This window comes from Saimiri boliviensis, chromosome 2 (assembly GCF_048565385.1).
Source record: "Saimiri boliviensis isolate mSaiBol1 chromosome 2, mSaiBol1.pri, whole genome shotgun sequence".
Lineage (NCBI taxonomy): Eukaryota > Metazoa > Chordata > Mammalia > Primates > Cebidae > Saimiri > Saimiri boliviensis.
The window spans coordinates 138522310-138753065 of NC_133450.1; the positions used below are offsets into that span (position 1 = coordinate 138522310).

General features: G+C 59.2%; 9 protein-coding genes and 1 long non-coding RNA gene across 41 annotated transcripts; 7 read left to right on the forward strand and 3 right to left on the reverse strand.

Annotated features, from left to right (window-relative positions):
* Nucleotides 1-6891: 6891 nt before the first annotated feature.
* CUNH9orf163 (chromosome unknown C9orf163 homolog) lies at nucleotides 6892-10461 on the reverse strand. Its single transcript, XR_012515127.1, has one exon. It is a non-coding gene; the product is annotated as a chromosome unknown C9orf163 homolog (long non-coding RNA).
* On the forward strand, nucleotides 8691-51601 carry SEC16A (SEC16 homolog A, endoplasmic reticulum export factor). Of its 14 annotated transcripts, XM_074394496.1 has the most exons (32): nucleotides 10049-10199; nucleotides 10776-10870; nucleotides 15613-19174; nucleotides 20964-21100; nucleotides 24465-24562; nucleotides 25889-26015; nucleotides 26509-26707; nucleotides 26833-27007; nucleotides 28439-28581; nucleotides 29541-29602; nucleotides 29681-29819; nucleotides 30141-30386; nucleotides 31961-32058; nucleotides 32892-32973; nucleotides 33102-33219; nucleotides 33416-33527; nucleotides 33739-33844; nucleotides 35849-35989; nucleotides 37259-37372; nucleotides 37651-37843; nucleotides 39032-39235; nucleotides 40093-40175; nucleotides 41255-41410; nucleotides 43780-43857; nucleotides 44034-44090; nucleotides 44262-44373; nucleotides 44786-44923; nucleotides 45172-45266; nucleotides 46356-46433; nucleotides 46945-47004; nucleotides 48085-48162; nucleotides 49935-51601. In XM_074394496.1, the coding sequence occupies exons 3-32, from the start codon at nucleotides 15686-15688 to the stop codon at nucleotides 50001-50003; spliced, it is 6987 nt and encodes a 2328-aa protein (XP_074250597.1). In that variant the 5' UTR covers nucleotides 10049-10199; nucleotides 10776-10870; nucleotides 15613-15685; the 3' UTR covers nucleotides 50004-51601. The 14 variants fall into 14 exon arrangements, with proteins under 14 accessions (XP_010350462.1, XP_039317191.1, XP_039317199.1 ...); XM_010352160.3 differs by lacking the exons at nucleotides 10049-10199; nucleotides 10776-10870 and adding an exon at nucleotides 8691-8776; XM_039461257.2 differs by lacking the exons at nucleotides 10049-10199; nucleotides 10776-10870 and adding an exon at nucleotides 9432-9534.
* Nucleotides 51602-51837: 236 nt separating this feature from the next.
* On the forward strand, nucleotides 51838-62606 carry INPP5E (inositol polyphosphate-5-phosphatase E). Of its 6 annotated transcripts, none has more exons than XM_003941419.4 (10): nucleotides 51838-53061; nucleotides 56748-56871; nucleotides 57485-57582; nucleotides 58130-58254; nucleotides 58451-58570; nucleotides 58932-59039; nucleotides 59523-59684; nucleotides 59875-59990; nucleotides 60508-60644; nucleotides 61438-62606. In XM_003941419.4, exons 1-10 carry the CDS (start codon nucleotides 52244-52246, stop codon nucleotides 61568-61570), a joined length of 1941 nt encoding a protein of 646 aa, XP_003941468.2. In that variant the 5' UTR covers nucleotides 51838-52243; the 3' UTR covers nucleotides 61571-62606. The 6 variants fall into 6 exon arrangements, 3 of the variants coding, with proteins under 3 accessions (XP_003941468.2, XP_074250600.1, XP_074250599.1); XM_074394499.1 differs by having other exon boundaries at nucleotides 60508-60624; nucleotides 61438-61547; XR_012516458.1 differs by having other exon boundaries at nucleotides 58451-59039; nucleotides 59889-59990; nucleotides 60508-60624; nucleotides 61438-61518.
* A 4602-nt stretch (nucleotides 62607-67208) lies between these two features.
* PMPCA (peptidase, mitochondrial processing subunit alpha) lies at nucleotides 67209-82196 on the reverse strand. The gene is made up of 13 exons (XM_039461269.2): nucleotides 82109-82196; nucleotides 80349-80551; nucleotides 79984-80063; nucleotides 79667-79749; nucleotides 77457-77551; nucleotides 76144-76244; nucleotides 75051-75314; nucleotides 73525-73617; nucleotides 73214-73332; nucleotides 72666-72756; nucleotides 72495-72557; nucleotides 69902-70046; nucleotides 67209-67877 (listed from the first exon to the last, which is right to left on the reverse strand). Exons 1-13 carry the CDS (start codon nucleotides 82177-82179, stop codon nucleotides 67708-67710), a joined length of 1578 nt encoding a protein of 525 aa, XP_039317203.2. The 5' UTR covers nucleotides 82180-82196; the 3' UTR covers nucleotides 67209-67707.
* Nucleotides 82197-82261: 65 nt separating this feature from the next.
* Nucleotides 82262-90266, forward strand: ENTR1 (endosome associated trafficking regulator 1). 5 transcript variants are annotated; one of them, XM_010352171.3, is made up of 10 exons: nucleotides 82262-82511; nucleotides 82600-82749; nucleotides 83430-83498; nucleotides 84242-84354; nucleotides 84628-85044; nucleotides 86113-86186; nucleotides 87019-87130; nucleotides 87556-87618; nucleotides 88065-88204; nucleotides 88967-90266. In XM_010352171.3, exons 1-10 carry the CDS (start codon nucleotides 82442-82444, stop codon nucleotides 89061-89063), a joined length of 1305 nt encoding a protein of 434 aa, XP_010350473.1. In that variant the 5' UTR covers nucleotides 82262-82441; the 3' UTR covers nucleotides 89064-90266. The 5 variants fall into 5 exon arrangements, with proteins under 5 accessions (XP_010350473.1, XP_010350474.1, XP_010350475.1 ...); XM_010352172.3 differs by lacking the exon at nucleotides 87556-87618; XM_010352173.3 differs by lacking the exon at nucleotides 83430-83498.
* Nucleotides 90267-93184: 2918 nt separating this feature from the next.
* SNAPC4 (small nuclear RNA activating complex polypeptide 4) lies at nucleotides 93185-115865 on the forward strand. 7 transcript variants are annotated; one of them, XR_012516461.1, is made up of 24 exons: nucleotides 93185-93258; nucleotides 94075-94215; nucleotides 95389-95435; nucleotides 96503-96670; nucleotides 96850-96975; nucleotides 97352-97430; nucleotides 97869-97950; nucleotides 99306-99410; nucleotides 99489-99561; nucleotides 100921-101085; nucleotides 104004-104151; nucleotides 104989-105095; nucleotides 105258-105352; nucleotides 107351-107445; nucleotides 108094-108173; nucleotides 108447-108890; nucleotides 109716-109799; nucleotides 109977-110226; nucleotides 110620-110690; nucleotides 111133-111243; nucleotides 111948-111975; nucleotides 112481-114152; nucleotides 115031-115169; nucleotides 115685-115865. XR_012516461.1 is itself a non-coding variant. In XM_074394501.1 (24 exons), exons 2-23 carry the CDS (start codon nucleotides 94086-94088, stop codon nucleotides 115160-115162), a joined length of 4287 nt encoding a protein of 1428 aa, XP_074250602.1. In that variant the 5' UTR covers nucleotides 93185-93258; nucleotides 94075-94085; the 3' UTR covers nucleotides 115163-115169; nucleotides 115685-115865. The 7 variants fall into 7 exon arrangements, 6 of the variants coding, with proteins under 6 accessions (XP_074250602.1, XP_074250606.1, XP_074250605.1 ...); XM_074394501.1 differs by having other exon boundaries at nucleotides 112481-114147; XM_074394505.1 differs by having other exon boundaries at nucleotides 112481-114147; nucleotides 115073-115169.
* Nucleotides 115866-118426: 2561 nt separating this feature from the next.
* Nucleotides 118427-127242, forward strand: CARD9 (caspase recruitment domain family member 9). The gene is made up of 13 exons (XM_010352180.2): nucleotides 118427-118531; nucleotides 120006-120205; nucleotides 120643-120780; nucleotides 120935-121239; nucleotides 121354-121533; nucleotides 121632-121775; nucleotides 122178-122303; nucleotides 124406-124597; nucleotides 124979-125020; nucleotides 125358-125406; nucleotides 125907-125983; nucleotides 126582-126658; nucleotides 126743-127242. The coding sequence occupies exons 2-13, from the start codon at nucleotides 120022-120024 to the stop codon at nucleotides 126840-126842; spliced, it is 1614 nt and encodes a 537-aa protein (XP_010350482.1). The 5' UTR covers nucleotides 118427-118531; nucleotides 120006-120021; the 3' UTR covers nucleotides 126843-127242.
* A 101-nt stretch (nucleotides 127243-127343) lies between these two features.
* Nucleotides 127344-129730, forward strand: DNLZ (DNL-type zinc finger). The gene is made up of 3 exons (XM_039461418.2): nucleotides 127344-127610; nucleotides 128491-128630; nucleotides 129455-129730. Exons 1-3 carry the CDS (start codon nucleotides 127383-127385, stop codon nucleotides 129621-129623), a joined length of 537 nt encoding a protein of 178 aa, XP_039317352.1. The 5' UTR covers nucleotides 127344-127382; the 3' UTR covers nucleotides 129624-129730.
* A 2374-nt stretch (nucleotides 129731-132104) lies between these two features.
* Nucleotides 132105-160828, reverse strand: GPSM1 (G protein signaling modulator 1). Of its 3 annotated transcripts, XM_039461471.2 has the most exons (14): nucleotides 160560-160828; nucleotides 153703-153924; nucleotides 152592-152727; nucleotides 151797-151939; nucleotides 151324-151447; nucleotides 150922-151037; nucleotides 150199-150354; nucleotides 149166-149274; nucleotides 147855-147978; nucleotides 142003-142073; nucleotides 141016-141192; nucleotides 135775-135931; nucleotides 135087-135295; nucleotides 132105-133670 (listed from the first exon to the last, which is right to left on the reverse strand). In XM_039461471.2, exons 1-14 carry the CDS (start codon nucleotides 160625-160627, stop codon nucleotides 133464-133466), a joined length of 2019 nt encoding a protein of 672 aa, XP_039317405.2. In that variant the 5' UTR covers nucleotides 160628-160828; the 3' UTR covers nucleotides 132105-133463. The 3 variants fall into 3 exon arrangements, with proteins under 3 accessions (XP_039317405.2, XP_074250608.1, XP_010350483.1); XM_074394507.1 differs by lacking the exons at nucleotides 147855-147978; nucleotides 149166-149274; nucleotides 150199-150354; ... (4 more) ...; nucleotides 153703-153924; nucleotides 160560-160828 and adding an exon at nucleotides 146193-147641; XM_010352181.3 differs by lacking the exons at nucleotides 147855-147978; nucleotides 149166-149274; nucleotides 150199-150354; ... (4 more) ...; nucleotides 153703-153924; nucleotides 160560-160828 and adding an exon at nucleotides 143381-146040.
* Nucleotides 160829-172331: 11503 nt separating this feature from the next.
* Nucleotides 172332-227053, forward strand: CCDC187 (coiled-coil domain containing 187). 2 transcript variants are annotated; one of them, XM_074394508.1, is made up of 26 exons: nucleotides 179789-179931; nucleotides 180325-180797; nucleotides 184201-184302; nucleotides 190048-190182; nucleotides 190722-191899; nucleotides 192328-192422; nucleotides 193424-194019; nucleotides 194685-194778; nucleotides 199456-199553; nucleotides 204190-204374; nucleotides 204720-204827; nucleotides 205973-206097; nucleotides 206373-206524; nucleotides 211380-211456; nucleotides 211895-212091; nucleotides 212998-213085; nucleotides 215165-215929; nucleotides 216857-217008; nucleotides 219252-219400; nucleotides 220087-220172; nucleotides 220435-220543; nucleotides 222298-222434; nucleotides 222822-222934; nucleotides 223421-223494; nucleotides 224033-224196; nucleotides 224290-227053. In XM_074394508.1, the coding sequence occupies exons 1-26, from the start codon at nucleotides 179789-179791 to the stop codon at nucleotides 226117-226119; spliced, it is 7425 nt and encodes a 2474-aa protein (XP_074250609.1). In that variant the 3' UTR covers nucleotides 226120-227053. The 2 variants fall into 2 exon arrangements, with proteins under 2 accessions (XP_039317449.2, XP_074250609.1); XM_039461515.2 differs by lacking the exon at nucleotides 179789-179931 and adding an exon at nucleotides 172332-172380 and having other exon boundaries at nucleotides 224033-227053.
* The last annotated feature ends 3703 nt before the right edge of the window (nucleotides 227054-230756 follow it).

The following is a 230756-nucleotide window of genomic DNA, read 5'->3' on the forward strand; positions in this document are numbered from 1 at the left end:
CTTGTAGGGAGATGGAGACACAGCGGTGAGGGGGTTGCAGCCCTGTGGGAGGGGGGCTCCTATCTGGGGCGACCGGGCTCCCAGGACATCCACATGTGGTTCTGGCCCTCCTGGCAGCTTGGGGCTCTTCTGCTCTTCTTGGCCTCAGAGGGGTGAAGGCCCCACCCAGCCATCCTGGGGACAGCCCCTCAGGGAGCCCTGCAGCAGTAGGGTGTGCAGGGAGGGCCTTGAGACAGTGGAAGTCCCCCTGCAGACCACGGGGTGACTCAGCCCTCTGAGCAGGGCAGCATGGGCATGGCGCAGTCGGGAGGGTTCTGCAATCCCAGGGCCTGGCTGAGTGCTGCAGAGGCAGCAAGGTCCTGGAGCCCCACCGTGAGTTGAGCTGTTCACCCCGCACAATGTGGGCCCTTCTCTCCCTGCTGCCTGGGCCTCCGCCCGGCCCCACACCTTCAGGGCAAGCCAGCGTCTTCAGACCAGAACCATGGGGAGTCTGAGATCCTCTCTCTTCAAGGAGGCACGTGAGCCCAAGGCCTCCGCTATGGCTGGGGCTGCGTCTGTGAGGCAGTGCTGGGCACCAGGATTGGGGGGAGCACTGGATCTGCAGTGAGCAGCCTGACCCTCGTCTTCCAAGGGGGTGGATCCAGCCTGAGTCCCCCCAGAAAACTCCCCGCACTCTGAAATTCCACTCCTGGAGGGCTGCCCAAAAGAAGTGAAAACAGGGACTCGAACAAACATGCATGGCCACCCGCTCTCCCAGCACCACTCACGACAACCGTGGATGGCCCGAGCGTCCACTGCCAACGACGGGTCCACAAAATATGGCATCCACTATGATGGTGACCTCAGGTCAGCTTTGCCAGGTCATCTTGCCAAACAGAGTGTGGCTCCTAGGTGCTCTGGATGCGGTTCGCATTTGCATCCATGGCCTGGGAAAGGCAGATCGCCCTCCCCAGTGTAGGTGGGCACCGTATGATCCGCTGAGGCCTGGGCAACAGCAGGCCAACTGCAAGGGGTTCCCCTACCCGGCCACTCGCGCTGGATGTGGGTCTCCTCCTGGCTTTGGACTTGGACTGAAACGTGAGCTCTCCTTGGGCCTGGAGCCCGGCAGCCTTCGGGCCCCAATGCCATCAGACCTCCTGCCAGCCGCCACAGATGCCGGGACCCATGGGCCTCACCGTCCCGTGGCGAGTCCTGCAGTAACGCCTTCATGTCAGCGGCACATCCTGCAGGCTCCGATTCCCCGGCGAGCCCTGTGAGCGCACGGTGGATGTTACTCCGCCATGGAGAAGAAGGAGGCGCCGACGCCCACCACGCAGAAAAGCCGTGGAAGCCCGTGCTCGGGGAAAGACGCCAGCCACAGATGGCATGCCTCCATTTCTGTGAAGTGCCCTTGGTAATGGAGCCCATGGAGACAGAAAGCAGACTGGTGGCTCCCAGAGCCAGGAGGGGGAGGAAGGAGGAGTGGCTGCCAAAGGCCTGGAGTTTTACTGTGGGGTTCACCTTGGGGTGACGAAGATGCTTTGGACCCGGGGAGAGGCAGTGAGTGCACACTGCTTCGAACGCACTAAATGCCAGGAACGTGGACACTTTTTTTGTTTGAGACAGTCTCGCTCTGTCATTCAGGCTGGAGTGCAGTGGTGTGATCTCAGCTCACTGCAACCTCGGCCTCCATGTTCAAGTAATTCTCCTGCCTCAGCCTCCCGAGTAACTGGGATTACAGGCGCCCGCCACCACGCCTGGCTAATTTTTCTGTAATTTTAGTAGAGACGGGATTTCACCATGTTGGCCAGGCTGGTTTCAAATTCCTGACCTCAAGTGATCTACCCGCCTCGGCCTCCCAGAGTGCTGAGATGGAACAGGAGTGAGCCACCGCGCCCAGGCCTAATGTGCGCTTTAAAGTGGTTAATTTTAGGTTCTGTGATCCTCACCTCAATATGTTATTTTTTTTTTAATTAAAAAATTTTATTTTGAGACAGGGTCTTGCTCTGTCGCCCAGGCTAGAGTGCAGTGGTACAATCGGCTCACCGCAGCCTCAGCTTCCCAGGTTCAGGTGATCCTCCTTCCTTAGACTCCCCAGCAGCTGGGACTACAGGTGCACACCACCTCACCCGGCTAATTTTTTTGTTATTGTTTGGACAGACACGGTCCCACTTTGCTGCCCATGTTGGTCTCAAACTCCTGGGCTCATCCAGTCCTCTCACCTTGGCCTCCCAAAGTGCTGGGATTACAGGTGTGAGCCACTACGCCCGGCCACATAGGCAACTTTAACTATTTCGGTAGCCACATGAAAAAGTTGAAAAGAAACAGGCAAAGCTTATGTTAATACTATAGCTTAGTTAATCCAACATATCCAAATATTACTATTTCAACACAAAAGCGAGTAAGGTGTTTTACTTCCTTTTTCGGTTTTGGTACTACATCTTACCCACGGTGCACGGTACACTCACAGCCCCTGCGTTGGGCCTGGCCACATTTTCAGTGTTCAATAGCTCCACGTGGCTCATGGCTGCCTTGTGGCCACGTGCAGATTCAGACTTCAGTCAGATGCCACGGGGCTCCAGGCAGCTCCATCCAGTGCAGGAGATCAGGTAGTGTATCTTCAGCCTGGAGACTCGCTCCATGCCACTGCCACATGAACCTTCAGTGTGGCCCTGTGTCCCTCTGGCCAGAGCAAAGGAGGGTCCCAAGAGCCAGGAGACACGGCGTCAGGGCTCACAGATCAGGCCCCCTGCAGGCAGGGGTCCCCCCAGTTCAAGAGGGAAGAACAGTGCCGTAGCCCCAGGCTGCTCTGGGACTGACAAGCCCTGTGTCACTTTCGTCCCCAAAGTCTTACTTGCTGAGGGTGTCAGGGGGGCTGGACTGCCTGCTCAGTGGCAGAGCTGATTTCCCTCTGTGTGGCTCCTTCTCTCATCATGGGCCCAATCCACGAACCACACCTGAGGAGCTCTGCTGGAGGGACAGCGCAGGGCACAGGCAGACGAGGGGAGCGCCACGCGGCTGCTTCTCACAGTGAGCACCTGCCAGCAGAGGTTATTGGTGGCGGAGGGTGGGGGGGGCGCACCAGCGTACTCTTCTGTAAAAGTGTTTCAAAACGAAACCTAAACGTCATGGTTCAGCTCGGTCCCAGCCCATTGAAAGTGCTGGCGTGAGTGGAGGTCTCTCGGAGGGGCATCGCGGGGCCTCCCACATCACCCAGACTCTGAGGATTAAGACACAGGGTCCATGAGTGAGCGCGCTTTGGGAAAGGCTGTTCTCCATCTGCGTTTTGAAGGTGCCGTGTGGCACCTCACACGCCTGCCCCGAGGAGACTCCCGATCTGGTCACTTTGTGTCTTTGTCACTTTCCATGTGGCAGCTGTTGTCCTGGCTGCTGCTGCACCTCAGTGTCCTCATGGGTTAAGCGGGGATCTGGGTGCTGGCCTCGGGCCTGCAGTGGTGGGCGGCTGGTGCGCACCGGGTGTGGGGTGAGGGCACAGAAAGGGAATGGCCTTTGTCATTATTACAAGGTTTTCCATCTCACATTCTCCACCTGCATGCCACGTTGGCACAGTTAAGCCTGGCGGCCTCTTCAGCAGGCGTCCTAACCATCCACATTGTAAGGTGGACAAGTCCAGGCTCATGGAGGTTACAGGACTGAGCTGTAAAGTTTTATTTATGCCCAACACGACAGGTTCCCGGTGCCCAGGGCCTCGGATGTGGGTGGGTTTCCAGCGTTCCTCAAACAGCCTTGAACTTGCGGCCCATTCCTGGACTTCACAGCCCAGGCCACACTCTCAGTGTCTGTTGGGAATCCATCATTTCCTACAGAGTCACGCGCGATGTTTGCTGTGACTTTTGGCACGTCTTCCACTCTGTTGCGTGGCATTTTCTGGCGAAAGTGCCCTCTGGTGCACACAAACGCACACGCTCTACCATAGCTTCGGTTGTTCTGTTTGGCATTTCTTCATTTAACAAAATGAACCTTAAAAAGTGTGTAACTTCTGGCTGGGCACAGTGGCTCATGCCTGTAATCCCAGCACTTTGGGAGGCTGTGGTGGGAGGATCACTTGAGGTCAGGAGTTCGAGACCAGCCTGGCCAACATGGTGAAACCCCCTCTCCACTAAAAATACAAAAATTAGCTGGCTACCATGGTGGGCACCTATCATCTCAGCTACCCAGGAGGCTGAGGCAGGAGAACTGCTTGAACCCGGAAGGAGGAGGTTGCTGTGAGCTGAGATTACGCCACTGCACTCCAGCCTGGGCGACAGGGTGAGACTTGGTCTCAAAAAAATAAGAAGTCTAGGACTTTACCTTTTTTTCTCTTTTTATGGAGATGGAACCTTGCTATGTTGCCCAGGCTGGTCTCGAACTCCTAGGTTCAAGCGATCCTTCCACCTCGGCCTCCCAAAGTGCTGAGGTGGCAGGTGTGAGCCGCGGTGCCCAGCGAGCTCGGGACTGACTCGGGCCGACTCCGAGGCAGCTCTCTGCCTCTCCCTAGTGGCAGTACTCTGCTGGTGCACCTCAGGTCCTCCCGAGTGACCACGGGGCAGGTGAGCTCCACGCTTTCCAAATATCCTCACCCAACACCCAGGGCCATCCCCTGGGGCTGTGCTATTATCCTGCTTTACAGATGAGGAAGCTGAGGCTCAAAGAGGTCAGGTGGCTTAGCCAGGCTCACCCATTCATTGCGCCAGGGCTGCATGATTCCTGGTCTGTGTCAAACCCCGAGGCGCCACCTCCCCTCGGGACCGGGAGGGCCTGCAGAGCTGATGCTATCCAGCCTGGTCACTTTTCAGACAGGGAGACGGCTTCCCAGAGGGGAGAAGGGGCTTTCTGGGTCACTTTGCCAGTACTCAATACCATGGCCAGCCTGGCTTCAGATACTTTGCCAGGAGTTAATGCCGCGGCCAGCGTGGCATTGGATATTGGAACTGTTCCCAGCTCCACCCAGGCCCTTTTCTCTTCCCTGCCCACAGTCCCCAGGCCACCAAGTCCGTGCCTGTCACCGAAATCACCACTCAATGCTCAGGAGTCTTGCCTGAGTGACGTGTGAACCCCACGCACCGGGGCTTTGCCCCCGGGCACTCTCCTGGGTCCAGCTCCTCTTTCTCCCAGGGCACCTGAGGTTGCCTCCCCGGCCTGGCTCTCCCTAGGCCCTAGCCCTAACCCTCACCTGCGGAGCCTTTGGGGCCCAAACTGGTGCATCTCTCCTGGCTGAACAGCCTCTGTTCCCATACTTCCAGACATCACCCACAAGTCCCTTAGCAGGCCCACAGGGCCCACACCAGCCCACAACCACTGGCCTCTCACCCCTCGGAAGCCTCATGCAGACTGCACTTCAGCCAGAAATGCTCCTTCTCCTCCTGCCTGTCCCCAGCAGGCACTGCACGGTGCCCTCTGCATGGGCACATCTGTGGCCGGCCAGCATCCACATTCCCCTGGGTAGAGGCTGGGCCTGCTTGTCTCACGGCCACAGCCCAACTCCCAGCAGTGCCTGGGGCACAGCAGGGGCTCAGCAGACATCTGTCCATGGTTTGGGGACGGAGGACTCATGGGTTTACCAGGGCCCCCTCTGCAGCTCAAGGAAACTCATCAGTTCCTCCTGCATCTTCGGGGACCTGCAGTCCCAGGATTCTGTGACATTGGCATCAGCTTCGAGCTTTCTGCTTTCCCTAGGGCTTTTACCATCTTGTATGTTAAGTAGTTGGCTCCATGATTCCAGAAAAATGTTCTCTGAGACCTGCTGTGTATCCAACATGCTTGAAGACTCTGGAGATGAGGCGCACGACACTCCTGTAGGAACGAGGCTGCTGGCAGTGCCGCCAATGTGTCCCATGCCAGGGGGAGGCCTGGTGTGGAGGGCATGCTTGCCACCCTGAGGTCAGGTTCAGGAAGCCCTTGCAGGAGGCTGGGGACAGGTAAGGCTATCACCCCTTTTACAGGGGAGGAAGCAGAGGCTTGGAGAGGCCAGGTAGCTTGCCCAAGGCTGTACACCTGGGGGTAGCCAAGGGTTCTGGCTTCTGAAAGCTTGCAGCACAGCTGGACACACAGCATTGGTTCCGTTGCTGGAACCATCTTACTTGTGCTCTGCTAGCCAGGTGGACGCCCACAGGGAGATGCCTTTGCCTGTGCTGGGAGGAGGCACTGTGGGACCCATCTACCAGCAGCCCAGAGCAGGGGCACATCTGCCAGGGCAGGGATGCACCTTCGGCCCCATGTCAGCCCTGGGAAGGCCCGGACGGCAGATTCTGGAAAGGCAGGCCCGGACGGCAGGCCCCAGGGAAGGAGGGCCCGGATGGCGGACCCGGGGAAAGCCTGGACAGTGGACACTGCTGTCTTGCTCCACACCCGCGGTGAGCACACGAGGCTCAGATGTGAGAACATGGGAAGGGGTGGCATCATGGCGGGCATGTTTGCAGATCCTATGCTGTGTGCTTGGCAGACCTTGCCCATGGAAGCCAGTGGGTCTGAGGCTCCCTCCATGCTGCCCACCATGACCCTGGGGTCTGGCCTTACCCTCACGGGAGTGACTTCCTCTCCTCCATAAGGGTAAGGAGAGGAAGCCTGGCCCACCCTCTGGCCAGCCTGGTGGCATGTTAACCGAGACGCCTTATTGCAGGGGCCTGATGAACAAATGCCACAGAACGAATGCTATGGCCCCTGTCTCCAGGTGTGCTTCCGATCCCATGATTCCATTCTCTCGACCCCGTTTCCTCCTCCTCCAGGAAGCACTCTGTTAGTTCTTTCCACCTCAGAGGCCTTCGTATGTTTTTTTGCCTGGACCACCCGGCCAACCCTGTCTCACAGAGACTGCCCCCCTTCCTCTCTCCAGGCCAAGCCTCCAGCTTCAGTGTTCAGGACTAAGGGTCTGTGTCAGAGGCTGAGCACAGTGTCCGGCGGCGGGGACGCTATGCCTGCCCCTTATACTTCCATGAGCCCCCAGACAATAGCCACTGCTATTATATGCCAGGTAGGAAAGAGGGTCAGAGGCTCACGGGGAGGGGCTGTCCTTCGTTTGCTGAGACACTGCTCCCCAGGGGCTCCCCAGAGGACCGCCACTTGTCAGCAAAGCGCCAGGTCCACTGGGCAGCCTCCGGCACATCAGGGCCCTGTAGTAGAAGGCTGTACGCACGGGCTAGGGAGGCTGAGTGCCTGCCTGGAGACCAGCATGGTCCAGCGGAAATACAACAGCCTCACATTTTCTAGCAGCTATGTGGAAAACAAGAGACAGGTGAAATAGATGTTAATAGTATTTTGTTTAATACCTCCAAGATAGCCATTTTAATGTGCAATAAAAAATGATGGATTAGATAGCTGTACCCCTGACAAGCCAGCACGTAGTTGACACTTAGAGCACAGCTCAGGCACAGCATGCACCAGCAGCCGCCGCACTGGACGGCACGGCAAATGGGAGGAGCTGAGTGGACAGAGGCACCAAGGACACGCTGTGTGTGACCAAGGCTGTGAAGACGCAAGGGCAGAGGGTTTCCTGGCAGGGCCTGGACGCACACGAGCCTGTCCGGTGTGCTCTGCATAATGCGGTACAGCAGTGGCCACGGAGTTTTGCACCAGGTGCTGATTCTGGCCTACCTAGGGGGGCTTCAGGGAAGTGGTGACTTTTGTGTCCAGCCTCCAGGTGTGAGCAGGGCAGAGAATGGGAGAATGGAGAAACCAGTGGATGCTGCAGCCAAAGGCAATAAAGCTCCACCAGGAGCGGCGATGGCCACCATGGACAGGACCCCTCTCAGCACTGGCAGGAGGCCCCTGCGGCTCGCAGCCATTCACCTGTCGCCATGCGCCCCCACCAGGCCTGATGTCCTGGCACACACATCAGCTGCACCATCTCAGCCCTGAAGTGTTTAGGTGCTTATGATGCTCTATCTTAGCGGCCAGGACCTGATGCTCAGGGACTAGGCACACAGCGTCTCAGGGGCAGGCCAGGCCTTCAGCGGAACAGTCTATAGCCCAGAGGCTGGACAGGCTCAGGAACCCTCTACTCCACACCCGGCCACAGACTGCCGAGAGCTATGTCCGTACACTCCTAGGATTAGGGAGAGGAGGGGAAGAAAGACAGCCAACCCCTTGCAGGCGATATGGTGCCCCACGCCCCTAGGAGCCACCAGAAGCTGCTTTTTAACATCCCTGCCCTGGGGCTCCTGCCCTGGGGTCCAGAGACCTTCCATTTTATGCTTAGGGCAGGTTGGTTTCTGCAGCTATGGCCTCTGCAGTTTAGAGCCCACCTGAGTGGGACCACAGGGTTCCAGAGGAACCTAGAGGGTCGAGTTCTGGGCTCCTGGCTCTTGGGTTCTTTGAACTCAACTTATACCCACCTCTGCGTTCCCCTCTTTGGGAAGGGCTAATAATGATACCTCCCTAAGCGGAGGCTGCAGAGCGCCTGGACCACGGAAAGATCGGGGCAGTGGGGCTGGTGTCACTGCCGCCTCGCCCAGCGGGGCTGGGGCTGCGCCCTACCACGTGTTCCCTAAGTCTGTTCAAACAGGTCAGGAATCTGACTCCTGCAAGGCAAATGTTAGCTGAGCAGAGTGGCCCTAGTGCCACGTCAGCCGGGCAGAACCTCTCCCGGCACCGCCTGGGGCTCTGCTGGCGTGGCACAGGTATCGGTCTCCCGCCCCGCTGGGGACCAGGGTGGCTCCCAAAGGGAGGACCTCAGCCGCTGCTGGGAGCTCAGCCTCGGCGATGCCCTCGGGCGGGCACTCCCACCACGGCGCCTGCCCTCTGGAAGGAGCTGCAGAGGAATGCCGCGGCTCTTCCCGGCCCTCGCAAGGTCGGCGTGCAGGTGAGTGGGCCGTACACGGATGGCCGCTTCCTCACCCGCCCAGCCTCCCTGGGCTCCTCCGGAAAACGAGGGCACAGGTGACAACGCCCACCGCGCCCTGCGATCTTCCGCGGGGGGCGGCGGCGTGGATGCTGCCAGGCCGTCGCAGGGGCGGGAGCACCCACCCGCCTCGCCCCGCTGCAGGGTCGCTCCGGGGGCCCGAGCGCCCACTCACCGCCAACGTGCACTAGGCCAGGGCTGGGACCCCAGGGCCCCGTGGGGCTGGCGGCCGAGGAGACGGAGCCAGAAAACCGCGCCTCCCCGGCAGGACTGCGGGGCCGGGGCCGGGGTGGGCGTGGGAGGACCCGGCGCGGTACTGGCGCGGGGCCGAGCTCGGGGACGCGGAGCCCGCGTGTCCTTCTGGGGGCGTCGGCGAAGACCGGGCTCCGCGCGGCGGCCAGGCATCTCTTCCCTGCCGGGGCCTCTGTGGAGCGAACGGCCTGCGGAGGATGCGCCGGGGAAACCCCGGGACGCCGGACAGGCACTGACGGTCGCCCGCGACCAACTTCCGGCGCCGCTGGGGGCCCGCGACCGCGCCGTCGCCAGGCAACCAGCACGCAGGCGCAGTCGGCCCTTGGCGGCCCGCAGCGCCTACCGCCCTCGGCGCATGCGCCGCCGCCGCCGCCTGCCTTCCAGCCTCCCGGCCCAACGGAAGAATGAGAGGAGCGCGCCCGCGTGAGGGCCCCGCGCTTCTCAGTGAGGCAGAGCAGCCGTTCTCGGTGCGTGAGCCTGCTGGCATCGGTCCTGCAGACTGATTTCCCCCTTGTGGCCTTGACTGAAGAATCCCATCTCTTCTCACATCTTAAAACGAAAAAAGACTGGGAGAAAGAGCCAGCGTAACCAAGGCGACGTCCCGGGGCGGCCCCGGCGCGTCCGGCGGGGCAGGTGGCGAGGGGCGGGGCCACGCGGTGCGGCGGCGGACGGACGCCGGCGGGGGGCGGGGCCACGGGCCGGGAAGGCCGACCGGGGGCGGGGCCAAAGGGGAGGGAACCGCAGGACACGGCGGGGAAAGACGGGCGGGGGGCGGGGCCAAGGGGGCGGGACGGAAGAATGAGGCGGGGAAGAACGGACGCCGGCGAGGGCGGGGATAAAGGGGGCGGGACAGCGATGAGGCTGAGGGGGACGGACGCCGGCGAGGGCCGGGGAGGCGGCCTGGGCCGTGGCCGGCTGGATGAGAACGCGTCCGGGCCGCCGAGTCGAGGGGCGGGGCCGGGGGCGGGGCGCGCGCTGCTGTCGCAAGACGGACACGTCGGCGGCGCGGCGGCCGCGGAGACCGGAGCCGGATGTGCCAAGATGGCTGCGGTGGTTGCCGCGTCTGCGCTCGTCGTTGGCGCCGGGTGGGCTTTCGCCCGCGGCTCCTGAGGGGCCGGTCTCTGCCGCGCGGGTGAGGGGCCGAGCGCGGGAGGACGAAGGCGGAGGCCGGCCGGCGGAGCCAGGCGGTGGAGGCCGGGGCGCGGCGGAGGGGAGGCGGCGGGGCCCGGCCCGGAGCGGGCGGCGCAGCTCGGGTCCCGCCGGGGCCGGGCGAGGGGACAGACCCCCGGGTCCGCGGGCCGGAGCGGACCGGAGCGGGCGGCCGTGGGTCTCGAGGGACCGACGTGGACCTGGCTGGGCTGCGGCGGCGCCGGTCCCCGCGGCGGGAGGCTCATCCTAGGCACCCCCGCCAAACCCCAGCTTTTCGGATGAGCGTGTCTTGTCCTTAGCGCTGCTGGTGAAGAGGGACTTAGGTTGGAACCAAGGAGCAGAGTCGCATGTTTGTCGTTTCTTGATGGGGCGGTCGGGGTGTTGCGACAGAGGCCGAGGGTCAGAGGGGCGTGTGTGATCCGGCTCGCCCCTTTGTGATGGAGCCTTCAGAAACGTCACGGCCGTTGAAAGTCGATTTTTGCTGCTTCACTTAAGGACACTTGTCAGTGGCTTGTAGGTTGGGTGTGGATTGTGCATGAAGATTGCGTTTTCCGTGTAGGATGCCGATGTTGACCGAAGAGGTGTTTCCCATCCCCCCTGTGGCGGTACGAAGCCAGCAGAAGCGCAGACAGTTCTTCCCAGAGTGATACTTCGGCAAGTTTCGGCACAAAGCAGCCTAGCTGCATTTTCCCCCGTCTCCTTTCTTAGGGTTCCGGTGCTGGGATCTGGCAGAAAAGAGTAAAAGTAGCGTCGCTTTCTTGTTCCCTGTTCCTCGCTTACTCTTAAATAGTGGGTACATTTTTTTCTTTCTTTTCTTTTTTTTTTTTTCTGTCAAACCTGGCGAGAGGCCTTGGTAGTGGGTAAATGTCAATATGATTTCTTCTTCTGTAAATATCTTTCATGAATACTAGGGTGTCCTTTTGGGTCTTGGTCGTTTTCAGCAGTACTAGGCTGCTGGCTGCCTCTGCCGCTGGCTTCGTCTTCAACACCTAACTGTATGTGGTTGCGATTCTAACTTAGAAGAGTTGGAGTTTACCGTGTCTTTGTGTTAAGCGTCCCATAGTCTGACAGGGAGTCACTAGCTGCCACCGTAAGGGAGACTGTGGGCAGCAGGTGAGCTCAGAGGCTTCCTGGAACACTCTTGTTTTCCTCACCTAAAATGTGAGGCCAGTGGCAGCGAGAGCAGGGTGTGCGCGTGTTTACCTCAGTTCTGTAGCCAGAACTCTACTAAAAAGAGTTTTGCTTAGGTGTGCATATGTACAAGGCAGTTTAACTGACTAGCTAGGTTTATGAATACTGCATCTTCAAGATCAGGTGGCCTCTTTGAAACAGTGGAAGAGTTAGATGACTTGACTAAGATCCCTTGCAGCGGTGACATAGGTGATAGGCAGTGGCATTGCTCTCTCCTGGTGAGTAGAGAAAAAGATAAAAATCAGTTTAGGTCACAAGATTGTTCCAAATGAAATTGGCGAGTTGCTAAAAAGCTCTCATTTAGGGAGCATGAGGGTTAGAATGCTCCTTTGTAGGTAAGTGATAGTGTTTGCTATTTAAAAAGATCTTAGCTGGGCTGAGTGCACTGTCTCACACCTGTAATCCCAGCATGTCGGGAGGCCGAGGCGGTTGGGGATCACAAGGTCAGGAGATGGAGACCATCCTGGGTGAAACCCTGTCTCTACTAAAATACAAAAAACTAGCTGAGCATGGTGGCACACGCCTGTAGTCCTAGCTACCCAGGAAGCTGAGGCAGGAGAATTGCTTGAACCCAGGAGGCAGAGGTTGCAGTGAGCCAAGATCATGCCGCTGCACTCCAGCCTGGCAACAGAGCAAGACTCTATCTTAAAAAAAAAAAAAAAAAAAAAAAAGTTCTTAGTCTGGGAGGAGAGCTGCAGAATAATTTTAAGAAAGTGTCAAGAAGGAAAGCATTTAAGTAGAAACCAGTGAAATTTAGATTCTGATAAGATTCCCCTGTTGCCGGGCGCGGTGACTCAAGCCTGTAATCCCAGCACTTTGGGAGGCCGAGGTGGGTGGATCACGAAGTCAAGAGATCCAGACCATCCTGGTCAACATGGTGAAACCCCGTCTCTACTAAAATACAAAAAAAAATTAGCTGGGCATGGTGGCACGTGCCTGTAATCCCAGCTACTAGGAGGCTGAGGCGGGAGAATTGCCTGAACCCAGGAGGCGGAGGTTGCGGTGAGCCGAGATCGCGCCATTGCACTCCAGCCTGGGTAACAAGAGCGAAACTCCGTCTCAAAAAAAAAAAAAAAAGATTCCCCTGTTAAACAGCAGTTGGGATTAGGACATCCCAGAATCTACCATGAGTAGAATCTCATAAGATTAAACCCACGGTTTTAGGGGAAAAAAAATCACATTGATTCTCTCATTTGGTAATAAAAACACATTGCAGAAAGAGACGTGGCTGCTTCAAGCCACTCACGTGAATGCCCAGTTTTGCTGTCACAGCAGCAGCTGAGGAATAAACCTCGAGGCCAGTGCTCTGTGTTTAGAGCAAACAAAAGCTGTTGAGGACGGAAGGGATCTTTCTGGGGTAAGGCCATGTCTTGAGAGATGACACAGGACCGCTGTTCTGGCAGCGGAGCTTCAAGACGGCTTGGAAGTTCGGATTCTGGCTGCGGTTGCAGGTTGCTGTGTCCACTGTGGCTCTGCAGCTGGTTGGACCAAGTGGAAGAGAATGCTGGTCCACAGATAGGAGGGAGATGTTCTCCCTGTTCTCCTTTCACTCCGTATAAAATAGAGCTGTGAACATTCATTGTTTCAAATGAGAGCCTAGAACTGAGTGAAACCTTTGCAGCTGCTCCTGACAGTAGAGTTCCGTTAGTGTCAAGTGGGTTTCCAGGTGCCTGTCAGTTGGAAACAGTCCCCTGTTGGCATCAGAGGGAGCACGTGCGAGCGTTAACAGTAGCAGTGTTGGTGCGGTAGGTTGATGGGACTAGTTCTTAGGTCGCTCAGCACAGGAACTTTAATTTGTAAATACTTAACTTAAAATACATTGATCAATGTTTTCATCATCTCCTTTTTTTTTATTTTTTGGAGACTGTCTTGCTCTGTCGCCGAGGCTAGAGTGTCGTGGCTTGAACAAGGCTCACTGCTGCAGCCTCAACCTCCCTGGCTCAAGCAATCCTCCCACCTCAGCCTCCCAAGTAGTTGGCACTACAGGCATGCATCACCATGCTTGGCTTTTTATTTATTTATTTATTTTTCCAGTGATGGTGTATCACTGTGTTGCCCAGGCTGGTCTCAAAACCCTGAACTCAAGTGACCCTTCTGGATCCCGAAGTGCTGGAATTACGGGTGTGAGCCACTGTACCTGGCCAATGTTTTCTTCTTTTATCTGAATATCAGAAAGATTTCCAAGGACAAAAACAATATAGGTCTGCAGAAATGTGTGGGTGAAACCCCCGAGTTCTCCCAAGAGTTCTCTCCTTGGGTTTAATTTTTCCTTTGATTGGCTAAACTTACCTGTTTGTTCATGAGGGTGGTGCTGAGAAGAAGAAAGACTGATAGAAAGAAAATAACTTTCCTAAGGATACAGCACTTGAATTTTTGCCTTAAGAGTCCATGTTAACTATTCAAGTTTGTATTTACTATACATTTTTTATTTTTATTTTTATTTATTTATTTTTTTTGAGGCGGAGTTTCGCTCTTGTTACCCAGGCTGGAGTGCAATGGCGCGACCTCGGCTCACCGCAGCCTCCGCCTCCTGGATTCAAGCAATTCTCCTGCCTCAGCCTCCTGAGTAGCTGGGATTACAGGCACGCGCCGCCATGCCCAGCTAATTTTTAGTATTTTTAGTAGAGACGGGGTTTCACCACATTGACCAGGATGGTCTCGATATCTTGACCTCGTGATTCACCTGCCTCAGCCTCCCAAAGTGCTGGGATTACAGGCTTGAGCCACCGCGCCCGGCTTATACATTTTTTAAAAACAGCAACCAAAAAAACGCTGATGAAGGTTTTTGCCCCTTTGATTTCTGCGAGAGGTTTGTTGGCAATTCTGTCTGTTGTTGACAGTTTTGGAATCCAGTCTTGTCACTTGTGAAGCTGCGTTCAGTTTCCTTGGAGCTTTCATTCCAGGCGTAGTGACAGCTCCAGTTCCAAAGGGGGCGCTGTCTTGCTGGTGGCACTTGATCAGACCTTAAGCCAGTCACAAGACATAAGACCTATGAAGTGGTGAGAGAAAAGGCATTTAGGTGAACATAGTTATTTTCCAGTGCTTTTCAGAAAAGTATTGTGTCACTTACTTATAAGTAGAGACAGTCTTGCTTCGTTGCCCAGACTAGACTACAGGATTACAATCATAGCTCACTGCAGCCTCGAACTCATGGACACAAGTGATCTTCCCACCTTAACCCCCTGAGTTCCTGGGACTACGGGTGTGTGCTACCATGTCTGCCTAATTTTCTTATTTCGTAGAGACAGGGTCTTGCTGTGTTTCCCAGGCTGGTCTTGACCTCAGGCAGCCCTTCCACCTCGGCCTTCCAAAGTGCTGGGATTACAGGCGTGAGCCACTACACCCAGCCTATTTTGCAGCTTTTATAACTATTCTTAACACTCTTTCGTCAGAGAAAAATGGAAGAATGGGTTTTAAACTTTTGTATTCCTTTTGAAATTTAAAATGAACATGTACGGGATGTATGGCATGCAGTTTTGCTTTCTTTTTTTTTTTTTTTTGAGATAGGGTCTTACTGTGTTGCCCAGGCTGAAGTGCGGTGGTGCTGTCATAGCTCACTACAGTCTTGACCTCCCAGGATCAAGCAATCCTCCTGCCTCAGCCTCCTGAGTTGCTGGGACTGCAGATGTGCACCACCACACCTGGCTGATTTTTGTATTTTTTGTAGAAATGAGATCTCACTGTTACTCAGGCTGGTCTCAGATTCCTGGGCTCAAGTGATCCCCCCACCCTGGCCTCTCAAAGTCTTGGGAGTACAAGCATGGGCCACCGCATCTGGCCAGTTTTTGTTTCTTATTTGAAGAGTTGGCTCTTCCCGGATCTAGGAAATGTTGAAAATCTGTGGGTCTGGTAGCGTGTGACACCAGTGGTCAGGTTCCACACTGTCCCTGCCTATGTGGCGTGGGTCTGTGGCAGCGATGGGCCTTCTGAGTAGAGGGTCCCAGAGGAGGGAGTGGCCGTTTAGGCATATTCTGCGAGCTGACGGCTCAGCCAGGGCTCTCGCTCTGGCTGACCCCCAGAGCTCTCGGAGCAGCTCCTCAAGGACAGGTGTTCTCTGCTGGGGTGGGGGTGTCAGGGAGAGACAGTCCTTGGGATTTAAATGATGTGAAATCACATTCAGTGTTTCTTTTTCCTTAGTTTTCCTGATTGCAGCTAGGACTTTGAAAGTATGGATTTTATGCTGACTTTCTCTTTTTCTTTTTCAGCTCCAGTTAAGAAAAAGCTGTACCCTGCTTCCTTCTGGAAGTGGCATCTATTTACTTGTGCAAGAGAGTAGTCATGCAGCCGCCACCCCAGGCAGTCCCATCTGGCGCCGCCGGGCCACCCCCAGCCGGGAACCCTCGGAGCATGTTCTGGGCTGGCAGCCCTTACAGGAGGCGAGCGAACAACAGTGCACCAGTGGCTCCGCCCGCTTGCCCATTGCAGCCGGTGACGGATCCGTTTGCTTTTAGTAGACAGGCACTCCAAAGCACACCGCCGTTCAGAAACAGCCCACCTGTCCTGCAGGGCCCAGCCGCCCCTGGGCTTTCTCAGCAACCCGGTTTGCTTATGCCTCACACGCAAGCCAGGGACGGCTCTCAGGGGCCCTGCGAGCCCCTGCCAGGACCTCTATCACAGCCCAGAGCAGATGCCACTCTGCTTTCTGGTGCAGCAACATCTTCAGCACCTCATGGGCCTGAGCTGAACAGGAGTGCAGAGGGCGGTCCCAGGTCAGAGCCTGAAGTTCAGACGCCGCCACATCCGCCTCACTGCATTCCAGGAGTGGATCCTGAAACGTCTCATGGGGGCCATCCTCAGGTGAACACACCTGGGCTCGACCGACCCCTAAGCAGGCAAAACCCACATGACGGTGTGGTTACCCCAGCGGCGTCACCTTCCCTGCCCCAGCCTCATCTGCAGATGCCAGGACAGTGGGGGTCAGCACTGCCCTCAGGGCAACATCGTTCACCCTGCTCTGAAGGACCCACTCAGAGCGGGATGCCTGGTACCGCCGGCATTCCTCATTTCCCGACTCCGTCCATCCTACATCAGGGCCCTGGTCACGAGCAACACAACCCTCTAGTGGCTCCCCCGGCAGCCTTGGCCATTGACGGAAGAGACGAGGTGGGCCATTTGCAAAGTGGAAGCCACCTGGCCAGTAACTTTGACCCTGAAAATACATTTAGGCAAAATCCTAGAATTGTGAATAACTGGGCAAGCCCGGAGCTCAGGCAGAATCCAGGAGTGAAGAAGGAGCACCGGGCCGCCTCTGCTCTTGTGAACCCCCTTGCCCAGGGAGATAGCCCAGAAAACCCCTTGCACCATCCACTGGGGGCCAGGGCCGGCCGTGCCCCGCTAGAAGTGGACTCAGGAGCTCTGGCGATGTTTTTCCAAGGGGGAGAGACAGAAAATGAGGAGAATCTCTCATCTGAAAAGGCAGCCTCATCTGGTCAAGCAGACTTTGACGATTTCTGCTCCAGCTCTGGACTGGGCCGTCCACTCCCACCTGCACACACGGGGGCAGGCGGCCTCTGCCAGGCCCTTCTCCCAGGCCCCAGCAGTGAGGCCACTGGTGATGTGTGGGGTGATGCGGCGGGCACAGGGGTGCTGGATACCAGCGGCTCGCAATACGAGAATGTTGAGAACTTAGAATTCATTCAGAATCAGGAAGTTCTGCCTAGTGAGCCCCTCAGTTTGGACCCTTCCTCCCCGAGTGACCAGTTCAGATGTGGGGCCCTTCCTGGGCCAGTGGTGCCCAGGCATGGTGCTGTGTGCCATGCCGGAGCCCCTGATGCCACACTACACATAGTGAACCCTGACGGCATGGCATCTGGCTATAGCAGCAGAAGCCACAGGAGGCTTTCAGGCTCAGCCAGGCCCCAGGAACTGGTCGGCACGTTCATTCAGCAAGAAGTTGGAAAACCCGAGGATGAAGCTTCAGGTAGTTTTTTTAAGCAAATTGATTCTTCTCCCATAGGAGGCGAAACAGATGAGACCACTGTGAGCCAGAATTACCGTGGCAGTGTGCCCCAGCCTTCAACCCCGAGCCCCCCCAAACCTACAGGAATATTTCAGACAAGTGCAAATAGCTCTTTTGAACCAGTAAAATCCCACTTAGTTGGGGTAAAACCATTTGAGGCAGATCGCGCCAATGTGGTGGGTGAAGTAAGGGAGACCTGTGCCCAGCAGAAGCAGCGCAGACCAGCTGCCGCCCTGCCTGATGCTTCCCCTGGCAACCTGGAGCAGCCACCAGACAACATGGAGACCCTCTGTGCACCCCAGGTCTGCCCCCTGCCTCTCAGCTCTGCCACGGAAGCCGGGCACATGGCTTCGCACGCAGGGGCGCCGCCATTGGATACTGTGTATCCAGCCCCTGAGAAGAGGCCTTTGGCCAGGGCCCAGGGGCCCGGGAAGTGCGAGAGCCCAGTGACGACTCTGTGGGCGCAGAGCGAGCTGCCAGACTTCGGAGGCAACGTCCTCCTGGCCCCTGCAGCCCCGGCGCTTTATGTGTCTGCAAAACCTCAGCCACCTGAAGTTGTTCAGCCTCCAGAAGAGGCGGCGTCCGGGCAGCAGTCACAGAAGCCGAGCTTGGCGGCCCCTTTGCAGAGCCAAGGTGGCATTGGTGCTTCTGAGAACCTTGAGAACCCTCCCAAAATGGGAGAAGAGGAGGCCCTTCAGTCCCAGGCGAGTTCTGGTTATGCCAGTTTGTTATCCTCACCACCCACTGAGTCTCTGCAGAATCCGCCCGTCTTGATTGCCCAGCCTGATCACAGCTACCATCTGGCTCAGCCCATTCCCTTTCCTGTGTCCTTACCGAACCCTAATGAGAAGAATCAGTCCTGGAGAGAGACTGTGGTGGGGAATAGACCCGCAGTCAGCAGCTGGGCTCTCAGTGGTGATTCTGGGGAGAACACTTCTCTGTCTGGGATTCCAACCAGCTCTGTGCTCAGCTCGTCTCTGCCTAGCAGTGTTGCTCAGAGTAATTTTCTGCAAGGTTCTGGTGCTTCTGAAATGGTTTCTAATCAGCCTGCCAATTTGCTGGTTCAACCACCATCCCAGCCAGTTCCAGAGAACTTGGTTCCAGAAAGTCAGAAGGATGCTAAGGCAGGAAGTGCTCTTCCCGGGTTTGCTAATAGCCCTGCGGGAAGCGCAGGTGTAGTGTTAGTTCCGCCTGCGAACGGCACCCTGGTGCCTGATGGTGATAAGGCAAACCATTCCAGTCACCAGGAAGACGCTTACGGAGCCCTGGACTTTAGCTTAGGCAGGACTTTGGAAAACCCGTCCCTTCCTGAAGGCCTCGCTTCTCAGCAAGCTGCTGCTGGTCATCCCAGACAGTCCGGGCCTGGGGTGTCTAACCCCGACTGTTTTTATCAGCAGGTCATGAAAGATGCCCAGGGCCAGCCTGGCCTTGAAAAAGCCCCCCAGCAACAGGCTTCTTCCCCACAAGTGCCCAAAGCCATGTTTTCAGAGCTGTCAAATCCAGAAAGTCTGCCAGCACAGGGACAGCCCCAGAACTCAGCCCAGCCGCCAGCAAGTCTGGCTCCAGCCGACGCGGGTCAGCAGCTGCCGCCTCAGTCCTCCAGTGTGTCGCTGGTGTCCGCCGGCTCCAGCCAGGCGGCCGTGCCGTCAGAGCAGCCGTGGCCACAGCCGGTGCCTGTGCTTGCTCCCAGCCTGCCGCCTCCGGACCTGGGCGCCTACTACTACTACCGGCCTCTGTACGACGCCTACCAGCCTCAGTACCCCTCGCCGTACCCGCCAGAGCCTGGCGCGGCCTCCCTCTATTACCAGGTAGAGTCTCATGTGGAACCCATTTCTCTCCTTGTTGTGACCAGTTGGGTTTCTTTCTCTCACAGCCTGTTCCTTAGCAGTGTTTGTTCGTCTGGTTCCAAGGTCACCCACAGTCGCGCAAGCACGAGAGCAGTGTCCCGGCAACGCTTCCTGGGAACAGGGCTCCTGGGCCCCGGAGCTTGCTCTCAGCGCAGGCCACCCTTAGCACTTCACACGCAGTAGCATATTGAATTGCTTTTAATACGTGCTAGGTTTCAAAGCTTATGTGATGAAAAGAGCCCTCCATTTCCTGTCACCCCTGCTGGCTGTCTGCAGAGGTGCTCTGTTGCACACCCTGGGAAGCTGGGACAGCCTCTGGAAGCTTGTGTGTGGTTTTGACATAAAAAACCAACGCAGAAGCATTGGGCATAGCCAGAGTCCTTTAAATGCCTCCCAAAGTAAAAGCATTGAGGGAAAACAGTTAGTTTTGGAGTAGGATCCACACGTGCCAGAGGAGCAAGGCTGCGCTCAGCACGGGGTGGCGCGGGCATCGGCTGGGGGACCTGCCGTGCTCCTGCAGAAGATTCTTCTGTGCATCTTTTCCCAGGGACACGAGCTCATGAGTGGCATTTAAGTTCGGTTCAGTGTAGTCCTGCAGTTGTTTGGAAAGTGTCTGTGTGCACACCTTTGATCGCTGTCTGCTTTTCTACCCTCTAACCCAGTTCAGCACCCAGCGCTTGGGTTTGCTGATTGTACCAGGTAGAAGGTTGCGTGGTTGCAGAACCGAGGTCTTGCAGTATGTCAGGCCAGTCTGAACCAGACACAGGCCGCACAGGAAGGCCGCGCAGTCAGAAGGCGGCCGTGGCCAGCTGGGTACCACCCCCGGGAACTGGGCTGGGCCTTCTCATGGCCTTGAGCATCGTGGTGCGTGTGCATGTGACCAGGTGCACACCTGACCCCTCAGACCTGTGTAGGTTCTGGGAGAAGCCCAGGCAGGTTTTATTTCCATACAAGGATGTTCAGCTCTGCTGGGGGGCAGGTGCAGAATGAGGGAAACTGTGGCCTGGCTTCACGTCCTTTGTATGGAGCTCCTGCTGCAGGCTGACCTCCCTTCCCGAGTGCACTCCTGCTGTGCCTCTGGCTGTGGTGTCCAGCGGTGGCCAAGGATGAGTCCGCTTTGCTGTGATTTCACTTTACCTGCCAGATAGCGGCAGCATCGAAGCTTTCAGGCCCAGAATAATGAATTCTGGCATGTACCTGAGGGGGACCCTCACATCTTCATGTGTTCACATGGGCCTCCTTGGGGACAGATCTGTGGCCACGAATTGGTTGACGATGGGGCAGAAGCCTCCCGAGAATGAAGCATGGTCCTCTTTTGGAGGCTGCTCCTGGCTGTTGCTCCGTTCACTGGGAGCCCGGTTCTCTGACTTAACTGAGGTAGCGTCTGAAGCAGGATGCAGGGATTGTTCAAATCATGGCATCTCCTCACTGGAGCCGTCAGGAAGCAGAAACCTAACAGCCCTTCCAGAAGTCGCTGCAGCCTGCTGCGGTTGCCTGCTGACACGCTGGTACCCTGGGCCCATCCTGGGATGGGTCTCCTGAACAGTGTCAGGGCTGTGGGTGTGAGGCCGGCCCCGCCGCCTGTCGGGTGGCTGCCCTTGGAGGTCTGTGCAGTCGTGCGTAAGGGAAGGGCCGCACTCAGTCCCACTGCTGGAGGGCAGCCATCTGCGGTGTCTCTAGCTCAGGCTGGTGGTTGGACGAGTTCACTCTTGATTGGTATCTAATGTGGCCCAAATGCTTCCTCCTACAGGATGTCTACGGCCTCTACGAGCCTCGATACAGGCCCTACGACAGCGCAGCATCTGCCTACGCCGAGAACTACCGCTACCCCGAGCCCGAGCGGCCCAGCTCCCGAGCCAGCCACTCCTCAGAGCGGCCACCTCCCAGGTGCGGCCGTGCCCGCCCCGGCTGCCTCTCTGTCAAACTCAGACCCATGTCTGTGTTTCTGGCTATGGGGATAACTTAGTGACTTGAAAAATTCTGTATTTGTGAAGAATCATACAAACTTACCTAACATATGTATACATTTTTTTCAGTATGGACAAATTGTAGGATGTATTTTTAAATAGAAATGAACTCTGCCTGGGCGGTCATTAGCTGTGCTGGTTAGTTAGCGTTTGGCCCCACCTCTGCGGGGCCAGACCCTGTACAGGGCTGCAAAGAAGCCGCCTCTGACTTGTCCGTGAGCCCCTCTGGCCGAGCACGTCTGTTGCTCCAGCCGTTTGCTAATGAGGTATTCAGCCTCTCTAGAGACACGGCAGCTTTTCACCCGGCTCCAGAGGCATGGGAGGACTGGTCTCACAGGTCTAATCCTTAGACCTGTCAGGCTGGCTCCAGAAAGCAGGGCCTGAAAGCCTGTGTTTCCTTTTTTTTCCTTTTGAGACAGGTCTCCCTCTGTTGTCCAGGCTGGAGCGCAATGGTGCCATCTTGGCTCACTGCAGCCTTGATCTCCTGAGCTCAAGTGGTCTTCCCACTTCAGCCTCCTGAGGAGCTGGGACTACAGACATGCCCAGTCAAACCCAGCTAATTTTCTTTGTTTTTTTTGGTAGAGATGAGGGTCTCACCGTGTTGCCCAGGTTGGCCTCGAACTCCGGGCCTCAAGGGACCCTCTTGCCCTGGCCTCCCAAAGTGCTGGGATTACAGGCATGAGCCCCCACACCCAGCGAGCCTGTTTCTCCTTGACGTTGCCTCCTCTGCTTGAAGGCTGCAAGTGTCCCTGGCCTGCTTGTCCCCTATACTGGCCAGCCACACCTCCGTTTGCCATTACAGAAAAAAGATTTGGAAAGACCTGTGGCACCGTGCCTTCGGCCATGAGTAAGCCTTCATGCCAGGTCAGAGTCCTCCGGGCCCTAGAGCAGAGGAGGCCGTTGTGGATTTTCATTTCTGCAAGGGAGGTGCGCAAAGCCCTGAGTGGGGCGGGGTCTGGGTCCTGGCTGCCGCGCTTGGCTGTGCCCTCCAGGGCCTGAGCTGCATTCGCGCCTTGTCGGATCTGAGAGTGTCTCACATAGAGGATCCCTGCAGGGGGATACTGCTTCAGCTGGGTGATAGAGAAGAAGCTAGTCATCAGTGAGGACTTTGTACCTGCACTCGTTTTTGAAAGGTTCCTCATGCTTATTCTTAGAGGCTTTTAGGAGCTGATCTGAAGACTAAGGCTCTGTCTGTGACCCTCTCCCAACGCCACTGGCCCTGGTGTGCTCGGCTCTGAGGGCGTGCACTGGGCCGTGTACAGCGGGATGTTCTAGGCACCTTGTGAAGCTGGTGACGCTGTGAGCCTTTGCCTTTCGGGAGGCTGTAGCTGTGAGAAAATTCCCTGTCACCCAGGAAGCGGGGTTGGAAGTTGAGATCATATTCTGATTCAAAGCCTGCCAGGTCCAGGTGAGGGTGAGCAGGCAGGTGTTCACTAGAGCCCCAAGAGGCAAGAGCACAGAGGAGAGACCGCAGGGAGGGCTCCCCCGCTTCTGCTCTCCTCCTGCTGGCCGCCCTGCCCGGCTCACATAGAAACCGATTCTGAGAGGCCTGTCACCAGAGGCGGGGTCGGGTCACCACAGGAGTGGCTTTGTCACTGGAGCCGCAGGCTTCCTCTTCCTTCCCCGGTTTGGATCCTGTGGCTGCCTTCAGCCCCGGTTTGCGCAGGCTTGAGGATCCTCTCTGCTCCTTCCCGCGCTGTGGTTGGGAAGTGCGCGTCTGACACGTGTGTCCCATCTCGGCGCTTGCTTGTGGCGTGGACTCACCTTTCTGGGTCCCGTGTGCTCAGATCCCCACAGGCACTGCCTGCCTCAGCCTTGTTCGCTTTTGAGACTGTGTCACCCCAGGTGAAGGACGGGTTGGAAAGGTCAGCTGAGGAGGCGGTGGCTCCTTGGTTTCGCCCCATGTCAGTTAATTTCTCCAGAAGCTGCCGTGGCCCACGTGAATGTTGTGGATCCTAGAGGGCCGCTCAGGCTGTCGGTTGGCAGGGCTCATTACTGTGGCTGAGCTGAGCAGTTGGATGTGGTGGGGGGGGTGATCGGGCTGGGCCCGGTGCCGCCCAAGGACAGCCCCGTCTATGCACAGCTGCTGCACCGGCCAAGTGACCAAGCTCAGTGGGGTGTGTGCAGCTCCCATGATGCCTCCTGAAGGGGCGTGGGAAGAGTCACTCTTAAAAACTAAATATTGTATGAAAATTATAAAATGCTCTTAAGTCTTTTCAAGGGTCTTTTTTAGGTCTCACTCTGTTAGCCAGGCTGGAGCGTAGTGATGCCCTCATAGCTCACTGCAGCCTCAAAACCTGCTGGCTCAAGCCATCCTCCTGCCTCAGCCTCCGAGTAGCTGGGACCACAGGTGTGTGCCACCATGCCTGGCTAATGTTTTATTGTGTTATGGAGATGGGTCTCACTATGTTTACCAGGTTGGCCTTTCAGGAATCTTGAAAGCACCGAAAGATCTGATAATTGATCATTGTACTAGATTGTTCTTTCCCTGTAGCCAGAGTCAGGTTCATGGCTTGGTCTACAAAACCAGCCTTTCTGACACCATGTCAGCTCCAGGAGACCTGGTCCTGCTCCAGGAGCACAGATGCAGGCTCCAGCAGGGGTACCCAGCGTGCGTGCAGGAAGCACCAGCAGCCAGTGGTCTGCGGTGGAGGCTGTGAAGCTGGCGTTTTTGTTTGAATGGCTCAGTGAGGCTGGGCACAGTGGGTCACACCTGCAATCCCAGCACTTTAGGAGGCTGTGATGGGTGGATCACTTGAGCCCAGGAGTTCGAGACCAGCCTGGCAACATGGTGAAACGCCATCTCTGTGAAAAATATTAAAAAATTAGCTGGGTGTGGTAGCACATGCCTGTAGTCCCTCGGAAGCTGAGGTGGAGGTTATGTTGAGCTGAGATCATGCCACTGTGCTCCAGCCTGTGCAACAGAGTGAGACCTGGCTCAAGAAAAATCTCAGTCCATTTTGTGTTCTGCTGAGCATACTATCAAAAATTCTGGGACCTGTTTTAGCATTGACTTCTGTAGGCAACAGCAATGAGAACACAAAAAGGGTCAGTTCTTTTTAGCTGAATGGCTCTTAGTTATTTTACCAGGATAAATTTTAAATAGCTGTATGGTTGGAAATGCCACAGTCTTATCCTTGCTACTGTTTTGGGTTTTCTCATGGAACTTTCGCACAACCAAAGTGCCCTGATGAATGCCTGTCGCTTTGGGGATTATTTGTGTTGGCTGATGTCACACTTTAAGAAATAGGAAATTTGTTTTTTAACAGGACTGTGTTTTTCAGGCAGGGATATCCTGAGGGGTACTATGGTTCCAAAAGCGGATGGAGCAGTCAGAGCGATTACTATGCAAGTTACTACTCCAGCCAGTACAGTTACGGAGGTACGTTGAGGAACCCCGGGCAGCTGGCCCCAGCAGGTGCCTTGTGCGAAAGACACCACCGACGTGCAGCCCTGGCCAGGCAGCACCTGCTGGTGACTTCCAGGAAATGTCCCCTTTTATTAGTCTCTTCTTTACGAGCCAAAATACTGAAAATACTTTGTATTTGAAAATAATTATGTTGATATTTTTCGTTATGGAATTATATCTGAATTATAACTTGAATGCATTTTTGTCATACTGGCAGATTTCTCTGATTTTGTAGCAAAGCATAACCATCAGCAGTTCGAGAGCTGCTGTGTCCACAAATGCCTCCGTCAACATAAACGGATGAAAAGGAAGTTAAATGAAAAACCATCTCCTCCGAACCACCGGCCATGTTTCCCGTGCTCCTGGACCGCGGGAGGCTGGCAGCTGCTGCCTGGGACAGTGTAGACATGGGCTGGGCCCAGCGGGCAGTGTCCTGGGTGCTCCCTGGCAGTGTCCAGCTGCAGCCACGCTGCCCTCCTTGCAGCATGTGCGGCACAGTGGCCATGTCCACTGGAAGCGCCTCCCCCCGTTACTCTTGCCCTGGCTGTGGCCTCTTGCACTCTGGGCTCATGAAGCCCCTCGGCAGATACCAAATAACCTCTTTGATATTTGCACCTGTTTTAAATACAGATTTTAAAAAGAAAGACGTCTTTAGAAATGATGATAAAAGACCTTTTAAGAACTTTTTCTTAATACTTGTTAAAAATACTTGCTGAAAATCATATATCCAGTTTGTTTATAGCCTTTTTAAAGTAACCTTATGATACTGAGATTATTTTTGAAAACCTTATGAGTCACATTGAGGAGAAGAAATAGTAGTAAAATTAACAGTCGGAGATTCACTAGTAAAAAGCAGTAACCATGAAAGAAAACTGGCCGGGCACAGTGGCTCGTGCCTGTGATCCCAGCACTTTGGGAGGCTGAGGTTTGGGAGAAGTACTTGAGCCCAGGAGTTCAAGACCAGCCTGGGCAACATAGTAAGACCCCATTTCTATTTAAAAAAAAAAAAAAGAAAGAAAGAAAAAGGACTTAATACGTCATTTAGCATATTTTCTAAAGATATATTTTCCTTTTAATCTAAAACACAGATTGAAAGAAAAATCAGCCAGTTGCCGTTAGGTAGCTGGGCCCTGCAGGTCCCTTGGCTTCCTGGTATGAGGCTGCTTTCCAGGAGAGAAGTTAGGTTTCTCAAGGAATCCTTGAGCATTAAGTCCTGGGGTGGTGTCGCTGCTTTAGTGAAATCCGAGGCGCTGCTGCTTTTGCGTGTTATTGTATTGATCGTTAATTCTTGGCTCACAGATCCAGGTCACTGGGATCGTTACCACTACAATGCTAGAGTCAGGGACCCCCGCACCTATGACCGGAGGTACTGGTGCGACGCGGAGTACGACGCCTACCGGAGAGAGCACTCTGCCTACGGAGACAGGTTGGTGGGGCGCCCCCAGCGGGAGGAGGCCGGGGAAGCCGGGGCGTGCTGGTGCCGCTCTGCCGTCAGGCCTGGGTTCTAACAGAGAGCTGTGGTACTTTGGGGGAGCAGCTGCTTGCTGTTTTGGTCCCTGTCTGAAAGGAAGGAGGAGCCAGAGCCTCCCAGGGTTCCCAGCATGGCCTGGTAGAGGAGGCGCTGGCCTCAGCATGAGGAAAGTTCAGCCCCTCGGGAGCACCTGGGGTCCGGGCTCACTCTCTCATCCTTTCTCATCATCCCTTCGTACCCATCGTGTCCTGCAGCCCAGATAAGTGGCCGCACTGGGGCCACATGCGTAGTACTTCTCTACAGCTGCGCATCAGAGGGGTCCGAGCGTGGGTGTGGTGTGCTATGGCTCAGCCCCAGGGGTCTGCCCAGGCTCCTGGGCAGCTGTGCAGCACCTGAGGACAGGGCCTCCTGGACTTCATCCCCTGCCTCTGTCCCCGGCTTCCTCTAGGCCTGAGAAACGTGACAGCAACTGGAGATACGACCCTCGCTTCACGGGGAGTTTTGACGACGACCCTGATCCCCACAGAGACCCTTATGGGGAAGAGGTGGACCGGCACAGCGTCCACAGCGAGCAGTCGGCGCGGAGCCTGCACAGCACACACAGCCTGGCCAGCCACCGCAGCAGCCTCAGCTCCCACTCGCGCCAGGTGCGTGGCGGCACCCACAGACACGCGGACAGCTGTGTTTAGAACCACCGTCCTGTTTGCAGTACACCTAAAGTTTTACTGCTTGCTTGGGGAGCTGATTCTGCCCGTTTGCTTTGTTTTCTAAGAGTCAGATTTACAGAAGCCACAACATGACCGCCAGTTCCTACGAGGCCCCGCTTCTTCCAGGCTCCTTTCACGGTGATTTCGCCTACGGTCCCTACCGCAGCAATTTCAGCAGTGGCCCGGGCTTCCCAGAGTACAGCTATCCTGCAGACACTGCCTGGCCGGCTTTGGAGCAAGGTGTGTGCTCAGCAGGACGGAGGGATGCCGGGTCACCCACTGGGGCGCCACCCAGCCCGGGATTCGAACATGGGAGTCAGGGCTGGGATTGGAATTGCGATGACCTGGCCTGGCTCCTCCCTGCGGAAGAAGGATGGCTCTGTCCCAGTCCGTCCTTCCCAGAGGCAGAGCACGTCGGGACGGGCCAACGCCGTCTCTTCGACTGCACTTTGGCTTCAGGCCTGAGAGCTGGCCTGGCTGCCCCAGCGTGTGTTTGCAGTGTGACTGCGGACACTCACGGTCAGGCTCTGGGTGGCCCAGTCACATCCCCATCACCGACCCCTGCGCTCAGCAGTGTTGCAGGAGGGAGCTCCTCATTCGTTCCCCTTGGAGACTCCGTTCCTGCAGCTGTCCTGTGTGTTGCAGGCAGACTTCCCTTCTAGGATGCTCATATGCCTTTTCTTGGAAAACTGCAGAAATATACGTAAAGTTACAGAATTTAACAGTGGATTGAATTCCTTTTTTTTTTTTTTTTTTTTTTTTTTTTTTGAGACAGTCTGGCTCTGTCGCCCAGGCTGGAGTGAAGTGTCACAATCTCGGCTCACTGCAACCTCCACCTCCCAGGTTCAAATGATTCTCCTGCCTCAGCCTCCCAAGTAGCTGGGATTACAGGTGTGTGCCACCACGCCTGGCTAATTTTTGTATTTTTAGTAGAGACGGGTTTTGCCATGTTGGCCAGGCTGGTCTCGAACTCCTCACCTCAAGTGATCCATCCGCCTCAGCCTCCCAAAATGCTTGGATTTCAGGTGTGAGTCACTGCACCCAGCCTTATTTTCTTAAAGTATTGTTTCAGTTCACAGTATTTTTTCTTTTTCTTTTCTTTTTTGTTTTTTTCAAGAGACAGAGTCTCACTCTGTCACCCAGGCTGGAGTGCCGTGGCATGGTGATGGCCTTGATCTCCTGGGTTCAGGTGATCCTCCTGCCTTGGATCCTCTTAGAGTTCTGGGATTCCAGGCATGCACCACTGTGCCTGGCTCCTTATTTTCTTTCTCGCTTGAGGAGTTTTGCGGTCCTTTTTGCTGCGTGCTGCGTGCTGCGTGGTCATGGCAGTCTGAATTCGCTTTTGTGAAAGTGAAAGAGCTCGGGGGTAGGGGCCAGGCCCGGGAGGAGCAGGTGCTGCCGAGCCCCAGGACAGTGTCATGAGGGTGTCGCAGGAGCTGTCTCGCTGTACAAGAGAATAGCTCGTGTTTAATGAGTCAGATGTTTTTCTTTTGCTGACATATGCTTGAGTTCTACCCTTAAGTACAATATTAAACAATGGCTGACTTTGAGCTGGAAGTTGATCATGGTGAATCTGACCCATGATTTCATTTGTGTGAGCACATTGAAAGTCAAGCCTCAGAAGCATCAGTGACAAGCCGATTGTTTCTTTTTCATTTATTTCAAATGTAGTTTCATCAAGACCAACTTCTCCTGAGAAATTTTCAGTGCCTCATGTCTGTGCCAGGTTTGGCCCTGGCGGTCAGCTTATCAAAGTGATTCCCAATCTGCCTTCGGAAGGACAGCCGGCCCTGGTCGAGGTCCACAGCATGGAGGTAATGGCGCATGCGGAAATGCGGCGTCCCTGTACTGCCGCCCTGGGGAGCTCAGTGTTTGTCATCTTCAGCTGCCAGTTCTTGCCTCTGGATGTGTGTTCTTGGAAATGTTTTCTCCTGGGAATATTCAGTTTGTAGGGTTTTGGTTCTGTTTGGTGATGTCTTTTTTTTCCTAGAAGTCAGTATTGTAAGCATGTGCCTTAGGTGTTAGACTACATGTTTTCTGTCCTCGTTTTGGGGAAGTTTGCTTTATTGGTGCTTTTCAGTGATGGATGCAGCGGGTGGGCCTGGCACTGCCCATGTGAAAGAGGCGGGTGGGGTGGATGGGCCTGGTGCTGCTGAGGTGAGGGGGGTGGGTGCGGTGGGTAGGCCCGGGGCTTCGTGGGTGAGGGGGGCGGGTGAGAAGGTGGGTGGGATAGATGGGCCCGCTGCTGTCAAGGTGAGGAGGGCGGGTGGGGTGGGTAGGCCTGGGGCTGCTGAGGTGAGGGGGATGGGTGAGAAGGTGGGTGGGATGGATGGGCCCGGGGCTGCAGAGGTGAGGGGTGCTGGTGGGGGGGGCGGGGGGGGCAGGTGCAGTGAATGGGCTGGGTGTTGCCGAGGTGACGGGAGCTGGTGAGGGTGGGCCCAGCGCTGCCAAGGTGGGGGGGTGCTGGCATGCGCCTCCTCGCAGGCCTCTTCTGTCACATGTGTTGGGATTCTGCCTGAGGTTCTGGAGAGAAGAAATGGATCTCACTGCTTAAAATAAAATTTGAAATCATGGCTATGGCCGAGACAGACCGTGCTCCACGTAACAGCCTTGACAGACCCTTCACCCGCTGTGGGGAGGGGCGGGGCAGAGTGGGGCAGGTGGGCCAGGCCGTCCTCTCCTCTCACAGGCAGCATTTGTGCCTGGCTTGGCCAGCCGTGCAGCAGGGTGGCTGGGTGCTCGCTGCGGCTGACCTGTGGCCCTCTCCTCATAGGCCCTGCTGCAGCACACATCCGAGCAGGAGGAGATGCGGGCGTTTCCGGGACCCCTGGGCAAGTACGTTCCTTGTGGAGGTGTTTCTTTGCCAAGCCCGGCCTGGCAGACATCACTGCTCACTGTCTGTTCTTTCTGCAGAGACGACACCCATAAAGTGGATGTTATTAATTTTGCACAGAACAAAGCCATGAAATGTTTGCAGAACGAAAATTTAATTGACAAAGAGTCTGCAAGTCTTCTTTGGAATTTTATTGTTCTCCTCTGCAGACAGAACGGGGTATGTTTCTTTTTACTTCTAGAGTGTTTCTTCTTGTTGCTACGTTTCGTCTTGGGAATGCTCAGCCTCCCTGAGGAACTGGGCGGGACCTGCGTGCCCAGCTGTGGAGCCTTGAGGGCTCCCTAGGCAGCGCAGCCGGCTGGGTGCGGAAGGGGAGGGAGCGTGCGGTTGGGTTGAGAGGGGGTTCGGCCCTGCCCTGCCAGCCTTCGGGGAGTTGCGGGTCCGGCGAGGTCCAGGGTGGGATTTCGTGCCTATTGTGGCCTCACCCGTCCTCACTGGAGAGCCTTTTGTTCTCCTTCCTGTTCCTCTCGACTCAAACAGACCGTGGTAGGGACTGACATTGCGGAGCTTCTGTTACGAGACCACAGAACAGTGTGGCTTCCTGGGAAGTCGCCCAATGAGGCCAACCTGATTGATTTCACGAATGAGGCGGTGGAGCAGGTGGAAGAGGAGGAGTCCGGTGAGGCCCAGCTCTCCTTCCTCACTGGTGGTCCCACAGCTGCCGCCAGCTCGCTGGAGAGAGAGACCGAGAGGTTCCGGGAGCTGTTGCTGTATGGCCGTAAGAAGGTATGTCTCCGTCATGGCGCGTGTCCACTGGGTCGGGCCTGGCAGGGGGATGCGCTGTCCGGAGAGACGCAGCCCCTCAGGAGCATCCACGCTGCATGTGGTGCTTCGGGTCTTGCAGTTCCTGAACAATGTGGGACCCTCCCTCGTGCGCCGTCCTTCTGGAGGTGTTCATGTTGGTTTCCTTCTAACTATTTCTAGTGTTGGAGACCTGCAGATTCTGTTTTCAGTTATTTGACAAATGGACATGTTGAGCACAGGCTATGCCCCCCCGCCCGCTGTGTGTGCCGAGTCTCGGATACAACGTGCGTGAGAGATGTCGTCGCATTCTCACAGAGCCAAGCTCGAGTACACAGCCCAGCAGTCATTGGGTGTTGGGAGGATGCCCTGAGCCCATTAGAGGCACAGCGTGTGGGAAGGCCGCCGCCAGGCGGGCAGCTAGTGCATGTAGCGTCCAGTGACTGCAGTCACAGCGGGGCAGGGGGCGGGGTGCAGGGCAGGCGGGGGTTCTGAGACAGGAGCCTGCTCTGGGAGAGTAGAGTTTAGGGGTCCATAGTGACCACAGCAGGGACAGTATGTGCACAGGAGGGCCCGTCTAGGGTGTGTGATGTCCACTTTGGACATGCGGAGCAGGAGAGAGGCCAGCTTATGGGCATGTGTGGCTCTGAACAGCAGAGATATTGGATAGGCCCAGAGCTCTCTCTCCTCTCATGTCGTGATAAATTCAGACAGGGCATATTTCGCCAGTAAATTTTTTTTTTTTTTTTTGAGACAGGGTCACTCTTGCCCAGGCTGGAGTGCAGCGGCGTGATCACAGCCTCCTGGGTTCAAGTGATGCTCTTCCATCTCAGCCACATGCTGCCGTGCCTGGCTAATTATTTATTTATTTATTTATTTTTATTGAGACAAGAGTTTTGCCGTGTTGCCAGGCTGGTCCCGAACTCCTGGCCTCAAGCAGTCCACCCGCCTCAGCCTCCCAAAGTGTTGGGATCACAGGCATGAGCTACTGTGCCCGGCCTGATCAGTATGATTCTCTTATGGGTGTTTTATAACTGGTTGAAGTCATGTAACTTGTTAGCTTTTATTAACCTCTTCTTTGACTGTAGCATTTTTGCCTCCTAGCCAGAAGTTCTAAATTATACCCCAAGTTACTTTGGCGAAAGGTGAGGCTGCCTTACTGAAGCCACTGTCCATGTTGAGAGGATATTCACGGAAGCCTTCTTTTGGAATTGGGGAGTTGACTTGAGCGTGTTTCTCCATGGACAGGGCAGTGTGGCAGGCAGCACTGCATGGTTATCCCTGTTTGTGATTAGCGTGTTTGGGTTTTATGCTGAAAACAGGTAATAAAAGCCGCGAATATCTACAAATACCCACTACCACAGGGACTTTGAAACTCAGGAAAATGATGAAATGCTGGCATGTCTTTAATCTCCAAATGGTGAATAAGTGTGTTTTTGAGGCCGTTGGGTTGTCTGTGTGTCTGCTGCTGTGTGAAGACACACGGCCTGTTGATTGTCGTGACTCATGTCATGTGAGCCCCTCCGATAACCCACCAGGGCCCCTAAAATGCCTTGCAGGATGCTTTGGAGTCTGCCATGAAGAATGGCTTGTGGGGTCATGCCCTGCTGCTTGCAAGTAAGATGGACAATCGGACGCACGCCCGAGTCATGACCAGGTATAGTCCCACGGTGGCCCGACCCAGTCGAGAGCCCTGTTGGCTCCCTGCAGCACGCAGCATCCGCGCGCTCGGCGCAGGCGACAGGCGGATCTCACTGGGCTCTGTTGTTCTCCCACACGAGCTTGGGCTTCCTTGACCTCCAGGCTTCCTTGGGTCATACTGCAGAGAGCTCAAAAAGTTCCTTATTAACTGCCTGGTTCTTAATACTTCATTTAAAATCTCAGTGAATTCCTTTGTCTTCATCTTCTGTAAGTTTTTTTAGATTCTGGGTTTTGCTCTGTTGCCCAGGCTGGAGTGCAGTGGCAGGATCTCGACTCACTGCAGCTCCTGCCTCCCAGGTTCAAATGATCCTCACACCTCGGGCTCCCAAGTAGTTGGAATATGTGTACTTTGCCTAAGTGAATAAGTCTGATGATTACATCAGAGGGCTGAGGTTGGGTTTTAAAAAAATTTATTTTTATTTTATTTTATTTTATTTTATTTTATTTTATTTTGAGATGGAGTCTTGGCTCTGTCGCCCAGGCAAGAGTGCAATGGTGCTGTTTCAGCTCACAGAAGCCTCTGCCTCTTGGGTTCAAGTGATTCTCCTGCCTCAGCCTCCTGAGTGGCTGGGATTACAGGAGCGGGCCGCCACACCTGGCTGATTTTCATGTTTTTAGTAGAGACAGCGAGGCAGTTTCACCTTGTTCGTCTCTTAACTCCTCATCTCAGGGGACCTGCCTGCCTCGGCCTCCCAGAGTGCTGGGATTACAGGTGTGAGCCACCGCGCCTGGCCGGATTTGTTTTTAACTGAGCCAGCATAGGGTCTTTCTGTGTTTACGTCTGCCTAGGTTTGCCAACAGCCTCCCAATCAACGATCCCCTGCAGACTGTCTACCAGCTCATGTCTGGGCGGATGCCCGCCGCGTCCACGGTGAGTGGCATGGCCTGGTGGCTGCTGTGGAGTCGCTTCCCTCCCCATGCTGGCGACCCCGGCTCTGCGGAGTTGGAGCGGCGCTGGCTTCCCGGAATGAGGCTTTGTTTCGTTCTTCCTCACGTTAGTGCTGTGGAGATGAGAAATGGGGAGATTGGAGGCCGCACCTCGCCATGGTCTTGTCCAACTTGAACAACAATGTGGACGTCGAGTCCAGGACGATGGCCACCATGGGCGACACTCTGGGTAGGTCGGGGCGGAGACAGGTGTCGGGCATCGTACATGGCGCACTGAAGGCTCGGTCGTCGGTAGCTTTGGCAGGAATCACGAGAACCCGGCCTCCTTGGTCCAGCCGGCATCCCGAGCGCCTTCTGTGTGCATCCTTGACTCCAGTGAGCATTCCCGGCCACTGAGGCTCCACCTGTGTTTCTTTTCTCCCCAGCTTCCAAGGGCCTCTTAGATGCTGCACACTTTTGCTACCTTATGGCCCAGGTTGGATTTGGGGTTTATACAAAGAAAACTACAAAACTTGTCTTAATCGGATCAAATCACAGGTAAAGAATCAAGTCAGTGTAGCCCTATAAGTTTTCCTTTAAAAGTAAAAAAAAAAAAAAAAAAATCCTTCTCTAGTTAATTTAGAAATGGCCAGAACCTTGGTTTTGTTTGCCAATTGATGGGACAGATTTGCAAGTGATTCTCTCCAAGGCTGGTTATGACAATAATGGTCCATTTTTCTCAAGTCAACGTAATTCACTTTCTCTGTAGTTTACCATTCTTAAAGTTTGCGACCAATGAAGCGATCCAGAGGACGGAGGCCTATGAGTACGCCCAGTCCCTGGGGGCCCAGACCTGCTCCCTGCCCACTTTCCAGGTAAGAGGTGCTGCCAGCCTGCCGCGGGGCAGGCGCACAGTCTAACAAGCTTTTGGTTACTTAGAGTGTTGGATTTTTTTTTTTTTTTTTTTTTTTTTGAGTCGGAGTCTCGCTCTGTCACCCAGGATGGAATGCAGTGGCGCAATCTCGGCTCACTGCAACCTCTGCCTCCCTGGTTCAAGCGATTCTCCAGCCTCAGCCTCCCTGCAGGTCCACGCCATCACGCCCGGCTAATTTTTTGTGTGTGTTTTTGGTAGAGACGAGGTTTCACCGTGTTGGCCAGGATGATCTCGATGTGATCCACCCCCACTCGGCCTCCCAAAGTGCTGGGATTACAGGCGTGAGCCACAATACCCAGCAGATTTTTTGAATTCTTATGGAAAAAATGGTGTGATTTTTTTTTTTTTTTTTTTTGAGACGGAGTTTTGCTCTTGTTAGCCAGGCTGGAGTGCAATGGTGTGATCTCGGCTCACCGCAACCTCCGCCTCCTGGGTTCAGGCAATTCTCCTGCCTCAGCCTCCTGAGTAGCTGGGATTACAGGCAAGCACCACCATGCCCAGCTAATATTTTTTGTATTTTTAGTAGAGACGGTGTTTCACCATGTTGACCAGGGTGGTCTCGATCTCTTGACCTCGTGATCCACCCGCCTCGGCCTCCCAAAGTGCTGGGATTACAGGCTTGAGCCACCGCACCCGGCAATGGTGTGATTTTTTCAGGGGGGAGGATGTTGAGAAGACATTTGATCTGTAATGCTAAGAAACTACGTCGCGTTGAATTGAGTATTTCCATTTGCATTTGATTTCAGGTAATTTCATGAGCTTTTTTTGTTTGGTTGGTTTTTTTTTTTTTTTTTTTGAGACAGAGTTTCGCTCTTGTTACCCAGGCTGGAGTGCAATGGCACGATCTTGGCTCACCTAAACCTCCGCCTCCTGGGCTCAGGCAATTCTCCTGCCTCAGCCTCCTGAGTAGCTGGGATTACAGGCAGGCGCCACCATGCCCAGCTAATTTTTTGTATTTTTAGTAGAGACGGGGTTTCACTATGTTGACCAGGGTTTGTTTTTAAGGAGACAGGGTCACACTCCTTTGCCCAGCCTGGAGTGCGCTGGTGTGATCACTCCCAGGCTCAAGTGACTCACCTCAGCTCCAGAGTGGCTGAGACTACAGGCATGCAACACCGTGACCCACTACGTTTTTTATTTTTTTGTAGAAAAAACAGTGTTTCCCAAACTGATCTTAAACTCCTGAGTTACAAGCAGTCCTCCTCTCTCAGCCTCCCAAAGTGTTGGGATTTCAGGTGTGAGCCAGCATGCCCAGCCCGTATGAGCTATTTTTAATATTTGAGGGAGGTATTCTCTGATGCAGTATTGGGGTGGTGTGTTATAAAATAGGTGGAGAGAGAGAGGCGGGACTCAGTGGCTCACGCCTGTAATCCCAGCACTTTGGGAGGCCAAGGTGGGTGAATCGCCTGAGTTCAGGAGTCAGACCAGCTTGGGCAACCCAGCCAGGTGTGGCAGCATGCGAGGGTATTCCCAGCTACTCGGAGGCCAAGGTGGGAGGATGGCTTGAGCCCCGGAGATTGAGGCTGCAGTGAGCTATGATAATGATCACTCCAGCCGGGTGACAAAGTGAGACCCTGTCAAAAAAGAAAAAAAAAATAGACTCAAGTATCTAGAGAACGTCTGTAGAGCAGCTGGAGAACGTCTGTGGAGCAGCTGGCACTGCCCGAAAGGCGGTGGCATCAGTGCGCGCAGTTGGGACATTGTGGCTGTGAGAGCCAGGTGACCATGTGAAAGGGACTGGGGGGAGGCAGAGTGATGTTCTTAGCAGCTTAGTCCTTGACTTTGCTCTTGAAATCCCTCAGGAACAGGGACTAGGACTGCAGTTAGCGGGCATGGGGGGTAGGAGACCCTGATGAGTGACGCGTTCTGAAGCGTCCGCAGCTCACAGGGCGGTGGCTGAACGTGGGAGAGCCATGGGACAGCAGGGTTGCATCTGTCCTTTCAGGTGTTCAAGTTTATCTACTCCTGCCGCCTGGTGGAAATGGGGCTGGCCACACAAGCCTTCCACTACTGCGAGGCCATCGCAAAGAGCATCCTGCTGCAGCCGCACCAGCACTCCCCGGTGCTCATCAGCCAGCTCGTGCAGGTGCGGCACCCCCCCCCCCAACCGCCCTCTGCAAGCCGGGAAGGAGGGCTTCCAGGGCCCCTGGGCATCGGGGTGGCGCCCTGAGGGTTCAGACGCGCATTGTGGTAGGCGCTTGGAACCTGCCTCTTGGGCAGGTAAAGATCTTTGAATGGCCTTTTGTTTTGCCTCTTAGCCTGGGGACTGTCAGGCACCATGTGCCAGCACAGAACCTTGGCAGCAAGTTTCACCATCAGAAGGAACTGTCTGTAGGATACTCTTTTTTTTTTGAGATGCAGTGTCACTCTGACTCCCAGGCTGGAGTGCACTGGTATAATCTCAGCTCGCTGCAAACTCTGCCTCCCAGATTCAACTAATTCTCCTGCCTCAGCCTCCCGAGTAGCCCAGATTACAGGCGCCCACCACCACGCTTGGCTAATATTTTGTATTTTTAGTACAGACGGGGTTTCACTATGTTGGCCAGGCTGGTCTTGAACTCCTGACCTCGAGTGATGCATGCATCTGCCTCGGCTTCCCAAAGTGCTGGGATTATAGGCATGACCCACCACGCCCAGCCAGGATATTCTTATTTTGAGGCAACTTAGTCTGGTGGTTGATAGCTTAAGTGTCCAGAATTCAGCAGCCTTTGTTTGAGTCCTGGCTGTACCGCTCAGGCCTTACTTTCTCCCCTGTGAAACGGAGGCAGCATGACTGGCAGAGAGAGTGGGAGGCGCCATGTTCCCTTCACCTCTCGGCAGTAGTTGCATTTGTAAGAACGTGCTCATGGGATACCCAAAAAAACTTACTAAGGACATTTTTAGACCCATTTCAAAGCTGAGAGACTCATTCATGGATCCTTAGGTCCTCATCCCCGTGTCAGTGGTTACAAACACAAGGCCAAACTCGTGTTCTGCTCCCTTCCCCAACCCCACTCTGCATCCCCCAGATTCCCGATGAAAGCACACAGACGCTCTCAGGTGAGTCCAGCTTTTCGGAGGCAGGTCCACATGGTCATGTGGCAGCCTCGGGCCTGGCCTGTCCCACATGGGGCCAGCACTGCCTACCCAGTGCATGTGGGCGGAGAGGTCATCTACAGCAACTTCCCACGGTTGCCCAGTGTCCAGTGTGCTGGGTGTGTCACTAAGCACATGCTGGAGACCTGTGCAGCGAACTGAACTTCATCTGCAGTGTGACGCTGCAGCTGCGTTGCCCCCAGAGTCGGGGCTTTTTGAAGACGGCTCACTTGCCATCACCTGGCGGTGACAAGGGCCTCTGATTTCCGCCCATGTCCAGATGGCTTCCCAGTTACGACTCTTTGATCCCCAGCTGAGAGAGAAGCCGGAAGAGGAGTCCTTGACCGCACCTGCCTGGCTGGTTCAACTGCAGCAGGTGGAGCGGCAGATCAAGGTACAGCCTTGGCTCCCAGTGGCACGGAGGCTTTTGGCAAGGTGGTTTCTGTCCCTGTCATTTCCATACTGTACTGTACCTAAAGGTACTGTACCTAAAGACAGTGACACTATAGATGTGCCTACCAGAGTTCCCAAATTCCCCAGAAAAGGCGTGGCTTGCCTCGTGCTGTCCTGAGGTGGGGACACAGCAGTGCGGTGGTGGCGGACAGTCGGGCGGGTGGGTGCCCACTGCAGTGCCATAGGCTACTTCCACAGGTGGGTCTTGTTCTCCCTCAGGAGGGGGCCATGGTGTGGCCTCAGGACGGAGCCTTCCCTCAGCAGTGTCCCGGCACGCCAAGCTCCGAGGTGGAGCGATTGGAGGGGCCAGGAGTCAGTCAGCCGGTGGCCCTGGGGATCGCCAACCCACTGCTGGCGGTGCCCGCACCAAGCCCTGAGCACTCGAGCCCAAGCGTGCGGCTGCTGCCCTCAGGTGAGCCTGGGCTTTCTGCTGGCTGACTCGTGGCCTGTGCTCTTGCTTCCTGGAGAACTGCTTTCAGATGTGGACTGTCGAGGCAGCGTCTCGCAGCACCACGGCGCTCCTTGGTCTCCTCCCGCCTTTCCTTCGTGCTTTCTTCCCCGCTGAGCCCATGGAGACGCATGGCTTTCCATGTCCATAAGTGCTCATGGGCTGGCAATACTGCCCTGAGCACCCACTGCCTGCTCAGTCTTCCCGCTTGCTTCTCGGGAGCCTCAGCCACACCATGGCTGCGCAGTGCCCTCAGCTGTGCCCTCTGCAGCCTGCTTCTCCCAGTTGGTCCTGTCGGAGGAAGGGCCAGCCCAGCGCTCCTAGGAGTCAAGTCCAGATGGCCTCATGTGCTCCTCGGCTTCCTTCCTCAGTGAACCTCGCCAAATGCCTGGATGGGCGCGGCTCCTTCCTGCTCACCGCCTACTTCTGCCCCAGACCCACCAGGGTCTCCCTCTCTCCTGTACACAAGCCAGGGTCCTCACAGTGGCCACAGGCCCTCCAGGATCGGCCTTAAGCCCTCCTGCCGTGGTGCCACGTCCACTCCCATGCTGGGCACCAGCCATGCTCCTGATGTGGGCCCATGGCCTCGCTGCCCACCCTCCTTCCTGATGTCCACCCCACTTTGTCCTCAGACGCCATTCCCACTCCCTGGTTGATTGCTCTCTTTAGCACATTCTCTTCTCAGTTTATCTGTCCCCATCTCCATGGGGACCCAGCATTTTTTTTGACACATCCGGGGCCCAGCATAGTACTACCGACAGGCAGCAGCCCTCCCTGGCTTTATGTCGAGTTAGAGGAATGAATGAATGAATGAGTGGCCCGTTTGACCCCTGGCCATAAAGGAGAGGACTCAAATGGAGCATAGCTGTGTGCCTGGCGGCCACTGTAGACTTACATCTAGGCCGGGCCGGGCCCTGGAGTCGTGTGGTACTCGGTGACCACACGTGTTCATCTGCCCCGCTCCGGGAAAACAAAGTGAATGTTCCGCTTTCTTCCAAACCACTGATGGTTCAGATGGGATAGTGGCTTCAGGGCCTTTGGCTTTATTGGATCTCCCTCATAAAAGCAGTGTGGCTGTGCAAACTAACCTGCCCTAAATGTGTCTCGTCAGCTCCTTCCAGTAACCTCCTCTTCTCCACTGTTCCCATGCAGCTCCGCAGGCGCTCCCTGACGGCCCATTGGCCAGTCCTGCCAGGGTGCCAATGTTTCCAGTGCCACTGCCTCCAGGGCTCCTCGAGCCGGGTCCTGGCTGTATGACCGCGGGGCCTGAGCCTGCCACTCTGGGCCTGGGGCCTGGTGTGCCACCTCTCCAGGAAGGGAGACACCTGCCTCAGGAAGCCAGGAGCCCAGACCCAGGTGCGGCTGCGGAAATGCTGTCTTGAGAGCAGAAGCGATGCTGGGTGTGGGGTTTGTGGGGATTGGTGGAAGAGATGGAATTTATTTGACTTTGAAAGAAGTTAATTACTTGTCTTAACGTAGACCAAAAATCCTGGCAGTTAGTAGACTGGATGGCTTAAGAGTCTCGCTATGATAGCAGGGTTAGTAGTAGTTTCTTTTGTAAGTTGGCTTTTTATGATGTGAGGCTTAAATGGCTGTTCAGGGCAGGGCACGGTGGCTGTAGCTGTCCCAGGATCTGTCTTCAGACGGTCCTTCTGAACGCCTGGCGACACGCATGGGGCAAGTTACGAACTTCTGTCTGGAAGTCAGTTTGGTGGATCTTGTCCCTGGTCTGTGTCTATATGGACGAAGCAAAACATAAGCCTAACTTTAAAGAATAAAACAGTTGGCTGGGCACAGTGACTCACGCCTTTAATCTCAGCACTTGGGAGGCCAAGGCAGGGGGATCACCTGAGGTCGGGACTTTGAGACCATCCTGGCCAACATGGTGAAACCATGTCTACTGAAGATACAAAAATTAGCTGGGAGTGGTGGTGCATGCCTATAGTCCTAGTTACTCGGTGGGTGAGGCCAGAGAATGGCTTGAACCTGGGAGGTGGAGGTTGTAGTCAGCTGAGATTGAGCCACTGCACTCTAGCCTGGTGACAGAGCAAGGCTCCATCTCAAAAAAAAAAAAAAAAAAAAGTCACGCTGGCATGGTGGCAGCTGGGTGAGAAGGCAGTGCACCTCCCTGTCTGCGCCACACGCACGTCCTGCCTCCTCGTGTTCCGCTCCGGCAGCGCTAAGGTCTCAGTTGCTCTCTTTCCCGTTGACAGGGACGGTGCCGCAGGAGGCACCTGTTGGAAACTCACTTTCGGAGCTAAGCGAAGAAAATTTTGCTGGAAAATTTGCTAATCTGGTACTTTGTCACATTTTCTTCAACTATTTGTTCTCCATAAAGTTCATCTAGTGGGCACCCAGACTCCTTGTTTAGGGGTAGGTAGGATGATGGTGGTGAGGACTGTGAAATTGTTTCTTAAAGTGAAAGTGCTTCTAAGTAGCTTTCATCCTTCAAATATGAAGATTTGGTGGAAACACTGGTAGGGAAAGACGAGGAAGAGGTAATTCAGTAGCATAGAAACGGTTAATTTAAGCAGGAGCAATTCCGAAACACAATCAAATCCCCTTATGAATTTTAATTCTTCTAAAATGGGCACCTTCCCTGATTTATACATCTTTTTCTTTCTTTTCTTTTTTTTTTTTTGAGAGACAGTCTCGCTGTGTCACCCAGCTGCCTGGAGTGCAGTGGTGTAATCTCGGCTCACTCCAACCTCTGCCTCCTGGGTTCAAACAGTTCTTTTGCCTTCAGCTCCTGAGTAGCTGGGACTACAGGCATGTGCTAGCAAGCCCGGCTAATTTTTGTGTTTTTAGTAGAGATGGGGGTTTCACCATGTTGGTCAGGCTGGTCTTGAACTCCTGATCTCATGATCCACCCACCCCAGCCTCCCAAAGTGCTGGGATTACAGGCGTGAGCCACTGTGCCTGGCCATCTGTTTTTCTACAGAATCTCTAATTTTTTTCTCTCACAAGAGGATGTCCTGGAATACAAAAGAATTTTTAACATTTTCACTGGTTTTCCTGAAAGTGAGATTTGTCTGATCAGACGTATTTGGTATAAATATCTCCTCTCTTTGCTCTACTCCTAACCTGGAGGGATGGTTGCTTTTATATAGACCACATTCTGGAACCTTGTTTACAGATACTCAGCTCTTCATGGGCCTCTCATCAGTAGGCGATTACTGTAGTTTGAACTTGAATTAGGTGTTTTACCGTTTACAACATTATGTTCCCAGAAAAGTAAAAGAGGGTTGAACTATTAAAAACTGGGACTGGAGCCAGGAATAAATATTTGTAAAAATCACTGTATCTTTGAGAACGCCTGCTGCCCGCGCTGGCCAGTCTTACCCTCAGTGAGTGTCCACGCTCCACTTCTTCCAGCCCCTAATCTCCAGTGAACGCCCGCGTTCGGAGGTCCCCCCTGGGTGGGATCACGCTGACTCGGGTCCAACGCAGCCACCTCTGTCTCTCTCACCCGCTCCCAAAACGAAGAGACCCGAACCAGCAGCCAAGAAGGAGACTAAGGACGCTAAGAAGGTAGATCAGCGCCACGTGCGCCTGTGGCCGGGAGGGTCTGGGCAGGGGGCTCGCTTCCCAGCGCGCCGTCCTCCTCATTCAACCACAAGCTTCACCCTTCTGAGTCAAACAGCTGAGTTCGTGACGTGCACATGGCGTGATGGGTGTCTGTGTATTGATGCCCTCAGATAGCTGCGCACCCAGGTCAGCGTGGGGACACGGCCTGGCCCCCAGAGGTCCCCTCTAGCCATTGCCTGTCAGACACACCTGTAAGGGGCTAGACGGCAGCCACTTCTTTCTCACTGTGGCGTGTGCCTGTCACGGGCTCCCGGATCCTTTCTCCTAGCTGTGGGCATTGGGACTGCTTTCCGTGTGGGGCTGGAACCCGTCAGGCCCCGGGAGCCTTCCTGCCTGTCTCCTGGGGAATGTGCTTATTTTTCTGAGGCACATGCTGGGGAGTGGAGGGCTTAGGTCGCAGGATGAGCCTATGTTCAGCTTTAGGAGACGCTGCTAAGCAGTTGTCCTATATGGCTGGACCAAGTCACAAGTCCTGCAGCAGAGGACAAGGGCCCCAGATGTCCCTAGTCTTCACCAGCACTGGGCAGTGCCAGGCCGTTCACAGCTGTTGATGACATCTCATCGTATCTTACTCTGCCTCTTCCCAGTGGGGTACAATGCCAGCACCTTCTCTGCCTGTTCCATTTCACCGCTCTTTTGATACAGTCTTTGTGCATTTTGGTTTCCATAAAGATGGGGTCTCACTGTGTTGCCCAGGCTGATCTTTAACTCCTGGGCCCACGCGATGCTCCTCTGCCTTGTAGCTGGGACTGCAGGTGCAGCCCCGCACCTGACTTTCCTCTCTTTTTTTTTTTTTTTTTGAGACAAGAGTCTTGCTCTGTTGCCCAGGCTGGAATACAGTGGCACAATCTCACCTCACTGCAACGTCCGCCTCCCAGCTTCAAACCATTGTCCTGCCTCAGCCTCCTGAGTAGCTGGGACTACAGGTGGGCATGTGCCACCATGCCTAGCTAATTTTTTTTTTTTTTTTTGTATTTTTAATAGAGACGGGGTTTCACTATGTTAGTCAGGATGGTCTCAGTCTTCTGACCTCATGATCCATCCACCTCAGCTTCCCAAAGTGCTGGGATGACAGGCGTGAGCCGCAGTGCCCAACCTCTTCATTTTTAATGGAGTTCTCTGAGTGACCTGCAGAGGCCCTTCCTGTATTGTGGATGTAGACACAGTCATCGTGTGGCATCTGCTGATCTCTAGATTGTCTTCTTACTTGTAACGGTATCTTTGTGTTTTTTGTTTTTTTCTTTTTTTTTTTTTTTTTTTGAGGCTGTTTCTTGCTCTGTCCTCAGGCTGGAGTGCAGTGGCACGATCCTGGCTCACTGCAACCTCCACCTCCTGGGTTCAAGCAGTTCTTCCGCCTCAGCCCCCTGAGTAGCTGGGATTACAGGCACCTACCAACACTCCCGGCTAATTTTTCTGTTTTTAGTAGAGATGGGGTTTCACCATGTTGGCCAGGTTGGTCTCGAACTCCTGACCTCAAGTGATCTGCCTGCCTCAGTTTCCCAAAGTGCTGGGATTATAGGTGTGAGCCACCGTCCCCAGCCTAGTAATGGTATCTTATGAAGAATGTCGTTCTTTGTTTTAATAGAGTTTAGTGATCAGGTTTTTCTTTTATGGCTGCTGTCTTGAAAATACACATTTAATTCCAAGTGTGTGTGCGCTCTGAGGTAAAACAGGATACTTGAGCAGGTTTCCAGCGCACAGGCTGTCAGGCCTCCCTGGGATGGCTTGTCTGGCCAGTAGAACTCGCAGAGAACAGAACTGAGAGAGTCGGGTAGCTGCTGAGGCTTCTCCTCTTTCTCTAGTAGAAATGAAATGATCATGTGAAGAATAAAGGAAATTTTCCTAATAATCTAATTCCCCGCACCTGGGAAGCACCGGGGCTGGGTGTGCCTCGGACACACACTGACTTGCACAGCCTGACTTCCACTTCTCAAAGGGGCGGGTGTCGGAAGCATTGTCAGTGTTTCGAGAAGCTCCTGAAGGCACGTTGTTGTGCTGATCTATTTAAATCATGGCAAAATACACATAGCATAAATGCAGTATTTGAAGCACAGCTCTGTGCACTGAGCACATTCACATTGAGTGGAACCATCACCATTAACCATCTCCAGAGCTTTCTCATCTTCCCAAACAGAAACTGTCCCCACAAAACAATTCTCTGTTCCCCCCACCTCCATCTACCCGGTATCTCTGTGGCTCTGGCAATGCTGGGGCCTTGCAGAAGTGGGTCCTGTAGGGTTGCTCTTTCTGCATCTGGCTTGTTTCATGGAACATCACGTTTTCAAGGTTGTTGTGGTGGTTTTTATATTTAGAGTGAATCCTGGTTCTCTCGTTGGCTACCTGGGAAGAGAAAGACAGAAGCTTATTTGCCAGATGACAAGAACAAATCGGTGAGTGCTGCCAAGTACGGCCCAGGGGACGTCCAAGAATTGTTACGATTTTTCTGTCACTTTCAGAGCAGACCTGAGTAGGTGTTTCCTGAAGTTTTGAAGTGTCGTTGTTACTCAGATTCTAATTCTGTTTAGCTTCAGTCTACTGACCTTTTTTCTTTTTAAAATCTTGGCAGATTGTTTGGGATGAAAAGAAAAACCAATGGGTGAATTTAAATGAGCCAGAAGAGGAGGTAAATGGTCACTGTGGTCACTGCTGGGTGTGAGTTGTGAGTGAGGGGACAGCCTCTCATGCCCCTGTGGTGTTTGGGCAGCTGGTGCTCCTGGAGGAGCATCCTGGCTGTGCCGTCCAGTGGGTTTCTGGCACACACAGTGGGTGTCTGAGGCTGTCTTTCCCTCTGCAGAAGAAGGCTCTTCCCCCACCTCCAACCTCGTTTCCCAAGGCTGTGCCAGCTGCCCTGCCTGGCCTCGCAGGGCCTCCTGGAGGGCCTGTGAACATGTTCTCTAGAAGAGCAGGTAAGGGTGGCCTTGGATTGGGTGCTTGCTTGAACGATGAACTGTCCCAGAGAGAGGCCAACGTGTAGCTGTTGTGCGTGGGATGAGGTGATAGGTGTCACACTGTGGAAGCTGACGCTGGTGTCACGAGGAGGCATCCCTGGGGACCAGTGCAGCTCTCCAGAGCGTTGACAAGCAGTGGGTACAGCCAAGTCCCATCCACCGGAAGCACAGGACCTGTGGCACAGTGGGATGAGAGAGGGAACCACCCCAGGGCCAAAAGCTGAAACAGATCTGCTGTGTAGAAAGGTGTCCTCGGGGTTGGGCCACAGGTCTCTGCCTGCTTTTTCTCCGACAGTGCGTGCGGAGCGTTTGAACACTTGGGCCGCCTGGCTGGTGCGCTCACCCGAATTCGCTTCCCTCCTCTTTGCAGCCGGAACCAGAGCTCGCTACGTAGACGTCCTGAACCCGAGCGGGGCCCAGCGGAGCGAACCGGCTCTTGCTCCTGTGGACTTTGTCGCTCCGCTTGCACCACTCCCGATTCCTTCTCACTTGTTCGTGCCAAGCACAGGTAGGCGGCACGGGCGCAGCCCCTTTGGGTCAGTGCTCCAGTCTCCTGACCTTTGAGTCTCCCCCAAATCTGTTAGAAGAATGACCTGGCCAGCGTGCAGACAGCCTGGGTTGCTTTGTGGGTTTTTTTATGATTTGCCTGTTTCTGCACGAGTGTACAGTGTGAAACTGTCTTCCTCGGGGTGTCTTCAGTGGGACGCCAGGGATGTTCTGGACGGAATGATGACTTCCTTCCTCTCTCATTCCCAGATGCAGAAGAACCACAGCTTCCAGACGGGGCTGGCAGGGAAGGACCAGCACCAGCTAGGGGCCTGGCCAATCCAGAGCCTGCCCCAGAGTCCAAGGTGAGTGGGTGCTGTGGGAAAGCGGGGAAGGGCACCTGGCGAGAGGCCCCTCCCTGTCCCGCCAGACAGGGCCTTGCCTTCTGCAAGTCAGTACCCAGGGTGTGTGCAGAGAGTGCACCATCTTAAATGCTTCACACTTGCGTGTGATAGAGATGGAGGTAGAAGGGTGGGTGCCGGGGGGACAGAGCTGTTGGGGAGACGGAGACCGGGGGGTGCTGGCACTGATGACTGCTCCGCTCTGTGAATGTGCTTAAAACTGAAAAATGCTTCAAGTGGCAAATTTTATGGTATGTGTATTTGACAATGTTTTTTAAATTGGAAAAAATAAAATTAATTACTTTTTAAGTTAAAAAGAAATTACCTACCTATAATAAAGCAAAGTATATCTTCATCTGAAAAAAAAATGACTCGCATGTGAAGTAGAACAGCTCAGGCCGGCGGGGCATGGCGGCTCACGCCTGTCATCCCAGTGCTGCAAGGCCGAGGCGGGCGGATCACTTGAGGTCAGGAGTTTACCGAGACCAGCCTGGCCCACCTGATGAAACCCGTCTCTACTAAACACTAACAAAATGTAGCCCAGTTTGGTGGCAGGTGCCTGTAGTCCCAGCTAGGTGGGAGGCTGAGGTTGCACTGTGCCACTGCACTCGAGCCTGGGTGACGGCGGGACTCCATCTCAAAAAAACAAAAAGGAACAGCTCCGACTGCAGTCTCTGAGGTTGGACAGGCCTGGGTCTAATGCTATTCCATTCATCAGCTGTGTAAAGCCTGGGGCGGGCAGTCACTCACCTCTCTAAGCCTCAGTTTCCCCTCTGTAAAATGGGAGTAACAGTAGCACCAGATTGCAAGGCTGTCATGGGGCCTTGCGACCCGTGTGGGCACCCACAGGCCTTGGTAGAGAGCTGCTGGGGTCTAGAGCCAACAGGTGAGTGTGGCAGGGACCGCACAGGGGACGGGCTGACTCTTTACTTCTCACCGCGGAGCACGTGGTGTCGAAGAGGTGTTTGTAACCGAGTCCAGGACAGTGGTGTCTTTTCGGCCTGGTGTGAGAATTCCCTGGGATTCGGTTGCTGCAATTCTTCTTTTTCTCAGCAGGTGTTAAGTTCTGCAGCATCACTCCCTGGCTCTGAGTTCCCCTCCTCCAGGCCCGAGGGGTCCCAGGGAGGAGAGGTAAGGAGTGCCGACGCCTGGCCCCCCGCAGCCCAGGCTTACCCAGCAGCTCACTGTCCAGGCACCTCTTTCTTTACAGAGGATGATACTGGGCAAGAAGAGGCAGTTTAGAAACATGCCACTTCAAAGGTGGTGTTCCTAGAAAGAAAATTGCACTAATTTTAACAAAACTTGAGCTCTGGGAAGGGTACAAGGGGTTTGAGCTGCCGCCATCAGTCAGCGCCCTCTCCTCCCAGCTGCACGGAATGGTCTTGAATTGTGAGGTGTCAGGAGGTGAAGCTGGCTGAGGCTGAGGCTGGGCTTCGCCTCCCGGTCCTCCCCGAAGCTAAAGGTGGTTGGAATATCAGCTTTACATGAGGACGAGAATCTTAAGCTAACCCTGGCTTTTTTCCCTTTTGAATCATGTTGATTGCAATGACATCACAAAGCTGTTGAAATGGAACTGACGGCTTGCAGCAGTGACTGCATGTTGACCCTGTCCGTGTCTGTGTGTGTTCTTGCTGTTTTGTAGCTTTCACGCTGTAGTTCAATGAGTTCATTATCACGTGAAGTGAGCCAGCACTTTAATCAGGTACCTGCGGCTGGTGGTCCTCACTAACAGAGCTCACGTGTGCCGCCTGTGTCCCTGAGCACGCGGTGCTGGTTCGCGGCATGCGCTTTGCCACTAACCTCGCCCGTTGTCCCCTGAGCGTCAAGTGACCGGGAGTGCGGTGTTCTGTTTTTCTGATTTTTTTATTTTTGAGACAGATTTTCGCTTTCTGCCCAGGCTGGAGTGCGGTGGCACAATCTCAGCTCACCGCAACCTCCGCCTCCCGGGTTCAAGCAATTCTCCTGCCCCAGCCTCCTGAGTAGCTGGGATTACAGGCACGTGCCTCCACGCCTGGCTAATTGTGTATTTTTAGTAGAGATGGTGTTTCTCCATGTTGGTCAGGCTGGTCTCGAACTCCCAACCTCAGGTGATCTGCCCACCTCAGCCTCCCAGAATGCTGGGATTATAGCAGTGTTCCTTTAAATGGCCTTAAAGAGGGGTTGCTGTTCAGTATCCACATGCACCAGGCGACTGGACTGAGCCCGAGTGTCCTAGTGAACGAGCAGGTTCTGTCATTTTTCTCCTTCCGAACTGGCTTTTCCAATGATGGGCTGGGGGTGTGACCTCGATCTGGGAGTGCTTGTTGGATCAGTGTGCTCTCCTTTGGAAGGAAGGTTTCTTCTTTCTGATCAAGCACGAGAAGGTTGGTCTGAGGCCAGGGTGAGTCCTGCAGCCAGTGTGGGAGGGAGGTGAAGGAGCATTTGCGGGTGTGCCTGTCGCAGCACCAGCCGCAACCCTTCCACCTGCGCAGGAGAGCCCTGTCACCGCTGGAGCCTGAGATCTGCGGCACCCGCGCCTCCTAACCCTCGCCTGCTCAGCGCGCCTTCCCATTGCCTGTCGCGGTGCTTCAGACATTGGCTCTGCACGTTGCTTTATGTTTGCCATTTTTCCATGAACCATTAAGTAACTAAATCCGGTGTCGCAAGAAGTGTCTCTGACTTGCTTCCGTAGCTTCTTTAAAAGTCCTGTAAATCCTGCGTAGAGGTGGTATCTGTATCTGCAGTTGAGATGCCAGCTGCTGTGCAGCGCAGCCCTACTGAGGCGACTCTCTGTGCTTCTCAGGCTCCTGGTGACCTCCCTGCTGCAGGGGGCCCTCCCGGCGGGCCCGTGCCCTTCTACAACCCTGCTCAGCTGGCACAGGTGAGTGCCCTTGCCTTTCCCCACACAACCCTGACATACCGCTGACTTCCTGGCCCTGCTGCTCAGTGAACGGCACCTTTCTTCCCTGGAGTCTCTTTTTTTTTCTTTGAGGCAGTCTCACTGTCACCCAGGCTAGAGGGCAGTGGCGCAATCACGGCTCACTGCATCCTCTACCGCCTGGATTCAAGAGATTCTCCTGCCTCAGCCTCCTGAGTAGCTGGGACTACAGGCAGTCGCCACCACACCCTACTGCTTTTTGTATTTTTAGTACAGATGGGGTTTCACCATGTTGGCGAGGATGGTCTCAATCTCCTGACCTTGTGATCTGCCCACCTCGGCCTCCCAGAGTTGCAGGCGTGAGCCACTGTGCCCAGCCTGTATGATTTTTATTTCTTTTTCCTAGTAGTTTCTTGACAAAAGGTCCTGGGGTGACTTGGGAGAAGCCTTCCATGTCTGAAGCCACCTTTCTCCCGTGGCCCCTCTGGCGGGTTGGTCGGCGGGTAGAATTCTTGGGCCCGTGTTGTTTTCTTCAGAATTGTAGGTGCTCTTAGGTTTCCTGGTGCCCACGGCTGCTGAGACCCTAGGGCCGTTCTCCCTGCAGCCCTCTCAGGGCCCTGTCCCCTGGGACTAGCAGGCTTCCACACCCTCAGCCCCCTTCAGCTGGAGAGTGTTGGGAATGTTTCCCGTGGTTTCCCTCCCTCAGCCTCGTCTCCCCGCTCCCTTGCCTGTGGAGTGTAGACTGGCAGCCAGTCTGGGGCTGGGGGTGGGGAACTGAGTGGGGACCGAGGCCGGGGCGTCTTGGGATTCAGCCCCATTGTCACCCCAGCCCACCCTCTGGGCCTCACACGCTCTTGACCACAGGCTTCCTGGGCTGGGGCCCAGAGATCTCATCCTGGTCCTTTATGACGAGGCCCCTCAAGCTGCTGCTGGCCATCGCCTGCTTCTGGGTGTCCAGAGTAGTTGATTTTGGGATTGTCCTGCTCCCTGTTGTCTAGTTTGTGCCTTTTTTTTTTTTTTTTTTTTTTTTTTTGAGACGGAGTTTTGCTCTTGTTGCCCAGGCTGGAGTGCAATGGCACGATCTCGGCTCACCGCAGCCTCTGCCTCCTGGGTTCAGGCAATTCTCCTGCCTCAGCCTCCTGAGTAGCTGGGATTACAGGCACGCGCCACCATGCCCAGCTAATTTTTTGTATTTTTAGTAGAGATGGGGTTTCACCATGTTGACCAGGATGGTCTCGATCTCTCGACCTCGTGATCCGCCTGCCTCGGCCTCCCAAAGTGCTGGGATTACAGGCTTGAGCCACCGCGCCCGGCTAGTTTGTGCCTTTACAAAAATTCCTTGGCTTTTTCCTGAGTGAGGCTTTGTGAGGGAGCAAGAGCGGATGCCTGCATCAGCTGGCCAAATGCTCCTGGGGTCCCAGCGTCCCCTGCAGCAGGCCAGGCCCGGCCACTGCCCCTCCCTGCACTCTGGACACCCGTTCTGGCTCTGCAGAGCAGCTCCAGGTCCCACGCCCCTGACGAAACTGCGGCACCTCCTGGCTGCCCTCACGGCAAACACTGATGGTTAAGGATTCAGTGCTTTCAAGGCAGCCCAGGGCTTGGCACTGACTCGTTTGGTACCAGAGTCTTTTAAAAACAAATGCTAAGCCCTCAGCTTGTCAGTGTCAGTGGCCTACGTGGTGCATTCTGTAGACCAGCACCCTGCCCCCCTACGCCCAAGTGCTGCCTGCCCTGGGAGCAGGACGCAGAGGTGGGTGCTGTGGGTCTTGTTGCAGGCCTGCGGCGCCTCTGGGAGCTCAAGGCTAGGACGGATCAGCCAGAGGAAGCACCCGGTGCTGAACTAGGCTCGCCCCTTTGTGAACTCGCACGTGGAGCCCTGACGCTGCTGTGCTCCCCAGGAACCCGACTGACCGCCGTGACCGCCACCACGTCCCTAGGGAGACAGCTGTGATGCCGAGCTGCTCGCACGTTGCGCCTCCCGCTCCCCACCCATCCTAATGAATTATTTTGAAAATTAATTCCACCGTCCTTGCAGATGCTGATGGAAAGACTGAACCTTTGACTCAGAAGTGTTTGCTGAAAAGAATGACTTGACTTTCTTAGTCATTTCGGGTGATTGAAGGGTGTGGTATTCCTGCTCATTTAAGAATGCTCCATTCCCTGACGCTGGAGCTGTCTCTGCCACAGGAGAGCCACACGCTCAGTAGTAACCGGGGCCTGCCTCTCCAAGCTCAGCTGCGAGTCCCGCACTTACTTTAAGGTGCCAGGAGCAAAGAGCGACTGGCTGAGTGGGACCCCAAACCCTGCTCTGCACCAGCGGGACCCTCGCCGTGTTTGGACCTGACTGAATGAGTGGAGGGCACTGTGTTCTCAGTCAGCGTCTCGGGGGAGCCGCGGGGTTCTTTGAGCATCAGTTCACAGCTTTTGAGAGAGGCCCTAGTTACTGAAGTGAATTTCTTTCCTGCTGCAAAGATGAAGTTTCCAGCCTCACTTTCCTTTCTGTGCCCTGATAAGGACCATGGGTGATTTTTGTGCACCCAGAGTGCTGGCCACTGCCCACCCACCAGGTGTGGCCCAGTTACTGGGAAGAAGCCCAGAGAGCCGACTGTCTGACATGATGGCTCCGGGTGGCCATCCAGGGTGAAAACGCAACTGTGACGTTTGATTTGGGCTTCGTTTTGTGCGTGGGAGTCACTCAGACTCACTGTTAAGGAGGCTGGATGCGGTTCTCTAAACGGCTGCCCTTCCCCCTCCTGTGAGCACTTCTGTGCTGCAGTCCATGTGACCCACTTTCTCACCCAGGGGACACTGGCTCAGGGGTCGGCAGCATTTTGGGGACAGCAGCTGTGGAACCTGGTATTTCTGCCCCGATGTCGCCACACTGAGACTTAAGAGTAGCTCCCTGTGGACTTGGCCCTGTGTTCGACCCTGATGCAAAGCTTTAAGGCTTCTCTGACTGTTCTGAAAACTCCTCATATTCTTGTCATGTCTAAAGAGACAAAAAAAGATTTAAATACTAATAAAAATCAGTAGATAATTTCTGCAGGTTCTGCTGGGGAACATAAACCGTTTGGTGTTTTAAATTTCAGTGTAGAAATGGTAGAATGTGGAATCAGCACGGGCCCTTCCTGGCTTTCTGTTTCACTTGATCATTTAGCAGAGACCCCCAGGATGTTTTCCAGAATGTTTCACAGGCGCGTCTGCTGGATCCATTTGTCCTTGTCACTTGGAGAAAGGCCAGTCCCTGTGACGGGGCAGCCCTCTCTGTCCCTTGGTCAGCTCGTGTGGTTCCAGGGACCTCCGGTCGGCCCTGCCTCTGTTCTCGGGTCGACTGCCACGACTTTTGATTCAAGAAGCTTCCCCCAGGCGGAAGCAGCTATTTTTCCTAAATGCGAATTGTTACATTGCAAATTGTTGAATAAAATATTTTGCGCTCCTTCAAGCACCTTCACCTGTAGTTCCTTTTGGTTTGCTAGAAGCGAGTGAGTGCAGGTGTCTGGCCCTCGCCAGGTCCCGATGGGGACCCGCCCTCGCTGGGACCTGCCGGGCCTCCCGGCTGCAGGTTGGGGGGTCGTGGGAGCCCTGTCCGGGCCCCGCGCGGCGCGGTCCTCCGGCCGCCAGGGGCCGCTGTGGGCGGGGCGGGGACCGGGCGTGGGGCGGGGCGGGACGGGGCGCGGGCCGGCGGCGGTCGTTGCTAGGGCCCGGCCGGGCTGACTCCGTCTCTGGGCGTCCGGGCCTCCGCGGGCGCGGGTAGGGGGTCGGGGCTCGGCCTCGGTGTCTGCGGGTCTGGCCGGGGGGCCTGGGTCCCGCCCCTCCTTCCGAGCCGCGTCCCGGTCGCGGTCGAGCCTCCCACGCGACAGGCGCCCGCCCGCCCGTCCCCCCACCCTGCCTGCGGCCCGCCCTGGGGTCGGCGTCGGGGAGCCCCGAAGGGCCGCGGTACCCGGGGTCCGGGCCATGCGGCAGCCGCCCCGGCCCCTCCGCGACCACTCCCGGCCCGAGCGGGAGCCGCTGCGGCGTTTCTGCCCCGCGCTGCGCCGCCGACCCCGGACCCGGCAGCCGTGACCCCTCCCGCGGGGGCCCGACCATGCCGTCCAAGGCGGCGAGCCTGCGGCCCTCGGAGCCGGCCCCGCAGCCGCCGGGAGGGAGGACGCTCCGGGGACCGCTTCCCGGCGCCGACGGAGCGCTGGCGCCGCGCGAGGAGTCCCCCCACGACGCCCCGAGCCCCGAGAGCCCCGCGCTGGGTGGCAGCGCTCCGGCCGCGCTCAGCGGCGAGGAACCCCCGGCCCAGGCGGCACCCATCGCACCGCGGCCCCCCGCCAGGCCTCGGCTGGAGCGAGCCCTGTCCCTGGACGACAGAGGCTGGAGGAGGCGGCGTTTTCGCGGCAGCCAGGAGAACCTGGAAGCCCGGAATGGGACCAGCCCCTCCAGGGGCTCCGTGCAGAGCGAGGGCCCCGGCGCCCCCGCCCACAGCGTCTCCCCGCCCTGCCTGAGCGCGTCCCTGCAGGAGATCCCCAAGTCCCGCAGGGCCCCGGGCAGTGAGAGGGGGAGCCCGTCATCGGGGAGTGACCCCCTCTCCGGGGTGGCCGGCAGCGCCCCGAACCTCCTGCACAGAGACGCCACCGTGGCGGGGAGCTCGCCCAGGCTGCCCGGCCTGCCGCCCCCGCGCCCCCTGCCTGCGCTGGGCCTGGACATCGCCTCCGACTCCCTGAGGACCGCAAACAAGGTGGACCCGGAGCTTGCGGACTACAGGCTCCGCGCGCAGCCCCGCCTGGTGCGGGCCCACAGCAGCCTGGGCCCCGGCCGGCCCCGGAGCCCCCTGGCCTGCGATGACTGCTCCCTTCGCTCGGCCAGATCCTCCTTCAGCCTCCTGGCCCCCATCCGCACCAAGGACGTCCGCAGCAGGTAGGGCCTGGGGCGCAGGCTGCCAGAACCCCGCCAGGGGCTTCCCGTCAGCAGCAGCGTTTAAGATGCCTCAACAGAAAAAACGAAGCAGGTCTCCCGCAGCCACCCCGTCTCCCAGCCCCTCCCCGCAGCAGTGAGCGCCCTTCCCGGCTCTCCCAAACTTCCCAGAACTTTTCCTGTGCGTTTCAGAACCACTCCTGGGCACGATGTCGTATTGAGGTAGACAAGATGGCACCCTGCATACAATCATGGCTGTTTTTCTTTAGTCTTGGGAATTGTTCTTTGAGACCAGTCTTGCTCTGTCACCCAGGCTGGAGTGCACTGACCCAACCTCGGCTCACTGCAGCCTCCGCCTCCCGGGTTCAAGCGATTCTCCTGCCTCAGCCTCCCGAGTAGCTGGAATTACAGGCTGCACCACCATGCCTGGCTAATTTTTGTATTTTTGGTAGAGACGGGGTTTCACCGTGATGGCCAGGCTGGTCTTGAACTCTTGACCTCATGATCCACCCGCCTCAGCCTCCCACAGTGCTGGGATGACAGGCGTGACCGCTGCACCGGCCCGGCCGAGGCTGGGAATGTTGTCAGTGCCTGTGATCTGCCCTCTTGATGGTTTTCTGTTTGTTTCCTGCTCTTTTGCCCAGGCTGGAGCACAGTGGCGTGATCCTGGCTCACTGCAGCCTCCGCCTCCTGGGTTCAAGGGAGTGATTCTCTCTTGAAGCGATTCTCCTGCCTCAGCCTTCCGAGTATCCAGGATTACAGGCGCCTGCCAGCACACCCCGCTAAATTTTGTATTTGTAGTAGAGACGAGATTTCGCCATGTTGGCCAGGCTGGTCTCGAACTCCCAGCCTTGGCCTCCCAAAGTGCTGGGATTACAAGTGTGGGCCCCAGCGCCCAGCCCGCCCCCTTTGTTTTTTCTGCTGCAAGAGGCCCAAGATGTACTGAGGCATACTTTCCATCAGCTGCTTGCTCACGGGGAACATTTTGGTGGGCTCCAGCTGGAAGGAACTGCAGCCGAACCCACGACCTCTCCCCAGCCTGGTCTCGTTTTGGGGTCTCGGCCTGGGGGCCTCTCCCAAGATGCTCCCACTCTGGCCTGGCAGAAGCACCGGCACCTTTGTTTCCTCCCCTTCCCGCTGCACACTGCCCACATCTCGTCTGTCTGCTGCGGTGGGAGACGGGGCAGGTGTGAGAAGGGAGAAGTGAGAGCTAGTTTCTGCTTTGGTGTCCGCGGGCCCATGGTAACCCCTGACCACGGACTGGGAGGCTTGAGACAGCAGAGCTGGACGGTCTCCCAGTTCTAGAGGCCAAAAGTCTAAAATCTAAGGTGCAGCCAGGCCAGCCTCTCTCCAGAGGCTCGGGGAGGGTCCTCCCTGTCTCCCCCTGCTCCTGGGGCCCGGTTGCCCTCGGCTTGTGGCCGCACGCCGCAGTCTCTGCTCCATCTTTACGTGGCCTCGTTCCCATCTCTCTGTGTTCCCGGCTCTTTTTATAGGGACACCAGTCGTTGAATTTACTGCCCCCCCTAAATCTACGGTGATCTCAAGATCCTTGATAGAGTACATTTGCAAAGACACCTTTCCAAATACGGTCCCACTCCGAGGGTCTGCAGGTCGAGGCGGACGTGGCTTTAGGCATCACTGTCTGGCTCACCGCAGACCCCGAAAGTAGCCTTACCTCCCTGCACCTGGGTCCACCGGCAGGGAGGCAGCTCAGCTCCGGCTCCCCCACCACACTCCCCTCCTGCCCATGGATGGAGCAGCTGCGATCACATACAGTGCAAAACTGTTTGTTTTGTTAAAATAATTCACTGTGGGGCTCCTAGTAAAGAGTGAGATTTCACCGGGCGCGGTGGCTCAAGCCTGTAATCCCAGCACTTTGGGAGGCCGAGGCGGGTGGATCACGAGGTCGAGAGATCGAGACCATCCTGGTCAACATGGTGAAACCCCGTCTCCACTAAAAATACAAAAAATTAGCTGGGCGTGGTGGCGCGTGCCTGTAATCCCAGCTACTCAGGAGGCTGAGACAGGAGAATTGCCTGAACCCAGGAGGCAGAGGTTGCGGTGAGCCGAGATCGCGCCATTGCACTCCAGCCTGGGTAACAAGAGCGAAACTCCGTCTCAAAAAAAAAAAAAAAAAGAGTGAGATTTCTTAGCGTATCACATTTTAAAATTGTTTGGTTCACATAGATACACCTGTTACAGGACATGAGAGGCATGTCTCAGATTTGGATCAACCAACCAGGAAACGTGGTTTAATGTAGATCCTTTAACCCAGTTCTGCTGCCTGAAAACGTCCATTTCCAGACTGTTCTAGAATAGGTCCATTCTAGAATAGGGGTTGGCACACTGTCAAGGGCAGGGGCACAGACAGTGGGGACCAAGGGGCGTCTGTGTGCTAGTGAAGCTGTTAGGGACACACATTTGAACCTCACGTTTTCATGGGTCCAGAAATGTTCTTTTTTTCTTTCTCTGCCGTTCCACACAATGGAAGCCATTCTGAGCTCGTGGCCCGCACGTGCACAGGCTGGGTCCGCCCTGTTCCAGAATGGCTGCTGGCTTTTGCTGGTGCCTGGGGGCTGCTGGGGCGGGGCAGGTGGGGGCGCTTTCCCCACAATTCCTCTTCCTCCGAGAGCCGGCTCAGAGTGCTGCCGCTGGCCTGAGTGTCCTCATGCAGAAGTCTTGGCCCTGGATGGGAGTTGGAGGCAGCTCTGCCCCTGCCTGTGTCTGGACGCTGGACACAGTGAGGGCCACCCCTGGCCTGCTGTTCACTAACCACACTCTGGATGGAGCTGGGCAGACCGACCACGCGGCTGCTGGTGTGGCCACGGTGGGCCTGTGCCGTGGGCTTCGAGTCTGGTGACTGAGGAGCCCCTGCTCGGCCCGGGGTCATTTCACAGCAGTGGCCACAGGCACACCCTCTGTCCCAAATGACCACTGTGTGAACGCAGCTGTCCCGTCCGGGAGTGAGCAGTTTCTGGGGTGAGGTAGGAAGGTTCCTCCCGGCTGAGGTGATTTGATCGTGTCCGATGAAGCTTGGTGAGCTGCGCCCCAGGGTTGGAGAAGTTCTCACGGGAGGTAACCAGAATCGGCGCTGGTGTCCCGTCAGCTGTGACTTGGGAAACACCTGCGTCGTTTCATCTCCTGCAGAGGAATACTGGTTTCTGTCTGCGGACGAAGGTGTAAGACTGATTCTCTTAGCAAGTTAGGATGAAAAGCACAAGTGAGGCCGAGGCGGGTGGATCACCTGAGGTCAGGAGTTCAAGACCAGCCTGGCCAACTTACCAAAACCCCATCTCTAATAAATAAACAAAAATTAGCTGGGTGCAGTGGCATGCACCTGTAATCCCAGCAACTCAGGAGGCCGAGGCAGAAGAATCGCTTGAATCTGGGAGGCAGACGTTGCAGTGAGCCGAGATCACGCCACCGGATTCCAGCCCGGCCACCACCCTCACGTGCCTCTTCACGGGAGGTGGTGAGGGGGTGTGAACCCGCCTTGGTGTTTGTGCAACCAGGTTGCGCCTTGTCCTGGAGAGCAGGCAGCAGTGCTGCGGGGCCGCGGAGAGTCCTTGCTCAGGGCTGGGGCAGCTCCTGACATTCCATGCGTTGTGCTGTTGTCCCTGGGGACCTGGCCGAGCCTCCCAGGGATGTGTCCTGTGCCTGGCCCCAAGCTTGGTTTCCTTCCGTCACAGGAGCTACCTGGAGGGCAGCCTCCTGGCCAGCGGGGCCCTGTTGGGGGCGGAGGAGCTGGCCCGATACTTCCCAGACCGGAATGTGGCACTCTTTGTGGCCACCTGGAACATGCAGGGCCAGAAGGTGAGCCGGGCGGGACGGGGCGGCCTGGGCGGGGTGGCGCCTGGCGGGAACGGGGGCAGGTGCGGGGCGCTGGCAGATGTGAGCGAGGGAGACCCGGTAGCTCTGTGCCTCGTCCTGGGGCCCCGAGGTGCCCCCCACTGCCGACTGGCACAGGAGGGTGAGAGCGGGTGAGGACCCCCATCCCCCAGAGCTCCCACGGGCACCTCCCTGGTCATGTGGCTACAGGGAGGAGGGGAGAGGGTGGGGCGCTAGGCCTGGCCGAGAATCGCCTGCTCACGGTGAGCAGGAGGGTGGCCAGCACAGTGCACTTGTGGTGGCTTGGGGGCAGGTGGGCAGCACAGGCCGGGGTCACAGTGATGGGGGGTCAGACGGGTGGTCATTGGACAGATTTTTGTTTGGAGAGGGAAACTGAGGCTGAGGGCCAATCTGAGCTGTGTTTGGCGTGTTGGAGGCTGCCTTGGAGACCAAGCAGGCAGATTCCTTCTTGGCCTTGGCCTCAGTTTCCCCTCATTCTGAAGAGTCGCCGGGACTCTGCAGTGGGATCGGCCCACAGGCGCCTGCAGGTTTCGGGAGGAGCCGGCCGGCCCATGGTGTTCGTGGTCCCTCCTTCCAGGAGCTCCCGCCCAGCCTGGACGAGTTCTTGCTCCCGGCCGAGGCCGACTACGCCCAGGACCTGTACGCCATCGGGGTCCAGGAGGGCTGCTCCGACAGGTAGGGAGGCCGCTGTGCCTGCAGCTGCTGGCGCTGAGACCTGGGTCACGGCCACGCACGGGCAGTCTCCAAGCCTGGCTGGAACGTGCGAGCCAGTTTTTTTCCCAGTAACGACTGGGAGAGTCTAAGATCAATGACATTTTATTGCTGGTGAACAAATTGTCGTCTGAGAGTAGCAGGACAGCGGGGAGCGGGGCCGGGCTCCGAGGCCTCCTGGGGCCCGTGCATCCACGTGGGTGCTCTGCGGGAAGGAGCCCAGGCCCTGAGTTGAGGTGGCTTCACCCCTCTGGCCCCTGAGTCACGCAGCAGGAGGAGGTCTGCTCACCGAGTCTCAGCAGGGCCCCGGGGGGCCACTTTAGTGGAACTGGGGCCTGTGGCCCCCGACTCTGGCCCACCAGGCCCCTTGGCAAATGTGTCTCGGTGTAAGACATCGAGGCCGGGCCATGGCGTTTCCCTGGTAGCTCCCGGAGGGGGCTCTGGGTGGCAGGTCTGGGGTGGCGGAGCTGGGGACCGTGTGCCCGAGCCAGCTGCGCGTCCTCATCCGTAGGCGGGAGTGGGAGACTCGCCTGCAGGAGACGCTGGGCCCGCACTATGTGCTACTGGCGTCCGCCGCCCACGGTGTGCTCTACATGGCGCTGTTTATCCGTCGGGACCTCATCTGGTTCTGCTCAGGTGGGCGCGGCTGGAGGGTGGCAGCCCCTCTCTACGGCTGACCGGGCCTTGGTGGGAGAGTCACACTTTGCATCTGGGATCTGGGGGCTGCTGCGTCACACACGGGCTCCACAGCGAGCCCCCACTGGCGCGGGGGGTCCCGCCACGACCCTGGCCTGGCAGGGTCGCAGGCAAGCTGAGGGCTGTCTTCCCACAGAGGTGGAGTCCTCCACGGTCACCACACGCATCGTGTCTCAGATCAAGACCAAGGGGGCCTTGGGCGTCAGCTTCACCTTTTTCGGCACCTCCTTCCTCTTCATCACGTCCCACTTCACCTGTAAGTTGCTAGGTGCCCACATCGCAGGTGCTGTGGGAGAAGAGCCTGACCGGGACACCATCCGGGGCAGGGGTCCCGGCCGCTGGCTTCGTCTTCCATCCAGGGCCTGGGGCGGGCACCGTGTTTGCAAAGACCCATGCCGAGGACCCCACAGCCGACCCCGACATGAGGCCTGTGCTGTGCAGAGCCCAGAGCTCTGTCCTCTAAGGCGGAAGCATCACTGGCCGGGCCTGGCAGCAGGTTCCCAGTGGGCCTACACCTGCAAACAGTGGGCAGGCAGGCATGGTCCAGAGGTGCTGTTCTTGAGGGAGATTCGAGCATCCGGAGCTGTGTGGCCCCCACCCCATTTCTGCTCCTGCAGCTGGCGACGGGAAGGTGGCGGAGCGGCTGCTGGACTACACCAGGACCGTGCAAGCCCTGGCCCTGCCCAGAAACGTGCCAGACACCAACCCCTACCGTTCCAGCGCAGGTGAGGGCGCACGCTGAGGGTGGGTGGCGCTGCCGTGGTCCACGTGGGCTCCCGTCGTTTTTAGGGCTGTGCTGCAGAGGAGCGTCCTGAGCTTTGGGAATCAAGGGCCGGAAAGTCCAGCATGGCCCCTCACAGTTCTTTAGCCCGGTTAGGTGTGGGGGAGATGACTGCCCACTCAGAGCATGGCCAGCTAGCCTGGGTCCTGGTCCTCCACTGCCCACCCCACTGCCTCCACTGGCTGTGTGGCAAGGCGCAGAGACGTGGCCACCAGCTGCCGTGGGCGCTGCCTGCTCTTGGGGCCGCCCCAGGTGCCTTCTGGAGCTTTCCCAACTCAAATCCCACCCAGACGGCCCGGCCCTGCCGGCTGACGCCTGAGGTCCCCAAGACCCCCTTCCTCCGGGAACCACTGCCAGCCACGTTCTGGGGAAGGGAAGGGCCTGCCGGCGCTCTGCCCATGCCCACACGTGGCCCACTGTGCCGCAGCGGACGTCACCACCCGCTTCGACCAGGTGTTCTGGTTCGGAGACTTCAATTTCCGCCTGAGCGGCGGGCGCGCGGCCGTGGATGCCCTCCTGGGCCAGGGCCTGGCAGTGGATGTGCCGGCGCTGCTGGAGCACGACCAGCTCATCCGGGAGATGAGGAGAGGTGAGGGCTGCGGGGCGGCTGTGGCGGGAGGTGAGCAGCGGTGAGGGCTGGTGGGGGCGGCTGTGGCGGGAGGTGAGCAGCGGTGAGGGCTGGTGGAGGCGGCTGTGGCAGGAGGTGAGCAGGGGTGAGGGCTGCAGGGCACAGCTGGAGCGAGCTGGCCTGAGCCGCTTCGAGTGCCCATCCCTGGCAGGGTCCATCTTCAAGGGCTTCCAGGAGCCGGACATTCACTTCCTCCCGTCATACAAGTTTGACATTGGGAAGGACACGTACGACAGCACCTCCAAGCAGAGGACGCCTTCCTACACGGTGAGCACGGCTCGCGGCCATCCACTCGTCCCTGCGGAGCGCCTCCACGTCAGGCACCTCCCGCAGCCGGGAGCTGAAGCCTGGTGTCGGGGTCCCCGCCCGGCCTCGTGGCCCGAGTCCCCTTTGGTGGAGAACAGCACCCTTTCCAGAGGTGTTTTCAAGGCTGGGTGAGCTGGCGGAAGCTCCAAGGCCTGGCACACGGGGCATCACCGACACCCTCACTCTCCCGCCAGGCCCAGGGCTCCAGCTCTGGGCAGGTCCCATCTGCTGGAAGCCTCGAGAAGCCACTGAGGCAGGGCTGGGCAGGAGCAGCCGGGTCCACAGGTCTCTCTTGAGTGGCGAGGGACAGGCCCTGGCCCAGCTGGCCCCACACCAGACGACAAAACAGAAATGAGGGTTGGGGGTCCCAGAAGGCTCCCTCGGCGGGGGCACTTGAGAACAGTGGGGAGGTCAGTGGGCCACACCCCACAGCTCCTGGCAAGTAACTGGACCTCCTGCCTCCGGAACCTTCCCGAAGGACCGCGTCTTGTACCGAAGCCGCCACAAGGGTGACATCTGTCCAGTGAGGTACTCTTCCTGCGCCGGGATCAGGACGTCCGACCACCGCCCCGTGTACGGCCTGTTCCGGGTGAAAGTGAGGCCCGGGCGAGACAAGTCAGTGTCCTCCTCCCGCCTTCCTCTCGGGCCGGGGGCGGGGCTGTGCCTGGAGGGGGGCGCGGGTGGACGTCGGGGCGCATGCCATCATCCCGGGAGCTAGGAGGGTCGCTGTCATTGTGGGGTTGCACGTGGGGCTTTGTCCTGGGACCTTCAGAGCTGTGCGTCCGGATTGGTGGGACTCCTGGAAGGGGAAGAAGGCGGGAAGGGGAGAGGATCCCGAGGGCGAGGGGAGGCCCGCTCAGGGCCTGGGCCTGGCTGGCTGGAGGGAGGAGGGCCGTGAGCACTCAAGCATCTGCCCCGTCCTTCCTGCAACTGTCCCAGGAACAGGCCTCCTGTGCTTAGAGGCAGCACCAGCACGGCCAGCGCCCTCCTAACAGCCCCTCCTCCAGACCTGGGCGCCCTCTTAACACCCCACCCTCGGGTCCCCAGGAGCCCCTAACGCCCCCTCCTCCAGGCTCAGCCTCCTCCTAACGCCCCCTCCTCCATGTCCCGGCCTCCTCCTAATGCCCCGTTCTGGGCTCAGCCCCCTCCTCAGGTCCCCAGCCCCTCCAAATGCCCCCTCCTCAGGTCCCCAGCCCCTCCTAACGCCCCCTCCTCAGGTCCCCAGCCCCTCCTAATGCCCCCTCCTCCATGTCCAGGCCCCCTGTTCTGGGCTCAGCCCCCTCCTAACGTCTCCTCCTCCTCCAGGCTCAGCTCCCTCCTAACGCCCCCTCCTCCGTGTCCGGGCCCCTCCCCCAAGATCCCCTGTTCTGGGCTCAGCCCCCTCCTAATATCTCCCCCTCTTCCACAGCATTCCCCTGGCAGCCGGCAAATTTGATAGAGAACTGTACTTGATAGGAATTAAAAGACGGATTTCGAAGGAAATTCAGAGGCAGCAAGCGCTGCAGAGTCAGAGCTCCAGCACCATCTGTTCCGTTTCTTGAAGTTTGCTGAACAAGGACTCAAAACTGCGATACGGGGTGGTTGTATCTTAGCAAAACCCACTGGGAAGAACAAAGAATGGGCCGCCTTTTGGGGACCCGAGAACCAATGCCGGGCCACGGGACTGTGCCTGCGTCCCCGGAGGGAAGCCACCCCTCACAGCCGAGCGAGCCCACCCTTGTCCGTGGCAGGTCCGCCGGCATGGATGCACAGGGCTTACACCCGCCTGGCGGCACCACATCCCAGCCACTCTCTGGGTGACATCAGAATCCAGTCCTCAGCAGCTCCCATGCCCTGGGGAGTCACTGGGCCCCGTGCTCTGCACCGGCCTCTCCACACCCGCGGCAGGCGCCCATCTGTGTCGTCCTGCCAGCCCGTCAAACACGCGCCAAGGGCTGGGTCCTCCCTTGTCTGAGCACCCCATGTCACACAGGTGTCCAGAGTGAGGCTGCATCTGGAGTGGGTGACCCTCAGGCCTCAGAGCTGGCTCCAGAGCCCAGCTGAGGAAGCCATAGTTTCCAGGATGTGACGTGGTTCACCCCTCACTAGGCTGCAGGTCGCCTGCTGTGGGGCGAGGAGGCCAGCACCCCAGCATGAGGGCTGCCCCCGCCCCCAGAGTGAGAAGCCACCTCCCCGTTTTTCTCAGGCCAAGCCTGCAGGCGAGAAAGCCTCTCATGGCTTTGGTGACTTAGACCATTCGCTTCTGTAACTACAGCCACAGAATGATGTTAATGGAGCCGTGTGGAGCCTAGGCGGGAAACTGCTGGAAGCCCAGGATGCCACCACCTTGAACACCGAGGCCAGGGATACCCCCCACGTCCAGGCTCGCTCTTAAAGAGTTCAGACGTGTCCGTCCCTACAGCCCCAGGCTCTGCTTGGAAAGTTTAGATCCATCCATTCTTGCTTTGTGTCCCATCCCATCTCTTGCAAAAAATGTAGTCTTTGAATGTGAAAATCTAGGCACATTCAACCTAGTCTTTTAAATTATTTATTTTTCCATATTTATATTTTTAAATAAATGCATATATTGAGTCTAAACTCTTTCTGGTCAAAGACCGAAACGTGAAAGAAACAGTACACACGCACACCCCGTTCTCACAATGTCCCTGTTTTAAAGGCTGTAAAATCCACAGGTAAAAATGTGGTCTCTGCCCTCAACAGCTCACCTCCCTCTTGTCTGGTTCATCTCCTGTGTCTTTAAAATCATGCATTTGACCAGGCACAGCAGCTGGTGCCTGTAATCCCAGCACTTTGGGAGGCTGAGGCAGGTGGATCACCTGAGGTCAGGAGTTTGAGACCTGCCCCCCCATCTCTACTAAAAATATAAAAATTAACCAGGCATGATGGTGTGCACCATCCCAGGCTGAGCCAGGAGAATCGCTTGAACCCAGGAGTCAGAGGTTACAGTGAGCCTAGACTGCGCTACTGCACTCCAGCCTGGAAAACAGATCAAGATTCCCATCTCAAAAAAATAGATGAAGTCCTGCACTCCTAGTTCACTGCCCCGGAGATCAGCATTAGTTGGAAAAGAGCGTTTTGAGGAAGACACAGACACAATACTTCAGACCTGATGAACCATGCTGGTTATCCACAATTCAGTGAGTAATACAATTTGTACCAACAGCAGCTGAGAAAGTACAGAAACAAGAAACACCCAATCTCCTGATGAGAAATAGTCTCTCGGGTTGGGCGCGGTGGCTCACACCTGTGATCCCAGCACTTTGGGAGGCCGAGGGGCGGATCACAAGGTCAGGAGTTGAAGAAAGCTTGGCCAATATGGTGAAACCCCCCCATCTACTAAAAATACAAAAATTAGCCGAGTGGCCTGTAGTCCAGCTACGCGGGAGGCTGGGGCAGAATTGCTTGAACCCAGAAGGCAGAGGTTGCAGTGAGCTGAGACTGCGCCACTGCACTCCAGCCTGGATGACACAGTAAGATTGTGTCTCAAAAAAAAAAAAAAAAAAAAAAAAAAGTCTCTTGATAGAAATTCCATTAATGAAAGGGCACAGCCAATCTTCTAATTTCAATAAACTAGTCTGATAGCCTGTATGTATAAGATACCGGGTCGGGTGTGGGGGCTCATACCTGTAATCCTAGCACTTTGGGAGGCTGAAGGCAGATTGCCTGAGCTCAGGAGTTCAAGACAAGCCTGGGCAACATGGTGAAACTCATCTCTACTGAAATGCAATTAATTTAGCTGGGCGGGGCGGCGTGTGACTGTAATTCCAGCTACTCGGGAGGCTGAGGCAGGAGAATTGCTTGAACCCAGAAGGCAGAGGTTGCAGTAAGCCAAGATCATGCCACTGCACTCCAGCCTGGGCAACAGAGCGAGACTGTTTCAAAAAAAAAAAAAAGATTTTGCTCAAACAAATGTGCCCTAAGTTTCAAACCAATTCATTGAAAATCCGTACAAAGATGTTGATGGTAATGGGGCTTGAAATGAGTCAGCTTTTACGGCTTCTTCCTAGGCCTTTTCTCCAACCCAAACAATTGTTAAAGAGATTCTGATTTGATCCTGGAGCGTGTTTGTGTGGCTTGAGATTAAGCGCTCTAAGTCTTTTGGGAGGGGGGGCCTGACATGTGTCTAATAAGATCACGGAGCGTAAGTCAAGAGATTGACTTGGCACTCACTGCTAGATTTTAGATAAATGGAATTTCACTCAGAAAGGAGTTTAAAGTAATGTAAATGTTGGCCAATCTGGAAAATAAGAGAATTGTGAAATACGGCCAGGCACAGTGGCACATCTGTAATCCCAACACTGGAAAGGGGAGGCAGGAGGGTTGCTTGAAGCTAGGAGTTAAAGTGACCAGCCTGGGCAACCCAGTGAGACCCCATCTCTAAAATACGAACCCACATGTTGGCGTGCACCTGTAGTCCCAGCTCCTCAGGAGGCGGAGGTGGGAGGACCAGCTGAGGCCCGGTGGTCACGCTGTGGTTCCATCACTGCACTCCAGCCTGGGCGTCAGAGCCAGACTGCGTCTCAAAAAAAAAAAAAAGTCCGATAGTAGTGCATGTTAATTGACTTAATATTAGTGTCAACTTCGGTACACAATCCCCTGCTGCTAAATTTGGCAAAAGGAAAAAAAAAGTGGCCGAGTGTGGTAGCTCATGCCTGTAATCTCAGCACTGTGGAAGGCTGAGGCAGGCGGATCACCTGAGGTCAAGAATTTGAGACCAGCCTGACCAAAATGGTGAAACTCCGTCTCTACTAAAAATACAAAAAATTAGCCAGGCGTGGTGGTGGGTGCCTATCATCCCAGCTGCTTGGGAGGCTGAGGCAGGAGAATCCCTTGAACCCACAGGGCGGACACTGCAGTGAGCCGATACCGTGCCATTGCACTCCAGCCTGGGCAACAAGAGCAAAACTGTCTCAAAAAAAAAAAGAGTGAAGACTGTGCGCGGGCGGTTTAAAAAATTCAGCTCTTAGGGCCAGGTGTGGTGGGTCACACCTGTAACCTCAGCCCTCTGGAGGCCAAGGCAGGCGGACCACCTGAGGTTGGGAGTTCAAGACCAATCTGGCCAACATGGTGAAACCTTGTATCTACTAAAAACACAAAATTTAGCCCGGCGTGGTGGCATGCACCTGTAATCCCAGCTACTCAGGAGGCTGAGGCAAGAGAATTGCTTGAACCTGGGGAAGCTGAGGTTGCAGTGAGCCGAGATTGTGCCACCGGACTCCAGCCTGGGCAACTGAGCAAGACTCTATCTCGCCAAAAAAAAAAAAAAAAAAAAAGGCAATTCAGCTCATTCTCTCAAGCATGCTCTGCCTGTGTCCTTCATTCAACAAGTGTTTTCCTCACCTTGCTCCATGCCAGACGGCCTGGCCACCAGCAGGAAGACTAGAATGAACCAAACGACCTGCCTCGGGGAGGTGTCTATCCTAAAAAGGCAGCCGACTAACCTAAAATAAAATAAAATAAAATAAAATAAAATAAAGGCAGCCGACTACGAACAAATTCAAGTGCACCTTAGTTCCAAAGAAAAAGCAAAGTGGGGGCCGGGTGCGGTGGCTCACGCCTGTGATCCAAGCACGTTGGAGGCCAAGGCGGGCGGATCACCTGAGGTCAGGGTTCAAAGACCAGCCTGACCAACATGGTGAAACCCCGTCTTCAATAAATGAATGAATAAATAAATAAATAAATAAAAGGGGGGGAAAAAAAGAAAGAAAAAGCAAACTGGGAGGAGTGTGGCAGGAAGGCTTGCGGACTGGGGTTACAGAGGCCGAGGCGGCAGTGAGGAAGAACCAGGCCTCGGCTTCCAGAACACCAGACCTGGAGGGCTAGCTGGTGGCAGTTTCTCGAATGTCCTTGGGCTACACAGTCTCTGTTGTAGCAGGCCTGGCTTCACTGCAGTCTTCAGCAGCTCACCCCCAGGCCTGACGCCGGCGGCACAGGAGCTGTGTTCCCTGCACCATGAATGTCGGGGGTGGGCGGTGTGCTGCCGGGAGCTCTTCTGCCCCAAGTGTGGTGACAGCAGGATGCTTCTAACAAAATCCACTGTCAGGACACCACCGTCCTCTGGCTCCAGCCCTCCAATCCCGCCAGGGGGGCGGCAAGCTGACACTTCCCACGTGGGCAAAGTCCAGCAGCCCCCACTGTTGGAGCACGTGCTGTAAAGGCACCAGGTCTTACAGAACACCAGTAGCCAGAGTACAGTAAGAGTCTGGGAAACGAGAGTAACGCTTCCAAGTTTTACTTCCTGAAAATATCCACTCCCTCTGCCATCTGTCCTGCAAAGAGGCCAGGCTTCTCAGCTACTTACTCAAAAGCATGAGCAGAGACTGTTCTCCTGACAAATGATGCCACACAGCTCTGTGCAGTCCACGACTCAGGTGTGCAGGGAGCCACCCCGGACTATGGCAGCACTGGAACCGGCCAAGGCAGCCCATGCAGGTTCCCAGGCCCCAACCCCCCACCACCCCTTGGAGCCTCCAGGGTTTCTTTTTTTTTTTTTTTTTTTTTTTTTTGAGACAGAGTTTCGCTCTTCTTACCCAGGCTGGAGTGCAATGGCGCTATCTCGACTCACTGCAACCTCCGCCTCCTGGGTTCAGGCAATTCTCCTGCCTCAGCCCCCTGAGTAGCTGGGATTACAGGCATGCACCACCATGCCCAGCTAATTTTTGTATTTTTAGTAGAGACGGGGTTTCACCTTGTTGACCAGGATGGTCTCGATCTCTCGACCTCGTGATCCACCCGCCTCGACCTCCCAAAGTGCTGGGATTACAGGCGTGAGCCACCGCGCCCGGCAGCCTCCAGGGTTTCTATGGACATCTGAGAACCACGTTACAACTTTTAACTTGTACAAGTTTTTACACCACACGAAAAGTTACCCTGTAGCAGCTCCTCCCTAAGCCCTGCGGCCTTCCAGGGCTCCAGAAACACCATCTGCGGCCACTCCTGGGCATGGGGACGCTCCAACCCGGAAAGCACCTGCAGGCTTTGCTGCGCTTACCGCTTCCCCGTCACTCCACCCTGTACACGCTGCACCATCTCTGAAATCAGCACATCCGCAGGGGAAGAACAGGCTTCACAATACTGGGTTAGAGCGGATGACTCTCAGGAAGATCCACTCTGGAAAAGCTGCCCATTCAGACGGTCTTTAAGACCACTCCTCCCCAGGCGAGAAGGAAAACACGGTGCTAAGAAAAATGCCAGCTCTTTATTACCAGGGAGGCGGGCGTGCACGCGCAGACCGGGCTCCTCGGAGCAGGCTGGGCCTGCCTCATCCCGTCTTGTCAGTGAGTCCTGGTTCCCTGCACAGGAACCCGGCGGCCTCTGGGAGGCTCGGATAGGCTGGCTTTGGCTGTTTCCCCGCTCAGGGCCGGCTCCTCTCAAGGACCCTGCAGGACTGCACGTGCCAAGAGCCCGACGAGGGGGACCCGGCCGACCCGGCCTCCTGATGGCAGCCACGCCCCGGCACTGGGCACCTCACCAGCTTCCCGGCTTGCGGTGGTCACGGAGCGCACTGACCCCACTGACTGGCACGTTCAGTCCCGAAGGAACGCAAACGGTGTGGGCACGCCAGCGACAGCGTGCAGTTTCCACAGCCAGCTTCTTACACTCAATTTGCGTTCAAACTAACACGCCTCGGAAAGGGCTCTGGCGGCAGCTCCTGGGTCCGTCCGGCCAGGCGGCGGCTCTACCGGAAGAGCCGGTACATCCTGGGCAGGCGCCCATCCTTGCTGGACAGGGCGGTCTGGATGTGCTCGTAAGTGGGCAGGTCGGTCAGGTCACCCAGGGCGGCCACTGCCGGCTTCCCTCGGAGCATCTTAGAAGCAACTCTCTTCACATCTTCCGGCTTCACGTTGCCTAGTGCAGAGGCAAACGTGCGTCAGACAAACGTGCCACAGCCTCCACGCCAAGGCGACGTCACTAAATGCATGGGGGGGCTGATCTGCGCCACCCACTCACGCTGCACTGCTTCTGGGGGCTCCTGGGCCCAAAGGCAGTCACTGGCTGTGACCAAGGGTGTGCCCAGAAGGGAGAGCTCACTAAATGAGGACGTGGCAATGATTTAAAACAATTTTTGGCCGGGTGTGGTGGCTCACACCTGTAATCCCAGCACTTTGGGAGGCTGAGGAGGACAGATCACGAGGTTAGGAGTTCAAGACCATCCTGGCCAACATGGTGAAACCCTGCCTCTACTAAAAATACAAAATATTAGCCAGGCACGATGGTGGGTGCCTGTAATCCCAGCTACTCGGGAGGTCGGGGCAGGAGAAGCTCTTGAACCTAGGAGGCAGAGGTTGCAGTAAACCAAGACTGCACCATTGCACTGCAGCCTGGGTGACAGTGCAAGACTGTCAACAACTAGGAGAAAAACGATTTTTCAATGCAGGATGCACCCACCCAAGAGGAGTTTTTTTTTTTTGTTTTTTTTTTTTTGAGACGGAGTTTCGCTCGTTACCCAGGCTGGAGTGCAATGGCGCAATCTCGGCTCACCGCAACCTCCGCCTCCCGGGTTCAGGCAATTCTCCTGCCTCAGCCTCCTGAGTAGCTGGGATTACAGGCATGTGCCACCATGCCCAGCTAATTGCTTTGTATTTTTAGTAGAGACGGGGTTTCATCATGTTGACCAGGACGGTCTCGATCTCTTTTTTTTTTTTTTTTTTTTTTCGAGACGGAGTTTCGCTCTTGTTACCCAGGCTGGAGTGCAATGGCGTGATCTCGGCTCACCGCAACCTCCGCCTCCTGGGTTCAAGCAATTCTCCTGCCCCAGCCTCCTGAGTAGCTGGGATTACAGGCACGCACCACCATGCCCAGCTAATTTTTTGTATTTTTAGTAGAGACGGGGTTTCACCATGTTGACCAGGATGGTCTCGATCTCTCGACCTTGTGATCCACCCGCCTCGGCCTCCCAAAGTGCTGGGATTACAGGCTTGAGCCACCGCGCCCGGCCCCTCGATCTCTTAACCTTGTGATCCACCTGCCTCGGCCTCCCAAAGTGCTGGAATTACAGGCGTGAGCCACCGCGCCCGGCCCAAGAAGAGTTATATTCAGAGAAGAACGAACTCCTTGTCTCGTGAGTTAACTTGACAATGGGTCTGCAGAAAAAACCCCAAGCCCCAAGGGGTGCATGGAAAGAAGGTGGAGTCAGACAGAGGGGGACGGAGGGCTGCACCCAGGAACCCCAGGACAGGAGTGATGGGGACCAGGTGGGTCTGTTTTCTGCGCACTCGCTGGAGGGTCTCAGTAGGGGCTCCTGAGTGGGAAGGTCAAGGACCCATGGTCGGGGGGCGAGGGCCTGTCCCCCACAGGACTCCACCCTGGCCAGGAAATGCCCACGGATGACACCATATGCCCGAGCCACCCCAACTTAAGCAGCTTGTGCCGGGGTTTGAGCCTGGGGCCCAGGAGAGTCCCGTGCACACACGACTTGGCACACAGCGTGAGAAGTTCAGACCTCCCAAAGTCACTCCTAAGAAACGTGGAGCCGAGACTCCTGCCACAGCCACCATGGCACAGTGCCATTCCAAGCCTCGGCTGCTCCTCACACAACATGGCAGTGCTCTACCGAGCCCATTCACCCACTAACCTGAGCCCTCTTTAGCAACTCAGGGCAGTACCGACAGACCCTCCAGGGGCACAAAGAGCGGGCTCACCTGCCAAGGCGCCCACAGGTACACAGCGGGGCCACGAAGTGAGATCAGATCTGCAACCCCACAGCCTGCCCTTGGCTGCCCTGGTCACCCCTGGTGAGGACGAAAGGCAGAGGCCCTGGCGTCCGGGTGTGGTGGACACAGCACGGGCCCACCACTGCCTGCAGAAGCGCGGGACGGCCCCTGAGCCTGGCCGAGGCCCGCGGCAGACCCACACTGCCCCTCGGTACTCACGGATGAGCGTGCACAGCTCGTGCGGCAGCTTCCTGGAGCGAGTGGCCAGCACCTGCCTCCCCACGTCCTCGAAGATCACGGGCCTGGACTCCAGGTTCATCATCAGCATGGACATGAGCTGCGTCTTGGCTCGCTCCAGCTCCACCTGGGGCCAGGGTCAGGTGAGGCGGGCGCACATCCATCGCCTGCTGCCTTCCCTCCCTACTCGCGCGATGGCAAAAGGCCATCTCCCTGCCCAAAGCTGAAAGGAAGAAAGGGAAGGGCCTTCCTCCAGGTACCGGGTCCCAGGCCCAAGTCACAAGCAACCCTGCCGGTGTCCCTTCAGGTTTTCTAGGGAAGGGCTGTGCTGCATGTTACCAGGCTTCTACCACAATCGAAGTAAGGGAGAAATGTGCCTCTTGAGTTTCTTCTCACTGCGTGACACGCAGCAGGAGAGGGTACACAGTAAACTCCTAGACCCCAAAGTGGCCACACGGCAAAGTCGAGGGAAAATAAATGAAACGGTTTCTGGGGCTTCCCCAGACGCCCTGGTGCAGGGCCCAGACAGCTGAGTTTAGCAACGCCCCTGAGAGGTTCTCGGGGAGAGGAGGGCCCAGGCAGGGGTGCTGAGAATGACATGCTGGCAGATCCAGGAGCCAGCACGCTGAAACAAACGCCAAACCTGACAGGCCTCGGAGGTTCTACATTTTTTAATAGACATGGGATCTTGCCATGTTGCCCAGGCCAGTCTTGAACTCCTAGGCTTGAGTGATCCCCCACCTTGGTCTGCCAAAGGGCTGCACCTGGCCTCTCTACCGTTTTTTTAAGTAATTTTTTTTTTCTAAGTAAAATAATTTTAATTTAGACAGGTCTTTTTCAACTTCAGGAAAATACATGAAGATATTTATTTCAAATAAATATTTCTTTTTTTTTTTTTTTTTGAGACGGAGTTTTGCTCTTGTTACCCAGGCTGGAGTGCAATGGCGCGATCTCGGCTCACTGCAACCTCCGCCTCCCGGGCTCAGGCAATTCTCCTGCCTCAGCCTCCTATGTAGCTGGGATTACAGGCACGCGCCACCACGCCCAGCTAGTTTTTTGTATTTTTAGTAGAGACGGGGTTTCACCATGTTGACCAGGATGGTCTCGATCTGTTGACCTCGTGATCCACCTGCCTCGGCCTCCCAAAGTGCTGGGATTACAGGCTTGAGCCACCGCGCCCGGCTTTCAAATAAATATTTCAATATTTATTTCACAGTAGTGGAGAGAACTGTTTCTAGCAGTGCACTAGTGCAACTGAAGAGTAATTTTAAACACAATTTTATTTCTTGAATAACACTTCTTTTCCTGAGAGGCCGAGGTAGGTGGATCACCTGAAGTCAGAAGTTCGAGACCAGCCTGGCCAACAAGGTGAAACCCCATCTCTACTAAAAATACAAAAATTAGCCACGTGTGGTGGCAGGTGCCTGTAATCCCAGCTACTTGGGAGGCTGAGGTAGGAGAATCACCTGAATCCAGGAGGCGGAGGCTGTAGTAAGCTGAGACGGCACCACTGCACTCCAGCCTAGGCAACAGAGCAAATCTCCACCTCAGGGGGAAAAAATAAATTAGCTAGAGGTGGTGACACACACCTGTAATCCCAGCTACTCAGGAGGCTGAGGTAGGAGAATTACCTGAACCTGGGAGGCGGAGGTTGCAGTGAGCGGAGATCGCGCCACTGCACTCCAGCCTGGAAGACAAAGTAAGACTGTCCCCCCCCAAAAAAAAAAAAACTTACTTATCTGTACCAAACAAGTTTTCCAAACATATAAAACATCAAAAACTAACCTGAAAACAATTAGTAAACAGGCAGGCACAGTGGCTCACGCCTGTAATCCCAGCACCTTGGGAGGTTGAGGTTGGCAGATCACCTGAGGTCAGGAGTTCCAGACCAGCCTGGCCAACAAGGTGAAACCCCATCTCTACTAAAAATACAAAAATTAGCTGGGTCTGGTGGTGGGTGCCTGTAATCCCAGCTACTCAAGGTGCTCAGGCAGGAGAATCGTTTGAACCTGGGAGGCGGAGGCTGCATGAGCCTAGATCAAGCTACTGCACTCCAGCCTCAGCGAGAGAGCAAGACGTTATCTCAAAAAAAAAAAAAAAAAAAAAACAAAGAAAAAGAAAAGAATTGGCAAACACACACAGTTTCTAACTTAAAATGGAGCCAAGGAAAGGCTGGAGACACCCAGCACTGCAGCTCACCTGTGGCAGCTGCTTCCCCGCCCCACAGTCACTTCGAAGGGGCGGCTGAGGAGGACCCCACACTCCTCTAGCTTTTCCTTAGCAAAGCCGAAAGGGTCACGTGGTCGGTCCCATGACTCACACAGTGGCTCAGAGGAAGAGGAAGGGGACCCAGCGCTGGGGGAGGGCACTGGTCTGTTTTCAGGGAAGAACAGCCCCAGTGGGCTCCCGGGTGGAGCAGCTCAGCCCTAGGCTGGGCTTCCTTGGCCGCCCTGCCCTGCCGGGACCTTGGCCCTGAAGCTCGGGGACCAGGCCCACAGGTAGCCACTCCTACGACGCGGCTGTCTCCTGTCAGACACCATGGGCATGCCTGGGGCCGGCGCCACACCTCACCTACCTCGTCCACCGTTCCGCCCATTAAAATAAACTCCTTTGTGATGATTTCTACCATCTCTCGAACCTGCGAAGAAGGGCAAAACGGAGAGTGTGGCCCGCTGACCCGTTAGGCCAGGGACGCCCAGGTCGGGAAGGGCAGCCGCTTGGAGGACGTGGCAGGCGGAGCCCTCACCTGTCTCGGGTCAGCACTGGCATGGATGCACAGGAGGCCAGTGTCCTCGTAGCTGTGGTGATAGGAGGTCGCGTTATACATCCAGTGGTGCCTGGAGGACATTAAGGGTCACGAGAGGTTAAAAAGGGCTCGCCAAGCCGGGCGCGGTGGCTCAAGCCTGTAATCCCAGCACTTTGGGAGGCCGAGGCGGGTGGATCACAAGGTCGAGAGATCCGAGATCAACCTGGTCAACATGGTGAAACCCCGTCTCTACTAAAACATACAAAAAATTAGCTGGGCATGGTGGCGCGTGCCTATAATCCCAGCTACCCAGGAGGCTGAGGCAGGAGAATTGCCTGAACCCAGGAGGCGGAGGTTGCGGTGAGCCGAGATCGCGCCATTGCACTCCAGCCTGGGTAACAAGAGCGAAACTCCGTCTCAGGAAAAAAAAAAAAAAAAAAAAAGGGCTCGCCAGTATCAGGTCACAGGAAACTGGAGAATCATCAAAGGCGGCCTCGCGGTTCAAACACACGCCTGGCCTGGCCTGAGGGTACAGAAGAGCAACCAACCTGTTGAGCACGTTAAGGTAGAGCCTGGAGAACATGCCCTTGCCGGGCCCGCCAGCTGAGAAGGAGCCGCCTCCCCCCATCATCATGTTCAGCACAGCGAAAGGGATGAAGTCCTCCTCCTGCAGGACGGAGGAAAGAGCTGAGCAGCCCACACCGCGTCAGGAGCACCGTCAGACCCCAGGGACGAGGGAGAGCCGGCTGAGCAGCCCACACCGCGTCAGGAGCACCGTCAGACCCCAGGGACGAGGGAGAGCCGGCTGAGCAGCCCACACCGCGTCAGGAGCACCGTCAGACCCAGCTCTAAGACTCACCAGGAAGGAGCAGCTCTCCAGTCCGACCATGATGTGTGTAAGCTCAGGGACTGGGGTCGGCCCCAGGCTGATGTTGGACATGTCCCTTTCCACCTGTAACCAAGAAAACAAGCAAGCATCGCCACGTGAGAAACAGCGAGGATGCGCAAACCCCAGATCAGGTCATGTTCAGAGCGATTACACAGGAATCCAATGCCAGCCGGGCACGGCGGCTCACGCCTACAATCCTAGCACTTTGGGAAGTCACAGTGGGCAGATCACTTGAATCCAGGAGTTCAAGATCAGACTAGGCAACATGGCGTAACTATTTCTACCAAAAATACAAAAGTTAGCTAAGCATGGTGGCACACACCTGCAGTCTCAGCTACTCGAAGAGGTTGAGGCAGGAGGCTCACTTGAGGCCGGGAGGCAGAGGCTGCAGTGAGCCAAGATCGCACCACTGCACTCCAGCCAAGGCAATACAGCGAGACCTGTCTCAAAAAAACTCCAGGCCGGGCGCGGTGGCTCAAGCCTGTAATCCCAGCACTTTGGGAGGCCGAGATGGGTGGATCACGAGGTCAAGAGATCGAGACCATCCTGGTCAACATGGTGAAACCCCGTCTCTACTAAAAATACAAAAAATTAGCTGGACGTGGTGGCGCGTGCCTGTAATCCCAGCTACTCAGGAGGCTGAGGCAGGAGAATTGCCGGAACCCAGGAGGCGGAGGTTGCGGTGAGCGGAGATCGCGCCATTGCACTCCAGTCTGGGTAACGAGAGCGAAACTCCATCTCAAAAAAAAAAAAAACTCCAAATTAACTGAATGTGGTAATGTGCGCCTATAGTCCTAGCTACTCGGGAGGCTGAGATGGGTGGACTGCTTGAGCCCAGGAAGCTGAGGCTGCAGTCTGCTACAACAGCACCAATGTGCTCCAGCCTGGGTAACAGAGTGGGACCCATTTCAAAAAATAATAATAATAAAAAAATACCAAGCTGGGCCCAGTGGCTCACGCCTATAATCCCAGCACTTTGGGAGGCCAAGGCAGGCGGATCATGAGCTCAGAAGCTCAAGACCAGCCTGGCCAACATAGTGAAATCACGTCTTTACTAAAAATATAAAAATTAATCGGCTGTGGTGATGGGCACCTGTAATCCCAGCTACTCGGGAGGCGAAGGCAGGAGAATTGTTTGAAGCTGGTGGAGGTTTTAGTGAGCTGAGATCACACCACTGCACTCCAGCCTGGGTGACAGAGTGAGACTCCATCTCCAAAAAAAAAAAAAAAAAATGCAATGCAGGCCCTGCAGATCCACCCCCTTGAGGGAAGAACGGCACCCACCTTCTGCGGGGGTGGGGGGCACTGCACTTGGGCCCAGCGGCGAGCAAACACCCTCGGCAGGGGACACAGGCCATGCCCTGCTATGAACCGCAGTGCGTGGTCAGGCAAAGCCACAAGGCCAGTCCACCTCAGAATCGACACAAAGCACACCAGGACACGGGCCCAGGGACGCGTCTACCACCAGAGGCCGTGAGATGTTCCCGCCATATCACCTTGACAATCCCCCCAGTGTACTGGGCCACGGATCTGTCGACATCCACGGCCTCCACGCTGCCCCAGGCCGGCTGGACCCCCAGGAGGTACTTGTGGGCACACCCCACCAGCTGCTCGTGCTCCACACCCACGCCGGCCAGCACCATGCGGTCGGGGGTGTAGTAGTTCCTCAGGTAGGAATGCAGCACTTCTCGGCTCATCTTGGCTATGTTTTCTGCAGGGCAGAACCGGTGGAGGCCAACTGTGTTCTCCCTGTAAGCCGCCTGATGGGGACGAGACAGACACAGGTGACTGAGACAGCACGCCAGGCTTCCTCCGGCAAGTGGCACCGCCGCCCGCCCTGGCTGGGCCCTGGGAAAACCCTATGCAAGCTGGTATTTTAGTTACAGTTTGGCAACAGCGGCTGTGTATTTATAAAAACAGTAAAATCTGTCGAGAATAAAAATTCACAAAAACCGTAAGATTAACTGAAGTAAAACCTAGTTACTGTAAGAATTGGGAAATACAAACACTGCATAAATAGCAGACTCAGAAATCAAGAGTGGGCCAGGTGCGGTGGCTCATGCCTGTAATCCCAGCACTTTGGGAAGCTGAGGAGGGCGGATCACCTGAGGTCGGGAGGTTGGGAGTTCAAGACCAGCCTGACGAACAAGGAGAAACCCCGTCTCTACTAACAATACAAAATTAGCCAAACGCGGTGGCGGGTGCCTGTAATCCTAGCTACTCGGGAGGCTGAGGCAGGAGAATTGCTTGAGGCCAGGAGGCAGAGTTTGCAGTGAGCTGGGATTGCGCCACTGCACTCTAGCCCGGGCAACAAGAACGAAACTGTCTGAAACAACAAGAATGTTCTAAGCTGGGCGCAGTGGCCCATGCCTATAATCCCAGATACCTGGGAGGCAGAGGCGGCAGGATCACCTGAGCTGAGCCCAGGACTGCAAGACCAGTGCAGGCAATATGGAGAGATCTCAGCTCAAAAAACAAAAACTGCACTGTTCTGTGCACACCCATAACCTGCAAGGAGGCAAGCAGCCCCTCCCACCGCCCGGTGCCACTGATCGGGATGCGGGGGCATTCGCCAGTTTGATGTTTTACTTCGTGAATCATCTCGGTGAGGAGGGGCTCTGGGTCGGGCCGCATGTTCAGGTCCTCCAGCTCAAACTGGACCGCCATCCGCGTCATCTCCACCTCTTCATCTGCAAGAGAACCCAAAGATGAGGGCTCAGTCTGCACAGGCACAGATGACGAACACAGCAGTGACCCGGAGCCTGTGCGCTGGGCTGAGTGTTTGCTTGTTGGTGGCTGCTGGCAGTCACTCTGCCTTCATCTAGGGGCAGGCTGGGTGCTTGTATGAGTGAGGGGGGCTGCCATGGGGAGGAGGAGCTGGGGGGCCGGGGCCTAGGCCTCTCATCGCACCTCAGCCACAAGGCAACCACGTGGACCTGCTAAGCTCTGGCTTCCCTGCTGGTGAAAGGCACTGAGGACACTGACCTGTTCATCCCAGGTGCTGCTATGAGGACACAAGAGCAGACACTGAGGTGCTTAGAAAGAGAGGCACACGCCGGGGATGGTGGCTCACGCCTGTAATCCCAGCACTTTGGGAGGCTAAGGCAGGTGGATTACCTGAGGTCAAGAGTTCAAGACCAGCCTAGCCAACACTGTGAAACCCCATCTCTACTAAAAATACAAAAATCAGCTGGTAACCCCAGCACCCAACACCTGTCCGTGCTGTAACCCCAGCGCCCCTGACGTCTGTCCGTGCTGTAACCCCAGCGCCCCAACGTCTGTCTGTCCGTGCTGTAACCCCAGGGCCCCTGACGTCTGTCCGTGCTGTAACCCCGGCACCCCGACGTCTGTCCGTGATGTAACCCCAGCGCCCCTGATGTCTGTCCGTGCTGTAACCCCAGCACCCCGACATCTGTGCTGTAACCCCAGCGCCCCTGACGTCTGTCTGTGCCTCTGTTTCTTTTTGTCTTTTTTGGAGACACAGACTCACTCTGTCACTCAGGGTGGAATGCGATGGCGTGATCTCCGTTCACTGCAACCTCACTCCTGGGTTCAAGTGATTCTCCTGCCTCAGCCTCCTGAGTAGCTGGGACTAGAAGCAACCACGCCCAGTAAATTCTTTTATCTTTTTTGTTGAGACAGGGTTTCGCCACGTTGCCCAGGCTGGTCTCAAACTCCTGAGCTCAAGTGATCTACCTGCCCGAGTCTCCCAAAGTCCTGGGATTCCAGGTGAGCCACCGTGCCCAGCCCCAGCCCTGCTGCTCGGGGATCTCGCCATCACTCTGTGTTGGTCTAAAGCTCCAATAACAGAGCTCTTCCTCACAGCTGCAGCGCCTCCACAAACCTTTCTGGTCTTCCCTACATCCAGGCCCACCTCAAACGCCAGCAGCTGGGATCCACACCTGTTAGCCGGGGCTGCAGAACCACATCAGCCAGTAAGCCGACCACCGTGTCCAAGCCTTTACTGTCAGCAGACACAGCATACATGGTAGTGTCTCTAGAAGAAAAAACAAACCGGCAATGCCGGGTCCTGAGCTCACACTCCACTGAACAGGCCTGCCATGCCAGGGGGCACTTCCTACCCTTTTGTTGGGGACCAACAGACATTTTTCCCTGTCCCTTTTCCTGTCTTAAGGTGTAAATGCTTGGGAGGCAGGACTCACAGCTACACACAACTTCAGTCAAAATGGAGGCACTCCTGAAAGAGGTTTTTGTAACTGCAGTCTCTCTCAAAAGGTGAAGTGTTTCATCCCAGCCTCCCGTTTCCTGAACGAACCCCACTGGTCAGTGTGGAAACATGCCCGGGCTTGGATGGCTCAAGGGACAGCAATGGCTGGCTCGTATGGAGCTTCTGTCCTGATTTATTTATTTATTTATTTATTTATTTATTTATTTATTTTTTTTGAGACAGAGTTCCGCTCCTGTTACCCAGGCTGGAGTGCAATGGCACGATCTCGGCTCACCGCAACCTCCGCCTCCTGGGTTCAGGCAATTCTCCTGCCTCAGCCTCCTGAGTAGCTGGGATTACAGGCATGCGCCACCATGCCCAGCTAATTTTTTGTATTTTTAGTAGAGACGGGGTTTCACTATGTTGACCGCGATGGTCTCGATCTCTTGACCTCGTGATCCACCCGCCTCGGCCTCCCAAAGTGCTGGGATTACAGGCTTGAGCCACCGCGCCCGGCCCTGTCCTGATTTAATATCTGTTCACAGCATGAGACACTGCAGTCAGAAGCGCAGAGTCCGTGGAGCAGGCACGGAATCGTGGGGTGATCTGAGATCAAGTGTGATCAAGTGAGACCATGCAGAACAGACACAACAGCCACGAAGAAGAGGGAGCGTGGGAGGCAGGATGCGGTCACCACTGCCTCTGAAGAGACTTGGTTGGGCCTTTCACCCTGAAGAGGAGCCAGTCGCAGTGACCCCGGCCCACCTGGGGAGAATGGCAGGAGCAAAAGCCTGAGCTGAGGGCGAGGGGCTGGGTCTGAGTCAGGACACCGGCCACCTGGCCGGAGAAGGTGTTCATCTGGGAGGAGTAAAATGCAAGGCAAGAGTGGGAGGACCTCACACGCCAGGCAGGGGCGGCCGGGAGGCAGGGGTATCAAGAAGCCTTGTTTTAGAATGTATGTTATCTCCAAGCTAACTTAATTCTTAGCATTTAATGTGTTTTTTATTTCTTTTTTTGAGACAAAGTCTTGCTCTGTCACCAGGCTGGAGTACAGTGGCACAATCTTGGCTCACTGCAACCTCTGCCTCCTGGGTCCAAGCGATTCTTCCACCCGGCCTCCCGAGTAGCTGAGACCACAGGCGCATGCCACCACGCCTGGCTAATTTTTGTATTTTTAGTAGAGACGGGGTTTCACCATGTTGGCCAGAATGGTCTCCATCCCTTGACCTCGTGATCCCCCCGCCTCGGCCTCCCAAAGTGCTGGGATTACAGGAGTGAGCCACCATGCCCGGCCACATGTCTTTTGTGTGTAATTTTTTTAGCATTCAAACTTAAATAATCAACCATTTAAAAAATCTGTGACCTGTATCCACCCATCTCACATCGCCCATCGCTTTCTGAACAAGCTCCTCACCTGGCGTGCCAAGACCACTCCACCGTGCTCCAGGCAACACTGCCCTCCCTCCACCAAGCAGCCAGCACCTCCCTAGCTTGGAGCCTTGGCCCCTGCTATCTCCTGGTTGGGAATGCCTTTTGCCCACTGTGTCTAGCAAACTCCTTTGGAACCCGCCCAATCCTGCGTTTTCTATGATTCCCTTCCAACTCCAGAGCAACTCCAGCTGCTCATCCTCCTGGCTCCTACCACCCTTGGCTACTGGGTGCAGTACGTATGCAAGGCCCTGTGCTCTACCTGGGGACAGGGCCTGCTCTACATCCCTGACATACAGCCAACAGCCCAGATCAACGACGGGTGTGAAATGGATTCCTGGGGACTGTGCTTCTCTGTGAAGCGCTGCCCACCCAACTCTCCATCCAGGATGGGGCTCACTTCTCCCCATGAATCTCCACAGCCTCTCCGATGGGAGGGGCTCAGAGGGAATCTGACCAACGATGAGGTCAGTTCATACAGACACGAAGTCAATTCGTACGTAAAAGATGGTGTACCTTGATGTCTGGCAGTCACAAATACCCCCATGCTTTTCCAATGTAAGCAGAATTTCATCTTTGCTGTCAAATCGAGCAGTAGACTAGTAAAAATAAATAAGAAAACCTAGGTAAGCAATCCAGCCTGTCCCTAAAATATAATTATTTTTAAAATTTACTTTTGCTTTCAAAACACACAGAAAAATTCTTTTAACGTAAGTCTTCTATTAGCATTAATTTAGCAACTTAATAGTTTATTAAAATAACCATTAAAAGAAGAAAAACTTCAAACATCCTTCAAAAATAGAGTCTAAAAAATTACAAAACTGGACACTGACCGAAAATGCCAATTTTTCCAAAAAGTGAGCAATTCCACTAAGATATTTTGCTTCATATCTTGATCCTGAATTAATAAGAACTAGTAGTAAAAAGAAAATTGACAGGTTAAGTCAGATATTCAAAATAAGATTTATCAAGAGAAACATTTTAAAATTTCAATATGCTATGATCAGATTTAATTACACGAGTATGATTGTGCTGCTGACGGTTTCACAGGTGTATGTGTAAGTCAACATTGATGAAATCATACACTTTGTTTCCATTCAGGGTACAGCTCACAATGGACACTAACCCACTAACCAACAGTCCACTAAAGCTTGTGCATGTTCAAACAGCAGGGCACCCACAGCACCACAGTACTTACTTCCTACTGTACAAAACTGTCCAAACTTATTTTGAGATGCCACGCGAAGCCCATTATCCAATGTGGTGACTTTGGTTTCAAACTTTTCCTGTCCATCAACTGTAGCAAAAATAGGCTTGGGTACTCCAGGCAAGGGAGAAGAGAGGGGGATGTTGGGATAGGCACCACCACTACTGAACCGTCTGTGCGCAGGAGGCCCAAACCTGAAACAGAGAAAGCAGCCCAGTCACAGCAGGCTTGGGACCACAAACCGGCGATGCCCTCTCAGGTGAAGTTAGTTTTGTTTTGCCTGCGTTGAAAGTGAACATCTGCCTTTCTAAAGGACTTATTTCTACAGATTTTGGAAGACAGCAGAGGCTGACAACAGAGACAGGCTCATCCACGGGACCTGGAACAAGCTGATTCCACCCTTTGGGTCTTAGTTGCCTTCTCTGTAAAACAGGGCTTATTAACATCAACGCGCTCCAAAAGTGCAGTCTGTACACATAAAGCCCTCAACAGGATCCTTGAGGTCTTAGATAGAAACCACACCCCTTATTACCCTAGTCCAAAGGCGGGGTGTAACTTGGCCTCTGTCTCCCTCTCCACACTCATCTCCTGAACCCCCCAGAACCCTACAGGTCGTGGTCAACTGATTCTTCTGTCAATTCCTGGAACACATGTGACTCATCACCCCCAAACCATCTTCGCTGTTCGAGGCCTTGCCCTTTGCCCACGCCTACCCCTTCTTCCATTTCTTCATCTCTTCCCTTAAATGTCACCCTCAGAGAGGGCTCCCCTCATCAGTCTACTCTTTCCTGTTCTTTTCTTTTTTTTGAGACGGAGTCTCGCTCTGTTTCCAGGCTGGAAGTTCAGTGGCACGATCACAGCTCAATGAAACCTCCACCTCCCGGGTTCAAGCGATTCTCCCGCCTCAGCCTCCCGAGTAGCTGGGACTACAGGCGCGTACCACTACACCCAGATAATTTTTGTGTTTTTAGTAGAGACGGGATTTCACCATGTTGGCCAGGATGGTCTCGAACCCTTCATCTAGAGATCCGTCCGCCGCGGTGTCCCACAAGTGCAGGGATTACAGGCGTGAGCCATCGCTCTCGGCCTTTCCTGTTTTCTATCACCAAAGGCTGCTTCTTTAAGCCAAAGCATTTGCACGATTGCCGATATTTTGTTCACGCTCCTGGCTGTATCCATCTCCTGGGGGCAACACCTCCGCACCCCTGAAAAACCGCTCGTTGTGTGGGGAGGGGCGATGCCTGTACTGCCGGAAGAAAGTTCCAGCGTGGGGAAAGGCAGGCTCGGCCACTTGGGCAGGAGGAGCGGTGGGGACGGAAAAGGTCCTCAAACGTCAGGGATCAACAGACCAGCGGACAGAGCGCCGCAAACGAGAGTCTGGACTCTGGTGTCAGAACCCTGCGGTTCTAACAGAGCTGGGCCCCCGCCGGTTCAGCCTCCAGAGAGAGCACGCCGCAGGAGAAGCGAAGGGGCAGAGACGAGACAGGGCCTTGGACAAGGCCCGTCGGCCCGGGAGGTGAGGGAGGGAGAGGACCCGGTAGCCAGGAGAAGAGAGACAGATGGGACTGCGCGCCCGGGCTGGAGGCCCAAGACAGGGCAGGGTTCCCGTCGCCTCGGGGACGCCGACAGTGTCCCCAAGTGGAAGCCCGTTCGACGGACGCCGTGTCTTCTACGGAAACCAAAGACGAAGCGTCCGGGAAGACTCGAGCCGCCCCGGCCCCAGGCCGAAGCACGGCTCGCCTCTGGCTCACCTCAACCGCGAGCGGCCCCAAGAACCCGAGTCCCGCAGCAACCGCGACGCCGCCATCACCACAGCCGCCATGTTGAGTCTCCGCCCCCTGCTTCTGTCGTCACTTCCGCTCCCGCCCGCGGCGCCCCGCCCCCTCAACGACGGCACTAGGCGTTCGGGCACGCGCTTCCGGCGCTCGGAGCGGAAGCGGCGGCCAGAGGCTCGGAGGAGCGGCGGCGGTGGCCGAGCGGCGGGAGAAGGGGGCAGGCAACGGGGGCCGCGGCCCGGGCGGAGCCAGGGCCATGGAGCTGCCGCTGCCGGGCTAGGCAGGTGCAGCCCCGCCGGGCGCGCGGCAATGTCGGGCTACCCGCGCCGCTCAGGCGCCACCCCGCTGTCCCGCGCCCGGAGCCTCGTCATTCCCGACGGTGAGCGGGGCGGGGACCGGGTCCCGCGGTCAGGGTGGGCGGCGGCCGCCCCGGCACGCAGTAAAGTCGCTGTTGTCGTTGCTTCCAGCTCCAGCGTTCTTTGAGCGCCGGTCTTGTCTCCCCCAGCTAGACTGTGAGCGCCCCCATGGCAGGGACCCGGACTCCCCCTTCTTCGGCATTCGGCCGGCCTTTATGTGCTATGTGCCCAGCCCGGTGCCGGCTTCCGTGGGAGACACAGGTGAGACACGAGGGCGCTGGCCCCGGGGACGCCTCCGGTTCCCGCGCCGCCTGTGGCACCTCCGCTGCGGCCGGAGTTCGTCCATTGACCCGACAGTGAGCACCGCGCTCAATGCACGCCAGGCACTCGGAATTCCAAGGCGGAGGAGTCCCGCTGCGAGGAGCTCACAGTCTGGTTGCGGGGAGACCGCCCCCCAGACAGACAGTTCTGATAGAGGATGGTCAGTGCCCAGGGAAGCACAGGAGCCCGCCCGCTTTCCTCGTGGAGCTAGAGTGGGGGTGTCTTCACCCACTGGGCGGTGATTGGAAACCCAGCTGGAGCAGTCCGTCTGCCTCCCCAGCTGGGCAGTGGCCAGGTCTGGTTCATCCCCGTTCTGCGCAGCAAGTGCTGCTGGGTGCCCAGGGTGTGAGGACATTCGGGAGTGACACGAGGCAGGAGGACACACTCTCCCCAGCTGGGCTTCAGAACCTACGGAGAGCCTCTTTCAGACCACAGACACCAGGGCCAGTCTGTGCGAGTCAGACCATCTCCAGGGTCACAGGTCTGGGGGCTTGTGTTTTTTAAAGTTCCCTAGGCTGTGAGAACCGCTGTAGTGGAGACTCCACGTGCAAAAAAAAAAAAAAAAGATGTGAGGTCATAAAGGCTTCCCACCATCATGGTGGGTGACTGTTTCTTTGCAGATTTTGGCTATGGAAAGGGGAAATGTTCTAAGCAAAGCCCGTCAGGAGCCCATCAGACACACTTTGGAGGTAGAGTAGTTCAGAAACCTTTTCTTCGTGTCTCCAACACAGTGCGAGGCACGTGTCTGGTGACGGGACTGTCGGTGTGACGGCATCTGTGGTCTATCTGGAGCCCCATAGAGGAGGCAGGGGTGGGATTTCAAGGGTTCAGTCTTGACCCTAGAATAGAAGCGAGGTGCACGGGCAGAAGAACCTGAGCAGGGGGGACGTCAGGGAGCAGAGAAGTCCCATCTCAGGGCTGGGAACCACAGGAGCCAGCTTTACATGGGTCTCACAGCTGGGAGGGCCACGTGTGGCTGCTTAGGTCCCTGTAGAGTGGGAAGGCAGGCATTATCCCTGTTACCTAGGTAGAAGAGTCGGGAAGGGGGTCGAGGAGCCCTGGCTTCCCCGCCTGGCAGCCCCTGAGGAGCTTTGAGCTCCCAGCACAGGTTGCACCGACACACTGAACTCCATGCATGCGTGCAGTGGAGCGTCCTGGGTCGCCTTACAGCTCCCCAGAGGGTTCTTGTGGGCAGCAGAGCGTGGGAGCAGGGGCTGAGGGGTGGAAGGAGATTTCAAATGCAGACACACGCCCATGTCACTGTCCACCTCCAGTCGCCTTCGTGATTCCCAGGGCTGCCTGAATCATGGGAGAAAGATTCACGTGGCTACCCCACCTCACATGTGGCCGGGCTCTGGAAAGAGGGAAACGGGAAGGTTCCCTTTCGACACTCTCCAGTAGCTTTATACATTTGTGACGTCTGTTGTTTCAGATGACAAATTTGAAGATCTTGAAGAGGCAAATCCATTCTCCTTTAAAGAGTTTCTAAAGACCAAGAACCTCGGCCTGTCAAAAGAGGACCCGGCCAGCAGAATTTATGCAAAGGTAAACCGACAGCGTTGTTGACGACGGCTTGAGACAGAAGCCGCCTCGTGTTTCCGGTCCGTTCTGGCCTGCAGCCGCCGTTGGAGGAGGCCGTGCGAGAGTGTGGCAGGGCAGGGCAGCGGCAGTGCTGGGAGTAGCCCTGGGCTCAGAAGCTGCTGGGCTCCTTCCAGTAGACGAGAAGGGGCCTTTCTCCACGTTCCGAGGCAGAACCCAGAGACGGGAAGGCGCGCGTGGCTTCTGAGTCAGAAGCATGGCCTCCGTTGTTTTTTTTAGGAAGCCGCGAGGCATTCACTGGGACTCGACCACAACTCCCCAACCTCCCAAACGGGGGGATATGGCTTGGAGTATCAACAGCCGTTTTTCGAAGACCCAACAGGGGCTGGTGACCTCCTGGATGAGGAGGAGGACGAGGACACCGGATGGAGTGGGGTCTACCTGCCGTCCGCCATGGAGCAGACTCACCCCAAGAGGGTCCCTGCCGGCGCATCGCCCTGCAGCACATACCTTTCCTTTCTCTCCACCCCGGCGGAGCTGGCAGGGCCTGAGTCTCTGCCCCCTTGGGCATTGAGTGACACTGATTCCCGAGTGTCTCCAACCTCTCCAGCAGGGAATCCTAGCGCAGACTTTGCAGCTCATGGAGAGTCTCTGGGGGACAGGCACCTACGGACGCTGCAGATCAGTTACGAAGCAGTAAGTGAGCTTTGCGGTGCCCTGGCACAGCGCCTGTCTGAGCGAGCTTCTCCGGAGAGAATCTGGAGCCGCCCTGCTTCCTGGGTGGCCTGGTTTGAGTCCCAGGACAAGATGAGTCGTGTAACAGCCTACTATCTACTGTTCACTTTCCCTTTGACTTTGCCTTTGGTTACACGTGGGAGTAGAACCGGCTAAAGAGGACTGGTGAGATAGAAGCCGTGGTTTGGATGCAGTTGAGCACTTAACGGGCTGTACCCTCTGGAAAGGCTGGCTCCAGCTGTCCGCTCAGGGACATCCTGCTAAGTATTCCAAGAGGAGGAACGTGTTTTAAAAATTATAATCACCTAAAAGGTGGTAAGCTCTGAGCAAAACAATTGTTTTTTTTTTTTGAGACAGTGTCTCACCCTGTTGCTCAAGCTGGAGTGCAATGGTGCAATCTCGGCTCACTGCAACCTCTGCCTCGCGGGTTCAAGTGATTCTCCTGCCTCAGCCTCCCGAGTAGCTGGGATTACAGGCATGCACTACCATGCCCAGCTAATTTTTGCATTTTTAGTGGAGACAGGGTTTCACCATGTTGGCCAGGCTGGTCTTGAAGTCCTGACCTCAGGTGATCCACTGCCTCAGCCTCCCTAAGTGCTGGGATTACAGGCGTGAGCTACCGAGCCCGGCCTCTGAGTAAAATGAACTGGCATCTGTGACTGCAGGTCTTTAAAAAGCTACGCCTCCACCCATGGTGTTCATTTGTAGTGTGCTAAAAAAAAAACAAGCAAAAAAAAAACAATTGTTTTGCTCAGAGCTTACCATCTTTTAGGTGATTATAATTTTTAAAACACGTTCCTCCTCTTAGAATACTTAGCAGGATGTCCCTGAGCGGACAACTGGAGCCAGCCTTTCCGGAGGGTACAGCCCGTTAAGTGCTCAACTGCATCCAATCCAGCGTCCAGTGTAGACGCTGCACTGACCCAGGCATCTCTGAGCATCAGGAGGCTCTAGAGTCAGACCACAGACGCGTACCCGCTTTTGAGTGAGACATGCCGACTTTCTAATAGGGATGTTCTTTCTCCACAGCTGAAAGATGAAAATTCTAAGCTGAGAAGGAAGCTGAATGAGGTTCAGAGCTTCTCTGAAGCTCAAACAGAAATGTATGTAAGCTTTCAGTTAGGAATGCAATTCACAACAGCTAACACATAGGGAAATCCGTTTTTTGTTTGTCTGTTTTTTGAGAAGGAGTTTTGTTCTCTTGCCCAGGCTGGAGTGCAGTGGCACGATCTCAGCTCACTGGAACATCCACCTCCTGGGTTCAAGCAATTCTTCTGCCTCAGCCCCCTGGGAAATCCATTTTTAGATGATGATGAAGTAATCAGAATCAAACCGGATCTGGCTTTTAGTGTATTAAAATGTTCAGCATGAAACACGTTTCCGTGTTCTGCGTAAAATTTTCTTTCTTTCTTTTGAGACCGGGTGTTGCTGTGTCACCCAGGCTCCAGTGCAGTGGTGCAGTCACGGCACACTGCAACTTTGACCTCCTCGGCTCCAGCAATCCTCCCATCTCAGCCTCCCAAGTAGCTGGGGCTACAGGCGTTCGCTACCACACCTGCCTAATTTTTAAATGTTATTTTTGTAGAGATAGAGTCTCACTGTGTTGCCCAGGCCAGTCTCAAATTCCTAGGCTCAAGCAATCCACCCGCTTCAGCCTCCTGAAAGACTGGAATTACAGATGTGAGCCACCGTGCCTGGCCAAGACAAAAAGCCACCAAACTCCTTAGTGGGGCAGCAGAGGTGTGAGAGCCCCTCCCTGCACGCCTGCCTCGTGGCTGGCTGCAGCTTCAGGCCTGAGGGTGCCGCCGCCCCCTTGTGCCTGAGGCCCATCTGTCACAGGCTCTTAGAGGGTTTTATTTGGCTATCGAGCTATCCTTTTGTAGTACTCTTTAAAGTGGCCACAGAAATTAACAACTCGTATTTTTCTTTAACAAGGGTGAGGACACTTGAGCGGAAATTAGAAGCAAAAATGATCAAGGAGGAAAGTGACTACCATGACCTGGAGTCCGTGGTTCAGCAGGTGGAGCAGAACCTGGAGCTGATGACCGTATGGGCGTCTTTCTCTGAATCGGGGCGAGCTGGGCGGGGCAGGAAAGCTCCCAAGAGAGTGCTGTTGTCCTCAGCAGCCGGGTGGGTGCTGTCCAGCCGGTGCAGACCGCCCTTGGGAGTGGGACTATGTGGCTCTCAGGGACCAGTGTCCCTTGGTGTGGCTGTCTCGCTGTTGTCTCAGCCGGCCTAGGAGGCCATCCGTAGGGAGTGGGGGTGGAGCACAGGCACTACACGGTGAGCCCCTCCCATGAGCTGTCTCAGAGTAGGGGCAGGACCGGGTGGGGCAGAGGCTGGGAAGGGCCACAGCCACAGTGGGTGGCCTCCTGGCCCCTGGCTTGGGCCCATGTCCTGTATGGATGTGAGGACGTCAGTGATGCCTTTTCCTGTTTTGTTTGTTTGTTTATTTGTTTTGTGTGGTAACAGAAACGAGCTATAAAGGCAGAAAACCATGTCATGAAACTGAAACAGGAAGTAAATTTGCTTCAGGTAATTAAAGGACCTCAGTGTTTTCCTTTGATTTGTGGAATCACATAGATAGGAATTCAGGAGGAAACATGTGAAAGACCTTCTGCTGGGATTTCCCCTGTGTCCAGGCAGATAAAGGACTTAAGACGGGGACAGTGGGGACAGCACCCACTTCCCATCGGGACCTGGAGCAGAGGGAGCGCTGGATCTCTGTTAAGAGTTTGGGATCTAGCATGGGGCGTCCACTGGCCGGAATCCCTGTTTCTGTAGTCGGGTGCTGGGTTTATACTGGAGTGAAGGGGAAGCTGTTAGGTCCCCAGTTCCAGAGGCAAGCCCCCAGTTAGGCCAGAGCACCCATCCTGAGTGTGCCCAGCCCCCATGGGGATGTCCCACCTCACCCCACGTGGTGCACTTTGAGCTGGATGGCCTCGGAGATGTGCTCCCCTCAGCCTTCACCTTCCCCCCAGGCACAGGTCTCCAACTTCCAGCGAGAGAACGAAGCTCTGCGGTGTGGCCAGGGCGCCAGCCTGACGGTGGTGAAGCAGAACGCTGACGTAGCTCTGCAGAACCTCCGCGGGGTCGTGAGCGGCGCACAGGCTTCCATCAAGTGAGTGCCTGGGGTGCCGGAAAGCCCGGCAGAGAACGAGATGGGATTGGAGTGGCCGTCAGTGGTTCTGGGTGGGGGTCCGGGCTGACAGAACCATGGCTGGCAGACCAGGGAACCGCAGGGAGGGGCGCGTGCTCAGTGGTCTCTTCGCTCTCTGGGTCACTGTGTGAGCAGACTGCGGGCTTTCTGACCTGCTGGACAGTGTCCGACCCCATCTGGGAGGTGCAGACAGTAAGACCACCCGGAACTGACTCCCAGCTCCGCCACCTGCGGACACTAAAGCTCTGAGCAAAGCGTGTAGAGGGAGTTTCCCTCCTGTTGAAAAAGCAAATTCCCAGAAGGCCCTCACTGCTGTGCCTGGCTGGGGACACGCCAGCCACCGTCACTGTGACAGTGGCGAGTGTCTCTACCCACTTGGCTGAGCTCTGCAGGGTGGTGTTGGCCCCCCCCCCCAGAGCACTTCCTGTGGACAGGGGAGCCCGTTCTCCTGTGAAGTCAGGTATGGGTCTCCTCACAGGAGGTCAAAACCTGTCGTTCTCTCCTGGAGCCCCCCCCTTTCTCCCCTCCCCCCTGAGCCCCTGCCCTCTCTCCCCGGAACCCCTCCCCTTTCTCCCCGGAACCCCTCCCCTTTCTCCCTCTTGGAACCCCTCCCCTTTTTCCCCCTTGGAACCCCTCCCTTCTCTCCCCCCCTTACCACCCCCATTGCTGTGAAGTAGCTGCTGAGTAGCCCTTGCCCGTCCTGATACCTGTGCTTGTTTTCAGGCAACTGGTTTCCGGAGCCGAGACGCTGAATCTTGTCATTGAAATCCTTAAATCTATAGACAGAATTTCTGAGATTAAAGAGGAGGAGGACTCTTGAGGACGCCTGGGTGTTTTTGGCGGGAAGCTCTGTGTATGCCCCAAGACCACCGCTTGTCTGAATGTGCAGTTGTGCCCTTAAATACGCAGTCTCCACCCAGAGTAAAGTGTTTGTCCTGAGCGAGGTTCCAGTGTCGTGCCCTTGGCCGGGTCTGGCCACCGCAGCGGGAACAGCCCCTGGCTGAGTTGCCCAGGAGTTTCTGTGCAGCCCTTCTTGGTGAAATCCCTGCAATTTTATAGATTCTAATGAGCTCTGGAAGACACTGTCATAAAAGCCAGTCATTTTAGGAAATTAGTAAACCCCAAAAGAGCAGTTCCGTCATCAGCGTTTTCCTTCTCATCCCTTAACAGCAGTCAATTGTAGGATAACTACAATTGATTGTCCTTGATTTCCTAAGCAGAAAAAACACTCAATGAGCCTCAGAGGTGGCTGCCTGGGCGGGGACCTGTGCCTTCCGCCGGCACTCAGGGCTCCCTCTGGCTCCCAGGTCACTCTTGCGGTCCCAGCGGGTGGTCTCTGCAGTCCTGGCCTGAGTGTGGAGGGGCCACTGTGTGGCTGCTGGTGTCCTCCTCCGGAACCCGGGGACCAAGGCCATGCATTCCGTGCTGTGAAGCTGTCTAAATGGGCCTCGTTGGCTGGGGGTGCTGATGAACATTTTCAAGCAGCATTTTGTACGATGAGGTTGAGAATTCGGGAATTTCAGGTGTGAGCAGAGCCTGCCCAGGTTTGTATGAGGTCCCAGCCGCCTTTCTGACTGCCTCCCACAGAGGGAAGGCCACACGCACTAAATGCCTTTTTAACTATTTTCCTGTAGTTTTTTTTGTTGTTTTTGTTTTTTGTGTTCTTTTTTAGATGGAGTTTCGCTCTTGTTACCCAGGCTGGAGTGCAATGGCGCGATCTCCGCTCACCGCAACCTCCGCCTCCTGGGTTCAGGCAATTCTCCTGCCTCAGCCTCCTGAGTAGCTGGGATTACAGGCACGTGCCATCATGCCCAGCTAATTTTTTGTATTTTTAGTGGAGACGGGGTTTCACCATGTTGACCAGGATGGTCTCGATCTCTTGACCTCGTGATCCACCCGCCTTGGCCTCCTAAAGTGTTGGGATTACAGGCTTGAGCTACCGCGCCCGGCCCAGATGTTTTTTTAACAAGTTTGTTTTCCCCTCCTGTTCCAGTTAATAGCTCTCAATAAATTCTGCAGTTGACCCCACTGTCTCTTCTCTGCTGACTTAGCCAGGCCTTGGAGAACCTCAGCCTTCCATAGCTCACCTGATCCTGCCCTGGCCGGTGCCTTCGCCGGCAGGTGCTCTCCAGATCCTCAGCCCTTGGGGTCGGGGCAGACTCAGACCGCGGCTGCCTGGGCCTGAGCACAGGGACTCACACATGATGGATGTGTCAGTCACACAGCTGCAGGTTTCAGAGTTGGACAGATTGGATTCCCGCGTTGGGTCATTCTTTCAGATCATGTGGTTGAATTTTCAAACAAGGCATCTGAACCACCAGACCCCTGGCCTCAGCCGCAGGTGAAGGTCAGAGCTTTCCAGGAGGCCCTGCAGAGCGGTCCTGCTGCCTAGCCCGTGTGTCTCCCGCTTCTGCCGGTCGGTGAAAGCAGGTTCTGGATTGTGCTGTCAGGGCTGACTTGAGATGGTGCTGTGGTTGGAAGGTGCCGGAGTCAGCTTCTGAGTGCGTGGGCAGCTCTGGGGGTGTGGGTGACCTCCACACGGGCCCGAGGAAGGAGAGCTGTGCAACCCCAGGCACAATGAGTGCCTGAAGAATATCTTAGTTTATGGTGTTATTACGCAGCTGTTTATATAATCCTGCATATGTAATTGTGTGTTATAGTCAGAGCAACTAATGCCTGAAGTGTAACTTCCTGCTTATATATGTTTAGCTTCTGTAGTCAGACTTAGTACTCCTATCTAGCACATTGAGTTCCATATAATCTTTCTCTATCGTCTATATAATCATACATACGTTCTATATAATCATGCAGTTATTGTAGTTGGAGCTGTATGGACACATTTGGTGCTGATTTATGTAATCCTTGTATATGACTATATAGTCGTCTGTAGTAGGAGGAATGCCTAGAGCAGTCACAGAACAGAAGCAGTACATGGGAAAACAGCCAGACCAGGATGAGAACCAGAGACCCAGGCAGTGGTGTCCCTGCCTGAAAGGACATACGCTGTATGGCAGGCTTGGAGCAGGAGGCTCGCTCCTGATAAAGGAGTTGTAGCACCTTGCATCCAGTTCCTGTGGAAAGTTGGCCTCGGGCCTGAGATCCCTAACCGAGGGAGAAGAACCCCTCTGGTGTGACCAGTCACAGAGGCTGTACACCCTATCAGTCTTTTCTCGCTTCTGTGACAGCTCAAATCATCCTCCCATAATTATCTTAAGAGCACAAGTCTGTCAGCTCCCACTGCATTGGCTTACGGTGTCCTTCTATTAGAAACACTTTGAAGTCTCCAGCCCCCAGATGAGAAGTGTTGCACACGACACCTGCTGCACACAGCCCACCTCCTTGCGTCGGTGACCTAATGGGGGTGGACCCCTTTTTTGTACGCAGCACAGCCCCGTACTGTGCACAGCCCACCTCTCTTCCCAGGTGACAATGGGGTGGCCCTCTCACCTGCTACTCACATGATTATGTATGTCCTACCATTAAGCCTATAGATGACCTCACCACCTTTCCCCCTGCCTTGTACCTAATAAATACAGATGCTTCTGGATGTTCGGGGCCTTGCCTGTCTGCTCATAGGTGGTGTGGTCCCCCGAGCCCAGCTGTCTTTTCCAGTCCTTCTGTGTCCTGTCGCTTTCCTTCCCGGATCCTGTGCCTCAGCACAGCTATGGGGGACACTCCACGACCCTATAAGGCTGAGGCCCTACGTGGGAGCCCTGTAGCAGCAGGATTGGGGCTTCCAGTGAAGATGCGTCATGCCACAGACCTTCCTGGGGGCCGTGTGAGAGAGAGCATTTTATGGGGTGAGGGTCACAAAGGCCAGATCACCAGCCGGGCCTCATCCACCAGATGCTCGTAAAGCAGGGTGGCCACTGGCCCTCATGCCAGCCAGCTCATGGAGCAGGTGGGGCCCAGGGGAGCAAGGGGGAGATGGGCACACCGGCTTTGCACACTCCTCTCTTTTGGTGTCTGTGTTTGAAGCGTTCTGTAGTAAGAAGTTTAAAAATACAACTCGCAGTGCTGTATTTAGTGGCTGCCTCTGCCTCCACATTTTCAGCCCTGCTTGGGCAGTTCCCAACGATGCAGGGACTGATACAGGACCTGGTGCTCGAGGAGTCTGTGGCCATCTGGTTCCGTCTTCTCCATCTGTTTCTTGCCAATCCTTAGCTCCCAGGCTGGCCTCACCTGGGCTTAGCCCTTCGACACCAAAAGCCCACCTCCTGGGTAGACGGGGCAACCCCCCTTCACAGTTCTCCAGCTGATGCCCCCAGCTCAGCTCGAAACCCAGGCTGGAGTGGGGCCCGGGCCTCAGGATGTCTCTGCAGCGCCTCTGGTGCTGCCAAGCTCTCGGGAGCCAGGAACTGTAGACCCTGGCCCAGCTCCCAGCTGAGTCAGCCCTGGCACGTTCCTGGAGGAATGAATACCCACTTAGGGGAGGGCCCCAGGGCAGGTTTCCAGGCCAGGACACCCCAGAGGGCCTGGAAGGTGTGCATAGGCGACCAGGGAAGCAAGTGAGTTCGGCGTGGTGCGGCCCCCGCCCCTTCTGGCCTCGGTCTCCTGCATGTGCCTGGAGATCGGCCTGGCCTGGGCATCCTGGGCATGCAGGGCAGGCTCGGGAAAAGCCCTTCACATAGACTTTCTCACTGGTTGCTTAACCAAACCCCAAGATGTCCGTTAGCAGAGGATGAAACAGGCAGAGAGAGGTCCAGCGATGGCCGAAGGTCACAGTCAGTGAGGACCGGGCTTCCGGATCGTGACCAGGTGGCCGGGTGCCTGTCCCCACTTGTCCCCTGCCTTGGGGTCCCGCGCCCCTCCAGAGCGTGCGGAGGCTGTCCCCGGGGCGGCCGCACGAGGGCAGCACTGAGCCGGTAACCCCTGTGGTCCCGGGTGGCCGTAGCGGCCGTCCCGGCGTGCCCCGCGCATTAGGAGGCGGGACTTCCGGCGCGCGGCGCTCAAGTTCCCCAGCCGCCGGAAGCGTCCGGCGTGCGGTCGCCCCGGAGACGGCGGGGTTCGAGCCGGTAGGTGAGGGCTGCGCCTGGCAGGTGACGCGCGGGCGGCGCCGGCAGCTCCCAGCCTCTCCCCGCGGCGGGGGGCGCTGTCCCGAGGAGCGGACAGCCGAGGCCCGGGATGTGGGCGGGGCAGCGTCCGAAGTTCGGGAAACTGAGGCCCGGCGTCGCCTCGTCTGGCCGATCCCGGGCCCGCGGGGATTCCGGCCCTGGGATCCCCTCTGCTGGGAGCGGGCCGCGGCCCCCGCGGGCTCCGAGGAGGCTCTGGCGGGGCCGCCCCGGCTGCAGGGCTCCCGCGTGCGTCTCGGGACTGCGCGGCGGCCGAGCCTCGAAGCGGGGCTTCCCTCGGTCCCGCTCTGCACCGCGGGAGAGCAGGACGGCCTGAAGCTGTGGCCGTGGGTTTAGCTTTCACGGGGATCACGGGCTGTGTCATTGCCCTGTGGTGACTTTGCCGCCGCATCACACACCTTCTGCACTGCGTGGCGAGTTTCCGAGTGGCTTGGCGTGGGGGCAGAGCCTGGACAGTGGGGCCTGCCCTTGTTCATCCACTCCCTGCCTGCTGGCTGTAGCCTCAGAGCAGGCAGGAGACGTTCTTGGGGCTTAGGCTCTTGGCAAAGCACGTATCAGGAGTTCGTGGGGTACAGAAGGGTCTGAGGTTGCAGCCCCAGGGCTCCCGGATTCTCAGCCTGGCCTCCTAAGCTTTCTCTGGGGAGCTCAGTGCCCACTGCCGAGCAGGCTCCTGCCGTCCCATGGGGGTGGGTGTGTTTGAAGGAGAATGGGACCCCGGCATGGTCTTGGTGTCTAACATCTTGGGATGTGTTTTGGAAGCAGGCGAAGTCATGGATATAGACGCTGAAAGAGAGAAGATAACACAGGAGATCAAGGAGCTGGAAAGGATTTTGGACCCTAGCTCCTCGGGCATGCACATGGAAACCTCAGAGTCAAGTTTGGAGTCAGATTCTGAAGCAGGTGAGCCCCTTGCACCTGGCCTCCTGGGGGCCTGGTTAAGAACAGCTGGTCTGCCCTCTGGGTTCCTCTCAGGTACATTAGGGTGTGATGGTAGCTGGCTGTGATCTCTCTGGCATGTAATCCTAGGGACTCCAGAGGCTGAGGCGAGAGGATTGTTCAGTCCAGGAGTTCATGTCCAGCCTGGACGTGACGCGGCAAGAGCCTGTCTCTGAAAATAATAATGATGATAAAATGATGGCTGGGGCTGCTTGGACCAGGCCCAAATTTTTACCATCACTGGTACCTGCCTGTCCTCCAGCCAGAGAGCTTCTGACAGTTCCTTCTTTGCTGGCCCCTGAACCTGCTGGCTGTGTGTGCACTGTGGGTTCTAGGCCTCCTAGGGTCTGGCCCTGGCCACCTTGGCCCTGTGCGGGGCTTCTGGAGTGGACCATCCTGGGAGGAGAGGGCAGGCCTGGAGCTGACTCAGCAGCAGCCTGGACAGTCCGTGCCTGGATGGTCACCACAGCTCACACCCCCACGATCTCTTCTCCTCTCAGCCTCCCCTCCCCACAGACCCCACCCCACAGCCTGCCCTCCCAACCTGCTCCCCTCCCCACGGGCTCCCCTCTGTGGTCCCTTTGGCTTTTGAGCCTCCCCTCAACCCCACCAGCTGCTGCCTTGCTAGGAGACCTCTCAGCCTTGCTGCCCCTCTCCCCAGACCCAGGGCCTGCCTCCGAGGCAACCTGCTGTCTTCCTCCTGTGGGCAGGGCCTCTGTGTCTGTGCCTCCCTCAGACTGGCTGAGCTCTGGAAGGATAGGCCCATTCCGCTAAAGCTTCCCCATCTGTCTCTTCAGTGCAAAACAGCCTGTGCCATCCAGGGAGCCCTGTGGAGCGTTGTCCCGTGTGCCTGGGGCTCCCCAGTGTGCAGTCAGAGTCCTCTCTGTCTGGGTGACTCTGCCTTGGTCCAGTGCCCACCCCACTGTTGGGGAGGGAAGCTCCGCTCACTGCAAGCCTCAGCCTGAGGCTCTCTCACCACCTCACGGCCCCAGGCCTTCTCTCCTCTGCCCTGCCCAGGAAGCAGTGGTGAGCTGCCCTGCCCAGGAAGCAGTGGTGAGCTGCCCTACCCAGGAAGCAGTGGTGAGCCACCCCGACCCAACGCTGGTCCCAGCACTGTGCTGTTTGTGTTTATGACAGATTCGCCGCCTTCTGAGGACCTGGATGCTGCTGATGCCCTCATCTCGGTAACTGCCGCCTGACCTGGCTGTGCCACTGAGCCAGGCCTGCCACCACCTTCCCCAGTGGCCTGGGGGGAGGGGGTGTGGTTTGAACCATATTGGCGGTTTTTCTGCATTGTAAAAATGATGCCCCTTTGTTATAAAAGCAATCAGAAAAAGCATCTGTCACTGAAATTGTCCCTAGAAATAACCACCGTTAACAGCTTGGTGATCACATCCCTTGGCGTTTTTCTGAGCTTATACCTGTCTCCAGTGTGGCATCTGTCACTCGTGGCAGTTGTGAGTCGTGCACCTGGGTCCTGCCTCTCACAGCTCACTTCTCAGTGCCTCAGATTCCTGTGGGATAGTGGGGATATTTACAGCACACATCAGTTAACACGAGCAGCTGTACAAAAATTAGCTGGTACAGTGGCGCATGCCTGTGGGAGGCTGAGGTGGGAGGATCACTTGAACCCAGGAAGTTGAGGGTCCAGTGAGGTGTGATTGCACCACTGCCCTCCAGCCTGGGTGGTGGAGTGAGACCTTGTCTCAAAACACGAGAGAACTACACGAGCACCTAAACAGCACGTGGCGGCCGCCCCGTGAGGCCAGCCGCCGGAGCTGCCTTTTGTTTCCTTTGGAAAACGTTTGCCGTTTGCTACCTTTTTCCGCCAAGGCCATAGGTACTGAGTTAGCTCACGGTTTAGCGGCCGTGTGCTCCGTCGTCTGTCGGCGCGCGCCCCCTGGAGCCAGGTGTTTTCACCGCGTCTGCTTCCTGGCTCTGCAGAGACTTGCTGTTGATGGACACGATGGGCTCGGGACAGAGTTCAGGGTCGCCCCAGCCCTGGCGCGTTCCAGCAGGGGGCTCTACCTGCCGTGGATTAGGAGAGGCTCACGCGGGCCGCCTTGAGAGCGACCAGCCACTCCCAGGCCCAGACACCCTCCTGCTGCCCACTAGGACCTCTTCCTGCTTCCACATTGGCTGCTGCTGTGCCGGGCTGCCTCGGTGGAGGCCCAGCAACGGGCAACTGGCTCCCGAGGACGGGACCGTCCACGTCTCATCTCCTTATGTGCCGTTTCTGGCTCGTAACCAGGAAGAAGAAAGGTGGGGTGAAGCCAGCAACGATGAGGACGACCCCAAGGATAAAACCCTCCCTGAAGACCCAGAGACCTGCCTGCAGCTGAACATGGTCTACCAGGAGGTCATCCAGGAGAAGCTGGCGGATGCCAACCTGCTGCTGGCCCAGAACCGGGAGCAGCAGGTCGGATGGGTTGTGCCCACATTGCCCACGCCTCCCCACCCCAAGAGCCTCCCACAGCTGGGCCTCCCAGGTCCAGTGCTCCCCAGTGCTCTGCCTCGCCCCTGCCCCGGCTCCCCTTCTCCACAGGGAGAGTCGTTGCTGCCGGCCCACAGGGGATCCTTGCCTCATGTCTGTCACAGGAGGAACTCATGAGGGATCTGGCTGGGTCCAAAGGCACCAAGGTGAGGGACGGCAGGAGCCTGCCCCCGAGCACATACATGGGGCACTTCATGAAGCCGTATTTCAAGGACAAGGTTACCGGCGTGGTGAGTAGCCGAGGCCCTGCTCTCATCAGAAGGGCTCTTGTCCCCAGGTCCTGCTGTGGGGCGTGGTGAATTCCCTTGAGCTCAAGATAACTGGTCAACCTCCTTAAAACCGCCTCATCTGTGGTGGGCAGGCTGGCCTCTGCACTGCGCTGCACTGGGCTCCAGGGCGTGCCCCCGTGAAGCGATGCACAAGCCCTCATGTAGGCGCCCATGTTTCGTGTCCAAGGCTCAACTCCGCCTCGTGGAGGGGCCGACAGGGTTGCAACCCTCAGCCTCACAGTGGGGGAGGACGGGAACCAGGGGCCTGAGTCCTGCTGTGGGCTCCGGAGGGAGCACACGTGGTCTGTGCCTGTGGTGATACGGTGCGCCCTGACAGGGGCCCCCTGCCAACGAGGACACGAGGGAGAAGGCTGCCCAGGGTATCAAGGCTTTCGAGGAGCTCCTCGTGACCAAATGTAAGAGCCCTGGCCGGCCCCATGGCACCCCTGAACTTGGGGGCCCCTCCCTACAGCCTTGCCTTCTCTGGTTTCTCCCCAAGTTGTCAGACCTCTCTCTGCTGTGACCTCATGGTTCCTCAGGCTTTGACCACTGGGACCGGCCCCTTGACCCCTGCCTTTCCCACGCTGAGCAGATCCTTTCCAGAATGTCAGTCATGAGGGGCTGGCCGGGCCCCACCCCACCCTCTTGCTCGGTCTCCCCGCCCGGTCTTGGGCCGCAGAGCCTTGGTGACCGTGCACTGAGCTGGCACCACGCCATGGGTGGAGCTGTGTCTGCTGGGTGGAGGGGCTGCATCTGTGAGCCCCCCCACCGCCTCGGGAAATGCACACTCATTGCTGGGCTGGGCCATGGATAGGACGAAGACCCTCAGTGATGGCACTGTGGCTTCTCCTCAGGGAAGAACTGGGAAAAGGCCTTGCTTCGAAAGTCAGTGGTGAGTGACCGCCTGCAGCGATTGCTTCAGCCCAAGTTACTGAAGTAAGTCTAAAAACAAAGGTCAGAAACAGCCTTTAGGCTGGGTGCAGGGCTCACACCTGGAGTCCCTGCGCTTTGGGAGGCCAAGGCAGGAGGCTCTCTTAAGCCCAGGAGTTCAAGGCCAGCCTGGGCAGCATGGCTTGTGAAAAAGTAAAATCAAAAAGTAGACAAATGAGCTGTGTGTGGTGGTGCATGCCTGTGGTCCCAGCTACTTGGGAGGCTGAAGTGGGAGGATCGATTGAGCCCAGAAGGTCAAGGCTACAGTGAGCCAAGATTATACCACTGCGTTCCAGCCTGGGCGGCAGAGCAAGACCTTGTCTCAAAAACAAACAAAACAGCCTGTCCCAGCCAACAGGAAAAGTCGAGGCTGGGCGGTGTGGGCTAGGCGGAGGTTCAGCTTAGCTGCATGCCTCTGGCCTGCAGCGGCTTCTGCCAGCCATGGAGAGAGGCTGATGCCTGGATTTTTATGCCCTTTCCCCCGCCAAGGGGGCTTCCTCATGGCCGGGCGACTAAGTGCGGGGTCAGTCCACACGGCCACAGTGAGGTGTGCGGCTCAGGCAGCTTCTCTTCTCTGGGCCTCTCTTCCCCATTCCTGAAACCTGTTTGCTGATGGGGTGGTAAGGCGTGACTAAAGTGAGGCACAGTGTGGCCTTACTGTCAGCGCTTGATGGCAAGTGCTGCTGTCTGGATGACTGTGGTCCAGGACAGAGGGGCCCCCAGAGCCAGGAGACCCAGCAGCACCGGGCTGGCCGCGGTCCCCACGTGTCTTCTGTGCGGCCACCATGAGGTCTCAAGGCAGAGGGGGTGCCGTGAGGATCGAAGCAGCCAGGGCATCTCTGGGCACTGAGAGGCCTTTGCCCAGGCCCGGGGTCCTGGGACCCGCCTGCCCCCTGTGGCTTGATGTGCATGGTCAGGGTTTGCAGTGTTGATCGTGGGTCCCTCCTCAGGCTTGGGGAGAGCTGGGTTTTCCTCCCTGGCCTGCGCTGGGGAGTGGTTCTTCACTGTGGCCTCACAGCCTCCAGCCTCCTCACTGGGCATGAGTCAGGACATCTGCCCACAGCTGCATCTCTGTGCCAGGTGCAGCCTGGGAGCTGGGGCACTGAGGTTTGGGAGGACTGTGGCGAGCTCCGAGATGTGGGGGCCAACAGGTGGTAGCCTCTGCTTCAGCAGGCACTGCAGCCCTTCCAACCCGGGTGGCAGCCTAGAGGGTGCCGCAGCTTCCCTCCCGAGGCAGGGAAGGTGAGGAAGACTCAGAATCCCAGCTGAGCTCACACTGCTTGCCCTGTACCTCGAAGAGAACCCGTCCCGCCCAGCAGCCCTCAGGCCCGCGGCCCTTCCACCTCTGTTCTGCTTTGCAGGCTTGAGTACTTGCACCAGAAGCAGAGCAAAGTCTCCAGTGAGCCAGAGAGGCAGGTCCTGGAGAAGCAGGCCAGGGAGGCCGAGAAGGAGATCCAGGACATCAAGTGAGGGGTTCCTCCCGGGAGGGCCCAGGGGAGCTCCCGGGCCAGGCATGGCACCAATGCCCTCATCCCTTCCTCCAGCCAGCTTCCTGAAGAGGCCTTGCTGGGAGACAGGCTGGACAGCCACGACTGGGAGAAGATTTCCAATATGAACGTAAGTCAGGGGCAGGTCTGAGCCCCAGGCAGCTCAGCACAGCTCCTTATAGCCCGGGGGTGGGGGTGGGGGGGTTGGAATTGGGGGTTAAGGCCACACCCCCACCCCGAGCTACAGTTTCCATGTGACACCCCTGCCACCCCGGCGAAGCTCATGTCCAGAGGTCGGGAGTGGCGAGTGGCCTCGTGAGGGCCTCCTGCTGGTGCACGGCTCCTTCTGAGACAGTCGCAAGGCCCCCGGCCTTGCATTCGGACCCAAGTCTACGTGTTTGGCTATGCAAGGCCCAGTGAGCCGGACGAAGATTCCGCTTACTGGCAGCCGTGGAAGCCTGCAGCTGGCTGGCGAGAACAACGGCTCAGCCTGGAGCCGTGTCCAGGGCGCCCCTCGGGTCAGTGGCCTGCAAGGCTGTAGGGTCCGGCCCTGCTAGGGTCATGGGGTGTCCCCTATCGCTGTGCTGAGGCACAGGCTCCAAGAAATGAGACAGAACACCGAAGGACTGGATAGGAGCAGCTGGGCTCGGGGCCAACACCACCAAAAGCAGAGACAGGCGAGGTCCCCAGCGTCCAGGCGCGTCTGTACCATTAGATACAGGTTGTGGGGAAGGGTAGTGAGTAAGGTCATCTTAAGGACAGTGATAGGGTCAAGACAGTCACGTGAGCGATAAGTAAGGGGTCCTCCCCTATTAGGCCACCGAGGCAAGGAGATGGGCAGTGTGCAGCAAGGAGGGTGCAGTGTGCAGCATCTCCGATCTAGGGGCAGGCTACTTCTAGGAATTTCTACAGGAGAATGCTCTGAGTCAGCACAGTCGCAACAGCTGATGGTGTACAACCACCCAGGCACGATTACACCAGAGGGGTTTTGAGCCCTCGGACGTACGCGAGGTTGCCAGCCTGAGGCCAGCTTTCCACGAGAACTGGATGCAAGAAACTACACCTCCCTTTCAGGAGGAGTGACTCTTGCTCCAAGCCTGCCATACAGCAGGTATCTTTACGATGTTGAACGCGGCTGCCTGGGCCGGCCTGCCGTGTAACACATGCCCTTTCAGGCAGGAGCACTGCCGCCTGGGCTGTTGATTCCTGTCCTGGTGTGTGGCTGTTCCCTAGTTCATGCTCTGGAATGTTTCTGCTCTACACAGTCCTCCGACTATAAACTAAGGGGTGATTATCTGTGAAGAGATTATATACAAAAGGAAATAAACGAGCAGTAAGATACTCTTCAGGCACCAGCTGTGCCGGGGGTCTGCTTAGCTCTCCCTCCTCAGTGCCCGGAAGAGGGGTCACCCACACAAGGCTAAACATCCCTCCTCAGTGCCTGGAAGGGGGGTCACCCGCATGAGGCTGAACGTCTCTGTTGGTGCAGTTTGAAGGCAGCCGTAGCGCAGAGGAGATCCAGAAGTTCTGGCAGAACTCGGAGCACCCCAGCATCAACAAGCAGGAGTGGAGCGGGGAGGAGCTGGAGCGGCTGCAGGCGATCGCGGCTGCACACGACCACCTGGAGTGGCAGAGGATTGCAGAGGAGCTCGGGGTAAGGACCCGCCCCGGACCCCGGGGCCAGGAGGCCTGACGGTGTGTGGGCTCCATAGCGGGAGGCTTCCAGACAAATGGGGGGTCCCTGGTGCTCGCTAGCTGCCAGGTCTCTGTGTGTCGTCACGTCTAGGCCATGGCCCTGGGGAAGGCAGCCCGCCCACCTCTCTGACACGGGCCTCTCCAGGCAGCGGTGTGGGCTCAGCTTACCCGCGTTTGTCGCCTCTTTTACTTTTAGTCTTTTGTCTCTGTCAACCTCAGGAGTTTATTTTGTCGACATTTCTAAAGAACACTTTTTCCTGGTTTGAGTTGTTTTTGCCATCTTTCTGGTTTCCTGCATGGGGACTCAGTTCTTCACGCATGTGGGCCTGTGTCTTGAGAAGGAAGGCTTTTCAGGCCATGTTCTTCTGCGAGCAGCTCGGTGTGAACGGTTTTTCATGATTCCAGAGTAGCCCCATTTCCATTTTTACTGTCTCTTTGGACCTAGGTTCATCTCGGAATCTGTGTTTCCGTTTTTAAATAGTTGGGTTTCTGGGAGTTCTTATGGTGGTTCTTTATCTGAATTTGACTGGAACTTGACCTAGGGCCGTGATCGGTAGAATCTCCATTTTTCAGATGTGTTTCTTGATGGCCGAGCACCTGATTATAGCAGACCAAGCTAAACTCGCCAAAACTGTTTTTAAGAGAAAGTTGTTTATCTCTGTACGTAGGGCCTAATCTATATCAGTTACCCAATTGAGCCAAGGCTGGTCTTGAACTCCTGGCTCAAACATTCCTCCTTGCCTCAGCCTCCCAAAGTGTTAGGATCCCAGGCATGAGTGCTGTGCCCAGCCCACATAACTTTATGATGGCTTTGGTGTTTTGGGTTTGTTTTTTTTTTTTTTTTTTTTTTTTTTTTTTTTTTGAGACAGAGTCCAGCTCTATTGCCCAGGCTGGAGTGCGGTGGTGCCATCATGGCTCCCAGCCATGATGACTGTATTTACTTTGCAAATTATGTCTTTTTTAAAAGTCATTATCGACTGGGCATGGTGGCTGACGCCTGTAATCCCAGCATTTTGGGAGGCCGAGGCGGGCGGATCATCTGAGATCAGGAGTTTGAGACCAGCCTGGCCTACATAGTGAAACCCTGTCTCTACTAAAAATATAAAAAATTAGCTGGGCGTGGTAGCATGCACCTGTAATCCCAGCTACTCGGGAGGCTGAGGCAGGAGAATTGCTTGAACCCAGGAAGTGGAGGTTGCAATGAGCGGAGATTGTGCCACTGCACTCCAGCCTGGGCAACAGTGTGAGACTCTGTCTCAAAAAAAAAAAAAAAAAAAAAGAAAAGACCTTCTCCCTTTATCTTCCTTATTCTTTTTAAGCTTAAATTCCATCTTCCTGGTAAAAACGTTGCCACTCCTGCTTTATTTTACATTTTTTACCCATCCCTGTATTTTTGGCCTTTTAAAGAATCATTTGAGGTGTTCATGAAAGCAGCATGCGGCTGGGTTTTGCTTTGTCACCCACCTGGCCAGCCTCTGGCTTTACGGGGAGGGTCAGTGTTCCTGGTGCCCTGCCTGGGTCTGGTGTGTTGAGCTGTGTCACTCTGTGGCCTCTTTCCCTTCCACTCTGCCTTGCTGGTTTGATGAAACCATGAGTGCAGCCTTTCTCCCTGTGAACCCTCTGTCTCCCATCCCATCAATGGCTTTCTCTCCTTGGAACACGCAGTCAGACATGCTTCTCTGTGAATAACGGAAATTTGTGATGCCAGCAGTTCCCCCACCAGATTCTTTCTCCTTCCAGGGAAGTGTTCTGGCCCTGTCACAGCAAGGCTAAGGCCTCGGCAGCCTCATTCCAGCCTCCTGTGGGGTGGCTGCTGTCAGCTCCCCCAGCAGGGCCTGAGCTCTGAACCCCGCCCTACCCTCCAGTCCTTTGCCCTCCCAGATCCTTCGGCAGGCTTGGGATGGGTGTGATAAGGACCTCTGTTTCCACCTGTGGGGAAGTTCCAGCCTGAGTGAGGAGGACAGGTGAGGCCCTAGGCCTGTCGATGCCCCCGGAAGTGCTCCCGTGTGGGCCTGGTGGCTGGGGGAACGAGGCTCACACATATGACTAGGATTGCCCTGTGGCTCACATAGCTGGGGCTGGTGGTTTTCTTTGTGGTGAATGAGTCTCAGATTGACCTGTGCTGTAATGAGCTGGGAAGGACTTGATAGGGAAGAAAGCCTTGGAAGCAAACCTCACAGCTCAGCAACACCACGTCCAGCCCTGGGTGCCCTCTGTCACCCAGCAGCTCTCTTTAAGAGAACAGGGTTCTGGTAACACTCATCTTGGAAAACCCCTTACAAGAATTGGACACCTGGTCTGCCGTGTAGACTGAAGGTGGGCTTGCTGTACTGAGCCACGCAGGGAAGCTGGGAGAGTCACTTCGGGGCCCTCCCTTCTGAGGGCATCTCCTGAGACATGGATGCCACGCCAAGGGTTGTCCCACCCCATACCCCGTAGCTGGAGACACCCCGGGGCTGGAGAAGGGAGAGAAGGTGCTAGCACATGCATTAAAGAGCACAGCATGTGCGGAGCAGAGCGTGTGCGGAGCAGCACGCTTCCTGGCCCCTGCCCAGCTGGGAGCTTCTCTGTTGAGTGAGCTGCAATGTGGTTTTGGAGTCACATCAGTCACCTGCTGTGAATTCTTCATATTTTCTTAAGTAAAGGTTTTGATTCTTCTTACCTGGTCTTTCCGGTCCTCTTTAGTGGGTGTAGTGTCTTCCCACCCTGGGGTGCACTCCATCAGCCCACAGGAGTCTGGGAGAAGAAGAGCCGGGGCCTGCAAAAGGGTCACCCTGGTGCCTAATGGGCCCACCTGTGGCCTGGAGCACTCAGAGCCAGATCTGGAAGTCCTGCAGCGCAATAACACCCATTTGTTTTTGTTTGGGCCTTGGGAAGACCAGCCGCAGCGCCTTCCAGTGCCTGCAGAAATTCCAGCAGCACAACAAAACCCTGAAACGCAAGGAGTGGACGGAGGAGGAAGACCGCATGCTCACACAGCTGGTGCAGGAGATGCGGGTCGGCAGCCACATCCCCTACCGCAGAAGTGAGACCCCCACATCCCCTACCGCAGAAGTGAGACCCCCACATCCCCTCCCGTAGAAGGGAGACCCCCACATCCCCTTCTGCAGAAGCGAGACCCCCCACATCCCCTCCTGCAGATGTGAGACACCCCCCACCACATCCCCTCCCGCAGAAGTGAAACGGCCCCCCACAGTCCCTCCCGCAGAAGTGAGACGCCCCCACATCCCTTCCCGCAGAAGTGAGACCCCACCACATCCCCTCCCGCAGAAGTGAGATGCCCCCAACATCCCCTCCCGCAGAATTGAGACGCCCCCACATCCCCTCTTGCAGAAGTGAGACACCCCCCCTACATCCCCTCCCAAAGAAGTGAGACGCCCCCTGCACATCCTCTCCCGCAGAAGTGAGACGCCCCCCAACATCCCCTCCCGCAGAAGTGAGACGTCCCCCAACATCCCCTCCCACAGAAGTGAGACGCCCCCCACATCCCCTCCCGCAGAAGTGAGACGCCCCCCACATCCCCTCCTGCAGAAGTGAGACACCCCCCACCACATCCCCTCCCGTAGAAGTGAGACGCCCCCCACGTCCCCTCCCACAGATGTGAGATGCCCCCCCACGTCCCTTCCCTTCCCAATGTCTCTCAGGTTGTCACGGGGCCCCACATCAGGACAGTGGAGATGTGCAGGGGAAATTTCACAGAGAAGCAGCAAGATGTGCCAGGGCTTAAACAGGCCTGGCTGTTCCACAGTTCACCTCTTGATGACTAAAGTGACTCTTTGTATGGGACCCCCCTGTCCCTAGCTGTGTACTGTATGGTGTGTGACTTGGCCCCATGGGACCCCACCCATTCCTCTGTTTCTAGTCGTCTACTATATGGAAGGGAGGGACTCCATGCAGCTGATCTATCGGTGGACCAAGAGCTTGGATCCTGCCCTGAAGAAGGGGTGCTGGGCCCCCGAGGAAGATGCTGTAAGTGTGCTGTGCCCTGGGAGAACTGGCCTCTGGGAAGGTGGCAGGACTGTGCTCAGTGGCTGCGGGGCCCCAGTGGGCCCTTGTCTGACTGGGTCCAGGGTGAGGAGGCTGTGGCCGTGCCTGCAGAGAGTTCACTTGTCTGCCTGTCCTGTCCTGCAGAAGTTGCTTCAAGCTGTTGCCAAATATGGGGAGCAGGATTGGTTTAAAATCCGGGAAGAGGTGCCAGGTAGGAGCGATGCCCAGTGCCGAGATCGGTGAGTTGCACAGTGCTGGGTGAGGGAGGGGCTGGCGTGGGTTGAAAGCTGACCCTCGTATAGGCCTTGGGCAGGCTGGGCCACGGCAGCCAGGAGGGATTTGCTATCACAGGAGCAGAACGCAGCCCGTGGGGCTTGGTGTGCCAGGGTTGACCTGTGTGGGAAGCAGGAGAAGCTATTTTTTTCCAACCTTGACTTGGCTTTATTGCGTGTTTGCCATGAGCAGGGCACGGTCGGCACTGGAGACGGCGCCCTGGTCGGCCTATCCTGACCCTTGTTGTCAGATTCTCCCAGACCGCTGGTGGGCAGGGTCCCTGGGCAGACGCTGCAGCCCCCCGCTTTGCTTGTCCTGGTCCTTTCAAAAACAGCGTTACTGAGATAATTCACATGTTGTGTGGTGCGTTCATTTAAAGTCTGTCGTTCAAAAGCCAGGCGCAGTGCTCATGCCTGTAATCCCAGCACCTTGGGAGGCCAAGGCAGGTGGATCACTTCACTTGAGGCCAGGCCAACATGGCAAAACCCCATCTCTACTAAAAATACAAAAATTAGCCTAGTGTGGTGATATGCACCTCCTGTGGTCCCAGCTACTCTGGAGGATGAGGCAGGAGAATCGCTTGAACCTGGGAGGTGGAGGTTGCAGTGAGCCGAGATCACGCCACTGCACTCCAGCCTGGGCGAGAGAGCCCAGGCTCTCAAAAAAATATAAATAAATTAATTACAGTGAAGTGGTTTTTAGTATTTAGTATTCGTTGAGCTGTGCAGCCATCACCAAAATCAGTTGTAAAACGTATCACCCCAAAAAGAAAGCTGTTCAACAAAAAACCACCCAATCTCAACCTGGCAAAGAACTCGAGTGGCTGTCTCTCCTAAGGAGATGCACAGGCAGCCAGCAAGCACGTGCAGGGATGCCCAGCGCTGAGTCACGGGGGAGGCACAGGTCAAACACGTGCGTTGGGATAGCTGTTAATCTAAAAAAGTCACTGTGTTGGCAAGGATGTAGAGAAATTAAACTTTTGTGCATTTTGGTGGGAATGTAAAATGGTCCAGCGTCTGTGGAAAAGGATGGTGGTTCCTCAAAGAGTTAAACATAGAATTATACCCCCAAGATTGATAAGCATAGAATCCACAAGAATTGAAAGCAGGAACTCAGATACAGCAGTGTACACGGTTCATCTTTCACCAGTAACACTTTGGAAACAGCCCAAGCATTCGTCAGCCGATGAGTAGAAAACAAACTTTTCATGCAGTGCAGTATCATTTAGCCTTAAAAGAGTGGAATGCTAACATAAATATATTTCTGCAAATTCTGGTACAATGTGGGTGAACCCTGAAAACATTCTGAACATTCCCCTGCCCGTTTTTACACAGACACATTGTTCATTTATCTTAGGTGTATCCTGGGAGTGGCATTGTAACTCAGTGTTTAACCTTCTGAGGAATGGGGGACCGTTTTCCAAAGGGGTTGAACCGTTTCGTGTTCCCACTAGTGATGTCTCAGGCTTCCGGTTCTCCACGTTCTCACCAGCACTTGGGATCCGTCTGTGATTCTTAGCCACCCTCTCCGGTGTGAAGTGACGTGTCACTGTGGTTTTCACGTGCGCCTTCCCGTGGCTAATGATGTGGGGCCTCTTGTCATGTGCTTGGTGACTGTTCACAGAAATAGATTTTTAGAGGAATGTCTTTGTTTAAGTCCTTGGCCCATTTTTAGCATTATTTGTCTTGGTATTACCGACTTCTAAGAGTTCTCTGTGTGTTCCAGATGCAAGTTTCTTAACAGACACGTGATTTGCAAACGTTCTCTCCTGGTCTGTCCACTGTGTCCTCCGGTGTCCTCTGGGACACAAAGCTTTGGACTCTGATGAAGCCCGCTTTATTGATAGCTTTCTTTTGTCGTTTGCACTTTCAGTGTCATCGCCAAGAAACCGTGAAAGAAGCTGGGGCGGCAACGGGCAGCGTCTCAGCGTCTAACAGGTTCTTTTCTTTCCATGTCACTTTCAGGTATCTCAGGAGATTACATTTCAGTCTGAAAAAGGGGCGGTGGAATTTAAAAGAAGAGGAACAGTTAATTGAATTAATAGAAAAATACGGTGTTGGTAAGTTGTTGATAGTTTTTCTAGTTTCTTTTTTTGTTTTTTAGAAATGAGATCAAGATCAAGACAGAGCAAGCTCTGTCACCCGGGCTGGGGTGCGGGGGCACAACCATAGCTCACTGAGGCTGCAAGCTTTTGGGTTCATGCCATCCTCCCACCTCAGCTTCCCAAGTAGCTGGGGCTGCAAGTGTGTGCCGCCACACCCGACGAGCTGAGTGTTTTATAGCTAATGCTGCTTCTATCTGTGATGTCTCCTTAGACTAAATTCTAGCTGTGGTACTGCCATGTGCAGGGACACACCGGCTGCTAAGGCTCTGCCCTGTGAGAGCAGCACCTGTGCTCCCCCACCGATGCATGGAGAGTGTGGATCATGGGGGAGGGCTGAGGCGAGCCGATATGTGAGGGCCTCGGGGTGTGCTTGGGACGATTCTCCGTTCTCACACGTTTGCCAGAACTTTCCTAAGGGCCTGAGCGTCCACTGAGAGTCAGATGTGCCCACCATGTTTGACCCTGCTTCTCACACAGTGTGAGGGTGTGCAGGAAGCCCCACTCTGGTAACGGGACCCACGGCAAGTCTCCTAGAGAACAGTGAGTCCATCTTGGGGACGAATCTTTGGATGACGCCATTTCCTTGGGGTTTGGCCTTTGTAGGTCACTGGGCAAAAATAGCTTCTGAGCTGCCCCATCGGTCCGGCTCCCAGTGTCTGAGCAAGTGGAAGATCATGATGGGGGTGAGGCATTCACTCGTTCTTTACCTGTTACTGGGGGGCCCAGCAGGAGGAGGGAAGGAGAGAGGTGGGTGGAGGGAAGCGGGGGGCATTTGGTTTCTGGCCCTGGCTTTTGTTCTGGGTGGCCAAGGGCAGAGGGAGACCCTGACTTGGCAGCAGCTCTTGACCCCGGAGGTGCCCTTATTGGACATCTCGCCGAAGGGCTGGCCTGCTTGCTGCTGTCATTGGCAAACCCTGGGAAGCCGAGGCCTCCAAGTAGCCCCCTCCTCCCCTCAGAAGCAGGGTCTCCGGAGGCGGCGTCGGAGGGCCCGTCACAGGGTCCGCTGGAGCTCTAGCAGCAGTAGCAGCAGCAGTGGAGGCAGCAGCAGAGTGGGCAGCAGCAGCAGCAGTGACGAGGAGGAGCCGGAGCAGGCACAGGCCGGGGAGGGTGGCCTAGCGCCGCTGTCCCCGCAATACGTGGTCCCGGACATGGATCTGTGGGTTCCTGCCAGGCAGAGCACCAGAGGGGCAGGGGATTGGCTGGGATGCCCCACTGCCTCCCCCAGCCCTCTCAAGGGGTCCAGTGGCAGCAAGGAAGCTTCTACCACACCCACGGCTCCTGGAGAGGAGAGGAGCCCAGCACAGGCCCCTGCCAGGGCCCACAGCCCCGTACCGAGAACTGCCCAGGCCTCCCACTTGGCAGACACTCAACCAGCGGGTGCAGAGAAGCAGGCCCCCGAGGTAGGCCAGGCCCCAGGTGCACCATGGGAAGTGCACTCCCGGCGCTCGCCAGGGCGGGTGCTCGGGGACCATGCGGCAGCTGGGCCCCAGAGTTCGTGCGATCACAACATGCTGCTTCTGGCTGAGCTCTGGAGAGCTGTGCGTGGTGGGGGGCTTGTTGGGGAAGCCTGCATTTTTCCCAGCTTGTTGACAGTTTCATGGACGTGGCTGAATGGGCACTTGGGCCTGGAGGCATTTCTGAAACATTTCACCCCCAAGGCAGGGTGGGGGAGGGCAGAGGCGGCAGTGGGAGGAGCCCCCTTCCCCGCCATGAGCCTACACACTGGAGACCCTTTTTGGGGAGGGCCTCTCCACTGACTTGGGCCCAGCGTGGCTCATGGTGGTCTGCCTGTCTTGGTCTTCGCCATGTCAGGCCCTGGGCGCAGGCCCGGCTCTGGCCGTGTCTGTGGAGCCATCAGAGTTGAACAGGCTGGTCTGTCCTGGGAGGCGCTGGTGGTGACAGTGGACACTGAGGCTACTGACAGAGCCAAGGGCCTGGCACCCGCTGCTGCACACTCAGTGTCTCCCTGGGCTGGGGCCTTGCCCAGAGGAGCTGCTGTCAGCCTGAGAAGCTGAATGGGGGGCGTGGGACCCTGTTACTCTCCCAGGAGACAGGCCTCAGGGGAGGCCCTGCCTGGGGACCCTGCTCTTCCCACGGTGAACGTTCTGTGAGGCAGAGCTGGGCTCTGCACAGTCACACTTTGGAGCCTGGGTGAAGAGGCGGCCGTGTCTGGGCAGTGTGGGGAAGGCCCCCACGTGCCCCACCTCAGGCAGGTTTCTCATCAGTGTGGGAGGCGTCTGCCGACGGTGCCCATGGAGACCGTGCTGAGGGTGCTCAGGGCCAACACACCTGTTCAGAGCTGCACACAGGTGAGGCCTACTGTGGACACGCACACCCACACCATCACGTGCCCTGCCCTGGTCTGAGCGATTCTTCTCCCCTTACGGTCACACCCTGACGGGGTCGGAGGGCAGCACTGGCCGCCGAGCTGGGTCCACTCCAGGGGCCGGGCCTGGCCAGGGGCTCCAAGTGCCACCTTCTTACAGAAAGAGCAGCTGGGGCAGCCGCCCCTGCGCAGCTCATCCCCAGGGGTCAGCCCTGGTGACAGCATGGCCCGGTCCCATGTGCGCTGGCTGCGGCACAGAGCCGCCCAGAGCGGGCAGCGGCGCTGGAGACAGGCTCTGAACCGGAGGCTCCTGGACCGCCGGCTGCTCCTGGCTGTGACCCCCTGGGTGGGGGACGTCGTCCTGCCCTGCACACAGGCTCTCCGGAGACCCGCCGCAGTGCAGACTCGAGGTATGGCTTGGGGCTTCCTTGGGAGCCTCCTAGGGGCTGGGGTGAGGATGAGGAGTCCATCCAGCCTAGCAGATAGTGGTCACTTTTTGGGGTGGGCCCCATCTCTGGTGAGCTTTCTGTTCCTGAAGGTTTCCAGGACACCCAGTCAGAGTCAGCCCTCCCTCCCTGCCCCACCACTCTTCCTGGGCCAAGCACGTGGTAGCTGGGCTGACTTTTTGTGTGGTGACAGGGCTGAGAGGGCCCCCCGCTTTGTCCAGCCATGGTTGTGTAGTGCTGGTGCCAAGGCCTCTCCTCCCAGCCCGGCCTGGCTCCCAATCCTGAGGGCTCCTGGAGCCTTCTCAAAAGCCACATTGGAGCTGAGGCTGCTTACCGTCTGTCCCCCTGTGCCCACAGCGGATGACCTCAGGGAGCAGCTGCAGCAGGCCCACCTGACCAGCACCCCCGTGTTTACCTTGTTCACCCAGGTAGGCCGCTCGGACAGTTTCATCTCTCTTTGCCTTGTGAAAAGGTTTTGGTGAAGTTTTGAAATCTGCCATATATTCATTCCTTAAAATCCCGTTATCTAAAGTTTCTGGCCTTGAAAATGTACTTTCCATGCCTTACACTGTCAGCAAGTGAACGCGCGGGGGCGCAGGACAGAGCCTGCTGCCACCATTGCGACAAACGCTGTCTGTAGAGCGGCCCCTGGGGCCCCTGCGTGAGTGGAAGATGGGGAGGGCGGAGAGCAGGCCGGGCATGTGGGAGGCTTTGCTGGGTGTCCACAGCCTCGGGGCTACCCCAGGCCCTGCCAAGCCTCTGGGGCTTCAGAGCAGCCCCCGAAAGCAGCTGCAGTTAGAGCGCCTCCTGAGTCTCGGGCGTAGGGTCTGCGGAGGGCTGGGCAGGGAGCCTTCCCACCTGTGTTTTTAGTTATTCCAGATCGACACTGCCGGCTGCTTGGAGGTCGTCCAAGAGAGGAAGGCCCTGCCGCCCAGCCTGCCCCGGGCTGGTGCTCAGGACCCATCACTGCATCTGCCACAGGTAACGGGCACTTGGGCTGAGAAGTGAGGATGACTGCTGCCCTCCCCAGCATGGACTGCGCTTCCACGAAGGCTCCATGCCTGCCCCACCCACTCTGCCACACCCCCAGGGAGGCATCTGCACTTCCCACCTGAGGGGACGCAGCCCTGAGAGGCCCCAGGGAAGTCAGGCAGGTGCAGATTGGGGCTGACACTCGGGTGCCCATGTGCCTAGCGTTTCCCCCATAACCCCACTGGGCGGAGGTCATGGACATGGGCACTGTCTGCCATGGGTACCTGGTTCTTGCCTTTCTGCTCCAGGAACTAAATTCACACGAGTTCACCAAGGCCTCACCCCTGAGCCCAGTCACCTGGGGAGGCGAGGACAAAGCACTGTCACTTAGAAAAGCAGAGACAGCACTGGGGTGACTCCTAGTCCTCTGTGCTCCCTGTCCCCTGCCTCTCCCTGCGGACCCCAGCCTGTCCGCAACCTCCCAGAAGAGCTCTTCAGGGCACCCTTGGGAGGAGCTGCGGGGGGGCAGGAGGCCAGGCCTTTGCCCGCTGTGGCCGCGGAGTTCCTGCAGAGGCGTGTGTGAGGCCACACCAGCCCTTGGGGCCTCGTCCCCGCTTCAGGGAGTGGCAGGGGACAGTCGGATGCTAGGAGAGGTGCTCCGAGCCCACAGATGTGCCCGAGCTGCTGACCCCTCTCCTCTCTCCCTTCTCCAGGCCTCCTCCAGTGCCCAGAACACCCCAGGTAACACCCTTGCTGCTCTGCCCTGGGGGAAAGAGGTCTCACCTGGCCCGGGCTCTCACCCACAGCCCCCAAGCAGCACAGCCTGTGGCCCCTGGTGACAGCCCCCATGAGTCCCACCGCAGGGATGAGAGTCCGGCTGGGCCAGCACCCTGCAGCCCTGAGGCTTCCCCCACATGCGGCCCGGAGGCAGGGGTCTTCTTGAGTGAGGGTCCGCGCATGCTCCAAGCCAGCAGCATCAGGCAAAGCCTGGGCTCCCAGCTGGTCTCAGCCACCATTAAATGGGCCGGGCTTCCCAGAGTGCCCAGTGGCCTGGCTTTGGCCAGAGCATTGGGGTCTGGGGTAACTACTGTGACTCGGCAGACCCAGGACATGCCGCTGGACCCCCTCTTGGCTCCAGATCCCAGGCTCCGCACGAGGGTCCTCCTGATGAGGGGATGGCAGCGGGGGCTGTCCCTGGGCCACATGCCTGGGGCTCCTCCTCAGGTGTGGTCTGTCCTCCCCATAGGCCGCCCCTTCCCAAACTTGCTGGTTCAAGAAGCCTCAAACAGCGCCAGCAACAAAGGGAGCCGGAGACGGGTCTCTGGCCGGGCAGAGCGCACCCTGCCCCAGGTGTCCCCACTGGCTCCGACCGGCTCCCGGCCCAAGCGAAAGACTGTGTCAGAGCTACTTCAGGAGAAGCGGCTTCAGGAGGCCCGTGCCAGGGAGGCCGCCCGGGGCCCGGTGTTGCTACCATCCCAGCTGCTGGTCTCCTCGCCTGTGGTCCTCCAGCCCCCTCTACCACACGCCCCGCACTGCCGCCCAGCCCCTGGGCCCGCCATCTCAAATGCACCACTCTCTGGGCCTGGGACCCCAGCAGCAGCCAGGCCGGGCACTTCTGGCTTCCAGCAGGAGGTTGGGACTTCAGCCACGGACAAGAGACTCTCTACCCTGCAAGCCCTACCCCTTGCTCCTGCCTTCACAGGGGCCGAGGGCACAGCCCCTTCCCTGGGCCCCGGCCAGGTCTCTGTGAGCTGCCCCGGGAGCGGTCTCGGACAGTCTCAGGCCCCTGCTGCATCCCGGAAGCAGGGCCTGCCTGAGGCGCCGCCCTTCCTCCCTGCAGCCCCCAGCCCCACCCCACCGCCCATCCAGCCCCTCAGCCTGACGCATGTGGGAGGACCAGGTGTGGTGGCCAGTGTCCCGCTGCCTGTCACCTGGGTGCTCACAGCCCAGGGGCTCCTCCCCGTTCCTGTGCCAGCTGTGGTGGGCCTTCCCAGGCCCGTAGGGACCCCTGGCCCCGCAGGGCTGCTGGCCACTCTGCTGCCTCCCCTGACCGAGGCTCAGGCAGCCCAGGACCCCAGGGCTGTGGCCAGTATGAAGGTGGAACCAGAGCCTTCCTGCAGGACAGACCCACCAGCCCCTCCCATGCAGGCCCCCCCCCAAAGTCCTGCAGAAGTGGGTGGCAGTGTGGCCCTTGTCCCTGGAGAGGCCCAGGTGGCCAGGGAGGTAACTGCACCCATGACATCCACCCAGACTGACCTGCCTGAAGCAGAACCCCCCTGGCCCAGGAGGCTGCCAGACCTTGGTGGTGCCATCCCAGCAAGTGAGCCAGCAGGGACACCAGGGTCCCCCTCGGGGACACAAGAGCCCAGGGGGCCTCTGGGCCTGGAGAGACCACCCCTGCCACAGCCTGGGCCTGAGAAGGGGGCCCTGGACCTGGGCCTGCTGTCGCAGGAGGGAGAGATGGCCACACAGGAGTGGCTGGGGGGTCGGCGGGGGGTGCACGTGCCTCCCCTGGTGAGCAGACTGCCCTACCAGCCCCCAGCCCTGTGCAGCCTGCGGGCACTGGCTGGCCTCCTGCTCCACAAGAAGGCCCTGGAGCACAAGGCTGCCTCCCTGGTGCACCTCCCAGCCGGGGTCAAAATGCAACAACCAACGGGAGTGCTGCAGGCCTCACGGGGGCTGGTGCAGGGGCAGCTCCAGGACAACCCTGCCTACCTCCTGCTGCGGGCACGGTTCCTGGCAGCCTTCACCCTCCCTGCACTTCTGGCCACTCTGGCCCCCCATGGCATCCGTACCACCCTCTCAGCAGCTTCAATGGCGGGCTCCGAGAGTGAGGAGGAAGAGCTGAGTGAGCTGGAACTCGCAGATGGAACCGGGCAGCTGGGTCACAGGGTGGCCACACAGCCTGTTCAGGTGAGGTGGGTGCCCAGCCCCACTTCCCCATGGCCGGCGGCGGGGTGGGTGTCGGTGGAAGTTGTGGGCAGGAGGGCTGGCTGCTCGGTGTCAGGAGGAGGAAGCTGGCTCCTGCCTGCCCGGTTGCGTGTAGATTCTGCAGAAGTTGCTGCCCTTTGGGGCGGTGTGGAGAAGAGGAGAGGGGCCTTGTTCTCCTGCAGATGCTGACCCGGCCCTCCGGGGCAGGCCCCAGGCACAGCAGAGGGTGGCGGCTGTGTTCGTCCTGCATTTCCAGGGTCCCCGAGGTCCCTCTTGCTGTCACCTCTCTGAGTATACTTGGGAAGAGTTTTCCAAGTTCTGTAGGCAAAACCACATTCGGAACCCTGGAGGAGAAGCCAGGAGGAGACGTGGCCGGAGTGGCTTCCTCCCTTGCTGCCAGGGTGTCCACTTGCAGCCGCCAGGGGCTGGCATCCCTAAGAAACCGCCAGAAGCAGGCAGCCTCCGCTGGAGCTGTGGGCCTGCCGTGGGGAGGGTGGCAGGGGCTGTCCGTGTCTTCCCATGGTTGTGCCTCGAGAGTTCCTGGGCTGAAGTGAGGGAGAAAGCACTGCCTGGGAGCGGGCTGAGGACCCTGGCCGGCCAGGGGAAGAGGCTCCCGTGCCCCAGCCATGTGTGACGGCCAGCCTGTAGGGGAGTAGAAGGCTGGCCACAGGGATGGCTTAGACGAGGTTGGAGCCCCCGAGGGAGGGCGAGCACCATGGGAAGCAAGTCACACGTGGCCCACGCTGAGGGGGCCCCATCCCAAGTGGGACACTTGCCCACAGGGAGTGCCCTCACTCCCTGCCCCTTCCCCGCCCATCATGGCTTGGAGGGGTCACTCAGTCCCACTGCCTGGATTTTGTTTCAGGGAGCCCCAGACTCTGGTGAATGCTCTGCCTCCCCCTGCCAGGGTGCTTCTGATGACCTTGATGTTGACAACCTTGATGTGCTGAGAACCCGGCATGCCAGGCACACCCGGAAGCGGAGGTGGCTGGTGTGAGCAGCAGGTGAGCCCAAGTGGCGGGGAGAGAGTGGCGTCCGAGCTGGGGGACGCCAGCTTCCCTCTGCTCTTCGCTTTGGCGCCGACAGCAGGTGTGTTAGGTTAGGTGGTGGGGCCTTGAGGGCAGGTCCAGAGTCATGGGGGCCATCTGGGGGGAGAAGCATTGAAGCTGCCCGTGCCTCAGGCCTTGGCACCACTGCCCCGTGACCACAGGGCTCATTCCCTGCCCTTGCTGGGGTCCCGGCTCCTCCCTGGCCGCTGTACTCCAGTGGCGCGTGTTCCCGTGCATCCCTCGGTCTTCCCACCGTGACCAGCCACTGCACCGGGCTGGCTTTCCACTGCTAGGGCCCCGGTTCCGACGGCAGGGGCCCTGGGCCTTGGCACATGTGGATCGGATTCACCAAGCAGACCGGGAGTGGCTGGTGCCAGGGTGGCCTTGGTTCCTATCTCTCTGTCCCAGCACTGCTTGGGGTCTGGCTGGGCTCAGGGGCACCCTACCACCCGGGTGTTCTTGTGTTCCAGGGTAGACACTCCCCAGAAACCAGTGACCCTGCTGGTGAGAGGCAGCCACAGGCCAGGGAGCTGCTGGCCGCTGACCAACCAAGTCTGCGAGGAACAGGGGAGCCCTGCAAACTGAATGTGTGGCTGGTCCCCAAGTGCACGTCTCAGCCCCCGGAGGAATAAAGTTCTGTTTCTAACCGTAGAGCCGGACACCAGCTGCTGTGGTTTGTTGTCCCAAGACGCTGTGTACAGGGAGCCTCTGCCTGGCCAGGCTCAGGCCGCTGCCCGGTGGCCCAGCCACTCTAGTGCAGGCAGTCTGGGGACAGCAGGGTGTTGGGGCTCAGTGCTGTGGTCCTCGAGCCTCCTGTACCCTGGCTGCCCTCCTGGCAGAGACGCAGGCTTTCGCCCATTTCTTGGAAAGCATCTGTGGCTCTGTCCTTTAGGCTGAGCCAGCGCCCACCCCAGACGGCCGCCAGCCTTGCGCCGCCCCGGCTGAGCGGGGGGTTCCCTGGAGCAGGTGACCTGGCTACCCAGCCACGGCACCCCCCACCCGCCTTCACTGTTCCTTTTGCATGGGCCTTTCGTGGCACAAGACCAGGCCTCATCTTCCCTGACTGTCCCCTGGCAGCCTCTCCTTCGTCTCCGTGCCAGCGTCCTCAGGCCCTTGGTGCTCCTGTGGGCTTCACTCCTTCACTGGAACCACTGTGGGGACTCAGCTCTGGGCACCCGGCCAGCCTGGCTCCCGAACATGTGTTCCTGGGCCTGGTTCTCTAGTAGCTGGTGCCTCGTCTCCTGGGGTCCCCTCTGGCCTGTGGGTGATTTAGAGGTATATTTCATTTCCAAATATGGATTTTCCATATACCTGTTACTGATTTTTAGCTTCTGACATGGTTAGAGAACATGACACATGTATTCATTCCTAAAGACACACACCACCAGGGAGACACAGGTCCTCATTCTACAAGCTGGGGAAACACTGGCTCATGAGGGCCTGGCACCAGCTCGCACCCACTCTCAAGTAGGGCCCAGGACGGCGCCTCTGCCCTCACTCATGCTGCTGGTCAGGGGCATGGCAGGGGCACAGCCCCCTGGAATGTGGCTTTCCCAAGAGCCCACGAGGACCCTAACTGTCCGCCCCGAGAGCCCGGGAGGACCCTAACTGTCCACCCCGAGAGCCCACGAGGACCCTAAGTGTCCACCCCGAGGGCCACGAGAACCCTAACTGTCCACCCCGAGAGCCCACGAGGACCCTAAGTGTCCACCCCGAGAGCCCACGAGGACCCTAACTGTCCACCCCGAGGGCCCACGAGGACCCTAAGTGTCCACCCCGAGGGCCCACGACCCTAACTGTCCACCCCGAGGGCCCACGAGGACCCTAACTGTCCTCCCCGAGGGCCCACGAGGACCCTAAGTGTCCGCCCCGAGGGCCCACGAGGACCCTAAGTGTCCGCCCCGAGGGCCCACGAGGACCCTAAGTGTCCGCCCCGAGGGCCCACGAGGACCCTAAGTGTCCGCCCCGAGGGCCCACGAGGACCCTAACTGTCCGCCCCGAGGGCCCACGAGGACCCTAAGTGTCCGCCCCGAGGGCCCACGAGGACCCTAACTGTCCGCCCCGAGGGCCCACGAGGACCCTAACTGTCCGCCCCGAGGGCCCACGAGGACCCTAACTGTCCGCCCCGAGAGCCCGGGAGGACCCTAACTGTCCGCCCCGAGGGCCCACGAGGACCCTAACTGTCCGCCCCGAGAGCCCGGGAGGACCCTAACTGTCCGCCCCGAGAGCCCACGAGGACCCTAACTGTCCACTCCTCAGTGCATGGTGTCAGGTGCTGTCCCTGCAGAGGCCCGAGGGCTGGAGGCTGGGAGGGGTAGGTGAGCACCGCACCAGCTTCCTGCCCTTCCGGCCTGGTGGCCCCTTCTGAAAGCTGCTGGGTGGCAACTCGGTTCAACCAGGTTTACCGGGTGAGCTAGGGCCTGGGGGTTCCCAAGCCTCCAGGGATAAAGCTCTGGCAGCCCACATGCTGAAGCGCAGGGTTCAGGGCAGACTACTGCCTGCTGCTGTGGATGGGTGCGGGGCTGTGCCCTGCCATCATTGGCCCTTCTGAAGCTGGTTTGGGGGACCCTGGGAGTGGCCTTAGTCCCCACGTGCATCCTGGTGAAGACCAGGGATGATTCATCATGAGCATAAATAACAAGGTCCAGCGACACTTCTGGAAGGGACGTCTCTCCCGTGGGCAGCTGGGTGGTGGCTGGTGCTGTGGCCCCAGGCAGGCTGCAGTGGCCGCCTGGGGGCCATGAGGTGGGCTGCAGCCCTTTTGTGACCAAGGTGTGTTCTGGTCATGCTGTGTGCTCCCCTGCATGTGCCCTGAGGGCCTTGCCATACCAGCTGGCCCAGCCCTGTCCTGCTGTCCTGAGATGCTGGCAAGGGTGAGTGTTCGCACAGAGCATGCCCCACTGAGAAGCCTCCAGAAGTCTGTGACCAGGGCAAAGCAGCTGGGTGTGGGCTGACCTCGTCGGGGCCCCCTGGGGGCCTCTGCTCCCTCTTCTACTTGCCAGGCGCCAGGGTTAGGCCTCTAAGGTAGCCCCAGGACCCCTGGCCACCAGACAGGCTGGGAGTGCAGGGAACAGCCTCCTTGGAGGGCAGAGGACTTCCACTTCCCTCAGCCCCACCTCTTGGGGCCTCCTAGGCTGGGCGAATCAGAAGGCAGGCCGCCAGGGACTGTCCCTCTGTGGGAGGACTGAGGGACTGTGGAGTTAACCAGAACCCATCAGGAAGTGCACAGGCGTCCCAGCGTGCTCCTCTTCCCTGCAGTCACGGGGAGCATCTCCCAGAGGCTCCGCAGCCCAGGCTCCTGGTTCGTCTGCAGTCAGGTGGGTCCTGGACCCTTAGGTGGGTAGGTCTGGTGCTTTTCTGAAAGGTGGCCAGGAAGGTTGGTGTCAGTCTCGTTCAGGATCCTGGCACTGATGCCCCAAAGCAGCCTGAGGCCTCCCACAGGGAGCCGGGCAGCCTCCGCGTGCGGCCCCATCTGTTTCACGGCCACTGGGCATGGACGTGTTCATTTCAGTGGCGTTACCAGCCGAGGCAGCTGGGACTCTGGATTCAGGCTGGGGAGGCAAGCAAGGGGCCCAGTGTTCCCAGGACTGTCCGCCGTGTGGGTGGTGCTTCTATTCAGTCCCTTGTCTGTGAAAACTGGCCTGAATGGGACGGCAAAGCACAGCAGGAAGCTGAGAAAATCCTCAAAAGACCACGCCTGGGGCAACTTGTCTCCAGGAGAGGTGACCCAGCTCCTTTGGGCTGGAAACCAGCTTTCCCAGCGAGGCTGGAGGCTGTCTGAGGAGCAGGGTCTTGCGTGGGAGGCAGGACCGTGTGGGCGCTCCCTGCCTTGGCCCAGTCACAGTCCTGGAGGGAGTGGCTTTCAGCGGCGGAGGCTTCCACCATGCTGGCAGAAAGGGACAGCAGGGGCTGGTCCCAACATGGGTAGTTCTTTTGTTGCAGCCAGCAAGATGGTCCTGGAGGGGGTGGCCGGGGGCCGGACCTCACTAGGGGCAGGAGAAGAGTCCAGGGATTCACTGGTGCCCAGCAGCATGGAGAAAATGCCAGCAGCATTCCTGGCTGGCCGGGTCAACAGTGACAGCCCCTCCCAGCGTTGTGGGGACAGTGGGTGGGGGCTGACAGAGACACTCCTGTGGGCAGCTCTTCCCGGCTGGTACAGTAACTCCGGCAGCTGTGGCAGGGCTGGGCAGCCACTCTTGCATCATCAGCAGCCGGCCATGGAGGAGGGAGGGCACAGGCCGGGATGTGAGCGGGTGTCGATCAGGGGAATGAGGAAGTCCCAAAGGGACTGGCTCCCCCAGCTGCTGCACTGGTGGGAGGGTCACAGGCAAACCTACTCTCACCCAGCTTGGCCTGGCCATAGCGCCAGGCAGATGCTCACACCTCCACCCACTCCACCCATGGAGGTGGCTGTCCTTGCAGGCTCCAGGGCGAACTGGGAGTGTCCAGGATGCAGAGGCCAGAGAGGGGTCATGCTGAAGGGGGAGTTCCTCTCTCGGACCCATCTGTGCCTCCCTGGCTGCATATCTGGGTGATCGGGTGGCCAAGGGGCAGCAGCAGGGGTTGGAAAGGCTGTGGAGGGGCCTGAAGATGAGGGGGTCACTGTGTCCCTGCTGCCTCCCTGGGGGATCCAGCTGTGGCGATGGGCATCTCTCCCGGAAGCCCCTGGGCTGATCCCCTTGACAGCCCTGACAAGAGCCCTGGCCCAGCATCTGAGAAGGGAGTGGGCGCGGGACCTGGGTGGGGGCAGGAGCTGGCGTCACGCTCAGTGGCTGCCCCAACTCTCCCCAGCCTGCCTGCTGGGGCCATGTCGGACTACGAGAACGATGATGAGTGCTGGAGCGCTCTGGAGGGCTTCCGGGTGACGCTCACCTCGGTCATCGACCCCTCACGCATCACGCCCTACCTGAGGCAGTGCAAGGTCCTGAACCCCGATGATGAGGAGCAGGTGCTCAGTGACCCCAACCTGGTCATCCGCAAACGGAAAGTGGGTCAGTGCTGTCCCACAGGCTCCCGGCCCCAAACCCAACCGAGGAGCCTGCTCAGAGGTGGCTGCAGGCTCTGCGACCCTGACCCTCGACCCCAGAGGAGCCCTGCCCAGCTTTGTCCCGGCCACCCAGTGAGGCGCAAACTCAACCCTGACATGTGGCTGCCCCCGCCCCCCAGCCCTCTTTTGCTGGCTCGGTGCTGCCAAGAGGGGCCGTGGGGCTCCCACCACAGCAGGGACTCCTGACACAGCCAAGGGGCGGGTGGGCAGCACTTGCCCCCAGCCTAGTACCTAGACCCTCAGGGTGCGTCATCCACGACCCAGACCACAGCGCACCTCCTCTGCGTCCCAGCCTCCACCTCTCCCCGCCCCCGGGCCCACCCACCCCAGCGCTCTGCCCCGCTAGCGCCCCGCCCCTAGTTCAGCCTCTCTGGCCCGCAGGTGTTCTCCTGGACATCCTGCAGCGGACAGGCCACAAGGGCTACGTGGCCTTCCTCGAGAGCCTAGAGCTCTACTACCCGCAACTGTACAAGAAGGTCACGGGCAAGGAGCCAGCCCGCGTCTTCTCCATGATCATCGGTGAGTGACGGGGAAGGCGGGGCCGGGCAGTGGTGCTGGGTCGTCTGCCAGGCCCACATGCCTAGCAGCCCTGAGCTCCTGCCACAGCGCGAGGCGTGACGGAGCCAGACCGCCGGGGAAAGCGGGCCCTGTCTGACATCGGCCCGGCCCACAGATGCGTCCGGGGAGTCAGGCCTGACGCAGCTGCTGATGACCGAGGTCATGAAGCTGCAGAAGAAGGTGCAGGACCTGACCGCGCTGCTGAGCTCCAAGGATGACTTCATCAAGGAGCTGAGGGTGAAGGACAGTCTGCTACGCAAGCAGCAGGAGCGCGTGCAGAGGCTCAAGGAGGAGTGCGAGGCCGGCAGCCGGGAGCTCAAGCGCTGCAAGGAGGAGAACTACGACCTGGCCATGCGCCTGGCGCGCCAGAGCGAGGAGAAGGGCGCCGCGCTCATGCGCAACCGCGACCTGCAGCTGGAGGTGCGCCGGCTGCCCCAGGGAACCAGGGCGGCCCCCCTCGCCTGGCCCGGCGGGGCCCGCGGGTCGGCTGTCGGCGCCCGGAGCGCACGGCTGGGCTCACCAGGCCTTCCGCAGGTCGACCGGCTCAAGCACAGCCTCATGAAGGCCGAGGACGACTGCAAGGTGGAGCGGAAACACACGCTTAAGCTCAGGCACGCCATGGAACAGCGGCCCAGCCAGGAGCTGCTATGGGAGCTGCAGCAGGAGAAGGCCCTGCTGCAAGCCCGGGTGCAGGAGCTGGAGGCATCGGTTCAGGTGGGGCCGCGGGCGGGGCGGGCGCAGGTGGGGCGGGTGCAGCCCTGCCGGGCGGCGTGGACCTTCCCAGCTGGGCCATTGCTTTTTGCCCCCTTCAGGAGGGGAAACTGGACAGGAGCAGCCCCTATATCCAGGTGCTGGAAGAGGACTGGAGGCAGGCGCTGCGGGGCCACCAGGAGCAGGCCAGCACCATCTTCTCCCTGCGCAAGGACCTCCGCCAGGGCGAGGCCCGTCACGCCCGGGTATGAGTGCCGGCGGGGACACGTGGTCCTGGGGGCCACGCCAGGCTGGGTGGGCTGAGCTCCACCCACTCTGGAAGGTGGGGTGTGGGGACCCCAGGGCAGCGTCTCCACTCACCCACTCCTGGAGGCACAGTGGATGGTGCCCACTGCTGGCTCACCTGCTCCCCGTGGCAAAGGCCATGGGCTCATTGTAGCTGGGCACAGCAGTGCCTGAGGCCTGCGGCAGAGCCCTTCGAGGCTGCGGTCTGGAAGGGCGGGGCGGTAGGGGCCTGGGGACTCCTATGGCCTTCCCCAACATCCCAACTGACCTGACCCACTTTCCTGAGCTCCTAGCTGGAGCACCCGCCACGGGTCAGAATGGGGAGCCTCAGGCCTTGGGGGCTGAGCTGCTACCCCCTGCAGTGCATGGAGGAGAAGGAGATGTTGGAGCTGCAGTGCCGGGCCCTGCGCAAGGACTCCAAGGTGTACAAGGACCGCATCGAGGCCATCCTGCTGCAGATGGAGGAGGTTGCCGTCGAGCGGGACCAGGTGGGCGCTCACGGGGGCGGGACGGAGTGCCCCATTCGAGGTGGGTGCACCAGGGCCACAGCCCTTGAGGGCAGTTGTCAGCGGGTTTTTCATCTTTATTTTGTTATTTTTGAGCTGGGGTCTCGCTATGTCACCCAGGCTGGCCTCAAACTACTGGCCTCAAGCAATCCTCTGGCCTCAGTCTCCCAAAGCCCTGGGATTGCAGGTTAAGCCAACACACTGGCCTGTTTTTTAAGTGACAGAAGGAATATCTAACACTAAAAAAAAAAAGTAAACTGATGAAGTCAATACTCCCCCACCCCAGCCTGCTGTCAGGGGAAACTTCTACCATCCGGCTCCACCTTAACAGATATCTCCCTTCCCTCCCCTTCCCTCCCCGTCCCTCCCCTCCCCCTCCCTTCTCCCCTCCCCTCTCTTCCCTTCCTCCCTCCCTCCCTTCCCCCTCTCTTCTCCCCTCCCCTCCCCTCCCTCCCCTCCCCTCCCTCCCCTCCCCTCCCTCCCCTTCTCCCTGCCCTCCCCTCTCCTCCCTTCCTCCCTCCCTCCCCTCCCTCCCTCCCCTCCTCCCTCCCTTCCCCTGACCCTTCCCTCTTTCTCGTCTTCTTCCTTCCTTTCTCTATTTTTTCTCTTTCCTTTTCTTCCTTCCTTTTGCTTTCTTTGCTTTCTTCCCTTCCTCCCTTCTTTCCTCCCTCTTTTTTTTCTTTTTTTCCCTCTAACATGGATCATAAGAATCTTTTTTTCTTTCTTTCTCTTTCTTTTTGCTTTTGTTTTATGAAAATGGAAGCCTTCTGTCTTGTTTTACCAGCTTTTTTTTCTTTTCTTTTTTTTACTTTTAATTTATCTTACCAGTAGCTTTTTTTAATCTTGAAAAACAGTCTTGGCTGGATGCGGTGGCTCAACCCTCTAATCCCAACACTCTGGAAGGGCGAGGTGGGTGGATCACTTGAGGTCAGGAGTTCAAGACCAGCCTGGCCAGCATGGTGAAACCCTGTCCCTACTAAAAATACAAAAATAGCCAGGCGTATTAGCGGGCACCTGTAATTCCAGCTACTCAGGAGACTGAGGCAGGAGAATCACTTGAATCCAGGAGGCAGTGGTTGCAGTGAACTGAGATCACGCCACTGCACTCCAGCCTGGGTAACAGAGTGAGACTCCGTCTAAAAAAAAAAAAAAATTGGCATGGTGGCCCACACCTGTGGCCACAGCCATTTGAGAGGCTGAGGCGGCAGCAAGGACAGGGCTGTGTCTGCTTCCCAGGTCCCATCCCAAGTCCCATTCTGGGGTTGTTTCTGATGGACCCCATTGCTGCTTCAGCGAATGCTGGACGGCAGTTTGCCCAAATCAGGAGCCTTAAAACGAGACCCCTGGGGCCATAAAGGAAGCCCCGCCCCCGAGACGGCAGCTCAGGCTCGGAGCTCCTGTAGGGGCCCCACCAGGGCCTCACTTGCACCTGGCCCACCCCAAGGCAGGGAAGAAAGGGCAGGTTCAGCTGTGCCCCCATGGGGGTTGGGGCAGCTCCCAGGGCAGGGCCTCCCTCGGGGCTGTGTGGGAGAGGTGGGTGGGCAGGGATTAGGGAAGCTGCCAGTCTTTGCTGGAGTCTGGGCGGCAGGCGTTAGGTGAGGCCCTCCCAGCCTCTGCTGCGTGGATGGTCAGGCCGTCGTCCGTCTGCACGTTTGCTCCTGCACCTCAGCGTCCGCGGTGGGGACAGGGATGGTAAAGTGTACCGTGTTCATGAAGGAGTCTTAGCTATGGACGGTCTGGTTCTCCATATCAAGCCGCATCCAAAATTCATCCTGTGTGCACGTGTAGGGGTGCATAGCACAGGCTGTGTCCACCGGGGGTGCAGTCGTGGGAGGAGGCAGAGGAGGGCTGCAGGGACTATTCCGAGGGTGAGCCTTCCTTATATTGTCTTAACTGTCACCTTTACAATCCCTCAAATGCTGGCTTCATGTCCTCGGAGCACAGAAAGGGAGGGACTGGGATTGGCCTCTGCAGCCAGCGGCTTGATGTCCTCGGGGCCTCTGCTGGGAGTTGGGTGGTCAGGCTAAGGACCCAGGGTGAGCTTGGGCGCCTCACTGAGGGTTGGCCTTGTGCTGTCCCGTCAGGCCATCGCCACACGGGAGGAGCTGCACACCCTGCACGCCCGCGGCCTGCAGGAGAAGGACGCGCTTCGAAAGCACATGCGGGAGCTGGGCGAGAAGGCTGACGAGCTGCAGCTGCAGCTGTTCCAGCGTGAGGCGCAGCTCCTGGCCGTGGAGGGCAGGCTCAGGCGGCAGCAGCTGGAGATGCTCGTCCTGGTGGGCCTGGTGCACGGGGCGGGGAGAGGAGCTGGGGGGACGCAGGACTCGGGAAGCATGGAGCCTCTGGACGCCCTGGCCTTGGCCTTCCCGACCTAACCTTCCTCTGTGATGGGCCCCAACCTAACAGAGCCCCTCCTCGCAGTGGGGTGAGGGCACGGGGGCAGATTGGGGCCCCAACAGGAAGTGGGGCTGGAGGGCCGGGGTGTGGCCTGGGCCTGGCCATCAGGCAGCCTCGCAGGTGGTTCTGGTCATGGAGGGGGCTGTGGTGGCTGAGGGAATGCCCAGGGTCCCTGGAAGAACCCACTCTGCCCTGTCCGCCCTGTGCCTGGGGAGCCCTAGGCCCCCACAGCCCACTGACCCCATTTTCTATGACCACAGAGCTCCGACCTGGATGATGGCTCACCCAGGAGCTCCCAGGAGGTGAGTGAGACCCCAGCCGGCACAGGGCTGCCCCTCCTTCACCCAGGCTGCCACCAGGTACAGCCCCACACTCCCTGTCACGTGGTCCTGCTTGGTGGCTGGGCTGGGTGGAGGATGAGCAGGCAGCCGCACACTACGGCCTCCGACAGCTCGAAGGGTAAGGACAGTGCCCACCTCCTGGCACCCTCATGGCAGGACCTTCCTCGCTGGGCTCCTGAATTGCTGAGAAGCTCTGTGCAGGGGGTGATGGTGATGGCCAAGAGCTGAGGTGGGCAGTGTGGCCAGGTCCAGTCCCTGGCAGAGGGGCCTAACAGGACATCTTGCCTTTCTTCTGAAGCTCTCGCTCCCTCAGGAACTGGAGGAGGACACCCAACTCTCAGACAAAGGTGAGGAGGTGATAGCTGTGCACCCAGAGGCCTCCCGGCTGCCCAAGCGAGGCCCATCTTCAGTGCAGGCAGCCCATGACACGTGCCTGTCTCTGCTTGTACCCTCCGCACTCCACAGACGGGGAAGCTGGGGCTGGGGGATAAGTAAAATGGCCATGGCACCCAGAGAACAGACCACAGAGCCCAGTTGGAACCTGGGGCCCCAGTTGGCAGGACGAGTGTCCCCTGGGGTGGGGAGGGAGAGGCAGTCACTGGCAGGAGTGCTGGGCCTGGGTTGCTGTCCATTGCCCCTCCTGGGGCAATAAACAGGGAAGCAAGGCCCCAGGCCCCAGTGTCACCTACAGAATGTAGTGTACACTGGACCCACGTGGGGTCTCACCAGGCCTTGGAAGACAGCCCCACAGGGTGTCAGCAGTGCCGAGGAGGGGTGTGGCAGCCCGGCTGTGCGTGGCCCTGCAGGTGGGGTGGGCAGAGCTGGCAGGAATGACTCTCCATTCCAGGTGGCCTGGCTGTCGGTGGGAGCCAGGAGCGGCCCTTTGCAGCTGTGCACCAGGAGCAGCTTTCACTGACCCCCCATGTAAGGCTGTCCCAGGATGGGCTCCCCCAGCTGTGGGCCTCAGGGTGACTGATCACAGGGAGGGTGGCTCCTCACCCTGGGAACCCCCTGCAGTGGTCCCGAAGGCTAAGGGGTGACCACGAGTTCTCTGTCCTCAGTGCTTGGGGTGCAGTGTCTGGGATGTGAAGGGGAACACCCTCCTTTCTCGGGCACTGCAGCAGCTTGTGGGAGCTTGGAGGTGGATGTGCCAGGTCCTGGTTTCTTGGGGGCCTTTACAGCAGATGCAGCATCAACCCTGAGTAGGTTGGCACAGGAGCCCTGACAGCAAAGGCTGCCTCGGGCTTTGTTGTAGAGACGAAGGCCTGGAGCCCAGGCTGGAGCCGTGGCTTGGCCTCCTGGGTGTGTCCTGGCATCTGAAATGCAGGATGCCCACACCAGCTCCCCTCCCAGGGTATAGGCAGGCCCCCCCAGGGTGAGCTTGGCCCTGAGCTGGGCTGAGGCTGTCTGGGCTCCCTGCCTCCCCACCAGTCTTCAGTTGCAGGGACCAGTGGGGGGTGCATGAGAAGGGCTGGGGTCCCTCGGGGTGCCGGCCAGAGCCTGAGCCTTCCCCCTTCTCCAGAACGCAGGCCTGAGCAGTGGGGAGCCCCCAGAGAAGGAGCGGCGCCGCCTCAAGGAGAGTTTTGAGAACTACCGCAGGTAGGCAGGTGGCTCCCAGCCTCCTCCAAAGCGGACTGGGGAGGGGCAGCCGGGTCTGCGCCTGAGACCCCTGTGTCTTCGCAGGAAGCGTGCCCTCAGGAAGATGCAGAACGGCTGGCGGCAGGGGGAGGCGGACAGGGAGAACACCACGGGCAGCGACAACACCGACACCGAGGGCTCCTAGCCGCAGCAGCGCGGGCCTGGCCCAGAGCACGCCCACCGGCCCCGCCACCCAGGGGTGCTAACGCCCTGGGCTTGGAACCAGGAGTCTGGTGCCCTGAAAGCCCCAGCCGGGCCGCCGAGCGTTGGGGTGTTCTGTTAAGCAGCCTTCAGCTTGCGGAGCCCACGCAGGTGCTCGCCACCCCGTGCACACGCATTTGTGTAACTTGAGGGTCTGCTGTATTTCACCACGTAACGCACGATACATGCATGCATTGTATAAGTGTTAGAAAACCCGGCTACGTAAATAAATAACTCGGGTGACCCGAATTCCCGCTCCCACACTCGCGAGCAGCCCTGCGACGGTCCCTCCTCGCTGCGGACCCGCGATGTCCTCGCGGCGCGGGCAGCACGTGGGCGCAGGGCCCCCACCAAGCTGCCAGGGGGCGGCAGAGCGCAGCGCGCCCCAGTCCGGAGGCCCGGATAGGCTGCTTCCGCCCGGTGCCCGCTTCCAAGATGGCGGGGGGGCGGGGTCAGAGCTGGGCGGACCGAGTTGGCGGGCGGGATGCTGCGGGCGGCGCTGGGCAGCGTGCCGAGGCTGCTGTGCCGCGTGCAGCCCCGGGGGTCCTGCCTGAGGCGTCTGTGGGGCTGCGGAGCCCGCACGGAGGTCGCAAGCAGGCGGCGGGTCTTGGCCTGGGGATGGCGGCGCTCAAGCTCCGAGCCGGGGCCGGGGCCCGAGGTGGCGCTGGGACGCGTGGAGGCGGCGCACTACCAGCTCGTCTACACCTGCAAGGTGGGCGCGCGGCGGGACGGAGCCGGGGCCGGACCCACAGCTGGCCCGAGACGGCCTGCAGGGAGAGGCAGCCCAGGGGAGGGGGGGGGGTCTTCCGGGAGGGGCGGGGTCAAGTCACAGGAAGGGGTGGAGCTATCCCTTGGGGCGAGGTGACTGTGAGGCCTTCTGGGAGGGAGCGGGGTTGGACCATGAGAAGGCGTAAATCTGTCCCTGGGGCGGGGCCTTCCCAGGAGGTGGTTAGGCTGGGGTGGGTGGAGCTATAACTAGGGGGCGGGGCCTTCCCTGGAGAGCGTGGGGTAGGTGGAGCTATCCCTCAAGGGGCAGGTCTTCCGGAGAGAGGGTGTGGGATGGGTGGAGCTATCTCTCAGGGGCGGGGCCTTCCGCAGAGTGGGTGAGGTGGGTGGAGCTACCCCTCGAGGGGAAGGCCTTCGCTAGAGAGCGCGTGGGGTGGGTGGAGCTATCCCTCAGAGGCGGGGCCTTCTTCAGAGAGGGCGAGGTGGGTGGAGCTACCCCTCGAGGGGAAGGCCTTCCCTAGAGAGCGCGTGGGGTGGGTGGAGCTATCCCTCGGAGGCGGGGCCTTCCGAGGAGTGGGTGAGGTGGGTGGAGCTACCCCTCGAGGGGAAGGCCTTCCCTAGAGAGCGCGTGGGGTGGGTGGAGCTATCCCTCGGAGGCGGGGCCTTCCTCAGAGAGGGCGAGGTGCGTGGAGCTACCCTGCGATGGGCGGGCCTTCCCAAGAGAGAGTGTGGGGTGGGTGGAGCTATTTCAGGGGAGGGGCCTCCCCCGGAGAGGGTGAGGTGGGTGGAGCTACCCCTCGAGGGGTGGGTCTTCCCGGGAGGGGCGTGGCGGCGCTCACAGCCTCACCAGCTGTTCTGTCAGCCAGGTCTGTGGGACTAGGTCCTCCAAGCGCATCTCCAAGCTGGCTTATCACCAAGGCGTGGTCATTGTGACCTGTCCGGGCTGCCAGAACCACCACATAATCGCAGACAACCTGGGCTGGTTCTCGGACCTGAATGGAAAGAGGTGAGGCCCGTACCCCAGGGCTGGGCCTGGAGCCCACCCAGAAGGACCCTGGCCTCCCTCGGGGAACGTTCCCCTAGTGTGGTTTATAGCTCCCACCTTGGCAATCCAGCCACCTTGTCAATACAAGACACACAGTTAAATGAGAATTTCCTATAAACCCCAGGCAGCATTTTAGTGTAAGTTTGCCCCACGTAGGGGGTACATTTTAGATGCTAAATCTTGCCCCGTGGCCCTGCCTCTTTGCCTGCCCTCTGCCCTCACTGCCAGCCTTGTCCCTCCCTGGTGCGGTACTTTCTTGCCCTCTGCCACCTCGGGGTGGCTGGCCCATAATAGCAAGGCTTGGGGCGTGGGCCCTGGCTGCTGGGAGAGCAGTGGAGGTGGTGTGGGGAGCCTGGTCCCCACCTTGCTTGGCCGCCACCTGGCTGGGGGGTCCTGGGCAGTGCCCTTTGCCCTCTGAGCTCCGCGTTCTCATCTGAGGACAGGACAGTAACAGTGGCAGCAGGTCTGAGACCAGCGTGCCAGGTGCTTGGTGGTGCCTGGCCCTTGGGGCTGGGGCTGTCCTCCCATCAGACCCAAGGCTGTGTAGACTTCCCTCTGGTGCATAGAGGGTGGGACTGGTTTCCTGAGGTGGCGCTTACCGGCTGAGACGCAGGGCTGGTGGGGGTGCACGGGCCAGTGTCTCAGGTGCCTCTGTGGCCTGATGCCACAGGAGTGCTGAGCATGGCGCTCACAGCTCCGGCCTAGCCATGGGGTGCCCTGAGGGGACTGAAGTGCAGGGCGGGGGCAGGGGACCTGAAGAGCCACGTTGCCTCCCTGCCTCTCAGAAATATTGAAGAGATCCTGGCAGCCAGAGGCGAGCAGGTGCGCCGTGTGGCTGGCGAGGGGGCCCTGGAACTGGTTCTGGAGGCTGCCGGGGCCCCCACATCCACTGGTGCTCCGGAAGTGGGTGAGGACAAGGATCCCACTCGCCCTGGCAAGACGGAGTTGAGCTGACCCCTGCGCTTCCCGGCTCTGCGGGACTTCAGCCTTCCAGAAGGATATTTTGGTCCTGGGCTTCTCCGGACTTGGCCTGTTTTCTATCAATAAACAAACATCCCTTCCGGGTGCCGGGGCCTGCGGCCCTGGTGGCGTTTCTTTTTCTGGAGTTAGAGGGACTGCTCTGAATCCCTGGTGCTGCTGGGTGGGACATTGGAGCCGCAGGACCCTGGGCCTCACCATGGTTCCTCCTATGTGGAGTCACCTTGCATAGGCCCACAAGGGCCACGGGTGCGTGGAGAGGGGGCTGGATGTGCAGTCGGACCCCCTCCCGGCTGTCGGTGCATGGCTTTGGTCAGGTTACCACCCCTGTGAGCCTCAGCCTTCCCCTGCAAGCTCCTTGCCGTCCCCCTGGACAGCTCTGCTGATCCACACTTCCGTGAGCCAGTGCAGACCCGAGCCCTGGCCCACGAAGGACCAGCAGCTCTGATGACTGAGGGTCAGGAGCTCCAGATCCCTCTGAGGAGCCAGCTGGGCCTCCCTCCCTTGGTGGGCAGTGCGTGCCCCCGGGGCCTCTGAGGCGTGTGGGGTTTGTCTCCAGCCTCGTTTGACTGCCCGCAGATGTCCCTGTGTTTATGAAAGTGAGCAAATGAAGGGGCCTGTTTATTTGCAGAAATGTTCTGTGCTTTGTGAGCTTCAGCATTAATCACCCGCCATACTCTGGCAGGGAAGAGACAGGATGGGGCGCGGTGGGAGGTGGAGGAGGACAGCGCGACAGGGACCCAGTGCGGCCCCTCCCAGCGGGACCTAGCCCGTGGGAAGCCAGGGCGCAGCGGCATCGTTCCCAGTGCGCTCGTGGCATGGGCTTTGCCTCCATTACCCCGTCCCCTCTCAGCCAACAACCCCCTATTACTCCCACCTGGAGCCTCTGAGCCACGTGTGGAAACTGCCCTCCTCCGGACTGAGCCCCGCTCCCCAGCCTGCTCTCCATAGAGGCACTGGCTAGGGGTCTCCTGGGGGCCTGAAGTGCAGGGGCCGTGGGGCTGGGCTTGGCCTGGCTGCCTCACTGCCTCCAGGGGGCCTGGACCAGTGTGTTGGGAGGTCCAGGGAGCTGTTCAGACCTGGAAGTGCAGAACTGGACAGGGGACAGCTGCTCAGGCCAACCTTCCTCTTACAGAGGGGAGATGGAGACCGGGAGGTGGGAGGTAGATCACCAGGTCTTTCTGTGTCTGCTGCCAGCACCTCTGGGTCCAGGCTGGCCCTGGAAGGACACCCCTCCCAAGGCTGGCACGTTACTAGGGAGTAAAGTTCTGTTCCACCCCCGAGCCAGATGCATCCCACCAGCTCCTGCCTGAGGTACCCTGGAGCCCGTCTCTTGCCCTTCCCTCCCCCCAGCCCCACTCCCACAGCCAGGTTTCTGCCAGGGGCTTTGTCATCCTCATCGCCCCTACTCTGCACCCACCACCCCTCTGGGACATCCCTGCCTCCCGGGGATGGCTGCTGGCCTGGGCATCTGTGTAGCATGCCTCTCCAAGAAGGCTCCCAGCCGCACCTTCAGAGGCTGTCCCAGGTGCCAGCCAGCCAGCAGCATGGGGGCATGGCTGCGCCTCCCTGCTGTGAGTGGTCCCAGGCCCTTCGAGGTGACTTGGACCCTGTGTGCCTGGGCCACTGCCCACAAGCAGCCTAGGACCCCGGACCTGGAGTCCTTGTCCATTCTGGTTCCCAAGGCCCCTTCAGGGGTGGAGGCGGCAACGGAGCCAACCAGCACAGAGGGGCTGTGGCTGCCAACGTGGCCAGATGGGCAGAGCCAAGGGGGAGCCCGACTGCTCAGCTTGGCTGTGTGTCCCCTGATGGGGCTCCGTGGGCGTGCTGCCTGCCACAGGCATCACCCGGACAAGCGCCAAGACTGCCCATCTGCCTCCAGCTCCTCCATTGCACCTCAGAGCCCAGATCCTGAGCCTAACCGGGTCGGGTCAGACTCCAGGGAAGAACCGCCCTCCCCTAATTGCAGGGTGGGTGGCAGCAGTGGGGCTGATGGGGGTGGGGGACAGGGGAGGGCTGCTGGAGGGCCACCCCCGGCAGCTCAGAGCATGCTCTGTCCCTCCAGGGGCCGGGCGTGTGAGGAGGCAGGTGCAGGGGTCAGAGGTGACAGCTGACAGCCACTTCACCCCTCTGCGCCCCAGCTGCCCCATGGTTAAATGCAATGGAAACTCCATTTTTTTTTTTTTTTTTTTTTTGAGATGGCGTCTCTGTCACCAGGCTGGAGTGCAATGGTGTGATCTCAGCTCATGACAACCTCCACCTCCCGGGTTCAAGCAGTTCTCCTGCCCTAGCCTCCTGAGTAGCTGAGACTACAGGTGCCCACCACCACGCCTGGCTAATTTGGGAACTCCATCTCTCTGAGGTCTCCAGGGCCCAGACAGTGGTGTCTGTGGACACTGTGCCCAGTGCAGCCTCTTACCCGGGCCAGGCCACCCCTGGCATTAAGCCCACACGGGCCACACTCACTTGGCCAACTTTATTTCTCAGGAAAAAACAGAAAAACAAATGTACCTTTTGGGTTGGAAAGGACCCACTGACAACGTGGCACAGACACGTGAGCAATAAATACGCATGTACATTCAAGTATGCAGGGCGCTGCCGCGTCCGGGAGGCCCTGTGTTTGGGCATCTGTCCCTGCCCTCGGGTGTGGCCCTGCCCCTCCAGAAGTGGGTCACCTTGTTGGGCCCAGGACTCCTCTCCACCCCGGCCTGAGAGCGGGGCCTGGAGGCACCCTCCTGGATGGAACTGCCAGCCCCGGGGGGTGTGGGGCCATGGCAGGGCCTGTGGCACTCGGGAGGTGCCAAGGCTGGGTATGGACAGGAGCAGGCGACCTCAGGCCCATCTCAGGCTCTGGCAGTTCCTGCGGGTCACAGGGTCTTGCGCTCGGTGACCTGTGGGCCCCTCCTGATGGGGAGACAGCGGTGATGTCATCTCCCCCAGCTGGTGGGAGGAGGGAGTTCTCATCTGGGGGGTCTGCAGGGTTGAGCTGAACGAAGCCTCCCGTTTCCACTGACCCCCGATTCGGGTGAGGGTCACAGAGCCTGGTGCTGCCTCCCACCCTGACCGGGCACTGTTCCCGCTGCCAGCTACCATCCCTAGGGCCAGGCCCTGCCCTTCTTCTGGCTTGGGGTTTTCGAAGGTCGACGTTCATGGCCGGCCGTTCTCTCTGCTCTAGAGACAGCCCCAGCCCCCGTCGAGGCCCTGGGACTCAGGTGGGGGGACCCTGAGGGCTGGCGCTGCAGCCTGGTCTGCCATGACTGGTCTGAGGGGCCTTCTGTAGTCTCTGACCTCTTCCTCCTCCAGCTGGGGCAGGAGTGGGGAGATAGACTTGGAGGGACCCCTGCATGGGGACGAAGCTGGAGGGAGGAGCATGCCTGCCACAGGGCCATCCAAGGGCCAGCTCTGGGGGGACAGAACACGGTGGCCCTGAGAAAAGGCTCGGAGACACCTTTGGGGAGAGTTGGGGAGACACCAGGGTTTCACATTTGGCAGGGCACGGCAGAGTGGGAAGGGCTTGGGGAAGAGGGTGGGGCAGTCTGCACAGCACTGGGCTGGGGCCGATATGCCAAAGGCCCTGTCCGGCATGTGGCGGGGCCAGGGGAGGGAGCTGAGAGCCATGGGGGCCCAGCCCAAGATGGAAGCACGCCCTCCCTCCATGGGCAGCTTGGCCTGAGCCTGCCACCCTGGGTCAGGGAGGCCGTGGGGCTGCATGCCCAGTGCCTGTCCTCGGCGATGGCCTCGGGAGGTCGTGTCTGTGACTGTGAGCCCAGCATCCGGAAGTGGGGGCAGGGTGGGCCTGGCGGTGGGTGCAGGGCCTTAGCTGGTACCGGGCTGGCACTGCTGCTGGGGCTCGGGCAGGTCACCCGCCCCCTGCTCCAGGCCCCCCGCGAGGTCCACTCGCTGCTCGTCCATGCGCTTGGCCTGCACCCTCTGGATGAGGCTGAAGAAGTCCTCGTCAGGCATGGTGGGGCCCCGAGGCAGCACGTCGGGCGGTGGGCAGCGCTGGTCATCGATCCTGGAGGACTGGGTGGACACACGCGCGGTTGGCGGCCTCACCCTCCCCTGGTCCGGGGTCAGGTGGACAATGGCGGTTCCGGAGGGCTGGCGTGCACTGCTCATGGGCCCGTTCTGGGCCTCCTCGTGTCCACCCAGGAAATTGGCTCTGGGGCCTGCCTTGAGCTGGGGTCTTGTGCTGGGAGCCCAGACCCTGAGGCAGCTTCTGGAGGCCTCTCTCTCCCCCACCCCAGGAGCCCAGGGCAGGCCCACCCAGAAAAGCAGGTTCAGTGGTTCCCATTGGGCGTGGGTGCGCCAGGCCCAGGACACAGTGGCCAGGGTGGCATTGGAGACCTGTTCCCCAGATCTGCTGATCCCCAGGGTCAGGCATGCATGGCCGTCCCTCTGCCTGGCCCTGGAAGCTGGGGCTGACCCGGCAGGCCTGGGGTCTCAGCTCCCAGAGCTCAAAGCATGGGGCTCCCCAGGGTTCCCCCTTGGGCCAGGTGGCTGACCCTGTGGGCCTCGCTTGCTCCAGTGTGAAGGCCAGGGGGCCAAGGGGGCGTCTGGGCTTCTCTGAAGGACCTGGAGCAGGAGGGTCGGGAGCTGGCGCAGGCATGCAAGCGAACGGGGGGCTCTGGGCCTCTTGTGTGGGGTTGGTTTGGAGGTGGCTGGTCGGACACCTGGCCCTGGGCTACGGTTTCCTCTCTGCTGTGGGGAGGACGGCAGACCTGGAAACTTGCTGGCTTGGTGCATGGGTGGGCCAAGCTGCCTCCACCCCGGCTTGTTCCCGAGTCTGCGGGCCCTGAAACCCTTCCCAGCAGTGGCTGCACCCCCTACAGGGATGGCACGATCCCCAGAGTTTGAGGTCCCGGTTGGGACAGCTTAGCTCAGCCGTCCCCAAGCCGGATGCCCTACCTGGTTCACCCCTACACAGGTGGGGAGGGCACCCTCAGTGTGGCTGCCGGACTGGAGCCCGGCCGTGGCTCTGCCCTCTGGGGCCGGACCCTCTGCCGCTGCTGTCCACTGCATGGGTACCTGGATGGTCCCCGCCTTTGACCTGCCAGCCGGCCAGCAGCCCTGGGTCTCCCTGCCCTCCCCACTCTTAGGGTGCTTTCCTTGCTGGGTGTGGAGGCTATGGAGGAATGGTGGGGAATACCTGAGGCCACCAGCTCCAGGACCTGCCCTGAGTTCCTGTGCAGCAGCGGGGTAGCCCAGCCTGGGGGTGTCCTGGGGTTGCCTTCTGTGGGGATCTCTGGTCTCCCCAGCAGCCTGGAGCTCCCAAGAGTAGGGCTTCAGGCTCAGGCGCCCCTGGTCATCTGGTGATACTAGCTGAGTCCCCCAGATCTGGCCTGAGACGGAGGGACCTCACACCCCAGGACCCACTTGCTGCCTCCACCATGGATGGCAAGGGGGCCGTGAGCCAAGCCCGCCCCGGCCGCAGCCCACCTGGTACTTGATGAGCATGTTGAAGAAGTCATCCTCCGGCTCCTGCGGCTCCCCGTGCCCTCGGAGGTGCCCCGCATTGCTGTGGGTGATTCGCAGTCCCGGCAGGCTGCCCACACTGGCCCGCTGGTCATCCAGCCTGCGGCTCTGGGAGCTAGCGATGAGGTCGAAGAATTCCTCAGTCTGGGGCGAGGCAGTCATCGAGGTCTGAGCTGCAGGGGGCGGAGGGTGAGGCCTGGAACTCAGTTTGGGTTCAGGCTTGGGGCTCGGGCTGTAGCCACGGTGAGCGCTGACCTCTGAGCCCAACCCAGCCCACGGTGCTCCGGGGCCCAAGGCTCCCGGGGGAGTCTCCGCTGCCTGGCCTGGGCGGCTCTCTGCTGCTGCCCCTGCTGTGGCTCCCACACCCACCTCCGGGGCTTTCAAGGGTGACAGGAGGAGAATGCGGCTTCCCACACCCGCTCCAAGGCTGCGCAGGAGCCCTGACAGCGTGTTCTGGTGGGCGGGCTGATTCCACACTTTCTGGGATGCCGCTCTCTGGAGGCCGGGAGGGTGCACCCGGTAACAGGGGTGCTCTGCAGCTGGCCTGCTGGTCTGTCCCCTGAAAGCTCCTCCCTGGAAGCAGGATGGGAGCCCTGGTCCTGGCCCCTGCAGATAAGCCCAAGGTGAGGGCCCAGCTGAGCGGGACACTCACCGATCCTGTCCTCCAGGGTGGGGGCAGCTGTGGCCTCGGCAGCCCCAGCCTGGCCGTCTTCCAGGGGACAGCGCTGGTCATCCATGCGGCTGCTCTGGAACTTGGTCAGCAGGTCAAAGAAGCACTCCTCGTCAGAGGACGGGGCCCTCGGGATGCTCTGGGGAGGCAGTGGGGTCACTGTGGCCAAAGTCCCACAGCACCCCCAGCCCCTGCACAAGACAGGGGCTGCTTGCTGGGGCCACACACTTCTGAGACCCTGGCCAAGGTCGGGACCCGCACCTGCACCTGCCGGCTATCCCTCCCCAAGACGTGCCACCTCCGGCACCTGCCGACTCCCGTAGGCTTCTCCCTTCCTGTGGCTGCCAGCCCAGTCCAGGCCTTGGTCATCACCTGCCCACCCTCCCCAGACATCCTGGAAGCCTCCCTTGCCTCCTGCACTGTGCCTGCCACGCCCTCTGTCAGCCCTGCCACCAGCTCCCCGTGTCCCTGCCGCACTTAGTCCTCACCGGTGTCTGCTGCATCAATGAACGTGGAAGGAATGGACCCCACCCTGGCCTCAGTCTACACATCCAAACAAGGGAGGCTGGAGGGTGTGTCTCCTGTGGCCACCTGAGGGGCCCAACCGAAGCAGGTCCACCCTGTGACCCAGCCTCGGGGCCTGGTCGGGGCCCCGGGGCTGAGGGGTGGCTGTGATGGTTCCAAGGCCCCGTCCACCTGCCCATCAGCGCTGGCGCACACCGCCCGGCCCCGCCTGTCCATCTCACAGCTAGGGGCCTCTTCCAGGCCCGCTCAGTGCTGGGCTCTCAGCTAACGGAGTTAATAAAAGACACGATGTGGGCAGAGATGCCGCCTCCTGGGTGCCCCACGCTGCCTGGAACTCCTGACACCTGACCCCCAGCCCAGGAGACAGACAGCTGCTGGGACCAGCCCAGGGCACAGGAAAGAGAGGTCCAGAGACGCGTGTGACCTACCCAAGGTCACACTGGAGCAAAAAAGACCCCTGAGCTGAGCCATGGGCCCGTGGGCCGCCCTGTTTTAGGAGAGACCCCACGGGGCTCCAGGCTCTGTAGTCACTCCCCAGCTGTCACAATAGCTCCTATCCCTGAGGCAGAGCAGGGGAGGGGGAATTCTAGCACCCCCTTCTCCCTGCAGGGCTCCTACCTCCTGTGGCCTGGCTCAGGCCTGTGGTATCACCCCCACTGCCCCCACTCCCTAGCCAGGAGGGTGGGGAGAACTGCCCCAGGCTTCGGGGAGGGCTGCAGGCACAGGGCCAGGCAGAGGGTAGCAGCGGGGGAGCTACACAGGTAACTCCCAGGGAGGATGTGGCCTCCTGGTCTAAAAGGGACTGGCTCCCCGGCTGTGGTGACCTTGGATACAGCTGCATCTGGCCAAGCTTCACTTCCCCCGGTGACCCAGGGCCTAGGGGAACTGAGCAAGGGCCCTCCTGGGAAAGGCAGGACCCATCAGGGGCCATGTCCCAGGCTCCGCGGCACAGCCGCTTCCAGGGTCCCATGCCAGGCAGCCCTTCCCTTCCCTGAGGCCGGCGCCACCTGTTCAGGGGCTAATGCATCCCTCACGTGGGCAGGGGTCCAAGACCATAGGTGCAAAACCGTGGCTGGTATGGGGAGAGGCTCCAGTTTTGAGCCCCTGAGGGGCAGGACCCTGGGACCCAAGGCCAGCTGCCCCTGCATTTAGGTCCCAGTAGAACACGTCCAGGCGCCGGGCGCGGTGGCTCAAGCCTGTAATCCCAGCACTTTCGGAGGCCGAGGCGGGTGGATCACAAGGTCAAGAGATCGAGACCATCCTGGCCAACATGGTGAAACCCCGTCTCTACTAAAAATACAAAAAACTAGCTGGGCATGGTGGTGCGTGCCTGTAATCCCAGCTACTCAGGAGGCTGAGGCAGGAGAATTGCCTGAACCCAGGAGGCGGAGGTTGCGGTGAGCCAAGATCGCGCCATTGCACTCCAGCCTGGGTAAAAAGAGCGAAACTCCGTCTCAAAAAAAAAAAAAAAAAAAAGAACACGTCCAGGGGGACTTGGGGTCCCACTTGCCTGCTCTAACCTCTCCCTTATCCGAAGCCCTGGCTCCCTCCTTCCTGAAGCTCTCAGAGTTCTTCCTCAAGTCTGACTCCGGTCTCTTTTGCTTTAGTGCAAGCCCAGTTTCTCCCACGGAGGAGGGAAACATACTCTGACCAGGTCCACCCCACCTGGCTTCACGGAGGCACGTGTGCTCCCCTAGCCTCCCCCTGTCAGGAACCCAGGTATCCCAGACTCACACAGATCACAGGCTCTCTCCACAGCAGCAGGAGCCACGCTGGGTGCTTGGCCACACAAGAGGCCAGGCAGGACCCAGGGTGCCCAGGACCACCGCCGCCCTGCCCAGAGTGCCAAGTGCTGCCCCGAGGTTGGGATGCCTGAGGCTTAAATAGGATCCTGGGCGAGGCGCAGCCCTCCTAGTACCGCCTCTCTCACTTAAGCGCATGCACACACACGGGCTCACACACACGCGCACACACACACACACACTCCTGGGGAGTGTTTACTCCCCAGCGAGTGCAGCAGCGAGCCTCCCCCCACACCTGTGGGCGGACATGCTGGAGGGCTGTGTGGGCGGACAGCCTGCTGAAGAGCCCTTTTTCCGATGACACCCGGGTCCCTGGGCCTCCCTCTGGAGCTAGGCCAGCTGGGGTAAGCCACCTCTTTCTTCAGCCTGACTCTGGAGGCAGGTGCAGAGGAGCTGGGTAGGCTGCTGTCCTCCCCATCTGGACTCCTCTGTTTGGGCTGGCCCTTCCTGCCCCACAGCCCTCGGTGGCTCCCCAGTGCCCTGGCTCAGGCCTCCTGGCCAGCTCAGCTCCAGCCTGCTGCCTGCTGCCCCTCTGTCTCATTCCTGGCTGGAACCACACTGTCCCCAGCCTCTGAGGCCAACCCTGTCCTGCCCCCTGCCCTCTGCCCCAGAATGAGTTCTCTGGACCCCCAGACCACACCCAGCTGCACCTGCTCAGACCCCAAAGCCCGAATGCGCTGGCTGCCGGGCCCCTGCGCTGTCGGGGCACAGGGTGTGGAGGGGCAGGGGCTGGCTGGTCGACAAGCAATGGCACAGTGTCAGCATCAGCTGCACTTGGCAGACGAGGACCTCAGCTCAGAGGTGAACACCCTCCCCTGAGGACCCCAGCAGAGGGTGGGGCCCACACGGCCACCACTGCCCAGGGGTGTGTCCCCCAGCCACCCACGCAGGCTGCCACCAGGGCGCAGACGGCCCTGACCTCAGGAAGGCCAGTGGGGTTCAGGTCAGCAGAGAACCAGGAGGCCCTGGCACATCCTCACAGACCCGGGGACCCCGTCTTTCTGGTGCCAGGATCTTGGCTGTCCCGGGCATCCTGCCCTTCAGTGGGCCAGAGGAGCAGAACCTGAGGCAGGTGAGGGCTCCTTGGCCAAGGCCTCCAGAGTGCTGGGCCAGGCAGCCGGACAACTGGAACTGTGTCCCCTGGCCCCGCCAGCCCAGGCCCAGGGCAGTTTACTGGGGCACATGAGGCGAGCCCAAAGCCTCTGCTTCCTACAAAGCCACCTGCCCCTGAGGCTGGCTGACTCTGGCCTGTCCCACACATACTGCCAGCCTCCCGCTCCTTCCTTGGAGGCCCAGATACGATGGACAGGACTAGCTGTGGACAGGGCAGGTGTCTGGGTCCCAGTCCTGCTCCTCCCTCCAGTCCCAGGGAGGCTAGGGGGCCACTGGGATCCCCAGGAAGGCCTGATCAGGTGCTCCCTGGGATGAACCCTGCCCAGAGGGTCGGGCAGTGCTGGGGTAGAATGAGGGGAAGGTAGGCTGCGCCCTGCTGGCGGGAAGGACGGGCATCCCAGCCTGGCACCCATGCACTCTGCAGGTTGGAGCCATGGGGAACTGTTTCAGACTCATTTCTAGTGCTTTGGACCCAGCCGCCCTGCTCGGGGGAGCTCCAGGATGACCTCTGAACCCGGACTCGGCCCGTCTGTGTCCTTGAATGCCAACTGGCTCCCCTGTGGCTGGAGGGGCCCCTGGACAGCGGACACCTGCCAGCAGTCAAGAGCCCCGGCCTGTCCCGTTCCCTTGCCGTCCCTGAGCCTGACCCCCATCTGTCTGTCCTGAATCCGTCCCCCACACGCTTGGCAGTCAGTGCCACTGCCACACCCCTCCCCCACCGCTGTGTGCCGCAGCAATGCAGGGGCTCCTGGCTAGCCCTGAGAACTTGGGGTAGCCCCTAGGCTGCACTGCTGATGCTTGCTGGGCTCTGACCCTCTGCCCCCGCAAAGCCTCCAGTGTAGCTCAACTCGTGACCCTGAGCCCAGGTGGGGCAGCGCGGGGTGGGGCCTCCCAGCCCCTGACCAGGAGGAGCCCTGGGTGGACCCAGCCCCTTGCTGTCCCCTCACCAAGGGCTCTGCAGCCGGGCACAAGCCATCCAGCGGCATCCCCTCCACAAGCCCACTGGCCATCGGTCCTGCCCTGGCCCCCGCCAGACTTGGAGAAGCCCCAGCACCTTGGCCCAGCTGGAGCTGCCGCACCTGCTGTCTCCACCCCAGGGCCTGACCGTGGGCATGGCTTGGAGGCTTCCCACCTGCCCCTTGGGTGCCCCACAGGCCCCTCTGCTCAGGGACCCCGCCAGGTATCAGAAACCCAGGGATTCCCCCAGGGATTGTGTTGGCTTCATCCACCTCTCTGGGGCCCTGCTAGGGTACAAGCTTGACCTCACTGGCCAGAGCCTCCAAGAGCCGCCTCAGGAAGGGGTACCCCATCGGGGCACCTGTGCAGACTGGCTCTCACAATGGAGGCAGCCATTCCCTTTCAGGGACACACTCCTGCGACCAGCAGATGGGTCTGGAGGATCCCAGTGAGGGAGGGTGGGGGCTGGGGTCAGAGAGAGAGGCCACCTGAAAACTGAGAAGAGCCAGCCCGCCCAAGTGGTGAACAAGAGGGAAACTGAGGCCCAAGGAGAGACAGGGCTTTCCATGCAGAAGAGCCCAGGGCAGTCCCTGGGAGACTCCTTGGTGGCCCGGGCCTGAGGCAGGTGCACCCACAATGCTAAACCCGCGGCCATGCACGGAACCCCACCAGGGTCCCGGGACAGCCCTGCGCCAAGTGCGCTGGGGAGGGACCCCTGCCTCCCGGAGTGCCCGGGCCTGGCCTGGCTCCGCTGGCTGGCAGTGGAGTTGGGGCCTGGTTGCCAAGGTCTCCGCTCTCGGCCTGGCTTTGCCGTCGGGGCACCTACCGTGCGCGGCACCTGCACCCGTACGTCGGCGCTGTCCAGTGGGGAGTGGCTACCCTCCCGTGGCCTCCTCTCAGCCTCAGCACCTTCCTGGTACTTCCTGCTCCTCACAGGGAAGGGGAGCGAGTCCCTGCTGGGCCCCCGCCAGTCCCCTGAGTGCTGGCTGTCTCCATTCTGCTCCTGGGGAGGGGTAAGGCTGTGGGTATCTTGGGCAATTATGAACCCATGTCCCCTCCCAGGACCCTGAAGGGAAGGCCAGGCCACCTTCATTTCACGGACACACATATTAGGTGCCTAGTCTGCAGGGAAGTGGAGAGGCCTGGGGCTGTGGGCCCTTGCCTGGGGCCGGGACAGGCTGGGAGGTGGCGTCTGAGGGCCAGTGGCCTCCACTGAATATCAGCTGGCTTACACCAGCAATGACAATGACAGTGGGCGTCCTCCGGCCTTGTCCCCACAGCAGAGCCCCGACAACTATCCACAACTGAACACACGCCACACCAGAGGAACCAGAGGCTCAGAGAGATCAGGCTGCTGCCCCAGGCCACATAGCACCCGTCGCTGGCAGGCACAGAGCCAGCTGGGCAGCCCCTGACTCTGTCCATCTGGGTTTTCTGAACCCCAGCTGACGTCTGCACCTGGAGCAGCTGTCCCCACTTTGGGTGCAGAGTCCAAGAGAGCAGAGAGCAGGCAGGAGTGGGTGTTCCCGTGTGTGGACTCTGGGGGATGTAGTCACTTAGAGGCTAGGTGGGGCATGGGGGCCCAAAATGTGCGAGGACCACGCCTCGCCTGGGCCACAGCTGGCCAGAGGCTGAGGGACGTGGGGGAGCAGGTGGCAGATGGGCCCAAGCAGGGCCCCAGGCCGAGGAGGGCACATTTATCTCCCAGCAGATGGGGGCTGAGGTGGGTGGCGGTGGTTCGGCCTCATTAACCCTGATGCCCGTGCTCCGGCTGTGGCTGTGCTGACATCGGTCCCCTGTGTCCCCAGCTCACCCTCTCCAGGGGGAGTCTCAGCAGGTCCCAGGGCTCCATGCTCAGCCTCTGTGTCCTCTTGGGTCTGGCCCCTGAAGACAGAGGGGCCCAGTCAGTCCAGGGCCACCTTGGCACCTCGCATTGCCTGGGCCAGGCTGGGGTCGGGGGCCAAGGACCAGCCTGGCCATGGCTTTCTGACCACCAGCCTGGAGGTGAATGCCATGTCCAGGTGTCCTATGCACCCCCCCACTGTACTGTCAAGAGCCAGACAAGCCAGCCGGAGGGGGACAGACATCGAGATGGGGCGCACCCGGGGTGGGTCATGTAGGGTATGGCTTTGCACCCCCTCCCGTCCTGTCAGGGCCTGGCTCTGAACAGGGCTGTCCCCTGTGACACACGGGGCCTCCCCTTGCAAGCTCCTGCTGTTCCCTCTGCCTCAACGTCCTTCCTGTGGCCCCTGTGGCCCTTGGCCACCCCTGTGAGGCCACCCAATCCCCCCTCCTGAGAGTGTGTCATGCTGTGGCCCAGTGGCAGGTGGGGTGGGCCTCTGGGTGTTCCCAGCTCACCAAGGGCAATCCGGGCCAGGGTTGGGGAGACAAAGGCCTCAGATGAGTCCTCCAGCCCAGCTCTACTGTGGGGCCTTCCCCGGGCTCCTGTCCATCCCTCCTGGCCCTGCACTCACCCTTCTGGCCGTGTGTCCACCCAAGGAACCCCGATCTCCTCTGCCACAGTGGGGTGGGGAGGCACAGCCGTCTGACCCAACACTGGCCAGCTTCGGACCCAGTGGAGCTTCCAGTGCCTGACCTGGAGCCCCCGGACAGCCCCACAGCCAGACCCACCTCCAAGCCTGTCCCAGCACGGCCCTGGCAGAGGCGGGTGCTCAGCCCTGAGGGGCCCGACAGGATTTGGAGTTTGGGAGAGTGGATCCCACCTCAGCCCGGCTGCTCCCTGAGCACTTGCCCAGGTCCAGGGCAGAACGGACGGGGCAGACCAGAAATGAGGCGGCAAACAGAAAACGGGTGCAATCCAGGATGTGGGGAATCCCATCCTAGCACCTCCAGACCAGCAGACTTGGCCCCATTGCTACGCCTCGGAGCTCAGTGCCCTCCTCAACAGACTGTGCCAGCAGGGATGGGCCGGGCAATTCCCCTCTGCACCATCCGAGGCTGGGACGGCCCCACCTCAGTGCTCCCAGCCTCGGATGGTGCAGCCTGAAAGGGACAAACGGGGCTGGAGTTGGCGTCCTGTTCTCTGAGGGGCTGCCTGCTGCCCACCCCCACCCAGATTAGCAGGACAGCTCTGAGGATAGCTCCCTACCCGTGTAGTTCGGGGCCTGCTCCCACACCATGGAAATAACAGAGGGGCACATCTGTGCCAGGGTGGGCCCTTTGGTACTTACCACACCCAGCAAGAGCCCCACTCCGTCTCCCAGCATGCATGCCTGAGGGCCTGGCTCTCCCTCTGCCACCCCCCACTGCCGTGGGGGCCTGACTCAGTTTCCCCACCGCATGCTTCTCCCAGGCCTGGCCCTCCACCAGGACACTGCATGGATGGGCCCAGGCTGCGGCAGTGGCTGAAATGCCCTTCTGAGATACAGCCTGCGTCTGGCTCCGGGACGGGCACCCTCATGGCCAGGCACGGATGGCGGGCAGAAGGCCCGCTGCACCCAGCTCAATGCCCCCTCTGTCTGCAGAGCCGGGTGAGGTGTTGAGTCTGAGCTCCACGCCCTTGGCTGAGCTGCCCGGACAAGGCGCCCTCAGGCCCAGCCCACTGGCTTGGCTTCCTGTCTCTCCCAGCTACGAGGCAACATTCAGAAACTTCTCCCAGCGCCGGCCCATGGCCAGCTGGCACTGACCGTCATGCTGGCGTCCTCATTTCTGTCCTCGCTCAGCTCCAGACGTTTATGTGCCATGGCCAACGCCAGCCCACCGAGCCTCTCGCTCACCCTGCGCCTGCCTGATCCCTCAGAGCACCACCTGGCTTGGCTCAGACCTCAGCAACCCCGATTTTCAGCTGTTCCCCTCAACGTTCCTTCATGCCCACCTCTGGTCTGAGATCAGGCAGTCCTTGCCTCACTGCAGAACCAGAATCCCGCCCCTCCTCGCCTCCCTGCAGCCAGATCACCTGCCCCTCACTGCCTGCTGCCCCAGCCATGTCCCTAAGTCTCCTCTCCATGCAGGGACCGAGGATGGGAGTTGTAAGGGCTGGCCCACGCCTTGCTCCTTTGCTGGGTCCTGAGGATTCCACCCCACTGGAAAGGGGCCGCACACAAGGGCCTGAGAGGCCTCCCACCTTCAGCCAAGGCCCTCTCCTTGCTCCATCAGCTCCAGGCCTCCCCTGCCCCTCTACCCACCGGGCTGGCCCCTGCCTCCAGGCCTTTGCACAGGCTGTTCCCGCTGCCCGGATGCTGTTCTTCCATCTTAGCTCCAGGCTCACTTCTCTCCAGTTCTACTCATTGCTGGAACATCATCATTAAAGCCCTAACTCCTTGTGGGATAGTGTTAGCAGGTCCTGAGGTTTACACGAGGTCATAAGGGTGGAGCCCCCCATAATGACTAGTAGCCTCAAGAGAAGCCGCCAGCATTCTCAAGCTCCCCCTTCTTCCTTTGTCTCTGCTACATGAGGACACAGCAGGAAAGCACCGTCTGCCAGCCAGGAAGAGGACCCTCACCAGTGCCCAGCACCCAGACCCTGACCCTGGCCATGTGGGCTCCAGAGCTGTGAGGAGGCAACATCTGCTGCCCCGGCCTGCAGTGCTCTGTGAGGGCAGTTGGGGTGGACAGTCACGTCCCGAAGCCCACCTGGCTGCTGCAGCCCGCCCCCATGTTCCCATCCATACCACCCCTGTGGGGCTTTTCTTCCTGCCACAGTCCTCCCTGCGGCTTGCTCCTGGGCTGACCCTTCCTCACCTACAAGATGCTGGACGCGGCTCAGTGGTCTTGGTGCCAGTGAGGGCCCCAGCAGTGCCTGGCACACAGCAGAGGCCTGGTGACCAAGCAGCGGGCATTTACCGTGGGCCTGACGCGTGCCGGGCCCTGTGTACCATTTCCCGCGCACTGTCCCTTCTGAGCCCTCCTAGGTGTGTGGACAGAGGGTGCATCCTCCGTCTCGAGGGATGCCCAAGGGCCACTGGGCTGCTGGAACAGGAGGATGGTGCTGCAACCACGCCTGCCGCGCCCACCCAGGGCCCGAGCATAACAGGCTCATGGGCTCTCGGGCTCACTGGCCTCTCACCCCTGCCAAGCTCTGTTTCTAGCACTACTGGTGGGCCCCTTCCCCAGACAGGGACACTGAGGCACAAGTGGGTCAAGTCACTTCATCAGCTGGCCAGGGCCGGAGCCCACATCCTAAACCGCAGCGGACGTTATGCCAGGCACATCCCTGACCCCGAGGCCACCCATTGGGACGTTCAGGTAACTTCTTCCAGGGAAGCTGGTGGTATTCTTCCCCGGGAACTCCTGTGTACAGAACTGCTGCTTCGAGCTCAGGATGCCCTGGGCAGGGTCCAGAGACTGTGGAACACTGTCAGCAGGGCAGTCACACACCTTGTGGGACATGCAGGGCCCAGGAGACCCGCAGAGGGCAGGGGGTGGCCCTGCAGGGCTCAGGGCCGGCTTTGTCCTCCTAACACGCCAGTCATGCTGCCTGAACCAAGAATGGCAGCAGAGCCTCAGAGCCTCCATCTCCTGCCCTGCATCCTTGCTGGGATGGGGGGTGGGGCATCCCAGGAGCAACTGTGCCCTCTGGCCAGGGAGGTAGGGGCTGGGAGCTGTCAGGGTCTCACAGAGGCCACATAACCAGAGGAGCTGGACAGGGCCAGCCGCTGGCAGGGAGGTGCCCCCCAGTCACACTTCTGGGACCTCCCTGCTGGTTGGGGGTTCGCAGAGGGCGGTGAGATTAACACGTTGCCTGAGCCCCGCCAAGGCTCTTCGTCCCCCAGCCGCACACAAGTCTCCGGGTGTTAATCAGCTTGACACTAAACCCACCGGTACCCATGGGCCACGCCCATCACAGCAACGCCCCGCCCCGCCCCCTGGGGTGAGGCCCCGCCCTCGATGACTTCCTCCTCCACCCGCTCCGCCCCCAGCCGGCTGGTCAGCGCCCTCCGGTGCCCCCAGCCCCCGCCTCCCCCATCCCCGCGGCCAGGCTCTAGAGCGGCTCTGCACCCCGCTTCCCCCCCGCAGTGCGCAGATCCACCCCGCGCTCCGCACCTGCCGAATGGGGGGGCTGCGTGGGTCCTTCCGTGGCGCCCGGACCCGCAGCGCCAAGTCTCCCGGCTTTAAGGCCTTGCCCCGGCCAGGCTCACCTGAGACGGGGGGTTTCCCGCCCCCGCCCCCAGCCACCCAGACTCTAGGGGTGCAGCCGGCCTCCCGCAGCGGCGTCGGGGCTGTGGCCCCAGCCAGGAAGCAGGGCTGCCCTGGGCGGGGAGGAGGACCCTTCCCCAGCCCTGGGGGAGGAGGCATCGACGGCTGGAAGGGGTCCCGCACAGAGGAGCCAGGGAGGGACAGAAGCTGCTTTGTCCCAGCGTCCTCCCACTCCGGCCCCCCTTTTCCTTGGCTCCGAGAAAGAAAACGTCAGGAGGAGCCGGAGCCTTTCCAGAGCTGGGCCCAGCCCCATCACCAGTTGCTGCTGGGGTCCCAGATGGTGGTAGTGCTGGGTCAGGAACACAGGAGAGGCACTAGAGATCTCGGCAGAGCTCCCCACCCTTAGAAAACCCAGGCAATGGGTAACTACAGGCCTGGACATCCTGGGGGGCATATTCCAGCCCATCCTCCACCCACCCACGGCCATTGGTCACAGCACGCTGTCCCACAGGCTCGCTGAGGGCCCCAGAGCTCTGCTTCTTCCTCTGTCCTCAGCCTCTGTGGCAGCTGACATGCACCTCCAATTTACCAGGAGAGGTCATCATCAGAAACCCATGAGCATCGTCAAAAACCTGGGGGACGGCTGGGCATGGTGGCTCACGCCTATAATCCCAGCACTTGGGGAGGCCAAGATGGGAGGATCGCTTGAGGTTGGGAGTTTGATACCAGCCTGGGCAACATAGTGAGATTCTATCTATGTAAAAACATTTAATTATTAAAAATAAGAAAAAGAAACTGCAGAAGCCCAGTGCCATCTCCAGGACTGGCATCCCCAGCCTGGTCCTCAACAGGCCTGGGGGCCCCAGGTGTGTTCTGGGCAGCAGACATCCCTTCTCAGGGGTCGGGGCTCAACTCCCAGCAAATTCAAGACCCTCAGGGGCGAGGTGGCTGGCTTCCCCAGGCCTGCCCCTCATCCTCCTGCCAGCTGCCTCAGGAAGTCAGCCCAACATGGCACTACCCCCATCACTTCTTAGTGTATTTGCTTTACAGAGGCATGTGCTGTCGTGTGTCTGCAGCACTGCTGACCTGCGTGGGACACCAGCAGCCCAGGAATGGGGTCACCCTGTGGCTTCGCCTGGCCTCGGATCTTGCCTGATTATGGCCCCAGGCACATGGGGCTCCCCCAGCCCAGCCTAGCCCTCTGGTCTCCCAGCAGCTCTTCCCGACCCTGGTATGAGGAGAGACGGTCTCCCCGCACCGAGTGTTCCAGGGGCAGCTGGGGGTGGGGGCCCTGGAGCGGCCAGTGGGGCAATAAGCAGCCACCTGCTCTCCTGCCAGCAGCCCAGTGGCACCACTCAGGACGCAGGTGGCAGGGGCTCAGGGTGAACTTCAGGCCTGTGCTGTTCCTGAGGCCAGGAAGAACCGGCTTGCAAGGGGCATTTTCTGGCGGCTGCCCCCTCAGCCATGCCGGCCCTGCCTCTATCCCACCCCTCCCCAGCTCCCCACCCAGTTGGTGCCTGTGACCCCCCCACAACCCTGAAGCGAGACCCCCACAACCCTGGAACTCACCCTGGGCCTCATAGCCAGCCAGGTCAGGCTTCTCTGAGGCTGTCGGGCTGCTCAGGCGGCTGAGCACCAGCCGCAGCTGCGCCACGTTCATGCGGGCCGTGAGCTCCCCGTGACGGTCCCCGATCTGTGGTGAGTGAAGCGGGAGGCAGAGTGGGCAGGTGTGGCTGGGGGCCCTGCTTCGGGCTCCAGGGGGACCTCGATGGCCCTCAGCACACTGTTCCTGACCTTCTGGGTGGCCTGAACCTATCACTGACCCCTGGGCCTCTGACGGAACCAGGACTCGCTGTAGCCCCTGAGGTGGAGTCTGGGGGTCTGTCCCTGGGTAAGGTGGTCCCACAGGTCCTCAACAACCCTTAGGTCCACTCGAGAGATGCTTGGGGTCCCGGGCGGCCGGCCGAGAGAGGCGCAGTGGCAGGGCCAGGCCCCTTGCCGACTCCTCATGGGATGGTGTTAGCACATCCTGAGGTTTACATGAGGTCATGAGGGTGGAGCCCCATAATGACTAGTAGCCTCAGGAGAAGCCACCAGCATTCTCAAGCTCCGCCTTCAAGGGGCCTGGCCCTGCCCACTGCACCTCTCTCAGCCCCTGCCTTGGGCACCGAGGCTTCATAGGGGAACCCTCCCAGGAACATCCACATTGCTTGGGAACCAACAGTTTGCTTAAGTGGAAGAGAGGGTGGCACGGGGAGGGGGGGACTGTCACGCAGAGCCCTAGAGGGCCCTGGAGGCTGTGGCCTGCACTCAGAGGGACTCGGGGGCTGCCTGCCGGCCACCTACTGGCCTCTCCAGACGAGGCCTTTGCTGGCCTTCACATGCCTGCCCCTCCCCTCCCAGCTGCTTCCTGCCTGGGCTGTGGGTCGGCAGGGGCTGGCACCGTCTTTAGCATGGACAGACTCGGCAGGGGCTGGCACCGTCTTTAGCATGGACAGACTCTGGGTGTGCAGAGGGCGGTGGCATGGAAGTGTAAGAACAGTCCGGGAACCGGGAGGCCCAGAGTTTACCCGTGACGTCCCGCCCTGACCACAGTGGGAGGCTGCTGGTGGGCAGAGCCCAGAAACCCTGTGCAACCTCTCCAAGGAGGAGGAGACAGCTGCCCGGGAAGGCACCAGCTGGGGGGCTGCAGGAAAAATCCCTGGGTGCAGTAGACAAGTCACCAGCAGGCCTTGGAAGGACCCGGTGGCCAGGTGGCTGCAATGGACCTGGAAGGATGGGGGTGGTCCAGGCATGCCAAGGGTCGATCGGGTGGAGCGGACCCACCCGTCTGGAGTGGGCTGGACAGTGCCCGGGACCTCTGGTGGCAGGCTGGCTCACCTCCTGGGAGATCTGCAGGTGCTTCTTGGCGAAGGTCAGGGCCTGCGCCGGGCGCCCCATGGACACGTAGGCATTCCCCAGGCTCCAGCACGCCCGGCCCTCACCCACTCTGCCAGAGAGGGAGACTGCGTCCATACCTGCCCTCTCCAGGCCTGCCCCCAGCCCCGGCCGCAGCCCCTGGTGGTCAGGGCCCCAGCATGACCTTAGCTTCTAGGGTCATCGGGGGCCCCCAGCCAGGACCTTCCACAAATTCTGCCACCTTCAAGAAGCCCCAGTCGGCTCCGCCTTTTTCTTCCTGTTAAAGGGGTGCATAGAACCGGGCAGCCCGGCCTGCAGCCGCCTCTGCCTTCCAAGCAGCTTCTGGGCCCTGGGACTCGCTCGCCCCCTGGCGGCCAGTGAGCCTCCGCCCCTGCACTCCCTCCACCCCTAGAGGCACCCCTAAGTCACGGGGTGGGGGGTTGTTTTTATATTGGAGGGAAATGCATCTAACAGGAATTTGACCATTTTCAAAGAGATGATTCAGTGGCATTTTGTTCATTCACACTGTGTAACTGGCACCTCTGTTCCCGAACATTCTCACCACCCCACAAGGGAAAACCTTGGGCTGCTTTTAAGCCTCCAGGCAGGGCAGCCTTTCAAAAGACCTCTCCACTCCGCTGCCTGTGGCTCTGAGTCCCTTGTCCTGGCCACCACCTACCCCAGACTTGCACTGGACGGTGCTTAGGGGCCTGTGGTCGGCCGGCTTGTCTCTCTACAGAGACTGATATTTACATACATACATGGGTGGGGGGGGGGGGCAACAGCGTGGCAAATTGAGTGATGGGAGGGGGGCCCCACCCCCTTGTGCCAGGGGTCAGCGGCTGGCCCAGTGTCCACACCGTCTGGCTCCGTCCCCACAGCGGCCCTGGCCCACCCAGGTCACACCATGGTCAGTGATACAGCAGGGGATGGGACCCAGGCCATCTGGCCCGGGCCACGGTAATTCAGCCTGTGGACCGGGCCAGGTCTGCCCGCCGTGCCCGCGCCCACTCACCTGTCGGCCAGCTCCTGGGCTATGAGCAGGTGCCGCAGGTGGTACTCAGCCGCGCGCTCATAGTCCTGCAGCAGCGTGTAGGTGTTGCCCAGGCTGTAGCAGGCCTGCGCCTCCACCGCCTGGTCCCGGAGCTGCCGGGCCAGCTGCAGCGTCTTCCTGCGCAGAGTGGCAGGTCAGCCCCCAGGGAGGAGGGGTGGAAGGAAAGAATGGGGACCCAGCCTGCCGATGGTCCCCTGCCCCGGAATCCCGCTGGGGCCCCTCTGGGGTCAGGCTCATCCCCATCCTCAAATGGCCACAGAGCCTGACTGCTGGCCCCAGGTGGACAAGGGTCCTGTCAGGCTCTGGCAAGTCGCCTGACCACCCTGAGCTGCCACTCCTCCCCGGACTACTGTGCCCACTGCTTGGGCTGAGATGGGCTTAAGTTTAGGGCTGGGTCCAGGACCCAGTGCTGACAGCCAGGCTCCACCTGGCAGGCACTGCTCTGTGGCTCAGGCCAGGGGGCAGATGGCCCGGACCTCCCACAGGCTGGCTCCTCCGAGCCCACCTCCCCACAAGCGTTGTCCGTCTGCCCTTCCTGGGACAGCCTAGAAACCCACCTTGGCTTCTGGGAGGAGGAAGGAAGGGGAGGCAGTCAGACTCTGCCTTGGGGCAGGCACCTCTTTGGCCTGGCACCCAGGCCCCCCCCATGCCTGCTGTCTCCTTGGGGGTGCAGGGATCACCTACTTGTAGTACTCGGCGGCCACGTCAAAGCGCCCCAGGAAGACGTGGGCGTTCCCCAGGTTGCTGTAGGCTCTCCTCTCGGCCGCCTTGTCTCCAAACTCCTTAGCAATGGCCAGGCGCTGCGGGAACAGATCCAAGGCCAGGTGGTCACGGAACAGCCCTGGGGCCTGACATGGGTAGACAGGTGCTGCCTCCCTGCTCGGGTGGCCGGCCACATGTCTGTGAGTCCGGGGCAGCAGCCAGGAGCCTCAGAACCAAGTGCAGATGAGGCCAGCGCTCGGTAGGGGGTGCCACTGCCCAGCCATCCCACCCCACCCTGCTTTCAGGGACCACCAGGGGGTGGGTGGCTCAGCCCTGCCCCTGCAGCAGCCTGGCCCCTCTGCCCGGTCACCCGGCCCAGCTCACCTCCTTGTGGAAGGTCGTGGCCTCCGTGAAGTTCCCCAGCAAATAGTGGGTGTTGCCCAGGTTGCCGTAGGCCCTGCCCTGTGCCGCCCGGTCACCCAGCTCCTTCACCAGGGACAGGTTCCTCCTGGGGGTCGAGTGCCTCTGAGCCATGTCTTCCCAGCCCAGGTCCTCACCCGCCACAGGCTAGAAGAGCTGAGCAGCCGCCTCCAGGCAGCCCTCAGGGCCATGCCCCGGGAAGAGGGTGGCTAGGGTGGGCTCCAGTGTCCTCCAGCTTTGAGGTCCCCCAGTCCCTGACAGGGGCAAGTTTGGGGTAGGGAGCCTATAGCTGAGAAGGAGGGTCTGGGCAGACCTGGCTGTTATTGCCCTGGGGCTGCTGGGAGGTGTGGAGCTGGGGCCGGGGGTCTGGAAGTGTCAGTGGAACCCAGAAATTCACAGACCAGCCCCGGTCCCTGGGCTGGCCCTGCCCCACTCACTCGTAGAACTCGGAGGCCTTGCACAGCGTCTCTCGCACGTTGGGCGGCAGGTGCCCGGGGTCCTGAGTGGCATTCCAGGACAGCTGCTTGCCCTTGGCGTGGTACACGTTCCCGATGTTGTAGAGGGCCCTAGCCTCCCCGACCTGTGTGCAGCATGGAGGGTTGGGGGCGTGCCTCCACGGCCCCCCACGGGATGAGCAGAGCCGGCCTCCCCACGGCGAGGACCCTGGGGGCTCCCACTGAGCCACAGACTCTAAGGCAGGGGTGGAGCCCTGAGGATGGGACATTGGGGAAGCCAGGCCCCGCCCTTCCTCGCCATCCCTCCTCCTCTGCCAATTGATGTGGCCAAGACCGTAGGTCCCCAGCTCTGTCCTCTGATGCCCGAGGCTGAGAGCTCCAGCAGGGACCAGATGCTGCTGCCTCAAGCCCACTCAGCCACCTCCAGCTGCTCAATGGGGGGCAAGTCACATCCCCCCAGCCTCAGTTTTCTCGTGTCACAGAGCCATGGAGCTCACTCTCCCTGCTGTCACCACCCCCATCGAGCTCAGCATCCCGCCACCACAGCCCAGAGCACCCCCTGCCTCCTGCGGGGCCCCTCAGGGAGTGACTGGGGGTGTGGACAGATTCAGGGGGAGGTCACCGAGAGGGGCAGCAGAGCTGAAGGCGAAAGCTGGGGGCCTGGGCTGCAGCGTCAGCAGGAGCTGGGTAAGTGGCGTGTGGCCCGCTTGCCGCCACCCTGGATCTGGACGCCGGCTGGGCGGGATTGGGAGGTGCCAGCCCCGGACCAGCACCCACCTTGTCTCCCTGCTCTTGGGCAATGCTGAGGTGCCGCTGGCAGCAGACGGCAGCCTCGTCGAAGCGTCCCAGGACCTTGAGCGTATTACCCAGGTTTCCGCTGGCCTTGGCCTCCCCCATGCGGTCACCGATAGTCCTGGACAACAGGGAGGAGTGACAGGGGCCAGGCTGAGGACTGGGCAGGCCCCTGGGCCTGGGGCAGGGGGAGGCTTAGCATGGGGTGGGGCAGCTGGGCCTCAGGGGCCAACCTAGGGCGGACAGGAGCCGGAGGGCCAGGCAAGTGAGGACTCGGGCAGCCCCAGGTGTGGGCTCTGCAGGGCCAGGTCTGGGGGACAGGCTCCTGCCCACCGTCACAGGGCTGCAGAGGTGCCTGGGCCTGGGGCAGGGGGGCTGGGGTCTGCAGCTGTTAGGGTCCGGGGGGCCTGACGGTGGACTAACTTCCTGCTAACTGATTCAGAGGACGCTTGCTGTGCGGCCACCAGCCCCGGACACTGGGCTGGGTGCTGAGGAGCCCATGTGAGCTCACTGGCCAGTGTGGGAGGGTTGCTCCAAGAAGCTCTGCCCTGCTGAGAGGTCAGGGCAGCTGCAGGCTGAGGAGGAGGGCGCTGGGCAGGGCTCAGGCGAGGGAAGCGTGCTCCTGGGAGGCGTGGACTGGTGCCTGGACCCGACTGGAGACTCCAAGGGGCGGTGGGGAGCAGAGAGCGGGTCAGGGAGACTGGAGGGGGTGGCGTGGGCAGGAAGGAGGCTGTGAGTGGGAGCTTGGGGTCAGGGGGAGCAGGGACGGCCCTCACTGAGCACAGGACCACACCTCACTGAGCAGCGGCTGGGAGTGCGCCGCGGGCTGGGGGCCAGGGAAAGGGTTAGAGACGGGCCACTCACAGTCACGTGTGCTCACACACGGCACTCGGGTCACAGCCCAGGAGCTCAGCGCAGACACACAGACCTACTCATGCCTGTCCGCTGAAACCCAGCCCCTCGGGAGCCCCAGAGCCCTGGCTGCCCTCCAGGTGAGGGTGTCCCTGCTGCGTTCCCTTACACCCTGCTCACCCATCCCCTCCTCAAACTTTAATGTGCAGGAAGCGTCCACCCGCCAGCAGGGCTGCCCACTCACTGCGCCAGCAGCAGGTCATGCTTGTGGTACTCCAGCGCCCGGCCATGCTCCTTCAGGTAGAAGTAGGCATTGCCCAGCTGGCTGTAGATGGCACTCAGTGTCTTCAGGTCCTCGGTGCCCACCTGCACAGCGGCCTCAAAGAAGGCCACGCCCGCCTTGAAGTCGCCCGCTTTGCACAGACGCTCACCCTCCAGTGCCAGCTCCAGGCATGATGCTTCCATCCTGTGCCGAGGTACTCGGTGTCAGGGCTCACCCCTGGCAAGGTTGCCCGGGGCCTGAGTGCCTTCGTGGGTTCACCACAGGTGATGCCCCTGGCTGGGCTGGGGCCTCCGCCACGTCTGTGCTCACACAGCTGAGTGTCTTTTTGGGACAGGCTGGGAAGCAGGTGTGGGGCCTGAGGCACCCCAACTGGCACTCCTCTGCCAGCACCTCCTGTATGCCCCTCGCATGGCCAACGCCACTGGGGCAAAGGTGTGAGACTATGACCCCGGCAAGACCCTTAGGCCCAGGAGCCGGTGCTGGAGGGGGCGTGGCCCAACACCCTACCTTCACCCGAATCCCAACGGTATGGGCTGCAGGGGCCAGGCACCCCCGCCATCCTCCCGAGCAATCATGGCTGCTGGGAGAGGCCTCCCAATTCTCACCAGGAACAACTGAGGCTCCCAGATGGTGTGGGGGTGCTGAGGAAGGCCACGTGGGGGTCAGGAGGGGTGGGGATCTGATCTTGGCCCCTCCCCTACTCTGCATCCTTCGGAGGACCCTCCACCCCCAAGCTCTCCCAGCCAGGGCCTGGGGATTCAGTCAGCCTCCAAGCCTCCAGGGGAGACAGGTGGGGGTAGGTAATGGGGGGTGGACGGGGCTGGGAGGTGTGCTGAGGGTTAGCCAGTCCCAGCCCCTCTCCTCTGGTCCCCGACTCACAGAACTAAGCCCTCATCACTGTTGGCCGGGATGGGCCGAGAACCCGCTGTTCCCACCAGCACTGCTGTGGGAAGATGTGGATGGTGGCCCATCCCAAGACAAACTCTGCCCCGTGAGCTGCATCCAACCCCAAGGGCCCAGGCCCCATTCTGAACACCAATGCCCTGGCTGGCCCTGGTCCCCCACCTTCGGGCAGAGAAGAAGCCCCTCACCGTGGGCCCTGTACACCCCCAAGGACTGTGTGCATCAGCTGCCACCCTCGCTCTGCTCACCGAGGGACCCCACCCTGGGCCTTGGGGAGTTGCCCGCAGCATTCAGCTGCCAGGGAGGGGTGTGGGGTCACTCTGTGGCTGCCTGGCTCTGAACCTCCCTGCTGCCTGCCCTGGGCTGGATGTGACCCTGGGCCAGCTGTCCTCCTCCATCCTACTCTCACAGGTCACGTGGGCCTCAGGCTGCTGCCCAGCCCTGGGGTGGAGGGTTCTTGGGGGAGGGCACAGCCAACAGATGACATGAGGTGCCCAGTGTGAGCAGGTGGGCCCCCATCTGCAGGGTACCTCCGAGGGTCAGAGGGTCAGAGGCATAAGACTTAGCAGCCGAGTAGCTTGGGGGTCCCCAGGAGGCAACAGAGCAGAAGGGAGCCCTGGAAAGCACATGGTTTCAGAGACATGGGCAAAGGTCCGCCAGCTGCTTGTGGCCAGCGCTGTCCTTCCTGTTTGCTTTCCACTGCTTTTCTTTTTCATTTTTTTTTTTTTTAAATAAAGACAGGGTTTCATCATGTTGGTCAGGCTGGTCTTGAACTCCCGACCTCAGGTGATCCGCCCGCATTGGCCTCCAAAGTGCTTGGATCACAGGCGTCAGCCACTACGCCCGGCCTTATTTTTCATTTTTAAAACTGATTTCACTATTATTATTTTTGCAGAGACAGGGTCTTGCTCTGTGGCCCAGGCTGGAGTGCAGTGGTGTGATCTCGGCCAGGCCGTCTCCTAGGGTCAAGCCACCCTCCTGCCTCAGCCTCCCGAGTACTGGGACTGCAGGTTCGCACCACCACCATGTGGCTCTTTTTTTTCCCTCTTTTTCTTTTTTTTTACACTCAAGACTTGCCATCCAGTAACTTTTTTTTTGGGGTAGAGACGGAGGTCTAGTTATGTTGTCCAGGCTGGTCTTGAACTCTTTGCCTCCAGCAATCCTTTCTCCTCAGGGCCAGGGCCTCCCACCCACTACCTGCCAGGCTTCTCGAAGCCACCTCACCCATCCCATCCCTCTGGGAATAACCATCCGGATGCCACGTGGGTCACAGGAGCCCATGGACGCCATGGCAACCAGCCAAGCCCCATCCTGCGGCCAGTGCCACGCACGGGGCTTCTTAATTAAGGCCCGTTTGCCCCACCCAGCCGCTTGCCAAGTGGTCTCATTCGGCCTACTGCCCCTCCTCCAGGCAACGACGGACGAGAGGGGCTTCAGGCCTGAGGCCTGGGTGTTAGCAGAGCCCAGACGCTGCTGGCTCTGCAGATCTGATTATGGGAACTGCCTCCCACCTCCCTCCCAGCCGGAGACGTGGCATCTGAGGCTCAAGGCAATGAGGTTTCTAGCATCGGAAAGACCTGGGCCTTAAAGTCGGGGGAGGGGAGGGTGCCCTGAGGGGCCCCGTCATTCTGCACCTCCAATCTCGGATCCAGGCAGTGCAGCCAGCCACCTGCAGCTGCATCAGTTGGGGCACCCCCCCACACATCCCAAAACGGCCTCCAACCACGCCCTGGCACCCACACGCACGTGCCTGCCCGCCGCGGCTGCGCACCTCTTTCTCTGCAGGTTTCTCATCTTCTGGACGTACAGCCATAGCTCCAGGCCCACGGGCAGCAGCAGCGGGCGGGGGCGGGGGGCGCCATACACCACCTTGCACACCGCCTTCTCCGCCAAGCTCAGGGCCAGAGGCGGGCCCTCCACGGTGGCAGATGGCATCGTCAGGCCACGGGCCCTCCTCCCCCACGCCAGCCCTCGCCCCACCACGGCCATGGGTCCTGAGGGGTGAGCTGGCCTCAGGGTTCCCTGCCCCCTGACCTCCAGGGTGGTGGTTTAATGCTTGGGGAGCAGGGACCGCCCCCCCAACGCCCTCCAGCAGGTGCTTGAGGCCTCCCCAGGCACTGATGGGGATCAAGGGATCAAGGACGGCTCAGAGGCTGGGTCAGCATCGTCAGCAGTGGGGCGGGGAGCCCTGGGGTAATCCTGTCAAAGGCTCCTCCGGGGACCGGGACCAGCAGCACTGCCCTCCCGCCCAGTCACCCGCCAACTCCTCTGCAAACAGCTATCTGGTTCCCAGCGGAGGCTGCTCTGCCCCAGGAGCGGGCTCACTCAAGAGCGCGAGGCACATTTGTGAATGGAAAGAGGAATGGCGCCCAGAGTGTGTGAGTGCCCCTGGCCCAGGGCTGGGCAAAGCCAGGATTCTGGGCCGCGGCGGCCCCGGCCCCCTCCCCGTTCTCCTCCAGGCCCCTGTGCCTCCTCTGCGCCACCCTTGACCGCACCTAGCACCCTCCCCAGCCTCCCTGGCACCAGCCCACGGTGCCGGCATGGGGCAGCAGGTGTGGGTGGCGGAGTCCTCACCATGCCAGCCCCTGGTCCGCCGGGCCCTCTGTGCTCTCCCTCACCTGACCGTCCAAGGTGCACACAGAGCCCCAGGTCTAATGGAGCCAGGGCCACTTGGGGCCTGGGGAGGGGGGCTGCTCCTTAGGTCGTGGGGCTTGGGAGGCACAGACTGTGCTCCCCCAGCCTGGCTCCCTTCCTCAAACTCTCCTAGCAACCCCCACTCCGCCATGTCCTTCTCAGCTGGGCTCCAGCTCTTCCAGCCACCTGTGGCACAGGAGGACGCTCGAACCCAACAGAGGCAGGGGACTGCGGGGGCGAGTCCTGTCCCTGAGATGCCCACGGGGTCTGAGCAGAGGCAGGAATCCAAGGCCAGGTGGAGGTTTCAGGCCCTGGGCCCTCTCCTCCCGGCCTGGAGGCCTCGTGGGCTCAGGGGTCCCACTCAGGCTGGGCTATTTGTCCATCTTCAGGACAGCTTGGCCAAGGGGTGGGGCAGGGCCTAGAATGCCTCTTCCTTGCTCAGCCCCAGTCAACAGACTGAACCCCCAAACCCTCCATGGTGGCTGGAGTGCCCACTACTGAGGCCAGCTTCCAAGCCAGCCTCCCAGCTCCTACCACCCCAGCCACCTGAGAGCCCTGTCCCTCAGCCCCAGCCCTGCTAACAGAATTGCCACCTGCCCCTCCCCAGGGCCATCACCGACGTGCTGGCCCCTGCGCAGATGCTCAAGAGACCCCACTCACAGCTGGCTCTATATACCCCATCCCCCCCGCCGCCAGACACCCGTGGGGAAAACCACACTGACTCCCTTTCAATGGCCGGGGGAGCGGAGAGAGTGAGGGGCAAGGACTGGGTTGGGAGCATGGCAGGAGGTGGAATCCCTGGAGAGGGAAGGTGAAGGTCACCGGGCCGTAGGAAGCGCCTGGGGTCAGGCTTGCCAGGAATTCCTAGGACCCATGGCTTCCCAGCAGCCTGCCAGGGATGGTGCCCAGGAGGGGGACAGGGGAGGGAGGAGGGACAAAGTGAGAGGGGCTACCATGGTCATGTAGCCAGAGGAACTGGGGGGTAACCCATACCTGAGGATGTCCCATCTGAGAACTGGTGGCAGCTGCTTGGAAGGCGCCTCTAACAGGGTCACCCCAGTGAAGTTGCTCTACTGTCCCCTCCCTGTCCCAGCCCTGGGGAGCACTCAGCTGGCCTTAATGCTGCTGGGAGGCCAGGAGAGGACCGCACGGGGCATCCCCACTTTCCGGGACCTTCTCAGCCTCTGGGGGTCCTCACCGGGCCCCTTCACCTCAAAGCCCTGCTCTGGGCCAGGGCGGACCCCGTGCAAGTGAGCCAGAGTTATGAGCACTAACTGCTCCGACTGAGCCAGCACCCAGGGCCCCTCCGCTGAGCCCACCTGGAGACTTCGTGGGTTCACAGGCACGTTCATGGCCTCTCTCAGTGTGTCTTCTAGGCACAGTTCCCCATTTAAAAACGGGAACTCCCCTCTCCAGGAAGGAATGTCAGCGTGGAAGCGGGTGGACGGGGCAGAGGAGACCTTGGGCCCACTTGGAGCCACATCTACACGGAGGGACCTAGGTGTGGACCCATGAAGTGTCCACACAGATCCCAACCACCTCCAGAGCATGCCATGCCCACCGCCCACTGCCCACCCCAGCAGGGGCTGCCCCTGGTACAAGAGTTCAGGAGACCGGCAACTTTTCGGCTCTCCAACCCCAGCGTGACAGCAAAGGGCCCTGCGGTTCAGCCCACAGCCTCCACTGGCCCAGCACGCCTCTAGGCACCCAGGCTCACCCCTCTGAAGCCAGCTCTGACCAGGAACCGCCTGCCCAAACCTGGCTTTGGCCGCGTGGTGGGGTGTAGACTCCCCGGGGGCTTCCCCAGGTCTGGGCCTGAGTCAGCCCTGGAGGTCAGCTGGACTCCCTGCTTAGGGGACGCGAGGCTGGGCCTGGGGTCTCTCTGAGTGGTCCCTCAGCACACTGCCCCTGCCCAGGGCTGGCTCCTGTTTGGTGTGTCCCCAAGGGACCCCAGGCTTCCAGATGGATCCTGAATGCCCGACCCTTGGTCAGCTGTGCAGGGCTCACCCAAGGCTAAGGTCCCGGACGCCAGACTCTCACAGCTCCACACACACACTCTTTCACAGTAACACACTCACACTCATGCACTCCAGCCAGGGCTGCCATCGACCCCTCACAGCACAGCCACCTGAGCACGTATGGCCCGGCACAGCCAATTCGGAGGAGGGAACCCTTCAGAATCCTTTAGGGCAGGCCCCTGACAGCAGCTGCCAGCAAAACACTCTCACGCCCCTCCCCTGCATGGGGCCCAGGAGCCAGGCTAGGGGGCTCAGCGCTCCATCCAGGACCACACAATGGGGTCGTGTCTGGGACCAGAGCACAGGGCAGAGCAGAGGCAGCGAGGCCTCCATCCACCGCCGACAGAGCCACATTTTGGGTGCCCCAGACAGGGGCTTGCTGCTTGGCAATCCTTGGGGGCCAGGCTAGGCCCCGCCCCCGGGGGGTCAGCAGTAGGGACCCCTATCAGGGAGGACTCCAGATTTAGGGATGTCCAGAGGACAATGGTGTCCCTCCCACTCGGGAGAGCCAGGTCTGCCTCAGGGCTGCCACCCGTTTGCGAGCCCCTGTCTGGACCTCCGGGCCACCTGGCTCTGCCTGAGGCCTGGTACCTCTCAGCCTTGCTGGAGGCACCAGGCACCTGTCCCGGTTGGCCCAGGGCACCCCTCAGGGAACACGGGGAGTCACCAGGCAAGCATGCCGCCTAGGGCACGGCCACCCTGTCATCACCAAAAGGCATGGGGCACAGAGCCCAGACACTGGATCACCCGGGAATGTGCCCCGAGGGCAGGTGCCTTTTCAGGCAGGTACACACCCACCTGGCTGGCTCCAACCCAGCCGGATCCCACTGGGCTCATGGAGCGATGGTGAGGGCAGAGTCCCATCCACATCAGCCAGCCTCTTTGGCCATGATGTCCCCGAGTGCCCCGGGCATGGCAGGGCCAGGCTTGGGGGTCAGCTCCTCACAGTGCCCCTGCCAGCTGCTGGGAGAGTGCGGCTGGAGAAGCCGACCGCACCCCCCCACACACACACACACCCGCCCCCGTCCCCTTGGCTTGGGGGAAAGAGGGTTGCAGGGGACGCCCACGCGGGGCCACCCGCCGGGCTGGGCTCGGCCTGGAGGGAGGGGCCGTCCCCGGCCACGCTGCGCGCCCGCTGGAGCCGCCTTTGTTCCCGGCTGCAGCCTCCCGCGCGTCCCGGCCGCCCCGGCCCCAGCCCCGGCCCCAGCCCCGGCCCCAGCCCCGGCCCCAGCCCGGCCCCAGCCCGGCCCCGGCCCGTCCTACCTGGAGTAGAGGCGCCTGGCGGCGGGGCCCGGGAGCTCGTCGGCCGCGGACGGGGTCGGGCCCGCCATGGGTCGGGGCGCGCGGGAGCCGGGGCGCCCCCCGCGCCGTGGCCGTCCGCCTTCTTCTCGCCCCGCTGCCCGCCTCGCTGTCCGCCTGTCGGTCAGCGCCTGGTTCGCCTGTCCTCCCGGGGGAGGCGCCGAGGAAGTGATGTGCGCGGGGCGCCGCCGCCCCTCCCGCCGCCGTGGCCGTGATGTCAGCGCCGCCCGCTCGGGGAGGGGGCGCGGACCGGGCGGCCACCGCGGAGAACCTCCCTCTGCGGGGGGCGGGGCGGACGCTGGGGGAGGGGCGCTGGGGGAGGGGCGCCGTGGGCCGGCAGTGCCCCGGGAAGGGGTGGGGGGTGCGGCCACCAGCACCCCCAGGGTCGAGTGCAGGGGAGAGGGCTGGGGCCTGGCCTTGCTCCGGGTCCCCTGGGGGCTGCTGGGCGCCCGTGGGGGTCCCTGGGTCACAGTGCGGCCTGGCTGGCCTCAGACTCCTTTCACCCACAGGCTGCCTGGTGAGCCCGGGCCTCGCCAGCCGTGGAAAGGAGCTGCTGAGCCTCCTTGCCTTCCTCGGTGGGCGCCCCCTTCCCCTGGGGGTCCTCCCTCATCCTCTGCGCCTCACTGCACCCCTTCTCCAAACTCCACCTCTGGCCATGGGGTGCATGCCTGCCTTAGAGAAACCGGGGCGCTGGTGACAAATACAGGCTCTGCTTGGCCTGTGGGACTGTGGTAAGCCCTCCCACCTCTGAGACCCTGGGAGGCCGCGTCCCCCTCCCAGGTGCCTCTGGAATGGGGATGAAGCCCGCCCATTCCTTCCTCCCAGCTGTGCGGGCTTACGGAGGATGCAGGTATCACAGTAGGCTGTGGCTACCCTGGGTCCCGGGACCCCAGCCCCCTACCACCGCCCTCTCTGAATTCCTGGAGCCCTGGGGGCTCATGTGGTGTGACGTGGCTTCCTCTCCACCCACCCTCAGCTCCTGATGGTGTGAGGGGTCCTCCCCAGCCAGCCAGGCCCACAGCCGACCTCACCCAGTTCTGTCCACTCCCCACCCCATCCTGGGCCTTCCCGGGGTGTCGGGAGACTCCAGGCCCCTGAAAGGCAGCTGTGACCCCAGGTGTGACTGGGACCAGTCCAGGAGCAGGAAATGGGCTGCACTCCTCCTCCAGGGGCCCCTCCCTGCGCCCCAGCCCCTCCCTGAGAGAGCTGCTTTAAGGTCAGGAAAGTGCCACCCTGGCCAGACCCTCAGCAAACGCCACCCACGGGACAGTGGCTTCAGGCAGGCAAGGAAAATAAACACGAGGTTAAAACGGGGTCTGTTGGTCCCAGGCTGGTTTGTTTTTCCTGTGTAAGGGAGGCAGTGGGAATGAGAACCATCTGTGCCCTGGAGCGCTACGCGGGGTGCTTCTGGCTGCTGGGCCCACATGCCCTCCCCCAAAGACCGCAGGAGCCAGGCAGGCCTTGCTCCCTCCCAGCCTGGGCCAAGGCTGCTGGCCGGCAGGGGCAGTGGGGCTGGCTGGGGCACCACCCTCCTTTGCTGCAGACCTGGGCCTTGCTGCGGGCAGAGAGCGGCCTGCCATCGGGCTCAGCCTTCCGGGCTGCCTCCTTTGGGCTTTGGGCCTGTCTGAGCCACCATGATTATAAGGGCCGGGGCTGCTGGGGGCCCTGCCTGTGCCAGGCCTGAGCTCAGCCCTCTTTCTCCAGGCGCTGCTGCCATCAGGAGGCCTACAGAGGGTCCACACCACCACTGTGAGCCCCTGTGGGTCCCCTGGGTTAGTGGTGGGGACCTGGTGACTGGAAGTGGGGACAAATGACTTTGCACGAATGGCAGAGGGAGGGAGGGGTTCAAGGCCTCGTCGCTGTCATTGCTGGGGAGCTTCTCCCTGCTCCTTCCTTGATGCAGGGAGCCGGGAACCTGCATCCCCTGGCCAGGAGAACCCCAATGTTATATCAGAACTTGTGGGGAAGCCTGCACCCCTGAGGGTTCTGGCAATGTGAGGCTGAGCTGGGCTGTGAGGCTGTGTGACCTGCCACAAGTTGCTTTCCCTCTCTGAGCCTCAGTTCTGTCACTGGAGGACTGCCCTTCCTGCAGGCTGTGGAGGGTCAATGAGGCGGGTGTGGGGTCTGCACAATGCTTGTCCCTGTTCTTGGCACACAGCGAGGGCTGCTGGGGTCTCACTGCCCCTCACAATTGCACCTGGCCCTGTTGGGCCCCTGTGATGGGTCCTGGATGGATTGAGGGTACGTTGCACAGAGGGGCGGCTTCTCCTGTCCAGGGACCTGATTCTCCTGTTGAGAAAACCCACGAAGGGGCCCTAGAGATGAAGTGTGACAGGCCAGGTGACAGGCCTGACATGCGGTGTCCACATCCAGAAGGGAGATCCTGGGGGGTTGGCCCTCCATTGCCACCGCCACCCACCAGGTTCCAGGCACCCTTGCACCACCCACGTGCCCTGGGGCCTGCCTGATGCATTTCCCTCCACTGGGCCTACACACCCCTGGGCACTGGTTACCCTCCACCTTACCAGACCCCCCCAGTAGCCCGGGAGTGCAGCCGCTTCCATCCCTAAGGGACCTGGTGCCCAAGGTGGCGTGAGAGGAAGAAAAGCCATTTCCTATTGGACTCATCCGTCTGGCCACAAGCAGCAGCCAGGGTGCAGGGCAGGCCTCTGGCAGACACGATGGCTCCGTGGTCAGGGAGGCAGCACTTCCCACGTGCCGGGGAGGGGCCCTTGGAAACCCCTGCACGGCAGTGCCGAGGGGTTCGTGTCAGCCCAGGGCCCCACTCACTGCTGGCCATCGTCAGCGCCACCCGCACCTTCAGGCGCCTGCCACGTGCCTGCCTTGGGTCACTCAGCCCTCCCTGGAATGCCGCAGTTTGTCCACACGCCCTGTCTGTAAGTGGTGACACCACTGACAGCTCAGGCCTCACCTGGGCGGGCCAGCTCTAACCTTGGCCCTTCCTGGACCTGTTGCCCTGGACAAGCCTCTGGGAGGCAGCAGTGGGACAGCCACAGGGTTCTCGGCTTCACCCCTGGGAGTGGGGAGCTGGGCTCTGGATGGAGGCAGGCACTTGAGGCTGGTGTGGCCCTGTAGGTAAGGGCCAGGCTCGGGAGAGGCAGCCAGGTGGCCCCAAGCCACCCCAGGAACAGAGCACACACCTCCACTGGTTTGCCCGGGCTGGGGGCAGTGGCAGTGAAGTGTTCCTGTGATGGCGGTGAGACCCTAGCTTCCTCCTGTTCCCGCCTCCCCAGGCCCCTTCCCCAACAAGCCACTCCTGCAGGCCCAGTGGGGGCCACCAGCAGCTACCATCACCCATCCTGGGCCTGACGGTCCCTGGCCAGCCTCCACTGTGGATTCCAAGCTGGGGAGGGAAGAAGCAGGCTGGGAGTCGGGAGAGAGAGAGGGAAGGAGACCCCAACACACACATGCACGTACGTGCACGCATGTGCATGTGCACACACGTGGAAAGAACACTCGGTCTTAGCATTGCCTCCCAATAATCTCACTTGAAAAGAACTCGGGCTTACCATGTCCACATAGTCTCGTTGCTCTGAGAATGACCCTACTCTTCCTCACAGCTCCCCTGTTGCCCAGGTCTCCCCATGACAGCGTCTCGCACTGCTGTGTCCTCTCTTTGGGGACCTCCACGTCCCTGGAGTTTGGGGACCGCAGGGTGGGTGGAGAGGCCCATAAGCTCCACGGGGAGCCGGAAGGAAATGGTCTGTCCCACCCAGAGGCTGAGCACCTCCCTAGGAGATGATACCCACACCCGGAAATAGCTGGAGGACTTCGTGAGGCTGCACGACACCCACACAGGACGAGACACCTGCCATGCGGCATTCCTGGCTGGTTGCTGGCAGCTGCAGGCTTTGTCACCCGGGTGATGTCCCCGGGGTCTGTGGGCAGGCAGGGCACAAACGGGCAGCTCATACTCGCTCATCATGGCAAGGTGGGTCCTGCGGCACTTCCTTGGTCTTCTTCCCCTCTGTGCCCCACCCAGCCTGGCAGACGGTGATGCCGTGCGTGCCAGGGAAACACACGCACACACACACACATGCCCAGGAGAGTCTGTGCCTCTCAGGTTCTGAGGGCAGCCCCCAGGTCCCCCAGGGTATGTGGTAGGAGGGGGCCTCTTAACATCAGGCTAAACCAAACAGAATAAGAAAGGTAAACCTGCTACCCCCAATAAATCCTAGGAAGTCCCTCCAAGGCAAAGAAAATGCACACCAGTTTTCACTTTTGGGGGTTCATGTTTCGAGTTTCCTACGTAGGCAGTCTGATGGCCAGGTGAGCGTCCTGGGGAGAGGACACGGGGCGTGTGATGAGCAGGCACTCGTCTTGGGGAGAGAAGCCACACAGTGTCGGGTGCACATCCCATCTCCACTTCTCAGCCTGGAGGCCTAGGCGCGATCTGTGTTCCCTGCCCATCTCCACCTCCAGGACGGTTTCGAGGCCCAGCAGTTAGAATGATGGCTGGCGTATGCATGGGGGGCACTCAGTAAATGCAGCTGTGCTGGGCTGCAGGCCTGGAAGGAGTCTTGAGGGGCTCTTGTATCCATGACCATGCGCTGAGTAGCTGGAAACGACAATTTACTCCCTTGCAGCTCGGGGGCCAGAGGCCGGAATTGGGGCTCACAGAGGAGGGGCGCTGCTCACCCCGGCCAGCTCTGGGGGCTGCAGCGTCCTGGGCTGTGGCTGTGTCGCTGCCGTCTGTGCCTCTGTCTCCACGCAGCCTCTCCTCCTCTCCTCAAAGCTCTGGTCTTCATCTCTTATGAGGACACTCGTCATTGGATTTAGGGCCTCCCTAATCTAGGATGGTCTTATCTTGAGGTCCTTAATTACACCCACAAAGACCGTTTCCCAGGTGAATCCCCACACGCAGTTCCCAGGGCAAGCCTTCGGGCAGCACTCCCACCCCACTCACTTCTCCCTTGCACTGACTGTCCCGTAACTTGGATCAGGTCATGCGTGTGGCTTTGAGGCTTTCCTGTGTCACTTAGCATGTCACAACTGCTTCCCTGGTGTCACTGCTGTGGTTTGAATTTGGGTGTCCCCAGCCTTCATATGTTGAAACCTTTTGTTTTGAGGTGGGGCCTTTGGAAGGTGCTAAAGTCACCAGGGTCCCCATCGTAGCACTTACTGACCAGCGAGGCCCTCTGCCTTGTCCTCTCACCTTCTGCCGGGAAAGCACCCAGCGAGAGGCACCCACTGGGAGGCACAGAGCAGCCCCCACCCCCACTGAAGCTGCTGGCACCGAGACCCTGGACTTCAGCCTCCAGAAGTGTGAGAAATTAATGTCTATTTTGCATCAGTGACTCACGCTCAGGTATTTTGTTCTGGCAGTAGGAAAGCACTAAAACGTATCAGGGAAAGGTCTTCATAGCCAGGCACAGGGGCTCACGCCTGTAAACCCAGCACCGTGAGAGGCGGGCACAGGGGCTCACGTCTGTAATCCCAGCACCGTGGGAGGCGGGCACAGGGGCTCACGTCTGTAATCCCAGCACCGTGGGAGGCGGGCACAGGGGCTCACGTCTGTAATCCCAGCACCGTGGGAGGCGGGCACAGGGGCTCACGTCTGTAATCCCAGCACCGTGAGAGGCGGGCACAGGGGCTCACGTCTGTAATCCCAGCACCGTGGGAGGTGGGCACAGGAGCTCAAGTCTGTAATCCCAACGCAGGGTCTCTCCCCTGAGCCTCTGCTGAGTGTTTCCCACCCTGGGCCCAGTGGCCCGCTGCTGGATGCCATGGAAACCCTGAGATCTCTGCAGTAGCTGCTCCTCACTTCTGCAGGCTCCTCTCCCCCAGGCCCAGGGCCTCTCTTGGTCCCTGAGAGTTTGCCTGTCTGCACCGTGGCTACTTTGTGGGAGAGCCACTGGCCAGCAGGGGTGGCTGTCATCGGGTGGGCTGAACAGGGTCGTGTGCTTGGCTGCTCCGTGTCTCAGCAGACGCTCTCTGGAGGGTACAGACGGTGATACAAGATCTCACCCTGTTCTGCTCCCAGGAGCCCACCCACACCCGGCACACCTCTGCCTAGAGCTCCCGGGAGCCCACCCACACCCCACATCCCGCTGCCGAGGCCTCCTTTCCCTGAGGGCTCCACCTTTTCCTGTAGGCTCCTAACCAGCCAGAGGCCATTTGCCGCTGCCCATGACTGTGTTTCTATTCTTCTTCCAGGCTGCTTCCCTTCCCCCATGTGAGCGTGACCAGGCGATACCAGAGTCCCCTGAGGGTGACTGTGCCGCAGCTTCCAGGGCCTCCCCTGAGGCATCGGTGTGCAGTTGCACCCATTTTGGTGTTTTCTGAGCCCACCCATCCATAACCCAGGCCTGGCCAGCTACCCTCCTCCAGCGGTCCGTGGAGCAACACCCCAGCCTCTGAGTGACATCCCAACCACCAGCAACACCCTGACCACTAAGCAAAACCCTGACCACCGAACAACTCCCCAGCAACCAGCAGCACCCCAACCGCTAAGCAACACCCTGACCACTGAGTGACACCCCAACCACCAGCAACACCCCGACCGCTAAGCAACACCCTGAGCACTGAGTGACACCCCAACCACCAGCAACACCCCTACTGCTAAGCAACACCCTGACCACCAGCAACTTCCAACCACCAGCAACACCCTGACCACTGAACAACACCCCAGCCACCAGCAACACCCTGACCACTGAGTAGCATCCTGACCACTGAACAACACCTCAGCCACCAGCAACACCCCAAACAGCAACACCCTGACCACTGAGTAACACCCTGACCACTGAACAACACCCCAGCCACCAGCAACACCCCAAACACCAGCAACACCCCAGCCACCAAGCAACACCCTAACCACCAGCAACACCCTGACCACTGAGAAGCACCCTGACCACTGAACAACATCCCAGCCACCAGCAACACCCCAAACAACAGCAACACCCTGACCACTGAACAACACCCTGGCAACCAGCAACACCCTGGCCACCAAGCAACACCCTAACCACCAGCAACATCCTGACCACTGAGTAACACCCTGACCACTGAACAATACCCCAGCCACCAGCAACACCCTGAACACTGAGTAACACTCTGATCACTGAACACCACCCCAGCCACAAGCAACACCCCAAACACTAGCAACACCCTGACCACTGAGTAACACCCTGACCACTGAACAACACCCCAAACACCAGCAACACCCTGACCACTAGCATCTCCCCAACCTCTCAGCAGCGTCCCATCTACCACCCCTCTAAGATGAGGCAGGCCTCAGAATCTCTCCAGGTTTCCACCCACCTTGGCCTGGTGGGTGAGTGCTGGGCACACTGCTGCTGCTGCCGGAGGCCACTGCCCTGTTGGGTGCGTGTGTCTCTCAGAGGTCTTTTCTCACCCAGCCCTGCAGCATCAAGTCGCTGAGTGGCTGTATCAATGTGGCATCTGAGGAAGGCCCCAGTGGTCTCGGGCAGGGTAGGTACGCATGGCCCCGGGGCAGGACGGCGAGCCAGTGTGGTTGGCCATGCCAGGACTGGAGCGCAGTCCATTTCTGATCACCGTGGAGACTGTGCTGCACCCCAGGCGCTGGCCTGGACCGGTGAGTTACACAGAGCGGTGATGGCAGCCGGGAGCCTTGCTCATCCTGGAGCCTCGTCCTTGCATCCCCCTCCCCTGGGGTGGGGCTGTTTGACTTTCTTCTCTGGGCCAGGAAGGGGTCTAGTTTTGTGGGCTCCCCTTCGCCTTCCCCATGGGAATCATAACGAGAGCTCTTATCCTATAGACCAAGGGTGCAGTGTGGGGCCCCAATGCCCCCACCCCACCGCATGTCAATTGCAGCTCCTCATGTGGAGCCCCGGGGCAAGGACTGCTGTGAGCTGCAGTTGGGCAGAGCTCTACCAGTTGCTGCTTTGACACGGGGCCACGATGGCAAGCTGGGTCTCTGGGTGTCCGTGTCACCCCCACCCCACTGTCCTCAATATCCAGCAGTCCCCCGATCCCAGTGCAGGTCCCATAGATCCTTGTGGAGAAGGGCTGGCCAAAGTATTGCATGTCCCTTGCAGCCACCTCTTCAGTCAGTGGTTCCAGGTCGGAAGACTGGCTCAGGTCCAAACCCCAGCAAAGACTGTGACTTTTGATTAGGGCTACCGCCTTCAGTCCGCCGTCCTTAATTTACTCTGCTAGTACAAGTTGACAACTGCCCGTCTATCCTGCCCCAGGGACACCACGTTCTAGTCATCTCCATAACTCTCTGGGTTGATGCCCTTCTGACCCTGCCATTAATTAATTAGGATATTTGCAACTTCCTAACAGTTGGCAGTTAAGCATCACCCTCCAGCCTCTGTTATTTTAGGATCTCCTAATCTCTGTTGCTGTCTGTAACAGCCCCTGGCCTGCAGGGAAGTCCCCATTGACTTCGTTGGAAGTGCTGGTGTCCTGACCAGCGCCAGCCATATGGTCTTGACCAGTCATCAGTGGTCTACTGTGGAAGACAAGCCTTTGGTGGATCTTTCTGGATACATGGTTCACAGTATTTCCAGCCTGGCATGCTGTGGACTTTTCAAGAGAACTCCAGGAGCTAAAGACAATGTGGAAAGACCTTTACACTTTTCCAGGGAAATTTCTCCCAATTTGGACTTCCATACCTAGCCAAACTAACCACCCAGTGCTCACCTGGGGGTTGGAATAAAGACACCTTCAGGCATGCGTCCTTCCTCATGGGGCCAATTGAAGGACATGCTACCACCATCAAAGGGGTCTAACTGCAAAGAGAAGAGGGCACACAGGAAACAGGGGGTACCCCTCGGAGGAGATGTGCAGTGAACCCCAGAATGACTCTGCTGGGGAGATCCTGGGATGCCACCCTGCCTCTGGCGTCAGCCAGTTTGGAGCAGGGGAGAAGATTCTGGAGGAATTTCTTCCAGTAGACTAAAGTGACATGCCTGCCTCATACATTTGCGTGTACATGGGAAATTTAGGCAATTGGAAGAAAATTTGAGGTTATTCATGAGCCCCCAGAATTGCACAAGCCAAGGGGAAAACAAGAGGAAAAGTAGTCATAAGGCCCTACAAGGCCAGCTGTAAATAGTGTTTGCATGTACATTCTGATTATGGAGTCTATCAGAGCATGATGCCGTGAAGATAGGGAGGGACGCAGGTGGCCAGACAAGCCACGAGGTGAGGGCACGGGGACCACCTAACCCCGACAGATCAATAGGAGCTTGCTTTTTACCAGCATGGAGTAAACACCAAAGGAGTCAGCTAGAAATCGAGAGCTTGCTTCTGAGAAGGGGGAAGGAAACTATTTTTCATACGAAGCCCTGTAGCATTATTTGGCTGTTTTGCAAAAACACTTGTAATACAACTTTATCTACTTTCTGCCCTGTCCCCAGGGCAGGGGGAAGCACATCACACAGTCCACACACACACACTGCGCGGAAGGACTCACTGCAGCCTCTTCAGCAGCAGGAGAGCAGGGAGCAGGGAGGGCTCTCCTTTTTATTGAGGTGGGGTCTCTGTTGCTCAGGCTGGAGTGTAGTTGCGCAATCTTGGTTCTCTGTAGCCTTGACCTCCCAGGCTCAAACGATCCCCCCACCTTGGCCTCCTGAGTATCTGGGACCACAGGCATGTGCCACCACACCTGGCTAATTATTAATTTTTTTTGTAGACATAGGGTCTTGCCATATTGCCCAGGATGGTTTCAAACTCATGGCATCAAACGATCCTCCCCTGAACCTCCAAAAGTACTAGGAATACAGGTGTGAGCCACCATGCCCAGCGAGGGGCTCTCTTCTGAGCAACATGAGGCCACACACAGCTCCTGCCAGAGCCCTCCCCTGGGCCGGCTGCAGGGCCTCCCCCTATAGACATGGAAGGAGGCCGCTTTGGGGCTGGCACGGCTGCTGGAGTGCATGGGGACCCTCGGCCTGCACCTGGAACACTGACCCCAGGGCCCAGGTGGGAGTAGGGCCTGCTGAGCTCTGTGAGCATGCAGGCTCTCTTTGGAAACGCTGTGAACCCTCATGAACCCAACACCCCGGGCAGGCCCCAGTGGCCGCTCCCTGTCGTCAGAGAGCAGGTGAGTGCGGGGAGGAGCTGGCGTGGCCCCATGGCAGCTCTAGTGTCTCATCTTGTCCCCTTGGGGGCCATAACCCAGCGTGGAGGGACGCGGAGAGGGCATTGTGCAGACACGCTCAGTAGGATTTGCCTCCACCTGCAGGTCCTGCTCTGTGTGCACCCTGGCCAGGTGCATGTCCTTCTGCTTCTCTGACATTGACGGACAAAGTCAGCCTGTCCCCAGCAGCCCACCCAGAATGGCACAAACCCGAGCCCATTCTCGGTGGGAAAAAAATCACAGGGGTCTCATCCGGGATTGCTGGACACCTCCTGGCCGTGTTGCAGAGGCGGAAGGTCCAAGAAGCTCCTGCAGGGGAGGCCCCTCCCCAGCCCCCTGCCCAGGGATAGGGGCCACCTCCAGCAGGGCCTTACCTGGGGCAGCATCCAGCAATCTCCAGAGGTCGAGGGACTGCTGCCCCCCAGCTGCCTGCAGAGGGGGAGGGCACCCCGAGTGCTGGAGAGACCGGGACACCTCCCAGCCTTTGGCCCCACCTCCAGTCTGAATTCCCAAAGGAGATTCTTGGAGACAGCTTTGTTTTCCCAGAGTGCTTTTCTGTGTTGGAGAAACACATTTTCTTGGGGGCGGGTGATGGGTGGTAGGGACCCCACCCTCTCCATTTGCATCACAGCCCTGCAGGAGACCCCGCTGGGACGAGGAGAGGGTGCCACCTGCTGGCACCCCCATGGCCTTGCAGGTCCTCTGGGAGAACCTTGGCTTTGCAGGGTCAGACAGGCTGCCTGTCCACACAAGGGGACCCCTGGGCCCCAAGGCACCTGCTTTGGGAGTGGGGCGGGGAGTGGGGGCAGCACATCCTCCCCTACCCTTACTTGAAAAACTGAAGTCTAATGGCCTATGGGAAATTTGGGATCCGAGGACCCAGAGACCCAACACCCTGAGTAGGGGCAGTGGGGCTCAGCAGGAGAGGGCGGCAGCCCCCACAGCCCTCCTGTGGCTCCTCCTTCCCGACTGACAACCCCCGCCTGGCTCATTTTTAAGTGTTTTTGGTAGTAGACAGGTTCTACCTCAGAGCCGAGTGGCCTTTGGGTTGGGTTTGGTGTCAGACTCAGCTGCGCCTCCGTAAGTCCCTCGTCAAGCCCGAACTGCCCCACGTACCCACCCTCAACCTTGAGGTTCAGAAGCAGCTCCGGGCTGGAAGCCTGCAGCGCAGGGCCCTGCTGGCTGGTGAGGGGGTCCCTGGGGAGGATATAGAAAGGAGGGGTGCAGCAGGCTGGGAGGGCTCGATGGGGGCTCTGGCGGCCCCACCATCCCCTGCTGTTCTTGGGGAACACAGCAGGGGCGTGGGTGGGGTGCCCCAGGTGTGTGCCTGTTCCCTGCCAGCCTGGGTGGGGTCCTCAGTGGTGCCTGGAGACCCTTCCCCTGCTCTGCGCCCCACGGCCGCTCAGGGTATAGTAGGGTGGTGTGCCCAGGTATGTGCCCCACCCCATCCTGCCCACAGCAGGGCTGCGGGGTGGGGTGGGGCGCAGAGCACAGGTGAGGCCGGTGGCGAGTGCTGGGGCTGCTCGGGCTCTGGAGCCACCAGGGAGGAGCCCACACAGACGCCTTGGGGTTTCTCTGGCAACAATGTCCCTCCCCTCCCTGGGGGCGCCACTCCCAGCGTTCTTACATTCTACAGGCAGTGGCCTTTGAGTCGTGGCTGCCTCCGATGAAGGACACGGAGCCTGGGCCTTCCAGCAGGTGAGTAGAGAGCTTTCTACCTGAGCCCCACCCAGGCCTTCCCAAGCGCCAGGGGAGGGGCCTGGGGCGGGAGAGCCATCGGGGTTGCTGGATGGGGCTGAAAGGGCACAGGCAGGTGGGGAGGGGCTCAGACTTTCCTTTTCCAGGAACTTAGCCAGGAGAGACCAGCCCACGATCCTCTGTCCGGCTCCCCTGGGCAGGGAAGGGGGTCTTCCCACCTGGGGGCTCCCTCTGAGGGCTTGGGGCCTCCTCAGAGGCAAAGGCAGACCACCCCTGGAAGTGGAATTTCCCCCTCCTGACCAATGGGCTGCCCAGCCTCTGGGCTCAGGTCCCCATGTGGGGCCTTGGCATGAAGTCAGCCTGTAATGCACAACCTGTTTCCCCATCTGTGAAATGGGGTTGAATACTGCCCAGCCTGACGGCGCTGATGCCCGGTCCTGCATTTGGCAGGGCGTGCTGGGCGGCCTGCTGGAAGGCTGATGCCCGGTCCTGCATTTGGCCCTGCCGGGCAGTGCATTCAGTCCTGCTGGGCAGTGTGTGTTAGAAGTGGAGGCGGCCGGCCGAAGGAGGCTCACTGCTGTACCCCACAAAAGGGCCCAGCTGCCCGTTCTGCACCCTGGGCCGGGGGTCTGCGGCTCCTCTCCCGATGGCATTCCATGCCAGCAGCTGCTGGGTCTCACGCTCCACTGCTGCATGGTTGCCTGGGGAACATGCTGGGCACAGGGCTGGGTGCCCCGGGCGGCGCCGGCTTGGGAGACGTTGCTATCCACAGCGGCTCCGGGGGGTGTCGGGTGGCCTGCTGGGGGGCTGTTGCCCTTGCACTTTGCTGCTGTGGCTGTGGCCTCTCCTCAGCGAGGCGGACGGTGTCTCCCGGCAGCTGAGCCACCCCTGTGAGCCCTGGGCCAGGGCCTTTAATTAGGGGCCGCGTCACCACACCTGAAGGCACTGCAGGGGTTGGGGCCCAGAGGTTGGAGGGGAGCCGGCAGCTGTGACCCCGGGTCCTACCTGTCACTCCTGCGAGGGCAGGGTCCTCATCCAGGATTTCTCCTGCCTCATTTCACCCTTTCACTGTTTCCATCTGGCTTCCTCTGCAGTGCCCTCCCCAGGGTCTTCCCAAATCACGGGCTGTTGTGCCACCTTGTTCCCACCCTTGCATCTGCCACCTCTGTGTGGCCCAGTCTCCTGTGCCCGGCCCTGTCCCAGGGGAGTGGCCGGTGTCTGCAGCCTTCTGCAGCATCATGGGGTGGCCAAGGCTGGAGGGCCAGGTGCCCGGACTCAGTCACTGGAGCAGGCTGGGCGGGCCTTGCCTGCCCTGCAGAAGACCCGAGCAGGTGTGTATGTGTGTGTGTGTGAATGTGTGGTGTGTGTTGTCTGGGTATGTGCACTGTGTGATGTGTGCATGTGGTATATATGTGATGTGTGGTCTGTGTGTTTGTGCCTGTGTGCGTTTTGTATTTTGTGTGTGTGTGTGATATGTGTGTTGTGTTTGTGTGTCTGTGTATGTGTTTGTGTGTGGTGTGTGTGCACTGCATGTGTATGTATCTGTGTGTGCTGTGTATCTACGTGTGTTGTTTGTGTGTGGTGTGTGTGCTGTGTGTTGAATATTGCAGGGGGGCATGGGGTTTCAGGTGTGTGGGTCCCAAGGTGCCCAGGTGTCCCCGTTCCCTGTGGGTCATTTTCCCGCACCTGGGTCAGCCCCCGGAGAGCTCGTGCTTCTGGAAGGGCTTCTCTTGGGATGCTGGAAATGTGACCCTGTCGTGGGTGCCTGGTGGCCTCAGGACATGGCCGAGGGTGCTGGAGCCTCCAACCAGGGTGTAGGACCAGTCTGGTCTGTCTGCCGCTGGGGCCCGCTGCTTGGCACCCAGGGCTGGGGCTGGGTACGTGGAAGCCGGGCGCCACACTGGGTGCCATGCCCACGTCCAGGTCTGTGCCTGGCTATGGTGACTGCGGAGGGCTCTGTGGTGTCCGGCACCAGGCCCCACGAGGCAGGGGTGTGGCAGGCGCCTCCCCTTCACGGCCCAGCGGCTCTGTCCCCCAGGCCTGCTCGGGCCTGCCCAGGTTTGCTTTTCTAGGGCGAGGTGGTGCGAAGTAAACAGTGTCGCTCATTAGAGCAGAGCTGCCACCAGCTTCCAGGAGGAAGCCCCCCACCCTGCCGCCCACCCAGCCCTGCCAGCTGAGATGTAACAGAAGTCTGGCATATGCCACAGGCTGGAGTGCCAACGGGCTTCACTGTGCCAGCCGGCTGTGCTTGCCGTGGGAGGCACCACCTGTGGGCTACACCTGTGCCGAGCTGGGCAGAGCTGTGTGGTGTGAGATGTGTGGTTTGTGGTGTGTGGTGTGTGTGTCGTGTGGTGTGAGGTGTGTGGTGTGTGGTGTGTGTGTCGTGTGGTGTGAGGTGTGTGGTGCGTGATGTGTGTGTGTTGTGTGGTGTGGGCTGTGTGGTGTGTGGTGTGTGTGTCGTGTGGTGTGAGGTGTGTGGCGTGTGGTGTGTGTGTGTTGTGTGGTGTGGAGTGTGTGGTGTGTGTCGTGTGGTGTGAGGTGTGTGGTGTGTGTGTCATGTGGTGTGTGGTGTGTGTGTGTCGTGTGGTGTGTGGTGTGTGGTGTGTGTGTGTCGTGTGGGGTGGGGTGTGTGATGTGTGGTGCGTGTGTCGTGTGGTGTGTGGTGCATGTGTCGTGTGGTGTGAGGTGTGTGGTATGTATGGTATATGTGTCGTATGTGGTGTGTGTTGCATGTTGCCTCTGTGGTGTGTGCATTGCCTGCATGTGTGGTGTGTGTGCGATGTGTTTTATCTGTGTGTTGTGTGTGCTGTGTGGTGTGTCTGTGTGTAGTGCATGTATAATGCACGTTGTCTGTGTGTGAGATGTGTGTTGTATGTGTTGTATGTTCTCTCTCTGTGTTGGGTGTGTAATGTGTGTCTCTGTGTGTAGTGTGTATGTAATATGTATGTAATGGCTGGGCACAGTGGCTCACACCTGTAATCCCAGCACGTTGGGAGGCTAAGGCAGGTGGATCATGAGGTCAAGAGATTGAGACCATCCTGGCCAACATGGTGAAACCCCATCTCTACTAAAAATGGACCAATTAGCTGGGGGTGGTGGCGCGCGCCTGTAGTCCCAGGCACTTGAGAGGCTGAGGCAGGAGACTCGCTTGAACACGGGAGGCAGAGGTTGCAGTGAGCCGAGATTGCACCACTGCACTCCAGCTTGGTGACAGAGCAAGGCTTCGTCTCAAAAAAAAAAGTGTGTGATGTGTGTCTGTGTGTGATGTGTGTTGCGTGTCTGTGTGTTTGTATGTCTGTGTGTAGTGTGTTTGTGTGTGATGTGTATTGTGTGTATGTGTTATATATGTTTATGAGTGTTGTGTGTGGTTTGTGTGTTGTCTCTGTGTTATGTATGTAATGGGTGACTGTGTTGTGTGTCTGTATTGTGTGTGTGTTGTCTGTGTTTCATGTGTGTGATGTGTATTGTCTGTGTGTTGTGTTTGTGTGTGAAGTGTGTGTTGTGTGTGTGTTTGTGATGTGTGCAGTGTGTGTTTCTGTATGTTGTGTGTGGTGTATGTGTAATATTGTTGTCTGTGTGTGATGTGTGTCTGTGTGTGTATGGTGTGTGTGAGATGTGTGTTGTGTGTGTTGTACATTGTGTGAGGCATGTGGTGTTTCTGTTTGCATTGTGTTTGTGTGTCTGTGTGTGTGTGGTGTGTGTTGAATGTGTTATGGTGTGTCTGGTGTGTGGTGTGTCTGTGTGTGATGTGCGTCTGTGTGTACGGTGTGTATTGTGTTTGTGGGGTGTGTGGTGTGTGTGTGTGGTGTGTGACATGTGTGTTGTGTGTGTATGTTGTACATTGTGTGTGGCATGTGGTGTTTCTGTTGTGTGTTGTGTGTGTGTGTCTCTGTGTAATGTGTGTTGTCTGCGTGTGTGGTGCGTGTGTTGAGTGTGTTGTGTGTGGTGTGGTGTGTGTCTGGTGTGTGGTATGTCTGTGTGCATTGTGTGTGCTGTGTGTATAGTGTGTGTTGTGTGGTGCATGGTGCATGCAGTGTGTTTATGTGTGCTTTGTGTGTGGTATGTGTGTTGTGTGTACTTTTATGTGTTGTGCTGTATGTGCTGTGTGTGTTGCGTATAGCATGTGGTGTGTGTGCTGTGTGTTGCGTATCACGGGAAGGTGTGTGCTTTGGGTGTGCGGAGCCCACAGCGCCCAGGCGTCCTCATCCCGAGGGCTGGCGCTGCTGGGTGGGCTGGTCCCGGCCCCCGGAAACCTGCCGCGTCCTGTCCTGGGGCTTCGCTGCCCTTTGAGGACAGAGGTGCGGTCCTGCTCCCTCCCCTTGTCCTCCGACCCCCGGAGCCCCAGCAGTAGGGGCTGGTGCTCTGCCCACTTCACAGCACGCAAATCTGGGGCCCAGAGGGTTGGACGCCTGGCCAAGGTCGCCGGCCTCGGAGACAGCCACGTGTCTGGGAGTCGGGCTCTTGGCTTCTGGCCCCGACAGGTGCTGGGAAGGGGAGAGTGTGGCTCTTCTGCGGGCTTTTCCTCTCAGCCCCTCCCGCCAAGAAGCGTGGTGCCGGGTTCCCAGGTGGCTGCCGCTCTTTCCTGGCTGTGGGGACATGGAAGGTGTAGGATGGCATGGCACGCCCAGCCTGCTGATCCTGCTGGGACCCTGGACGCGTGACTCAGTCTGAGCCCCCGCCCCGCACCGTTCAGCGGGGGTCACACCTGTGGTTCTCTCGGGGAATGGCCCTGAGATGGCGTCAGAGAAGTCATCAGGCTCTTGGCACAGTGCCCGGTGCACTGGGGGCCTCGGAACGCTCTTCCAGCGACGAGCACCTGCACACCTGTGTGTGCTGTGGGCAAGGCTACCTCCTGCCCCCGGGGGACTGTCCCTCAAGGAGGGAGGCCCGGGAGAGGAGCTGCGTGTGCCTCTCCGAGCTGGACTGGAGCACGGTGGGTGGAGGTGGAGGGAGCGGTGTGGCTTCGGAGGGGCCAGGAGTCGAGGCGCAGGGTCTGAATGGGCATAGATCCAGCTAGTCCTGGAGTGGGGCGGGGATGTGGCTGACTGGGCCCGGCTGCAGGGCTCCCGTGCTGCTGGGACAGGGCAGGCCTGGCCTGCCCGGGGGACACCCCTTGACCTGCTGCAGCCTCTGCCCAGCGGCCTCCTCGGAGCCTTACTGCTCCTGTCCACCCCACGAAGAGCAGCCCCGAGCCTTGCACCCCAGCAGGCGTGATTCTTCTGGGGGCAGGGAAGCGGTGCCAGCTGGTGTGGGCTGTGATCGGGCCCCATGGCAGAGGGTCCTGGACAGGTGGACCTGCCTTCGGGAGCTGACATGCATCTCCTGATTCAGAGCCGTGTCTGGAAGTGTCAGCTGGTGACCAGGCCGAGGGAGCAGCAGCTCAGCTGTCCCCAGGGCTGGCGGGCAGGAGAAGGAAGGAAGCTGGCGGTGGCGGCGAGGCACAGGACCTCGTGATGCTCTGCTCGCTGGGTTTGCTTTTCTGTTCCCAGGTGTTTGCTGTCGTGATTTTGTTCCCATCCACAATCCAGCACTTCCACGGCTATGCTGTGTGTTTATGATGCAGCTTCTTCCAGGGCATCCAGGCAGCAGCTGGGCAGCTGGGTGGCTGGGTGGCTGGGCAGCTGGTTTTCCTGCTCATGGGAAAAAGGGAGCCACCAAGCCTGGCCTCTTCTGCCTGGGAGGGCCCTGCCCCTGTCCCTTTATGGGAGCAGGACTGAGAGCCCAGGACCACTGCTGATTTGGGAGCCTGAAGGCCTGGCAGGGAGGTACCTACCTGTCAGCATAGGGGCCAGGCCTGAGAGTCACGCGGATGGCCCAGGGGCACAGAGGCTGCAGAGGGTCCCCCCACCCCACCGGGCGTAGCGAGGCTCTGTGGGAATGGAAGGAGGCTGGAAGCGGAGCTGCATTCTGGGTGCCTGAGAGCTGCCCAGGCTCTGAGGCTGGTGGGGTCCCCATGTCACCCCACATGTCCCCTGAAGCTTCCAGTAACATCCCAGATGTGCTCCCCAGGGCGTGGCAGCCCGAGGGCCATCCTTGTCACTGTCTCATCGCAGCAATGAGCTCATTCCCTTGTGCGAGGAGGGTTCGGCCAGGCTGGGTGGGGGTGGAGCTGGCCACACGTCACATTACGGGCAGGCCCTGCTTGTCCTTGGGCGGCTCCTCTCTGCTTCCCCTCCGAGGCTGTGGGTCGCTCAGCCTCTGTGCCCTGGATGCCGGTGGCTGTGCCTACTGATGACCAGCCTGCTTGGCTCGGAGCCTTCCCTGGGCCGGGGCCTATGTGGGGCTGGGCTTGGGCGGCAGTTCCCAAGGACAGGTTCCATGGAGTGAGCCGGGACAAGGGCCTCCGTCTTTCATGCCTGCCTAGACTTGTGGGGTCTTTTGTTGCAGACCCCTCTTCTCTGGGGACACCTTAAGGGCCACTCTTGGAACAAATCTGTGTTCAGCCTGACCTCAGCTCTGTACCACCCCTGTCCCCTGCAGGGGTAGACTCACCAGCCAGGTGAGCGCAATCCCCAGAGGCAGTGGGGTGGGTCCCCAGGCTCCCAGGTGGCACTGCCAGTGGGGGTGGGGCGGGAGCTGGGAGGGAACTGGGATCTGAGTCTAAGCTTCCCCTCAGGGACCACAGGGCCCCACCACACGGCCCTGCCAGGTGTCCTTCCCACCACACGGCCCTGCCAGGGCCCCACCCAGGTGTGCAGGGGCCGAGGAGGCTGACGGGGGCTCCTGGCCTGAGGCAGCACCTGGCATCTCTGCCACCGTCACTGTGGGCAAAGCGTGCCCTGGCTTGCCCCAGGGTGAGCCCATAAGCCAATGCCCCCTCCTCTGCCCGGCCCCATGGAACCGAGAGACGCGGCTCATGTGTTTCTGTAGCTGCCAGGACCTCTGTGTCTGGGACTGAACCAAGCCTGACCCTGATCTGGGGTTTGGCCCCACCCCTGCCACCGAAACACTGCCCAACACTGAGCCCACAGGCGCAGCCCGGCCACAGTCCCTCCCTTTGTCTCATTCTGGGCCTGGGAGGACTGGGTGGAAGCCGCTGAAGAGTCCTAGCAGGAGCTGAAGGCCCAGGCTCTGTCGCTGAGTGACAAGGTTATTATGCTGTCACGGGCCAGCCGGAACTCTCCCCCGCCCCACCAGGAGACAGCTCATTGGGAAGCCCCCAGCTGTGGCAGCCCAGGGCTGGGCAGCCCACCATGCCAGCCCAGTTTCAATGACCCACCTGAGAGCTTCCATCGTGGGCCAGGGGACTAGCACAGGCGGGCATCCGGAGCCACGCAGTGGCCAGCCCACGCCGGGCAGGGCTGTAGGCGGGGCTGTAGGTCTGGCAGCCACCATGTGAAGGCACGAGCCACCCCGGGTAGGGCGGGTCGGGCTGGCCTTGCACCTGCTCACCCTCGGCCCTACGACCATGCAGCCCCTGGTCGTGGGCACGCTGCTCACCCACCTGGGGGACACGCCTCAGCCTGGCCCTGAGGACAGCCTGAGGCAGGGCCCCTTCTCCCATGGGGCCCCTGGGAGAGCAGCCGACTGGGAGGCTGGGGCCAAGCCCAGGTAGCGTCTGTGTGGACTCGGGCGGGGGCTGCACTGTGGCCAGACTCCATGGCTGCCCCGGGAGGCAGCAGCTCTGTGCGAGGTACAAGGGTATGGGGTCAGAGTGCTGCCCCTGCCTCTGCGCTGCCTTTGGGCAGGAGGCCTGGTCTGTCTGAGACTCAGTTTCTCCATCTGTAAATTGGGCCAATCACATCACCTGCCTCAGAGGGGTGTGGTCAGGGTCCGAGAGAGAAGGCTGCAGCCATCCTCCAGGTGGGGTGCGCTCCTGCTCCCTCCTCTCTGCCTCCAGTGGGCGGGAGCAGCGATGCCTGGGGAGGTCGGGCCGGTCCGAGCGGCTCTGCTGGGCACGTCTGCACCTGTGAGCCTGACCATCGTGTCTGCTGCTCCCTCCAGGTTCCGTGCACCTGCAGCCAAGGATGACATGGCGGCTCTGAGGTGGCCCGGGCCCTCCTGGCAGCTGGACCCGCCCTGGGCAGCTGCCCATATGGTTGGGTCTGATGACCTCAAGGAGCCAGGCCCCCAGGGGAAGGCCCACAGCCTGCCCGTGTGGTCCGCAGGCCCGGACGCCCAGGATGGGGACAGCTCGGTGTCATCGGGCCGGCTCTCGGGCTCCTCGGGGGGCCACAAGGGGCATGTGTCCTGGAAGGAGAGGCCACCCCAGGTGTTGGGGCCCCGGCGGCAGCCCAGAAAGAGTGACCCTCGGCTGGAGCAGCTGAGGGACAGGATCCGGGCCCAGGCACGGTGGCAGGGGAGCTGCGCGTCCCTGGGTGCCTCAGACCCCTCCAGCCCCCACAAAGTCCCCGCGCTGGCACTTGCGAGGAAGACCCAAGAGACGACAAACCCCCCTCCAGCCTCTGAATGCTCAGGTCAGTAGCGGCTTTGCCAGAGAGGGGTGGGAGGCCTGCAGGCTGTTGGGAGGGTGGAGAAAGGGCAGGATGGGGCTGTGGGGGTGGCGAGTCGGGTGTATGCTGCCTGCCCCAGGGTGGGGTTAGGGTCCTGAAGGGGCGGGATTGGGGTCCTGAAGGGGTGGGGATTGGGGTCCTGAAGGGGTGGGATTGGGGTCCTGGAGGAGTGGGAATTGGGGGTCATGGAAGTGTGGGGATTGCGGGTCATGGGTGGGGGGATGAGTCCTGAAGGGGTGGAATTGGGGTCCTGAAGGGGCTTCTGAGCCAGGGCCAAGATGAGGATCCCTCCCTGGAGAGGGCGGCGGGAGTGGTGGGAACACTAGAGCTTGGGAGGGAGCGGCACACAGGGAGGGCCTGCAGGGCTGAGAGAGGGGACCTGGGTCTGGAGTCCCTGCCTTTGTCCCTGTAGCCTCTGGGGGCTGCATGGTCAGATTTGTGGGGACTTAGGTCAGGAACACCCTAAAAAGTCAGCCTCAGATTTGGAAAGTCTGGCAGCTTCCCTCCTGCAGGGACCTGGGGTGGGAGTGGAGATCAGGTTAGGGTCGAGGTGGGAGTGGGGGTCAGGTTAGGGTCAGGGTGGGAGAGGGGGGCAGGTTAGGGTCGGGGTGGGAGTGGGGGGCAGGTTAGGGTCGGGGTGGGAGTGGGCTCAGGTTAGGGTCGGGGTGGGAGTGGGGGGCAGGTTAGGGTTGGGGTGGGAGGGGGGGCAGTTTAGGGTCGGGGTGGGAGTGGGGGACAGGTTAGGGTTGGGGTGGGGGTCGGGGTGGGGTGGTAACTAAAGAACCTGGAAAGGGCTTCCGGGTTGGAATGACGTTGAGAGCCAATCCTTCGCCTTCTCTCAGTGTTCAGGTATTTCACTCTTTTCCTAAGAAAACAGGGAAGACCTTTTCCTCCTTTATTGTTTTAATTTTTTTTTAATTTTTTTGAGACAGAGTCTCACTCTGTGGCCCAGGCTGGAGTGCAGTGGTACGATCTTGGTTCATTGCCACCTCCGCCGCCCAGGTTCAAGCAATTCTCCTGCCTCAGTCTCCTGAGTAGCTGGGACTGCAGGCACCCGCCACCATGCCCAGCTAATTTTTGTATTTTTAGTAGAGACAGGGTTTCATCATGTTGGCCAGGCTGGTCTTGAACTCCTGACCTCAGGTGATCTGCCTGCCTCTCAGCATCCCAAAGTAGTGGGGTTATAGGCATGAGCCACTGCACCTGGCCACCTCCTTTATTTTTAAGATAACTTCTGATTTTTAAAAAAATTGTAAAATATGCATAACATAAAATGCACCATCTTAATCATTTTAAAGTGCACATGTCAGTGTCATGGAGGTCTAGGCGGGGAGTGGCTGTGAACTGGGCTTGGGCAGGCTCAGTCTGCCGCCGGGGCAATACGGATGCAGGGAGCTCTCTCCAGTCCACAGAGAGGCAGACGCGGCAAGATTCCTGAGACCCAGAACAAGGGAGGGGGAGGGGGCTTGGGGAGTCACGTGCGTCTTCGTGGGGACAGTTGTCACCCCTCCCGGCGGTGCAGTGCTGGCTGGGTGGGGCCGGCTTGGTGGCTTCTCCATGAGGTCTGCTTGGGCAGCAGCCACGGGCACGCATTTGGGGGTGTCCCTCCGGTGTGGTGTGTGAGCCAGTGCAGATGTGGGTGGGGTTCAGGGCTGGCCCCTCGGAGGGCAGGGGACAGGGTTGGTTCCCCAAGCCCGGTAGTTCCCCGCACTCCTGCCCCTCCGGATCTGGTTCTATCTCTGCCCGCGGCCAGCGCCACCTTGCTTCTCCCTCCTCCACCTTCCAGGGGAACCCCCATGGCATCAGCTTGTCCAGGAGGCCACTCTTCCTGCCCCTGCCCCAGGGAGGCCACTGGGGTCCACTGGTCAAGTTCAGGACCCAGCAGTGGGTCACTTAGGGATCTCAGCCGCCCGTCCTATCCGTCACCAGCTCCTGGCAGCCTCGTTTTCATGCTCCCGGTTTGAGAACTCTCCAGAAGCAGGCATGGAGGAGGGCCTTTTTCTTTTTCTTTTTCTTTTTGAGACGGAGTCTCACGCTGTCACCTAGGATGAAGTGTAGTGACGTGATCTCGGCTCACTGCAACCTCTGCCTCCCAGATTCAAGTGATTCTCCTGCCTGAGTCTCCCAAGTAGCTGGAATTACAGGCGTGCACCGCCATACCTGGCTAATTTTGGTATTTTTAGCAGAGACGGGGTTTCACTATGTTGGTCAGGCTGGTCTTAAACACCCAACCTCGTGATCCACTTGCCTCGGTCTCCTGAAGTGGGAGGGCCTTTTTCTAAGTGCACAGTTCAGTGGCGCTAAGCACATTCTCAGAGCTGTGGAGCCATTGCCACCCTCCGTCTCTAGACCTTTCCGTCTTCCCAGCTGAAGCTATGTCCTCACTGACTCCCCGTCCCCCTCCCCTAGGCCCTGGCGCCTACCTTCCTGCTTCCTGTCTCTGTGGACCTGGCAACTCTGGTGACTGCGTAGAGTGGGGTCACATAGTCTGTGTCCTTTAAAGAGGACCTACCTGACTCTTGAGGATCCTCCTGCCAGCAGGGTCAGGGTCTGGAAAACCGAGGGACAGGCCCAGCCTGGACTGAGTGGCATTTGGAGGCCCAGAGACGCCTTTGGCCAGGGTCCTCGTCTGTGAGTCCCCACCTGGGGGAGACCTGTCAGACACTGTGGCTTCCCGGATGCACCCCCACCCCAGCCGTGCGGAGACTGAAGGAGGTGGGATGCAGGGAAAGACAAGCAGCCCGCTCGGGAGCCAGCCCTCTGGGTGGCCGCTACACTTGCGCGACTTTGAGCAAACCCTGCCCCCTCGGCTCCATCTCCTCCTGTCAGCCAGGAGGGTCCACCCTCGGTGCCATGGCCCCTCCACTTGCCCCCTCTCCCCTTGCCTCTGGCCTCAGAGATGTTCAGTCGGGACGCTGCTACTCTGTGCATTCACTTGGGGCCTGGCCCGTCCAGTCATTCCTTCACTCAGCGAATAGTCCTGAGTGCCCACAGCCCCGGCCCCCAGCTGGGTGCTGGATTCAGAGATTAGAAACTGGCTCCTGTCTTCAGGACCTCGGGGCCGGGAGGGGAGACCGCCGGACACCCAGGAGAGAATTTGAGTAGGTGTGCCTGGCTCTCTAGGGAGGAGTGCCCCATGACAGTCCCCAAGGAGAGCTTTGCAGGGGACGTGACAGTCAGACCAGGCACCCTGTCCTCAGCGTTAGCCGCCTACCCTGGATCTCGCCGACCAGGGAGCAGGACCGGCAATGTTTATGGCTCTCGTGACTGTGTTTGCACAGGACCCCAGGTGGCCAAGTGGCGGGACCTGTGTGTGTTTTTACTGTTCACCTCTCCTCCCTTCCTTCCCTTCTCTTCCTCACTGAAGTTCTAAGGGAAAAAGCCAAAAGGATCAGAAGCAGTTCCTGCAAAAGAGAGAAGACCCCCAAGTCGCCCTCCCCTAGAAGAGTGGCCAAAGACAAAGATGAAGGTAAGGTTTGCTATTCGGGGCCCTGGCAGGGCTTGGGGACTGGCATGTATGATCTTGGCACACTAGGTAGCAGATGGCTTTCATTTCTGGGGCTGGGGCTGGGGCTGGTCAGCTGGACTGCAGTGTGCACGGGCTTCCTCAGGGCACCTGGGATCCGCAGGCCCGGCTGGAGCATCAGGACCCGTGTCCCAGGCAACTGGTGACCTTGGCCACCACTGGAGCAGCAGGTGGATCCTGTCTGGGCAGGGGCATGTCCCTTGAGACAAAGTGAAAGTCCACAAAACACCAGGCACTGTTGTCCCCTCAAAACCGGGAGGCTGGGTGCGTCTGTAAGAAAACAGAGCTGTTCAACCACAGTGTAGCACACACCAGCAGCTCACAGTACCCGCAACTCATGGGACCCGCAGTTCAGGGCACCCACAGCTCATGGCACCCACAGCTCAGGGCACCCGCAGCTCATGGCACCCACAGCACATGTCACTTACAGCGCACGGCACCCAGAGCTCCCAGCACCTGCAGCTTACAGCACCCGCAGCCCACGGCACCCACAGCCCAGGACACCCACAGCTCCTGGCACCCACAGCCCAGGAAACCCACAGCTCCTGGCACCCACAGCCCAGGACACCCACAGCTCCTGGCACCCACAGCTCACAGCACCCGCAGCTCAGGGCACCCACAACTCACGGCACCCACAGCTCACGGCACCCACAGCTCAGGGCACCCACAGCTCAGAGTACCCACAGATCACAGCACTTGCATCTCAGGGCACCCGAAACCCACAGCACCCATAGTTCATGGCACCTGCAGCCCACAGTTCTTCAGAACAGTAACAGATGCTGGCACGGGTGTTCGTGTGGTGGGCAGCTCAGGGCGTGCTTGGCTGAGGGAGCCGTGCTTGCTTTGTCATGAGGTTGCATTTAATAAGCAAGCCCAGGACATCTCCTTCCACCTGCACACTTGGGGGTGGGAAAGGGTCTTCCGCAGACCCCACTCTCTCCAGTAGCTTGGGGACTCCACGCAGGCGCATGGGGGTGCGAGTCAGCCATACGCTTGCATTGAGCTTAATTTCATCCGTGTTTCCCGGAGAGTCCAGTCAGGCAATGCTGTGGGTGGATCCCGGTGGTCAGAGGAATTTCTGATCCAGGCATCTCCTCCCTGGGGACCGGGCAGGGGTGTCAGCGCCCTGCAGAGACCCAGCGGCCCAGCCTGGGCATGGGTTTCGGAGCTCGCAGGCAAACTTGAGAGCCGCCCTTGCCCTTCAGTAAGGTTGCGGGGGGGCGGGTGGCAGGCAGCATCCCTCCGGGGCTTTCCTCTGGGGCATCTTCAAGTCAGAGGAGTGGCGTGGCCAGCGCCCACACTCCGTGGGCTCACTGAAGCCTCCTGGTTCTCTGCTGAGATAGGCAGTCTTGCTCCCATTCTGTAGATGATGCAACTGAGGTTCACAGAGATTCCACGGCCTGCCCGGACCGCACAGAGGCAGAGCCTCCCGCCCGTCCAGCCTGAGGCTGGCGCTCCTAACCTGGGAGCCTGGCCGTATGCACCTGGGGCCGAGGCTGGGCAGCTTGCCAGGCCACCCTCCAGGCTTGGGTCCTGGGCCACCGAACCACGGGGTTTGGAGACACCAGCGAGAGCCCCCAGGTGCTGAGTTTGGCTTTGTGGGACCCTTACCCTAAGTGTGAGCAGCGCCGGCTTGTGGCCACTCCCGTGAAGCTCCATGCCTCTTTCCTCACACCGAGAGCAATCACAGCCCTGGGGCTGTGGGGAGGGGCACCGCATGGCGTGTGCTCTGTCTGTGCCCAGGTGCTGAGCATCTGTCTGGCGTCATCAGACACTGGCTCCTCTGGTCTCAGGCAGAGCGGCAGCTTCCAGCCTCTGTGTCCACGCCCAGGGAGGACTCTCGGGTGAGGTGGGAGCTCAGCAGGGCTGCGGGGCCACCGTGTGCATTCGGCGGGGCCAGAGGAAGTGCAGGAGGGGAAGGAGACCGAGGGACCCAGGCACCAAGAAGGTTCTGGAAGGCTGCGGAAACATGCGTACAATATAATAATTTTCTGCATGATCATCCCCTCCCTCCCCCAGGTCTTTGGTTTGTTTTATTTTCATGGCTCACTTGAAAAATGACCTGCTTTGTGCCTGACACCGGGTCAGAGGCCGTGCCACCGGCCACATTCATCATCGTAAGCAGCGTGTCACCCTGACAGTGCTGACCATTAGTTTCTGTCAGTGACGAAGTCACAGCTGGGCCAAGGAGAGATGAGTTTTGGTTCAGAGGTCAGAGTCACAGGACTTGGGAATTGGATGAATTAGAAATTTGCTGTAGTTAACGAAAAATTAAATCACAATAGTTATAAAATATTCATCCATCCGGGCCAAAGGAAAATGAAGCCCGATATTTAATTTCAGATTATATCACCTCACTTTGCATTTTTTATCATAGATTAGGTCAGCCCCGGAACTTTGACAGGGCACTTGGGGACTTCATCCATTTCCACAGATTAAAAATCCTCTCGTAAAAAAATTAATTGCCATTAAACTGCTCAGTGGAAGAAAAAATGTGCCCACCAGGACCCATTTATCGAGCGAGACCCTCTGGCGGGCTAATGGGGAAGCGAGCGGCCAGCGATGGAGGGGCCAGGCGGGCAGGCGGGCAGGCCCTCCCCAGGCGGGTCCCTGGCCCAGCACCCCAGCGAGGGAGCCTGGCTGGCTTTGTGTGGGGGAGCAGCTGTAGGGACTAGAATGGAGAAACCTCACCGGGGTTCCCCTCCACACCGGGTCCCCCACCCTGAAACCTAGCTGTGGGCATTTGGCTCATGCTGGCCTCAGCTCTGGCCTTTGACACCACCCTGAGCCAGCGGAATCCTGACCCCCTTCCAGGCCTAGTTCCCACAATGATTGTCACTACCTTTTCATCCGTGTGGCCCTGTGGGAGGTGCTGTGAGATATGCACCCCATTTTACAGAGGGGGAAACTGAGGCATAGATAAGTTACATCACTTGCCTGAGGCCCATGGCTGGTGAGTGGCAGAGCCAGACTTCAACCCAGCTCTGGGACTTCTGAGACCACGCCCTAAACCTTCCTCACCTTGTGGCCCTGTCCTAGACAAGGTACAGCCTTAAGGGGCTCCTACCCTAAAGTGGGCATGGGCGTGAGGTGTGGCCTGGGGTCCTGTCTTGGAAAGAGCGTGGCCGTAGGGAGCCTGTCCTTGGGGATGTGGCTCTGGGAGGGCATGGCCTGGTGGGGGTGACTGCACAGTCCATTCACCTTCCTGGAGAGGTAGCTTCAGGCCTGTGGCTGATGGCCAGGGGGCAGGGCAGTGCGGGGAGGGTGCCGTGGCTGGGGGTGGTGCTAGGGAAGTCCCTGACTCAGTCCAGGAGCCTGCCCCTGGGTGCTCAGCTCTCTGGATGGTCCCTGCCCAAGGCACCCTCATTTGGCAGAAAGTCTCCCTTCCTGGGGGACAGGATGAGCCCTGGCTGATACTTCGTGGTGGAACTGCCCTGGGCTGGGCCTTAGGAAGGAGCATAGGGGCCAGCGATCTGTAGCACATGTGGTCTTGGCCCTGTGGAGCCAGCTGGAATAAGCAGCGTGTGTGAGTGTGTGAGTGTTTGCATGTGTGAGAGCGTGTGTGTGTGTGTGAGAGCATGTATGTGTGTGAGAGCATGCGTATGTGAGCGTGCATGTGTGTGTGAGCATGTGTGTGAGAGCATGCATGTGTGTGAGTGTGCATGTGAGCATGTGTGTGTGTGAGCATGTGTGTGCATGTGAGAGCTTGTGTGTGTGCGTGTGTGTGTATGTCAGAGCGTGCATGTGTGTTTGTGAGAGCATGTGTGTGAGCGTGCATGTGTGTGAGAGCGTGCATGTGTATGAGCGTGAGCATGTGAGCATGCATGTGTGTGAGCGTGTGTGTGAGCATGTGTGTGTGTGAGAGCATGTGAGCATGAGAGCTTGTGTGTGTGTGAACGTGCGTGTCAGAGCATGCGTGTGTGAGCATGTGTGTGAGAGCGTGTGTGTGAGTGTATGTGAGAGCACATGTGAGGGCGTGTATATATGCGTGTGTATGTGTGTATGTGAGAGCACATGTGAGGGCATGTGTGTGTATGAGTGTGAGTGCTTGTGTGTGAGGGCATATGAGACTGGTAGCATGTGAGAGTGTGAGTGTGTGAGTGAGTGTATGTGAGAGCACATGTGAGGGCGTGTATATATGAGCATGTGTGTATGCAAGAGCACATGTGAGGGCATGTGTGTATGAGTGTGAGTGCTTGTGTGTGTGTGTGTCTGACAGCATATGAGACTGTGTGGTAGCGTGTATGAGCAGGTTCAGAGCAGTGTGTCTGTGTGTGAGCATGAGACCGTGTGTGAGCACGTGTCAGTATGTGTGCAAGTGTGTACACTTGTGTGAATGCATGAATGTGTGAGCGTGCCAGAGCATGTGAATGTGTGAGCATACATGACAGCACGTGTGAGCATGTGTATGAGTGTGAGCATGAGTGTGCCAGTGCCTGTCAGCATTCGAGTGTGTGTGTGAGCCTGTGAGCATGTGAGTGTGAAGGTGTATAATGGTATATCTGTGTGAGAGCCTGTGAGCACATGAGGGATTGTGAGCATGTGTGTGAGAGTGTGCGTGTGAGCATGAAAGTGTGTGTGATGGCATGCGTGTGTGTGAGCCTGTGAATGCATGAGGGAGTTGTGAGCATGTGTATAAGCACCTGTGTGAGAACACGTGTGAGCGTGTATATGAGAAAGTGTATGAGTGTGTGTGCGTGTGTGACAGCGTGTGTGTGTGAGAATGTGTGATTGTGTGAGCATGTGAGTGTATGTGTGAGCGTGTGTGAGAGCATGTGTGTATGTGTGTGTGAGAGCGTGTGTGATAGTGTGTGAGAATGTGTGATTGTGTGAGCATATGTGAGTGTGTGAGCGTATGTGTGAAAGCGTGTGTGTGAGAGCATGTGTGAAAGTGTGTGTGAGCGTGAGAGCATGTGTGTGAGCGTGTGTGAGAGCATGTGAGCATGTGAGTGTGTATGAGTGTGAGAGCGTGTGAGCAGGGCCTGCCCTGCTTCAACCTTTGCCGGGGCCCTCAGTGTGGGGGCTGTGGGTCTGGCAGGTCTGGTGTTGGCACAGGTGACGGTGAGCTGGGCCTGGAATTGCCACCTTGATGAGCAGCACTTGCCGCGTGATGGCATTGGTGGTGGGTTCGGGACGTGGGACTGTTTGTGGCTGCAATGAACAGGACCCCCTGTCCTGCCAGCCAGGAGCCTTCCTCGCTGCCCACCCGTGTGACCACTGACGCTGCTGGCTTGAAAGCGGATGAATCTCCTGTGGCTCAACTCACATGGCCCGCGGCGATGGGACCTCCTGTGCTGCGTGCAGAGCCTGGCCGAGGGGCCGAGGGCGGGTGTTGTCACTCCTGTGGCTGCTGCTGCTCCTGTTTCTTTCACATGCGCTGCAGGCCTGGCCTGTGCTGAGAGCTGTGGGGGCAGGCTCTGTTTTCCTGGCTTTCCTGAAGAGGACTCTGAGGGTCAGGAAGCCACTTGCTCGTGGCCGCCCTGAGACTCAGCCTTGCCCTGTACTGGCTGAGGGTCCCACTCTGCCCAACAGGGGCCTGGACGTGAGGGATTCCCTCCTCCCCCGCTGAGCCCTCTGGGAGTGTTGAAGTGGCCTCTGGGGCTGCGCAGAGCCACCAACCTCCCTGCCTGGGCCAGTGCCCAGAAGGTCGTGGGGAGCCCGACTGTGTGTGTGTTTTCTCTGTTTAAGATTCGGAGCTGGCTGGTGTGTACGCCTGGAGGAAGGGACAAGCTCTAGTGAGGTCGCTGCTTGGGCCCCCTCCCGCCCTCCGCGGGTTCCAGAGCAAGGCCCCCTGCCGAGACCCGGCTCTCACCTCGGACTTAGGTACCTGTGCCTCTACGGGCTCTGCCCTGTTCTGCTGTGGCATCTGGGGGGCGGGGAATGGGAGGAGATGCCCAGGCTCCAGGCAGTCTGGAAGCAAGAGGTGTCCGCGCCTCTCACAGCAGCCTGCAAACACCCTCCAAACCCGCCATCCACATTGGACTTCGGGCAATGTGTGTTTTCAAAGCCTGAGAACAGGGTTTCTGTGCCCGGGAGGCTCCCTTGCCAGCTCCCAGGGCAGGCATGCCGCCGAGGTCTTCTCTCGGCAGGAAGGCAGGGTGGGAGCTGGCAGGGGCTCCCTAGACGCAGGCACCCTCCACCCGTGCTTGGCTAGCATGTGCAGAGTGGCAGCTCACCACACAGGTGCAGCGCCCACCCTCAGAGGGCTTCTGCCCATGAGAATGGGCGCAGCGGCCAGGGGGTAACTGGAAGGGGCAGGGGCCCGAGGGCCTCCCCGATGTCCCCACGCTCCTCGCCTCTGGCCCGGTGCAGGAGCCAGCTTTGCTCTCCCGTCCTCGCCCCTGACGCTCCTGTCTTTGCAGGAAGCAGCAGGAAAGTCACAGCTACCAAGCGCTCGCCTGTCTGCGCTCGGTGGCCCAGTGCCACCTCCGCCCACAGTGACCAGCGGGTGTCTGGGAACACACCCAGCCTGGCTTCCTTTGACCAGCCGGCGACCATCCAGACGGCCATGGCCATCCTACGAGACCTGCGCCAGCAAATCCAGGCTGGGCTGGAGCTGGCCCAGAGCCGGGAGGGAGGCCGAGAGCTCGGGCCGTCAAAGCGGAGGCTGTGGGACGAGGCAGGGACCCCGTCCACCCGCCCTCAGCCGCCTACTCCCCGCAGGACCCCGGGGGCACACAGCTCCTTCTCTAAGAGTCCCTGGGCTGGGAAGGAAGGGAAGCGTTCCTCTTTAGAGATGGCTAGGAGTTTCCACTCCCGGCAGCCCGGGAGCTTCTCCACTGAATGGGAGTCCTGCCCGCAGGGGGCCTGGGGGGCCCCAAAACAGGACCGCCCCTTCCAGAGGCCAGAGAGTCCCCGTGAGAGGTTGGGCCGCTTCTCCCGGCGGCCCTGGAGTACGTTGGCAGGGCAGGCCTGCGGTCCACGGAGGGCCTGGGGGGCCCAAAGACAGGGCCCAGCCTCCCAGAGGCCCGGGAGCCCCCCTGAAAAGCTGAGCCCCTCCCCCCGGCAGCCCTGGAGTGCTATGGCCACGCAGCCCTGTCCTCGGAGGGCCTGGACTGCTTGTGAAGACCAGGAGGCCCCACTCCCCAGTCCATGGAACCCTCTGGAAAGGCCTGGTCCTCCAGCCCAGCGCCCCTGGAGCAGCTCCTGCGTGCAGAGGGCCAGCCCCCGGGCCCAGGGCAGAGGCATTGGCTCCTCTGCCTCAGGTGCCAAGCATGCCATGCCAAGGCCCACCGGGAGCTTCCCTCAGAGCTCACCTGGGAAGGAGAAGGACGCGCCACGGCCCTGCCCCAGGCCCCGAGGGCTCCCGGGACACAGCCCCGAGTCCCTGCGGGAGTTCATGCGCCAGAAGGCACAGGCTCGGCGGCAGCAGGCCCTGGAGGAGAAGGCGGCGGCCCTGCGCGCACGGGAGCTGAGGAGCCAGAGGCTGCAGGAGGTCTACAGGCGGCAGAGGGAGGCCGTCCTCGGCACCGCAGGCCCCGTGGTCTCCCGGACCACCCCTGGCATCGTGACCTTTGTCCCCAGTTCCGCACAGTCTGGGGTACGTGCAGAGGGTGGGTTGCGGGGACTCAGCTCAGCCAGGGGCCGGAGGCTCAGGCGCTCGGGTGCTGCTGCCGGTCCCGGGTGCCCTCCGGGGAGTGGGCGGGTGAGGGCTGCAGCCGGGGCCTGGGGGCTGTGTGGCGTTGCTGACACTGCCTGTAGAAAGGAAGGGCGTCCGTGGATGACCCCCGGGAGGCCCTGGTGAGGCACAGGGTCAGACCTGGACGCCTTTGCCCCTGGGTACGATGGGGCTCCTGGGGGACGAGCTCCCTTACCTCTCACAGCTCCTGAAGTGGGACCCCCGATTCCTGCAGGGCTCTGGGGAAGCAGCCTGGGTCCCCCAGAGGAGGTCAGGGCCCAGCTCTGAGGCTGAGGCCGGGGAATGTGGTCTTTCTGCCGGGGGCTCTGATGGCACTGCCCCCTACATAGGATCTGGAAGCCTCCGGGAGCCTGGAGTCACCCGTGCTGGAGTGGAGCAAGGTGACCTCTGGCGTGGTGCTGGGGGGCCAGGAAGCCCCAGGCAGGTGGGTGCGAAAGTACAAGCACTTCGTGTGCTGGGTAGGGCCGTGGGTGGGCCGGGCCGGGCCGAGGACTGTCCTGGGTGTATTCTGGGGCCTCGATTCATTGCCTCATGACCAAGAGGCTCCTCAGGTTGGGTGGGCTCTGCCAACTCCCACCCACAGTGCCTCCCAGCTGCTTGGAGCAGGTTCTCATTGAGGCCAGAGTCACGTCAAACTTCAATCCACCATATTAAAGTGCATATTCCGTGGCATTTAACACCCTCACCGTGTGTGTGCAACCACCACTTCCACTGAGTTCCAGAACATTCCATCCCCCATGAGCCCCCCACCCTCAGGAGGCAGCCCCTCCCCCAGCCCTCAGGGTCACCAATCTCCTTTCTGCCTTGATGGATTTACCTGTTCCTTTTTTTTTTTTTTTTTTTTTTTGAGATGGCGTTTTGCTTTTTTGCCCAGGCTGGAGTGCAGTAGTGCAATCTTGGCTCACTGCAACCTCCACTTCCCGGGTTCAAGCAATTCTCCTGCCTCAGCCTCCCAAGTAGCTGGGACTACAGGCACCTGACACTGTGCCCGGCTAATTTTTTGTGGTTTTAGTAGAGATGGGGTTTCACCACGTTAGCTAGGATGGTCTCGATCTCCTGACCTTGTGATCCGCCCACCTCAGCCTCCCGAAGTGCTGGGATTACAGGCACGAGGCACCTCGACCGGCCTTATATTTGACTTCTTGAGAAATCACCAAACTGCCGGTCACTGTGGCTGCACCGTCTTACATCCCCCCAGCAGTGCTTGGGATCCAGCTCCTCTGTACCCTCGCCCACACCTGGCCCTGTTCCTTGCAGCAGCTGCATAGTTTGTTGCGTGGATACCGTCACCAATTCCCTGGTCCCTGTGGACAGACACTGGGTCGGTCACAGACACTGCTGCAATGCTCACCCCCAAACTCTCCTGCTTCGCGTGCCCTGCTGGGGCCGGCCCAGGCTGACCTGTCCACGCCTCTCTCCCTGCAGCTTCTGCCTGTGTTTGAACAGAGCCTGGAACCGTGCTGAGACCCTACAGCCCACAGGGACGGGGGGCCCCCAAGATGGCTGGGGTGCCCCCACACTGCTGTTAGCCTCACCCTCACTGGGATCCCTGGAGCCCCAGGACCTGACTGCTCACTACCTACCCCGGGAGCTGTGCATCTACCTGGACCCGAAGGAAGCCGAGCATCTGGGCACTTCCAGCCCCCTGCAACTCCAGCATAAGCAGGCGCGGCTGCAGGCACTAGAGACCACGGCCAGAGTCCTCAAGCAGAGGGTCGACAGCCTCACCGCCAAGCTGCAGGGTGCCGAGGCACCGGACACCGTCGGGGACCCAGCCTTGGGCCTGCCACGCTCGAGGCCCTGCACCCTGCCTGCCAACCCCACGCTTGCCACCCCAGCCTGCCCTGGAGGCTTGAGGCCCAACGAGGGCAGAGGGGCACCCAGGGACTGGGCCAGTGTGCAGCCCCAGCCCCTTCTCCCCGCCACCTGCTTCCTGGATGGCGAAACACTGCCATGGGGCCCCAGCTGGGAGCAACAGCAGAGCGTGAGCCCGAGGGCCCACCATGAGAGCAAGCCCCGAGGTAGGCCAACACCTGGGCCATGGTGACCACTGGGTGGCCAGGGGTTCTGTGGACTGGGAGGAATGGGGGCCCCATTTTCTCTCTGAGCCTTGGTTTTCTTCCTGGAAGTGGGGCTAGGAGGACAACAGTCAGGGGTTGTCCAGGAAATCTGAGCAGCACAGTGTGCCTGGCCTCTCCCACGTGGCATGCATAGGCTCTTTCCCGTGGTGTGTGGTGTGTGTGCTTTCCCGTGATGCATGGTGTGCGTGGGCTGTCTCCCGTGGCGCATGGTGTGCGTGGTCTCTCTCCCATGGTGCGCGGTGTGCATGGGCTCTCTCCCATGGCACGTGGTGTGCATGGGCTCTCTCCCGTGGCATGTGGTATGAGTGGACTCTCCCCCGTGGCACGTGGTGTGAGTGGGCTCCCTTGCGTGGTGCCTGGCACCTGCAACAGCTGTTGCCCCTGTCTTGTCCTCTGGCAAGAGAAAGGGTGCGGCTGCTCCAGTGGCTCCTTCCCTCCACCTCCCTGCCCTTCCTCCAGCAGAGAGGCCTGAGGGCCAGGGAGGCTCCCCACACCCCCAACCCATGTCAGGTGTGGCCCCAGCTCTCCCACTGTGGATGGCTTGGGTGCCCCATTCAGTGCTCCTGGCTGACCGGGGAGTGCAGCCAGGTGTCATCTTCTCCAAGGTTTCCCAGAGGAGGGACTTGTGGATGTGAAACCGGACAAAAGGCTGGAAAAAGGCATGGCCCCCTTCCAGACCCTCGGCACCTCTGCAGGGAGGTAAGCCCACTTGCCACCCGCGCTCTCTCATGTCACCCCCGTGTGTCCCTGTCATGCTGGTCTAGAGGCCACGGCCAGGGACCTGGAGCAGATGGTACTGGTTTGGACACTGGCTGGGGCAGCCCCATGTCAGGCACGCTCCCCACAAATGCCCCCTGCTCTAGCTGCGGGCCTCGGGGATGCTGTTGCTGCAGCTCCCTCTCATCTGCTGCTCCAGGCTGAGTGCAGAGCAGTGAGTCAGGTGCTCCTCGCCATCCCAGCCCCCACCTGAGCTCTCAGGGCCCCTGTCCACAGAGCCTCACGCCCCTCCTGGCTCCCATTCCCAGCGTGGGCTTCGGCCTCTCTGGGGTCACGTCACACAGATGCATCTGAAGCCCTTTTCCAGGGACACTGTGCCCATCCTGCACCCCAGGCCCCTCTCAGGCCCAACTCCCTTCTCCTGGGGAAGCATCTGTCCTATGCCAGCGCCGGCAGCCCCACCCAGTGAGCCCCAGGCTGAAGCGAAGCCCGCAGGCTCAGTCCATGGGGGCTTTGCAGGTGGAAAGTGAGTTAGATGCTCGTGACAGAGGCTGCACTACCTGAGCCTCTGGAGCACCTGAGCCTCCTCGGCAGCAGCCATGGTCTCCAGTTCCCTCCTGGGGATTTGTGAACACTTCTGGATCTCCTCTCCTGAAAAACTCCCCACCCCTGCCAAAAATCTTCCTCCGAGCCCACCTGCTTTTGCTGGGGTGGGCTGGGATCCAGGGCCTCCTGGCCAGCGGTGCCTCCTGGTCCCCACGGCTCCCTGCATACCATGTGCTGCCAGGCGTTCCTGGGTCACTCCTGGTCACTCTCACCCCTCTGTCCTTGACCTTGACGGAAGCACCCTGGGTGGGGGACCCCAGCTCGCGCTGAGCAGCCGCTCCCCAGGCATCCCCAGAACCCAAGCTCGAAAACTCAACACTGTGGGTGGGGCGGGCAGGAGGCCAGGCCGGCAGCCTTCTCTCAGGAAGGCCTCTGCCTCCTCAGCAGCCACAGTCCACACGTTCGGGAAGGGGATGCCCCTCCCCAAGCTCACCCTTCCCTCTGCTCCCCTCTCCTTTTCTCCCCTCCCCTCTCCTTCAGCTGGGACATTTCCTGGCCTCATGTCTCTCCTGCCCATCCTTCTGAGGAAGCCCCACCAGCTTCCTCTCCTGAAACCCTCCTTGACCTCAGGGATGGTGGGCTTGGTGCCTGTTCCAGGGCTTTGAGTTGTACCCTATCTCGCCCCTGACCCCACCTGCTGCCCAAGCCCTGCCCAGCCTGTGGAACTGAGTCACTGTGACCAGAAGAGGGCAGCATCGGGCCAGCCCTCACCTCTGCCACCTGTTCCTTCCAGCCCTTGAGAAGGGGTGGGGGTGGTGCTTGAGAAGGAGTGGGGGTGTGTGGGAATTTTTGGAGAGGTTAATTTCAGTGCCTCGGGCTCCTGGGGGACCAGCTAGATCTGCCTCCAAGAGCAGACCTGTAGGGCACTTTGGAAGTCAGATGTATGGCTGAGGGCCCCACAGGGTCGCGGGGTGAGCCTTATGCTGTGCTGAGGTACAGAATCCGAGAAATAAAGAGACAGGACACAGAAGTATCAGGAAAACGCAGCTGGGCTCGGGGGGCCTCGCCACCTATAAGCGGAGTCAGATGAGGCTCTGAATGTCCAGAAGCATGAGTATTTACTGTGTATAGGTTAGGGGGCAGGGCAGTGAGTGAAATCATCTTTAAGGACAGTGATAGGGTCGTGAGCAATTAAACATGGGGTCCACCCCTATTAGGTCACAGAGGCCAGGAGGTGGGCCGTGCGCAGCAAGGGGCCTGTTCCCATGAAGGTGAGGGCCGTGTGCAGTAAGGGGTCCACCCCCATTAGGTCACCGAGGCTTGAAGGTGGGCCGTGCGCAGTGAAGAGGGTACAGTGTGCAATACTTCTGTCTATGGGCAAACTACTTCTAAGAAGATTTATAGGAGGATGCTTAAGTCACATAGCAGTGACAGAGCTGTAGGGTTACCGCCACCTTCTGGCAGCTTCCAGTGGCTTCTATAGGAAGATGCTTTTCAAGCAGCACAGCAGCAAGAGCTGATAAAGTTCACAGTCACCAAGGTGGATTGCCGGTCTGAGGGCAGCCTTCCACAAGAACTGGAGCAAGGTCCCACGACTCCTTTATCAGGAGGAGTGGCTCTCGCCCCAAGCCTGCCATACAGCGGGTATCTTTCCGATACTGAACGCTGCCGCCTGGGCCATGGATTCTTGTCCTGTGTAACTGTCTTCCCTTAAACCATGCTCTGCGCTGTGTCTGCTCTAGGCATTCCTCTGATATGAACTAAGATATAATTAAAGGTATATATGTAGGGAAATATTCTTCAGGCACTCATACTATCAACTATTATATGATTATATATAGAGGATTATATAAAGGTAGCCTACAAGCCCTAATTCTATAAACTAATATATGATTATGTAAAGGATTATATAAAAGGAAATAGCTGAGTAGTAACACTATAAAGTGAACTATTCCTCAACCCTGACTGTTCCAGGGTTCTGCTTAGCTCTCATTCCTCGATGCCTATATGGGGGGTTACCCACACAGACCCAGGCTGAGGTCTCCACGTTCCTGGCCCAGCCTAGGTCCAGCCAGAGGGGCCGAGGTGCGGCCCGGGTGCCCTGTGGCGCTGGCACCAACATTCCCACCAGAGCCAGGCACTGGGCTGTGCCCTCCACCACACAGCCCTGCCAAGGCGGTGGAGAGGCAGCAGGAGGCAGAATCATATTCATGAACTGTGGCCTGGAGGGACCCAGGCTGGTGGAGAGCAGGGATTAGGGAGAGGCTCAGAGGCTGGCTGGGGCCTCCAAGGCTTCTGCCCCTGTTTGGGCAGCCAGGAAAGGGGCCCGGCCTGTTTCTTCTGAAACAGCCACTGCCATGCACCACCAGACAGGCTGGAGCTGCCGGACAGGCTCACGCCGCCTCTGCTCACTCCACCTGCAGCCCCCTCCGAGTCTCCCACGCTGAGCCTCCCAGGTGCCCCAGATCCTGGCCGCCTCTCAGACTGGTTTCTTTTCTTTTTTTTTATTTTTGAGATGGAGTCTTGCTCTGCCTAGGCCAGAGTGCAATGGAGCAATTTCAGCTCACTGCAACCTCTGCCTCCCGGGTTCAAGCGATTCCCCTGCCTTAGCCTCCTGAGTAGCTGAGACTACAGGTGCATGCCACCACATCCGGCTAATTTTTGAATTTTTAGTAGAGATGGGGTATTTTCACCGTGTTGGCCAGGCTGGTCTCGAACTCCTGACCTTGTGATCCGCCCACCTCGGCCTCCCAAAGTGCTGGGATTACAGGTGTGAGCCACTGTGAGGGCCTCAGACTGATTTCTGAGTTGGGGGTGGGTCCTTGCTCTCTGTCCCATAAGCACTCAGTGGTGGAGGCGCCTCCAGCCACCCAGCCTGGGTACTGGAACACTCTTGTCCAGGCCTGTGCTCCCGGGCGCCATGCAGCCCCTCATGGCCTGGGCACCCGTCCAGCTCCCCTGCAGCACCGGGAATGTGGGTGGGGCTGGGTTGTGGGGGTCATCACTATCACCGGGCCCAGCACAGCCCCTGCCCACAGCTGGTGTGAGACAAAAACACCTGTGGGCCCCATGGGCTGCTAGGGGAGGGCATGTCCCCCTCCCACAACCCCTGGGCTACAGGTGTGGGCAGCATCTTCAGCCATCCAGTGAGTTCTGGGTCCCTGTGTACCAGGAATCACAGATGAGGCCCTGATGAGAAACGTGCAGTGAGACTGGCCATGCTCTCGGACGCAGGCTCAGCACATGATCCGCCCACATGCTCGTCTCTCTTTGCATCCCAAAGTCTCCTCACCCCAGCAGCACTGCCGGCCTGTGCCTGGCAGCTCTCCCTCACCGCTTAGCCACCGACTGGGGAAAGGCCAGCGGCCACACCTGGCTCCTAGCTCTGTCAGCCTTGTGTGCTGGCTGGCCTGTGCGGGGGCAGGTGTGTGGTTCCAGCTGTGCCCGCCTCCATGGCCACAACCCCAGGTGCTCTCCAGATAGGTCGCCCTGCAGCCTCCAATGCCAGCCTTGAGTAGTGGGGTGAGGGCCACAGCTGATTCGGGACCTGGCAGACAGTGCCCTCAGGGGATGGCCGAGGTGGTCCTGATGAGCACGCTGGCTTCAGAGACTCTGATCTTGGCCCTGGGGCCTGACGGTGGCCTTCCACACCTCTGCTCCCCCTGGGGTCTGAGTGTAGAGCCTCAAGCAGCCAGGCTTGGCATCAACACTTTGCAGATGAGGGCTGGCAGCCTTGGTTCATGCTGCCGTGCTGGGACACATGCTCAGACCCCCCCCATCCCTGCCACTGGCTCACCCCTGCTACCCGCTTGCCCACACCATCTGCTCACCCCCGCCACCCATTCACCTGCCCCCCCCCCACCTCTCGCCCCCGCCTCCCGCTCTCCCCTGTCTCCCGCTCATCCCTACCTCCTGGACCCCAGGCCTCAGACTCTTCCCCATCCAGGTTTTGGCCATCAGGTCCCACCCTGGGCACACTGTTGGGGGTCTGAGAGCTGCTCCAAGCCACGGGAGCCCAGGTTCCTGCTCAGTGAGGGGCTGTCCCCCAGATTTCCCTGCCAACCACCTCCTCCACGGGCCTGGCCCTGCCACCAATGCACCTGTGCTTTCCAGCTCACACACGGACCCGATCTGGGGCTCCCTGCAACTGGAGGAGATGCCGGCAGCCGGAGGGGCAGACTCCGTGGCGCCCTGGACCCCCCGGAGCTGCGGTAAGGGCGACCCTGCGGACTGGCCCCGGGCTGGCTGGTTGGGTGGCCAGGGGCATCTGCGGGAAACCCTTTCGCTGCCTGGCACTCGAGCTTGGCCCCGAGGGGTAGAGAGACCCTTTTCCATGTGGAGAGCATCCACACCTCAGTATTAAAGGTTTTGGAGGCTTTCGGGGCCTCTGCGTGCTCTGTGCTGGCCGGATGGGCGCTGGGTGGAGACCGACGAGCTCGTTTCGTGACAGCCATGCCGGGGCCGCCGTGCTCAGGCCGCCTCCCGGGACGCGTCCCATGGTCCCATCAGCCCGGATTCGGTTCTTCCGCCTGCTGCTGAGTGTTCTTATCCCTGGTTTCCAATGAGCAGCGCCCACTGCCTGGTGCCCATGAGTGGCCCAGGCGCTGCTGGGCTTGAGGGTCTTGGCCTGGTGTGCGTTGCGCTGTGGGGCCGTCCTGCGAGGGGAGTTGGTGGGGCAGCTGGGGGGCGGGTGCAGCCTCAGGACTGAGCGCACGCGGACTCTGCGCAGGCGGGGCCTCTGCGCAGGCGGGGCCTCTGAGAAGGCGGGGCCTCAGAGAAGACGGGGTCTCTGAGAAGGTGGAGACTCAGAGAAGGCAGGGCCTCTGAGAAAGTGCAGACTCAGAGAAGGCAGAGAATCAGAGAAGGCGGGGCCTCAGAGAAGGTGGGGCCTCTGAGAAGGCGGGGCCTCAGAAGGTGGAGACTCAGAGAAGGCAGAGAATCAGAGAAGGCGGGGCCTCAGAGAAGGTGGGGCCTCTGAGAAGGCGGGGCCTCAGAAGGTGGAGACTCAGAGAAGGCGGGGCCTCTGAGAAGCCACGGGTCCTGAGGAGGCGGAGACTCAGAGAAGGCGGAGATTCAGAGAAGGCGGGGCCTCTGAGGAGGCGGGGCCTCAGAGAGGGCGGGGCCGCAGAGAAGGCGGGGCCGCAGAGAAGGCGGGGCCGCAGAGAAGGTGGGGACCCAGAAGGCGCGGGTTCTGAGGAGGCGCGGGGGGTCCTAGGAGGCGGGGGCCATGTTTGCTCCTTCATCGTTATTTGTCGATTATTTTCACAGGTTTTGAGCATTAGAGTAAAACACGCTCATGTCTGGCTGGGGGAGACGTGGCAGGGGGTGTATTCTGAGTGAATGGGGGCCCCCATGCCACTCCCTACCCCGGACCACCACCCCAGGGTAGCCCCAGATACAACCTGCACCCTCCTCAGCTGGCAGCTGGGGATCCTGGGGGCGAAGGTCCTGCTCCAGCGCCAGTGCTGGGGGGAGGAAAGTGGACTTCAGTCCTGGGCTGTGGACCCCCAGGGGCTGGGCTCAAAGCCTGGGGCTGGAGCCTTCCTGGAGGCTGCTTCTGAGAGGGGGGCGCGGCTCACGGGGTCTTCCAGGGCCATGGAGCCAGACCTGGCAGCTTCAGGGACCGGCAGAGAGGGTCCTGCGTGTGCGCGTGTGTGCATGCTTGTGTGGGGGGCCTCTTGGGCTCACACCTGGAGCCCTCAGAGGGAGGAAGGGTCTGTGTCTCCCTCACCCAGCCCCTCCCCGGAGAGACTCTCCCAGTCTCCAGGGTGTGGAGCCTCTGCAGCTCCGGGGTGCAGCTGCCCCTTCCTTCCGCACACACCCTCTGACCGTCGCTGCCTACCTGGCACTGAGGGAGCAGGGCCCGGTCCTTGCGGCACCCGTTTCAGGGAGTGTGGGCAGTAAGAAGATGAGCGAGTGAGGGTGCACAGTGTGTGGGAACTGAGGCATCACTGCAAAGGGAGGATTCGACAGGAAGGGGCAGACAGCGCATGTGCTGGGGGGTTCGTTGTTTATGCTGCGGTAACAGAATCCCAGAGACTGGGTAACGTACCATGAACAGAAATGTGTTGGCTCACAGTGCTGGAGGTTGGGAAGTCTGAGAACAAGGCACCGGCATCTGGCGAGGGCCTTCTTGCTGCATCAACACGGAGAGGAAGGCAGGAGGGCGAGAAGGGGAGAGGGCGAAGGGGGGTGGGACTCTCCTTTTTCCAATGAACCTGCTCCCACAGTGATGGCACTCATTCATTCACAAGGGTGGAGCCCTCGTGGCTGAACCGCCTTGTGGCTGAGTTGCTGTGCATTTCAACATGAGGAGGGACAAACGTTTCAAACCATAGCACCACCTTTCCTCTCCCCAGAAAGTGCAGCCCAGGGAGGTGTGTCGAGCTACCCGGGGTGCCCAGGGATGGGCTGGGTTGGGGCTCTGTTCTCCCCCTGCTGGATTTGGTGACTGCCCTTCCTGAAGGCTGGATTGGCAGGGGCTGGCTGCTGTGAGTCACAGACAGTTCCCGATGGCCACAGGACAGCCACCTCTTGGTCAGGATCTCCCAAGTGGGTGAGGTCAGAGTCAGGCTCTGCTTTCTTCTTGGAAGGGGCAGCCTGACATGGCAGATTTTACCCCTATACCCCATTCATCATCCTGTGGGCAGAAGGTGCAGTAGCCCCAGGGGACAGGCAGCAGGAGTCTGTTGGGTCTAGCTTTTATGACTGCAGGCAGCACTATCTGAGAGAACCTTCTAGACATAAATACCTAGAACAGAGCTGTCCGATAGAAGCTTCTAGGTGTAAATACCTAGACCAGAGCTGTCCAGTGGAACCTTCTAGACATAAACATCTACACCAGAGTTGTCCAAGCAACTTTCTAGACATAAACACCTAGACCAGAACTGTCCAATGGAAGCTTCTAGATTTAAACATGTAGACTAACTCTGTCCAGTGGAACTTTCCAGACTTAAACACGTACACCACACTGTCCAATAGAACCTTCTGCGATGGAGGAAAAGTTCTGGATTCTGAGTTGTCCAGTATTGTGCCATGAGAATGTGGCCAGTGTGACTGATAAGTGGCATTTTATGTTTTATTTTCTGTTAATTTAAGTTTAAATGTAAATGGCAGGTGTGGCTGCCAGCCGCCGTGTTGGACAGCAGAGCCGTGGCTCTCAAACTCCACAGCCCCCACAGAGGTCAGGGGTCCTGTCAGCTTACTTCTGGTTTGAGGCTGTGATTCCCCAGGACCCAAGCCACATGATTGAGAACGTAGCTAGTTACATCATCCTCTCCAGCTGTGATGGCAGCTGCCACATGCTGAGATCTGTCAGACTGTCCTATTGCATCGTCACAGCTACCAGGAACTCTGGGATGGCAGGTGGTGCTAGACTCTTGGAGCTCCTCACCCATTCCTAGGGGAGTTGGAGCTCTCACTGGGGTGACTCCTGCAGTCTCTGTCCAGCCAGGGTCGTGCTGAGCTCGGGGACAGCTCACTTTCTCCTGGGTCACGGCTCAGAGCTCAGGAACAAGCCGCTCATGTCCCCCCATGTTCCCTGATCTGTTGGGTGCTGACGTGGCTGGCGATGACCAGGACTCCCCCTCCTCAGGCCACAGCTGGGAGATCTGTGGGGACCCCAGGACTGTGAGGCTCCCAGGCGCCGGAGGGGCATTTGGTGGGGGCTGGGGCCCCTTCTCTGGTGTCAGCCTCTCTCAGGGCTGTGAAACAAAAGCAAAGGATGGTTTCTTCCCTTTGCAAAGGAATTTCAGCTCAGAACAGGCGCTTGAACCAAAACCAGGAAGTGTAAGAGTGTCTTCCCATCATCACCAGTTGGATAGGGGGCTGGGATGAGCCCAAATGCTCAGTGCACTCCAGGTGGCCAATGCCCCTGCTGCTCACACTGTCTGGGTGCTGTGGGGTGTCCTCTGCTGCTGTGGAAACGCCCAGGATCTGGCCTAGCTGTGGTTCACGGCTGAGCTGCTCCATCCGGGAAGGCAGGCTGTCTGCTGCAGGAGCTGTGGTCTCGGGGCAGTCCGAGCAGGAATCCTGGTCTTGGCTCTGCCCATACACGAGCCAACAGTGGCCAAGGGCTCATCCGCCAGTGGTCATCCACGAGAGCCCCACCATCGCAGACCCCCTGCGTGCAGCACCTCCTGGTGGCAGCCTCCATGGGGCCAGGAGCTCCAGCAGCGTGCGGAGTCAGAGCTGGGACCCTGGGGGCCACCAAGGAGAAAGAGAAGCCCCTCCATGGCCACTGGGGACTTCATTATCCAAGGAGGAGGCGGAGGTTTTTTTTATCCATGCCTGGGATCAATCACAGAAATTCCAAAGAGAGCCCTGGACTTGGGCCATGTGTTTATGTCTGCACTCACCCACCCACCTACCCCTCCCTCATCACCACCACCCCCTCATCACCAGCCACCCCTGCACACCATCAGCAGCAGCTTCTACCCGCTGAGTGCGCAGCCAGCCTGTACCAAGCCATCTCCGCGACCCTCACACAAGGGCAGGAGGGACCTCTGTGACCCCATTGGGCTCTGACTGACAAGTGATTTGTTCAAGGTCACATGGCAAATGTGTGACGGACCCGGTCCGTCTGGAGGCAAAGCCCATGTCCTGGGCCCCACCCTCCCCACAGACTCCTGCCATCCATCCTGGAGTTAGTCGTGGCTGGGGTCAGGCAGACACGGCCTTAGTGGGGACGAGGAGATTCAGCGGCCCTCTGTGTCCTTCTGTGGGGCTGCAGCCCTCCCAGCCTGCCTTCACATTTGGGGCAGGGGCTCTTGTTGATGGAGTGGATGCCAGCTGGGCTCAGGAGTCAGCCCACCTGCATTCCTGACCTCTGTGCCCGTTTCCCTGCAGGAGGAGAGGCTGTGCTAACCCGCCATGCCATGGAGCGGCGAGACAGCGGCAAGGGGTGGCCTGAACAGGGTCCCAGGCCACTCAGCTGCCTCCTCCGTGGTTCCACAGGTCAGCAGGAGGACACGTGCGTGAGACGCCTTCCCAGCACCCAGCAAAAGACCTCCAGCTTTCTGGATTCTTTCCAGGTTTGCCCCTTTAGGGCTCTTCTGTTAGGCAGTTAGCTGGGAGCAGCCTCTGTCCCCCAGAGGCCAAGCAGAAGAGGTTCTAACACACAGAACTATAGAATTTAAAAACGCCGGGGCCAGATGAGAGGGAGGGGAGCTTGGAGGTGGGAGGAGCAGATCCAGGGCACTTGACCTTCTGGGGCCTCACCCCGGAAGGGAGAAGTCCCTGGCAGGGAGAGAAAGTTGGTGGGCTGGAGGGAGGGGCCCTGCCCAGACGTAGAGTCCCTCGGGGCGACCTCCGCAGAAGGGGTCCACCGCCCCTGGCCGGGGGCGGCAGGAACCGTGAGCCATTGGCTCTCCCTACAGCTGGAGCGGCAGAAGCAGGCGCTGGCCCTACTGCGGCAGCGGGCCGAGCTGGAGGCCTGGGAGACGCAGCAGGCCCTGGACAGGCTGCTCTTCAGGAGTCGGCTGGAGGTAGTGGCGCTGGCCGCCGGGGGAGCACCTGTCTCTGCAGGAGGTTGGGTGGGAAGGTCAGGCATGCTGGGGAGGAGTGCGAAGACTGCCACGGGAACTGCCACCTGTGCATGTCCCAGGCCTGGTAGGCCCCTTAGCCCTGGGCTCTCCACGGCTCACCACCCCAAGTATGTGTGGCGCTTACAGACCTGACAGGTCTCTTGCCGGAGGGAAGGGGCTTAGTGTCTCCTGAGCCGCTGCCCCTGGGCCGTCTGGCACCAATAGGGTCCCCTCCAACAGGCAGCTCCCACTGTCTGGGGTGGCCCAGCACCTGCGCCATGAGGGGACAGTGTCATCCAGGCCTGCAAGTGGTGACCCTGGCAGAGCATTGACTGGGCGGCTGATGGCTGTGGCCTGGCTGGAGGGGATGATCCTTCTGGGAGGTGGAGCTTTCTCCTGTGTTTGATTCAGGGGCCGTTGGTGGGAGGGACATTCATGGTACACACAGGGCATCTCCAGGAGTGTGATAGAAGTGTGTGCCTGCATGTGTGTGTGAGTGCATGTGTGTGAATGCATGTGTGTGAGTGCACGAGTGTGTGGGAGTGCAGAGTGTGTGCAAAAATGTGTGTGCACAAGTGTGTGCATGAGTGTGTGCACACGTGTGTGTGTGTATGCAGTGTGTGCATGTGTGAGTACACACTCGGGCAGCCTCAGACCCACCGCAGCGCAGATGCCGGGGCCAGCATTCCTGTCTGTTTCCTCCCTGCTCCCCCATCATGGGCTTTGCTGCCCTCCTGTGCCTGCTCTCCAAGCACCCCCAGCCGGGACCAGAGCTGGGGGTCCCTTTCCACCCATATTCTGTGCAGCTAGCCCCTGGCTCCCACACCCTCCAGCTCTGGCTGGGCACCGGCCACCCCAGCTTCCCTGCAACAGCCTCTCTGGCAGGCAAAAGGGGGCTGTCCGCCCCACTTGGAAGATAGGCAAAGAGGCCCCTGAGGGGATATCAGCGTATCAGCAGTTCCAGGCCTGCTGATACGACCACCTCTATCTCTTGGAGGCTTGCTCAGCTTCAGGCTCCTCCTTGGGACCGGGCATGGCCTGGCTGTCCAGACCCAATGCCCAGTTGTGGACCAACTCCTGCAATCCCCCGCTCCAACTTCCCACAGCAGCTGATGGAGAGACACTCAACCCAGGCCAGGTCAGAGAAGGTGTCGAAGCTGGAGCAGCCTCAGATTTTTGAGGACAGAGAGCAGACCACAGCCTCTCAGAGCACAGTAATGGCCACACCCAGGTAGGCCAGAGGCTAGGGCTGGCCACACCCTCCCGACGTGGAAATGATGGGTGGGAGTCTCTCAGCACAGGCAGTGGGGTGGGCATTGCAGGCACTGGTGTGGGGCAGGCACTGTGGGTGCCTGGCATGAGGTAGGCACTGGCATGGGGCAGGCACTGTGGGCATGGGGTGGGCACTGTGGGTGCTGGCAGTGTGGTGGGTACTGCAGGCAATGGCAGTGGGGTGGGCACTGTGGGCACTGATGCAGAGTCTCCCGGACCTGTCCTTACCTGCAGGTCACACCCACCTCTGGAGACAGACGCTGCCACATCCTCCCAGGGTCCCAAGGACAGATCAGCCTCTGCAGGTGGCCGTGTCCTCAAAACTCCACCCAGCCCTGAGGCAGGCAGAGCCCTCAGCCAGTGTGAAGCGGAGGGGGGTACCCGAGGCAGGTACAAAACGGGGAGGCACAGGGGGCCACGGCGGTTGCCCAAGGCCACGCCGAGCAGAGCCAGTACCTACAGGCAGGTCTGTCTGACTCCAGTGCTCGCCTGACTGACCCTCGGACAGCCCCAGCCCCTGGCATCCCTTGAGCCTGGGTAAACTGGGTTAGACAGCTGGCAGACACCATCTCCACCCACCCAGCCTGGGGGAGCTGAGTCAGGGGCTCAGCAGGAAAGCTTCCCTAGAGCTGGGGGACCAGCCCGACAGGGAGAGAGGTCCACAGCCCAGGGAGGACAAACGCGGAAGCTTGGCCATTCAGGCGAGCACAGGCTGCTGTTGGCCCTGCTCTGGGACGGGTCTCAGCTCCTCTGAGTTGGCGTGACCTCTAGGCTGGCCTCTAGATGGCTGCCATCTCCTGGAAGCCTGGGTACAACCTGTTTCAGCATCTTCAGGAACAGGGACCCTTCCCTGGCTCCAGGCCTGCTGATATAGCCACCTCTATCCCTTTGAGTGGCTTTCCCTGACGGGAAGGGTCTCTGCACAGCCTCTCCGTGTGGGCTGTGCAGAAAGCTGGTCCAGACTCCCCTCCCATGTCATGTGTGTCAGCAAATAAGGGTCCACGTGCAGGCCATCGGGCAAGACCTCCACGAGGTGCCTTCAGCCCTCACCGTGATCATGGCAGATGCGTCGACTTCCCAGCCGGGCACAGTCCCCACATCTCCAGGCTGGGCTCCTGCGGTGCGTTCCTAGTTTGATTCCACTGTGTTCACAAAGCACATCTGTGTGACTCTCATCATCAGACTCCGGCTTTAGTCTGGAACACGGTCTATGTTAGCAGGTGCTCCTTGGAAACAATGTACATCCTGTTGTTTCTGGGTGGAATGTTCTATGGCATCGCTTAGACCAGGGTGGTGGGTGGTGCTCTTCAAATCTACTGCATCTTGGTGCATTTTCTGCCTAATACTCCTCTGGATGAATATGAGATGGTATTGAAATACCCGACTGTGATTTCCTAGTTCTCCCTGCAGTTCTATTAGGTTTCGCTTCACATATTTTGAAGCTCTGACATTAGGCCCATAAACGCTCGGGATTATGATGTGCTCTTGATGAACCAACCCCTCTGTCATTATGCAGCAATCCTCTTATCCACAGCAGCATGCTCAGCTTCAAAGTCGACTTTGGCTGATATTAATACAGCCACTCCAGCTCTCTTTCAGCTGGTGTTTCGTGGTATCTCCGTTGCCATCCTTTTACTTTCAATTTATTTGCATCTTTGCATTTCAAGTGTGTTTCTTACAGGCAGCCTATAGTTGGATTTTGCTTTAAAAAAAAAAATCAGCCTGGCAATCTCTGCCTTTTAACTTGGGTGCTTAAGTGTAAGGATCAGGTTTCTTCCAAGTAACGGCATTCACGCCGAACGTGACAGCCGATGTGGTAGGCTGGAGTCTCACCTGGTTATTTTTCTCTTGTTCCATCTGTCCTTTATTTTCTTCTTCCATTTAGTTTCTGCTCCCCTTGCATTAAGCAATATTTGTTATGATTCTGCTTTAACTCCATTGTTGGCTTCAGCGCTATAACTGTGGCTACTTTAGGGTTTATAATAGTATATACAGCCGATCACTTATAGTACGAGGCCAGTTCTTCTTTCCTGGCCTTTAAGTTACTGCTGTCATGCATTTTTTTTTTTTTTTTTTTTTTTTTAGGTGGAGTCTCACTCTCGTCACCCAGGCTGGAGTGCAGTGGAGTAATCTCCGCTTACTGCAACCTCCACCTCCCAGGTTCAAACAATTCTCCTGCCTCAGCCTCCTGAGTAGCTGGGATTACATGTGTGCACCACCACACCCAGCTAATTTTTGTATTTTTAGTAGAAATGGGATCTCACCATGTTGGCCAGGCTGGTCTCAAACTCCTGACCTCAGGTGATCCACCTGCCTCGGTCTCTCAAAGTGCTAGGATTGCGCCACCGTGCCTGGCCATTTTTGTATTTTTTGTAGAGATAGGGTTCCTCCATGTTGCCCAGGCTTATTTTAAATGTTCTATAAACTCTGTAGTACATTGTTATCGTTTTGTTTAACAGCCAATTATCTCGTTAAAAGTTTCAGATGATGTATGTGTTTGGACTTATATCTGCATGGGTCAGGTCTTCCCATTTCTGGTATCTGTCATTGCTTCGGGTAGATGTAGGTTTCTAAGTGGCCTCCTCTTCCTTCCGCTGGAAGGCTGCCTGAACGTCTCTGGTAGCGTATGTCTGTCTGCTGGTCTTCAGCTTTTGCATGTCTAAGGACATCTTCAGCTCATCTCTGACTTTGACATACTCTTTCCTGGACATATAATTCTAGGCCAGTTTTTTCCCTTTCAGTCCCTTGAAGACACTGCTCCTCATCTTCTTGCCTGCATTGTTGGTGACAAGAAATTGATTGCCATCCTCCTCCTTGGTCCCTCGGTACATCACTGCGTCTGTGTTTCTCTGGCTGCCTTTAAGACTTTCTCTGTTACTGGTTTTGAACGATTTTATTACGATGTCCTTTGTTATTGTTTTTCTTCTTTACTTATTGAAGACTGAGTCTCACTCTGTCGCCCAGGCTGGAGTGCACTGGCACAACCTCTGCCTCTCAGGTTCAAGTGATTCTCATGCCTCAGCCTCCCAAGTAGCTGGGATTACAGACACTTGCCACCATGCCCAGCTAATTTTTGTATTTTTGTAGAGATAGGGTTTCACTGTGTTGGCCAGGCTGATCTTGAACTCTTGACCTCAGGTGATTCGCCCACCTCAGCCTGCCAAAGTGCTGAGATTATAGGCATGAGCTACCGTACCCAGAGTTTCTTGTCCCTGGGGTTTGTTGAGATTCTTGGACCTGTGGATTTATCATTTTCTTCAAATTCAGAAATAGTTCAGCCATCATTTGTTCTTTTTGCTCCTCTCTCTCTCGCCTCTCCTTCAGGGACTCCAATTACCCATATATTGGGCCACTCGAAGTTGTGAGCTGACTGAAGTTCTTATTCTTTTATTTCTCTGTTTCTTTTTGGCCAGTTTCTAGTGCTGTATCTTCCAGTTTGTTTGTCTCTCCTCTGCCCTTAATCTCATCCAGTGCGTTTTTCATCTCAAGTGTTTTAATTTTCATCAGTCCGTACATTCCATTTGGATCTTTTCATTTTATATCCTCTGTGGCTCTCCTTAACATCTTAAACATGTGGGATACAGTTATGAAACTTCTCATCTCCTCCTCTGCCAATCCTCACACCCACATCATGCCTGGGTCAGTGTCAATAAACTACCCAGCTCCTTACGGACTGGGGTTTTTGGTTTCTTTGCATATCTTCTGGACGTTGTGAATTTTACCTTCTGAGCACTAGATATTTTTGTATTCCTATAAACATCCTTTTTTCTTCTTTGAGATGGAGTCTGGCTCTGTCACCTGGGCTGGAGTGCAATGGCACAATCTCGGCTGACTGCCACCTCTGCCTCCTGGGTTCAGTGATTCTTCTGCCTCAGCCTCCTGAGTAGCTGGGGCTACAGTTGTCCACCACCATGCCCGGCTAATTTTTTTGTATTTTAGTAGAGACAGAGTTTCACCATGTTGGTCAGGATGGTCTCGATCTCCTGACCTTGTGATCTGCCCACCTCAGCCTCTCAAAGTGCTGGGATTACAGGCGTGAGCCACCCGCACTCCACCCTGTAAACAGTCTTAAGCTTTGTTTTGGAATCCAGTTACTTGGAAGTAATTTGATCCTTTCAGACTTTGTGTTAATAGTGTGTTAGCTTGCTCTGAATCAGTGCTTAGCCTGGGGCTAATTATTTCCCACAGTCAAGGCAAGAATGTTCTGTGTCCGCTGCCTGGCCAGTGACCTGGCAGTCCTCAGGTCCTCCAGCCTGGCTACTGGAAACAGGCACCATTCCCAGGCTTCTGGTCCTTCGGATGCTTCTATCCTGGCATCTGGTAGCTTCTGGATGTGCACATTCCTCCATCAGTTCTCTGATGAACATTCCAAGGGGCACACTTCCTAGATCTGGGAGGCCCTGTCCTGTGTGACCCTCTCTTCTCTGACATTCTGCCCCCATGAACTCCAGCTGCCTTGGTCCCCCCAGACTCTGGGCTCTGTCTCCTCTACTCAGGGAGTCCACCAGCTCCGCCATCTTCCCATCCCCGCACGTGGCTCAGCAACTCTCCCAGGCAGTAATTTGTGAACATTGTTGGTCTCACCTCCGTTGTTTTCTGTCTCTCAGGGATCACTGTGCTATGTTGCCTCACATCCAGTGTCTGGAAAACTTCTTTCACATATGTGTGTGAAAACACATACACACACACCTCCATGTATCTACACATATGTGTGTGTATATTTATGTGATTTGTTTACTTGAGGCAGATGGGATGGCAAAGCCGAAATCCAGTCCCTTTTGCCCTCTCTTTGTGGGGAGGGTAAGTCTGTAAGTGTCTTTTGAAGCAGAGGCTCCTTTTCCATCCCTCCCGGTACGGAAGCGTGGCCAGTAGAGGCCGGGCAGCAGGGTGGCTGCTTCCGCTGGGGACCCAGGCTCTGCGGTCACCTGCCAGCTCCTTGGTGCTGGACCGCAAACAGCCGCTTCCCCTCTCCGGGCCTCAGTCTCCCCTCCTGTAGAAGCAGAGTCGCTGGGCTGTCCTCCCTGAGCTCCCTCCACTTTTGGTCTGGTCTTTCCCACGATTGGTGGGTCACATGAGACCCCGTCCCTTCCCGCGTGGTCTCCTGAAGATTCTGTGTGAAGCCTTGTGTGTCCGGGAGGGGGTGGGGACAGGAAACTGCCGCAGACCAACCTTCGTGAGGCCCTCCTGTAGAAATGGTCCCTGACCCCCTACATGACCCAACCATGGTGCCTCCTTCCTCAGAGGTGGGGGGCCCTGACGGAACCCTATCCCAGCTGTCCCTGGCCAAGCTCGTCCCTCCGGATACCCCCGCCCACCAGGTACGTACGCGGAGAGGTCCCTGGGGGAGGGGCGCAATTTCAGGGCCCAGCTGGACCCAACTGCCCCTCCATTGCGCAGCGCTAAGGCAGGTCCTGGGTTGGGAGGGTCTTCCAGCGGACAGCTTCCCAGGCCCGTTCCTCCCACCCTCGGTGACAGAGGAGGGCAGACATTTAAATCAGCGTGTGGCTTTGGGCAGACTGACCCCTGCCCAGGTTGTACATTTTAAGGCAGGTGGCTGGATCGGGGCTGGGCCGAGGCCGAGATGATGAGGATCCTGCCTGCCCCGCCTGCCCCGGGAGCTTACAGTCGGGGAAAGACGGGCGCGGCATGGGGGACGAGCGGGGCGGGCAGTCCGAGAGGGCTTCCCGGAGGCGGCGGCCAGTGCCGGGAGCGGCTCAGAGGCTAGGCGGTGACAAAGCCTAGTCGGCCCGCCCTAGTGGAGCCCCGCGAGGCCCGGAAGCACCGAACCTGGAGCTTTGGGAGCCTCGGGCCGCTTCAAGCTGCAGACGTGGGAGCGGAGCCTGCGGGAGGAGGAGCTGCGAGCGCAGCACCAGGCGGCGCTGCTGCGCCTGCGCGAGACAGCGCTCCGGGAGAGAACGCTCGCCGAGCTGGCCTCGCTGGAGCATCGGCGAGGGTGAGCGCATGCGCCCTGCGCCGGCCCCGTCCCTCCGCGGCCCCGCCCCTCCCCGCCCCGCCCCGCCCGGATCCCTCTCTTGGCCCCGGACAGCGTTTTGGAGCGAAGGGTACTGGTCCAAATAATAATAGGTGTTTGCGGAAACTTAGATACGACAGTAAAGTACTCAACCAACAAAAACCCCGTCATCCCGAAGATGACCTCTGAGATCATCTTTGCGCATGCTCTGTTTTGGGGATAAACACATGGCTAGTGCAACGTTGCAAATGGGCCGCGTTTACAAAACCTTTCGGTGTGGCTCCGTGACGGCTGTAACACGCAGGGTGCACCGCGGCCACACGGGGCTCTACCTCCCTTAGCCTGTCCCGGCTCTTGGGTTCTAGGTTGTCTCCAACTTTTGGCCATTGTTAATGATCATTTCCTTAATTAAAACCTTAGAAGTGGGATAACCGTGTCAGTGAGGATGCATTTGGAAGCCTCTTGATAATGCCAGATTGGTCCCCAGAAAGGTGATTCGAGTTAACATCCTCACTCGGTGTCTGAGCAGGCCAGGCTGAGGGTGTTGGGTTCCATGATGGGAGGTGACCCCCACTTCCCTCCTCAGAGGACCCACTGGCCTGAGCTGGGTCTCCGAGGTGGGAGGGGCTCCTCTCAGCCTTTGTCTCTTTAGACCCAAAAGTCCAAAAGTGGCTGTGAAGGGTGGAAGAGTGACAGCCCGGCCTGGGGCCATCTGGCCACCCCAAGGCTGCTGATTCTGTCTACACTCGGCTGCCTCCTCCCCAGTGCCCACACCTTGGGAGAGCATTCCAGGTGGATGTGGCTGACCAGGGCTGGCTGTGTCTGTGACCTTCTATATCCACTTGCACGTGCTGTCAAGATTGGCAGTGATGTTGCCACCTCCCCCAGGTGCCTGGACAGCAAGAGGGACGGAGCCCTGCTGGCCGTGCTGGCGGAGAAGCAGCAGCAAGCCCTCAGCAGATTCGAGAAGGAGCAGGTGGGGGCAGCACAGACCTGTCGGGTTGGGGGAGGTGGCACATAGAAGCGGCGGCCCTGTCCTCTTCTTGCCTGGAATCTGAACATCCCCCAGCACCACAGCTAAAGAATTCCCAAGCCCTTGCCAACCTCCAGGGCCACGCAGGACCCTGCAGTACGTGAGGAGTGTCTATGGCCTGAGGGGGCATCACGGCCAGGGTGGAGCGTGGCCCCGTACACAAGGAGTGTCTGTGGCATCGTAGCCAGGGTGGATGGTGGCCCTGTGGCCTTGGCTCCAGGCCAGGCTCAGACTTTTGCTGGATGTCACCTCGGGCAAGTGGCTTTGTCTCTTGGAGGCTCGGTTTCCTCTTGGAACAGGAGAATAATTGTAGTACCTGTAAGCAGGGGATTGGGAGAGTTTGGTGCAGTCAGCACTTCCCTGGGTGGATGTGTGCCCGTGTACGACGCCAGAGGACTTTCCCCTCTGCTCTGAGCCCAGTTCCCTCATCTGAAAAATGAGAAACCTGATGTGCACATGCATGGGGTCCGTGAGGGTGGAGCGGGCTGCTCCCCAGACGCGCCTGGCAGGGTGGGTCTCAGTCGGTGGCTGCTCCTGCCTTCCGGCCATTGTTGTCACCAGGCCTGGAGGAAGCAGACCCCCAGGGAGAGTCAGTGCTGGACGCAGGAGTGGAGGGGGACAGCTGCCCGAGTCAGGGCTGTGCTTTCGGCGGAGAGCGAGACTGGGGAGCAAGCCTGAGAGCCAGGGCGAGGACCCTTACCGGCCCCCGCTCAGGTCACAGGCTCGAGGGCTCCTTACAGGTCAGGCACGCTGTGCCCGCATCCTCACTTCGGTGCCCCCAGGCTGTGGGGCAGGGGCTGGTGCCAACACCCTTGGTACAGATCAAGAAACCTGGCCGAGTGAGGCGGTTCATACCTGTAATTCCAGCACTTTGGGAGGCCAAAGTAGGAGGATTGCCTGAGCCCAGGAATGTGCGACCAGCCTGGGCAACACGGCAAGACCCTGTCACTACCAAAAATAAACCTGCCACTACAGGTGGCCAATGCTTGTAGTCCCAGCTACTTGGTGGACTGAGGTGGGAGGACCGCTTGAGCTTGGGAGGTCGAGGCTGTGGTGAGCTGAGACTGCACCACTGCACTCCAGCCTGGGCAACACTGGGCAACAGAGTGAGACCTTGTTTCAAAAAAAAAAAAAAGAAAAAAGAAACTGAGGCTGGGGTGGGGAACTTACTGTGCCCAGGACCCTCCTCGGGGAAGAGGGGTGGTGCTGACTGGAACGCCCAAGATCTCCACCTTGGGGTGTCAGGTGTGGGGCGTCCCAGGCAAAGGAGCTGGGGGTGGAGACCCAGCCACAGACCCAGGCACGGGTCCTCTCGGATATAGGGAAACAGAAAAAGGCAGGCAGCACAGGGAACAGTGAGAGCCGTGGAAATAAAGGGGCTTAGAAGGGGATTCACTTGTCACCTGGCAAGGAGGGAGCCTGGAAGAACAGGCCCTGCCTAGGGAGCCCAGGCAGGAGGCCTAGAGCTGGCCAGGGGCAGGGACACCCAGCCGTAGCCCGGCTGTCATAGGCAGAAACGCCGTGGTGGAGGTGGAGTCTGAGCCCCCCACAGTGGGGCCGTGGATGAGACACTCCCTCAGCAGGGCCTCGGCTGCCGTCTCACAGGGCGGGTGTGCAAGGGCCTGGCCTGGGCTCTGTGCACGGTTACAAAGGTGCGTCCACCAGGGACGCTGTGGGGAACAGAACAGTCGTAAAAGGAGCAACGGGGGGGGCATTGCCCAGAGCCTGGAGAGAGGGAGGGTGAGGCCCTGGCCACCTGTGCCAGCCCTGCTCGGGCCCCAAATATGAGTACCTGCCTCCCTCCGCATCCAGCTGTCCGCAGCTGCCTCCCCCACCAAGCCCAGGGAAGCCCAAGGCCATGGGGGTATCCTAGGCAGGAGGGGTGGGCGAAGGCCAACTGGGGGAAGGGAGGCCCCACAGTGCGAGGCCAGGGCATCCCACTAGATTCCCTTTCCCTTTCGTTGGCCTTTTCCCCTGCTGGCTCCGGGTTCTGCTAACACCTGCTCCTTCCACCCGGCTCAGAGGGAAATCCGATACCTGTGGCACACGCACCTGCTCAGGCACCGGGACAGGACGCGGCTCCTGCAGCAGCAGAGGGACGTCTCCACGCCGAGGTCCGAGGACGCCCTCCCCACCCCGAGGCCCGAGGACGCCCTCCCCACACCGAGGCTCGAGGACGCCCTCCCCACGCTGAGGCCCTCAGACGCCCTCCCCACCCCGAGGCCCGAGGACACCCTCCCCACGCCGAGGCCCGAGGACGCCCTCCCCACGCCGAGGCCCGAGGACGCCCTCCCCACGCCGAGGCCCGAGGACGCCCTCCCCACCCCGAGGCCCGAGGACGCCCTCCCCACGCCGAGGCCCGAGGACGCCCTCCCCACACCGAGGCTCGAGGACGCCCTCCCCACGCCGAGGCCCTCGGACGCCCTCCCCACGCCGAGGCCCGAGGGCGCCCTCCCCACCCCGAGGCCCGAGGACGCCCTTCCCACGCCGAGGCCCTCGGACGCCCTCCCCACCCCGAGGCCCGAGGACGCCCTCCCCACGCCGAGGCCCGAGGACGCCCTCCCCACCCCGAGGCCTGCAGATGTCCTCCCTACGCTGAGCCCAATGAATGTCCCCCCTACACGGAGCCCCTTGGACATCCCCCCGACACCGAGGCCCACAGACGTCTCCCCCACGTTGAGACTGGACATCCCCCCGACGCCGAGGCCTGCGGATGTCCCCCCCACGCCGAGGCCCGAGGACGCCCTCCCCTTCCTCGAGCTGCAGGCCCAGGCCAAGCTGCCGCAGGTGGGCGCTCTCACCTGCTCTGGGGCTCAGCTCAGGAAATGCTGTCAACCCTGGCCACTTCCTGGGATCTTGCAAGTCCCTTGTAAAAATGCCTGTGGCCCCAGGCTGACTTGCTGTGGGGGTGGGGTGGGGCAATGGAGGGAGGGAGGGGCCACAGCTGGGGGGCCAAGGAGGCTTTCTGGATGGGGTGGTCCTGGCCAGGCCCTAGAGCAGAGCCAGTCTTCAGGTGGGGGCAGCAGTGGTTGGGGCGGGAGGATGAGCAGGACTGGGGATCTCGTGGGACCCAGGCAGAAAGGAGAGTGTGGCTGGGAGCTTCCTAGGGAGGCCAGCCCGTTGGGGACCCCAAGCAGCAGCTGCATCCTTGGAGGGAGGCTCCTGCTCCCATCTCCTCCGGCTGACGGAGTGGAGAGCTGTGTGGATGAGGGTGGGGGACTGTCCCCTCCTGCTCCCATGTCCACCAGCTGACTGGGGAGCTGTGTGGACAAGGCTGGGGGCCATCCCCAGGCAAGCTGTGTGCCTCCCTGACCTGTGCGTCTTCTCTGTAAGGTGCGGAGGGTGGCTGGCTCACTTGGAGGGTGGGGGTGAGGATGGAATGATATGAGCTCTCTGAAGCATCTGCTCCAGGCTGGGCCGCAGGAGAGGGAACCCCAGCAACCTGATTCCAATCCCCAGAGCTGGCCATGGGGGTCTCCGGCTGGTCTTGGGCAAAGACTTCTCACTTTGGGCCTCCCGTCCACACCTCTCAGTGGGGGTGCAGGACACCCGTTCAAAGGGAGGCCCCATTTCAGCCTGGCATCCCGAAGGGGAGCAAGCGGCTGGGGCACCACACCAGCCCTACCGCGGCCACTGGCACGTGCAGCCCAGCACTGGCTTTTCCGAGGAGGAATGGGCAGAGGCGGCCACGCCAGACTCTCCTGTTTCTCGCAGGGTCCCGGCCCCAAAGTCAAGGCCACCTGGGAGGAAAGCTTAGAGACAAGCCTGAGGCTGGAGCCCTCCCCATGTTCCCTGATACCACACAGGCCCAGCAGCCCTGCCGGCTGCCACCCACAGAGCAGCCCTTCGAGCTCAAAGGACACACAGTGAGTTGGTTGGTCTGGGGAGTCCCGGGGGAGGGGTCCGGACCCTCATGTTGGCCTGAGAGGCCTTTCCCACATAGGGCGGCCGGCACTCACTGAGCCCCATCCCCACTGTGCCTGGGAGGATGGAAGGGGTGGGCATTGAGGGCACTGACCGGGCCCAGTGGGTGCTGGAGCTGCCCGAGCATCATGGGAGGAGCCCCAGCAGCTGGCAGCACTTTCCTGGCTCTGCAGCTGGCCAGAGTGTGGCCACAAGGAGGGACCCTCTCGGCCTGTTTCCTCGCCTGGGGAATAGGGATGGGGTGCTCTCCTGCCCTCAGTTGTGTGGGACACTGTGGGGCACAGCTGGTGGACAGACCTGATTCAGGGGCCAGAGGTGGCACATGTAGCCCTAGGCACCCCCTCCCAGGGTGGCTTGGGGCGGCTTCACCTTCTCTGAGCCCTGGCCATATGGCCTTTGGCTTTGGTTTGCAGCAAAAGCACCTCATTAGAGGACACCAGGGGCTCTGCCTGGACTGTCCCCATGGAGCAGGGAAGGGTATGATGACCGGGGTCACCTGCCCGAGAGCCTGGCTGTGCGAGGAGCAGCTGCTTTTCCCGTCACGGGCCTCCTGGCTTCCTGATGCTGGGAACGGCTCTTCCCGCTGGGCTCAAAATGGCCCTGGAGGGTGGGGGAGTCCTTCTCTTCCCCAAGCTCAGGCCCCCAGGGCTGGCAGACCTCAAGACTCTATCAGGGAACCCCTAGAAGCAGCAAAGCGAAGGGGCAGTGCAGACGCAGCGGCGAGCAGCCTTTGCAGGCCCCTGCTTGCCTAGGGGAGTGCCCCAAAGCTCTTTCCCAGCCCAGAGGGGCCTCTGCAGGGAGGGGAGTCAGCCTCTCAGCCTCAGCCATTAGCTCTTTGAGCTCTTCCCAAAGCTTTCAAAGAAGCCTGGGCAGTCACTGATCAGGCATCCAGTCCCAGGAGTCTCTGAAGAGGCTTCCAGGTTGGCTACCACCTCGAAGTCCCCCAGAGTTTCCTTATGGGGCTGGAGGGGCCAGGGGCTGGTAGCCGTGTGGTTGCAGGCCCGGACCCTACGGCAAGGTCAGCCCATCCTCCTGGCAGAGGGGTTCACCCTGGGCTCTGCTTGTCACACCAGCGATGCGTAGCCTTGTCCACAGCTGGAAAATAGAGAAACGTGAGGCATTCACAGGGGAAACTTGGGCTCCCTGGGCCCCAACCCCCGAGAAATCGCCTGTGGTGTTCTGCTGGGGGTCCTGCCTCTTAGGAGCAGGCGCGCTGCCCTCCTTCACTGCTTCGGTGGAGAGAAGCCCCTCGGGGTGTGTCCTTGAGCAAGCGTCTGCACCCCCAACACCAGGAGAGCCAGGGAGAAGCCGCACAGAGCAGATGGAGCTGCCTCGGGGTCCTTGGCTGAGACACGTGTGCCGGGGAGGGCGCGAGGAGGGGAATGACTCCTTTAGAAGGGGCCAGGGGCTCCTGTTCCATTTTTATTCAGCCTGTTCTGTTTCTGGGGCAGCTCCGGGAGCACAGTGCCTTGCTCTGCTTTGGGGGCTGGGTGGCAGGCCCTGGGGGCACTGCCCCATCTCCCTCCAGAGCCTGTGTGGGGCACACACTGGTGTTGAGGGGCCCTCTGGGTCCTGCCTCAGTGAGAGTGCGGGCTTCAACCCCTCAGCCATCTACCTCGGGAGACAGGGCTTCCAGGCCCTTAGGGCCCGCCTCCGAACCAGCACCTCCTGCCCACCCCTGACTGCCTGTGAATCTGGGGGAAATGCTCAGGGTCACCCTTGGGTGGGGCAGCGAGCTGTGCCCAGGTGTGGCCAGTGCCTGGAGAAGAAAGGGAGGCGCATGTCATGTCGTGGGACCAGCACCTGAGAGCAGAGAGGCTTCTTGCCACCCCAGCAGTGTGACCCAGGCAGGGGCAGACCAGACGGGGGGCCTGGAGGTCAGCTTAGGCTGGGGGCGGCGCCAGGCTTCCCAGAGCCCAGCCTGTGCACCTGGGAGGGGCGGTCCGTCTCCAGGCAGAAGCCTCAAGGGCCACACGCTGGGGAGCCACAGGCCTCTCCCACCTACCTTGCCCAGGCAAGGGGGTCAGAATCCTGTCTTCTGCTTAGCCACTGACCAAGGCCACCCCTGGATGTGATGTGAGGTTGTTCCCAGGGATGGGGAGCTGGTGGAGGTTGTGGCCAGGGCTGGACACCTGGGAAGGGGCAGCTGGGCGGGCAGTCACCTCCACTCGGCACGGCCATGCAGCCCTCCCGGAGAGCAACCCCAGGATGTGATGGTGCCCCAGATAGCCTCCCACACGGACGGTCACCAGCAGCCTCCGAGTTCGGCGTGGGGAGAGGACACACTGGACCCCCGGGGCCCGCTGGTGGGGAATGGCAGCCACATCAGCCAAGGTAACAGAGCAGCCGTGGTGACCCCCCAGGGACAGACGGCCTCGCATTCCGTGGGCGCTGGGCGATGTGGGGTGGCATCAGGCTCAGGGTCAGGTAGGCTCGTGTTCTGGCCTGCTGCACCCCGAGTGTGACTGGGCCTCCCCTGGCCTCCCCGTCTCTGCCTCCCAGTGCAGCAGAGCACACAGTGGGCCACCCCAGTGCACACGAAGCCAGCATTCCCAAGATACAGAGCGGGTGGGTGCGCAGGCCAGAAACCACCCAGACAGGTTCTGCTCAGCAAAGGGCTCCTGATAGGGGGGCGCCTAGGCCACGTGCAGGCCTCAGACTGTTGTCAGGCAGTTCCCAGAAACAGGCTGGCAGAGAGCCTCTGCCCAGGGCAAAAGGAAGATTTGAGGGTCTCGGACGCCACCTTTTCCAGGCCTGGAGCTGAGCAGACCCTCGGGCCTCCAGGCAGGGGACAGGGCAGGGCAGAGGGCCGGATGTGGCCCCAGGCCATCACCGTCTCCCTCAAGGTTAGCTTGTTTGCCATCCATCCTGCCTGGAACAGGACAGCCTGTGGCGACACCCTCCCCACTCCCCACACAGGCAGCCCCCACCTGACAGTTCATTTGCCCCCGACTCATCCCTTCCCTTCCTGGCCTCAGTCAGTGATCACTGCTGGTGATTCCCGGGACTGTGTCTTTCAGAACCTGGGGAGCAGCCTCGGGTCCCTCTGTCGGGTCTGCAACACGAGAGCCCCCCTGACAGATGGCAGCTGGGCCCAGCCTTTCCCGTACGTGCAATCCCTGGAAGTCCTTTCCTCAGCACCGCCTGTTTCAGGGACCAACCCCCACCCCCCGACCATTCTGCCAACCTGCGACTTGATCTTGGTTGGGGACCCTTGGTTCCCATGTCCCGTCCTTGGTTCCTGCAGTGGGTCCCTATCCGACCTCATCTGTCCCTGTCCGCCCTTGTCGGTCCCATGAACCCCAGTCTGTCCCCATCTGTCCCCAAACATCTCTGTTCATCCCTGGCCCTTGGTGTCCTCCCCCCAGGGCCCTGTGCCACGTCCACACCCCTGTCTCACCATGGAGGCCGAGGAGGCGGAGGGGTGCCTTCCCACAGCTCAGCGCAGGCCGTGGGAGGCGAAGGAGCCGCCGCCAGGTAAGCACCCTGGAATCAGCATGAGGGCCTCTGGAGCACCGGACGCTCTCCCCACTTCTGGCGGATCCCGTCTGAGGCTGGAGCTCAGCCGCCGGACAAGGACGAAAAGCGAACAAGACCGGCCCTGGTGGCCTGCCACCCTGGCCTTGGACCCCTTCACGGCAAGAAGAGTGGCTGGCTCCATCTCCTACCGGAGGTGATGCAGTGGCTTTTCTGGGGAAATTAAAAGTCGTAACTGGCTGGGGTTGTTTCAGCTGCGACTTCATTAATCTGGGGCAGATTTTTAAGCATTTGGAAGCCAGCACTGCCCGAGCGTCTTCTGTGTATAGAGGTCTTTGCACCGATGACATTTTTCTTTTCTGAACCTTACACTTGGCCCGGGGCCTCCCGGAGAGCCACGTCCCCCATTTGCAGGCCGGGCGGGAGGAGATGCGCTCACGGCGTGGGGGAGCCCTGGTAGCCACCGGCTGTACAGTGGGGGGTCTCGCGGCCTGCGATACCACCTTGGAGCTCCCTGACCAGCCTCGGGTGCCAAATTCAGATGGCCCCCACTCAGTGTCCACCCTTGGAAGCAGGGAGACCATTCATACCTGAGGGTCTGCCAGACTGGGGGTTCCCTGCAGTCGGGGCCAGGGAGAGCAAACCTCAGGACAGACAGGTTGAGATGGGAAAAGGTTAGAAACACTTGTGGGTTGCCCAGGAGAGCGTGGCCAGCAGTGGGGAGGGCCCTAGAGAGGTCAGTGGCGCTGGGAGGCGGAGTGAATACAGAGCTTGTTCCTTGGAGGCCTCCCCCGTGTCCCGCCTCGCTCCCCGGCATGCTGCAGTTCAGGCTTCTGCAGCCACCGTGAAGCTTGCTCAGCCTGAAGCCTCCCTCACCACATGGCCACGTGAACCAGCTCTCACCATTCTGGGCACCAGCCAGGCACCTGCAGCCACCATGGGTGCTCGTGGCCTCTGGATTCACTTGCTCATTGTGCCCACCCTGCAGCCTGAGCTATGTTCTCAGGTGGTCTGGGGCTTGCCCTGGGTCTGCCTGGCTGGAGTGCCGGCCGCTCTCTGATCGGAAGACTGCACTCACAGGGGCCCCATCGTGTCATTGGGGTAGCTCAGGGCCATGGGCAAGAGGGCAGGTGTTCCCATTGATGAAACTTCCACCCCCTTCTGCTTTAGCCTCACAGCTCTGGGTCCCTCAGCCAGGTGGCCTTGGCCCTCAGAGTCCCCTGACCCTGCCGAGGCCCAGCACAGAACGAAAATCTAGAGAGACGGAGGTGAAATGCGGGGAAGGCCCAGTGCTCCTGGGGAAGGCTCTGCTGCAGCCCCACCTGCCCCATTTTCCCCCTTTGCGATCCCCCAGCCATGCACTGGTGACCTTGGTGTGTCCGAGGCCTGTCCCCACAGCCCTCTGCGCCACCCCTGCCTCGAATCAGAGTCTCTTTGAATGGCACCGAGGAGGAAGGACAAGCTCTGGCAAAGGGTTTCCCCCAGGGAGGGAAAGAGGCCCCTAACTTCAAAACGACTTTTCTCTATAAACTGTTGGCTGGGACTTCAGATCATTGATCATCCAATGACAGGGTCATTTTAGGAGCAAACTACCGTGTCAGTTTCACCCTCATACCAACCAAGTCCTGCAGAAAGGTGGGCGTCCACTGTGGATTTTAAGATTTGTTTTCATGTGGCTTTGGAATTCCTGGGAGCTGCTCCATCTGCCCCCTGCTTCTGTCCCCACCAGTGCTGACAGTCCCTTTGGCCTGCAGGAGACCCTCAGACCAAGCCCAGCCCTTCCTTAGCAGGGAAGCCCCTGGCTCCGACAGACAGCCATGGGGAGAGCTTCAGGGAATGCAGCCGTCGCTCCGGGGACAGAGAGGGTCCTTGTGGCCCCCAGGAAGCCAGTGTGAGTCGGGTGTGGCCGTGCGCTTCCTGTGGGCTGAGTGGGGTCCGCCTTGCTGTGGCCCTGGGGGTCTCCTAATCCGTCTCATGAGTGCCTCAGGGCCCTTCCTGGCAGCTACCTTCAGTGCTGAGGTTTGCCGCTCCTCTGGGCTCACCCTAAGACTCAACACCTGTGCAGAAAAACAGACTTCTTTTTATGGCGGCAGGACCCACTGAGGGTGGGGGGGATCTGACGAGTGGGGGTCTCCATGGCCCTCCTTCACGGTGGTCTTTGTTCCTTAACCACTCGTGGTTGCTGGAAGCTGCATCCAGGGGCTGCATCCAGCTGCGAGGGAGGTGGACAGAGACAGAGGCCACACCCGACTGTGTCATTTCTCCTACGTATCTCCAGCAGGTGGCTGAGGGCAGCATGAGCCAAGAAGGCTGGGAACTGGCTCAGGATTTTGCTGAGAGCCCCGTGGAGGAGTCCCAGGAAACCGAGAGCTGGCGATCGGGGGAGCAGAGGTGTGGGGCTGGGGTCCCTGGAGCTGGTGGGACCTGGGGCAGGGGTGGAGCCTGAGGCACAGAGATAGGTTCGGCCAGCACTGCCTGTCCTCCTGCTGTGGGGCCTCACTCTCTCCTGGCACCCCTGTGCTGCCGGGGCACAGCTGTGCACTCACCCTGAGCCCTCCTGGGTCTGACCCACTTTTGGAAATAAAGATATCACCCATGAATCGGCCTGAGGTCAGCAGAGGGGCCCTGGAAACCCCTGGGAGTGGCAGCCCCACCCCTCTCTGCCACCTGATCCGGTGGTTCTGAGACTGGATACCCCCAAAGATAAGCCCCCGGGCCCTTGCGCTCAGGGTCACCTCAGGTGGTGGCAGAGGACGGCTGGGGTGTTTTTCGAGTGTGGGGTGTGGACTGAGCCTGGCAGGGTCCCTGACAGTGGGGCCTGGGGAAGGGGCTGGGAGGACGAGGATCCCCCATGGTTCTCCACGAATGTGCTTGCAGGACAGAGGCCTGTCAGCGGGAGGTCCCCGGCATCTCCGTCAGGCTGGAAGCTGCCCAGGCAGCTGTCTCCCCAGGTGATACCTCGATCCCCAACCCCTCCCTCAGCCATTGAGTCCCCACTAAGGGTTCCCCAAGGCCATTTCTATGTCAGAGCCGGCTTCTCCCCACAGCACGCAGCCCCTGCCTTCCCCACTGCCCAGCTGGGGGCTCGCCCACGCACCTCCCCATCACGGAGTGTCAGGGGAGGTGAATGACAACCAGGGGTCCTCTGTCGGGATCCACCCACATCACTAATGAAAACAAAACTAGGCAAAGTCAACCAGTTAGTCCTTGAACCACCTCTGCGGTGCTGCAAGGCTGGGTCCCGGAGGCTCGGCAAGGCCCCTGGACATGACTCATTGCATGTGGGTGGGGGTGGGGGTGGGCGTGGTGAACCACTGTGTTGGAATCGAAAGGGTCGAACACACTGGCACCCTTAGTAGCTTTTCCTGTTTCACCTTGGTGAAAACAGGGTGTTTTCTGTTCTGATCTCCTGGCTTTGGGGGTCGTGGGATATGTGGGGGGTCCAGGGTGCAGAGGGTGACAACCGCTGATCGTCCCCTCTCTTGGCAGCTCCTGTGGCTCCTGAGGAGGCGGCGCCCCCCATCCTGCTCCCAGGCAGTCCCCTGCTCCCCGCCTTCTCCTCCTGGGCACCGGGCTCTGAATCTGCTTCCGGAACCTGCCGTGGGCCTTCAGAAGAAGCCACAGAGTCATCCTACACCTCCCCAGCAGCCTCTGTGAGGCACCTGTCCTGTCCCTTTCTCTGGGAGTTCCAGAAAGCAGCGGCCACCTTGATCCAGCTTTCTGACAGCTCCAGCTCTCTTTCACAGGACACATCACCTGGGGAGACAGGTTTGGAAGCTGAAGACTCCCCAGAGGAAGGTATCAGCTGGCCTGGGGAGCTCTCTCCCCAACGCTCCTTGGAGGAAGCTGGGTCGCCTTTGTCCTGGGCGACAGACCGGGGTGAGCTTTGGCCCGGCAGCATTCCTGGGGGTGGAGGACTGCTGACCTGGCAGAGGCCTCGAGGCAGTCGGGCCCGACCCCTGCAGGGCTGCTTCGTGGACACGGCCATGGCAGGAGATTCAGAGCCTGAGCAACACCCGGAGGTGGGCCAGCTGCTGCCTTTCCCAGATGTCCCCTCTCCAAGGTCAGGGTCAGAACTGTCAGAGGCCTCCAGCAAAGTCTGGGGCAAGGACAGCGAGGAGGACCTGCTGGAACCGTGTCCCGATGCCGACCTGGCCTCAGTGAGCTTCCTGCCTGCAGGTGGCTCATCAGACCCCAAAAGCGGCATGGAGCCCCAGATGGCTCTTCCCTCCACACAGCCCTGGAAGGTGCAGGAAGCTTCTGGGACCGGCAAGAGCCTGACAGGGGTGGCGGACACAGGAGAAGCTCAGCAGGCACCCCCGGAGGCTGCCCGTGTGGTGTTCCCACCCCAAATCCCTTCCCCTGGTGACTCAGACTCACTGCCGGCCTTTCCTTTGGGGACCTCTGAGGGGGAAGGGGCGGATTTGGGCAGAGGAGGAGAGACTTCCAGTCTGTCCACCAAGAGCAAACCCCTGCACCTCACGCCAGAGCCCAAGACCTTGGTGACCCTGCAGGCTCCTCCTGGGGACCCTGGCAGGCTGGCACCCCCAGCAGCTGAGAGCCGGGCACCTGGGCCTGGCGGGAACGGAGCCCCCGCTGTCCTGGAAGAAGCCTGTCCCCGACTTGCCCGCGGCATCCTGACTGAGATCCGGTCTCCCGTGGACGAGGTGCTGTCCTACGGCAGTGCCGACCTCCCGTCCTCCATCCATAGGGAGGCCCCGCTGCCCCCACCCCTTCCCACCCCCCACGCACAGAGTGACGCCGAAGACACTACTACCCCAGGCTCGGATACCTTCCCTTCCCCGCCCCTGGGGCCCCTTGGGGAGGACACGGCTGTCACCACCCAGGACTTATCCTCCTTGTCTGAGGAGAGTCTGCTGGAGGCCCTGTTCCCCGGGCCCCAGGAGTCCGAGGCACCCCAGAAGTTGGGGCTCTGCCCAGGAGCAGCTAGACCAGGTGGAAGCCTTGAGGACCAGTTGGGAAGGTCTAGTTCTGTAGCAGAGGATGAGGCCGGAGGCAGCCAGTGGCCTGAACCTGTCAGCTGGCCAGGGTCTTCCTCGAGCGCAGGGTCAGGCAGAGGCCCTGGAGGGCTCCCAGAGCCACCAGTGCAGCCCACAGCTCCATCCAGAGTGGCCTCTGTGGCCAGGGAGGGTCTGTCAGGGCTGCTGGCCACTGGCGACACAGACGTGATGCTCCTCAGTTCCTCGGGGGAGCAGAATCCTGCTTTGGACACAGGGTTCTGGGCTGATGAGGATGTCTCTGGCAGTCGGGGAGAGCCCTGGGAGGGAGTGCAGAGCTTTGGGTGTGCAGGGAGCCGGGGAGGGTCGGGGCAGCTCTCTGTGGGTCTGGATGAGCTCCTAGACACTGCTTCATCTGCTGTGGGGTCCCTGGGCAGCCAAGCCTGCTTGGCAGAGACCCTCACCAGGGGCCGAGACCCCAAAGAAATGCTGGGTAAGAGCAGGAAGGCAGCCACACCCACACAGGCAGCCATGCCGTTCCCCCAGCCAGCAGTTCCAGCAGCCTCTCCCCCAGGCCAAGTGCCCTTGGCCGCCCAAGGACAGGCTGGGTCCCTTTAGCTGCTGGCGAGGACATTGAGGGAGGCCTGAGCTGTCAGCTAGAGGACTTGCTTGGGCCCAAGGGCTCACTAGGCAGAGAGCCGCTCCTAGAGACAGGTTCAGGCTGCCCTGCCCATCTCCCAGGTGGGGCGAGAGACCAGGTGGTGGACTTGGTCTCCACGAAGCTCACCAGGAGGGTCCTACTCGAGTCCTTAGCAGCTCTCTCCACACTGGCCCCCCAGGGGAGCCCCTAGGGAGTGTTTTCTGGAAATACAGAGATGCACAGGCGTCTTTAAGGTGGTTGTGAGCTGTGTGTGGCACACGCGTGCGCACGTGGGAACCTGGAGGCCTGGACCCTCCCAGGGTGGACCGGTGGGCAGCTGACTGTGCGGACGGTCACCTGAAGCCGGGCCCAGGCTGCACACCCACTTCGTCACATCAAAGCCATGAAGAGGCGTCCCAGAAAAGGCATTGCAGCCCAGAGGCGAGAACAGTCAGAGTTGTCTAGAGCCGGAGTGGGGATGGGCGGAGCAGCACCTTTGCCAGGAGGCGGGTCATGGAGATCCGTGAAGGACAAGAGAGGAAGAGAGAGCATTCGGGGCAAAGAGGAGCTGGGGTGGACCCAGCTGGTGCTGACTCGCACCCCTGACCCCTCTTAGAAGACAGTTGGGGGAATCTGCCTGCTTTGACTTTGGAGGCGCCCCCCGCCATACACGCCCCCCCAACTGCTGGCAGATGCTGTGTAGCTGGGGGGACTGGCATGGGTGTCTCACACGTGAGCTGAACGGACCAGAGGCAGAGGCAGCTCAAGGGCCCAAGGCCATTTCCCCTGCAGCCCGAACCAGGCTTGTCCTCTGGGGATCAGTGGCCCAAGGTCTCTTCCTGAGCGCGTTCAGGACTCGCTGTACCTGGAAGGCCAGGACGTCCAATTTCTCTTCGTGTCATGCACTTTTCTTTGCTTCCAGGGGATTTGCTGGGACCCCTGTAATTTCTCAGGGACGCTTTTGAATGTGAGTGTCTCTTCTTGAATGGGGAGTTGATGAGCAGCATGTTGGCCTTAGGGACATCTATGTCCCAGCACTGATCCCTCCAAGATGTGGCTTCTCTGGTCCAGGGCCTCAGGCTGCCTCCACTTTAAGACAGGAGCGCACTCCAGGCTTCATGAATGCAGTCTGAGTGGGAGGCATCACAAAGCTAGTCTGGCAAAGCCCAAGGCACCAGGTCACAGGACACATGGAGCTACCAGGGCCCTCTACCCCAGAGCTCTGCGAGAGACCCCAAGCCTCCTAAATCCCCTTTGGGCCCCCTGCTTCGAGGCAGGAGCCCCCGTCCAGACATCCCTTGCCGGGCAGCAGCTGGGCCCTGCCTGCCTCTCCCAGTCCCAGGGCAGCCGCTCAGCCCCAGGTGCCTTCACCACAGCCAGCTTGTGTCAGGGCCCCCATTCAGTGCGTGCATGGGGACCCAGCTCAGGCCATGCACCTGATTTTGCGTGGATGCTCCCCAGCCCAGCCCACCCGAGCACGCGGGGAGATTTGGATCCAGTGGGGAACGTGTTCCTGCTCCGTGCTCACCATTTCAGAACAAACTTTGAGCCAAGCTACGGCTTTCGCATTGATTCCCTTCTAGTCTTGTGAACGAATTAGTCTGTGATTTTTTATTTTTTCCCATTTATGGCTGACCCTTTTGGATTTATGAGGCCGTGTGGGAGGAATGATGTATTTCACACGCATACATCTGGCATGGCAATAAATCTCCCCCACCGACGCCCCGCAGATATGCGGTGAATCCGATGGCTCCCTGGGTCCCCGCCACATGGCTGGTGCTGACGTGATGGTGCGATGGGGTGCGATGTGATGGTGGCTGCACTCACAGCGGAAACCAGAGTGACTTTCCCTGGGAGCCTGGCAGGTGCCTCCTGTCGCTGGCCGATGGCAGGTGCCCTTGAAGGGGGCTATTCGTGAGGAATGGAGGAAAACCCGGGCTGGGGCTTCCAAGGACAGTGGAGCTGGAGGGGGCCAGAGCCCTCAGGTTACTCTGACTGCAGGAGAAAAAGCTGCTCCACCTGGGGTGTAAACACAGTTAATCTCCCAGCACGATGTAGAGGGCTTTGGCATTCAGATATATCGACCTGTCGAGATGGCAATCCAAGGTGCCTCCCCTTCAAGGTCTCCCGACATACTTGCCTGGGCTCTGATCTGCCATCACCGCTTGGGCCAATAAATCTTGATACCAGCCTCCAGAGAAGTCATTATCTTTCATAGAAAATGATTATTTCTCAGTTAAACCCTACATTTAATTTTCCTGTGATCTGTCTCTTTCAGCTTCCCAGCTTAATGGTTCCCTCCTGCATAAAATGCCCATGAACGCGTCCGCAAGCGCTCCGAGTCCCAAATCATCAGACAAACTTTATGAGTCCTTTTGATCCCTGGCCCTGCGTGGCCATCACGGCCACCCTCATAAAATACATGTGAAGGCCAGGGGCCCTCTATGAAGGTGGTGGCCGCGCACACTCTCCTGGGGATCTGGGAGCGCTCACTCACTGCCCACGTGGAACGGGGTCCCTGTGGTTCATCTTCTCTGCCCCAGGGTCAAGCCTGGCCATTTCATGTCCAGCAAAGCCAGGCTCAGAAGTCGTCCTTTTCCTGGCCCCCCAGCCAGCTTCGGGGTCCTGGGAGAGTGTCGGCAGGTCCCACAGCAAGTCCGTGGGTCTTGTCCCATCCACCCACTGCCCGGCAGCGTCACAGCAGGGGACAGAGAATGGGATCACACTTCTCACCCCCATTGGCCCTTCCCTGGGGCTCCCTGCCCCTGCCCGCTATAGCTGGTGCAGCATGGGCTCTGCTGGTGCTGACAGCCACCCGTGCTCTGAGGTTGCCTGGGCCCTGCTCCACCTCTCACCAGGGGTCTGGCAAGGAGCCCCTGCCCCCAGACGTGCCTCCACGTCCACAGTCTCTGGAGGATGGCCACCCACCTCCTCATGGTGTCCCAATGAGGACACATGGGACTGTTCCCACCAGGCACTGTCTCCAGCACCCACCCAGTGCTCAGGTGCTGGTGCAGGTGTGCGGAATTCCTCCCCAAAATTTTTCCCAAAACAGGTGGTGGTATTAAGCAGCGGAGCCCTCCATGGCAAATTCCTGCTCAAGGGGGAGACTGAGGCAGCAGGGCCAGTCCCGGAGCCAGAGCAGCTGAAGTCTGTCTGGCCTCATCTCCGCTCTCCCCATGTGAAAAGCAAGCAGGCTGAGAGCTGGGGTCCTGCTCTTGTCTCCAACACGAGTGTTGGAATGGGCCCTCCTGGGTCCTGGGAGCCGTGTGGACCTGAGACCCTCCCCTCTGTCACATACATGCCCGGCGCCCTTCACCTCACACAGGAGTCAGCCCTCTGAGCCTCAGTTTCCTCCTCTGTAAAACAGTAATACCAACCCTTGTTCCACAATGGGCAGGCCTGTGCAAACCTGCCCCAAAGCAGAGGAGGCTGAGAGGCAGAAGAAAGAGGCTGACAGGTGCAGTTTCTGGGGAAGAAACATTTAGTAGGGACTGACGAACAGAAGCCACATTTGTGTCTCTGGAGGCACAGACAGACGGTGGGTACCACCATCACCCCAGGCCCAGGGCTTACCTGCCATCCGGGAGGCTGGTTCAGAAGGATGTGCAGGAACCTGAAGTAGATGGCATCAGGGTTCTTTGCCCTGAGGGCACCCGCTCTACACAGGGAACAAGAGATCAACTAGAAATCGTGGAGGCCTTCCCAGAATCAGGCTCACCAGCAGGTGAGGTCCAAGACGGAGCTGCCTGTACAGCGCCTCACTCCATCGGGTCTGACATGTGATCGTCCCACATTTTGATCCTTTGAAGCCAGCACTGTCTCTCTCAGGGCACCTGAAAATGAGCACGGGCCACGTGTTTTCACGCTCAGTGGCACGCACACTAACCGTGCCTGCAGTCACCTGGCCTTAGCCACAGCCCATGTGGACACCTCTCCTGCAGGTGGGGCAGACTTCACGCAGGCTTTGGGCGGGACCTGGCTCAGCACAGAGAGCTCTTGCCTAGATTCTGAGATTTAATCCCAACCCCTTCCCCTCTCCTGCCCTGCCTCGGCCTGGAGAAACTCTGGTTGTTTTGGGGTGTGGCCTCTAAGTGCTGGGCTGAGCTTGGTCCCATGGGTGGCTCCATTTCACTGAGCAGGTTTGGGGTGCGGTGTTGCCCTGACATTCTGAATGTGCCCTTCCCGTTGGGCTCTCGCCATCCTCTGTCTCAGCGGGGTCAGGCTCCTTTTCTCCTGGGTCTCTGCACACGCTTGGTCCCCTGCCTCCTTGCCGCTGCTCCTTCTGAGGCCTGGGGCTGAGCATGTGGCCCTCCCCTCTGACCCGCAGCCTCCCTGGGGGACCACAAGCAGCCTCAACAAACCCTCAACTCCCCCTTCCAAGTCTCGACCTGACACCTCCCTCAGGGGCTGAAAAGCCCACCAACATGTAACAGGTCCAAAGGGAACTCCTGGCATCCTCCCCGGCATCGCTCTTCTGCCTTGCCGCTGTCTCAGCCGGCCGTGAGCAGCCACCTTCCTCCAGCTGCTTTGCCGCAAACCCTGCTGAGGTGACACCCTCTGCCCCCACCTAGGCTCAGCTGACATTTCCGCCCGCACTGCCACTCACCCCTCC

Coding starts and splice junctions, on each gene's coding strand:
- DNLZ (XM_039461418.2), top strand. CDS start 127,383: ATGCTGCGGGCGGCGCTGGGCAGCGTGCCGAGGCTGCTGTGCCGCGTG. Junction 127,611..128,490: donor AGCTCGTCTACACCTGCAAG/GTGGGCGCGCGG, acceptor TCTGTCAGCCAG/GTCTGTGGGACTAGGTCCTC. Junction 128,631..129,454: donor TCGGACCTGAATGGAAAGAG/GTGAGGCCCGTA, acceptor CCTGCCTCTCAG/AAATATTGAAGAGATCCTGG.
- SNAPC4 (XM_074394501.1), top strand. CDS start 94,086: ATGGATATAGACGCTGAAAGAGAGAAGATAACACAGGAGATCAAGGAG. Junction 97,951..99,305: donor CTTCAGCCCAAGTTACTGAA/GTAAGTCTAAAA, acceptor TCTGCTTTGCAG/GCTTGAGTACTTGCACCAGA. Junction 110,227..110,619: donor CGCCGCAGTGCAGACTCGAG/GTATGGCTTGGG, acceptor CTGTGCCCACAG/CGGATGACCTCAGGGAGCAG.
- GPSM1 (XM_039461471.2), bottom strand. CDS start 160,627: ATGGCGGGCCCGACCCCGTCCGCGGCCGACGAGCTCCCGGGCCCCGCC. Junction 153,925..160,559: donor GCCAGGCGCCTCTACTCCAG/GTAGGACGGGCC, acceptor ACCTCGGCACAG/GATGGAAGCATCATGCCTGG. Junction 142,074..147,854: donor GGCTGGCTATGAGGCCCAGG/GTGAGTTCCAGG, acceptor CTCTGTCTTCAG/GGGCCAGACCCAAGAGGACA.
- INPP5E (XM_074394498.1), top strand. CDS start 52,244: ATGCCGTCCAAGGCGGCGAGCCTGCGGCCCTCGGAGCCGGCCCCGCAG. Junction 53,062..56,747: donor ACCAAGGACGTCCGCAGCAG/GTAGGGCCTGGG, acceptor CTTCCGTCACAG/GAGCTACCTGGAGGGCAGCC. Junction 58,255..58,450: donor CCTCATCTGGTTCTGCTCAG/GTGGGCGCGGCT, acceptor GTCTTCCCACAG/AGGTGGAGTCCTCCACGGTC.
- CCDC187 (XM_074394508.1), top strand. CDS start 179,789: ATGCAGCCCCTGGTCGTGGGCACGCTGCTCACCCACCTGGGGGACACG. Junction 212,092..212,997: donor TCGCTGGAGCATCGGCGAGG/GTGAGCGCATGC, acceptor CACCTCCCCCAG/GTGCCTGGACAGCAAGAGGG. Junction 223,495..224,032: donor CCAGGCAGCTGTCTCCCCAG/GTGATACCTCGA, acceptor CTCTCTTGGCAG/CTCCTGTGGCTCCTGAGGAG.
- CARD9 (XM_010352180.2), top strand. CDS start 120,022: ATGTCGGACTACGAGAACGATGATGAGTGCTGGAGCGCTCTGGAGGGC. Junction 120,206..120,642: donor CATCCGCAAACGGAAAGTGG/GTCAGTGCTGTC, acceptor TCTGGCCCGCAG/GTGTTCTCCTGGACATCCTG. Junction 121,534..121,631: donor AGCTGGAGGCATCGGTTCAG/GTGGGGCCGCGG, acceptor TGCCCCCTTCAG/GAGGGGAAACTGGACAGGAG.
- SEC16A (XM_010352160.3), top strand. CDS start 15,686: ATGCAGCCGCCACCCCAGGCAGTCCCATCTGGCGCCGCCGGGCCACCC. Junction 27,008..28,438: donor CTGGCCGGCTTTGGAGCAAG/GTGTGTGCTCAG, acceptor TTTCAAATGTAG/TTTCATCAAGACCAACTTCT. Junction 46,434..46,944: donor AGGGGTCCCAGGGAGGAGAG/GTAAGGAGTGCC, acceptor GCTGTTTTGTAG/CTTTCACGCTGTAGTTCAAT.
- PMPCA (XM_039461269.2), bottom strand. CDS start 82,179: ATGGCGGCTGTGGTGATGGCGGCGTCGCGGTTGCTGCGGGACTCGGGT. Junction 75,315..76,143: donor TCACCGAGATGATTCACGAA/GTAAAACATCAA, acceptor CGTCCCCATCAG/GCGGCTTACAGGGAGAACAC. Junction 72,757..73,213: donor TACCTTAACGTGCTCAACAG/GTTGGTTGCTCT, acceptor AATGTCCTCCAG/GCACCACTGGATGTATAACG.
- ENTR1 (XM_010352171.3), top strand. CDS start 82,442: ATGTCGGGCTACCCGCGCCGCTCAGGCGCCACCCCGCTGTCCCGCGCC. Junction 87,619..88,064: donor AGGAAGTAAATTTGCTTCAG/GTAATTAAAGGA, acceptor CCTTCCCCCCAG/GCACAGGTCTCCAACTTCCA. Junction 88,205..88,966: donor GGCGCACAGGCTTCCATCAA/GTGAGTGCCTGG, acceptor GCTTGTTTTCAG/GCAACTGGTTTCCGGAGCCG.